The sequence below is a fragment of the Salmo trutta genome, chromosome 21 (assembly GCF_901001165.1).
Source record: "Salmo trutta chromosome 21, fSalTru1.1, whole genome shotgun sequence".
In the NCBI taxonomy this organism is placed as follows: domain Eukaryota; kingdom Metazoa; phylum Chordata; class Actinopteri; order Salmoniformes; family Salmonidae; genus Salmo; species Salmo trutta.
The window spans coordinates 32,994,527-33,230,173 of NC_042977.1; the positions used below are offsets into that span (position 1 = coordinate 32,994,527).

Sequence of the window (235,647 nt, forward strand, 5' to 3'; positions counted from 1 at the left end):
AGACCAAATATAACTGGATAAACTCCACATGATAATCCAGAACTCGTAGCTGAATATGCATGGTGAGTTGCTTCACCTTCCCAGACCTTAGGGGTTGACCATCCAGCACAGTAGCCGACAACGGAATGTTCAGCTTAGTGAGAGGCAGCCCCTGTTGCCGAGCTAATGTATCCAGAAAACGATCCAGAAAACAGCCGGTAGCCCCAGATTCTATGAAAGCAGGAATGTTCAACTGCCCATTGTCCCACTGCAGGTTGGCCAGAAGCAAGGTGCGTACCGTGTCGGCAGCTGGAGACTGTATCTGACTCGCAAATATTCTCCTGTCTACTGATGAGTCATCCTGTTTCTGATCAGCTCAGGACAGGAGGCACGGAAATGTCCAGACTGTCCACAGTAAAGACAACGTTGCTTGTTAATCCTGCACCTTCTCTCCAGAGCGGAAAGTCTTGTGCGTCCCAATTGCATCGGCTCGTCTGAAGGAGAATTCTGACGAGGTACAGGACAAGCAGACACAGCTTAAGGCAGTGGAACAAACAAAGAGTCGACTCCCTCAGCGGAACGCAAAACACTGGAAATAACTCAGAACCCCTCCGTCCTCTCGACAGCGTTCCCGAAGCCGGTTGTCAATCCAGATGGCCAGAACGATAAACTCATCCAGAGTGTCAGGGGAAGCCAGTTCATCCTTGAGAACCTCACTGAGTCCGTTCTGATTGCTGCTCCCATTTGGCCGTGGCCCAGGCCAGAGACTGTCCTGAGAGCAAGGAGATAGCGTATGCCACTCTGGAACCCTCGGTGGGAAACGTTGATGACTGCAGTTCGAAGTGGTAACCTAAGGAAACAACAATCAAATAACACAGAAACTGTGACACGCAGTCGTGGGTGAACGGGGAGTACAGCAGAGGACTGAGGAAACACCCCAAGGGGGGCCCTGTGTTAAGAGTCAGTGTGGATGAGGAATTGTTGCCAATTCTCACAGCATGTGGTCTGCCCGTCAGGAAGTCCAGGATCCAGTTGCAGAGGTTGGTGTGCAGACCCAGGGCTCTGAGCTTAGTGTCGATTTTGGAGGGAATAATAGTGTTGAATGCTGAACTGTAGCCAGTTAACAACATTCTCACATAGGTGTTCCTCTTGTCCAGATGTGTTACGGTCGTGTGAATAGCAATGGAAATGGCATCTTCCATGGATCTGTTGGAGCTTTAGGGAAATTGGAATGGGCCCAGTGTGCCTGGCATGCTGGCCTTGATGTGAGCTAAAACCAGCTTCTCGAAGCACTTCATGATGATTGAGTTGAGTGCGACGTGGCGATAGTCATTTGGGCATGTCACCTTGTTTTTCTTGGGTACTGGAACGATGGTGGTCTCCTTAAAGCAGGTGGGGGCTACAGCCTGGGAGAGGGACAGGTTGAAGATGTCTGAGAAGATGCCCGCCAGCTGGTCAACACACTCTGAGCACGCGCCAGGGATGTAATCTGGGACAGCGGCTTTGGGAGTATTCACTCTTGAGATTTCTCATGTCAGCCTCAGAGAGCAAAAGCACCTGGTCATCCAGAGCAGCGACAGTGTTCCAGGATGGCTCAGTATTTTCTGCCTTGACGCAAGCATAGAATGTGTTACGCTCGTGTGGGAGGGAGGCTTCGGTGGGCACCGCACAGCTGAATTTTCCTTTGTAGTCTGTGATAATCTGTAGTCCTTATCACATGCATGTCTGAGTTGTCAAACATCAATTCGAGTTTGAGTCTGTATTGTCTTTTTGCGTCCCTAATGGATTTGCGGACCTCGTACCTGCTTTCCTTGTACACATCACATGCCACCGAGTCATTGGGGTTCATTCATGTGACTCGAGTCCACAACTCTGTGAGGTAGTCATTCAAAAATCATGTTAAACACTATTGTTGCACACAGTGAGTCCATGCAACTTATTATGTGACTTGTTAAGTACATTTGAAGTCCTGAACTTATTTAGGCTTGCCATAACAAAAGAGGTTGAATAGTTATTGACTCAAGACATTTCAGCTTGTCATTCATTTGTAAAAATGTCTAAAAACAAATGTCCACTTTGACATTATGGGGTTTGTGTGTAGGCCAGTGCCAAAAATCACAATTTAATCCATTTTAAATGCAGGCTGTAACACAACAAAATGTGTAATTTGTATTAATTTATACATTTTTCACCTTTTTTATTAATGTTTCACCTTTATTTAACCAGGTAGTCCAGTTGAGAACAAGTTCTCATTTACATCTGCGACCTGGCCAAGATAAAGCAAAGCAGTGCGACATAAACAACAACGCAGAGTTACACATGGAATAAGCAAACGTACAATCAATAACACAATAGAAAAGTATATCTACAGTGTGTGCAAATGTAGTACGATTAGGGAGGTAAGGCAATAAATAGGCCATAGTGGAGAAATAATTACAATTTAGCAATTAAACACTGAAGTGAAAGATGTGTAGAAGATAAATGTTCAAGTAGAGATGCTGGGGTTCAAAGGAGCAAAAAATAAATAACAATATGGGGATGAGGTAGTTGGGTGGGCTATTTACAGATGGGCTGTGTACAGGTGCAATGATCAGTAAGCTGCTCCGATGCTTAAAGTTAGTGAGGGAGATGTAAGACTCCAGCTTCAGTGATTTTTGCAATTCGTTCCAGTCATTGGCAGCAGAGAACTGGAAGGAAAGGCGGCCAAAGGAGGAATTGGCTTTGGGGGTGACCAGTGAAATATACCTGCTGGAGCGTGTGCTACGGGTGGGTGCTGCTATGGTGACCAGTGAGCTGAGATAAGGCGGGGCTTTACCTAGCAAAGACTTATAGATGACCTGGAGCCAGTGGGTTTGGCGACGAATATGTAGCGAGGGCCAGCCAACAAGAGCATACAGGTCGCAGTAGTGGGTAGTATATTAGGGTTTGGTGACACTGTGATAGACTACATCCAATTTGCTGAGTAGAGTGTTGGAGGCTATTTTGAAAATGACATCGCCGAAGTCAAGGATTGGTAGGATAGTCAGTTTTATGAGGGTGTGTTTGGCAGCATGAGTGAAGGATGCTTTGATGAAAAATAGGAAGCCAATTCTAGAATACATTTTGGATTGGAGATGCTTAATGTGAGTCTGGAAGGAGATTTTACGGTCTAACCAGACACCTAGGTATTTGTAGTTGTCCACATATTCTAAGTCAGAACCGTCAACAGTAGTGATGCTAGACGGGCGGGTGGGTGTGGGCAGCGATTGGTTGAAGAGCATGCATTTAGTTTTACTTGCATTTAAGAGCAGTTGGAGGCCATGGAAGGAGTGTTGTATGGCATTGAAGCTCATCTGGAGGTTTGTTAACACTGTCCAAAGAAGGGCCAGAAGTATACAGAATGGTGTTGTCTGCGTAGAGGTGGATCAGAGAATCACCAGCAGCAAGAGCGACGTCATTGATGTAATCAGAGAAAAGAGTCTGCCTGAGAATTGAACCCTGTGGCACCCCCATAGAGACTGCCAGATGTCCGGACAACAGGCCCTCCGATTTGACACAATGAACTCTATCTGAGAAGTAGTTGGTGAACCAGGCGAGGCAGTCATTTGAGAAACCAAGGCTATTGACTCTGCCGATAAGAATGCGGTGATTGACAGAGTTGAAAGCCTTGGCCAGGTCGATAAAGACGGCTGCACAGTATTGTCTTTTATCGATGGCGGTTATGATATTGTTTATGACCTTGAGCATAGCTGAGGTACACCCATGACCAGCTCGGAAAGCAGATTGCATTGCGGAGAAGGTACGGTGGGATTCGAAATGGTCGGTGATCTGTTTGTTAACTTGGCTTTCAAAGACTTTAGAAAGGCAGGGTAGGATAGATATAGGTCTGTAACAGTATGGGTCTAGAGTGTCTCCCCCTTTTAAGAGGGGGATGATCGCGGCAGCTTTACGATCTTTAGGGATCTCAGACGATACGAAAGAGAGGTTGAACAGGCTAGTAATAGGGGTTGCAGCAATTGCGGTGGATAGTTTTAGAAAGAGAGGGCCAGATTGTTTATCCCAGCTGATTTGTAGGGGTCCAGATTTTGCAACTCTTTCAGAACATCAGCTATCTGGATTTGGGTGAAGGAGAAATGGGGGAGGCTTGGGCAAGTTGCTGTGGGGGTTGCAGAGCTGTTGACCGGGTAGTGGTAGCCAGGTGGAAAGCATGGCCAGCCGTAGAAAAATGCTTATTGTAATTCTCGATTATCGTAGATTTATTGGTGGTGACAGTGTTTCTTAGCCTCTGTGCAGTGGTCAGCTGGGAGGAGGTGCTCTTATTCTTCATGGACTTTACAGTGTCCCAGAACTTTTTGGAGTTTGTGCTACAGGATGCACATTTCTATTTGAAAAAGCTAGCCTCTGCTTTCCTAACTGCCTGTGTATATTGGTTCCTAACTTCCCTGAAAAGTTGCATATCACGGGAGCTATTTGATGCTAATGCAGTATGCCACGAGGTTTTTGTGTTGGTCAAGGGCAGTCAAGTCTATATCTGTTCTTAGTTCTACATTTTTTGAATGGGGCATGCTTATTTAAGATAGTGAGGTTAAGCGCTTTTAAAGAATAACCTGGCATCCTCTATTGACGGAATGAGGTCAATATCATTCCAGGATACCCGGGCCAGGTCGATTAGAAAGGCCTGCTCGCTGAAGTGTTTTAGGGAGCGTTTGACAGTGGTGAGGGGTGGTCGTTTGACCGCGGACCCATTACGGATGCAGGCAATGAGGCAGTGATCGCTGAGATCCTGGTTGAAGACAGCAGAAGTGTATTTAGAAGGCAGGTTGGTCTGGATGATATCTATGAGGGTGCCCGTGTTTACGGATTTAGGGTTGGACCTGGTAGGTTCCATGATCATTTGTGTGAGATTGAAGGCATCTAGTTTAGATTGTAGGACGGCCGGGGTGTTAAGCATATCCCAGTTTTGGTCACCTAACAGTACGAACTCTGAAGATAGATGGGGGGCAATTAATTCACATGTGGTGTCCAGGGCATAGCTGGGGGCTGAGGAGGCTGAAAAGATTTGCAACCTGACAGCAGATCCTCAAAGTTCTACAGCTGCAGCATTGAGAGCATCTTGACTGGCTGCATCACCACTGGGTATGGCAACTGCATTTCATCCGACTGCAAGGCCCTACAAAGGGTTGTGGGTACGGCCCAGTACATCACTGGGGCCAAGCTCCCTGTCATCCAGGACCTCTATACCAGGCGGAGTCAGAGAAGGCCCTAAAAATTGTCAGACTCCAGCCACCTAAGTCATAGACAGTTCTCTCTGCTACCGCATGGCAAGCGGTACTGATGCACCAAGTCTGGAACCAACAGGACCCTGAACAGCTTCTACCCCCAAGCCGTTACAGCCCTATTCTAAAATTGATTAAATCGTTTTTTACCCTGATCAATCTCCACACAATACCCCATAATGACAAAGCAAAACAGGTTTAGACATTTTTTCAATTTTATAAATATATAAATAACTGAAATATCACATTTACATAAGTATTCACAACCTTTACTCAGTACTTTGTTGAATCACCTTTGACAGCAATTACAGGCTCGAGTCTTCTTGGGTATGACTCTACTAGCTTGACACACCTGTATTTGTGGAGTTTCTCCCATTCTTCTCTGCAGATCCTCTCAATCTCTGTCAGGTTGGATGGGGAGCGTTGCTGCACAGCTATTTTCAGGTCTCTCCAGAGATGTTCGATTGGGTTCAAGTCCGGGCTCTGGCTAGGCCACTCAAGGACATTCAGAGACTTGTCCCGAAGCCAATCCTGCCTTGTCTTGGCTGTGTGCTTAAGGTCATAGTCCTGTTGGAAGGTGAACCTTCGCCCCTGGCTGAGGTCCTGAGTGGTCTGGAGCAGGTTTTCATCAATGATCTCACTGTACTTTGCTCCTTTCATCTTTGCCTCAAACCTGACTAGTCTCCCAATCCCTGCCGCTGAACAACATCCCCACAGTATGATGCTTCCACCATCATGCTTCACCATAGGGATGGGGCCAGGTTTCCTCCAGACGTGACACTTGGCATTCAGGCCAAAGAGTTCAATCTTGGTTTCATCAGACAGGGGATCTTGTTTCTCATGGTCTGAGAGTCTTTAGGTGCTTTTTGGCAAACTCCAAGCGGACTGTCATGTGCCTTTTACTGAGGATTGGCTTCTGTCTGGCCACTCTACCATAAAGGCCTGATTGGTGGAGTGCTGCAAATAGGGTTGTCCTTCTGGAAGGTTCTCCCAATTTCCACAGAGTAACTCTGGAGCTCTGTCAGTGACCATTGGCTTCTTGGTCACCTCCCTGACCAAGGCCCTTCTCCTCCGATTGCTCAATTTGGCCGAGCAGCCAGCTCTACGAAGAGTCTTGGTGGTTCCAAACCTCTTCCATTTCGGAAGGATGGAGGCCACTGTGTTCTTGTGGACCTTCAATGCTGCAGAAATGTTTTGGTACCTTTCCCCACATCTGCGCCTCTACACAATCCTGTCTCGGAGCTCTACAGACAATTCCTTCGACCTCATGGCTTGGTTTTTACTCTGACATGCACTGTCAACTGTGGGACCTTATATAGACAGGTGTGTGCCTTTCCAAATCGTGTTCAATCAATTGAATATACCACTGGTGGACTCCAATCACGTTGTAGATACATCTTAAGGATGATCAATGGAAACAGGATGCACATGAACTAAATTTCGAGTTTCATAGCAAATGGTCTCAATACTTATGCAAATAAGGTATTTCTGTTATTTTTTTAATAAATTCACGGAAGTTTCAAAAAAACTGTTTTTGATTCACCATTATGGGGTTATTGTGTGTAGATTGATGTTTTTTTATTTAATCCATTTTAGAATAAGGCTGTAGTGTAACAAAATGTGTAAAAAGTCTAATGGTCTGAATACTTTCCAAATGCACTGTAGTTATCGTGAACAATAAAAAACAGTTATTGAATTGTAACTCGTGCACTTATTAGTTCTTTTTACATTCACAATGTTTCCATCAAACCATTTCATGTTACTTGATGCATGATAAAAGTCACAACCGGCTGATGGAAACATGAAATGCCTGTACAATTTTATAAATGCTGACAGACAATTTGTTCGTTTGACATGGTGGGATCTTTTTGTGTCGGTAAAATTAATTATTTGAGAAATGACGGTGGAAAAACCTTTATACGCAAATATTGATATAATAACCATCATATTGAAATAAACTTGGAGTCACGTGATGATATGTTGTGTGGTGATGAGGTTGATGCTCCTTTCCAATAAATATTGAGGATCTTATTCTGGTGATATGATGATCGATGCTTGGCTGCTGTTTGACAAATACAAATAAAATCGCTCTTATCCATAATAATCTCATAATGTAGTTAGCCTATCTGCACTGTACATGCAAGATGTTGGCTAGGCTAGAGCGCATGTGTCAAGATCAGAATGGGCACATTTGCTATATAATGCAAAATATTTTGGGACAACACCATCAGTAGAGTTGAAAATGTGATGGAAACCCATTTCACTTGTATTTTTCATTTGGTATATGGGAATTTAACGGCAACTTTTTTTTAATGTGCACAACATCATCACGCACAACCTTTTTCCTGCAAAAAGTAATTTGGATGGAAACACATCTCTGGTGGGAAAATGCATGTATTGTTTTATGCAGATTTTAGGATATTCACATGAAAATCGGTTGCAAATTGGATGGAAGCCTAGCTATTGATTATTTGTTATATGTTTCCCCCCCATGTTAAACTTTTTGCATAATTTAGCTGCTTTTTCACAGGCAGTTCTGACAAGCCTTTTGGTCCTAGACTTGGCGCTCCGGTACCGTTTGCCATGCGGTAGTAGAGAGAACAGTCTATGACTGGTGTGGCTGGGGTCTTTGACAATTTTTTCCCCAATAATACTACAAATATTTCTAACTGTACCGGTGAGAAAGAGAAGGGCAGACTTATCCATTGTCGCTGAACTGTGTTCAGACAATTTTACAGTGCCAATATGTTATCAGCCACTAGTCACATGTTCAATAAGGTATTCTGCTAATATAATCACAATGATTACAATGAAGTGCTTTGAAAGGCTGATAATGGCTCACATTAACACCATTATCCCAGAAACCCTTTCCCACCTGGGCAAAAGGAACACCTACGTGAGAATGCTATTCATTGACTTAGCGTTCAACACCATAGTGCCCTCAAAGCTCATCACTAAGCTAAGGACCCTGGGACTAAACACCTCCCTCTGCAACTGGATCCTGGACTTCCAGACGGGCCGCCCCCAGGTGGTACGGATATTTAACAACACATCTGCCACGCTGATCCTTAACACAGGTGCCCCAAAGGGGTGCATACTCAGCCCCCTCCTGTACTCCCTGTTCACCCACGACTGTGTGGCCAGGCACGACTCCAACACCATCATTAAGTTTGCAGACGACACAACAGTAGTAGTCCTGACCACCGACAACGACGAGACAGCCTATAGGGAGGTGGTCAGAGACCTGGCCGGATTGTGCCAGAATGAGAACCTATCCCTCATCGTAATCAAGACAAAGGAGATGATTGTGGACTACAGGAAAAGAAGGACCAAGCATGCCCCCATTCTCATCGGTGGGGCTGTAGTGGAGCAGGTTGAGAGCTTCAAGTTCCTTGGTGTCCACATCACCAACAAACTAGAATGGTCCAAATACACCAAGAGAGTTGTGAAGAGGGCACAACAAAGCCTATTCCTCCTCAGGAAACTTAAAAAGATTTGGCATGGGTCCTCAGATCCTCAAAAGGTTCTACAGCTGCACCATCGAGAGCATCCTGACTGGTTGCATCCCTGCCTGGTATGGTAACTGCTCGGCCTCTGACCACAAGGCACTACAGAGGGTAGTTTGTATGACCCAGTAAATCACTGGGGCTAAGCTGCCTGCTATCCAGGACCTCTACACCAGGCGGTGTCAGAGGAAGGCCCTAAAAATTGTCAAAGACCCCAGCCACACCAGTCATAGACTGTTCTCTCTACTACCGCATGGCAAATGGTACCGGAGCGCCAAGTCTAGGACCAAAAGGCTTCTCAACAGCTTTTACCCCCAAGCCATAAGACTCCTGAACAGCTAATCAAATGGCTACCTGGAATATTTGCATTGTGTCCCACCCCCCAACCCCTCTTTTACGCTGCTGCTACTCTCTGTTTATCATCTATGCATAGTCACTTTAACTATACATTCATGTACATATTACCTTAATTAGCCCGACTAACCGGTGACCCGCATATTGGCTACCCGGACTATCTGCATTGTGTCCCGCCACCCTCAACCCGCCAACATCTCTTTTACGCTGCTGCTACTCTCTGTTTATCATATACGCATAGTTACTTTAACCATACCTACATGTACATATTGCCTCACCGGTGCCTGTATATAGCCTCACTACTGTTATTGCCTCACTACTGTATATAGCCTCGCTACTGTTATTTTCACTGTCTTTTTACTGTTGTTTTTATTTCTTATCTATTGTTCACCTAATACCAATTTTTTACTTAAAAATTGCACTGTTGGTTAGGGCGCGTAAGTAAGCATTTCACTGCAAGGTCTACACCTTATGTATTTGGCGCATGTGACAAAACTCTATGCTATAATGCCCATGTCTTGCAGCTTTAACAGTGTTGAGTCAAGCAAGACCTTTGTCAACTGTCTCACCAAGGACTAACTTAAGGAATGTAATGGCAAAGTTATCCATCTACTCTCTTCAAATTGGGCAAGTACACATAGCTTGGAGCTATTGTTACTGGACATATATGCATAGATTGGTGTGGTTAGAAAAATTGGTTTTGGCTTTGGTTATATTTTACTGCAGCTACTGTATCTAGAAATGACCACAGTCATTTGTGTGATTCAACGTCTTAGCCTGTTAGCTAGCTAACATAGTTAGGGGCTAAAGATGGATAATAGTTCAGGGGATACAATCGACAAATCTAGCTTCTGGAACTAGCAATCAAGGTACTTTATACAGTAACAAACGAGTTGCTTGCAAGTTATCCAGGTGCACAGTAGCCTATCTAACATAGTACCAATATTTAGCTAGGATGTAAACAAACTGGATCATTGGGTGAGGCTGACCTGTCACTCCAAAAAAATGAGCAGGGTAACTTAACCAGAAAATTGCAGGCAAAGAGGGAAGCGTTTCATGCAATCATGATATCATTAGCTTGGTTTCCATCCAATTTGCAACAGATTTTAATGCGAATATTCAAACATTTTCATAAAACAATATTTGCATTTTCCCACCAGAGATGTTTCCATCAAACTGATAAAAGGCTGTGCGTGATAACATAGTGTACATACAAATAACTTTTCCATTAACTTCCCATGTGCTGTACCTAATGAAAAATACAAGTTAAAGGCACAAAAGTAATTCCATGCAGATGGACCAAGAATAAACCAAGAGTGAAACTATGGTAAAATAATACGATTAAAACCCAATATGTCTAAGTGTAAATCAATATAACAAAAAATGTAGAAATGTTTAATATTGTGATCCTAGAAAGCGTATGAAAAGGTCCGGGAAATACAACAACCAACAAGTTGAGCAAATAAATGGAGTGGCCCAGCTCCTATCAGAAGATTGTTTCAGTGCCAAACTCCTGTGTCCTAAATAAAACGAGGTAGTGGGTTGTAAATAAAATGTCTAAAATTTAACCCACATTGCTCAAAACAGTGGGCATCCTCAATATTAGCATTTTTGTAGCCTTTACTATAAACTTCAGTTTAATAATTCAGTTAGAAGAAAATCTATCTTGTAGCCTATATAAAGAGCAGACTGACTGCGTTTACAGATTTGCTGGAACCCAACTTGGTGTTGCTAAGAGCCAATTTTTGCTTGATCCGAAAATGTGGTCAGAGGCGCCCTATGGATTGTGTGACGCAATTTGTGGAGCCTCCGGAGGCATGCAGACGCCAAATTGAGCTCCGTACTGCATCGCTGTGCACCTCTCAAATTTTGTAACAATGTGGAGGGCTCCACATAGCTCCGCATTGACATGTTTGGTTGACGGTAGGTGAGGGCGTGAGGTCCTGTATAAACAGAAACTCACTTCCTTGACAACTTCCTTCACAACAGTTCTGTGCTGCTCGGCGAAGCGCAAGAAGTATGAATGTCTTGACTTCGGCAGAGGCCATATCACTGTAAATGCTGTACAGCCAATGCAGACGTCGGATTGGATCTGCATGGTCCATCTGACCTCTGAAGTGGCCGTACAGCATCTACTGTGATGCAGCGTCTACAGACGTCACAGATTTCATACTTCTTGCTCTTAGCAGAGCAGGAAGTTGTCAAGGAAGTGAGTTTGTGTTTATGCAGGATGTACCTTCCCCACAAACCATCAGCCAATCATCTCAATGCAGAGCTATATGGAGCCCTCCATATTGTTATAACATTTTGGTTGGGTTGGAGGGGGACGGTGGCTTGGGGGGATGGAGATGGGAGGGTTTGGGGGAGTGGAGTGGGAGGTTTTTCAGGGGGGACTGTGGGGGTGGCTTGGTTGGTTGAGGGGCAGCTCTCGAGGGGAACTGTGGGGGGATCTTGGGATGGTTAGTGGCCTGGCGGTTGGGAGCTTGGGGGCGGTGACCGAGAGGTCGATGTTTCTGGTCCCCAATTCGACTGGGTGGGGGATCTGTCCTTGTGCCCTTAAGCGTGGCGCTTGACCCTGATTGCTCCAGTGGGTCGCTCTGGATGGGTGTGTCTGCTGGATGACCGAACGTAATGTTGAGTGGCTTCACTGCAGATAGATTGTATGTTTAAAATTATTTTTAAAATATATAATAATTTTGACTGGTCAGTAGGCCTAATTGTTTTGACATGACTGAACATGTTTGATGACTGAACATGTTTAATTTTCAGCCTTATGGTACACATTCCTTTGGCATTGATATTTTAGTAATGATTCATGGGAAGTAATGCTTACTTATTGTGTATGCACTCCATTATGAGCTTGACTTGCCAACATTGTCTCTGGCCTACCATTAGCAAACAGAAATGCTTTTGACGTTGATGGTTTTGGATCAAATTTATATTAGGAAATCATAACTTAAATACTCTTATTCATCATTACACATTTTGTGACATACTGAATCATGAGATACTGAATGACAGTTTTATGGATAATTTACACATTCTTTTCAATTTTATTTGGTATCCCCCTGAGTGCAAGGTCAATTAAGGCAGTCCCCCGCACATCTCTGATTCAGAGGGGTTGGGTTAAATGCAAAAGACAGATTTAGGTTGAATGCATTGTTGTGCAACTGACCACAGGAAAAGAAGGACCGAGCATGCCCCCATTCTCATTGACGGGACTGCAGTGGAGCAGGTTGAGAACTTTAAGTTCCTTGGTGTCCACATCACCAACAAACTATCATGGTCCAAACACACCAAGACAGTCGTGTAGAGGGCACGAGAAAGCCTATTACCACTCAGGAGACTGAAAAGATTTGGCATGGGTCCTCAGATCCTCAAAAGGTTCTGATGCTGCACCATCGAGAGCATCCCGACTGCTTGCATCACTGCCTGGTATGGCAACTGCTCGGCCTCCTACTGCAAGGCACTACAGAGGGTAGTGCGTACGGCCCAGTACATCACTGGGGCCAAGCTTCCCGCCATCCAGGACCTCTGTACCAGGCGGTATCAGAGGAAGGCCCTAAAAATGGTCAAATACTCCAGTCACCCTAGTCATAGACTGTTCTCTCTGCTACCACACAGCAAGCGGTACCGGAGCGCCAAGTCTAGGTCCAAAAGGCTTCTTAACAGCTTCTACCCCCAAGCCATAAGACTCCTGAACAGCTAATCAAAGAGCTACCCAGACCCCTCTTTTAAGCTGCTACTCATCTCTGTTTATTATTTACTCTCTGTTTATTATCTATGCATAGTCACTTTAACTCTACCTACATGTACATATTACCGCAATTACCTCGACTAACCGGTGCCCCTGCACATTGACTCTGTACCAGTACCCCCTGTATATAGCCGCGCTATTGTTATTTTACTGCTGCTATTGAATTATTTGTTACTTTTATTTTAAATTTTTTACTTATACATTTTTTACTTTTTTACATGTTTTTCTTCTTAACTTCTTAAAGCATTGTTGGTTAAGGGTTTGTAAGTAAACATTTCACTGTAAGGTCTACACCTGTTGTATTCGGCGCATGTGACAAATAACATTTTATTTGACTAGGTATCCCCTTTCACATACAATATACAATGACATATAATTAGAGACACACCAATCATTATAATCTAGGTTTATTTATTTTTGAGTAAAACACAGGAACAATCTTAGCCGTTTGAGGCACTTTGGACTGGAGTATCATAATGCTAAAGGCAGAATTATGTATCTACTATGAAAAAAATGCAGAAAACTACTTGATTCAAGACAGATTCCTAAATATAGGAAAATATGGAGTCAACTTTATGAGGATAGATTTTTGACTATGTACATTGTATTGTATATGTCATATGTGTAAAAATGTAGCAATGTTTTAAAGTAAAAGCATGCATTATATGCCCCACAAAAACAGCAGAAATTATCAGAAATTGGTTTACGGTAAGTTTTCAATACAACAACTTACCTTTTTCTTCTTTAACTAATTTATTCCGACAATGTCTAACACAACAAAGCTTTGAGAAGTGGAGTGAATTAAAATATGACTTTATGGAGAACAGTGTAGCTCAAATTTTTGCTGCTGATGGAACACCATTTGTCCTATAACATGTCACATCTCTTCTTTCAACAAAACCTATACTAACTACATCCAAAATTTCTTAAACAAATACATTATTCATGCATCATTTCTCTAAATGTCATAATACAACTCAAAATGAGTTAAAAAGTTACAAGTGCAAATCTGAACAATTCTGAATTTCTCAACAACAACAAAATCTTCACATTTGGTTGACTGTCCATTTCTCAAACATCATGATTCAAGCATAGTACCATTAAACAGTGCTTACCACTGCATTGCTTTTAACTAGGCTAACGAGGCCACAATTGTTATAGTTAAAACCATTATAAATATATTTTGTCAAATTAATCCAGTTCAATAGCTAGGGTAAAATTATATTGCCAGCATGGTTTATTTTATATCTCCCTATAAATCGCTAAGCAACATATGCATATATTAATTATGTTTAGGTTATGGCATTTAAAGCACACAATAACATACGAATAATAGGATCCATACTACTGTATTTGTTTGTTTAAAAAATATATGTTTACTATTGTTCTGATGTCACAATGTGCCTATTTTATGTGCTCCTGATCGGACATGTCACACTGCTGGTTTCTGCTGGTGACAAAAGTTAAATCTACACTGTAAAAGAAAGTTGTTGATTCAACGTACAGTAGGATTGTGAGTTTGCTCAACAAACATGTTGTTGAGCAAACTCACAACAAAACGTTTGTGTGTGAAAATGTTGTTGAGCAAACTCATAATCCTATTGCAGCTGGTTGCCTTACAATTGTATGTTGAATGAAATTGTACTTTTTACAGTGTATTCGGGCAGTGCAATCGATTCATGCTCCAAAGACTTTAATATCTTGTCTCATCTCACACATCTTCCAGTATCCACAGAATATGGTCCTGGAAATTGAAAAATGGCTTTTCAGTATGATTACTGTACCACGTGAAGTTAATCATTCTTAAATCCATACAGAAGTCTTTCCGTTTTTTACAATGGTCGCAGCTTTCTCTGTAGTGGCTGATTTCGGCCTGGCTCCTTGGTTTTCCTGGGCTGTGTTGACCCTGTTCTGCTCTGCCATGGTGCCCCCAGACACTGGACTACTTGTCCTGGAGGTGGACTGGTTCTTGTTAGTATTGTAGGTCTGGAAAGCCATGTCAAGCTGCTCTTGGGCCACCCGTAGGTGGCGATGCAGACTGGCCAGGTCCGAGGGGATGTTCTCGTCTGGACTGGTGCACTCTTGGTGATGTTCCAGGGCATCGTTGGCCATGTTCTTCTCATGGTGGGTGATAAGACTGTTGGGGATGATCCTGTTGGGCTTGTCTGACTTCATGACCATGTTGTACATGGGGGGAGAGGTGGGGATGTTACGGGAGTACGGGTAGCTGTACGAGGGCCGTCGCCCCCCCTCGTTCCTCCTCTTGCGGAGAGTGTCCCGGAACTTTCCGATACCCAAGTGGAACATCTCGCAAACATTAAGGAGCAGGCAGAGGCAGCTGACCACATACATGATGAGCAAGAATATGGTCTTCTCTGTGGGCCGAGAGATGAAGCAGTCTACCTTGTGGGGACAGGGCACCTTATTGCACACATAGGACGGATTAACACGGAAGCCATAGAGAAGATACTGGCCCACCAGGAAGCCAATCTCAAATACGGCCCGGGACAGAAGCTGCAGGACGTAGATCCTCATCAGGCCCTCTTGCATGATCCGCCGGCGGCCGTCATGTTTCTGCGGCTTGGTCGGCTCCGGCTTGACCTCCTGGACTTCCACCACGTCCTCCTGGTAGATCATGGGCTCTGCATCATCGTCCTCATTCTCCAGCACCTCCTCAAGTGGGTGGCTCTCCCTCCACCTGTGGGCCTGAATGGGCTTCTTCCGGCGGTGGAACTTCCGGCGCTCCACCTCGGAAGCGCGGGCTATCTTGTGTATGGCGTAGCCCAGGTACATGACCGAGGGGGTGGAGATCATGATGATCTGGAAGACCCAGAAGCGGACGTGCGAAAGCGGGGCGAAGGCATCATAGCACACGTTGTCACAGCCGGGCTGCTTGGTGTTGCAGGTAAACTTGGTCTGCTCGTCCGAGTAGATGGACTCGCCCCCCACGGCGGTCAGCACGATGCGGAAGATGATGAGCACTGTGAGCCACACTTTCCCCACAAAGGTGGAATGGTTGTGGATCTCTTCCAGAAGACGAGTTAGAAAGCTCCAGCTCATGGTGGTCATAGAGGCTTTTCAATTAGAATCTGGGAACACAGAATAATTATAATTAGGGGTTTGGTTCATTAAAACTTTTGCTTTTCTTTTAAAGGCCCAGTACAGTCAAAAATGTGATTTTCTTTGTTTTATACATGTTTTCACACTATGAAGTTGGAATAATACTGTTAAGTCAACAGGCGGTCAATTAGTTAACAGACCAATAAGAAAGAGGGTTCCAAAGCTCTCTGCCAATAACAACTAGTTTTTGGTTTTCCCCTCCCCACTCACTCCACTCTGACAGTCCTAGCAAAATTCTGCTTGAGAAATTGTTCTTTGCAAAGAAACTATTGTTGTTTCTTTTTAAGCATTTTAATTGAAAACAATCATAGTAAGGTAATTTATGGTTACACAGAAATGATTTGATATTGAGATAATCCCAACATGAAGACAAAATAAATGCATTAAAATGATATATTTTCACACAACTTTTGCTATAATAAATAGTACATGATGCCAAAGTTGCAAGCTGAGGCATTTAATGATCCTCAGCCCGTCAGCAGTCAAGATAATCCAATTAAATTCACACTACAGTGTCAACCAAGGCGTTGGACATGCAAGACCTCAGAGGGACACAACACAACAGACTAATGTTAATTAAAAGCAACAACTATGAAGATAATCCTTGGGCCCCGTTTGAAATTAATCAAATGATTAATAGACTGTTCCCACTCACTTCCATGTGCAAAAAAACTATGTCCTAATTTGGCTTTCTTGTATGTCCTTTCTTATTCACTATAATTATCAAACGCACATAAAACTAGTGGAGTGCATTATTTTTTAAATAATAAATAAATTCAATTTAGCTAAAAACACAAAAATGTTTTATGACATATCACACAAATTCCTACCAGTGTGACAATGATATAACTCATTTAAATTGTAATCCATTGCGTAGGCTATACCATAGACTAGTCAAACATATACATACATAGTGAGGGGTACCTAACTTACTGTAAAGATTACTCAAAAGCTTCTGCTATTCTCATATTATTTAATGATGCAGCTTCCAATGACTGAATGAAGGGATAACTAGATTAGTTCTCCCCAGGTTAAAGGAGTGTACTGAGTGATGCAGCTGGGTGATATGAAGATAGGAGGCATATGGAGGAGGAGAGAGAGAACACATATGTGGAGGTTTCTCTGTGTGCTGGTCTCGGTATTCTGAGAGAGAATCCCTATAGGTTCCCTTGAACGTTGACCTGGGTCTCTCAGATCGACTGTTGAATCTTAGTCTAGAGACGTCTACCTGTTAAATGTTTGTAATGTCTTAATGTAAATGTCATTTTTTGCAATCTCTTTTAAGTTCTATGGACCCCATGAAGACTAGCTCACGCTATGGCGTCAGTTAATGGGATCCTAACAAAAATGACAATTCTAGAAGAACAAAAGTAAACCACCTATAGCCCAGGATGTCGTCCCACTAGTGTTACTACTCCCCTCACACAGAGCAGGCCGACTGCCCGCTTTGTGAGTTGATAGTATCATGACTGTATAGCAGCACTGTTTTCCCTGTCGTGGGACGTGCCATCTCCCCTGATCTCCCTTCGTTGCCATCTGAGTGAACACAGTGAACAGGAGAGGCTTGTTCGTCTGTGTAGCTGCCACGAGGCCTGCCCTCCAGACCCAGTGCTCCTGCTTCAGTCTCACACTGAGGAGGGAGGGAGGGAGGATCAGCTAGCACCACATGGCCAGGCCACAGATGGCAGCTACTGTGGGTAACTCTTCATCTGCCCCAGGACCAGGGGTGTAAAAAATAGGTTGAAACACTTACCTACCTAGTGTAATAAGTTAGTAAAGCGTATATGTAAAATTACACTTCACTAAAGTACATCACTGCCTAGATCTTGAGGTAAGGCAGGTTTGTTTAACTGAAGCCCAATCGAGGATTATGGCTTGGCTTTATTACGAAGAGTGCCCCAATTTGGGCATGTTTTAGAGGTGGAACTGTATACAGCAATTCAGTGGTTTGTGGGTAGTTTGCAACATTATTATATTCAGTTGGTATTTCATACAGTTGAACTTGAAAGGGGAATATGTTTTTGTGTAGCTTGTTAACTTCCGCTCTTCCGCTGTGTGATATTGTACTGTTTTATTGTGGGATCTCTAACACGTACATATACCATGCTTAATGTCAGAAAGAGCAAGTTACCCATGCAAGAAAGCAATAAACATGTTTTCATGCTCACAAGCCTGCTGACAGAGCCTTTGGGGAATAACAAGGTTTAATTTCTGTAAACAATTTCTGTCTCAACAATAATATTGGAAAAATCATGATTTGAGAATGCTGTATTAATGAACGCAATTACTATCTTCATGTGTAAGTTTTAATTGTAGGCACATCTTATTTTATTCCCTTTCATAATATAAATAAATCTTGTAAATATCGATTTCAGTATCTGGATTTAGCTGAAGGAAAAAACTACAGAGTGATATGACCAAAAAGATGCACTGTTATTATGTAGGCTATCTTTCCATTTCTGTATTACAACATATGCTTTGGTCTTCCATAGGGCTGAGGTCAATAAGAATTGAAGGCAGTCAATTCAGAAAGTGATTTTAATATATACATTTTTTGAGGGGGAAAAATCTTTGAAATAAATAGCTTCTACTCCTCATTTTTTTGAGAAGTCATTGAAAATAGATACATTTTTAGTTAAGTTTACTTCCTGAACTGACTGCCTTCAATTCGAATTGACCCCAGCCTTGTTCTCCCATTTGAAGGCAATCGCACCTGAGGAGTGCAACTTGACTTGCCCTCAAGATCTTGACATTTGACCTGTGTCCTATTATGAATAACTAATGAAATGTTGTAGTCTATCACTTTTATTGATCATTGAACATGATCTAAACCAATATTTTGAACACGTCAAATATATTCCAAATGGTACAAATCTGTATAATGAGAGAACAATAACAAGAACTATACCTCAATATCTTACAACAATAGAACGAGCATTTACAAGTCTGGTGTAAACAAGTTGCAGTAGCACATGTTGCTGTAATTGCGTGGAATTTCTTCTCTGGATTTAATCTCTATCCCCATTATTGCACAGGTTGCATCACCATCTGTCTCTCCAGCTGAGAACCACCAATATTAGAAATGAACAAATGTTGAGGTTGTAGCTGCCTGGGAGAATATACATGATAAAGAATTGCAAATGACATGGTATCAGATGCAGGGGCACAACCTTGGTTTTAGAAGTGGGGGGGGATATATTATTATTATTATTATTATTATTATTATTATTTGTAAAAAAAAAAATCCTGTCAGATAAACTCTCCAACAGCCTACCCGACCGCTCAGAGGTGTCCGCATGGTCCTAAAGCACACCTTTGCCACCTTTTGTGTCACATTCCAATGATAAAACTGGGAGGGACAAAACTTCAATTTCAGAATGTGGAGGGGATGTCCCCCCGTCCCCACTGAAAGTTGTGCCCCTGGTCAGAGGTGTATGCCAAGTTGAACTACTTTTTTTTTTTTTTGCTGCAAAATATGTTTTACACAGCGGGACTAAAGGATGCAGATGTTTGAGATTAAATTGCTGTCAGAGAGAGGAGGCATATTGGGCTTTAAGGTGATGAGCATAGTGATGGCAGAAAGGATTGATACAGTTACATATAAGAATATTTTTGACGATATATCGTATCGTTTTGACAATATCGCAATATAATTGTGCTAGTTGGCTACCAAAACTCCAGTATTTTTCCTTCATTTACGTTTTAGTCATTTAGCAGATGCTCTTATCGTCAGACTTTTTCGCCGAATTGACTCAGGGATTTGAACCAGTGACCTTTCAGATACTGGCCCAACGCTCTTATTAAATCGCTAGGCTACCTGTTGCCCTTCATAGATTGTTCTCAATCTTATTTTTAAATATTGAGACAATTTGTTTTCAGCACTTTTATTTCCCTGACTGATCAAAACTTGTTCTCATGGCTGTTTCTTGTCCCTCTGCAGAAGACATATGGGGAGTAATATGTTTGGAATATCGATTCGCAATGAAATCGCAGCATGAAATCGTAATACATATAGAATCGTGAGAATCGCAATACATATCGTATCGGCACCTAAGTATGGTGATAATATCGCATGGTGAGGTCCCTGGCAATTCCCAGCCCTAGTTGAGCATATGGATCAAAATCCTTGAGTATTTTTAATAGACACTTATCTCAATGTTATTTCTAAACTATACTTTTACCCTGTGGATTTAAAACGGTGGTACAACTGGCATAACATTTTATATTCTACTTTTGCATTTAGCATTTTTACACAGACACATTTCTTGGAATTTAATCTATAAAAAATCCTACAATTCAAATTCAATCATTGGCAATCAGAGACAAGTTCTTTATGGGTTGAAGTCAACTTTCTATTTCCCAAATACAACACCTACAGTATGAAGGGAAAATACAGTAACTCTGCAGAGATAGGCATCCCAGGGTTTGGAGAAAATGTTGACAGAGAACTGACAAAACCCACCTGGAGAAGAAGTTGCACCGCACGCTCTGTTCAAACATAACTTTGTCCACATTTCCACAGCCATCTCTAGAGCTCTCGTGCATAGTCTCCACAACAGCAATGGCATGGAGGGTCCATCCTGATCCTGATCCTGATCTGATGCCGTGACCCCCACTAGCTAACAACAACATTATCTTCCCCACATAGTAAAAACAACAAACATCTTATAATAAGACTATATGTTATTACAGCATTTTCTGTCTATCCTCTCTCTTTTTTGTTTATCCACTGAGTGAGGACGGAACTGAACTCTTTCTCCTGTGAATGCCTCACATTCTGACTCGTGTCTGGTTTCTATTACGCCAGCCTTCTGCCCAAGAAGGAAGTATAAAAAAAGAGAAGAAAAAAATCTCTCCCTCTCTCCCCTGGCAAGTGACCCTCATCGGAGGGGTCAAACTTAAGGACATCTGACTGCAGTTTGAAATTAACACCCACCCAGCTGAGGGAGGCTTGTTAGTGGCAATACCCCCACCCTTCCCCACCCACCCCCTATAGCTCAACACTGCTCAATACCCAGCCCCCATAACTCACTACTGCTCAATACGCAACCTCTATAGCTCAACACTGCTCAACACTCACCCCCTGTAGCTCAACACTGCTCAATACCCAGCCCCTATAGCTCAACACTGCTCAACACACACCCCCTATAGCTCAACACTGCTCAATACCCAGCCCCTATAACTCACTACTGCTCAACACCTACCCCCTATAGCTCAACACTGTTCAATACCCAGCCCCTATAGCTCAACACTGCTCAACACCCACCCCCTATAGCTCAACACTGGTCAATACCCAGCCCCTATAGCTCAACACTGTTCAATACCCACCCCCTATAGCTCAACACTGCTCAACACCCACCCCCTATAGCTCAACACTGTTCGATACCCACCCCCTATAGCTCAACACTGCTCAACACCCACCCCCTATAGCTCAACACTGTTCGATACCCACCCGCTATAGCTCAACACTGCTCAACACCTACCCCCTATAGCTCAACACTGTTCGATACCCACCCGCTATAGCTCAACACTGCTCAACACCCACCCCCTATAGCTCAACACTGTTCGATACCCACCCCCTATAGCTCAACCCTGCTCAACACCCACCCCCTATAGCTCAACACTGTTCAATACCCACCCCCTATAGCTCAACACTGCTCAACACCCACCCCCTATAACTCAACACTGTTCGATACCCACCCCCTATAGCTCAACACTGCTCAACACCCACCCCCTATAGCTCAACACTGTTCGATACCCACCCCCTATAGCTCAACACTGCTCAACACCCACCCCCTATAGCTCAACACTGTTCGATACCCACCCCCTATAGCTCAACACTGCTCAACACCCACCCCTATAGCTCAACATTGCTCAATACCCAGCCCCTATAGCGCAACACTGCTCAACACCTACCCCCTATTGCTCAACACTGCTCAACACCTACCCCCTATTGCTCAACACTGCTCAACACCTACCCCCTATTGCTCAACACTGCTCAACACCTACCCCCTATAGCTCAACACTTAGTAAGTAACACACATGACATCTCTCCATCTCTCTGCCACTTCTCTGATCTCAGCAACACATGGTTCTCTCCACACAACTGCCTCTCCTCACCTCCCCATGCCTAGGCTACCTGTACAGCTATACTTGTGTATGTGATAGTGTAAAGTAGCCACATCTTCATAGTAGTTGGCATATGGATAGTCATGCATGTGAAGTGCTCTCACTCTCTCTCTCATCCTCACACACACACACACACACGGAACAACTGTACTTCTACTTATATGTCATAATTATAACAGGTGTCCTCGATTGTAACAATCAACAATGGAGAAAGAGAGAAAGAGAATGAGAGGGAGCGCCTGCTGGGATATCCACTCTCCAAGTGCCACCCAGAGATAAAAACCACATGGCCTTACACCAGATTTGCTTGAATGTATCCAACAGGTACGCTCAGTCATATCAGATGTCCAAATATTTAGACGTTCCATCCAGGCGGATGGCCAAAGATGGGACTGGTGGACAGGTCCCACTCTGCGCTACGCTCCGCGTCTTTTCCGACATGGTGTTTACACTCAAGGCTTTTTGTCAGGCCGTAGAACTGGAACGCAATAGCACACAATGTTACTTAGTGCATGTGCCAGCTTTTTTCACATGACTAAAATAGCATCTATGTGTACAGTGGAAGCAAACCATGCCTTATTCATATTGTATTGTTCTCTGGCCATATTCTATATCCCTACTTCATAACTATTCAACCTGGACTCTGGGGTAGACCTAATATAGTAAACCTAAATCTGTCTTGTTCCATTTATCATGATATGTTACATTGTGTATGGTATGTATACATTTTCTGGGCTTAAGTAACCTTATGTAAACATACCAAATGCAACATATCATACTTTTGAGAATAATTTAAGTGTCACAGATTTACATTTACTATGTTACGTCCAGTCTTTAAGGCTAGGCTGAAATATTTGTATCCAAGGAGAAATCATAGTTCATATACATAAGTTGTAATTGGAAAAATCATTCCCCAATGTGCTAGCCATTGTACTGTATGCTATTTAATACTGGAAGTGACCTTGAGCTAAACTCAAATACCTTTGGTGCACAACAGTATAAAGAAAACAGTATCTGGCTAATGTTAAAATAAATGTATCTGGCCAGTGTTACAATGAACATATAGCTGTGTTGTGTAGTGATTTACAGTCTTCCTCTGAAAGAGACCTCAATGACGCCAATAATCATAATTAAATGAAATATATCTGGATACAAAGCAGATGCAAGCCTTATCCATCTCTTTCATTAGTAAACTGGGGTGTGTGGGTAACAGATTTGTAATTTGTATCAACTGTAATTTGATGTTTCACGTCAATGTTTTATTTCTGCTCAGACATCACTGGAAACCTGACGCAGGATTAGGGTTACTGGTCATATTTTTCATCTGGGGACAAGTATTTTCAGAAAAAAAGTAATTATTTAACACTTCTTAAAGATAACTGGCTAGTTTTGAACTTCTTGTTGAAAAGCAATATCCCATGTATAAATACAGTTATTTACACACACTTAAGGGGAACAACATATGTTTACACAACTGCAAACTTCAAGGAGAAGGCTATTCAAGGAGTTGATTTGATGTGATGGCATTGGCCTCCCCCCTGGCTTGCAGGAACAATAGAAGACAAAAGAGAGTGTGGAGAGCTGTGTGAGAGTGTGGAGAGCTATGTGAGAGCTGTGTGGGAGTGTGGGGAGCTGTGTGGGAGTATGGGGAGCTGTGTGAGAGTGTGGAGAGCTGTGTGGGAGTGTGGGGAGCTGTGTGAGAGTGTGGAGAGCTATGTGAGAGTGTGGAGAGCTGTGTGAGAGTGTGGAGAGCTGTGTGAGAGTGTGGGGAGCTGTGTGAGAGTGTGGAGAGCTGTGTGGGAGTGTGGAGAGCTGTGTGAGAGTGTGGAGAGCTATGTGAGTGTGGAGAGCTGTGTGGGAGTGTGGGGAGCTGTGTGAGAGTGTGGGGAGCTGTGTGAGAGTGTGGAGAGCTGTGTGAGAGTGTGGAGAGCTGGAGAGCTGTGTGAGAGTGTGGAGAGCTGTGTGAGAGTGTGGAGAGCTTGGTGAGAGAGTGGAGAGCTTGGTGAGAGAGTGGAGAGCTTGGTGAGAGAGTGGAGAGCTTGGTGAGAGAGTGGAGAGCTGTGTGAGAGTGTGGAGAGCTGTGTGAGAGTGGGGAGCTGTGTGAGAGTGTGGGGAGCTGTGTGAGAGTGTGGGGAGCTGGGTGAGAGTGTGGGGAGCTGGGTGAGAGTGTGGGGAGCTGGGTGAGAGTGTGGGGAGCTGGGTGAGAGTGTGGAGAGAGTGGAGAGCTGGGTGAGAGAGTGGAGAGCTGGGTGAGAGTGTGGAGAGCTGGGTGAGAGTGTGGAGAGCTGGGTGAGAGTGTGGAGAGCTGGGTGAGAGTGTGGAGAGCTGGGTGAGAGTGTGGCGAGCTGGGTGAGAGTGTGGCGAGCTGGGTGAGAGTGTGGCGAGCTGGGTGAGAGTGCTCAAGAAAAGAATCTTGGCCATTTTAGTGGTTGAGACGTGAGGCTGTGTGAGTGAGGTGACAGAGTGGGGTGCTGGCTCTGAAACCAAGCCAGCTGGGCCTGAAGGACCCATCCTCCAGAGGCCTTGCTTCCAAACATCCCCTCCTCCACCCATCCCTCCCTCCCCCAATCTGACTGAGGAGATCTAGAGGAGGAAAGGGGATGCTGCTGGAATGACTGGAGCATTAGGAGTTCATCTAGCCAGCCATGTGCTGTGCTGTCCCTGGGGGAAGCAACACAGTCAGACCATCACGTGACTTTTTCTCCAAGTCGGATCACATGCACAGCTTCAAAATCTTGCTGCCATCCAAAATACACAGATGGTCCAGTAACTAGCCTATTTATATACATGTTCTGGTTATTATAAGTTAGTCATTATATATTAAGTGGTGCTCACTCAGTTAATAACTAAGTAAGTGTATCAAACTTTCTGTTCAAGCTCGGTATTTAATGTAATCTCCAATTTAAAAAATGCCACTCAATACCATTCTATTGTTTGAGGATAGTCCACAACAACAAAACACTTATTACAGTAATTGGTTTGATTCATTCACCTCTGAAGATAAATGAATGTACTTACGTTCAGTGATCTTGCTCTGATTTGTCATCCTGAGGGTCCCAGAGATAAAATGTAGCATAGATTTGTTTGATAAAATCAATTTTATTTTTAAATGTAGGAACTGGGTTCCACAGTTTGACCCCACTACTGTCTCTGACCCCCCCCCCCCCCCCCCCCCCGGCCATCTAGATGTGTGAAGTTTAGTGTATTTTCTGTAGGGAAGCTAATGATCCATCATATATGACATTCCTGGGAGTGTGTAAACTGAATTTTTTATTATCATAGCATTTCTGTATGTTCTGTATAGTTATGTACTTGAAAATGCATCAATTGACCAATTCGGCACAAACTCCTGGCAGACTTGATGCAAAATATTGTGTAGTGAAGTAATTCTTCACTGGATCCGTCTGAAACTTTGCACACACACTGCTGCCATCATTGTAAGCAAAATCTAAATTACACATAGGATCCTACCTTAATGTATGGCCTTTCCCTTGCATTTCAAAGATAATGGAACCATTTTTTTTAACACATGTTTTTTTGTTTGTATTATCTTTTACTAGATCTAATGTGTTATTCTCCTACATTCTTTTCACATTTCCACAAACGTCAAAGTGTTTCATTTAAAATGGTATCAAGAATGTGCATATCCTTGCTTTAGGTTCTGAGTGAAAAAAAGGGTCAGATCTTTAAGTTTAAGGGTGTGATGGTAAACTGACAGAAAATGTAAGTATGTGTAGGCTATCCCATCCAAGAATTGTATCTACTCAAAATAAAAGTACAAAATGATTTGTTGAGTTGACAAACAGATTCATTTTAGTGTGTCATCTTTTGCTGCACAAAATGGTGCATGCTGTTCAAACAACACTTTACACAAGCATTTGATAAGCGCACAAATATACAATGTATTTGTGAGACTCTGATGCTCAATATCAATCAGTTATCACCTTCAAGAGGTCATTGAGAGTTCTGTCGTCTGTCTGCAGTGGAGTTAAAATGATGCAACATCAAGGACAACAAGAAGTGAACATCTCGACAGCTTTGCTCTCCTCAGCCCCTTGCCAATGTCACCCAGACACAGAGAGTTTTTTCTCTCTGCAGAACTAAGTTAATGGGAGCCGACTGGGGGCCACGGAGGTCTGTGTTTATGTAACAGATCAAGCACAGCCATGTGACTTGGACGGGGCCCCCCAGAGAAAAGAGTGACACAAGACACCAGAGAAAAGCATGCAACTCTGTCGGTGCCTGCCCCCCCTTCTCCTTTCCCCCACACCATCCAATTTCTCTTCCCAGGCAGCGCAGAGCAGAGTGGGGTATATCCTATAGGCTTCCTGAGAGTGGTGGCAGTCCTCTCTCATTTGTTCACTTTTCTTTCCGTTTTTCATCCAAGCCTATTCTATCCTACCCCCTGGCTCTGTGCGTCCTGTGCCAGTTTGATGGAGGCTCCAGTCCACTGAAGCGACTGGGGATAAAGAGCCTAGAGATGAATGCCAACATTATCCTAGAAAAACTTCCTTCAGCTGAGCTTGGCTGTCTACTCTTAGTCAACAAGGCATTGCAGTATAGTTGTGTAGGACTTGGTAACATACTGCACAAAATCCCTGACATTTTGCTGTACATTTATATAATAGAATAATGTACATCTGATGTAGAACTTTAAATAGCCTGTAAACGTTGACTGCCCCAAACAATTTGAGAATGAATTGGAATGGTTGAAGTACTCTTCCTCCAATGGAACCCTTGCTTATCATTACGTAAGAACTATGCATACGCTGTAACTCCATACAATTTCTTAGAACAAACACGGACAAAGAGGACATTTCTACAGCTACAGCCTAAAAGGATGTTCCAATAGAACATTGGGCCTGCTAAATATCTACCTGGAGGTTTTGGTTGTACTGTGTTCAGATAGTATAAACACACTAAGAATTAAGTCTTCTCTATGCAGATTCTGTACTAACGTATATTGAGACAGAACCTCTCGGCTGAAGACTGGCATTGCCTGTAGGGTTAACATGATGAGCAGACATCCATGTCCCGTTAATGTTTATGCAAGTTGAGAGAAATAGTGGAAAAGCATATGCTGCTGTGTCTATTCTGGGGTCAGTAGGAAGTGATGTATCAGTGCTCTGTCTTTCAGGCAGATGTTGCACTTGGAGTGAGTGAGATGTAAGCCTAAGGACTGTCTTAAATCCAGTTTCTGCAGATTAAAAGTGATTTGTTTGTTCATTTAATGGATGATCCCAAAGATGTAATTAGTATTACCTGAACTACACAAATCCTATTTTCTGCACGTTTGGTAGGTAGTATCTAGAAAGCATGTATTACCTCACCCACATACAGTCAGGTCCATAAATATTTGGAGTTATTGTCATTATGTCTCTGTACGCCACCACAATGGATTTGAAAGGAAACAATCAAGATGAGCAATTTGAGGATACTTACATCCAAATTGGGTAAATGGCGTAGGAATTACAGCACTTTTATGTGGTCCCCCCAATTTTAGGAGCTGAAAAGTAATTGTACAAACTTACATATTAATAAATTAAATTGTGAGTTTTTATACTTGGTTGCAAATCCTTTGCAGTCAATGACTGCCTGAAGTCTGGAACCCGTAGACATCAACTGCTGGGTTTCTTCCCTGGTGATGCTCTGCCAGGCCTTTACTGCAGCTGTCTTCAGGTCTTGCTTGTTCTTGGGGCATTTTGCTTTCAGTTTTACCTTCAGCAAGTGAAATGCATGCTCAGTTGGATTCAGGTCAGGTGATTGACTTGGCCATTGCAGAACATTCCACTTCTTTGCCTTAAAAAAGTATTGGGTTGCTTTCGCAGTGTGCTTTGGGTCGTTGTCCATCTCCACAGATAATATAGCCCTAAACACTTCAGAATTCATCCTGCTGATTTTGTTAGCAGTCCCATCATCAACAAATACAAGGGAACCAGTTCTATTGGCAGCCATACATGCCCACGCCATAACACTACCTCCGCCATGATTCACAGATGAGGTGGTAAGCTTCAGATCGTGAGCAGTTCCTTCCCTTCTCCATACTCTTCCCATTATTCTGGTACTAGTTGATATTTGTCTCATCTGTCCATAGGATGTTGTTCCAGAACTGTACATGGTTTTTTAGATGTTGTTTGGCAAACTCTAATCTGGTCTTCCTGTTTGAGGCTTACCAATGGTTTACATCTTGTGGTAAACCGTCTGTATTTACTCTGGTGAAGTCTTCTCTTGAATGTTGACTTTAACACAGATACGCCTACCTCCTGGAGGGTGTTCTTTATCTGGCCAACTGTTGTGAAGGGGTTTTTCTTCACCAGGGAAAGAATTCTTCTGTCATCCATCACAGTTGCTTTCCGTGGTCTTCCGGGCCTTTTGGTGTTTCTGAGCTCACCAGTGCGTACTTTCTTTTTAAGAATGTACCAAATAGTTGATTTGGCCACACCTAATGTTTTGTTATCTCTCTGATGGGTTTGTTTAGATTTTTCCACCTAATAATTTCCTGCTTCACTGGCAGTGACAGTTCTTTTCCACCCTTGAAATCAACTCTAGACTTTTTTTCTGCTTACTTGTAAATTAACTAATGAGGGAATAAGACACACCTGGCCATGGAACAGCTGAGCAGCTAATTGTCCAATTACTTTTGGTCCCTTAAAGGGGGGGGGGGGGCACATATAAAAAGTGCTGTAATTCCTACACCGTTCACCCAATTTGGATGTAAATACCCTCAAATTAAAGCTGAAAGTCTGCACTATTTCATTTCAGCTCCAATATGCTGTGGTAGACCGCTAAAATAATAATAACTTGGTCAATGTCCAAATATTTATGGACCTGACTGTATGTTCTAACAAGTGCTTAGTACTGTCTGCTTGGTACGGACCATGTCTCTCGATTATATAAAACACACTCTAAGCCACTTCATGTAAAAACGCATGAAAAATGCCAGAAGAGCACCCAATTTTCCATTCACCTGGGTTCTGAGATGAAAGCACCAGTCAATTTATTCTGAGACATTCTAGTATAGTTTCAGTGAGGCAGCAAGAGAAATGCTTTGCTGATATCTAAATAGATTTTCATGCAATATTTTTGCATTTGAAAAAAAGTTATCCTTTTTAATCTCAACATTAAGATGTGATCTGTCTAGAATATGATGATTAGAGATGTTTGTAACATTATTAGCCAGCCATCAGTCATCTTTATGTGAGACATATGGTACACATCACAACCTTTGCCGTTTTTAGAGTCAAAGCAACTGAGGAAAAACTAAATTGCTACTTAGAAAAGTGCCCTTTTTGTCAACTCCGTAAAACATGTTCGTAATCTAGAAGAACATGCCAAATGCTAACGACATTAGACCTGGAACATTATATAACATTATTTTAAAAAACAAAACAACATTTGGAGATTCGTATTTCATATTTGAATAATCTAATGTTAGAATTAAACAATCAAGGTTTCAAACACTTGTTGTACAATACATTTAAGAATGAAAAGCCTTTTATGGTGTCTGACAGAGTTGACAAATCCATTTTTTTATATTCCATGAGGAAGAAAAAAAAGAATTAGGAGGTTGTTCCTTTACATGTTGTGTTAGCTGATACTTTGGTCTATCAAAATATATATATATATATATTTTTTAATTAAGGAAACATTTTGTGTGGAAAAAAAGTAGATTGTCCAGACTTTCAATAATCCCTGATATATTTCATCGATGTGCTCTAAAATAGACATGATTATCAGGTCACCAGAATAATCACTCTACATAACTTCCCCTTAAACCAAACCAAGCAACAAATAAAGCTTATTTGGATTGCTGGAGGTCCGTAATCTTTGACATTATCTTGTCATAACTGCCATGTCATGGGGTGGACCCAGGCCAGGCCCAAAGAGCAGCAGACGTATTCAGGGTCATTTGGATTTCAGTAGCAGAGAAATGCTTAGTAAAGCAACACCCCCAGAGCTCTTAGTACTCTAACAACCTTTTACTGCAGTGTAAGAGGCAGAACCAGTAACTCAGTGAACTTCGGCCACTGGCAGTGCTACTGCAGGCCTAATATCATATCAGCCAACACTTCCTAGCTGTAGCTTTGCCATGCAGTGTTGTCTCATGCAACAATAGCTGACACCAGAACTGCATATCTATGGCTCTTTCTCCTGCCACCGTCAAAGTGATATTTCATGACTAATGCTGTAATAACGAGATCAAGGTGTTGAAGTCAGCTCGTTAGTGCTGATTTATGGTTTTATGTAGACTATGTTTGATAATAAGATAATACTCAGTTTTAAAAAGATAATGCTGATTTCATAAAAAATATCACTTTGATACAGATATTAGGCCAGAAAAGACAACACAATAATGATAATACAACAACTCTGTCACACCCTGATCTGTTTCACCTGTCTTTGTGATTGTCTCCACCCCCTCCATGTGTCGCCCATCTTCCCCATTAGCCCCTGTGTATTTATACCTGTGTTCTCTGTTTGTCTGTTGCCAGTTTCTTTCTTTTCGTTAAGCAGTGGTTTTCCCTCTGCTCCTATCGCTCGATTGGTCCTATTTCCTAGTTTTCCCGGTGTTGACCATTCTGCCTGCCCTGACCCTGAGCCTGCCTGCCGTCCTGCACCTTTGCCCCACCTATCTGGATTACTGACCTCTGCCTGCCCTTGACCTGTCTTTTGCCTGCCCCCTGTTCGATTAATAAACTGTTGTTACTTCGACGTCGTCTGCATCTAGGTCATCTCCTGAAACGTAATAAACTCAAAGAAGATATGTGGTGTATAGACTCGTTGACATCCAATTACTAATATTGAATTGCTTGTTATTAAATTTGATAGGGTACAAAAATCCTATTTATTCTGGTGTATTCACAGGAAGGGATAGAATATGCCCTTCTCTGTATGCAAAAAAACAATCTTATTTCTTAATGCAAGAGGTCATATTCATTGTTACTGATACAGAATGTAATTTCTATACAAACGTGTGTAAGCAGTATGTAATTTCTCCACCACATCTGGTTTTGCCAGTGGATGTTTTAAACCACTAGGTGGCATCCATGTATCTTAATGGTTGTGCATGCACAGGCTGTCTCAGGGTAGTAGGGCACTGCAACAATATGACAAAAGGCTCTCTATTGTATCACTACACAATCCTAGCCTGTAACAAATGCTACAGTAAACGTGTGGTCAGAATTAGGTAATCAGATCCAGCCTACTTTGTAAGAGAATTGACAAGCTTTTGTTCTACTAGGACCGTAGCAACACTGTAGGGTTTCACACATACATGTCGTTGAGATTCATGGGACACAATAAAAAAAAAAGTTCACTAATTACACATTTACATCAGAAGTGGATGCAAACAGACAGGGTAACACATTAGCTATACTTAAATAATGTGTTGAATCTGATAGCTTAGCCTATGGTGCATCTATCACACAGTCGGAGCCTCCTTTGTTCTTAAATAGCAGAAACCACCTTATTTTCCCATTTGTAAGCTGAGCATATAAAATGTATTGTATATTTTATGCATAATTAATTCAAAGATTTGGCCATCAGTGTCCCCCCAAAAGAAAGTCGGTGCATGACCCCTCTGTATAGCAGTCCATTCCTTTTTTTAAATATGGGATCGGTATTTTATGACTTGTTGGTTCAGACGTACAGAAGGCGTCAGGTGTTTGGCTTGAGGTGAGCCTGCACTGATCATCTTCAGCCCAGTATGACACCGCATGTAAATCTTTGAGTAAGGCTGGTGGCCTAGTAACATGCAATAGTCACTGTAGGAATGCCAGCAGAATAACAAATATGAATCTCAATAGGTTTTGTTGCCATTGAGTAACTATTACTCTGTCAACACACAGCACATGTATAGGGGTTGGCCATACTGAGAATGTTTATTACATACCAACTATCAATGAAGTCATTTAACAGGAGCATGATATTATTGAAATACCCCCAATATAGCAGCAATGTCCGGCTGAAAAGTATTTGGTTAGTAGTCTCTTAACAATGAAAAAGCATTTATTTGAACTTTCTTTCTGGTTCAAGTGTAATTCAGGGTGACAAGGTCAATGACCTTGTTGCTAATCCACTTTTGTAGTGTGCCAACAGATAACTGGAGAATGACCTGAGGTACTCTTTAACGGGCTGATGACACAAGTCACCCTTTAACTCAGGTTGACATGTATTGCCAAGAGTCTTGCCCCAGAGGTAGAACAAACTGTAATAACGAGATCAAGGTGTTGACGTCAGTTTGTTAGTGCTGGTTTATGGTTTTATGTAGAGTATGTTTGATAATAATATAATACTCATTTCTAAAAAGATTATGCTGGTTTCATTAAAAAAAGTCACTGATACAGATAATAGGCCATTAAAGACATGATAGCACAATGCAATAATGATAATACAATAACTCAAGGAAGATACGTGGTATATGAACTCATTGACATTCAATTGCTAATATTGAATTGGTGGTTATAAAATTTGATAGGGTACAAAAATCATATTTATTCTGGTGTACTCACAGGAAGGGAGAGAATACACACTGTGCTGTATACAAATAACAATCTTATTCCTTAATGCATTGTTGGGAAGGACCCGTAAGTAAGCATTTCACTGTTAGTCTACACCTGTTGTTTACAAAGCATGTGACAAATAAAAATTGCTTTGAGTGGTTTCCACTAGATGGGCCAGCTGCAAAGTCAAAATTGTCAATATGAAAACAAAAATGTGTTTTTTGGTCTCAGGCATTAGAGTTAGCATTGTGGTTAAGGTTAAAGTTAGGGTTAGGTTTAAAACAGATGTTATGTCTGTGCCAGCTCTTGACCACCCTGCAGAGCAGCCTCCAGGGCAACATTGATTGATTGTAGTCTGCAGTTCGATGGTAACTGACCTACATAAACAGTAACAACACTCAGCTGTTCTTCTCCTTTGACTGTAAATACTGTAAATTATATGGTCTATAAGAATCCAAGAAAGCTTCTTTGGAAATAACATGCAAAAATGTACCGGTGTGACCACTGCCCAGAGGGCAGCTGCCTGATCAGCCTGGTGCCCTCATAATTAGAATATATATCATACCTAACTACAGTACATAGCATTACATAAAAATACATCAGAAGAGCCCTGAGGTAAAACAAGAGCATCACAAATGGATAACAAATAAAGAAGGCACACCTACCTCTCCATGGGGCCAGCTAGGTTTGACCAGACTAGTATTCTTCACAGTGGAGCATCCTGGGACGGCTTCCAGAGACATTGCTCAGCTTTGCTGAGGTTCGGAAGCAGGATGAGAGAGAGAGACAATGGCTCATTTTTCTTCAAAACCCCTCACCACCAAGTACAGGCAAGACACTCAGGACTCCTGCCAATGGCCTCATTGTTCCCTGGCTTGGTCAGTCGGTCGCCTTCATGACTGGTGCTCTTGCTCAACTGCTGTAGTTCGACTATTTGTTTATTTCATCCAGGATGACTTGTTCTGTTACAGCCGTTTATTCACCCAGAAACTTTTCACTGATGCTGCTATGAACCTCCAGAGCTACAGAGCCTTGTGACTTAACTAACAGTGTGTGTATGTGTGTGTTTCACGGCAGCAACTCAGATGGAGAGAGTAACCACTACAGTTTTCTCTAAATATGTAGAGCAAAATAATGTATTAATGTGGACAAACGTAAAAGGTGAATTTACACCCACTGTCAAATACAAATGAAGAAGTCCTATTTCAATTATATGAACATTATTTTTCTCTTTCCAATGTAGTTTCTACATTTTCTGTAATTATCAATGTACGTTATAAACTTAACATAAGAGTACATCATGTAGTTTGGCCATAAGACAATTTGTTAATATTAAATCAAATGTACGCCTTATCAAAGGTAGAATACAGACCAACGGAACCTTTTTGTCTCTTATGGTTTAGACAGGGCTGTCAGAAAGATTCAACTATTGAAAATGTCATAGTGTGGATTTATCAAGAATGAAGGTAATCAAACTGGAATAAATTAGTGTGTCTTTCAAAGGGCACAACAAGCTTGAAAGATGATCATATTGTGCATTATTATTGATAGCACAATACAAATTCAAGCTGTTTACTGTTGTAAACAGGTCTTCAGTACCAGGCCTAGTTCCCAGTGCTCAGTTGTAAATTGCCAATGAAAAAACAGGAGTAAATATTCTGTTTGAACTGATGATAATCTTGCCCCAGGCATTACAGTACAATCACACTATATGCAGTGTTCAGGAATCATGGCCCATATTGTTGAACACAAGGCAGGCAGCACTATGGAGGCTGAAGTTCAGTATATTTCCCTGCCATGTGGGTTGCCCAGCATTAATAAGAAGCCTAATTCAAGGTGACTGCTCAGTCTAACCCTATTACTGGTCTGTTGTGGGGTCTGTTAGAAGCCATCCCAGGCTATTATTGGTCTATTTTCAGAAATACAATGAGTTCAATCTGAATTTGAGCCTTGATGTTTTCTATGTTTTTTATTTGATTATTATGGTTAAAGGCCATAATGTTAAACTAACGTGAGAATATACTCTACAACCTTATTAACCAATACTTTTTTCCTGAATAGTCCATGGGAGCAACTTTAGTAACCTTAGACTGATTTCCACATTTGCCCTTTGTGTCCACTGGGTGCCCTAGGACACTTGTAGGAGTATGCATCACCCTTTTATGTGCACAGTAAGCTTAGCATATCACAAAGCTTCCTTCTATCTAGCTTACTAGTTTAGCTGTTGGGGAGCTATGTGTTGAATCTGTGGGATGCTTCAACCCCAAATAACTCCAGCCAGTCTCTACCAATGCATTAGAGGCAAGTTTCTCAGTACACCTGAGCGTTTCTCAGGGCACATCTGTGGGAGCTAGGCTATAGTATTGATCGACCCAGTTTCCCAGAGTCTCAGGTCATTGCTCACTTAGCTTCACCTCTGCCAATACATTCAAGGCCACATTTCATGTGCACAATAAGACTTGTATGACAATCAAGGCTTTAAAAGCATATTTTATTACATTTGACAGGAGGAAAAAAACACAGATGTAATGCTTAACATTACAATGTTATTTAAAGAGCAATGGTTCTTATATTGCAAGATGATGAGCTGTCTGGTTTGCTAAATTAACAAATGAAATATGCAGTGGCATGGTATATATAGCCATAGAAGCACTGTGACATACACTGAGTGTACAAAACATTAGGAACACCTGCTCTTTCCATAATATAGACCGACATCCAGGTGAAAGCTATGAACCCTATTAATGTACAATCTGATTCGCTGGGCCTGGCTCCTCAGTGTGTGGGCCTGGCTCCCCAGTGGGCAGGCCCCTGCAATCTGGTACACAGCAGTATCTTAAAATAATTGTCAACTCAACTCCTACATGTAGTTGGTTCTGAACATCTGTGCATTTCTAATACTATCTGTAAACCAGCTTTACAGTCTTTCTTTTTTCTGCTCATGTCAGCTTTCCATTTTGCAATGTCTGCTTTCCAGCTGACTCAAAACTAATCCTTAAAGATATTTTTCTTTGAGAGACAAAGTTGATGATTTTTCCTCTAATAAATACAACAATTATATCCAGTATTGTAATACTGTACCACTTGTTGCTGTACTATGTACTCTAGATAAAGTCCTGTTTAGGCACAAGCTAGTTTATAATAATCAACATCAGATTAACAGCTCGGAAAATTGACATTTAGATTCAAAGTGTTGCTAAAGGCTGGTTTGTGTCAGTCACTCAGTTTTAAAACCTGAGTCTGTATCTAAACTGGATGTCTTTGGTTGGCTGCATGGACCCAAAGCCCCAGCGCTTTATGTCAATATCAGGTATCTTTTCCTCTGGGTTCTTGAGCTCAAAGTCAAAGTACATGAGCATGAGGAAGACAAACTGCTTCAGCTCGTTGGTGGCAAAGAAGCGCCCAGGGCACATGGTGATCCCAGCACCCCACGGCATGTTGTAGTACTTCAACTTCTTCCCACCTTTGTAAAAATCTGATTTTTTACCCCCCTCTGGGGTCAGGAAGCGGTCATATTTAAAGGTGAGTGGGTCGGGGTGGACCTCTGGGTCAATATGAACAGCGGTGTAAGGGAAAAGGGCCACCCTGTCTCCCTCCCTGATGCGGTACTCATTTCCATCAGACATCTTGAGGGACATGTCCTGGAGCACAGCCCTGGTGAGGACAGGGGCAGCAGTGAGGCGGAGGGTCTCTTCCACAGCGCTGTCCAGAATGGGCGTCTTCAGCAGCATGTCCCGGGTCAGATCGATAAGGGGTCCACCGTGCTTCACCTCCTGGTCTGTCTCCTTCAGCACCTCCTCCACCTCCCCCTGCACAGCCTTCATGGCCTCTGGGTGCTTCATGAGGTAAAGGAGAAGCCAGAAGGCAGCAGGGCCGGTGTTCCCCTGGGAGGCCCAAAGGAGGAGGAACATGTACCTGTTCTGCATGAAGTCCTCCATGCCATGCTCTTCCCTCACCTGCTGCTGCTCGCGCACCCAGCCACTGATGTTATCCTTGGTCCTCACCTTCTGCACTGACAGCATGTTCCAGAACAGCCTCTTCAGCCTCTCTGCCTCCCTCTTCTCCCCCGGAGGCAGGACCCCGTAGGCCAGATTGGGGAAGAGCTGGTCATACTTACGGAACTCACGGAAGAGCTCCTGGGACTCCTCTCTGTCGACCTCTTTGGCTTTCTCTAAGCTCCCCGTGGATTTGGGTGTCTCGTTACCAAACAGAGCCAGGTAGCCTGCCCTGAAGACAATATTGTAGCTGTAGTTGAACAGGCCATCCTCATTCCAGGTCTTGTTTTTATCATGCTTTGTCCCTACACTGTGCAGCATTAGATTCTGTAGGTTGCTCATCATGGCCTGTGTCATTACCACTAAACCATCCCCCATCAGGTGCTTGTTGCTGGACATCTGCAGAAACTTGTGGTCATTCTCCATGGAGTGGTAACCAAACACTTTCTGCACCAGCTGCTCTGCGAATTTGGTGAAGTCCAGCTTGGCACGAGCCTCCTTCACGACCGTCCCGAAGGACAGAGGGTCCATGAGGAATGTGAAATAGAATCCTCCCAGCTGTATGGTGAAAATATCCCCATGCTTCCTCTTCATCCTCTCCAGAAACTTTGCTGTGTCCCTACGGAACTCCATAACGTGGCCCAGCCAGGGGATTGGGCCCCGGTCCAGTGGGGGTTCCCCGGGTCGACGCTGCCTGAAGGCCCCAAGGAAGTAGAGGCCTCCCAGCACAGAGGCTAGCAAAGCCAGAAGGATTGGAAGCAAAAAGCCCATGTTCTTTCCTCTTTGTTCTTACTGAGCCAGTCTGGGGCACAGATCAAATTCCTTTGTGTTGAAGATAGCCATGCTCCTCCCCTTCCCTAAGCACTGTGGGAGTCCCCTTAGTTTACTAAATCACTTTTACAGACTCAGGGAACCACTATAGACTTTCGTGTTTTGAACTGTTTTAGTCACTTTCTTTTACAACACTCAGCTATGTTCAGTACCGTAGCCAAAAATGTATAAACTTTTGGAAAGAATAGAATGTAAACATTTTGTACCGTACATGGACAGATCTAACCATGCAGTGATGAAACTGTGATGTCCCTGTCAGCAGTTAATGAGTAACTAGATTGCGCACTACCCAAAAAGTACAGAACAGTCCTTGGTGTTGCAAGTTTGTTGAAGCATTAGGTATAAAGGTCAATACATTGATATAATTGCATATTACAGTAAGTAAAATTGGATGTGAAATTGGATGTAATAAATGTATCACCAGTCACTTAAACAATGCCACTTTATATAATATTTACATGGCCGACATTACTCATCTCATATGTATATACTGTATTCCATCTACTGCATTTTGCCTATGCCACACGGCCATCGCTCATCCATATATTTATATGTACATATTCATCCCTTTACACTTGTATAAGGTAGTTGTCGGGAAATTGTTAGATTACTTGTTAGATATTACTGCACGGTCAGAACTAGAAGCACAAGCATTTCGCTACACTCGCTTTAACATCTGCTAACCATGTGTATGTGACCAATAAAATTAGATTTTTGATTTGATTTAAGTGCAAAATATTTAGAAATGTACAATAATTGTGTTTCATAATCCTCCTCTTACATACAGTATTTGAAATATAGAATTGATAGTCCCCATGTCCTTAATGGATTGAGTTCAAATACACTGCTCAAAAAAATAAAGGGAACACTTAAAAAACACAATGTAACTCCAAGTCAATCACACTTCTGTGAAATCAAACTGTCCACTTAGGAAGCAACACTGATTGACAATACATTTCACATGCTGTTGTGCAAATGGAATAGACAACAGGTGGAAATTATAGGCAATTAGCAAGACACCCCCAATAAAGGAGTGGTTCTGCAGGTGGGGACCACAGACCACTTCTCAGTTCCTATGCTTTCTGGCTGATGTTTTGGTCACTTTTGAATGCTGGCGGTGCTTTCACTCTAGTGGTAGCATGAGACGGAGTCTACAACCCACACAAGTGGCTCAGGTAGTGCAGCTCATCCAGGATGGCACATCAATGCGAGCTGTGGCAAGAAGGTTTGCTGTGTCTGTCAGCGTAGTGTCCAGAGCATGGAGGCGCTAACAGGAGACAGGCCAGTACATCAGGAGACGTGGAGGAGGCCGTAGGAGGGCAACAACCCAGCAGCAGGACCGCTACCTCCGCCTTTGTGCAAGGAGGAGCAGGAGAAGCACTGCCAGAGCCCTGCAAAATTACCTCCAGCAGGCCACAAATGTGCATGTGTCTGCTCAAACGGTCAGAAACAGACTCCATGAGGGTGGTATGAGGGCCCGACGTCCACAGGTGGGGGTTGTGCTTACAGCCCAACACCGTGCAGGACGTTTGGCATTTGCCAGAGAACACCAAGATTGGCAAATTCGCCACCGGCGCCCTGTGCTCTTCACAGATGAAAGCAGGTTCACACTGAGCACGTGACAGACAGAGTCTGGAGACGCCGTGGAGAACGTTCTGCTGCTTGCAACATCCTCCAGCATGACCGGTTTGGCGGTGGGTCAGTCATGGTGTGGGGTGGCATTTCTTTGGGGGGCCGCACAGCCCTCTATGTGCTCGCCAGAGGTAGCCTGACTGCCATTAGGTACCGAGATGAGATCCTCAGACCCCTTGTGAGACCATATGCTGGTGCGGTTGGCCCTGGGTTCTTTTTAATGCAAGACAATGCTAGACCTCATGTGGCTGGAGTGTGTCAGCAGTTCCTTCAAGAGGAAGGCATTGATGCTATGGACTGGCCCGCCCGTTCCCCAGACCTGAATCCAATTGAGCACATCTGGGACATCATGTCTCGCTCCATCCACCAACGCCACGTTGTACCACAGACTGTCCAGGAGTTGGCGGATGCTTTAGTCCAGGTCTGGGAGGAGATCCCTCAAGAGACCATCCGCCACCTCATCAGGAGCATGCCCAGGCGTTGTAGGGAGGTCATACAGGCACGTGGAGGCCACACACACTACTGAGCCTCATTTTGACTTGTTTTAAGGACATTACATCAAAGTTAGATCAACCTGTACTGTGGTTTTCCACTTTAATTTTGAGTGTGACTCCAAATCCAGACCTCCATGGGTTGATAAATTGGATTTCCATTGATTATTTTTGTGTGATTTTGTTGTCAGTACATTCAATTATGTAAAGAAAAAAGTATTTAATAAGATTATTTCTTTCATTCAGATCTAGGATGTGTTGTTTAAGTGTTCCCTTTATTTTTTTGAGCAGTATACTTTTACAAAGGGAGACCGGGGCTAAAAGTAAAAAAAAATTGCATTTTGCTTATTTTTGAAAAGATTGTTTGAGTTAGATAAATAAAAATATTATACAAACAACATGCATGTCTCAGCTACCATTACACACTACTCTACGTTTCTAGGACATACCAGTCATTTACAATTCAACTGAGAGCGGCGGAGGTGAAATGTTACAATTGACCCTATGGATGGAGAACAGATGATTTTTCCACGTTGCCGGCTCAGCGATTCAAACCAGTGACGTTTCGGTTACCAACCTAATGCTCGTAACCCCTAGGCTATATGCGTACTTCATATCTCAGACAACACTGGCCCGATTTTGACAAAACTTGGATGAATGATGTGTCTTGTCATCGAGATCGGGACAATGGGGGTGCTATAGTAATAAACTGAAATTCCACACTTTAATCAAGCATATCTCCTGTCCCATTTGAGCTACAATCATGACATGTTGTAGATATATGCAGCCCCTCATGAGCAACAACTTCCCATAACAACCTATAAACTCCACACATAGACTTTCTGCAAATTAGACTTTTTGTCCCGTACCAAACTTTGAACAAGTATATCTCCTGCCCCGTTTTCACGATATTGACGAAACTTGGGTTAAGATACAGTACCAGTCAAAATATTGGACACACCATCTCATTCAAGGGGTTTTCTTTATTTTTACTATTTTTAAAATTGTAGAATAATAGTGAAGACATCAACACTATGAAATAACACATGGAATCATGTAGTAACTAAAAAAGTGTTAAACTTCTTCAAAGTAGCCACCCTTTGGCTTGATGACAGCTTTGCACACTCTCAACCAGCCTCATGAGGTAGTCACCTGGAATGCATTTCAATTAACAGGTGTGCCTTGTTAAAAGTTAATTTGTGGAATTTATTTCCTTCTTAATGCGTTTGAGCGGAGTGGAGTGCAACTTTAAGTTTAACTGTATGGTGGCAACATACTAAGCATGGACTTCCTTCACCATGATAACACTTTGAAACCCTGAGTGATGATTGAGGAAGAGAGAATACCATAAACATCACGCTATACTATCTTGTCAGTGAGGAGCCTAGAAACACATAATTTTAGAAAGGATCCGCGTTAATTTATCTTGGGACATGCCGCCCCCATCTGGCCAAAAATGATAGTATACATTTGTTTTGCTATAGATACACACAGCGAGGCAGGGTTTAACGTGAACACGTCCCCGAGTAGGATACAGCCATAGGGTACTCCCGTTACTCATATATCTTAAATTAATTACTTTATTCATAACCCGACAACTGCTGTATTCATTTTTTTATTAATTATATAAACACTTAGGATAAGCTTGTTTGGTCATTGTTCATACTTCCATGCCGTCTTAATCAACAAACTACATCATTCCTAAAAACACTCATTCGAAACGTAAAAATATTAGCATGAGCAGATAGACTGTCGCGTGGAATGTACGTCTCGATTATCAGCAAAAGAGACGATTAGAGTGGCAGAATAAGTATCTTTCAAATAATGTGTTGTTGTGACCGCCAAGTATGTTAATAACGACATGTGAGGCTGTTGAAAACGTTTATTGAAACGACCAAAAATGACAGTTGTTTGCAGCGGATGCCGCCAAAGTTTGACTAATTACATGGGAGTAATGGGAATACCCTATTGCTGTACACTACTCGGGTGTGTGGTCACGTTAAACCCTGCCTCGCTGTGTGTATCTATAGCACCACTGACCATACATTCTTCTTTACAAAGGGGTCACAGAAAAATGGTCCGTGTTGTTTCCATGTTGTAGTATAATCTCTTTGAGACTACTTATCAGTGATTGTGTCCTGGCAGGAATTGGAGTGGAAAGTCTGATGGGTCAAAGTTGCTTCCTGTTTTGTTTCATACCCCTATGATGAACATTGAAGTACCTCTTGGGGAAACAGGAATTGAGATGTCTCTGTGACAAATTACTTACATAACAAATTAAAATGCTGTAGGCTACATTGAGATTTGTACCAGTTTTATAAACTATTATGGTGAGTGACAATGTTTGTATTATTCATTACACTGTGTGATAGCAAAAAATATAAGTTCAACTAATAAACATCTTTATGGTCAGTATCTTGACAATATAACCGCTGTATATGAAATCAAATTATTTTGAAAAGGATCTGAAGGAAAACTGAGTTATTTTCTCTGGGGACATGCCATCTGGCCAAGAATGATAGTGTACATTTATTTTGCTATAGATACACACAGCGAGGCAGGGCTTAACGTGAACACGCCCCCGAGTAGGATACAGCCATAGGGTACTCCGTTATCTGAAATTAATAACTTTATTCATAACCCGACAATTGCTGTATTCATTTTTCATTCATTCTATAAACATTTAGGATATGCTTGGTTGGTCATTGTTCATACTTCCATGCCGTCTTAATCAACAAACTACATCATTCCTAAAAACACTTTCATTCGAAACGTAAAAATATTAGCATGAGCAGATATACTGTCGCATGGAATGTACGTCCCGATTATCAGCCAAAGAGACGATTGGAGTGGCAGAATAAGTATCATGCAAATGATTTGTTGTTGTGACCGCCAAGTATGTTAATAACGACACGTGAGGCTGCTGAAAACGTTTATTGAAACGACCAAAAAGTGACAGTTGTTTGCAGCGGATGCCGCCAAAGTTTGACTAATTACATGGGAGTAATGGAAATACCCTATTGCTGTACACTACTCGGGTGTGTGGTCACGTTAAACACTGCCTCGCTGTGTGTATCTATAGCACCACTGACCATACATTCTTCTTTACAAAGGGGTCACAGAAAAATGGTCCGTGTTGTTTCCATGTTGTAGTACACTCGATCCCTCCGATGTCAACAACTACAGACCAGTATCCCTTCTTTCTTTTCTCTCCAAAACTCTTGCGCGTGCCGTCCTTGGTCAGCTCTCTTGCTATCTCTCTCAGAATGACCTTCTTGATCCAAATCAGTCAGGTTTCAAGACTGGTCATTCAACTGAGACTGCTCTTCTCTGTGTCACGGAGGCTCTCCGCACTGCTAAAGCTAACTCTCTCTCCTCTGCTCTCATCCTTCTAGACCTATCTGCTGCCTTTGATACTGTGAACCATCAGATCCTCCTCTCCACCCTCTCCGAGTTGGGCATCTCCGGCGCGGCTCACTCTTGGATTGCATCCTACCTGACAAGTCGCTCCTACCAGGTGGCGTGGCGAGAATCTGTCTCCGCACCACGTGCTCTCAACACTGGTGTCCCCCAGGGCTCAGTTCTAGGCCCTCTCCTATTCTCGCTATATACCAAGTCACTTGGCTCTGTCATATCCTCACATGGTCTCTCCTATCATTGCTACGCAGACGACACACAATTAATCTTCTCCTTTCCCCCTTCTGATAACTAGCTGGCGAATCACATCTCTGCATGTCTGGCAGACATATCAGTGTGGATGACGGATCACCACCTCAAGCTGAACCTCGGCAAGATGGAGCTGCTCTTCCTCCTGGGGAAGGACTGCCCGTTCCATGATCTAGCCATCACGGTTGACAACTCCATTGTGTCCTCCTCCCAGAGTGCTAAGAGCCTTGGCGTGACCCTGGACAACACCCTGTCGTTCTCCGCTAACATCAAGGCAGTGACCCGATCCTGTAGGTTCATGCTCTACAACATTCGCAGAGTACGACCCTGCCTTACACAGGAAGCGGCGCAGGTCCTAATCCAGGCACTTGTCATCTCCCGTCTGGATTACTGCAACTTGCTGCTGGCGGGGCTCCCTGCCTGTGCCATTAAACCCTTACAACTCATCCAGAACGCCGCAGCCCGTCTGGTGTTCAACCTTCCCAAGTTCTCTCACATCACCCCGCTCCTCTGCACACTCCACTGGCTTCCAGTTGAAGCTCGCATCTGCTACAAGACCATGGTGCTTGCCTACGAAGCTGTGAGGGGAACGGCACCTCCGTACCTTCAGGCTCTGATCAGTCCCTACACTCAAAGAAGGGCACTGCGTTCATCCACCTCTGGCCTGCTCGCCTCCCTACCTCTGCGGAAGCACAGTTCCCACTCAGCCCAGTCAAAACTGTTCGCTGCTCTGGCACCCCAATGGTGGAACAAGCTCCCTCACATCGCCAGGACAGCGGAGTCAATCACCACCTTCCGGTGACACCTGAAACCCCACCTCTTTAAGGAATACCTGGGATAGGATAAAGTAATCCTTCTAACCCCCCCCCCCCCCCAAAAAAAAAAGATATAGATGTACTATTGTAAAGTGGTTGTTCCACTGGATATCATAAGGTGAATGCACCAATTTGTAAGTCGCTCTGGATAAAAGTGTCTGCTAAATTACGTAAATGTAAATGTAGTATAATCTCTTTGAGACTACTTATCAGTGATTGTGTCCTGGCAGGAATTGGAGTGGAAAGTCTGTTACGTCAAAGTTGCTTCCTGTTTTGTTTCATACCCCTATGATGAACATTGAAGTGCCTCTTGGGGATACAGGAATTGAGATGTCTCTTTGACAAATTACTTAAATAACAAATTAAAATGCTGTAGTCTACATTGAGATTCGTAGCAGTTTTATAAACTATTATGGTGAGTGACAATTTTTTAATTATTCATTACACTGTGTGATAGCAAAAAAATAAGTTCAACTAATAAACGTCTTTATTATCAGTATCTTGACAATATAACCCCTGAATATGAAATCACATTATTTTGAAAAGTATCTGAAGGAAAACTGAGCCATTTTGTCATATGGCCAAAAAACACCATTATTTTACAACACCACCACTTTTGGCCAGTACAATGGTTCATGTGGTTTAAATATTATTGACTGTCTTCTAATCTAGGGGATATTTTAGAGTAGTTCAATCTCTTTGGGTCTACTTATCAGTGATTGTGTCTTGTCCTGCTGTTAGGAATTAGGGGTCACAGTACTATGGTCCATGTTGTTTGCATATTATTGACAGTCTTCTAGGAGATATTTTAGAGTTATTCAATTGGCTCTACTTTTCAGTGATTGTGTTCTGTCCTGTCAGGAATTGGGGTGGAAAGTCTGATGGGTCAAAGTTGCTTTCTTACCACTATGACCTTAGAAGTGCCTCCTCGGGATTAGTCTGTGACAAATTACTTTTAAACAAAATAAAATAAATCTGATGCAGTAGGCTACATTGAGATTTTTAGCAGTTTATACATATATCCCTTGAATACGGTAGATATCCTCTACCTAGATACAGTGCATTCGGAAAGTATTCAGACCCCTTGCAAAGTTTTTTTCAGGTCTCTCCAGAGATGTTAGATCGTGTTCAAGTCCAGGCTGTGGCTGGGCCACTCAAGGACATTCAGAGACTTGTCTGTGTGCTTAGGGTTATTGTCCTGTTGGAAGGTGAATCTTCATCCCACTCTGAGGTCCTGAGCGCTCTAGAGCATGTCTCCATCAAGGATTGCTCTGTACTTTGCTCCGTTCATCTTTCCCTTGATCCTGACTAGTCTCCCAGTTCCTGCTGCTGAAAAACATCCCCACAGCAGGATGCTGCCACCTCCATGCTTCACTGTAGGGATGGTGCCAGGTTTCCTCCAGACGTGACGCTTGGCATTCAGGCCAAAGAGTTCAATCTTGGTTTCAGCAGACCAGAGAATCTTGTTTCTCATTGTCTGAGTCCTTTAGGTGCCTTTTGGCAAACTCCAAGCGGGCTGTCATGTGCCTTTTACTGAGGAGTAGCTTCCGTCTGGCCACTCTACCATAAAGGCCTGATTGGTCAAGGCCCTTCTCCTCCGATTGCTCAGTTTGTCCGGGCGGCCAGCTCTACGAAGAGTCTTGGTGGTTCCAAACTTCTTCCATTTAAGAATGATGGAGGCCACTGTGTTCTTGGGGACCGTCAATGCTGCAGAAATGTTTTGGTACCCTTCCCCAGATATGTCCCTCGACACAATCCTGTACGGACAATTCCTTCGACTTCATAGCTTGGTTTTTGCTCTGACATGCACTGTCAACTGTCGGACCTTATATAGATAGGGGTGTGCCTTTCCAAATCATGTCCAATCAATTTAATTTACCACAGATGGACTCCAATCAAGTTGTAAAAACATCTCAAGGATGATCAATGGAAACAGGATGCACCTGAGCTCAATTTTGAGTCTCATAACAAAGGATCTGAATACTTATGTAAATAAGGTGTTTCTGTTTTTTACATTTCTAAAAAACAGTTTTTGTTTTGTCATTATGGGGCATTGTGTGTAGATTTATATATATATTTATATTTTAGTCATTTAGCAGACGCTCTTATCCAGAGCGACTTACAGTAGTGAATGCATACATTTCATACATCTTTTTCCTGTGCTGGCCCCCCGTGGGAATCAAACCCACAACCCAGGCGTTGCAAACACCATGCTCTACCAACTGAGCTACAGGGAAGGCTGAGGAAAATAATAATTTAATCCATTTTAGAATAAGGCTGTAATGTAACAAAATGTGGAAAAAGTCAAAGGGTCTGAACACTTTTCAAATGTACTGTACATAGCCCTGATTAAAAAAGTCTGTACTGGCATTATGAAACTATGAATTACAGGAAGGGAGGACACCACGTTACCCTTGTAAGATAGCCACGAGGTTTAACTGGTGTCACACATATGCTGAGTGGCTTTATTTTATATCTTTATTTTATTCAGAACACTGTGTGATAGCAAAACAACTGCTCAACTATTAAACATCTATATTGTCATGTATCTTGCCAATATACCCCCCTATTTGTACAATGATATACTGTATATGAATACAAGGAATAGAAGGACACAAACACACTGTAAATAGAGAGTCATTGTAAATAATCCATTTAACTCCCCAGGTATAGTTAATATGTTATAATGAAAACCGTTATTTGTGCAAAGCCATTTCAACTCTTAATGGAGGATTATCTCCGCTCTGTGTTTGTTGGTTGATGAGTATTATTCTCTAGGTAGCTCTGAACTGCTTGTAACTCTATCACTCCACTCTGAACTGACATGGACTTTGTGCTATCGGAGCACTCCAGCACATACTCATCACTGGTTCTTCTTCTGCATTTCCCCCCACACATCTTAGCAAAGCCCTTCCAAACCCTCGTGTTGACAAAGGCATACACAATGGGATTTACAAAACCATGGCTATAGGCAATGACCTCTGTAACCTGAATGGCGAAATCCAGATGTAGGCTTGTGGCACAATTAGAAATCACATGCAAGTGTTGCAAGGAGTGTAAAAAGGACACAATGTTGTACGGGAACCATAACACAAAAAATACCACAACAACTATCATGACCAATTTCAGACTCTTTCGTCTCGGTCCCACTTTAACCTTCGCTACAGCACAGCAGACTCGCAGGTAGCAGAAGAGCATGATCAGAAAAGGTGTGAGAAACCCAAAGACGTTCAGCTGAAACTTCATGAGAATCTTCCACAGAGGCAAGTGATTTTCCTCTCCAAAAGGGTACATGCAAATCGTCTGGCCGTGAAACTCTTGTTCCTGAACGAAGGTCCAATGTGGAGCTGCTGCTAAGATGGAGAGGCTCCACACCACAAAGCACACTAAGGTGTTTTCCATAGGTGTACAGTGGTTCCAGCTGGAAAGAGTCCATACTACATTTAAATACCTATCCACACTTATACAAGTGATGAACAGGATACTGCTGTACAAAGTAGTGATGTAAATCGCAGTAACTGTCTTGCAGGAATCATTGCCAAATATCCATTCATTGTGGGCATACACTGCCCAAAAAGGGAGTGTTAATGCAAACAACATATCAGAAATTGCCATACTCATAGGAAATGTTTTTCTATGATGTTTGGATTTGATTAAAGTTGAAATAAAAAGTATATTTACTATAATGCTGAGGGTGCAAATGATAATGTAAGAGATGGGTAGAAAAATTCTTCCAAATACTTTGACGTGTGCCTTTTCACAAAGTCCAAAGCCATCCAATGGTTCATCTCCATAGTCATAATATTGGCTGTAGTTATAGTCATCAGTCAGTTCTGGGATGTTTAAATCCATTATCCTGTTGTATATCTAAGGAGGAGAAATGTGAAATACAGACTTCAGACAGATGATTTACCATCAAGAAGAAGAAACAACTTTCCTCTATGATGTTTTATGCATGCAGTAGAGTAGGCTTACCTCTGGGGGAAAAAAGTGTTTCTGAAATCCTAAAAGCCAATAGTAAAGTTTCTGTTCCAGCAATAAAAAACTGCCTTTAAGTAATAAGCACTATAGGTATGTAAGTAAGCAGTTTGTCTGAAGTAAGAAGGCATTCCCGTTTCCTGGTATTTGTCATTGCCTCTTCCTCTCACGTATAAGCAACATGTAAAATCCTGTGTTTTTTTTTTACTCTTAATGGAAACTCAAAATACAGCATCTGTTGAATTTATCAAACAGCATATTTGTGGAATAAGTTCATAGAAATTGATAATGGATAGTTAAAACGTATCTATTTAAACATGTCACAAGATACTATGTTGACGTTTTGCCCTTTTAGAGTAGCCTATCACATGACAGGTTGTAATTTAAACTATATTTCCAATGCAACAAAAATCCACTATAGACCCTCTTGGAAACATCTGAATTAAATGATCAGTTTATAGGTTTGAATTCAACGACTTACCTCTAGACCTATACCTCTATAGACCTAACTTGAATCTATTTTATGTATAGATAGGGTATAGACATTTATTATTTTGAATATTTAAAACATGAACCACCTGTGTTTTAGTCCATTCTATCAATGTCTATAAACCTATGATAGATATTTGAGTTGTATAAAATAATAATTTCATGCAAATCGATTCACAGCACGAGATCCAAAATAACTAGGGTACATTCCGTTCTAGCACGTGGCGAATGCGCACATCGGATGAGACAAGCTATTTTAAAACACCACGCCCCCCGTTTAGTTTTGCACTCTGGGAAATGGCGTTCCAATAAACTTTAAAACGACGTTTAAAATGTAAGTATCTCCAAAATAAATATATACTCTCATCCTTAAATGCATACGTACACATGTGTATCTCATGGAATTAAATACGTTTTATTTGGAGGTATATACTCTGTCAAAACCGATTTTGTAATTCCTCCCGAACTACAATTCATACAGATTTTCTTCTGTGAACGATTTAGTTTATTTGCAGCTCGAGTTTATTATTTTCCAGGGAGAGCCATAATAAAATGTACCATAAACAAGGGATAATAATCAAGAGATTGAACAAATTAATTGAAAAAGGTTGAGGGGTTTTTATTGGCTAAACGTGTGAGATAATTCAATGGAAAAAGACAGCCTACGTCACATGTGTGTGAAAATGTTACTTCATTTTGGACTGCTGTTTGAGTTGCTCAATGTAAGGACAGCGCGGTGTCTATTTGCTGTGTAGCGCATACAGAATCAGTCCGGATCCATTATCTTCAATAGAAGTTTGACAAAACGGTAAGAATACATGTTCATTTTAATGTCGGATGTTGTCTTTATTTAGGGAATCATAAGTGATATTTACTATGAAACAGTTCCCTTTGACCTTCATTCAAAAGTGTCCTCGAGGTGGGAACTCTTATATAGCTTGGCCAAAACGAATGAATTATAATGTTATTCTGTATTAAATCATCACATTGCTTTAATCTCTGATATTAACTATTAGGTTACATCCTTACAGTCCTTGAAATAAATCGACGTTTTACTGTATTTTCCAAGATAATACCATGTTACTGATATCTGAACTTCTACTTCAAGTTATTGATTACGTTTGGTGTTGTAGGTTTTACAAGCTCAGATAGGCCTACTGAGACCTATAAGTATGTCCCAATATTTTCCAATAATATGACTGCTAATAGCCTATTTAATGTAGTTATCTGTGTCGTTGACATAGTGAGAAAATCATTGTGAATAACGTCTTTGGTAGATTTATGTTATAAAGTACAGTACCTCTGAGTAATTATAATTTTCTGGTTTCAGCCAAGATGTCTGCATATGATGAAGAATCGAAGTTGATGCGAAAGGTGAAGGAGAATCCTTTTGTCCCAATAGGTGAGTAGTATAAAATGTTGTATGTAAACCAGTGGCGGTTCTAGACCATTTCAACTGGGGGGGCCAAGCTGGGGCCAGTTGTACTGTTAGAGGGGCCAGTTACATTAGACGTTATTGTTGTCACATCGTTTTCTTCACTGCATTGCAGGCATTAGCAGGCAAAAGACCATGTTCCGCATTGCCACTGTCTAATAACGGATGTAAAAAAAGAACGATAGCAAAAATTTGTTGTGAAAAAATTATTTCGTACTCCACATTTAGGGGGGCCACAAGGCGGTCCAAAACTGTTGTCACAGGGGCACTGCCCCCCCCCCCCCTCCCTCCAGAACCGCTAGTGATGTAAACCCTGGATTGCTGATGCAATGTATTGGCCATATTGGCACTCCCCAGAAGAAGCAGTCTCCATAGGAATGATTGGAATTCTACAGTGTTTCAATTAAATGTTTCAAGGTCAAAATTACATGTATTAAGTATTTTGTTGTTGTAGTGCGGACAGTAACATTAGAACTTTATAAAAATTATACTTTAACCAAAAAAAATTAAAATATTTTTAGCTCACAAAATATGTAGAGGTATGCATTAAAGTCTCTGTAATAGAATGAACGTGGCAAAAACAAATGTAGACATTGACAAATTCATTTCCATTGCTTCTAAATTATTTTTTACAACGGTGGGGGATTGCCAAGATGGTGGCTTTAAAACAGTGCCCCATGTCAGTCATCTAGTGTATACTACCAATAATTGATATACACAGCACACACAACCACACCTGTAGCCCATATCCATCATAGTTATCTCATGCACCTTTATGGACCTGCAAATTGGTTGTTTTTTATTGATGTAGATATTGACTGTATGTCTTCAATTGCCATTGTCCTATATGCCCAGTTGTCCTTTATATTGTGTACTAAGTTAACTTTTTTTTAAGGAATGGCAGGATTCTTTTCCATTGTGGGCTACAGACTTTACAAGTTGAAGAGCCGTGGAGACATGAAGATGTCAGTGCACCTTATCCACATGCGTGTTATGGCCCAAGGATTTGTGGTGGGAGCTATGACCATTGGTATGTACAGTATTACAGGCTGTTGGACCCTGTTGACACCTAGGGGCTGTTCCAGAAAGCAGGATCAATAAGTAAGCCAGGTAGCTAACTGTCCCAAAAATAATTTATTTTTGAGAAATATAAACTTTAAATAATTGACTGGACAACCAACAACCCATATTCAAGTTTAGCATTCTAAATAATTTAGAAAATCAAGAGCTATATTTATCAAAGTTTGCTTGGTAACTTAATGGTCCTGCTTTCTGGAACACCCCACTGGTATTAAACTTGAAATCTGTATTTGATAAAATAACTTTGTGTCCACACATGACCTTTAAATGTGTCATGTGTCCACATTGTGATTGGATGAGGTTGTAATGTTATTTAACGTTGCAGGCACCAGTTTTCTGGTACATGCCAAATTGAAATATTTTTGCACAGTGTTGTAAGGTTTCTGGCGAAATGTATCTGTCCCAAAACAGATTTGGCTACTGATCAGATCGCACAGGATGTGGAAACTGTTATTTTGATACATTGTTATTCTAGATGTAAACTAGTCTTAAAGCCTCTCACGCTGCAGATGTCGTCATTATGTTGCTATGTTACATGAAAAAGTATACCGTATGAAATGATGTACACTTTCCTATTTAAGTTACAGCAGCTCCAATACAATGTAATTTTATGTACTAGTTTTGGAAATTATCTTCATTTAACATTTTCTTCCCTCTGTTTTTCAGGTGTCATTTATTCCATGTACAAAGACTACATTGTGAAGCCAAGAGAAGAACTGAAGGCATTACAACAGCAGTCTGCATTTCAACACAAATAACCCGATAAATGAATATGGACTCTTTTGGATTAATATTTTGTATGTCCCCTTAATATTACCTCAGTTTGCCATAAGTTGTATATCTACACATCTTTCCCATGTATAACACACCTCTTAATGTACTAGGTAGTTTTAAGGAATTCTCACTCAACAAGAATGTCTACTGAACTCTTTTTAGACGAAGATGCCGTGCCTTACCTCAACTCAGTTTTGATTCTCCATATCCTCAAAAGGTGTGTGTTTCCTGAGGGTTGTCACTTTGATGAGACATAGATATGAGCCAACTGTAACTACCTGAGATGGTATTGCAGCTTAATGACACACAAAACATGATGTATGAGATGATTGTGAATGCAAGTCTGTTGAAGGTACGTGGTTGACTCGAGGACAAGTGGTAGTGGAAACTCACATTCAAAAAAATTATTTTAGGAGAACAATATGTTGTATGAAATATTTATTGCTAAGGATGTTAGTTACATCTGGTTATCAAATGAGGAACAAACAGGCATTTGATGCTATAAAACGGGTACTCTTACCCTACGAGGTCCGAAGCCTGCTGGTTCTATTCTACCTAACAATTAATTGCACACACCTATTGTCCCAGCCTCTGATTAAAGGGAAACAATGCAAATAGAGTGAAACTGGCTTTGAGGTCCAGAGTTGAGTTTGAGGGCTATATAACATGCTCTGGATCAGCAAAGGCTATTAGGTAGTTTGAGTTGAAGTGGCTGTGTTGGTACAAGACAACCAGCTGTTATTAGGACACAGGTCTTGCTCAACCACCACTATTCCAATCGTCACTCTGAATGCTTTTCTGGATTTCCTTTGGAAGGGTATTTTATTGTATTTATTTTATTGGTTGATTATTACATTATTTAGATTCACTCTATTATTAAAGCTGCAATGTGTAACTTTTTGGGTGACCTGACAAAATTCACATAGAAATGTGAGTAATCGATATGTCACTCATTGACAGCAAGTCTAGCGGTAGATCTGTTCTATGTGCACTATTTCTATACTTTCCACTTTTAAGTTTAATTTTAGCTTCTTTTACTTTCGGGTTTTGTGCACCAGCTTCAAACAGCTGAACATACAATATTTTTGCCTATGTGAAAATACATTTCACAGCAGTTTAGACGGTACAATGATTCTCTACACTATACTTGCTTGTTTTGTCACATAAACTGAAATTAGGCAAACTATTATAATTTTTGCGATTTAGCAACCAGGAAATGGCAGAGCGATTTCTGCATAGTACATCTTTATGTATTGTATTTTACCAATGAAAAATATGTGTTGCACCTTACTATTGTCAAATGGCCTTTACTTATGAGTGCAATAAAGCATCCCCCTAATAGGTGGTAGTGACCTGTGACCTGACAATAGGAGAGGCTAACACACTCTATTAGGTCTGGCACTCGGACTACCTAAATCAGGATCTCAAAATAGATCATTATGTGATTTTTCCTTTTTTGATAGAAAGTTAATAAATTGATATTCTGTAATAAAATGGTCTCACACAGCTAATGGCTGAATTGTTTATACAGAGTAAGTAATTGGGCTGTAGGCCTATAATCATAACTTTTATGGAACTGCATTTAAGGCATTATTGTCTACAAACTGCTGAAATTTTAACCATCTATGTTATAAGTCATTCTCTCTCCCAATGTTGAATGGTTGAGTGCACTGGAACATATTCATCAACAATAGTGTGTGAAATAAATACAAATTATTAAAGTGTTGTGTATGACAATATTACTTTAGAAAATCAGTCAGAAAACAATATTAACCCACTTCATCACACTCATTCTAATATACCTTGGATTATTATGGGTTTCAATAATAACTGTAGACTGATAATGCTGAATGCACTGGCACACAGGTTGCCAAATCAAAATGGTCATGTGTTTGATTGAATGACGTAGGTCTACTGTATGTCTATGATTTGATCATCCAGTATGTCTGGCAAAAACATCAGACCGGACACGGGGCCTGGTCCTCTCCCCGCCTGTTAACCTGTTGCGCCGTGCGTGCCTCCAAGGAAGAGCACGTTGCCATGGAAACAATAGCATTTGATGGGACTAGGAAGTGCATCGCCACTAACAAAACAACAGTCCATGCCAATCGGGATCCGTGGGGGACGTCCACACTACCGTTGAAGTTAAAATTCAAGATGGTTAAGGGTTAAAACCTCTTAAGGATCGGACCCTTTTTTTCAATTTTCGCCTAAAATGACATACCCAGACACAGCAGGGGTTCAAACTGTAGAACCCAGTTCCTACATTTGAATATAAAAATTGATTTTATCAACAAAAAAAAATTCTATATTTTATCTCTGGGACCCTCAGGATGACAAATCAGAGCAAGATTACTGAATGTAAGTACATTATTTACCTTCAGAGGTAAATGTATCAAACCAGTTGCCGTGATAAAAGTTTTTTGTTTTTGTGCACTCTCCTCAAACAATAGCATGGTATTTTTTCACTCACTGTAATAGCTACTGTAAATTGGACAGTGCAGTTAGATTAACAAGCATGTAAGCTTTCTGCCCATATAAGGCATGTCTATGTCCTGGGACAATGATCCCAAAAAGCACTGACCTCAAAACAAGCTTCTAACCACAGATATCTTCATAAACAACCTTCTTAGCGTTTGCTTCTTGTTATAAAAGCTGATGTTGAATAGTTCCGCGTTTAGCAACAACATAACAATAACTAGCTAGCTTAAAACCTCTTAAATGTAATGGCAAAAATGTAGATTTCCGCCTAAATAGACATACCCAAATGTAAGTGCTTTTAATGAGCAGTTACATAAGGACATGCATAAACTTGGTGTCATTAGAAAGAAGTCACCTGGGAGATTATAAGGTAATGGTCAGAACATAGATAGGAATGGCACAGTTCAGATCACACAAGATCAAGCACACACAAACTAACTGTTTTTTGGACAACCTGTAAGTCAATTGTTGATGAATAAAGCTGGAAACACATCAGATGGCTTCCACAAAAAGTCTAAAACTTCTGGAAAAAAATGGGATTGATAGACACAACAGCTTGAACTTTACAGATGTTTTAGTAATGGGTATTAGTTGCGGTCAAGGGACATATCCTCTCCAAAATGTCCTAAGTATGTAAATTAGGGAATTCCATTGCTATTACACATTGAATATGCCTAAAAGTTATTGGTCACTGTAAAAACACAATTTCTACAATATCAACTGCTCTCAAACACTGTAGTGTGTCAAAGGACATCCAAGTGAACCTGGGTCCACATAATCTTCAATGAGTGTGTGCCATCTGTCCTCAGGTTCATCTCCCTCTGTTGTGCTGGTTCCAGTGCTGGTTCCAGTGCCTCTACCTCTGCTCCTCCATCTTCTCTGTTGAAGCCTAGTTGTCCTCCATGTCCCCCCACCTCTAGATGAACTGTCTGAGAGAGGAGTGGAGCCAGGGCCTGCAGTGGAGGTAGTGGAAGAGGAGTGTGAACTGGTGGAACTTGAACCATCATTAGAGACAGCAGTGGGGGTTGTGGATCTGGCAGGGGAGGGTGAAGACCTTGACCGGCCGGGGGAGCAGGTTGAGAGCTTCAAGTTCCTTGGTGTCCACATCACCAACAAACTAACATGGTCCAAGCACACCAAGATAGTCGTGAAGAGGGCATGACAAAACCTATTCCCCCTCAGGAGACTGAAAAGATTTGGCATGGGTCCTCAGATCCTCAAAAGGTTCTACAGCTGCACCATCGAGAGCATCCTGACTGGTTGCATCACTGCCTGGTATGGCAACTGCTCGGTCTCCGACCGCAAGGCACTACAGAGGGTAGTGCGTACGGCCCAGTACATCACTGGGGCCAAGCTTCCTGCCATCCAGGACCTCTACACCAGGCGGTGTCAGAGGAAGGCCCTAAAACTTGTCAAAGATTCCAGCCACCCTAGTCATAGACTGTTCTCTCTGCTACCGCACGGCAAGCGGTGCCGGAGCGGCAAGTCTGGGTCCAAGAGGCTTCTCAACATCTTCTACCTCCAAGTCATAAGACTCCTGAACATCTAATCAAATGGCTACCCAGACTATTTGCATTGCCCTGCCCCAGTCACTTTAATAACTCTACCAACATGTACATATTACCTCAACTTACCGGTGCCCCCGCACACTGACTCTGTACCGGTACCCCACTGTGTATAGTCTCGCTATTGTTATTTTACTGCTGCTCTTTAATTACTTGTTACTTTTATTTCTTATTCATACTCATATTTAAAAAAACTGAATTGTGGGTTAGGGGCTCATAAGTAAGCATTTCACTGTAAGGTCTACACCTGTTGTATTCAGCGCATGTGACTAATAACATTTGATTTGGGGGTGATTTGCTCCTAAACGTCATCAGCCTCTCTGTGGAGAATAAAATAATGGAATACAAAAGGATCGATATTGCTAAGATACACATCACTACATTACTGTTACGTAAAAGCAATATACTTAACGTTAACACCCAGCCTAAATGTTGCTACAAATTCCCTGCTGGTGACTTTTATCACACCATCTCACAGCCCTCTCAGAGGCAAACTCTGTAAGTGTCTAACTACTTCAGTAAGTTCCCCTCCCCCACTGCACATAGTAGGCCATGGGGAATTATTTATTTTACCTTTATTTAACTAGGCAAGTCAGTTAAGAACAAATTCTTATTTTCAATGACGGCCTAGGAACATTGAAATCTGGGATATACACCCCTGCCCCCACCCTACCACTGACTAGATCCTTTGAACCATCTCTATACAGTATATCCTTAAAAACAAATAAAAATGATTATCTATATTTCTCTCCTCACGTCCTCACCCCATTCTCTCCTGCCCTCAATCATGTGCACATCTACACATGGTTTCGGAAACAGCCATGGAGGAACGTTCCATGCAATTGCTGGCCCTATCTCTCTCTCCCCCAGTCCATTTTCTGCCCAATTGTCCACCCGTTCTCCCTCTGCTTACCCATTCCTCGCTCCCAGCATTCCACAGTTACTGTGACCGCAGGATGTCCTTCTAAACTCCCTTTCAACCTCGCCCAAGTACGCTAATGCAAGTTTGTTCCGCCTTATCCTCAGTGGCAGTTCCTCACTATCCACTTGTAGTGCCTCAACAGGTGTCGTTCTGAAGGCACCCACACACAATCTCAATGCCCTTGACTGTATACTATCCAGGCACCATAGTACCGTTTTGGCTGCTGATCCATATACAAAGCACCCATAATCCAAAAATGACCTGATCAATGCCTGGTGCATACACAACAGTGTTTGTCTATTTGACCCCCAATCACATCCTGCCACTGCCCTCATGAGGTTTTGCACCTTCCTGCACTAAATTTCAATATACTCAACTTCTACGTAAGCCTCTCATCAAACCACATACCTAGATACTTAAATTCGGACACCCTACCTACAGTCGTGGCCAAAAGTTTTGAGAATGACACAAATATTAATTTTCACAAAGTTTGCTGCCTCAGTGTCTTTAGATATTTTTGTCAGATGTTACTATGGAATACTGAAGTATAATTACAAGCATTTAATAAATGTCAAAGGCTTTTATTGACAATTACATGAAGTTGATGCAAAGAGTCAATATTTGCAGTGTTGACCCTTCTTTTTCAAGACCTCTGCAATCCGCCCTGGCATGCTGTCAATTAACTTCTGGGCCACATCCTGACTGATGGCAGCCCATTCTTGCATAATCAATGCTTGGAGTTTGTCAGAATTTGTGGGTTTTTGTTTGTGCACCCGCCTCTTGAGGATTGACCACAAGTTCTCAATGGGATTAAGGTCTGGGGAGTTTCCTGGCCATGGACCCAAAATATCGATGTTTTGTTCCCCGAGCCACTTAGTTATCACTTTTGCCTTATGGCAAGGTGCTCCATTATGCTGGAAAAGGCATTGATCGTCACCAAACTGTTCCTGGATGTTTGGGAGAAGTTGCTCTGGATGTGTTGGTACCATTCTTTATTCATGGCTGTGTTCTTAGGCAAAACTGTGAGTGAGCCCACTCCCTTGGCTGAGAAGCAACCCCACACATGAATGGTCTCAGGATGCTTTACTGTTGGCATGACACAGGACTGATGGTAGCGCTCACTTTGTCTTCTCCGGACAAGCTTTTTTCCGGATGCCCCAAACAATCGGAAAGGGGATTCATCAGAGAAAAGGACTTTACCCCAGTACTCAGCAGTCCAATCCCTGTATCTTTTGCAGAATATCAGTCTGTCCATGATGTTTTTCCTGGAGAGAAGTGGCTTCTTTGCTGCCCTTCTTGACACCAGGCCATCCTCCAAAAGTCTTCGCCTCACTGTGCGTGCAGATGCACTCACACCTGCCTGCTGCCATTCCTGAGCAAGCTCTGTACTGGTGATGCCCCGATCCCGCAACTGAATCAACTTTAGGAGACGGTCCTGGCGCTTGCTGGACTTTCTTGGGCACCCTGAAGCCTTCTTCCCAACAATTGAACCGCTCTCCTTGAAGTTCTTGATGATCCGATAAATGGTTGATTTAGGCGCAATCTTACTGGCAGCAATATCCTTCCCTGTGAAGCCCTTTTTGTGCAAAGCAATGATGACGGCATGTGTTTCCTTGCAGGTAACCATGGTTGACAGAGGAAGAACAATGATTCCAAGCACCACCGTCCTTTTGAGGCTTCCAGTCTGTTATTCAAACTCAATCAGCATGACAGAGTGATCTCCAGCCTTGTCCTCGTCAACACTCAGACCTGTGCTAACAAGAGAATCACTGACATGATGTCAGCTGGTCCTTTTGTGGCAGGGCTGAAATGCAGTGGAAATGTTTTTCTGGGATTCAGTTTATTTGCAATGCAAAGAGGGACTTTGCAATTAATTGCAATTCATCTGATCACTCTTCATAACCTTCTGGAGTATATGCAAATTGCCATCATACAAACTGAGGCAAGAGACTGTGAAAATTAATATTTGTGTCATTCTCAAAACCTTTGGCCACGACTGTATATCCTGACCATATATTTGCAGCCTAACATCTTTAAGCTTCGTCCTAGAATACACCATAATGCAGGACTTGGTCACAGACATCCTAAAAACCCCATGTTAGAGACCAATCCTCCACAACTTCTTGCATCTTCCTCATCATATATTTCACATTCCCACCGGTCTTCCATACAGCCCCATCATTAGCATACAAGGCCACACCCATTCCCTGTCCCACCTCCTTAAATATGTAATCTGTCATCAGGGCGAACAACACCAGACTAACCACACTTCCCCGAGGAGTACTATCCTCCACTTCAACCCCATTGACAAATCTGATCCCACCCTCACCCATATGACTCGATCGAACAGGAAGTCCATGATCCAGTTATACAGATCTCCCCCAATGTCCCCCAATAGCCTACGACTACAGTTCCAGGCTCCACAGGAGCAGCAGGAGAAACATCACCAGAGAAGACTAGACAAACAGAAGGAGAAGGAGCAGAAGGCCACTGAGACCCAGGATGACTTGAACCTCTCCCAGCTAGACACTGATCACACAGATGATCTTAGTAAAAAGTGTGAATATTTATAAAGTTAGGTCAATATTATTAAAGTTGGACAACATTTTATCCCCCAATGCAGCCTAACATTATGCATACCGTAAGCCTGGGGTTCCCAAACTTTTTTGGTCCACCAGCCCATTTTGATATCTGAAAATTCTCATGACCCCAACCATCTGAAAAAAAATTATGCAATTAACAGCCATTGATTGTCTTCTCAACTCACCATCACATACCTTTAATGTGGAGCTATGACAGTCAATGAACAAATTAGTCTGACACAATGTATGTTATCTCACCACCAGTAATGAGATGGGTGTGCTTGATGCATGTCGCATTGGAGATTTTCAAAGTCAGGGGGCGTGGTCGACAGTGCGCACCTCATCTTTGCTGTCACATCCAACCTGGATCGATATTTGTTTTTAATGCAGACGAGAACACTGAACCCAGCTTCACATATATATGAGCTGGCGAATGGTAAAATTAGTTTTATGGTTCTTTCAAGAACACTAGGTAGTTGGAAAAATACAAGGTCAAATCATGATGTCAGTGATTTTCAGGTCGGAAAGTTGGAGCGCTAGAAAGAGGCAGAGTTCCTGAGTTGGAATTCCAAGTTGGATGAACGTTAAAAACGATTTTTCTGAGACAGAGCTCTGTTTTTTCCAAATTCCCAGTTGTCTTGAACGTCCTGAAGTCGGAAGTTTGAGATTAATGCTCAGAGGGAAACAGCAGGGTATTCCTTTTGAGTCAGGAACCAACGCTTATCCGAAGTGACCCGTGAATGCATTCGGTCACATGACAGCTCGATCAGCTTTTCAATTTCGCTTACCGGCATGTCAACTGAGCAGTGGCAACCCGTCATTCAGGGCATGTGGGGCAGAACCCCACCTGTTTTGGGGGCTTGCCTGTTTTGCATGTTATTTTGGCATTAATACATGTCACATATTAGTTTGCAAACAATGTAAAAACAATGCATATCATTGAGTTAATAAAGCCACATACAAACGTGGTCTCTTTTTTGTTTTCTTGAGTAAGGCAGCTCTAAAATGGAGGTGTTTCAGCCTAGCTCAGTGCTTTCTGTGATGGTGGGGCAAGCCCTGAGAAAATACGGTGTATTGCGCCGTGATTGCCTCAGTGTTTTGTCACTCATGAGGACACTTCATCACCGCCAAGTCTAAGGGTAGAGCTAGAAAATTCTAGCCCCTTGGGTGCTGCCATATAGTTACATTAGAAGTGCCCATCCAAGAACGCTCAAGGTCATTGAACACAGATAAAATGACGTCAAATCACGTTATATGTACGGTAGCTGTGAATGGACTGATCATGTCAACATCATACTTTCAAAATCTTAGCTAGCAGTCATCATCATGAATCAAGTCAACAATCTACTGTTAGGGTTTGACCAACTATTTGTGTGCATATACTATATAATATAACAATTTGTTTGCATAACCTATATAATATAACACAGATGCTATAATGATAAGTTTATTAACTATAAGATAATTGAATACTGCTATATGTTATAGGAAGTGGCTCATGTGATGGTGGGTCATGTGGACAGAATGCTGATGCTTTAAAACAGGGTTTTGCAAGAGCTTTTCTGTAGAATAATAGCAATAACAGGATATGGGTGAAAGGTATATGCAGGGGGGTGTAAGGGTTTTAGAGAACTGTGCATTGTGCAGTCACAAGATGAGACATCCGCCAGAGACAACAGCTACGCCAGGAAACAGGAGTGCGTCTAGAGGTTGGGACCAACCTGCACGCCAACGATAGGCTGGAATAAGAATAAACCATATTCTAGCCGCTACTATGACAGGCCCTCATGGAGAGGGAACTAAGTCTGTCCAGTATTTAAGGAAGAACTTGTGCTGTCATACCAGTTCTCTGTCTGCCCTGCGTGGTGTTACAGGGAGCCCGTATATACGAGCCACACATTTACCATTCAAGTGTTTGCATTAATTAAAGTACAAAGAAATCAGAAGTTACTATGTGCTGACTATTTTGTTCTGATACCAGATTCGAATTGACGCGACCTAACAGATGGTGACCCCGACGTGATCTGGTACCGGGACTTCGCTGAGTATTGATCAGCCAATTGGACATCGCTGTCGTGGGATGTGTGTTTCACAAAAAGTCATGACAACTAAAAACAGGTAAGCAGACACCTATTGTTATAGTAACTAAAGATCTGCATATTTGTCACGTCCTGGCCAGTATAAGGTTAATTGTTTTGTAGTTTGGTCAGGACGTGGCAGAGGGTATTTGTTTTATGTGGTTCAGGGTGGTGTGTTTTGTTAAAAGGGTGTTTGATTTAGTAATTCCGGGTTTTGGTTTATGTTTAGGTATTTCTATGTGGAGTCTAGTGAGTGTATGTCTATGTTTGGTTAATTGGGGTTGGGACTCTCAGTTGAAGGCAGGTGTTGTCTATCTGCCTTTGATTGAGAGTCCCATATAGTAGGGTGTGTTTGTGTTTGGTATGGGTGGGTGATTGTTCTGTGTTGAGCCTTAGGCTTTGCCAGACTGTTTGTTGTTCGTTCGTTAGTTCTCGTGTTTTGTTATTTTTTTATTCATTTTGAAAATAAATAATCATCAAGATGAGCATACACATACCTGCTGCGTTTTGGTCCTCCTTCACCGACGACAACCGTGACAGAATCACCCACCACTCAAGGACCAAGCAGCAGAGGAAGGAGCAGAAGGAATTCGAGTTGGACTGGTGGGAGAAGTGGACCTGGGAGGAAATTCTGGACGGGGCCGGACCTTGGCATCAGGCTGGGGATTATCACCGCCCGCAGTGGGAAATTGAGGCAGCCAAGGCAGAGAGGCGGTGGTACGAGGCCATAGACGCGCTGAGGGAGAAGCACGAGAGGCACCCCCAAGAATTTTTTTTTGGGGGGCACACGGGTAGTTTGGCTAGGCGTAGGAAGAGCCGGAAGCCAGCTACCCGTGGTTATATGGAGGAGCGTATGGGGTGGAGAGCGCTATGTTTCGCTGAGAAGCGCACTATCTCACCCATACGCACGCACAGTCCGGTGCGAGTTATTCCAGCCCCTCGCAGGTGCCGTGCTAGAGCGGGCATCCAGCCTGGTAGGAGGATGCCTGCGCAGCGCATCTGGTCGCCGGTACGCCTCCGAGGACCTGGCTACCCAACTCCCGCTCTACGCACGGCTACCATCAGGCCCCTGCACAGCCCAGTCTGCCCTGTACGAGCACTCCGCTCGTACAGGGCTACTAGTTCCATCCAGCCAAGGCGGGTTGTGCAGGAGGTAAGATCTAGACCGGCTGTGCGCCTCCATAGCCCTGGGTTTCCAGCTCCTGTCTCTCGTGCGGACCCGGAAGTGCGTCAACCCAGTCCGACTCGTCCTGTTCCCGCTCCCCGCACTAGCCTTCAAGTGCGTAAACCCAGCACCGCCAGTCAACAGTCGTCAGAGCTGCCTGCCAGTCAACAGTCGTCGGAGCTGCACGCCAGTCAACAGTCGTCGGAGCTGCCCGCCAGTCAACAGTCGTCGGGGCTGCCCGCCAGTCAACAGTCGTCGGGGCTGCCCGCCAGTCAACAGTCGTCGGAGCTGCCCGCCAGTCAACAGTCGTCGGAGCTGCCCGCCAGTCAACAGTCGTCGGAGCTGCCCGCCAGTCAACAGTCGCCGGAGTGGCCAGACTGCGCTGAACTGCCGGAGTGGCCAGACTGCGCTGAACCGCCGGAGTGGCCAGACTGCGCTGAACCGCCGGAGTGGCCAGACTGCGCTGAACCGCCGGAGTGGCCAGACTGCGCTGAACCGCCGGAGTGGCCAGACTGCGCTGAACCGCCGGAGTGGCCAGACTGCGCTGAACCGCCGGAGTGGCCAGACTGCCCAGACTGTCCCGAGTGGCCAGACCGCCCAGACTGTCCCGAGTGGCCAGACCGCCCAGACTGTCCCGAGTTGCCAGACCGCCCAGACTGTCCCGAGTTGCCAGACCGCCCAGACTGTCCCGAGTTGCCAGACCGCCCAGACTGTCCCGAGTTGCCAGACCGCCCAGACTGTCCCGAGTTGCCAGACCGCCCAGACTGTCCCGAGCTGCCAGACTGCCCAGACTGTCCCGAGCTGCCAGACTGCCCAGACTGTCCCGAGCTGCCAGACTACCCAGACAGCCTGGAACGGCCTGAGCCAGAGCCACCTCCAGAAATAGGTGGGTTGGGGAGGGGGGGTGTAGCACAGTGCCGTCGTTGACGGCAGCCACCCTCCCTTCCCTCCCTTTAGTAAAGGGGAATTTTTCTTTTGGTGTTGCTTGGGGTTATTTTTTGTTAAGGTGCTTCCGGGGTAGCACCTTTAAGGGGGGGGGTACTGTCACGTCCTGGCCAGTATAAGGTTAATTGTTTTGTAGTTTGGTCAGGACGTGGCAGAGGGTATTTGTTTTATGTGGTTCAGGGTGGTGTGTTTTGTTAAAAGGGTGTTTGATTTAGTAATTCCGGGTTTTGGTTTATGTTTAGGTATTTCTATGTGGAGTCTAGTGAGTGTATGTCTATGTTTGGTTAATTGGGGTTGGGACTCTCAGTTGAAGGCAGGTGTTGTCTATCTGCCTTTGATTGAGAGTCCCATATAGTAGGGTGTGTTTGTGTTTGGTATGGGTGGGTGATTGTTCTGTGTTGAGCCTTAGGCTTTGCCAGACTGTTTGTTGTTCGTTCGTTAGTTCTCGTGTTTTGTTATTTTTTTATTCATTTTGAAAATAAATAATCATCAAGATGAGCATACACATACCTGCTGCGTTTTGGTCCTCCTTCACCGACGACAACCGTGACAATATTGGCTTTATCCAAATTAATTTTGTGAAGCACCTGTTCGATGTAAGTGAACCAAATTATGAATTATTATGAGTAGATAAGAAATATTATAGAGTCATTATTGTGACATGCAAACCCATGGTGAATGTGTTGTTATTACCTTGGTAACTTGGAGTATTGTTCTACCGGCGAGATTCGTAACTAAGGGTACGGTTAGGATTGGAGAAAATACTGAAATCTCCCGGCTAGGTTCGTAACTTGGAGGGTGCGACCCGGGGATATAGGGAATAATTGAAATAGCAATTGCTACCGGCGAGGTTCGTGACTACGAGGGTACGACTAGGATCGGCGGAGTAATTCTTAGGAAAGGAGGTGAGGTTGGAGACGAGATAAAAGAGGAATAGTAACTTAGGAATTTAAAGGCAAGAGAATGGTATTATAATAGAAGTGTGAAGATAAAATGATATGCCTACTTTAAGTGTAAAATAAAATGAGATATTTAGCTGGTTGAATTTAGTAAACTAGAAGGTTAAAGATAAAATAGTAATAGGACAATAAAAAGGCTGGAGATAAAATAATATGCTTAATTTAGGTGTCGAATAAAAGGTGATATTTAACTGTTTGAATTTACTAACGAAAAAGCATCAAAAGGACTGGAGGAATATGTTAGATAGGACGATAATTGTGGCTATTGGCAAGGCATGTACTGCGGGCGTGGCTAGGCTTGTAAAGTATATGTTTTGAATGGTGGGGTAATGTTGGCTCTAACAGAGTTATTACTTGATTTGATATACTAAGGGTGTGGATAGGTTTGGAAAAAATATGTTTTAAATGATGGGTTAAAGTTGGGACTAATGGTAAGAAAGATGCATAAGGTATGTGGAGACAAGACAAGGAAAAGTAAGTTAAGAAGGCAAAAAGGCAAGTGTAAAGAAAGAGAGAGAGAAAGTTTGAAGAAGGATATCAGCAGGAAAAAAATAAATAATTATGTGCATGTGAGATAGGTTTACTGACCAGTTAAAGGTAACTCGTATGTGTGTGAGACCTAATAACTTATCAAAAGTCACAACAGTAATTATTCCTAAAGTCTGAGAAGGAGAAAAAGAGAGACAGAGATAACGAGGAAGGAGCAGAGGGTGGAAAGAAAAACGAAGTTACTAAGAAAGTTGAAAAGTAAGTTTGGTGATTTATATTTTACATTAAAGGTCATAGACATTTCATAAGTGTGAAGCCGAAAGAGAGATACAGTTGGAACATTGGTTTTAATCTTGCGATAGAGGAAAGGCAGAACGCTGTTTGAAAAGAGGTCATATTTTTTTCCTATGAGTATGTGGCTGGAAACGATTCTGGTCTGAATAATGGAATCGTAAAAGTTTTGTGATAAATTCTGGTTATTGATTCGTGGTATTGATTGTTTAGTAACACCAGTGAATTGAACATTGCATGGAAAAATATCAAGTCATTAAAGTGAATTACAGGTGGAGTTAATTTTATATTTAAAGGGATGGTGCACATTAAACACAGTTGTGTATAATGGCAGGGTATTCCTAGCAAACAGAATGGGCCGGTTTGCAGACAAACTAAAGGGGTTTTAAGGTTTTAAGCAATCTTGGGTTAAATTAGTCAAGTAGTATGTTAAAGTAGGGGAGTTTAATAGGTTTGAAGTAGAGTATTGTATCCAAGGGTAGCGCATGTTCAATTAAGTTTAAAACTAATGATTGGGGGGAGTACAATGGAATTATAAGTATTATTAGGTTTTGTTTATAGTCAACTTTTGGGTTTTTGAATCAGTGTGGTAGGATGAAATGCTGACCAAGTGGTTAATTTATTGAAAAAGGAGCGCTTAGCTGTCTTTGGGAGAAATTCCTAGGGTTTTCTGAGTTTTTAATTAAACACGTGAAATTCTTTTGATAGGGAATGTTCTGGGAAATTGAGTTACAAAATGTAGATAAAGTTATTAGCTTTCATTTGTCTAATGTAGTAAGAAATATGGTTCTGAAAGGGTGGTATGACTTTTGACCCCTCTGGTGACTTTTCCTTTTGTGGTCTGATCAGCCGCAATGAAAAGCCATTTGGATGGTGAATTTAAGGTCATTTGTGATACTGAGTTTAAGGAAATTTGTAGAACTGATAATTATTATGGAATTAAAGTTCTTACACACAATTGATAATTTGAACCAATGAGAAGACAGAATGACGATAAGGGTACAATATTATTTCTTTGTGGAGAACTTCAGATTAGTCATTTTGATCTGATTATGTTATGTGAAAATCGTTTGATAATTAGGGGTACTTTTTACATTATCTAGATAAGTTTATTTTCCCTTAGGAAGTCAGATGTGGTTGTAAGCAGTGTAAGAGATTTAACACAACAAGGCTGTGGAATTAATATAATAGTATTATTATATTTTGTTGTTGAAATACCATTAATAATGGTAGACTTATGTCAAGTATCAGGATATATTCTAAGACAGGAATATATGACATCTGTAGGTGATCCAGGATCATTGAGGGTATCGAGATAAATTTAAGTAGCTATGGAATAAGAGAGTGAGACATTTAGTACTCCCCTGCACTGCTGAGACCTTGATGGGTTGGAAGTAGCAGGAGGAGAGCATAAGCAAGGAAGAGAAGATAAAAGGGACACAGAAGAATTAGATAACAGTTAGTGAGTGGAGACCAGCATAGTTAAATTATAAACAGGTGAGGACAGAAATAATACTGGGACAGACAGAAAAGACATAATAAGAATAAAAGATAGGAAGATAATTTAGTTTGGTTTGCTTAGCTTTAGGATATTAATTCATGGAGAGACTATCGGCTCCATAGGCATGTATTTTAGTTTTGATTTTATTTTATGTTTGGTAAAATTCGCTAGGAAAAGATATGATAATTTTGTTGAAAGTAGTTGTTAAATCTTAAAGAAGATAAGACACTTGACAGAGAATTGTTACAGGGTAGCTAAGGATGAATGCCCAAGGGAGAATTGGACATGTGGAAAATGAAAGGGGGCAATCCTACAAGAGAAGGGCTGACATAAGGATAATTTACTAACCTTACCAAAGACACTGTTTAGATATGCAGCAAAATTGATACATGGCTTGAGCCATGTATAAATAGGGGGAGTATGGTAGAGAGTATGGTAGAGCAGGCGATAGAACAGGTTAGGATAATTATTAAACAAAAACATTTTTTGTAGAATATCCATTCCAACATTTGGAAATTGACTTATTGAACTATTCCGAATTGAGGAGAAGAAGGGGTGTTTAACAATAACAGATAAGTATAGTAAATGGGTAGAAGCGTTCCCAACTTACTTGGTGGACATGATTATGGTAACAAAAAAATGAGGTGACGATATTATCCCTAGAGTTGGTTTACTGGGATCTATCTCTTTAAAGAATGAATGACAGTTTAGCTAGTCAGGTAGAGCCTATAAAATGCCAGAGTTAGCGATACCAGAACAGGTAGACATAGAAGTTCAAGAAATACTAGCAGAGCACATGAGAAGACTGTTTGTTAACCAAACCCGTATGTCCAAGATTTTGTGTCCAACAGGTGAATTACAGGAGAAGGTGATTCACTCAATCCAACCAGGAGACTGGGTGTGGATCCAGTCCCTGAGGAGAAAAGAACTGGAAGCAGCCACAGTGGGAGGGGCCATACCAAGTGCTCCTGAAAGAGCTACCTGGGTTCATATCACACATTGTGGGAGGGTAGGTCACACTGACACTGTCGAACAATAATCTTTCCAACACTCCCCCTTGATAACCACCAAGCTTTAGTATGAAATAGAATATTGTCATGCTCTGATCCCATATCTCCACATAGTTCTGTGAACAGGCGTGCGCACTGTGGATGTGGTTTGATGTGGTTTACAATCAAAGTTACCTGCTGCAGTATACCTCAGAGTTCTGTGCTCAGCTATTTTGCCGCCAGTTGCTCTTGGCGTATCATACAATGCGTCCATATAGTATAGGGGAACACATTCATAACTAGAGTGCAGTGGCCTGCCGGCCGTCCCGCTTTAGAGACCCATCTGTGCAAAAGCCTACCATTTGACCCTATGGAATCTGTTTTTCGTCAATATAGCCATGCAGCACACTGAACATCCCCTGTGCCCTTTCATGCTCAGGAATCGTGAGACAGAACAATATGTCCTCGTGAATAACATTCCCCGACATGTATAGTGAACAGAAAGTCAATGCATGGGCATCTCGGCCCTCACAGCTAACGTCTATTTGGAGAGCATAAGCTGGGGAGTTTGAGTCGTTCAGTCAGTTTCCTCATGATTGCTAGCAATAGCATAAATGATTTGTTTAAAACCTGTTGGGGCTAGGGGGCAGTATTTGCACGGCCGTATAAAAAAACGTACCTGATTTAAACTGGTTACTACTCTTGCCCAGAAACGAGAATATGCATATAATTAGTAGATTTGGATAGAAAACACTCTAAAGTTTCTAAAACTGTTTGGATGGTGTCTGTGAGTATAACAGAACTCATACGGCAGGCCAAAACCTGAGAAGATTCCATACAGGAAGTGCCCTGTCTGACAATTTGTTGTCCTTCAGTTGCATCTCTATCGAAAATTCAGCATCTCTGCTGTAACGTGACACTTTCTAAGGCTTCCATTGGCTCTCAGAAGGCACCAGAAAGTGTAATGGGGTGTCTGCAGTCTCTGGGCGAAGTACAGCAGCTCTGTTTGTGAGTGGTCAGCCTGGGAACAGTGAGACTGAGAAGCGAGTTCATGAGAATTCTCAATTTCTTTCTTTCAGCCTTTGAATGAATACAACGTTGCCGGGTTGGAATATTATCGCTATTTTACGAGAAAAATAGCATAAAAAATTATTTTAAACAGCGTTTGACATGCTTCGAAGTACGGTGATGGAATATTTTGACATTTTTTGTCACGAAATGCGCTCTCGCGTCACCCTTCGGATAGTTACCTGAACGCATGAACAAAACGGAGGTATTTGAATATAACTATGGATTATTTGGAACCAAAACAACATTTGTTGTTGAAGTAGACGTCCTGGGAGTGCATTCTGACGAAGAACAGCAAAGGTAATCCAATTTTTCTTATAGTAAATCTGAGTTTGGTGAGTGCCAAACTTGGTGGGTGTCAAAATAGCTAGCCGTGATGGCCGGGCTATGTACTCAGAATATTGCAAAATGTGCTTTCCCCGAAAAGCTATTTTAAAATCTGACACCGCGATTGCATAAAGGAGTTCTGTATCTATAATTCTTAAAATAATTGTTATGTATTTTGTGAACGTTAATCATGAGTAATTTAGTAAATTCACCGGAAGTTTGCGGTGGGTATGCTAGTTCTGAACATCACATGCTAATGTAAAAAGCTGTTTTTTGATATAAATATGAACTTGATTGAACAAAACATGCATGTATTGTATAACATAATGTCCTAGGAGTGTCATCTGATGAAGATCATCAAAGGTTAGTGCTGCATTTAGCTGTGGTTTTGGTTTTTGTGACATATATGCTTGCTTTGAAAATGGCTGTGTGATTATTTTTGGCAGGGTACTCTCCTGACATAATCTAATGTTTTGCTTTCGCTGTAAAGCCTTTTTGAAATCGGACAATGTGATTAGATTAACGCGAGTCTTGTCTTTAAAATGGTGTAAAATAGTCATATGTTTGAGAAATTGAAGTTATAGCATTTTTGAGGTATTTGTATTTCGCGCCACGCGATTCCACTGGCTGTTGACTAGGTGGGACGCAAGCGTCCCACCTCGCCCAGGGAGGTTAACAGTGTTATCTGACAAAGGTATTGATGGGAGTTTCTGTGCCTCTGCCTCCCCACACACTGTTTTCACCATATCAATTGTGGTTGGTAATATCAAGGTCTCTGCAATAGTGTGTGGTTTCATAGGGTAGCAGACCTAACCATTCACCTTGGGAATGACTTAAGTGCAAAGGTCAAGTCCGTCCTTTTCCCATGATCTAAGGGCGCTCCCTGGATGAAATGTATCTTTTAGATTTGGATAATTTTCATTTCGATTTTTGAGGTTAACCACATTACAATGATTTTGAGATACAAAGACAATATTCAACTATAAATATTTTCTGTATATACAGTAAAAATAAATCTTCAGGATTTTGGAAATTCTCCCACGACCTCAATTTCATATCAGGCAATCCCACATGGGGTACCAACCCCTAGTTTGGAAACCGCTGCTGTAGGCGTTGTAGCATTGTGTGAATGAATTATACTTACCTATCTCCAGTAGCAGTGTGTGGGTAAAAATCACTGGGGAAGCCAAGCACTCCCCCCCCTTACAACCGTGATACATACAGTACTTTTCCCACATTTTGTTATGTTACAGCCTTATACTAAAATTGATTAAATTCATCAATCTACATACAATACCACATAATGATAAAGAAAAATCAGTTTTTTAGAATGTTTGCACATTTATAAAAAAAACAAAAACAGAATGCACTAAAAAAAATATTAAACCTTTATTTAACTAGGCAAGTCAGTTAAGAAAATATTCTTATTTACAATGACGGCCTACTTTTTGTAGGCCGTCATTGTAAACTTTTTCTTGTTCAGAATTAAAAAATATTCTTGGCAGAATAAATTCAACCACACCTTTTTTAATCACAAAACCGCATAGAAACCTGTCTAGGCTGCTCCCGCTCTCCATCTCTGGCACCCGAGGACACCAGGCTGCCTTTCATTAAGCACACCTGTCACCATTATTACGTGCATCAGCGCTCATTGGACTCACCTGGACTACTTCACGTTTTGATTGCCTTTCCTATATCTGTGTGATTCCTCTGTTTCATCCCAGTGTCAGCATTATTGTCGTTTCGGTTTCCCCTGTCCAGACGCTGTCCGTATTCTGTTCCTGTCCGTGGTTATTAAATGTTCACCCAGAGATCCTTACAGAAACCTCTATCTGGTGAAGTCCACGACGCATATCACATGTAACAGACAGTTACATAACCTACAGCATGGTTAAGCAAATTAATGTTTCCGACATTTGCGGACCGCTAAACAACTATTGATTTAGAACCACAGAGAGTTACAAAAAATCACAAAGAAAACAGGAGCTGTCTCCACTATTCCAGCACCATTTCAACTTCAACATTTCAACATCATCAAATCAACTAAAAGATACCAAAAACAATTGAGTCCAATCAACATAAGCTAAATATAATGTGGCTGTCCATGGATCTGATTTCTGTTTGCGGGCTCATGTGTGTCTGTGTGCGTGCATTCGTTCATGCAAGTAGAAAAACATGTTGACTCACCCTACTTGTAGAGAAATGCCAATACCATCCTCCTCTCTTTCATGTTGATGAACCGGTCTATCACTCTGTCATACTGTAGCTGCTTTTAGTTTTTGTTGTCCTAGGCTAACTTCCATTCATGGGCAACATTAGCTAGATAACATTAGCCTTCTACATCTAGCTACATATTGAACTTCCATCCTCTCAGGCCAGGGGCACAACAATGTATGAATTAATGGTTGGATCAGAATCTCCGTTATAATCATTGGCCAGTACGGAGAATTAATTAAAACCACAAGTCAAAATCCCTATCGCCATCCATGGCTAATTTAGGAAAGGGACTTTTTTTCTAGGTAGCTAGCCACCGGAGGACAACAACACAACGAGATGCAGCAATTCAAGTTATTTCTGTTAATGATGTACGCTTTCAAAGATAGGAGAGACACCAAATCCAAGCTGCCTTCCCTTGACCATTTTTTTCCCGCCAGGACCATTCACAGTTGAGCTCACTCAGTTTAGCTCAACGCTGATTGGCTAATCTTTTATACTTTTTTGTCAAGGGAGGCCAAATGCTCGCTGGCTTCCCTTGCATTCAATGCTACGGGCGGCAACAATGTCATACTGATGTGACAGCTACTAAGATTGTTGCGCTTTCTAAGAGGAATCAAGAGTTGACTGCTGAAATTGAACAAGAAAAAGTTTAAGCAAAGCAAACCAGCAACAATATAGGCCTAATATAGTGTATAAGAAGTCATACAATACGTTTTGTGGTGATTCCTATGTTGTTGATCTGTGATGTGTAATGAGGAGCAGCCAGACGCTGCACTTGACACATTTATGAAATTGCTTATTCCCATTACTAATAAGCATGCACCCATTAAGAACATGCCTGTAAAAACAGTTAAATCCCTGTGGATTGATGAGGAATTGAAAAATGGTATGGTTGAGACGGATGAGGCAAAAGGATGAAAAAAGTCTGGCTGCACAACCGATTGGCAAACATACTGCAAATTGAGATATGTGAATAAACTGATTAAAAAGAAGAAGAAACTACACCATGAAACAAAGAAATTACATAAATAATAATAGAAAAAATCTTTGGAGCACATTAAATGAAAGCTTAGGCAAAAAGGAAAACTCCGCTCCATCATTCATTGAATCAGATGGCTCATTCATCACAAACTCCACTGATATTACCAATTACTTCAATGATTTTTTAATTGGCAAGATTTTCAAACTTAGGCATGACATGCCTGCAACAAATGCTGACACTACACATCCAAGTATAACTGATCAAATTATAAAAGACAAGCATTGTAATTTTGAATTCTGTAATGTGAGTGTGGAAGAAGTGAAAGAAGTGAAAAAGTGATTGTTGTCTATCAATAATGACAAGCCACCGGGGTCTGACAACTTGGATGAAATATTACTGACGATAATAGCGGACGATATTGCCACTCCTATTTGCCATATCTTCAATCTAAGCCTACTAGAAAGTGTGTGCCCTCTGGCCTGGAGGGAAGCAAAAGTAATTCCACTACCCATGAATAGTAAAGATTGTAAACTGTCATGGTCAAATCATGTTGATACAACAGTAGCTAAGATTGTAACACTCCTCTTCGTCTGAAGATATAGAGCAATCGCTGTCGGAAAAAGTGGACCAATACGCAGCGGGTTGCGTGCTCATCATATTTATTTTAAATGTGAACACCAAGAAAAAAACAAGACACAAAGACCGACAGGAACAGTTTTGCAGGCTATACACAACGCAATGCAAAAACAACAACCCACAAACTCCAGGTGAAAAACACTCTTAATATATGACTCCCAATCAGGAACAACGATAACCAGCTGTTCCTGATCGGGAGCCACACAGACTAACAAAGAAACAGACATACTAGAAAAACCATACAACACAACTCTACTGCCACGTCCTGACCAAAATCTAATACAATTACTCCCTCTGCTGGTCAGGATGTGACAAAGATGGGGAGAAGTCTGTCCATAATAAAGCACTGCTCTGCATTTTAATTTTTAATTTTACTTAACAAGGCTAGTCAGTTAAGAACAAATTCTTATTTACATGACAGCCTAGGAACAGTGGGTCAACTGCTTTGTTCAGGGGCAGAACAAAGATTTTTACCTTATCAGCTCGGGGATTCGATCTAGCAACCTTTCAGTTACTGGCTCAATGCACTAACCTGCTGCCCCAGGTAACCTAGTGGTTAACAACACTATCAACAAGGCACATCCTACAGGCTCAGTTTTGTCGCACCTGGACTACTGTTCAGTTGTGTGGTCAGGTGCCACAAAGAGGGACCTCGGAAAATTACAATTGGCTCAGAACAAGGCAGCACGGCTGGCCCTTAAATGTACATGGTGAACTAACATTAATAATATGCAATAATATGCATGGCTCAAAGTGGAGGAGAGATTGACTTCATCATTACCTGTTTTTGTAAGAAGTTTTGACATGCTGAATGCACCGAGGTGTTTGTTTAAACTACTAGCACATAGCTCAGACACCCACGCATACCCCACAAGACATGCCACCAAAGGTCTCTTCGCAATCCCCAAGTCAAGTACAGACTATGGGAGGCGCACAGTACTACATATAGCCATGGCTACATAAAACTCTATTCCACATCAGGTAACTGACACAAGCAGTAGAATTTGATTTAAAAACAGATAAAAATACACCTTATGGAACAGCTGGGACTGTGAAGAGATACACACAGGCACAGACACACTTACACATACACATGATATGACACGCACTCTACACACACGTACACATGGATGCTGTATTGTAAATATGTGATAGTGGAGTAGTGGCCTGAGGGAGCACACTAAATGTATTGGGTAAAGTGTTATAGAATGTAATGTCATGTAATATTTTAAACTGTATATAAACGTTTTAATGTTGCTGGACCCCAGGAAGAGTAGCTGCTGCCTTGGCAGGAGCTACTCTTTTATACATAATTGCCAAAGAATTTCAACTTGTTGACCCAATCAGCCATTTGTCAGTGGTATTGCTTTATAGACTGATGTAAGCTCTTGACTGAATGGATAATTGATTAAAATAATATAAATGATGGTAAATCCTTCAGGTCTTTGCTGCTCAGTCCTCCTGGGAAAAAGATGGATGTAAAGCCACATGACGTGAGGTCATCCCAGGACTTCCAGGAGGTAATTACCCTTAATGACAGATTTTTAAGTCATGAACAAATGAGACAATACTCAAGGGAACTCTGCCACACATAAATGCTTGTGTTGTTGTAGCTTTCATTGCAATGCAGTATAGTAAAACTTTTGTACATGTTTATTTGAAGCAAATTGTATTGGTATTAATATTGTGACTTGTCACTGACAACTATGACTGCATTCCTCTCACCAACAGAACAGTCCAGTGGTAAAATCTTGAAAAACTATCTGCTGCCCAACCAGATTCAAGCTGTCAAACATTTTCAACATTTTTGACGTGCGTTTTTCTGCATTTTTTTGTTGTTATTCTGTCTCTCACTGTTCAAATAAACCTATCATTAAAATTATAGACTGATCATTTCTTTGTCAGTGGGCAAACGTGAAAAATCAGCAGGGGATCAAATACTTTTGTCCCTCACTGTATTGTAAGCTTATAGACCTCTGGTTAGGTGCTTCCTTCAGGATCAATGTAAATTAAGTCCTACCATAGCCTTTATGTCTGATATTAGTCTTGATTATAAACACTACTTATCATGCATTAGGTACTCTGGACATAACAACAGTACGTTAATGCTGTAGGCCTACGGCAGTTGCCGACAGCAAATACACATATTTATCACAGAGTAATAATCCATTACTCTTTAGTTAGTAATATGCTGATGCTTAGCAACACATAGTGTTCATAGATTGAAGGGTCCCTTGACATGTCCTCCCCCTCCTCGCCCCTAACCCTGTCTCCCTGTCCCCTTCCTTGCCCTAACCCTGTCTTCCTAATTCTGTCCTTTCTCCCCTGTCCCCGTAATCCTGACCAAGGAGAGCCAGCAGGACGTGCAGACCAAGGAGAGCCAGCAGGACATGCAGACCAAGGAGAGCCAGCAGAACCTGGGACATAAGCTGAGACACACATCCCTCATCCAGCAGCTGAAACACACGGTCTCAGAGAGGGATGCCAAAGTCAAAGAGTTGGAGGATGAGATACAGCAACTGTCCTTAAAGGTAAGCTGACTGTGATTCTGCAATTGGATTGGGAGACAACAACTGTCCTCTAAGCTAAAAAATACCTTCAGAAGGAGACAAAGTGAAAGAGCTGGAGGAGGGAATAAAAATACCTTAAGTGACGACGGTGCTATTAGACAACTCACAGGGTTGTCTGAGAGTTTTGTCACCAGAATTTTGTTCCAGTTCCATTTTGTTCCTGTCGTTTCCGGTATAGAAAAATGTAACACGGATGCTATATGGTGAAGAGCATGTATTCAAATGAAACTGCCCTGTAGAATTCAGGGCTGCTCCCTCACGACGCCAGGACAGCGGAGTCAATCACCACCTTCCGGAGACACCTGAAACCCCACCTCTTTAAGGAATACCTGGGATAGGATACAGTAATCCTTCTAACCCCCCCCCCCTTAAAAGATTTAGATGCACTATTGTAAAGTTGTTCCACTGGATATCATAAGGTGAATGCACCAATTTGTAAGTCGCTCTGGATAAGAGCGTCTGCTAAATGACTTAAATGTAATGTCATGTAAATGAAACACAATGCACTTTGTAAATGTGTTGCTGAGAGTGGATGATGGTCAGTCAGGCTCCAAGACTACCACTGACAGTTCCAGGCCTTCGACGGCAGGGGGAGACAACAGTAAGAGGTTATTTGCTCAATATTATAGTACATCCATGACCCTGTAGATTTCCTGTACATATGACTCCTCTAACTTGCCTACAAATTATTGAATTATCTGTTGATAGTGTCATTGACTGTATAATGACTATATTGATGCATTATACGTTTTCTCAATTTAGTTTTTTTTCTTCTCTCATATAGTTCAGTATCTAAACTTGGACATGAACTAGTGTTGTCAGCAGCTGGGATCAGTTTAGAGGTCAGGCAAGTCAGCCTCAGCAACGTGTGGTACAAGTTAGTACTACAATAAAAGCTGTTTATGGTGGACTGATACAGCTTACCACTAAGCTCCTTTGGGTTGTCAGCACTGTTCAGAGGAGGTGAGGTCCCTGAATTCCCAGTGTACAGAGTCCCAGACCCTCTGTGAGGCTGCCTGTGTGGAGAGAGATAGGCTCCTAGAGCTAGTCAAGCTTCAGCCATCCAGGTATTACATACAGCAACCCAATGCATTTTATTTTTGGGGTGTATTGTGTACAGTATGTTAGTTTAGTTTCCCGGGTGGGTGTTTAGAATGCAAATATTTGTGTGGGCCTTTTTCTTTTCCCTTTCTTGTTTTATCACTGCTTTCAAACCATTACATCAGCAGTTATGTGTGTTTTCTTTCAACCTCCGTTAATCTTTGTGTTTTTACGTCTCTCCGCCATGGAAATGTAACCCTCCTTACTTTGTAATTACTACATTTACCGTACCTGATTGGTGATTTTCATGATGACCACACAGTAGTAGTGAGAGACTGGGCTGGTGTGATTGATGTGACAGGGAGGAGGAAGTGAAGCAGGGGTGCCTAGGGGCAGAGCAAACATTCCAGGGAGAATGCAGAAGGGCCGTAGCCCTAGAGCAGCAGCTAGAAAAGGCAAAGCTGGACCTGGGCAAAGGATTGACTCCCAGGAAAACTAGCAACAAGGGCACTGGAGATAAGTCTCGGTTTAGGCACACTGATCTATAACACAGTAACACAGTGAGAAGACTGAAAATGGGATATATATTGATCCATACCTGCTATTTCTCTTATTTGTTGTTTTTCCTCTGCTTCCCAGGAGCTTCATCCAGCGGGAGACAGGGGGAATCATCCTCTCGAAGCCCTCCTGACCTCTCCAGGGAGGCCCAAGTCAATGAACTAACTACCTAGTGAATCTGACTTAGTGTTATTTTGTCTTCTATCTCTCCTTGAAGTCATGGGTGGTGACCCTGTCGGTCTCACAGCCTGGAGAAACAAACTGTCAACCTCTGTTAAATTCTGATAAGACTGAAAGTTTTCAGTGAGATCCCACACAAGACTACAGAATATAACTAACATACTAGAAATACTTACACAGTACAAAGTACTGTGTTCCTGTGTTGCTCAGTTGGTATAGCATGGCACATGGGTATGGAAAATGTATGAACACGTATGCACTCATTACTGTAAGTCTCTCTGGATAAGAGCGTCTGCTAATGACTAAAATGTAAATGTACTGTATAATCACAATTAGGGAAACAAAGACAGATGCATCACATGTGTATACATTGGAGTTTTGCTTTCTATGAAGACTAAGAACAGCTGGCAAAATGCAGAGGGTATTCATACATTACAAACTCCTAAATGAGTGGAGCGCACCACCATGTTGTTGTGTGTTTCCCTCCCTCTGTCCCCCAGGCTGGCGGTGCTGCAGGGGGAGAACAAAGCTCTGAGGGCTGAGCTAAGGAGCACTCTCCAGGCCAAGGTTGAGAACATGCAGCTCTGCAGTGACATGATGAACCAAGTCAAGCACGTCTTCCTGCAGGCGCAGCGACAACACAAGCAGGACAGGGACACAAACCAGACACAAACCAGTTAGTTAGCTATGTTATAATAGGCCCTGGCTGGCTGCTGGACTTCAACAACGTCCCACAAGACCTTGAGTTCCTCTTGTCCAGTCATATCAGCTCTGAGGAAGAACAGTAATGGAACAGGCCTGTCTGTTTCAGCAATACAATGTCATTACTGGTTCCTGGTCTCCTGACTGCTCCCTGCTAACCCTGTTCACCACAAAAAGACAATGACCTACTTTGATGGCCCCCATGTAGTGGATAGACTTGTCCACAGGTGCTTTTCTTTTCTAAATATCACTTTCATATCGTATTAATATAGTGTATCCTCATTTTAGCACCGCTAGCACTCTCTCAGTGTGTTTCTAATATATATTATAGAGCCTCTGTGTGTTTGTAAGATATATTATAGAGAGCCGCAGTGTGTTTGTATTCAACCAGTGGAGTCGTCAACATGTTATAGCAACAAAGCAACAGAAATATTATTTTAATTTGATCAATGAAAGGACATTTGGTAATGTTTAGTTAGACTTGGCTACAGTTTCACACATAAATATTTGACAACCCCAAACCAAATAGTATATAAAGTAAAGACACTCAATAGTTCCAAATTATTCAGAGTTATCGCGCATAATCACTTCTGACTTAAAACCAGATGTGGGGGAATAGTGGTCGAAACGAACGCAGACTTAAAGCTACACAAACTAGGTTCCCTAGAGCATGTTCTCAATGCATACTGTATCTACAGTATATGACCTGTGCATCTCATTCCACTAGTGGATTCCAAAGATCTGTCCACTGGACTGTGTACCCTTGTGGGAGTTAGCCAAAAGGATTTCAGCAGAACCCCCTGCTCTCCCTCCCCGTCCCTTCACATCACGCTTAATTTAAACCCATGGCTGAGTTAATGTGCTGCTTGAAATACTGCACTATTTCTCCCAGAACCCTGTGGGAGATTGGCGGGTCCCGGCTGGACCGAGCGAAAGAGAGAAAAAGTGCCACAAGACAAAAATATCAGACTTCAGGACGTGATGAAGAAATGCTTTACACTGCAAGAAACAAAACAAAAAACTGCTTGTGTTGCAATGCACACCTCCTAGGATCGAAGGTGAGGCACTCTAGGTAGTGCACTATTAGCAGCGTTTTACTTACTGTAGCTGTGACTTTGACTAGGTAAGACAGAAAAGAAAGCAAAGGACTTGCTACTTTAGGCTCTCACCACAACGGTGCCAGGTTTTGTATCAAACTAACTTCACAGCTTTTGTTGATGGAGCAAATTGTTATCATATGCAATAACTACATCATCACAATATATAAACGTCCTCAAATGATCTTATGACAAAGTCTGATATGTTAAGTGTAGGCTAATCAATGGATGTTGTGTGCATTCTGAATATTCCTCAATAACCAATTTGACACTGTTATGCTATACCAAACATTCATGATTTTGATTGGGATCCCTTCACAACGTCAATCTGCACAAATGAAGCCATGATTTTATCTAAACTAATTACTCACTACACTTAGTGACTGACAGCTCATACAGTGCCTTTGGAAAGTATTCAAACCCCTTGACAATTAAAAAAAAAAAAATTAGTTACAGCCTTCTTCTAAAATAATTTAATAAGAAATGTTCTCATCAAATCAAATCAAAGTTTATTTGTCACGTGCGCAGAATACAATAGGTGTAGGCCTTACAGTGAAATGCTGACTTACAGGCTCTAACCAACAGTGCAAAAAAGGTATCTGGTGAACAATAAGTAAGTAAAGAAATAAAATAACAGTAAGTCATTCTACACACAATACCCATAATGACGAAGCAAAAACAGGTTTTTATACATCTTTGTTAATTTACCGTTCAAAAAACCCTGAAATATAACATTTTGTAACGCCCTGGCCATAGAGAGGGGTTTTTGTTCTTTATTTTGGTTAGGCCATGGTGTTACATTGGGTGGGCGTTCTATGTTCATTTTTCTATGTTTTTGTATTTCTTTGTTTTGGGCCGTGTGTGTGTGGCTCCCAATCAGGCACAGCTGTAGTTCTTTGTTGCTGATTGGGAGTCACACATAAGGAGCCTGTTTTTCCTTTGGGTTTTGTGGGGGATTGTTTCTGTTTAGTGTCTTGCACCTGACAGTACTGTTTGGCTGTCGGTTTTGTTGTATCGTGTTCGTTCGTAAATTAAAACTCAAGATGAACACTAACTCCGCTGCACCTTGGTCTACTTCCACCGATAGCCGTTACACATTTACATAAGTTTACAGAGTCTTTACTCAGTACTTTGTTGAAGCACCCATGGCAGCGACTACAGCCTTGAGTCAAATCAAATCAAAATGTATTTGTCACATGCGCCATATACAACAGTTGTAGACCTTACAGTGAAATGCTTACTTACAAGCCCTTAACTAACAATGTTTTAAGAAAAAAAGTGTTAAGTAAAAAATGTAAAATAAAAGTGACAAATAATTAAACAGCAGCAGTAAAATAATAGTGAGGCTATATTCAGGGGATATCGGTACAGAGTCAATGTGCGGGGAAACCGGTTAGTCGAGGTAATTGATGTAATATGTACATGTAGGTAGAGTTAAAGTGACTTTGCATAGATAATAAACAGAGTAGCAGCAGCGTAAAAGAGGGGTCAGGGTAGCCATTTGATTAGCTGTTCAGGAGTCTTATGGCTTGGGAGTAGAAGCTGTTAAGAAGCCTCTTGGAAGACTTGATGCTCCGGTACCGCTTGCCATGCGGTAGCAGAGAGAACAGTCCATGACTAGGGTGGCTGGAGTCTGACACCGCCTGGTGTAGAGGTCCTGGATGGCGGGGAGCTTGGCCCCAGTGATGTACTGGGCCGTACACACTACCCTCTGTAGTGCCTTGCAGGTCGGAGGCCGAGCAGTTGCCATACCAGGCAGTGATGCAACCAGTCAGGATGCTCTCGATGGTGCAGCTGTAGAACCTTTTGAGGATCTGAGGACCCATGCTAAATCTTTTCAGTCTCCTGAGGGGGAATAGGTTTTGTCGTGCCCTCTTCACGACTGTCTTAGCATGTTTGGACCATGTTAGTTTGTTGGTGATATGGACATCAAGGAACTTGAAGCTCTCAACCTGCTCCACTGCAGCCCGGTCGATGAGAATGGGGGCGTGCTCAGTCCTCCTATTCCTGTAGTCCACAATCATCTCCTTTATCTTAATCACATTGAGGGAGAGGTTGTTGTCCTGGCACCACACGGACAGGCCTCTGACCTCCTCCCTATAGGCTGTCTCATCGTTGTTGGTGATCATGCCTACCACTGTTATGTCATCGGCAAACTTGATGATGGTGTTGGAGTCGTGCCTGGCCATGCAGTTATGAGTGAACAGGGAGTATAGGAGGGGGCTGAGCATGCACCCCTGAGGGGCCCCCGTGTTGAGGATCTGTGTGGCAGATGTGTTGTTACCTACCCTTACCACCTGAGGGCGGTCCATCAGGAAGTCCAGGATCCAGTTGCAGAGGGAGGTGTTTAGTCCCAGGGTCCTTAGCTTAGTGATGAGCTTTGAGGGCACTATGGTGTTAAATGCTGAGCTGTAGTCAATGAATAGCATTCTCACATAGGTGTTATTTTTGTCCAGTTGGGAAAGGGCAGTGTTGAGTGCAATAGAGATTGTTTTATCTGTGGATCTGTTGTTGGAGTGGGTCTAGGGTCTAGGGTTTCTGGGATAATGGTGTTGATGTGAGCCATGACCAACCTTTCAAAGCACTTCATGGCTACAGACGTGAGTGCTACGGGTCGGTAGTCATTTAGGCAGGTTACCTTAGTGTTCTTGGGCACAGGGACTATGTTGGTCTGCTTGAAACATGTTAGTATTACAGACTCAGTCAGGGACAGGTTGAAAATGACAGTGAAGACACTTGCCAGTTAGTGAACGCATGCTCGGAGTACACGTCATGGTAATCCATCTGGCCCTGCTGCCTTGTAAATTTTGACCTGTGTAAAGGTCTTATTCACATCGGCTATGGAGAGTGTGATCACACAGTCTTCCGGGAAAAGCTGGTGCTCTAATGCATGCTTCAGTGTTACTTGCCTCGAAGCGAGCATAGAAGTAATTTAGCTTGTCTGGTAGGCTCGTGTCACTGTGCAGCTTGAGGCTGTGCTTTGTAGTCTGTAATGGTTTGCAAGCCCTGCCACATCCGACGAGCATTGGAGCCAGTATAGTAGTACGATTCAATCTTAGTCCTGTATTGATGCTTTGACGCATTCGTCGGAGGGCATAGCAGGATTTCTTATAAGCTTCTGAGTTATAATCCCGCTTCTTGAAAGGGGCAGCTCTACCCTTTAGCTCAGTGCGGATGTTGCCTGTAATCCATGGCTTCTGGTTGGGGTATGCATGTACGGTCACTGTGGGGACGATGTCATCAATGCACTTATTTATATAGCCAGTGACTGATATGGTTTACTCCTCAATGTCACTGAAAGAATCCTGGAACATATTCCAGTCTGTGCTAGCAATACAGTCCTGTAGCTTATCATCTGCTTCATCTGACCACTTTCTTATTGACCGAGTCACTGGTGCTTCCTGCTTTAGTTTTTGCTTATAATCAGGAATCAGGAAGGTAGAATTATGGTCAGATTTGCCAAATAGAGGGCGAGGGAGAGCTTTGTTCGTGTCCCTGTGTGAGGAGTGAAGGTGGTCTCAAGTTTTTTTCCCCTCTGGTTGCACATTTAACATGCTGGTAGAAATGAGGTAAAACGGATTTGAGTTTCCCTGCATTAAAGTCCCCGGCTATTAGGAGTGCCACCTCTGGATGAGCGTTTTCCTGTTTGCTTATGGCCGTTGTGACGGCCCCTCCCTGCTCTGTCTACTGGGTTTTGCTGTGCTTACTTCCTGCAGGAGATTGCTGGGTGGAGTAGGAGAGGTGGGCGGAGCTGGGAGGTTCGTCAGTGCTGATGGGGCACACCTGTGAAAGTTCAGATGTGGCATAAAGCCACTGTTTCCCAATTCAGCAAGATATACCTCTCTCCATGCATACCCTTGGTTGTTTCGCTGTGACTTTGGCAGTTGACACCTAATTTACTGACCTTCATGTCCCATCTGATTATTTATGGAATAAATACATTTTGTTATTCCTTTACTCAGTGTGTGGTTTCCCATTGTTTGTTACAATCTTGAGCCAGGTTGTAACACCGTATACAGCTCATTGAGTGCGGTCTTAGTGCCAGCATCGGTTTGTGGTGGTATATAGACAGCTATGAAAAATACAGATGAAAACTCTCTTGGTAAATAGTGTGGTCTACAGTTTATGATGAGATACTCTACCTCAGGTGAGCAAAACCTTGAGACTTCCTTAGATTTCGTGCATCAGCTGTTGTTTACAAATATACATAGACTGTCATCACTTGTCTTACCAGAGGCCGCTGTTTTATCCTCCCGAAAAAGCTTAAAACACGCCAGGTGTATCTTACTCATGTCGTCGTTCAGCCAAAACTGTGTGAAACATAAGATATTACAAAATTTTAATGGCCCATTGGTAGAATACACGTGATCGTACTTTGTCTATTTTATTATTGATTGATTGTATGTTGGCTGATAGGACTGATGGTAAAGGTAGACTACCCTCTCGGCGACGGATCCTTACAAGTCACCCGGACCTTCATCCCCCATAGCTCCATCTCTGAAGTAAATCCTTCCCTTCCGACTCATTGAAGAAAAAGTATTCCTCCAGTACAGGGTAAGTAATCGCTGTCCTGATATCTAGAAGCTCTTTTTGGCCATAAGACACGGTGGCAGAAACATTATGTACAAAATAAGTTACAAATAACGCTAAAAAACATACACAATAGCACAATTGGTTGCAGGATCATAAAACGGCAGCCATCTCCTTTCGGCGCCATACCCAAGTCGTCTTGGGTATGACGCTACAAGCTTGGCACACCTGTATTTGGGGAGTTTCTCCCATTCTTCTCTGCAGATCCTCTCAAGCTCTGTCAGGTTGGATACTGCACAAGTATTTTCAGGTCTCTCCAGAGATGTTCGATCAGGTTCAAGTCCAGGCTCTGGCTGGGCCACTCAAGGACATTCAGAGACTTGTCCCGAAGCCACTACTGCATTGTCTTGGCTGTGTGCTTACGGTCCTTGTAATGTTGGAAGGTGAACCTTTGCCCCAATCTCTCTGTACTTTGCTACGCTCATCTTTGCCTCGATCCTAACTAGTCTACCAGGCCCTGCCACTGAAAAATATCCCCACATCATGATCCTACCACCACCACTTGTCACCATAGAATCGGTGCCAGGTTTCCTCCAGACGTGACGCTTGGCATTCAGGCCAAAGAGTTCAATCTTGGTTTCATCAGACCAGAGAATCTTGAGTCTTTAGGTGCCTTTTGGCAAACTCCAAGTGGGCTGTCATGTGCCTTTTACTGAGGTGTGGCTTCCGTCTGGCCACTCTACCATAAAGGCCTGATTGGTGGCGTGCTGCAGAGATGGTTGTCCTTCTGGAAAGTTTTCCAATCTCCATAGAGGAACTCTAGAGCTCTGTCAGAGTGACCATCGGGTTCTTGGTCACCTACCTGACCAATGTCAGGTTAGGTCTTCCCTGTGGCTCAGTTGGTAGAGCATGGTGTGTGCAACGCCAGGGTTGTGGGTTCGATTCCCACGGTGGGCCAGTACAAAAAGAAAGACATTTAAAAAATGTATGAAATGTATGCATGTATGCAGTCGCTCTGGATAAGAACGTCTGCTAAATTACTAAAATGTAATGTCCTTCTCCCCCGATTGTTCAGTTTGGCCTGGCAGCCAGCTCTAGGAAGAGTCTTGGTGGTTCCAAACTTCTTTCATTTAAGAATGATGGAGGGCACTGTGTTCTTGGGGACCTTCAATGCTGCAGACATTTTTAGGTACCCTTCCCCAGATCTGTGCCTCCACACAATCCTGTCTCGGAGCTCTGCAGACAATTCCTTTCGACCTCATGACTTGGTTTTTTCTGTGACATGCACTGTCAACTGTGAGACCTTTTATAGACAGTTGTGTGCCTTTCCAAATCATATCCAATCAATTGACTTTACCACAGGTTGTCTCCAATCAATTTGTAGAAACATTTCAACTATGATCAATGGAAACAGGATGCACCTGAGCTCAATTTTGAGTGTCATAGCAAACGGTATGAATACTTATGTAAATAAGGTATTTCTGTTCTCTATTTTTAATCAATTTGGTAAAACTTCTAAAAACCTGTTTTCGCTTTGTCATTATGGGGTATTGTGTGTAGATTGCTGAAGACTTTTATTTATTTAATCAATTTTAGAAGAACGCTGTAACGTAACAACATTTGGAAAGAGTCAAGGGGTCTGAATACTTTCCGAAGGCACAGTATACACTGAGGCTACAAAACATTAGGAACACTCTCCTAATATTGAGTTGCACCCCCTTTTGCACTCAGAACAGCCTCAATTTGTTTTGAGCGGATACATTTATCATACTTGTCCTCCGTGGGAATCAACACACAACCCTGGCATTGCAAGCGCCATGCTCTACCAACTGAGCCAGAATGTTTTTTACATTCAGTCAGTTATGAATACAATTATACCATTATATTGCATTCATTTGCAACTTAAATGAGCTGTCAGTCACTCCTATATGTCGCCAAGTAGTAAACCCCCATGCTGTCTAATGCTGCATTTGTAACCAAGTGGGAAGTGAGAATTTACCACATATGACTGGGAAAAATCTTCAACGGCCCTTCCACTGGTAAATTACTATCAACCTGACCAACTTCACCCACTTCTCCCACATTCTGACCTCTGACATCACCTACTAAGGAAATTACCTCAATAACAGCATTTTCGGCAGTTGAATGAAGCAACAAAATATTATTTATAAAAAGCAATCGACTAATATGGTTTTTGAACACTGTAATTTGTTTCCAAGCATGATAGCTGTACTTTTAGTTTATAGTTTATGTAGCTTGTTGGTCATTAGAACGTGAATGCATCCAACTGGTATTTACAACTTCACAGCTGGTAAATTCCCACCTCTTGTTTACAAATGCAGCATTAACATTAATATGTATATTCCTGATGACTTCAGTAATTACAGGGATGTCACTGTCATCACTTTCAAATAAATTACATTTCAACCAAACAGTTTTAATGTTGTTGTATGAAAGTTGGATTACGCAGAAAGGTGTAGATTTATTCCAAAATGCCCAATAACCCACCAAGCCAAACATAAGCTTGTGTAAACACAGCAGTACGTAAACATGCTGACCTATTTGTCATTCCAGGTTTCAATGACTCCTTTCTCCATCCTTCTCCTCAGAGGTGTTCCCCCTCATCCTGGGTCAGTGCTTCCTCCAGACCATTCACTGCATCCAGAAACTAAAGTCAACCACCCGAGCTGTGAACGCAGAGGTTTAAGTTAGCCATCAGTATTTGAGAGATACTGTGTGTGTGTGTGTATGTATATGTGTGTGTGTGTGTGTGTGTGTGTGTGTGTGTGTGTGTGTGTGTGTGTGTGTGTGTGTGTGTGTGTGTGTGTGTGTGTGTGTGTGTGTGTGTGTGTGTGTGAACATTTCTCTAGGCCCTGAAAACGAACGAACGGACGGTATGTGCCCCTCTATGAGTCTATTCATTCCCACTGTAACAACTTTCTCATTTACATGCAATGGAAAGCAAATAAATATGCTGCCCCAGACGAGTCCTAATCTGGTCATTTACAGGAAGTAAGGAGGAAAGCAAGCCAAGACTGTGGTTTTACAACAAAGGTATTTAGGCTAGATAAAAATAAATCAAGGTTGGGTTAACAACAATGAAAATATATTTTTTAAAGGAATATCCTTCATTGGCGTTTTGCCCTACGTGACTTGGAAAAGGTAATTGAAACTGATCTTGACATTGCTATTGATATTCAATATATCATGATGTAAAATATAGATAGATGTTGATATCACAGTCAGTCACTCCTTGTCATTGGTTTTAACAATTCTCAGGGTTTTAAACTGCGCACACAAACCAGCTCTGCACCCAAACAGTACTAACCATACTGTGCTGTAACCAACTCATCTTTGGAATGCTAACAAATATATTATACACAGAGACTTAGCTTAAGCAAAAACAGACGGGACAGGGTCAACGTTTACATTCAGTGCATATCACTAGATGGCAGTATGGTCAATTCTGTATTTCCATTTTCTACCTCTGATGAAATTATTTTGACAATGAATTATCATTTAATTTCATGTGATGAACATCTCATCTGATTTCACAATGGACAAAATACATTAATTTGTGCAACTTTCTATTCTAATAAATTAGATTATCCCTTCAATTACCAATTTGAATTCATGGCCTATGTGTTCCAGACTTATCTTGTATTTTCAACAGGTACAGCAAGCACTGCTTTTATTTCCAAGAAGAAAATAATTCTGGGAAATAATCAAAGATAAGATGTTGCCTGAGGCCTCAACGAATAGTAATGTTCGAGTCTACAAATAAACACTTTTATTCTGAAAATGAATGGGAGTAAAAAAAAGCACCATTCTGCACTAACTGTAATTTTTATTCAGACATTTGGAACAACACAAATAAATAATCATAACATTTAAAACGATATAAATATATACAAAAATAAGACTCATAGATATCAAAAAGAAGCAACAAAGACAAATAAAAACAAATTTGTGTTGATTTGGCACTCGAGCGTCAATACATTACCCATGACCCCAACACTGTCAACCAAGTGTCAACACTAAACCAATTCACGTTGGTGGTGTGCTGACTGGTTTTATATTATTCTTAACGATTTCGCACAAACACAGAAAAAAATGCAACAATATGTCTTTGAATCTATATATTTACAGTATTAGGAATGAATTGTGATTTAATTGGTAGCATTTCGTAGTGTGACTGATTTTACTAATTGCCTTAGTACTGTACAAAGTTAGAGGTGCGCTATTTGATAGATTCCCCCGCTCCCCCTAGCTCGGCTTCCAGTGGGGACACCTGAGGTCAATCTACCCCGCCCCATCCCCATCTCCTACTTCTGAGTGGGAGCCTTCCCAGGCAGTAGCCTGCCTAGCTCACAAACTAGAATCAGGACGCCCTCTCCGACAAGGTTAATTGACCCACATTCCCACACGGTGACATGATATCATTGAGGTTGCGTGCAAATGAGCAACAGAAAACTGATCGCACAAATGTCACCATTATGATTTTTTTTGTGCAGGTGCCCGTGCCAAGATGTCGCCCTGGGCGGCTGCCCATGTCGCCTATACCTAAATCCCCCACTGCTACCATTCAAAAGTTTTGGGTCACATAAAAACATACATAAAATGAGTTGCAAAATGAATAGGAAATGTAGTCAAGACGTTGAAAAGGTTATAATTGATTGACATAATAATTGTGTCCTTCAAACTTTTCTTCTGTCAAAGAATCCGCCATTTGCAACAATTACAGCCTTGCAGACCTTTGGCATTCTAGTTGTCAATTTGTTGAAGTAATCTGAAGAGATTTCACCCCATGCTTCCTGAAGCACCTCCCACAAGTTGGATTGGCTTGATGGGCACTTCTTACGTACCATACGGTCAAGCTGCTCCCACAACAGCTCAATAGGGTTGAGATCCGGTGACTGACAATATACCAGCTGACTGCTTCTTCCCTAAATAGTTCTTGCATAGTTTGGTGCTGTGCTTTGGGTCATTGTCCTGTTGTATGAGGAAATTGGCTCCAATTAAGGGTATGGCATGGCGTTGCAAAATGGAGTGATAGCCTTCTTTCTTCAAGATACCTTTTACCCTGTACAAATCACCCACTTTACCACCACCAAAGCACCGCCAGACCATCACATTAACTCCACTATGCTTGACAGACGGCGTCAAGCACTCCAAACTATGCAAGTATCTTTTGATTGTTTCTGTGTCTCAAGAACGTTCTTCTTTGTGATCCGAACACCTCAAACTTAGATTCGTCTGTCCATAAAACCTTTTTCCAATCTTCCTCTGTCCAGTATCTGTGTTATTTTGCCCAACTTAATCTTTTATTTTTAGTGGCCAGTCTGAGATACAGTATGGCTTTTCCTTTGCAACTCTGCCTAGAAGGCCAGCATCCCGGAGTCGCTTCTTCACTGTTGACGTTGAGACTGGTGTTTTGCGGGTACTATTTAATGAAGCTACCAGTTGAGGACTTGTGAGGCGTCTGTTTCTCAAACTAGACACTCTAATGTACTTGTCCTCTGCTCAGTTGTGCACCGGGGCTTCCCACTCCTCTTTCTATTCTGGTTAGAGCCAGTTCACGCTGTTCTGTGATGGGAGTAGTACACAGCGTTGTACGAGATCTTCAGTTTCTTGGCAATTTCTCACATAGAATAGCCTTCATTTCTCAGAACAAGAATAGACCGACGAGTTTCAGAAGAAAGGTCTTTGTTTCTGGCCATTTTGAGCCTGTAATCGAACCCACAAATGCTGATGCTCCAGATACTCATCTAGTCTAAAGAAGGCCAGTTTTATTGCTTCTTTAATCAGAACAACAGTTTTCAGCTGTGCTAACAATTGCAAAAGGCTTTTCTAATGATCAATTAGCCTTTTGAAATGATAAACTTGGATTAGCTAACACAACGTGCCATTGGAACACAGGAGTGATGGTTGCTGATAATGGGCCTCTGTACACCTATGTAGATATTCCATTAAAAAAATCAGCCGTTTACAGCTACAATAGTCATTTACAACATTAACAATGTCTACACTGTATTTCTGATCAATTTGATGTTATTTTAATGGCCAAAAAATTTGCTTTTCCTTCAAAAACAAGGACATTTCTAAGTGACCCCAAACTTTTGAACGGTAGTGTATTTCACCTTTCACTGAGAAGACACCACGCACATTGTTACCAATTATCCCTCATGGCAAAGGGGCATATACTTTTTATGGCGGAGGTAGTAAGGATGAATAGGCCGAACTCAAGCTCCCCAGTTGACATGTAAGATCAGCCATGAGTCATATTTTAAACAAGCAAGGCAGGATAAATGGGGATAAGGCCTGGCGACCGTTTTAGCTCAACTCCTCTTCACATTCACACACTGCTGTCCATGACGCCCCACCGACAGATGGTTGGTGGATATGACTGGTGTTGTGTTATATCACAGTGCCGTGGCAAAACAGATACAGGGGAATTACCTTGTTTATAGCAAACGGCAGGAAGAGTACCATTCATCAAGGGAATATTCTCTTTCCTCAAAGTTATTTCATTTGTATTTTAAGAATGCAGGCTAGTTTTTGCATGTTTCTCTTGGTATTTTCTTTGGTTATCTTGGCTTGTCAAGCTCTCAGTGGTTGTAGAAATCAGTTTGTCTTTCCAGTCCCTGCTCAGATAAGAATCCTGATCTTTGTCCGAAGGAGAAATAGATCAGACCAGGAAATGTCAGATCCCCTGAAAATTGTCAGATTAATAATTCATAGACTAATGATACTGTCAAAAGCAGCTGTCAAAAGGACAACGTCTGCTCACGTACAGCATCTCAATGTATTCATGTTAGATGGATCCAATCACTGAAGGTCATATAGAGTAATACATTATTGTCAGACTACATTTATTCAAGTGCTTCCAGAGAGCACTTCCTGTTTCTCGCCTTGCTCTATCCTCTACTTCCTGGTCCCAAGCTTTAATGGCCTTAAGGTACAGGTTGCTCCCTGTGTGTGTGTGTGTGTGTGTGTGTGTGTGTGTGTGTGTGTGTGTGTGTGTGTGTGTGTGTGTGTGTGTGTGTGTGTGTGTGTGTGTGTGTGTGTGTTTCTAGCACATGATGCAATCCACTTGATCTGAGGAACAGTAGGTCGAAGGAGAAGTCAGGTTGCAAAGTACACAGGGTCAAACAGTGAAGAACCCTATTTCCCAATGTACAAGAAATCTAATAAGGATATGTTAAAAATCAAATAAAGATATATAGCTACAGTATATAGCTACAGTATATAACACTGACATTGTGACAAATCAGTAAGTAATGGTTATATATATAGAAAAAGACCATAATGGGAACTGTCACGAAGAAGAAAAGAGCACGAGGGAAATCCTCCTCCACGAACATGTTGTTCCAGACCTAGCTGTTAGAGAACAGAATATCAGCACATCTTTGTGTGTGACTGCTGCCTATTTCCTGTTGTGAGCTATGAAGATGACAGCTGCCCCCTCGCATCTTGTGACTAAAGAAAATGAAACCTAATTGGCCAATTATTAATTCCCATGTTGCCTGGTCGGGAGAATTGTATCATTTTAGCTAACCCTAACCCAAACCCTTTTCCTAACCTTAACCTATTTCTACTAACCTACTATGTTAATTCTCCTAACCTGCTGCATAAGTTCTCCTAACCTGCTACAAAAAGTAAATTATTTCTGTAACTGTATATCATCTAGTCAAAACCTTGCCCACTGTCTAGTGTCTACACGGAGTATAGCAAAGGCTTGGAGTGGATAACTGATCATGCCAGCAATTTGTATTGAGAAAAGCAATACAAATGTGCAATTGTGTGACAAAATCTGTAGTACCAAGGGCAATGCTGAATATATGGTACCATTGACATCCATTTAGTTGTTGCGCTGCTATGGCTTCTGGTAACCAAGCAAATGTCCAAAAGCTTCCTCCAATGCCATTCACGCTGTGATTATTGACTCTCATATCATCTTAGAGCTCAGGGGATTATAAAACTAGTTGATGAAATGTTTGTATGATGCCTTGAAATAGTTATTGCCTAATCACCACTTTCAGCTATATCAAGTACATTTAGACTAAACAAAAAAATTACCTATTTTGGAAGAAAATCACCAGTAATCACCATTCAATCATATTTTGTTTTCCAACCAATTTGCTTGTGTCACTTACAGTAGGTCCTGTTAACCCCCTTATCCTCCCATCTAACCATCAGAAGAATCAGGCCATCTAACCATCAGGCCATTTAATCATCAGAAGAATCAGGCCATCTAACCATCAGGCCATCTAACCATCAGAAGAATCAGGCCATCTAACCATCAGGCCATCTAACCATCAGAAGAATCAGGCCATCTAACCATCAGAAGAATCAGGCCATCTAACCATCAGGCCATCTAACCATCAGAAGAATCAGGACATCTAACCATCAGAAGAATCAGGCCAGATTGTGTCACTTGTTCTGTCACAGGTGTGACTAATTGCTCCTATGAAATCAGCAGGCGTTTCCATTGGACAATTGATCTAAGTGATATGTATTTAAACCCCTTTATTTTTGTGTTCCAGATGGCTGCCCACAGGAAGTGATGTTGTCACCCAGTTAGCTACCTCACGCTGACGGCGCAACCCAGATCCAAAATAACCTGTACATTTTCCATCATTTGACATTCCCAAAGACCATTATCAGAAGCTCATTGGTATCTCCTAGTACACAAAATACTAAAAGGGAATGATGAGTAATTTAATGCAGTTATTTACCACATTGTAAGGGCACTTACATGTCAAAGTGAGGTATTTGATCATTAAAAAGACTAAGAAAAACACCTAGGCTGTTGGCCCCCTTCATGAAATCCTTAATTGTGGCTTGTTTTACGTGACAAGATGCAAACTAATTCAAACTAAGAGCAGCACATTAATGTATCATATTGAGTACTGTAGGCCTCTCACATCCTGTAAGGGTTAATCATAGAGAGTATGACAGCTTAATATTCAAGAACACAGATCTAGGGCATTGGCTGCGTTTAGACAGGCAGCCCGATTCTGATGGGGTTTTTTCTTCCACTAATTGGTCTTTTGAACAATCAGTTCTGAAAAAGATCTGATGTGAAAAGATCCTGATGTGATTGGTCAAAGACCAATTAGTGGGAAAAAGATCAGAATTGGGCTGCCTGTGTGAACGGAGCCTAAGTAGCCTAAGTGACTCCTTAGCCAGTTGAGAAAAGGTGGCTTAGCCAGACAAATAAAGACTCTGGGAGTATTATCCCTGATGGACTAATGGATATCTTAAAAAAACTAAACTAAACTAAATCAACCAGTAGATCTCTTCCTGTGATGTGGATGTGAGCCTGGGATTAAAGGGAAAGGGATCCTCCTCCATGCTGCTGCTACAGTGACAGTCGCTATGCCTCAGCTCTCTTATTGTCTAACTAAGCCGTCATCAGTGTGTTCACTGACCACTAGCTAACCGCCTCTGCCTGCTTACTGTGGAGGTCGGGGTGTTACATATGGTCAAAGCAGAGTATAGCGTCAACTGATTTCCACATCGTTTTTACCAATAAATGCAGCAACCAATCCTGTGAAATAGACCAGTCATATTTGTGTGAATATCTGGTCATTGTAGACCAAAAAAACTGGATAAAAACACGAACTATGTTATAACATACCTGCAACTCTGAGGTCAGTAAATTACCCAACTCATTGATTATATTTATCCATCTGTAATTTCAGGAGCAAAATACCTGTCAACAGTCCACTGGCAACAACACAGTGTCAGTCGAACACTGTGTTCTGAAGCCAGACGCCTACAGCCTATGCTTTATATTATATCCTGCCACACAGAGGACAGTAGAACTGAAAGATGATGTCATTCACCTCTCTATGTTCCCCTGATTGTTCTACACAAGCAGGCAGCTCCCTCCCCCAGACAGAGCAGTGTTATAACCTACCTACCTCCCATCCCCCAGACAGAGCAGTGTTATAACCTACCTACCTTCCCTCCCCAGACAGAGCAGTGTTATAACCTACCTACCTCCCATCCCCAGACAGAGCAGTGTTATAACCTACCTACCTCCCATCCCCAGACAGAGCAGTGTTATAACCTACCTACCTCCCATCCCCAGACAGAGCAGTGTTATAACCTACCTACCTCCCATCCCCAGACAGAGCAGTGTTATAACCTACCTACCTCCCATCCCCAGACAGAGCAGTGTTATAACCTACCTACCTCCCATCCCCAGACAGAGCAGTGTTATAACCTCCCTATCTCCCATCCCCCAGACAGAGCAGTGTTATAACCTCCCTATCTCCCATCCTCCAGACACAGCAGTGTTATAACCTACCTACCTCCCATCCCCCAGACAGAGCAGTGTTATAACCTCCCTATCTCCCATCCCCCAGACAGAGCAGTGTTATAACCTCCCTATCTCCCATCCTCCAGACACAGCAGTGTTATAACCTACCTACCTCCCGTTCCTGGCAGAATGGGCTGTAAACTACACCGGTCCTATTCATTAATTAATGACCCTACCTGAAGGGGCTGGCTAGTGGCTCGTGGAGCTGTCTACAGGAAGACAGTGTGATGTATTATAGTGGTCTATGGTGCTCTGTGTTGGGAGGAAGAAGAACAGGGGAGGAGAGGCAGAGGCAGTACACCAGATGAGAGGAGAGAGGACGCCCTCTTTCCTCTTCAGCACCCCTCTCTGACCATCAATCATCCAAGACCATTGTGGTCCTGTCCAGGGTAGCCTACAGCGCAACCACCCAGCCCAGCCACCCAGCCAGGCAGGCAGAAGAAAGGAGAGGAGAGAGGGGGCAAGGAGCTGTAGCCTTCAGGGAGAAAGGAAAGTGGAAAATAATGGCAGCCAGGGAACGGCCTTCTTCCTGTCCTCCTCTCCAGCCAGTGCTGCTGGGCTTGGGGCCAGCGCTGCTCTCCTGCATCTCCACTGTATTCTCCCAGGTCCCAGACCCAGAGGTAAGAACGTGTTTGTTCATACACGTCTTTGTCCACTGGTTGAGGCTCATCATCGGGTTACTGCTTACGGAGGTCTGTCACACTCGCTCCCTCCCCTGTTTATAGGCTGGTTGCTTGTTTTCATGTGATTAATGAATGGGGCTTGTTTGCTATAGAGCTATAGTGTTGGGAGGCCCCTTAGACAATAGTCAATCTACATGTGTCGTAATGGGATACTTTGTGGTGGCGTTCTTCCTAGAGTAGCATGGCGAAGACGGGCCGTTGCAACATGCACAGACGTAGTGATAGCCATTTTCCGCCATTTGTATTTTCTAAAGCTGGGAGTGAAGCCGTAAGCAGCGGAATCAAACATGAAATACTGTAGCAGGCAGTTGAGAGCACCACGGCAGAATATAGAAGGGAGCTAATGCATTGTTTTGAAATGTGAGACTCCATGTTATACCACATACAGGGTGTTGTACAAAACAAGCAACACAATTCCATGCTAGATCAGAGAATAAACATGAAAGTTCTAGAAATGTCCGTCTTGATATAGTGACAACACATGCACTGTTATTGCTGATGGATACCCAGACTGCTGATCGGGTGAACCATTTCCGTGTTGATATGCTGCACCAGCATTGCCAGCAACATTTGTAGTTGGTGGGCGTTAGTGATGAAATCCTCCGATGAGGCAGAGTAGCTTTAATATTCATGTATATCCCTGACTTTGCTTCCATAGATCCAGAGTTTTCTCCTAGTTTTCCGAAGGTGGTCGCTCCATGTGTTTGTATTTATCAGTCTCTGATATTCAAATGTTGATTTCAGAAGATTTTGGTATAGAGTTTAATAGAGAATTGGTGACAGATCCAGTAGGAAAAACTGATTAATGGATTCATGAATAAATATAATGAGCCATTTTTAAAAATATATTATTGATTGTAATGAAATTGGAATTTGGTGAACAAGGTCAATCATAACCCAGTGTGCACAGATGTCATTTCAGCATCTAGTTTTGATTTACATTTGGTAAAGTTGTCAACTAACGTGAATTCACTGTGAAACCAACAAAAAATGTCACCATGTCATTGGATTTAGATTAAAAATTGATAACTTTTTTCAAATCCAATTAGTTTTCCATGTTGATTCAATGTTTTGTTCTTAATGTTTTGTATTTTCATTCACTTAGGAGGTAGATTTCATTATGTTCAGAGAGGGAGCTAAATAATGGTACATCTTAGAGGAAAATTATTATCATTTAGATTATAACAAAGAAAGAGAACCAGCATGCACATGACACCTCTCCCAAATGATTTGAATTACAATACCCATGTGATGTATACTCGCTTGAAGAATGACATCCGGTTCAGTTTGAATATTCTCTCATGTACACAAAAGGGTTCTTTGCGGAGGGATAGGGTTATTCTACCAAGAACTGTTTTGATCAGAAGAACCCTTTTTGGAAGACAAGGGTTTTTTGTAAGGTAAAGGGTTCTACCTAAAACCTTTAACATCATAATAACTATTTTTGGAAGAAAGGGTTCTTTGATGATTCTTTAGAAGAGAAGAATGATTTAGAAGGCATGAAGGGTTATACATAGAACCATATATAATATTTCCCAGCATGCTCTATTGCAGGGAGATTTTCAGAATTGTTTGTTTACTGTAATACCTGTATCTGTGTTTTTGCATGTACAGTACATTGATTGGTTGATTGATGAATTGTATAATTTCATCTGTTAGTAATTGGATTTATTGCACCAGTTACTGAGATGGTTGTTCCAGTTTAGATGATTGAGGTAGTCTCAGTATTCAACCTTCCCTACCCTGGCAGTCATTCTGAATGCAGTTTGCGGGTGATTAACATTTCCACTTGTTGGATATCCTAACTCTGGCTGGATTCTAATAGAAATTACACATCACTTTATAAGCCAGTATAATGTGACTTGTAGGCCTGATGTGGCCTGTAAACCAGGAGATTCCTAACACCACTGTCACGGTCGTGATAATGGATGGACCAAGGCGCAGCGTGTGTTGAGTTCCACATCTTTATTTGCAGTGAAAACTTAAACAAAAAACATACAATGAATGTGAACTACGTGGTGCTGAATGCACTCATACAAAACAATATCACATAAAGCAGGTGGGAACAAATGACAACTTAAGTATGATCCCCAATCAGAGACAATGATAAACAGCTGCCTCTAATTGGGAACCATACTAAAACACCAACATAGAAATATAATGACTAGAACACCCCCGAGTCACGCTCTGACCTATACACCATAGAGAACCCACAGCCACTGTGTTAGGGTATAACTAGGCCCTCAAAGAAAGGCCTTATGATGTACAGTTTGTAATATATTGTTATAACTAATTACATTTTTAAGGCTAATAAGGCTGGTGGAACCATTCACAGAGGGTTCTAGGAAGAATCCTGCTAAGATAAAAGGGTTCTCAGTAGAACCCTTCATAGAGGATACTGGGGATTCTTTGAAAGACCCTACATAGAGGGTTCTGGTTAGAACCCTCTGCAAAGGTTTCTACCCAGCACCAAAGAGGTTTCCCAAATGGGGACTAGCCAAAGAACCCTGTATGGTTCTAAATATGTTAAGAGTGTGTTCATATTATGGCATAAAGTCAGAATTATCTCAACTAAGCCTTTCATGAATCAGGTTTGACATCAAAAATTCAACAACCACAGCAACTGCAAGCTGCAGCCAGAGTCAACTCTCCCACTGGATCTGAGTTGTCTCAATATGTTTACCAAAGTTATCTGGCTCATCTACTAATCCCACCACATCAAATAGGATAGCGAGAAAGACATTTTAGCATTACATAATCATGTTGAAATACTATGAATTCACTACTTTGAATTAAGGGCAGCAGAGTTACAATCTGTTTCCCCCCCTAAAGTGGCATTACACTCTGGAGTAAAGTCATGTCAGGCTACAAACAATTTTCATCAAAAATCCATTATTAGTTTTTGGTTTGGCAACAGGCTGATGGCCTTGGCAGATAGAACACATACTCATACGGTACACTGCTGATATTTGGAGATTGGCTGAGAAGTCAGACAAGGTTAGGCCCATGACATCTTGTTAACATGCTGACTCACCAAAGCCAATCAGCTCTAACACGCAGCTCCCAACTGAGGCCAAACACTCAGCCCTGTAAGACCCTGGCTGAGTGTGAAATGGTACCCTATTCCCTGTACAGAGCCCTAGGGCCCTGGTCAAAAGTAATACACTATGTAGGGAATAGATGGGCTTTGGTCAAAGGTAGTGCACTGTATTATGGGGAATTGGGTGTCATTTCGAGATGAGAGACAACATGGCAATAATACTGTAACGGGGTGAGTGACTGGTTGCCGGGAAGTCAGGCGCAGGAGAGCAGAGATGGGCGATAACAGGAGAACTTTAATATACACCCTGGCCCAAAGGCACAGGCGAGGCAGCACAAAGCACAACCACGGTAACATGAACCGGATTAAACAAAACAAACAAACCTAGGTTTGAAACAAACCTAGCGCAAGCCAGCCTGTAGCGTAACACCCTACATAAAGAACAATTCCACACACAGACATGGGGGAAACAGAGGGTAATATACATTTAGTCTGATGAAGGAATGTGAAGCAGGTGTGCGGGAAAACAAGACAAAACAAATGGAAAATGAAAGGTGATGGCTAGAAGACCGGTGACTTCGACCGCCGAATGCCGCCCGAACAAGGAAAGGGACCGACTTCGGTGGAAGTTGTGAAAAATACTGAGAAAAATTACAACATAACAATTCAAAGAATTACAATTCTCTTACAAAATATACAGTACCTCAAGGCAATGGTCTTTCAGCATGTATGCTGTCTAGAAGAGTTTGGCCCAGAGTCATTTCCTACATATGATTTTATTTGTTGGTCAATCCACCAAATACTAAAGAACACATCTACATAAATAACAATGGCTTCAAGATGTACAATAATCCATGTTTTGATAATGTCATAGTTGTACATTGTTCCCATCTTGTTTATTGACTGTTATATTACATTTCACCCAAAGGAGGCTGGTGAGGGAATAATTAATGGAATAGAGTGAATGAATTGAATGGTATCAACCCCATGAAAACTAGGTGTTTGATGTGTTTGAGACCATTCCATTCATTCTGTTCCAGCCATTAACATGAGCCTGTCCTCCCCATTTAAAGTGCCACCAGCCACCACTGAAATTTGCACCGTTGGTCAAATGCACGTCTGTAATATTCCATTATGGTCATTATTGGAAAAGCACAGATACTTCACTACCTCCCTGTCAAGTTGAATCAAAAAAAAGTTTTTTGCTGAAAGGATATTATTCTTCCATTATTTAAATTTTTTTATTTCACCTTTATTTAACCAAGTAGGCCAGTTGAGAACAAGTTCTCATTTACAACTGCGACCTGGCCAAGATAAAGCAAAGCAGTGCGACACAAACAACAACACAGAGTTACTCATGGAATATTTTATTTATTTATTTTTGTTTTTTATTTTATTTCACCTTTATTTAACCGGGTAGGCAAGTTGAGAACAGTTCTCATTTACAACTGCGACCTGGCCAAGATAAAGCAAAGCAGTTCAACACATATAACAACACAGAGTTACACATGGAGTAAAAAAAACAGACAGTCAATAATACAGTAGAAAAATGAGTCTATATACAATGTGAGCAAATGAGGTGAGATAAGGGAGGTAAAGGCAATAAATAGGCCATGGTAGCGAAGTAAATACTATACAGCAATTAAAACACTGGAATGGTAGATTTGACAGTAGATGAGTGTGCAAAGTCGAAATACTGGGGTGCAAAGGAGCAAAATAAATAAATACAGTAGGGGAAGGGGTAGTTGTTTGGGCTATTTATAGATGGGCTATGTACAGGTGCAGTGATCTGTGAGCTGCTCTGACAATTGGTGCTTAAAGCTAGTGAGGGAGATAAGTGTTTCCCGTTTCAGAGATTTTTGTAGTTCATTCCAGTCATTGGCAGCAGAGAAGTGGAAAGAGAGGCGGTCAAAGTAGGAATTGGCTTTGGGGGTGACAAGTGATTGCGTTCTATGGGTGGGTGCAGCTATGGTGACTAGCGAGCAGAGATAAGGCGGGACTTTACCTAACAGGGTCTTATAGATGACCTGGAGCCAGTGGGTTTGCGACGAGTGTGAAGCGAGGGCCAGCCAACGAGAGCGTACAGGTCGCAGTGGTGGGTAGTATATGGGGCTTTGGTGACAAAACAGATGGCACTGTGATAGACTGCATCCAATTTGTTGAGTAGGGTGTTGGAGGCTATTTTGTAAATGACATCGCCAAAGTCGAGGATCGGTAAGATGGTTAGTTTAACAATGGTATGTTTGGCAGCATGAGTGAAGAATGCTTTGTTGTGAAATAGGATGCCAATTCTAGATGTAACTTTGGTTTGGAGATGTTTTATGTGAGTCTGGAAGGAGAGTTTACAGTCTAACCAGACACCTAGGTATTTGTAGCTGTACACATATTCTAAGTCAGAACCATCCAGAGTAGTGATGTTGGACGGGCGGGCAGGTGCAGGCAGCGATTGGTTGAAGAGCATGCATTTAGTTTTACTTGTATTTAAGAGCAGTTGGAGGCCACGGAAGGCGAGTTGTATGGCATTGAAGCTCGTCTGGAGGGTTGTTAACACAGTGTCCAATGAAGGGCCAGAAGTACATAGAATGGTGTCGTCTGCATAGAGGTGGATCAGAGAATCACCCGCAGCAAGAGCGACATCATTGATATATATAGAGAAGAGAGTCAGCCCAAGAATTGAACCCTGTGGCACCCCCATAGAGACTGCCAGAGGCCCGGACAACAGGCCCTTAGATTTGACACACTGAACTCTGTTGGAGAAGTAGTCGGTGAACCAGTCGAGGCAATCATTTGAGAAACCAAGGCTGTTGAGTCTGCCGATGAGGATGTGGTGATTGACAGAGTCGAAAGCCTTGGCCAGGTCAATGAATACGGCTGCACAGTACTGTTTCTTATCGATGGCGGCTAAGATATCGTTTAGGACCTTGAGTGTGGCTGAGGTGCACCCGTGACCAGCTCAGAAACCGGATTGCATAGCGGAGAAGGTACGGTGGGATTCGAAATGGTCAGTGATGTGTTTCGAAGACTTTAGAAAGGCAGGGCAGGATGGATATAGGTCTATAACAGTTTGGATCTAGAGTGTCACCCCCTTTGAAGAGGGGGATCACCGCGGAAGCTTTCCTATCTTTAGGGATCTCGGACAATACAAAATAGAGGTTGAACAGACTGGTAATAGGGGTTGCAACAATGGCGGTGGATAATTTTAGAAAGAGAGGGTCCAGATTGTCTAGCCCAGCTGAATTGTACGGGTCCAGATTTTGCAGCTCTTTCAGAACATCTGCTATCTGGATTTGGGTGAAGGAGAACCTGGGACGGCTTGGGCAAGTAGCTGCGGGGGGTGCGGAGCTGTTGGCCGGGGTATGGTAGCCAGGAAGAAAGCATGGCCAGCCGTAGAGAAATACTTATTGAAATTCTCGATTATCGTGGATTTATCGGTGATGACAGTGTTTCCTAGCCTCAGTGAGATGGGCATCTGGGAGGAGGTGCTCTTATGAATGTTTCTAATATTGCACTCTGAATTAAATAAAAACAATGTAATTTTTCACATGAAAATCCCATTTGCTTGACAGTCATCTGAAGTAAGTGTTTTGGCTTTTTCCCAGATGTATTGTTCTATAAACCGTCTTCCCATTTCAGTGTGAGATTAGATTATTTACAATGGCAGAAAACATAATAAGTGTCTGTGTTCTGACCCATCATGTATTTATCAGTAGACATGAACTATGGGGCTAGATTAAACCAATGATTTGTATACACACTAGTTGACTGATAGGGGGCGCTGTGTTGAAACCACCGTGACTCAATCATGGCACTGATCACACCATTGTAAAAAATTATTTTGGAAAAAATAGAAATGCATTTATTAATGTCTGCATTCGTTTTTGCCACATTTATTCCATTACAGACAACTTAATGCATACTTTTAAATGGCATAATGTGAGATAAACATAAAAAAATGCACAAATATTTTTTTCTCCTTAAAGTACGTATATTCTTTTTGATTACTAACGCTACTGTCCCCACTACAACAAAAAAAACACTTAAAAACATGTCATTTTGTCCTTGAAAGAATTAATTGAAATACTGTAGAATTCCATTCATTCCTATGGAGGACTGCTCCTACTGGGGAGTGCCAATATGGCCGACTGGTGGCTTCAAAGCCTCTCAACAGCATGCATACATAATACATAGCGTCAGCAATCCAGGGTTTATATATAGTGCATTCAGAAAGTCTTCAGACTCCTTCCCTTTTTCCACATTTTGCTACATTACACCGTTATTTTAAAATGGATTAAATAAAACATTTTCCTCATCAATCTAGAAACAATACCCAATATTGACAAAGCAAAAACAGGTTTTTAGAAATTTTTGCAAATGTGTAAAAAAAAACATGAACATGATTTGGAAAGGCACACACCTGTCTATATAAGGTCCCACATTTGACAGTGCATGTCAGAGCAAAAACCAAGCCATGAGGTCGAAGGAATTGTCCGTAGAGCTCCGAGACAGGATTGTGACGAGGCATAGATCTGGGGAAGGGTACCAAAACATTTCTGCAGCATTGAAGGTCCCCAAGAACACAGTGGCCTCCATTATTCTTAAATGGAAGAAGTTTGGAACCACAAGACTCTTCCTTGAGCTGGCTGCCCGGCCAAACTGAGCAATCGGGGGAGAAGGGCCTTGGTCAGTGAGGTGACCAAGAACCCGATAGTCACTCTGATAAAGCTTCAGAGTTCCTCTGTGGAGATGGGAGAACCTTCCATAAGGACAACCATCTCTGCAGCACTCCACCAATCAGGCCTTTATGGTAGAGTGCCCAGATGGAAGCCATGAGAAATAAGATTCTCTAGTCTGATGAAACCAAGAATGAACTCTTTGGCCTGAATGCCATGTGTCACGTCTGGAGGAAACCTGGCACAATCCCTACAGTTAAGTATGCTGGTGGCAGCATCATGATGTGGGGATGTTTTTCAGCAGAAGGTACTGGGAAATGAGTCAGGATCAAGGGAAAGATGAGCTAGCGCTGAATTTTCTCATTTTCTCAAGACCTATCTGAAATAAAAACAAGTGAAATGCTATCTGAAATGCGAATACTCAGACTAACACTATAACCTTCAACACTTTAGAGACTCTTTTTAGTCAGCAAAAAACATGCTTCCAATCATATCATATCAATATCTCAAAAACAATATCTTAAGATTGTTGTCACACTAAAGAAGGAGCATGTTCAGTTTAAAAGTGCCCTTTTCCTCTCCACCAAACAAACAGTGTTTGGATCCCTCTAATTAGGGGGAGAGTGCTTAATGTTCTTCCATTCACTCTTTGTGCCAAGATGTGTGATTCATTCTCCTCCATCAGTGCCATTCACTCAGTGAGGCAATTATTTGGTTTTCATTGTGTTCTTACAGTATTTCTCAGCATTCGGTAGCTTTCCAGGGCCTTATTTCCAACTTGAGTTTTCAGCAAAAGTTGGGTTAAGTCAACATAACATAACAAATTGGTGGGGAAAAAATGACTTAATACACATTCTAGTGTTCAAAGTGATTGGGTATGACACGACAAACATAATGTTGCTCTTTGTCTATTTTGTTGCTTGTTGTTCAATGCTCTTGTTTTTTTCTCAATTGTTCTTATTCAGATAGTCATCATTCTATTTCTGTGAAGGTGGTTGGGATTCAACCCATTGTTCTCTATTTGTGAGGCAGATTAGATTTTTTTAGGCATGTGCTGGTAGCTCTCACAAGTGGCCTAAGGTTGATTGAGATATTCGGAATATGAAGGGGTCATGAGGGGTCACACCAGACTGGCATGTTCCACATTCTGCATGATCTACTAAATCCTCTTTTTCAGGGTTTTATTCCAAGCCTATCTTCCCTGTTGTTTTCTCCCTAAACACACAGTGACATAAACTTCCCACTGGGCACAGACGTCAATTCAATGTCTATTCCATGTTGGTTCAACATCATTTCATAGAAAATTCAACCAGTGTGTGCCCAGTGGGTTGTTTTTTCCAATTCTGTATTTCCTCCAGTTGTCTTTCCACCATGTCTCTTCAGAAACTAAAAGGAAGCGAAAACTATCATTCTCTCAATCAGATTGATATTTGCTTCCATTGCGGTATTTTTTCAATTTGCATTAGACTCATTTATATGAAGATCCTCAAACTGCATAGTGATTTGAAGAGTACCTGTCTAGATTACACAATAAGTAACTAATGCAAATTTTGACTCTTTTTCCTCAGCTTTTACCGACAGATCCCCCAAAGAAGCCAGACCCAGTCACTTCAGAAACAGTCGTGTTCTGGGGACTGCGGTTATGGCAGGTTATTGGCATCTTCTCTATGTTTATTCTAGCAGTCAGTAAGTATTTCTCCAGACCTGTCATAATCGTGTGCCAGACTCATTCAAGATGATTTATGAGATGAGAATATTCACACATATTCACTTAAGTATCTATCAATCTCACATCAATTCTCCCTTCCAATTCTATTTACATAAATCACATTAATAAAATGTATTATACATCAGTCAGTTAGTCAGTTAGTTAGTTAGTCAATCAGTAGTCAGTCAGTCAGTCAGTCAGTCAGTTAGCTAGTTAGTCAGTCAGCCTGTTAGTCAGTCAGCCAGTTTGTTAGTCCATTAGTTAGCCCGTCAGTTAGTTAGTAAGTAAGTCAGTCAGTCAGTCAGTCAGTTCAGTCAGTCAGTCAGTCAGTCAGTCAGTAATTTAGTCATTCAGTCAGTTAGTAAGTCAGTCAGTCAGTCAGTCAGTCAGTCAGTCAGTAATTTAGTCATTCAGTCAGTTAGTTAGTCAGCCAGTTAGTTAGTCCATCAGTTAGTTAGTCAGTTAGTTAGTTAGTTAGTCAGCCAGTTAGTCCATCAGTTAGTTAGTCAGTTAGTTAGTTAGTCAGCCAGTTCGTCCACCAGTTAGTCAATGTCAGTCAGTTAGTCAGATAGTCAATTAGTCAGTTAATCAGTCAGTCAGTTAATCAGTTAGTCAGTCAATTAGTCAGTCAGTTGGTTGGTCAGTCAGTCAGTCAGTCTGCAGTTAGTTAGTCAGTCAGTCAGTCAGTCAGTTAGATAGTTAGTCAGTCAGCAAGTTAGTCAGTTAGTCCGTCAGTCAATCATTTAGTCAGTCAGTCAGTTAGTTAGTTAGTCAGCCAGTTAGTTAGTCCATCAGTTAGTCAATTAGTTAGTCAGTCAGCCAGTTAGTCCGTCAGTTAGTCAATGTCAGTCAGTCAGTCAGTCAGCCAGTCAATTAGTCAGTCAGTTAGTCAGTCAGTCGGTTAGTCAGTCAGCCAGACAGTCAATTAGTCAGTCAGTCAGTTAGTCAGTCAATCAGTTAGTCAGTTAATCAGTCAGTCAGTCAGTTAGTCAGTCTGCAGTTAGTTAGTCATCAGTCAGTCAGTCAGTCAGTGAATTAGTCAGTCAGTCAATCATTCAGTCAGTTAGTCAGTCAGTCAGTCAGTCAGTCACTTAGTCAGTCAGTCAGTCAGTCAATTAGTCAGTTAGTTAGTCAGTCGTTTAATCAGTCAGTCAGCCAGTCAGTTAGTCAGTAAGTCAGTCAGTCAGTCGATTAGTCAGTCAGCCAGTCAGTCAACTAGTCAGTCAGTCAGTCAGTCAGTTAGTCAGTCAGTCAGTCAGTCAGTCAGTCAGTCAGTCAGTCAGTCAGTCAGTCAGTCAGTTAGTTAGTTAGTCAGTCAGTTAGCCAGTCAGTCAATTAATCAATCAGGTAGTCAATTAGTCAGTTATTTAGTCAGTCAGTCAGTCATTTAGTCAGTCAGTCAGTTAGTCAATCAGGTAGTCAATTAGTCAGTTATTTAGTCAGTCAGTCAGTCAGTTAGTCAGTCATTTAGTCAGTCATTTAGTCAGTCAGTCAGTCAGTTAGTCAGTCAGTCAGTCAGTCAGTCAGTCAGTTAGTCAGTCAGTCAGTCAATTAAGGCACAATGCCACAGCTCAGCTACAGTGGGTATCATAAGTATCCACACCCCTTTTCACATTTTGTTGCATTACAAAGTGGGATTGAAAAATTAAATGATAGGGATTGAATGATTTTCTAAGGACTACTCTTTCCTCTGTCCCCCATACGAACAACTTGTTGAAAGCCACATGAAGAAAGGCATTGAAAGTTAAAAGATGGGTAACAATAACAAATAACACATTGAATATACTCCTGCTTCCTGTTTACAAACAAAAGCTCAAACAGGAAGTACCCGTGAGGCGCTCCGTAGAGAGCATCGACGAGCTAACCACCTCCAGCTTCATCAGGAAATGTATCGCCAATGTTGTCCTCACAGTAAAGGTTCACTGCTCCACAATCAAAAGCCCTGGATTAACACAGAGGCATGCAATACGTTTAAGGACAGAACTACTGCACACAGGGCTATCGCAGCCAACCCAGAGGCTATGACTGAGGACATAAACGCGTACAAGAAGTCCTCTGCAGAGCCATCAAACAGGCAGAAGGACAATATAGGAACAAGGTGGAATCCGATTACACCGGCTCCAACACCTGACGCATGTGGCAAGGGCTACAGTCCATTACGGATTACAAAGGAAGACCTAGCCGTGATCTTCCCAACAATGTCTCTCTACCAGATGAACTCAATGCGTTTTATGCACGCTTCAACAAAAAACAACACCAAGCCTCTTCTCCCTCAGGAGGCTGCAACTATTTGGCATGGCCCCAAAGATCCTCAGGAAGTTTTACAGCTGCACCAAAAAGAGCATCCTGACTGGTTGTATTACCATCTGGTATGGCAACTGCACCGCCCTCAACAGGAAGGCCCTACAGAGGGTGATGCGGACGGCCCAGCACATCACTGGGGGTGATTCTCAAGCCATCCAGTACGTACATGCCAGACAGTGTCTGAGAAAGGCTCAAAGAATTGCCAAACACTCCAGCCACCCAAAACATTGACTGTTCTCCATACTCCATAGCATCAATGCTCAGAGCAACATACTCCTAAACAGCTTCTATCCCCTGGCAATAAGACTGTTAAATGGCTAACAGCTACTGCTCTCTATCTCCCACAGACTATCCACACCAGCTCTATGCCCATCGACAGGTCTCTACCCACTCTGACACAAACACCTTCACTGTCACACTTGTGTTTGTTTCTTATTTTTTTATTTAATTTATAATTTTTTGACCCCAATTTCATTATATCCAACTGCGATCCAATTACAATCTTGTCTCATCGCTGCAACTCCCCAACGGGCTAGGGATAGGCGAAGGTCGAGTCATGTGTGCTCCGAAACATGACCCGCCAAACCACGCTTCTTAACACCCGCCCGCTTAACCCGGAAGCCAACTGCACCAACGTGTTGAAGGGAAACACCACTCAACTGATGACCGTTGTCAGCCTGCAGGCGCCCAGCCTGCCACAAGGAGTCGCTAGAGCGCGAAGAGCCAAGTAAAGCCTCGGCCAAACCCTCCCCTAACCTGGACGACGCTGGGCCAATTGTGCGCCGCCCTGTGGGACTCCCAGTCATGGCCGGTTGTGACACAGCTTGGGATCAAACCCAGGTCTGTAGTGACACCTCAAGCACTGTGATGCAGTTCCTTAGACCGCTGCGGCACTCGGGAAGCCCCACTTTTGTGTATTTAAAAAAATATATACACTATCATTCAAAAGTTTGGGGTCACTTATAAATGTCGTTGTTTTGAAAGAAAAGCACATTTTTGGGCCATTAAAATAACATCAATTTGATCAGAAATACAGTGTAGACATTGTTAATGTTGTATATGACTATTGTAGCTGGAAATGGCAGATTTTCTTTATGGAATATCTACATAGGCGTACAGAGACCCATTATCAGCAACCATCACTCCTGTGTTCCAATGGCACGTTGTGTTAGCTAATCCAAGTTTATCATTTCAAAAGGCTAATTGATCATTAGAAAACCCTTTTGCAATTATGTTAGCACAGCTGAAAACTGTTGTCCTGTTTAAAGAAGCAATAACACTGGCCTTCTTTAGACTAGTTGAGTATCTGGAGCATCAGCATTTGTGGGTTCGATTACAAGCTCAAAATGGCCAGAAACAAAAAACTTTCTTCTGAAACTCGTCAGTCTATTCTTGATCTGAAAAATGAAAGCTTTTCCATGCGAGAAATTGCCAAGAAACTGAAGATCTCGTACAACGCTGTGTACTACTCCCTTCACAGAACAGCGCAAACTGGCTCTAACCAGAATAGAAAGAGGAGTGGGAGGCCCCGGTGCACAACTGAGCAAGAGGACAAGTACATTAGAGTGTCTAGTTTGAGAAACAGACGCCTCACAAGTCCTCAACTGGCAGCTTCATTAAATAGTACCCGCAAAACATCAGTCTCAATGTCAACAGTGAAGAGGCGACTCCGGAATGCTGGCCTTCTAGGCAGAGTTCCGCTGTCCAGTGTCTGTTTTTTTGCTCATCTTAATCTTTTATTTTTATTGACCAGTCTGAGATATGGCCTTTTCTTTGCAACTCTGCCTAGAAGGCCAGCATCCCGGAGTCGCTTCTTCACTGTTGACATTGAGACTGGTGTTTTGTGGGTACTATTTAATGAAGTTGCCAGTTGAGGACTTGTTGGGCGTCTGAGACAGGTTAAAGAAGGATTTTTAAGCCTTGAGACAACTAAGACATTGCGCACGTGTACCATTCAGAGGGTGAATGGGCAAGACAAAAGCTTGAAGTGCCTTTTAATGAAATATTGTAGTAGGTGCCAGGCACACCGGTTTGTGTGAAGAATTGCAACATGGGCGAGCATCCCTGTAGATCGCTTTCAACACCTTGTAGAGTCCATGCCCCTACGAATTGAGGCTGTTCAGAGGGCAAAAGGGGGAGCAACTCAATATTAGGAAGGTGTTCTTAATGTTTTGTACACTCAGTATATATTATTATTACTATCAATACATTGTTGGGAAAGAGCTCTTAAGGTAAGAATTTCACTGTACTGTTTTACAGCTGTTGTATCCTGTGCACGTGACAAATAAACTTAGAACTTGAAACTTTGAAACCTGAAGTTAATAATTATGCTGTGGATGATATATTAAACTACCCAGACACATCAAAGATACAGTCCTCCTTCTGAACTGAGCTGTAGGACAGGATGGAAACTTCTCAGGGATGTCACTATGAGGCCATTGGTGATTTTAAAGCAGATACAGAGTTCAATGGCTGTGATGGGAGAAAACCGAGGATGGATAAAAAAAAACATTGTAGTGACTCCTAAATGACAGAGTGAAAGAAATTATACAGAACACAAATATTCTAAAACATGCATCCTGTATGCAACAAGAGACCAAAGTATTGATGCAAAAAAACACGGGAAAGGAATGTACTTATTGGCCTAAATGCAAAGCATTATGTTTGGTGCAAATCCAACAGAATACATCACTGAGTAACTGCCACCTTATTTTCAAGCATGGTGGTGGCTGCATCATTGTATGTGTTTGCTTGACATCGGCAACGACTGGGGAGTATTTCAGGATAAAAATAAATGGGAGGGAGCTAAGCGTCGGCAAAATCCTAGAGGAGAATCTGCTTCAGTCTGCTTTACACCAGACACTGTGAGAGGAATTTCACCTTTAAGCAGGACAATAACCTACTGTACAACACAAGGCCACATCTACACTGGAGTTGCTTACCAAGAAGACAGTGAATGTTCCTGCTTGGCTAAGTCAGCAAGACAAAGGAGCTGATCGTGCACCAAGTCTAGAACCAACGGGATCCTCAATAGCTTCTACTCCCAATTCATAAGACTGCTAAACAAGATTGCTAAATAGCTAATCAAATGGCTAGCCGGATTAACTGCATTGACCATTTTTGCATTAACTCTCCTACACTGACTCTATGCACACACACTGGACTCTAGCAAAACACACTCACAAATACTTACACTGACACCCCAACAAACACATACACACCCGAACACATACATTCTTTTCACTCTCTCTCCTGCACTGACTATGCACACACACTGGACTCTACCCACACGCTCACACATACTTACATCGACAACCTAACACACACATACGCCCAAACACACACATAACACGCACAGACAAGCATACTGACACCACACACACACACTCACACACACAGACATACTTTCACACTCACCACATACGTTGCTGCTACTGTTTATTATCTATCCTGTTGCCTAGTCACTTTACCGCTACCTGTACATAGCTACCTCAATTACCTCGTACCACTACACATCGACTCGGTACTGGTACTCCCTGCCATTTTTACTCGTTATTTTTATTCATTATTCAGTGTATTTATTTCTCGTGTCACTCTGTGTATATATATATACAGTTGAAGTTGGAAGTTTACATACACCTTAGCCAAATACATTTAAACTCAGTTTCTCACAATTCCTGACACTTAATCCTAGTAAAAATTCCCTGTCTTAGGTCAGTTAGGATCACCCCTTTATTTTAAGAATGTAAAATGTCAGAATAACAGTAGAGAGAATGATTTATTTCAGCTTTTATTTCTTTCATCACATTCCCAGTGGGTCAGAAGTTTACATACACTCAATTAGTATTTGGTAGCATTGCCTTTAAATTGTTTAACTTGGGTCAAACATTTTGGGTAGCCTTCCACAAGCTTCCCATGGTTGGGATGGTGTTCTTCAGCTTGCAAGCGTCCCCCTTGTTCCTTCAAACATAACGATGGTCATTATGGCCAAACAGTTCTATTTTCGTTTCATCAGACCAGAGGACAGTTCTCCAAAAAGTACAACCTTAGTCCCCATGTGCAGTTGCAAACCGTAGTCTGGCTTTTTTTTATGGCGGTTTTGGAGCAGTGCCTTCTTCCTTGCTGAGCGGCATTTCAGGTTAAGTCGATATAGGACTCGTTTTACTGTGGATATAGATACTTTTGTACCTGTTTCCTCCAGCATCTTCACAAGGTCCTTTGCTATTGTTCTGGGATTGATTTTCACTTTTCGCACCAAAGTACATTCATCTGTAGGAGACAGAACATGTCTCCTTCCTGAGCGTTATGATGGCTGCGTGGTCCCATGGTGTTTATACTTGTGTACTATTGTTTGAACAGATGAAACAACAAACAAAAAACTTTTGACCGGTAGTTTATATATTTCATCTTTAACTTTGCATTGTTGGAAAAGGACCCGTAAGTCAGCATTTCACTTTCATCTTCACCTGTTGTTACAAAGCATTTCATTTGATTTGAAGTTACAGTTTTAAATCTGCTTGAAAATCTATGGAAAGACTTAAAAATTGCTGTCTAGCCTTGATCCCCAAAACCTTGACCAAACTTGAAGATTTTTTTCAAGAATAATGGGCAAATATTGCACAACTCACAGAAGCAGTTAGCTGCCAAATGTGTTTTGAACATATATTGAATCAGGGGGGTGAATAGTTATCTAATTAATTAGTGTTTTATTTTTCATTAATCTAAGAGAAATGTTAGAATTTTTCTTCCACTTTGACATTACAGAATATTTCGTGTAGATCATTGTCCAAAAATGACATTTAAATCTTTGTAACACAAAATGTGATGAAATCCAAGGGGGTTGAATGCTTATGATAGGCAAAGTATTTGGCTTTATGGTCCAACTAGTTTGCATACTGAACAGATATATTGCATGATGCATGGAGAGGCGAATGTGTAATTTGTTGTTTAATTGTGAGATGCAGGGCTTTAGACCTTAGCCAAGTTAAACTGAACTCCATGATGTATTTCACATCAACAGAGTTGAGCAGCAACTAGTGTGGGCGGACTGGAGCTCCTACATCACATAGAAGTTTGTATAAAAAACAATGGATTTCAGGCCTCCCGAGTGACGCAGTGGTGTGTGCCACTAGAGATTCTGGGTTCGAGTCCAGACTCTGTCGCAGCTGGCCTGCAACCGGGAGACCCATGGAGCGGCGCAAAATTGGCCCAGAGTCGTCCGGGTTAGGGGAGGGTTTGGCTGGCAGGGATGTTCTTGTCACATCGTGCACTAGCGACTCCTGTGGCGGGCCGGGCTCAGTACACATTGACACGGTCGCCAGGTGTACGCTGTTTCCTCCGACACGTTGGTGCGGCTGGCTTCCGGGTTAAGTGGGCATTGTGTGAAGAAGCAGTGCAGCTTGGTTGGTTTGTGTTTCGGAGGATGCACGGCTCTCGACCTTCGCCTCTCCTGAGTCCGTATGGGAGTTGCAACGATGAGACAAGACTGTAACTACCAATTGGATTCCATGAAATTGGGGAGAAAAAGGGTAAAAGTAAAACATTATAATTTATAAATACTGTGGATTTCAGCACCCAAAGAACAGTACTCAATTACACGGGACAATGTGTGGAGTTGAGTTTTACTTGGCTAAAGAGACGTTGGTCTCAATGGGACTCTGCTAAAATAAAGGTAAAATAAATATCATGGTCCTGTAATATTATATGCGCTGAATTGTCATGATGGTTATTATGAGGAAGGGTTCCAAATGGTAATGGCATCGTCTGTTTGGGATTTTTTATTAAACCACATGATGCATGGTTCAATAAGGGGTGGAGGACAGCAATTACACTTCACAAGACAAAGATGGCTTTCTAGTTTAGTGATAATCCATTAGACATCTATACAGTAACAGTTTACCATGTCATGACAGAGCCCAAATCAACAAAAAGGAAAATAGTCTGATAACAGCGGATAATGAAGTGTCACTTATACAGTTATATAATAGCTGTAATGTGACACAGTTGAGTAGTGTCTAATTCAAAACGTCTTCAGATGTACATCAGAAACACATAACATTCCACATAGGAAATACTATTATATTTTATCTTTCTCACTTTGTCTCCCTCTTTCTCCATTTGTAAGTCATCACCCTATGCTGCATCTTCAAATGCCGTATCCCCAGGACGAAGAAGGAGATTGAGGCGCGACATGCTCAGAGAGTAGCAGCTAAGGACTACGCCAACACACTGGAGACAGTGCCTCCTCTCAACGAGCTCACAGAGATCCCAGGAGGTAAGTAGGCTAAAGCTCCTCTCAGAATCTCCTCAAGAATACTATGGTGCACATTATAGAAAATACCTTCTGCCCATGACAAAAGTCCCAAGGAGTTAGTTGTGGTGTACATTTTAGGACATCCCTACTACTCTCTATGACAAAGTCCCTAGGAGGCAGGTGCGGTGTACATTTTAGGTCATCCTTTCTCCCTGTGACAAATGTCCCTACTCTCTTTGAACTACATTATAACTTTACAAATGGAAAAAAAGTCACACTCATCTCTCCTTGGTGAAATAAATCCACAGCAAGGAGAAAATTAAGTGCGAGGTGTGCGTCCTTTATTTACTTACACTACTCTAAGAACTACTCTGACAGGCAACTGTACTTTATTAATTTAACTTTATTTACTTACACTACTCTAAGAACTACTCTGACAGGCAACTGTACTTTATTAATTTAACTTTATTTACTTACACTACTCTAAGAACTACTCTGACAGGCAACTGTACTTTATTAATTTAACTTTATTTACTTACACTACTCTAAGAACTACTCTGACAGGCAACTGTACTTTATTAATTTAACTTTATTTACTTACACTACTCTAAGAACTACTCTGACAGGCAACTGTACTTTATTAATTTAACTTTATTTACTTACACTACTCTAAGAACTACTCTGACAGGCAACTGTACTTTATTAATTTAACTTTATTTACTTACACTACTCTAAGAACTACTCTGACAGGCAACTGCTGAGCGAGTTCTGGATGCTATTAATGAAATACCACCTGCTAGGCCTGTTTATACAGTAGGAGAATCATAGCTGTTTGACTTGGCACACTAACGAGACTGGGCCCCTGACAGCTTTTGTATTAATTCACTTGATGTTTCTCTCAGATTTCATCATATTATGCTAATGGTCATCACTTCCAATCATTCGAAGCTCCGATATGTTTTCTCTCATTTCCGACGGATAACAAGCAGCACAAAATCACACACCTCTGTCTGAATCTCTCTGGATACAAATGGTGTTTTGAATTTGTTTAATGTGCCATATTTTCCCTGTCCTATCTGACTGAAGATGTAGATGGAGTCAACATAGACATATAGTCTTGGAGATACAAACACACTCTGGATTAATGAATACAGGATATTCAAAGTTTCATTGACTTTACATTAAAGCTTTTTCCTCTTCTATGTCAGAGTCTGTCTCCTTTGCAGCTGTTCTAACTTTCATGCCTTCCCTTTGGCTTCTTCCTCCCTCAATCCTTCATCTTCCAACACTATCCCTTCCATTTTACCTGTACCATTCCTCTCCAAACCCTGTCTTTCCTCTTCTCTTCCTTGTGTTCCTCTCTCTCTTCCTCTTCACTATCCTCTTTCTCTTCATCCTCCCTCTTTTCCTCCTCATCCTCCCTGTCCTCCTCTTCCTACTCTCTATCCTCACACTCGTCTTCCACTCTATCCTCCCTCTCTTCCTCCCCCTCATCCTTCTCCATGTCTGCCTCTTCATCCTGTCCCTCCAGCGCTCCTGGACACTTCATCCCTCCCGACGGTCTCTGAGCAGGTCGAGGCTCGCAGCGCCAGCAGCAGCCAGCTCCCAGTGGTGAGAGAGGAGGAGGAGCTCACTGGCCCACTCACTCAGCCTGAGACTGGATGACTTTCCTCCCTCCTTCTCCTCCTTCTGGTCCCCCTCACTCAGCCTGAGACTGGATGACTTTCCTCCCTCCTTCTCCTCCTTCTGGTCCCCCTCACTCAGCCTGAGACTGGATGACTTTCCTCCCTCCTTCTCCTCCTTCTGGTCCCCCTCACTCAGCCTGAGACTGGATGACTTTCCTCCCTCCTTCTCCTCCTTCTGGTCCCCCTCACTCAGCCTGAGACTGGATGACTTTCCTCCCTCCTTCTCCTCCTTCTGGTCCCCCTCACTCAGCCGGAGACTGGATGACTTTCCTCCCTCCTTCTCCTCCTTCTGGTCCCGCTCACTCAGCCTGAGACTGGATTACATCCATCCCTCCGTTTCCTATTTCTTCTCAACTTCTCTCTCTCCACATTCCTATTTATGTTCTGACAAAATGGGCAATCCACTAGAGGGAATATTGGAGCACGCAGCTCAGCATTCAGTAATTCACAAAAAAGGAATGAATAGCTGAATAGAATAGTTCATTGAGTAGCTCAGCGTTCGTCAGTACTTCCCAGAAAGAATGACTTGGAGATTGTTGAGAATATTGCCTGCTTAAGAGTTCCAATTTTAGGTGTTAAGTACTTGAAATGAGTTTTCACTATTTCCTCATCTGCTCTTTGTTGATATACTCATCCTTGTCGATCACACATTGACTGTACATTGGACACAGAACTGCAAGTTCCGTATCTGGTAGCCAACTGTGGATTATGAAAAAATGTAGATTAATCTTTAAGGCTTCTGTCAGTGATGTTGCATGTCTATGCCTGTCATTCGTTGTTTTTCCTTCTCTTCCTCTGACTCAATCTGTAAGCTTGGCTTTGAATAAATATAGCTTCCCTTTTATGCAAGCTTATACAGTAACACCCGTGACAACCAACCCTGGTCCTGGAGAGCTACAAGGTACTCAGGCTTTTTCTCAACCTAGAACCAACAATGTCTTAACTGTTAGTCGAATCGCATGTTTTAGTGTTGAAAAAATGCTTGCACACCGTGTGTAGATCATCCAGGTCTAAGGTTGGTAGCCACTGACAAACTGTACTTGTTGTGTTATCTTTGTCTTGTTTCTGCACATGCCTTCTGTCCTATCGAAGTATCACACATGTTTACATGGGTATACATGGGTCTAAAATACATGTATATATATATAATGCACAATATCAGTACTATACCACAATATCGGTATTATTATTTTTACAATAACATGAACAAAATGATGCTTTTTGGGGACTGACTCTGTATTTGGACTGCTACCATAATGAGCGTGTCAGTCAGAGACAAGCTTAATCCATGAGAGAAATCATAATCTACATGAAAGAGAACATAATGTCACATCCAGCTGTATATTATAATGCAGCATAAGGGGATACTGGATCTAATATGCAGTTATTTACGCAGCAAAACCTCTGCAGTGAACATATAAGTAGTTAACCATGTGCTGCGAGAGAGAGAGAGAGAGAGAGAGAGAGAGAGAGAGAGAAAGGCTGTGTGGCAATTATAAATGGAAAGGATTAACAGATATGGTTTATAATCGTGGAGACTCATGAACCCCACACAGCTGTCTGTTTACCCCGGGATTCATCCAAGCCTAACCTTTAAGAATCCATTCTGGGCATTGACCGCAATGTTGAACCAAATAACAGTCTTCATCCTTAAACTATCTAGGCTCCGATTCCGATCTGATTTAAGCGTGCGTAAATGGAACGTTGTTCCCTTTGTATGCACTTTTCTCTCAACGCGTATTCTGACCTTGAATTTAAGCATGAGAATAGCATGCTATTTACCCGCTATTCATTCGGGGTGGAGAATTAAGAAATTAAGGTGTGGCGGTGGTGTGTCTACAGATAAACCGTATTCTGACCTTGATTTCATTCCCTCATAATTCCACCACATTTAGTAAGGAAACCATGACTAAGGTTGAGCGAACCTGCCGGTTTCACGTGGGAAAAGCATCTACTTTCTTATATAAATAACAGCATTCTCTATGCACTGTAATTTATACATTGATAAGAGCTATTAATATGAGCTAGGTAAATTAGTCATCCGTTTTGGAGAAGGGGATTGTAAATACATAGCAATTGTTTTAAATGATTATTCCTTATGATCCCTGGAGATGAATGCGAAACCAGCCATATGGAAGCAAACTGAAAATCGGTTCACAATGAATGGACCTTTGTCATACAGTTCCATGATTAGTGAAAATTAGGGTAGATTTATAGGACCACCCTTATTGTACAATTCTTTCCACCTTCCAATATTTAATGGATTGAACTTGAATATGACAACATTCAGGATGAATCATACCACTGTATTTTGAATCCATCAATATATTTTGTGCGTAAATGCTCTCCAAACATATTTCTTTAATGATTCATACATACAGTACTTTCCTAACCCTAAAATGTGCCTAAATAATCTACAAAATCTGAGTATTTTTTACATCTACCAGTTGGTGCTGAAACGGAAACTAATATGCATATATTTAGATGGATTACTTTCATTGATCCCTATTTTCTTAATTAACCTGTTCTCTCAATGTATTCTAATCTGTCGACAAAATTCTAATTAGAGGTACACCATATTTAAAGGGATGGTTTAAGATAAATGTACTGACAACCGTATTGAATGAAAAGTTCTTTATTTTTTGTATTTTTTATATTTTAACAGTAACATGCAAAACAAACATAACAGCCAGAGGGATTCCAAAGAAATGAGAGAAACAATTTTTTAAAAACTATTCCACATTATATCAAATACAGACATATAGCGAATACATTTTTTTGACATTTTGTTTTGTATACGTTTTAAAGACTCTAAATAGTTTTCCAAATCAGATTAAAAAAAAATTAAGAAAAGGGGCTTTTTCTTCATAAATTTTGATTTGTGTATGAAATATTTTCCTAATAAAATAAAGAGATTTATGACATACTCACTTTCAATTGTGTAATCAGTGTAGTAAAATAATATGTCAAACTTTGAAATTTCAATGGTTTTCAATGGTGCAATTTGAGGCCAAGATGTATTTTTACATCAGTCCAGAACACTTCACTATATAAACAATTACAGAATAAGTGTTCAATAGATTCAGTTTCTAGTTCACAAAAACTGCATTCACATCAACATCAAGAAATCAAGCTATTACACGGATAGAATCTATGGATTATCTTAAAGGAGATCTCCTTTACTTTATTGGTCACCATAAATTTGTGTGGAGTGAGCCAAGCACGGCGCCAGTTTACATCAAACGATGAATCCCAACAGAATATCGCAGAGGGAATAGACTTCCTGTAGAAAATATCCCTCAATAAACGATTGTTGAATTTCGTATCTAGTAGACCAATGCCATTCACCTGAATATCGCTTACAATCGGAGATATTCCAAGATATGTATTATTCTGAAGTAAAGTTTTTATCCCACTAGGTATAGCTTTAATAACAGTGTCATATTCCTTGCTTGAAACCTCAAAGTTGTATCTTCCCATAAATTCTCTCCGTGTAAATAGATTCCCACTAATATTAACTAATTGGCTGACAAGGACAATGTTTTTCGAGAACCATTTATGGTAAAATAACATCTTGTTTCTATATAATATCGACCCATTGTTCCATATAAAACATTTATGAGGTGAAAAGTTGTGTTTATACAACAAAGCCCAGCACATTAAAGCCTGCTTGTGAAAATCTGCCAGTTTCACAGGAAGTTTACCCACAATATATGGACATCGTAGTAAAAAATTAAGCCCTCCGAGCTTCTGAAAAACATAATGAGGTATAATATTCCAGAAACTATGAGGATTTTTATGCATCTTTTAATCCAGTTGACCTTTGATATCTGATTGAAGAGAGTGAAATCTAAGACATTTAGACCACCATCACAAACCCTGTTGGTGATAATATCTCTTTATCTTATGTGGCTTGTTTTTCCATATGAAGTTGTACAAAAGCCTAAGGTACAGCAAGTGGATTTGGGAATATCAATAGATGAAAAAAGATAGGATGCACGAGATAGCCCCTCAGCTTTGGATAAAAGCACCCTTCCTTGAAGACTTAAATCCCTCCCTAACCATGAGGATAATTTGTTTTTGACAGATTCAGTTACAGGGTTCAAATTAAGATCATTCACAGCCTTAAGATTTTTGGTGATCTTTACACCAAGGTAGGTTACAGTATCTTTTTCAGAGATGTTACAATCTGCTGGGTTGACAGCTCCTTTCAAAACAAACATCTCACATTTGGAAAGATTTAATGCCAAACCTGAGATTTTGGAGAACTGCTTCACGATATCCAATGCTAATCTAGCTTGAGACACATTTTTTTTTAAAGTGAAGTGTCATCCGCCAGTTGGGATATCTTGATCTCTCTGGCCTGGAATGTAATGCCTTCAAATTATTGAATGAAAAGTCCACGACAAAATCTGTTGGCCAGCAAGTGGGAGGGTTTTCAGAGGTTGAATTACATTTATTCAGGGAGCGCAAGGGAACCACGCCTTCAAAGCCCGTTACGCACCTGCACAACGTAAGTCTGAATACCAACTACTGTGAGTAGGAAAGGCGAGCGTAAGAAAGGCATAATTTCCTAAATTGGAATCGGCCCCTACAGCAAAGAGTCTGTGGTAATAGTGACATCACTTCCTTCTCAAAAGTTTTACTGCACACTTTACCTGCATGACCTAAATCAGTTGGGAACATTGGCTATTGGACCTACACTCTTAGAAATGAAGGTGCTATCTAGAACCTAAAAGTGTTGTTTGGCTGTCCCAATAGGAGAACCCTTTGGAATACCTTTGTTGGTTCCTGGTAGAACCCTTTTGGTTCCCACTTAGAACCCTTTCCACAGAGGGTTCCACATGGAACCCCAAATGGTTCTACCTACAACAAAAAAGTGTGGAAAGAAAATCTTCCAACACATTGTATCAAACTCAAAAATAAAGTAAAATAACAGGAACATAACACCACTTAATGCGCCCAACTGAATAAAAAAGGCCTGAGGCTGATCCATGCTACTGGCTTCCACTCACAGACACAGCACCCACACGGATAATGCTACCAGCAACAACAACCACACAGCTTACACAACCTGTTAGCCTAACGCCATCACTATCACCATGTAGGAGAGCAGACTTTTTGTAAAACACATAGGGTCGATAGAAAGACAGCAGTCACACACAGCATGAAGTTGAAAGATAAGCAGGCCATTCACTCAGACATAAGCCAGTAGGTCCCAATCACATAATACAAAAACAACCATTAGACTAAGCATTTCCCAATCGAAATGTGAAACTATTACTTCCATTTGCAAACATATTTTTCACATTTAACACATCAAGTAGCCTAACCGGTGATCTAAAGTTTAAGTGGAACAATGTTTCACACACACAATCTATTTATTTTCAAAGAGATAGCTACCAACAGTAATCGAGCTGCAATAAAAAACATGGTTCCACTCACCAGATGATAATCATTTGAAACTTAATTTGTTTAAAGTTAATCTTGAGAAGGCGAATCTAACAATTTAGCAATATCTTTTTCGATAACAGCTGCTGCAGCCGCTACACACTTTTTACTAGCTGACAAAAGCTGGCTAGTTAGAATGTCGGAAAACTACTGTTCGCTATTTTGGCCTTCGAGAAGGCCCTTATAAATTGAATGGCACATGCCTTCTACATAGCTCAGGGGTGTCAAACAAATTCTCACGGGGGCTGCATTTGGTCTTCAACAATGTCCGGAGGGCCATATTGACAATTTGAGGAAAAAACTGTCAATATGTGCAACAAAAAAAAAATCCTCCTTGACTGTCTAGCTTTCCTTTCGGGGATAATTAGCAAACTGGACACAGTAAAGAAACGGTATGAATGTAGGTAAAAACATATTTTCAGTGTTAACCCTTTCCAACACAAATTGAAGAGATTTAATCAGAATATCATTTAAAAATATAATTAGAATACAATTGAAATAGAATTGAAAATATGAAATATAAATTCAAATGACATGTATAGTTTAAAAACAATTATTTTATAAATCCTTAGGCCTTCTCTGAAGGCGTAGAAGGCCCTCACGGTTCCCCCCTGGCCTAAATTTAAAAAAAAATTGTTTCAGACAGCTTGGTTAAAGTGATAATAAAAAGATAATTCCGTTTGTGAGAGAATTCTAAATGTTAAATTCTGTAAGTGTTTGACATTCACAGGAGACGGTAAAAGCAAACACCGGACAGGAGGAAACGACGAGGGGAGGATTAGGGACAAAGTGAAACATCACTCCCCTAATTCTTTGCCTTACAGACAAGTGGAAAAGCTATTCAAATGGAAAGTAGACATTATTCCTGCACACTTTGATCAGTCATGTGTTGCGTTGTGTCAGTTTACTGGCTCTGATGCACACACACGCGCATGGGCACAAACAACCACATTTCATTCCCACAGAGGTGTCGGGTCATCTGAGGATTATTCAGATGACCCTACATATCCGCATGCAAAGAGGAGTCAGGAGAGGGAGTATGGATGTTGCACCTCGGCCTCACAGAATACCAGAGAGAGAGAGTGACAAATAAAATAGTATTCATTCACATGCTTCGTAAACAACAGGTGTAGACTAACAGTGTGCATGCGAATGTGCAAGAGTGTGTGTGAAAGAACTGTCTGCTACAAAGAACTGATACCAAATACACTTCTGGCATGGGAACTACAAAAATAGATATGTTCTGATAATGAAGGCCACTTTTCTATGACACTTATGACTGTGGCAGCTGCTGTAGGGATACCAACCAAAAGTTAGGCAGCAACAGGCCTAAAAACACCAGCACCACTGAAGACATCTACATTCTGAAGAGTGCGCCTGTGTGTCTCAGACTGAGAAAATAACACCATCAGTGAGAAGAGTCGTAGCCTAGGGACGTCACAGTGGGATGGAGGAAGATAAAGTGGTCACACTTGGCTTGACTCTATTTTCATAGTAATTACATCGGCTGGTACAGTGGAACTGAACATGTGGATACACTGACATTGTATTGATGACTGTTTTGTAGTTCATTAAATCAGTAATCCAAAGCAATAATTCTGTGACGAGGAGAGGGGGTTTGAGTGTGTTCATGGATCTAATGCAAATGTGTGTATTTACACATACCTGTAATGAATATAAAATCAAATGTATTTATAAAGCCCTTCTTACATCAGCTGATGTCACAAAGTGCTGTACAGAAACCCAGCCTAAAACCCCAAACAGCAAGCAATGCAGGTGTAGAAGCACGGTGGCTAGGAAAAACTCCCTAGAAAGGCCAGAACCTAGGAAGAAACCTAGAGAAGAGCCAGGCTATGAGCGGTGGCCAGTCCTCTTCTGGCTGTGCCAGGTGGAGGTTATAACAGAGCATGGCCAAGATGTTCAAATGTTCATAGATGACCAGCAGGGTCAAATAATAATAATCACAGTGGTTGTCGACGGTGCAACAGGTCAGCACCTCAGGAATAAATGTCAGTTGGTTTTTCATAGCCGATCATTCAGAGTATCTCTACCGCTCCTGAGGTCTCTAGAGAGTTGAAAACAGCAGGTCTGGGACAGGTAGCACATCCGGTGAACAGGTCAGGGTTCCATAGCCACAAGAAGAACAGTTGAAACTGGAGCAGCAGCACGGCCAGGTGGACTGGGGACAGCAAGGAGTCATCAGGCCAGGTAGTCCTGAGGCATGGTCCTAGGGCTCAGGTTGAAAGAAAGAAAGCATACTTAAATTGACACAGGAGAAATACTCCAGATATAACAGACTGACCCTAGTCCCCCGACACAAACTACTGCAGCATAAATACTGGAGGCTGAGATAGGAGGGGTCAGGAGACGCTGTGTCCCCGTCCGACGATACCCCTGGACAGGGCCAAACAGGCAGGATATAACCCCACCCACTTTTCTAAAGCACAGCCCCCATACCACTAGAGGGATATCTTCATCCACCAACTTACCATCCTGAGACAAGGCCGAGTATAGGCCAAGAAGATCTCCACCACAGCACAACCCAAGTGGGGGGGGGGGGGGTGCAACCCGGACAGGAAGATCACATCAGTGACTCAACCCACTCAAGTGACGCACCCCTCCTAGGGATGGCATAGAAAAGCACCAGTGGAGAGAGGGGAACTGGTCAGGCAGAGACAGCAAGGGCTGTTCGTTGCGCCAGTGCCTTTCCGTTCACCTTCACACTCCTGGGCCAGACTACACTCAATCATAGGACCTACTGAAGAGATGAGTCTTCAGTGAAGACTTAAAGGTTGAGACAGAGTCTGCGTCTCTCACATGGATAGGCAGACCATGCCATAAAAATGGAGCTCTATAGGAGAAAGCCCTGCCTCCAGCTGTTTGCTTAGAAATTCTAGGGACAGTAAGGAGGCCTGCGTCTTGTGACCATAGCGTACGCATATATGGCAGGACCAAATCGGAAAGATGGGTAGGAGCAAGCCCATGTAATGCTTTGTAGGTTAGCAGTAAAACCTTGAAATCAGCCCTTGCCTTAACAGGAAGCCAGTGTAGAGAGGCTAGCACTGGAGTAATATGATACCATTTTTGGTTCTAGTCAAGATTCTAGCAGCCGTGTTTAGCACTAACTGAAGTTTATTTAGTGCTTTATCCGGGTAGCCGGAAAGTAGAGCATTGCAGTAGTCTAACCTAGAAGTGACAAAAGCATGGATGAATTTTTCTGCATCTCCTTGAATACTCAGGGAGAAAAAGGTGTAGATTCACATGCAGAGCGCAGCAGAAGTTTATTAAGCCTTCACAGAAGGCAATGGTCAAACACAGGTAGGCAGTCAAAAACAAACAATACCTCAACCATACAAACAGAATGAACGAAATAGGGAGCTGATGAGACCAGGTGAGAAACAAACAGGTGAAAATGAACAAAAATGAAAGACAGGGCTACGTTCCAGAACAAAGAAAAACACAAGGTTGACTAAGGAAAGCAGAACCTTACAGTTCCCCCCCAGGGAGGTTCCTGATGACCCAACGGCACCGGAGGGTTGAGCGGGCGAAGGAGCAGAGTCGGATGCCTACCTCCGCAGCGAGGTCCGGCAGGCTGGTTCGACGAGGTCGTGGACTGACCCAACGTTCTGCGTCGAGGCTGATGTCCAGTGGGTCTATTCGGGGGTCGACCCCAAGGTCAGGGAGCAGGACGATTATTGTGAAATGTCTGAATCATCTCTGGGTTGAGGATGTCTTGGTCGGGGACCCAGGACTGGTCTTCAGGCCCACTAGGTAGGGGATGCGACCCCTCGGGTGTTTGGAATCAAGGATGGCCCGTATGGCATAGGCAGGTTCCCCTCCGACATCCAATGGTGGGGACGCACTGCGGGTAGAGACTGGAGGATGAAGAGGACTGACAGTGACCAATTTTAACAGGGACACATGGAAGGATGAGGATATTTTATACTGACGGGGTAACTGGAGGCGGTACGTGACAGGGTTGATGCGATGGGTTATTTTGAAGGGACCAATGAAGCAAGGACAGAATTTTGCAGGGGAGGCGGAGCCACACACGTTGTCCGGGGTGAAAGAGTGGAGTAGGTAGGCGGCGTCTGTCAGATAAGCGTTTCTAGGTATTAGAGGCTTCCTGTAGATTCCGGTGAGCGGTCTCCCATACCAGCTCACTATGCCGAAACCAGTCGTTGACAACTGGGACAGTACCAGGCTCCGCCTCCCAGGGAAACATGGGGGGTTGGTAACCAAGGAAACACTGAAACGGAGTAAGGCGGAGGGATGAGTGCATGAGTGAGTTCTGAGCGTATTCGGCCCAGGCCATATACCGACTCCAGCCGTGTGGAGAGGCAGAACATTGTTGGCAGCGGTACTTCCCCATTTCTTGGTTCAGGCGTTCCGTCTACCCGTTGGTCTGAGGTGGTACCCGGAGGAGAGGCTGAGGTCGACCCCCAGTCGGTCACAGAAGGCTCGCCACACCCGGGAGACAAACTGGGGCCCGCGGTCAGAGACAATGTCCTCCGGAATCCCATACAGACGGATCACCTGCTGGAACATACACTCAGACAATTCCATGGCGTTAGAGGAACCAGACACATTTTTGAAAAACCTTCTACTATGACAAGGACAGTGGTGTTGCCAGCGGATTCAGGAAGGTCTGTGATGAGGTCAACAGCAATGTGGGACCAGGCTCTGTGAGGGATTAGCAAAAGTTGCTTCCCGGAAGGGAGATGACGAGGGCTTTTGGTTTGGGCACAGACTGGACAGGAGAGTACATAATCCCTTACGTCAGATGCCAGTGAGGACCACCAGAACCTCCGGGCAAGAGAGTCGGTGGTTCGTGTAATGCCCAGATGTCCTGACCCCAAGGATGTGTGACACCATTACATCAGTTGAGGTGTAACAGCTGCTGGTACATAACTCTTCCCAGCTGGTGTCTCAGGAGGAGCCAGGTCTGAGGTTAGGGCTTCTTGTACCCACTGTACCAGTCCCATAATGCAAGAGGAAGGAAGAATTTGTGTAGGGTCTGAGTTACTGGTCGGAAGGTCAAACTGGCAGGAGAGAGCATCAGCTTTTACGTTTTTCTTTCCAAGGATGACATGAAACATGAAAATGGAAGTGTGTGAAGAGCCCAGCAGGCTTGTCTGGAGTTTAATCTGCTGGCCCATCTGATATATTCCAGATTACAATGATCTGTTAGGATGAGAAAGGGATGTTGTGCGCCTTCCAACCAGTGGCGCCACTCTGACGGCCAGCTTGATGGCGAGGAGTGCTGTTCCCCACATCATAATTCCTCTCAGCGGGGAATAACTTCCTGGAGAAGAAGGCACAGGGATGTGATTTGGGAGGTGCTCCCACCCACTTAGAGTATGGCTCCTACTCCGGAGGCATCCACCAAGGGTGAAAGGAAGGGTCGGATCAGGTTGGCGAAGGACAGGAGCTGAGGTGTTTCAAGTTATTGAACGCAGTCAGGGCCGTATCAGTCCATTGAAGGGTCAGGGTCTTTTGGCTGGTAAGGGCAGTTAGGGGAGCGGCAGTAGAACTGAAGTTCTGAATGAACTTGCGATAGTTGGAGAACCCAATGAAACGTTGGAGTTCCTTAACGGTGGTGGGTATGGGCCAGTTATTGATGGCAGTGACTTTGTTCTCATCCATGCAGACCCCTCCAGTTGTCTGTAAGAAGCTTACCGAGGTTACAGTCTTCACATAAAGGTTATGGTCAAGGTGCCTTTGAAAAACCTTTTGCACATGCTGTATGTGTTCTTTTAGGGAGTAGGAGTAAATCAAGATGTCAACAATGTAGACGATGAGAAAGCGGTTGATCATATCCTGGAAAACCTTATTCATTAAGGATTGGAAGATGGCGGGGGCGTTCGTAAGGCCGTAGGGCATGACCAGGTATTCGTAGTGCCCTCGAGCGGTGATAAAGGCTATCTTCCAATCGTCACCTTCACGTATACAGACAAGGTTATATGCACTTTGCAGGTCGAGCTTAGTATAGATGTTGGCGCTGCCCACTTGTTCAAGGGTCGCTGAGATCAGAGGAAGAGGCAAATGGTTCTTGACTGTGATGTCATTCAGGGAACGACAATCAATACATGGACAAAGACCACCGTACTTTTTTCCCCACGAAGAAGAAGCTGGATGCAGCCGGTGAAGGACGAATGAAACCGTTTGAGTGATTCAATGTAGTTCTCCATTGCCTCATTTTGGCAGAGTGGAGGACTCGATTTTGCTGAAGACATTGCTGTACTGGGCGTATTCAGATGGTATGCTGGGTGGCACTGTACGAGGCAGAGTCCTCAATGGTGGTGGCTCTGCAGGGTAGGCTGAGACAACTGGAGAAGCAAGTAGAATACCAGGACAGTATTTCACCTTGTTGCCACGAGATGGCAGGGTCGTGACGACAAAGCCAGGGGTGTCCGAGGACGAGTGTCTGAGGACGAGTGTCTGTTTGGGGGATGAGAGTTCCATGAGTTGAATGGTTTTGGAGTGGAAGACGCCAATCTGAAAGGGTGACGCTCTGTATCAGGTGAGTGATGAAGCCCGTGCCCAATGGCTGCCCATCCAGGGTGTTAATCCTTAAGGGAGGGGTGACAGATCAATGTCAAGCGCTTGTACTAGCTGGTGATCGATAAAATTACCTGCTGCTCCCGAATCTATCAAGCCTTCTGCGTACTTGGTAACCCCCTTCACGGTTATCAATACTGGGATGGAGAATTGCTTCTGGGAGACATTTAGAAATACTGGGATGGAGAATTGCTTCTGGGAGACATTTAGAAATAAGGACACGCATACCTGCATGGCAGCGGGGGGACCCTTATCTCTGTGGGGGGGGGGGTATACAGGGCAATGGCTGAGTAGATGATCTTTCCCTCCACAGTATAGGCAGAGCCTTTCATGGATCCGCTTTTGACGTTTGATACATGGGAGAGGAGCATGGCCCAACTGCATGGGCTCAGGAAGACTCGGACGGGATCATGGAAAGAGAAGGTTTCGGGTTCCTGGGTGGCTGAATTCTTTGGCGGTCGGCAATAAGGTGGTCAATGGAAATGGACATACGAATGTATTGATTTAAATCCTGAAGTTCAACTTTACAGGCCAGCTCTGCCTGAACTTCCATGTTGAGCCCTCTTTGGTAGACAGTAAGTAAAGCAACCTCATCCCATCCCCTCCCTACAGCCATAATCGGCAGCTGAATTGCATCCTTGTTGAAATTCTATGAGGAGGTCTCCTATAGGACGACCGGTTGGAGAGTGATCGAATACCTCCTTGAAGAGGGTATGGAAATGAGTCTCCGAGCTGAGTTCTGTGCTGTAGGCAGTCCATATGGCAGTGGCAATCCAGGGCTTTGCCTGTGAGTAGAGACAACAAAATCCACCCTGCTCTTGTCGGTGACAAAGTTAGTGGGGTTGTGCTCAATGTATTTGCTGCATTGCATCAGAAATCCCTGACATTTCCCAGGTGAACCGTCATATTTTCTAGGCATGGGTATGAACTAAGGAGGGCTATGGGTTACGATACCTGGAATTGGAGGAGTAGGGATAGGCTGGAAGAGAAGATGGCAAATTTCCTCCATAAGCTCCTCTTGCCGGGTTAGGCTCTGCTCTGTAGCTCCGCTGAATCCATTCTGTTTTTGGGCGAGGTATTCTGTAATGAATACTTAGGGAGAAAAAGGTGTAGCTTCACAAGCAGACGTTAATTAAGCCTTCGCAGAAGGCAGGAATCGTGGTCGCAAATGCAGGCAATGGTCAAACACAGGTAGGCAGTCAAAAACAAACAATACCTCACAACCATACAAACAGAAATAACTGAACGACTAAATAGGGAGCTGATGAGACCAGGTGAGAAACGAACACAGGTGAAAACAATGATAAAAAATGAAACACAGGGCTACGTTCCAGAACACAAAGAAACAGGGCTACGTTCAAGAACACAAAGAAAAAGAACACAAGGTTAACTAAGTAAAGAAAAGCAGAACCTTACAATACCACAATCAACAGAAAATCATTACTACTCAGTCAGTAACAATGATCTTACTGTACCCTGTACCTGCCTATGTAAGGTACAGTATAAATACAGAGTTAATAGAGGGTTATGTCTACACTCTCTAGTGGTACAGTATAAATACAGAGTTAATAGAGGGTTATGTCTACACTCTCTAGTGGTACAGTATAAATACAGAGTTAATAGAGGGTTATGTCTACACTCTCTAGTGGTACAGTATAAATACAGAGTTAATAGAGGGTTATGTCTACACTCTCTAGTGGTACAGTATAAATACAGAGTTAATAGAGGGTTATGTCTACACTCTCTAGTGGTACAGTATAAATACAGAGTTAATAGAGGGTTATGTCTACACTCTCTAGTGGTACAGCATAGATACAGAGTTAATAGAAGGTTATGTCTACACTCTCTAGGGGTACAGTATAGATACAGAGTTAATAGAGGGTTACGTGTACACTCTCTAATGGTAGAGTATAAAGAGCATTAGCACTAGTTCTCTACAACGGGTTTGCCCTTACCTTTCTGGTCAATGTTGTGTCAGATGCTTGCTCATAGAAATAGAATGAACAGAACAGGCTTGGAACCTCTAACCCTGGCAATTTTACTGGTAAACTCATGGGTACACTCGCAATGGCTGACTGGTATTGTAATGCAATCATTTCCATGGTAATTTTTTTATTTTTGTAAAAAAAATGTATTCCTCCTTTATTTAATCAGGTAGGCTAGTTGAGAACAAGTTCTCATTTACAACTGTGACCTGGCCAAGATAAAGCAAAGCAGTGCGAAACAAACAACAACACAGAGTTACACATGGAATAAACAAACATACAGTCAATAATACAATAGAAAAATTCTATATACAGTGTGTGCAAATGAAGTAGGATAAGGGAGGTAAGGCAATAAATAGGCCAGAGTGGCGAAATAATTACAATACAGCAATTAAACACTGGAGTGATAGATGTGCAGAAGATGAGTGTGCAAGTAGAGATACTGGGGTGCAAAGGAGCAAAATAAATAAAATAAATAACAGTATGGGGATGAGGTAGTTGGATGGGCTATTTACAGATGGGCTATGTACAGGTGCAGTGATCTGTGAGCTGCTCTGACAGTTGGTGCTTAAAGCTAGTGAGGGAGATATGACTCTCCAGCTTCAGTGATTTTTGCAGTTCGTTCCAGTCACTGGCAGCAGAGAACTGGAAGGAAAGGCGGCCAAAGAAGGAATTGGCTTTTTGGGGGTGACCAGTGAAATATACCTGCTGGAGCGCATGCTATGGGTGGGTGCTGCTATGGTGACCAGTGAGCTGAGATAAGGCAGGGCTTTACCTAGCAAAGACTTATAGATGACCTGGAGCCAGTGGGTTTGGCGACAAATATGAAGCGAGGGCCAGCCAACGAGAGCATACAGGTCGCAGTGGTGGGTAGTGTATGGGGCTTTGGTGACAAAACGGATGGCACTGTGATAGAGTGCATCCAATTTGCTGAGTAGAGTGTTGGAGGCTATTTTGTAAACGACATCGCTGAAGTCAAGGATCGGTAGGATAGTCATTTTTACCAGGGTATGTTTGGCAGCATGAGTGAAGGATGCTTTGTTGTGGAATAGGAAGCCGATTCTGAATTCTGGATTGGAGATGCTTAATGTGAGTCTGGAAGGAGATTTTACAGTCTAACCAGACACCTAGGTATTTGTAGTTGTCCACATATTCTAAGTCAGAACCATCCAGAGCAGTGATTCTGGACGGGCGGGCAGGTGTGGGCAGCGATCGGTTGAAAAGCATGCATTTAGTTTTACTTGCATTTAAGAGCAGTTGGAGGCCATGGAAGGAGAGTTGTATGGCATTGAAGCTCGTCTGCAGGTTAGTTCACAGTGTCCAATGAAGGGCCAGAGGTATACAGAATGGTGTCATCTGCGTAGAGGTGGATCAGAGAATCACCAGCAGCAAGAGCGACATCATTGATGTATACAGAGAAAAGAGACGGCCCGAGGATTGAACCCTGTGGCACCCCCACAGAGACTGTCAGAAGTCCGGACAACAGGCCCTCCGATTTGACACACTGAACTCTGTCTGAGAAGTAGTTGGTGAACCAGGCGAGGCAGTCATTTGAGAAACCAAGGCTGTTGAGTCTGCCGATAAGAATGTGGTGATTGACAGAGTCGATAGCCTTGGCCAGGTCGATGAATACAGCTGCACAGTATTGTCTCTTATCGATGGCGGTTATGATATCGTTTAGGACCTTGAGTGTGGCTGAGGTGCACCCATGACCAGCTCAGAAACTAGATTGCATAGTGGAGAAGGTACGGTGGGATTCAAAATGGTCGGTGCTGTTTGTTAACTTGGCTTTCGAAGACCTTAGAAAGGCAGGGTGGATAGATATAGGTCTGTAGCAGTTTTGGTCTTGAGTGTCTCCCCCTTTGAAGAGGGGGATGACCGCTGCAGCTTTCCAATCTATGGGAATCTCAGACGATACGAAAGAGAGGTTGAACAGGCTAGTAATAGGGGTTGCAACAATTTCGGCGGATCATTTTAGAAAGAGAGGGTGCAGATTTTGCAGCTCTTTCAGAACATCAGCTATCTGGATTTGGGTGAAGGAGAAATGGGGGAGGCTTGGGCAAGTTGCTGTGGAGGGCACAGAGCTGTTGACCGGGGTAGGGGTAGCAAGGTGGAAAGCACGGCCAGCCGTAGAAAAATGCTTACTGAAATTCTCAATTATTGCGGATTTACCGGTGGTGACAGTGTTTCCTAGCCTCAGTGCAGTGGGCAGCTGGGAGGAGGTGGTCTTATTCTCCATGGACTTTACAGTGTCCTAGAACTTTTTGGAGTTTGTGCTACAGGATGCAAATTTCTGTTTGAAAAAGCTAGCCTTTGCTTTCCTAACTGCTTGTGTATATTGGTTCCTAACTTCCCTGAAAGTTGCATATCGCGGGGGCTATTCGATGCTAATGCAGTACGCCACAGGATGTTTTTGTGCTGGTCAAGGACAGTCAGATCTGTAGTGAACCAAGGGCTATACACCTGCATTGCTTGCTGTTTGGGGTTTTAGGCTGGGTTTCTGTAAAGCACTTTGAGATATCAGCTGATTTAAGAAGGGCTTTATCAAGAAATTTGAGCAAGTGGCAATGGTGAGAGACTTGCTTCTGGAAAGGTGGATTTTTAAAAGTAGAAGCTCAAATTGTTTGGGCACAGACCTGGATAATAAGACAGAACTCTGCAGGCTATCTCTGCAGTAGATTGCAACTCCACCCCAGTTGGCAGTTCTATCTTGTCGGAAAATGTTATAGTTAGGGATGGAAATTTCAGGGGTTTTGGTGGTCTTCCTAAGCCAGGATTCAGACACGGCTAGGACATCCGGGTTGGCAGAGTGTGCTAAGGCAGTGAATAAGACAAACCTAGGGAGGAGGCTTCTAATGTTAAACCTCTCTAGGGTATGTGAGACGCTACCGTCCCACCTGGCCAACATCCAGTGAAATTGCAGAGCTCCAAATTCAAAAACAGAAATACTCAAAATAAAAATTCATAAAATATACAAGTGTTATACATCGGCTTAAAGACTAACTTCTTGTTAATCCAACTGTTGTGTCAGATTTCAAAAAGGCTTTACGGCGAAAGCATACCATGTGATTATCTGAGGACAGTGCCCAGCACACAAAACATTACAAACAGTTACCAGTCAAGTAGAGGAGTAACAAAAGTCAGAAATAGCGATAAAATTAATCACTTACCTTTGATGATCTTCATATGGTTGCACTCACAAGACTCACAGTTACACAATAAATGTTCGTTTTGTTCAATAAAGTCCCTCTTTATATCCAAAAACCTTAATTTTGTTGGTGCATTTTGTTCAGTAATCCATTGGCTCAAAGGCAGTCACAACAGGCAGACAAAAAATACAAAAGATATCAGTAAAGTTCGTTGAAACATGTCAAACAATGTTTATAATCAATCCTCAGGTTGTTTTTAGTCATAATAATCAATAATATTTCAACCTGACAATAGCTTCGTCAATATAAAAGAAAAACAAGAAAGGCGCGCTCTCGGTCGTGCGCAGAAAATTGCTCTGGGACTTCCCACGGTCCACTCACTCAGAGTGGTCTTACTCCCTCATTTGTCAGAATACAAGCCTGAAACAATTTCTAAAGACTGTTGACATCTAGTGGTAGCCATAGGAAGTGCAGTCTGAGTCCTAAGTCATTGGATACTGTATAGGCAGTCAATGGAAAACTACAAACATAAAAAAAACACTTCCTGGATGGATTTTTCTCAGGTTTTTGCCTGCCATATCAGTTCTGAGAGTGTTTTCTATCCAAATCTACCAATTATATGCATATCCTAGCATCTGGGCCTGAGTAACAGGCAGTTTACTTTGGGCACGCTTTTCATCCGGATGTCAAAATACTGCCCCCTACCCTAGATTACCATGCATGAAACCAAGGCTTTTACGGTTACAGAAGTCAACAAATGAGAGCGCCTAGGGAATGGGAGTGGAGCTAGGCACTGCAGGGCCTGGATTAACCTCTACATCACCAGAGGAACAGAGGAGGAGTAGGATAAGGATATGGCTAAAGGCTATAAGAACTGGTCGTCTAGTACGTTCGGAACAGAGAGTAAAAGCAGGTTTCTGGGCACGGTAGAATAGATTCAAGGCATAATGTACAGACAAAGGTATGGTAGGATGTTAATACAGTGGAGGTAAACCTATGCATTGAGAGATGATGAGAGAGATATTGTCTCTAGAAACATCATTTAAACCAGGTGAGGTCACCGCATGTGTGGGAGGTGGAACTAAAGGGTTAACTAAGGCGTATTGAGCAGGGCTCGTTGAAATGTTAACCAAAACAGCAATGGACAAGGCATATTGACATTTGGGAGAGGCATGCATAGCCGAGTGATCATAGGGGTCCAGTGAGTGGCTCTACGGGCCAAAGATACGGCGATTCAGGCAGCTAGCGGGCCGGGGCTAGCAAGCTAGCAGAAGGGCCTTAGAGGGACGTCGTGACGGAAGAAGTCTGTTGTAGCCCCCTTGTGCTGTTACGTCAGGAGACCAGTCGTCGTGGATCAGCTGGGCTCCATGTGGTAAAAGGGTCCGGGCCAATTGGCAAAATAGGTATAGTGGCCAAAGAATTGGTCCGATGGGCCTCTATCAGTCCGATATGCTCTAGACAGCTAGCGGGCCACGGCTAGCAGGCTAGCAGATGGGCATTCAGGGGATGTCGCGACGGAGGAGCCAGTTGAAAAACTCCCTCGGGCGAATTACGTCGGTAGTCCAGTCGTGATGGGTAGGCGGGGGTCCAGGCCAATTGGCAAAATAGGTATTGTAGCCAAAGGAGTGGCTGATGGACCTCTTCAGCTAGCCTTGAGTTGGGCCTAGCAAAGGCTAGCTCCAGGCTAATTGGTTCTTGCTTCGGGACAGAGACGTGGCCACTCGGATAGCAGCTAGCTAGCTGCGATGATCCAGGTGAAAAGGTTCAGAGCTTGCGGTAGGAATCTGGAGATACGGAGAAAAATAAGTCAGATTTGCTCTGGTTTGCGTCACACTGTGCAGACTGGCGAGAGTGTCCGGCTAAAGGTAGCTGATGACCGCTAGCAGTGGCTAGCTGACTACTAGCTAGTAGCTAGTTAGCTGGCTAGCTTATGTTGGGGGTTCCGGTTCAAAGACTAAAGAAAATAACAGATCCATTCCACATTGGGTGAGGCGGATTGCAGGAGAGTATGTTGAAGTTGAGGTTAAGAAAAATATTTAAAAAATATATGCAAAAAATATGTATAAAAAGATATATACACAGGACACGACAAGACGAGGACAAAAGACATCTGACTGCTACGCCATCTTGGATGTAATGTAAAATGTTTGTTCAAATTATGTTAACTGATGTGGCTCATATAATGGAATGTATTTTTGTAATGTCAGTTGAGTTGAATCAACAAATCACAGCACAGATTGATGGGTACACTTCCTACTTTTACTTCCTGTTTTTACTTCCTGCTTTGCTCCAATGGGTTTACTCAAAATGGCTGCCAGTCCACCCATTATGCCATCATTGACTTGAATGGGGATGTCCATTCTATTTCTCTGTGTTTGCTCCTCTGTTACTGTATTCAAGATGCATTATACAAGTTTTGTATAATTTTAGCCAGTAGCTTTGAAAGTACTGCTCACGAAGCAAAACGGGTCCCCGAAAATGTTGCACAATCGTTTACTACGTCATCCATTTGCTGTATGTTACATCCTTTTTTTGGTGCAATTCCTATGATATGTTACGAATCCAATTCATACAATATTTTACGCATTTGTTGTGCTTAAGGTCCCGCTCAATTGCTTTAAGAAGGTGTAGTAAGAAGCAGCAGTATCCTCTCCCTCTCAGCAGTGGTTTCCCCTAGAGCAGGAACTAGCACACCCGGGGAGTTACCATGGCTGTTATTGAGGAAGGGGGAATTCAGGAGGCAATCCTCGCAATCTTCACAGCTCTAGGTTGTGGGAGCTGTTGAATTTTTCATTACAGAAATCCTCTCATGCATGGAGGGGACATTGTAAGACATGCACACTGTGTCTGTCTTCATGCTGATTCACATGTTTAGCTGTAACAGATGGGATATAAACAGCTTTGTCTTCATCTAAATAGTTTCAATACTTTCATCTTTCCTCTATCTCAAAATGCCATTTGACTTTAGAAATAATGAATAAATACATGTAAAACAATGAATAAATACATGTCAATGGATATGCTGGATCCAGGAAGGGATATAACCATATACATTGCCTTCAGAAAGTATTCATACCCCTTTACTTAGTCCACATTTTGTTGCGTTACTGTTGAATTAAAAATGGATTCAATAGATTGTTTTTCTTACCCATCTACACAAAAAAACATGACAAAGTGAAAATATGTTTCAATACATTTTTGCAAATTTATTGAGAATGAACACCCCTGAGACGATACATGTTAGAATCACCTTTGGCAGTGATTACAGCTGTGAGTCATTCTGGGTTAGTCTCTAAGAGCTTTGCACACCTGGATTGTACAAATTTTCCCATTATTGTAAAAAAAATCCTCAAGCTCTGTCAAATTGGTTGTTGATCATCGCTAGACAACCACATACATTTGAAGTCGGAAGTTTACATACACCTTAGCCAAATACATTTAAACTCAGTTTTTCACAATTCCTGACATTTAATCCGAGCAAAAATTCCCTGTTATAGGTCAGTTAGGATCACCACTATATTGTAAGAATGTGAAATGTCAAAATACTAGTAGACAGAAGGATTTATTTCAGCTTTTATTTCTTTCATTACATTCCCAGGGGGTCAGAAATGTACATACACTCAATTAGTATTTGGTAGAATTTGGCTTTAAATTGTTTAACTTGGGTCAAACGTTTTGGGTAGCCTTCCACAAGCATCCAACAATAAGTTGGGTGAATTTTGGCCCATTCCTCCTGACAGAGCTGGTGTAACTGAGTCAGGTTTGTAGGCCTCCTTGCTCGCACACGCTTTTTCAGTTCTGCCCACACATTTTCTACAGGATTGAGGTCAGGATTTTGTGATGGCCATTCCAATACCTTGACTTCGTTGTCCTTAAGCCATTTTGTCACAACTTTGGAAGTATAATTGGGGTCATTGTCCATTTGGAAGACCCATTTGCAACCAAGCTTTAACATCCTGACTGATGTCTTGAGATGTTGCTTCAATATTTCAATATATCCACATACTTTTCCTCGCTCATGATGCCATCTATTTTGTGAAGAGCACCAGACCCTCCTGCAGAAAAGCACCCACACAACATGATGCTGCCACCCCCATGCTTCACGGTTGGGATGGTGTTCTTCGGCTTGCAAGCCTCCCCCTTTTTACTCCAAACATAACGAAGGTCATTATGGCCAAAAAGTTATATTTTTGTTTCCTCAGACCAGAGGACATTTCTCCAAAAAGTACGATCTTTGTCCCCATGTGCAGTTGCAAACCGCAGTCTAGCTTTTTTTATGGCAGTTTTGGAGCAGTGGCTTCTTCCTTGCTGAGCGGCCTTTCAGGTTATGTTGATATTGGACTTGTTTTACTGTGGATATAGATACTTTTGTACCTGTTTCCTCCAGCATCTTCACAAGGTCCTTTGCTGTTGTTCTGGGATTGATTTGCACTTTTCGCATCAAAGTACGTTCATCTCTAGGAGACAGAACGCATCTCCTTCCTGAGTGGTATGACGGCTGCTTGGTCCCAAGGTGTTTATACGTGCGTACTATTGTTTGTGCAGATGAACGTGGTACCTTCATGTGTTTGGAAATTGCTCCCAAGGATGAACCAGACTTGTGGAGGTCTACAATTATTTTTCTGAGGTCTTGGCTGATTTCTTTTGATTTTCCCATGATGTCAAGCAAAGAGGCACTGAGTTTGAAGGTAGGCCTTGAAACATCCACAGGTACACCGCCAATTGACTCAAATTGTGTCAGTTAGCCTATCAGAAGCTTCTAAAGCCATGACATCATTTTCTGGAATTTTCCAAGCTGTTTAAAGGCACAGTCAACTTAGTGTATGTAAACTTCTGACCCACTGGAATTGTGATACAGTGAATTATAAGTGAAATAATCTCTCTGTAAACAATTGTTGGAAAAATGACTTGTGTCATGCACAAAGTTGATGTCCTAAACGACTTGCCAAAACCATAGTTTGTTATCAAGAAATTTGTGGAGTGGTTGAAAAACGAGTTTTAATGACTCCAACCTAAGTGTATGTACACTTACGACTTCAACTGTATATACAGTACCAGTCAAACGTTTGGACACACCTACTCACTCAAGGGTTTTTCTTTATTTTTTACTATTTTCTACATTGTAGAATAATAGTGAAGACATAAAAACTGTAAAATAAAACATGGAATCATGTAGTAACCAAACACTATATTGTAGTAACCAAATAATCATGTAGTAACCAAATATATTTTAGATTTTTCAAAGTAGCCACCCTTTGCCTTGATGACAGCTTTGCACACTCTTGGCATTCTCTCAACCAACTTCATGAGGTAGTCACCTGGAATGCTTTTCCAACAGTCTTGAAGGAGTTCCCACATATGTTGAGCACTTGTTGGCTGCTTTTCCTTCACTCTGCAGTCCAACTCATCCCAAACCATCTCAATTGGGTTGCGGTTGGGTGATTGTGGAGGCTAGGTCATCTGATGCAGCACTCCATCACTATTGGTCAAATAGCCCATACAGAGCCTGGAGGTGTGTTTTGGGTCATTGTTCTGTTGAAAAACAAATGATAGTCCCACTAAGTGCAAACCAGATGGGATGGCGTATTGCTGCAGAATGCTGTGGTCGCCATGCTGGTTAAGTGTGCCCTGAATTCTAAATAAATCACAGACAGTGTCACCAGCAAAGTACCCCCACACCATCACACCTCCGCCTCCATGCTTCCCCGTGAGAACCACACATGCGGACATCATCCGTTCACCTACTCTGCGTCTCACAAAGACACAGCGGTTGGAACCAAAAATGTCAAATTTGGACTCATCAGACCAAAGGACAGATTTCCATCGGTCTAATGTCCATTGCTCGTGTTTCTTGGCCCAAGCAAGTCTCTTCTTATTGGTGTCCTTTAGTAGTGGTTTCTTTGCAGCAATTCGACCATGAAGGCTTGATTCACGCAGTCTCCTCTAAACAGCTGATGTTGAGATGTGTCTGTTACTTGAACACTATGAAGCGTTTATTTGGGCTGCAATCTGAGTTGCAGTTAATTGCCGATTTCTGAGGCTGGTAACTCTAACGAACTTATCCTCTGCAGCAGAGGTAACTATTGGTCTTCCTTTCCTGTGGCGGTCCTCTTGAGAGCCAGTTTCATCATAACGCTTGATAATTTTTTCGACTGCACTTTAAGAAACCTTAAAAGTTCTTGAACTTTTCTAGTTGACTGACCTTGATGTCTTAAAGTAATGATGAACTGTCTTTTCTCTTTGCTTATTTGAGCTGTTCTTGCCATTATATGGACTTGGTATTTTACCAAATAAGGCTATCCTCTGTATACCAACCCTACCTTGTCACAACACAACTGATTGGCTCAAACGCATTAAGAATGAAAAAAATTCCACAAATGTACTTTTAGCAAGGCACACCTGTTCATTTAAATGCATTCCAGGTGACTATCTCGTGAAGTTGGTTGAGAGAATGCCAAGAGTGTGCAAAGTTCTCATCAAGGCAAAGGCTGGCTAATTTGAAGAATCTCAAATATAAGATATATTTCTAGTTTAACACTTTTTTGGTTACTACATGATGTTTTATTTAATAGTTTGGATGTCTTCACTATTATTCTACAATGTAGTCAAAATAAAGAAAAACCCTTGAATGAGTAGGTGTGTCCAAACTTTTGACTGGTACTGTATATCAAATATATAGATTTATATTTTTTAAATGCATTTTCCTTTATTATTTTCCCCTAACCCTATGGTCCTTCCCCTCTAAGTCTACCATCCCTCCCCATTTTTATTAATTTGTGAAAATATCTAAAAACACAATTCCACTTTGACATTATGTGGTATTGTAGGTAGGCCAGTGACACAACAAAACAAGGAAAAATTCAAGGGGTGTGAATACTTTCTCAAGGCACTGTACGTCTTGAATTATTTCTATATATTTTAGATCTATTTGCTTTGCCGTAAAGTCTCATTCAACATTTTAGTCATTTAGCAGACTCTCTTATCAAGAGCGACTCACAGTTAGGGCATTCAACTTAAGATAGCTAGGTGAGACAACCACATATCACAGTCATAGTAAGCACATTTTTCCTCAATAAAGTAGCTATCAACAAAGTCAGTGTGAGTAGTAAAAGATGAAGTGCGAGTGTTAGTTCATGAAAGGCGAGGGTGTTCGTTTTTATTTGTATTGTTTTTTTGGGGGGGGGGTGTATTTTTTGTGGGAGTTTTTTTTTGGGGGGGGGGTATTTAAGATACTCTTTAAAGAGTTAGGGTTTCAAACATTTTCAGAAGATGGACAGGAGCTCTGCTGTCCTAGCATCAACGGGAAGCTCGTTCCTTCCTTGACCTGGGTTCACCTTACATTTTGATTGGTTCTCGGAGGTGGAGCAAACGAAACTCATAGCATAGAAAAAACATAGTTATTGTGATGCTGTGTAGTACAGAGGCCATTTAGATTGTTATGTTTGTCATGATCAATTACCAGGATTATAAAATTCTCTGGAGTGCAGATTGCCTACAGTACTTCATGGACTTCTGGTAGATTCAAACTAAGTTAATCAAATATTTTTCTATTTCAAATACCCATAATTTGTTTCCCAGCCAGCCCAGTAAACGTATGAAACCTCATTAGTAGAATATATAGGCCGTGTTCATTAGAATGGCGCATTCATTAGAATACTGTGACCCACTTAAGGTAGGGTTCACTTTGCCGGGATTATATATTTTCCTTTCCACTTACCAGATATTATTGCTGTCAGAGGTCTTGATGATAACAAATGCTGTTGTTGCGGCCTCCAAGTGATTGTTCCCTCTTGTGCTTTTTATCCTTCTAGCTGTAGTTGTGGAGAAAAAAGAAGCAGTAACAACAGTCTCAGGAAAAGTGGACGGTGACAAGGGGGAAAAGAAGACCAAGGGCAAGAAAGAGGGCAAGGGTGCCAAGGAGGAAAAGGATGATGAAAAGGAGGGATCAATTAAGAAAAAAGGAGAAAAAGGTGAAAAGGAAGGAGGAAAGAAAGGAGAAGCAAGTGAAGTAAAAGGGAAGAAGATGGAGAAAGGAGGAGGTGATAAAGGAGGAGGTGCAAAAGGAGGTGCAAAGGGGGGAGCCAAAAAAACTCCTGTGAAAAAGTGAACACTGGGCCCGAAACACACATTTATTTTTTTACTCGTCAATTTTTTAATACTTTTTGTAAATATGGAATGCGTATAATATTGTATATAATGAGAATAAAAGTACATATTAATTTCTTCAACCTGTATGTAAGTTCTTGTTAGAACAAGAACATAATTACTATAGGATTGCAGTCATGTTTCAAATTCAATGAACACTTCAGTTACAGTACAATTGTACATTTTAATGTCTTATTCACAATACAATGATGAACATTAGATTGGAATTTTATTTTATTTTAAACACACATTTACAACATTGACTTCACTCACCGACATTGAGTGAAATCAACCAGGTATGGTGTGTCCTATTTCAAACTCAAACAGTCACACCCTCTCTACACATGGCATAAAGACTATTAATGAAAAATACCAACTCCTATCTCCTTGAGGACGGACACATTTTCAATTTAAGATAAATAAAAAAACATTGACAATATCATGTAATTTTTACTTCAATGAGAGGTAATTTTCAAAAAATGAGTACAATATTAGCTCTGTTAAGTATTGGCCTGTTTACATACTGAATTAAAAAACAATACATTTACATGATACAATCAATAAATCAAATGAAATGTTATTGGTCACATACACATATTTAGCAGATGTTATTGCGGATGTAGTGAAATGCTTGTGTTCCTAGCTCCAACAATAGGAAATATAATAGGGTATTAAAGTGCTCAAATATTTTTTTAAATAAATGTTTTCCTAATCAACACTGGCTCTAGCATTGCCCCCTCCGAATCAAACAGGGACAGTTAAAGCTCAGACGGGCATACCTACAAAACATAATACTAATAATACACCCAAACTTATTTACTTGCCAGTGGCATGTTTGTTGGCTGTAGGTTGGTTTAAGATAACCACTGTATAAGATAATGGGGATATTCTACTGTATTTTTCATTTTCTTGTTGGTTTAGATGGCATCTTTAGGTAACACTTTCTCTAATGGTATCCTTACATCACGCTTATATCACGCGACAGATCTTTGTGAGGCAGAAAATGATCTCCGCCTTTATATTTAGCTCTACTCTTCAGTATAAAAGATCATGTGCCCTAACCATATAAGACCATGACAATAAATAGAAATAGCAAGCCACACAGAGATCAGAAATTAAACGTACATTGGGATGGACAGGGTTGAAAACCTATATGACCTATTGGGACGGATTGGAATGAAACGTTCATTGGGATGGACAGAGTTGAAAACCTATATGACCTATTGGGACGGATTGGAATGAAACGTTCATTGGGATGGACAGAGTTGAAAACCTATATGACCTATTGGGACGGATTGGGAATGAAACATACATTGGGATGGACAGAGTTGAAAACCTATATGACCTATTGGGACGGATTGGGAATGAAACATACATTGGGATGGACAGGGTTGAAAACGTATATGACCTATTGGGACGGATTGGGAATGAAACATACATTGGGATGGACAGAGTTGAAAACCTATATGACCTATTGGGACGGATTGGGAATGAAACATACATTGGGATGGACAGAGTTGAAAACCTATATGACCTATTGGGACGGATTGGAATGAAACGGACATTGGGATGGACAGGGTTGAAAACCTATATGACCTATTGGGACGGATTGGAATGAAACGTTCATTGGGATGGACAGGGTTGAAAACGTATATGACCTATTGGGACGGATTGGGAATGAAACATACATTGGGATGGACAGAGTTGAAAACCTATATGACCTATTGGGACGGATTGGGAATGAAACATACATTGGGATGGACAGGGTTGAAAACGTATATGACCTATTGGGACGGATTGGGAATGAAACATACATTGGGATGGACAGGGTTGAAAACGTATATGACCTATTGGGACGGATTGGAATGAAACGGACATTGGGATGGACAGGGTTGAAAACGTATATGACCTGTTGGGACGGATTGGGAATGAAACATACATTGGGATGGACAGAGTTGAAAACCTATATGACCTATTGGGACGGATTGGGAATGAAACATACATTGGGATGGACAGGGTTGAAAACGTATATGACCTATTGGGACGGATTGGAATGAAACGGACATTGGAATGGACAGGGTTGAAAACGTATATGACCTATTGGGACGGATTGGAATGAAACGTTCATTGGGATGGACAGGGTTGAAAATGTATATGACCTATTGAGACGGATTGGGAATGAAACGGACATTGGGATGGACAGAGTTGAAAACCTATATGACCTATTGGGACGGATTGGAATGAAACGTACATTGGAATGGACAGAGTTGAAAACCTATATGACCTATTGGGACGGATTGGAATGAAACGTACATTGGGATGGACAGGGTTGAAAACCTATATGACCTGTTGGGACGGATTGGAATGAAACGGACATTGGAATGGACAGGGTTGAAAACGTATATGACCTATTGGGACGGATTGGAATGAAACGGACATTGGGATGGACAGGGTTGAAAACGTATATGACCTGTTGGGACGGATTGGGAATGAAACATACATTGGGATGGACAGAGTTGAAAACCTATATGACCTATTGGGACGGATTGGGAATGAAACATACATTGGGATGGACAGGGTTGAAAACCTATATGACCTATTGGGACGGATTGGGAATGAAACGTACATTGGGATGGACAGGGTTGAAAACCTATATGACCTATTGGGACGGATTGGAATGAAACGTACATTGGGATGGACAGGGTTGAAAACCTATATGACCTATTGGGACGGATTGGGAATGAAACATACATTGGGATGGACAGAGTTGAAAACCTATATGACCTATTGGGACGGATTGGGAATGAAACATACATTGGGATGGACAGAGTTGAAAACCTATATGACCTATTGGGACGGATTGGAATGAAACGGACATTGGGATGGACAGGGTTGAAAACCTATATGACCAATTGGGACGGATTGGAATGAAACGTACATTGGGATGGACAGGGTTGAAAACCTATATGACCAATTGGGACGGATTGGAATGAAACGTACATTGGGATGGACAGAGTTGAAAACCTATATGACCTATTGGGACGGATTGGGAATGAAACATACATTGGGATGGACAGGGTTGAAAACCTATATGACCTATTGGGACGGATTGGAATGAAACGTACATTGGGATGGACAGGGTTGAAAACGTATATGACCTATTGGGACGGATTGGAATGAAACGTTCATTGGGATGGACAGGGTTGAAAATGTATATGACCTATTGAGACGGATTGGAATGAAACGGACATTGGGATGGACAGGGTTGAAAACGTATATGACCTATTGGGACGGATTGGAATGAAACGGACATTACGTGTTGGGACCTTGGCATCTTTACACATAGCCTGGTGAATGAGTCTGTTTGTGCTTTAGCCAACTCCTCTCTGTGTTCTATGTGTTCATTCATTTTCATGCCAAACATACAGTAAGGCATGACAATGCTAGAAGAGTTGGCTACAGCAAATACTGTACTGTATAGGACCAGGCTACTTGACACTATCTAAAAGACACACATCCTGCTTCTGTGACAAACTAAGAAACAAATACTTTTAATCCTTCACTTCACTCCGTGAACATTGTCTGGAAAGCGAACTGCAGTGTGATGGAACAGAAATGTGAAGTGTAACTAGACATATTTTCGCAAAGTGTATACTTCAGGAATAAGGCCTGAGAATTTGTGGTATATGGCCAATATAATATACCACGGCTAAGGGCTGTTCTTACGCGCGACGCAACGCGGAGTGCCTGGACACAGCTCTTAGCCGTGGTATATTAGCCATATATCACAAACCCCAGAGGAGACTTATTGCTATTATAAACTGGTTACCAACGTAATTAGAGCAGTAAAAATACATGTTTCCTCATACCTCTTGGTATATGGTCTGATATACCATGACCTTCAGCCAATCAGAATTCAGGGCTCAAACCACCCACTTTATAAATGTGGATAAAGAGTAGTGGGGGAGGGAACTGTAGGGCCAAAGTGTATACATGTGGATATACAGTAGCGGAGTGCAATTGAGTTCTTGACTCCCATCAACCTAAAGTCAATCAACTGCCACATTCACAGAATTACATGTGAGTATAGTGTAAATAGCTGTCTAATGTTATGTTATTACCTCTGAAAAGCATTCTACTGAAATCTTAACTCTATAGTCCTGAATCCTCATACAGTATGTTGTCCCTCACCTACAGTATATATCCAGTTTCTATGTTTTTACCACTAAATACAATATAAATCATTCTACATTTTCAACACCCCTTAACATTTTCAACAGTCTGTACAAATATCAAATTATAGTTCTAATATATTTACATGACCTTTGATGCTATTTTAGCTCACAGCTAGAATGGATTTTATTATCATTGTAAACATTGTGACTTCTATGCAAATGCATACATACTGTATATACAAAAAGAGCAGCAAAACACTGGACTATATAGAACATAACAGTTGTGTGCTATTCAGTTCTGGTGTTCCTTCATACCGTCTCTTCATAAGTCTCCCTGGGAATTCTCCTGTGGAATTTGAGAATCCCTTGGAATTCCTCATCTAATTAACATTCCGTATTTTTTTCTATTTTTTTTTACTGTTTTCTGCACCCTGAGTTTTGGAGAGGGTGCCTCCCTTTAAAACGTTAATAAAGTAGTTTTCTACAATTACATTATATAATAGCTATTTTTTGTCCTCTTAGAGCTGTCTCTACCACTCCATTTCTCCCAAAACTTAAGGTCCAATGCAGATGTTTTTATCTCAATAACAAATCATTTCTGGGTAACACTGATTGTTTTCAATTAAAATGGTAAAAATGAAAACAAAATTCCTTCTTAGCAAAGAGTAATTTTTCAAGCAAGAATGTTGCTAGGACTGTCTGGGAGTGGTCTGAGTTGGGAGGGGAAAACTGAAAACAAGCTATTATTTGCAGAGAGGTTTGGAACTCTCTTTCTTATTGGTCTATTAACTAACTTACCCCATGGTGATATTGCCAGGCAGGCCAAAATTCCATCTAACCAAAACAGGTAGAAATTTCAGGCGGTCTTTTCAAACGTCTTACATTAAAACGGCATTATCATAATTTTCACAATTTTACAGTATTATCCCAACCTCAGAGTGTGGAAATATATATAAAACGCAGGAAAATCACGTTTTGACTCCAATGGGCTCCAAGTTTCGGTTCCTTTTGTGGCAATATATATTGTGAAATATAATATTATTATTGAAGAATGTAATCATCAACACATCATGGAAAAAGCATAACCTTCCATAGCCATTGAATATTAGGATAGTCTCTTTTAAATAGCAAAAATACAAACTGTACAAAAAGTTGATACTCATGGGGAAAAGTAATCCATTGGGCCTTTCTCCATATAAATCAACTCTAGAAGCCAGCACACCTCTGAAACTACAGACTAGCTCCAACTGATGCACTAGAATGGAGGGTTTAGAGGACCTGAGTTTTATTCCCTTTTAGCTACATCAAAGTGGGTTGGGTCATCTCAATTTACATCCACATTTCCAAACAAATTGAAACGTAGTGAGATCTCCCCAACCACGCAGGCAGAATCAACTGCAGCCAGGCATATTCTCATATCACTAGGAGTGCCTAATGTAGCAGATGTGAGCTAGTGAGCTGTATGCTAACTTAGCCATCTGCTACACTAACATAAGCTAACATGCTCCTGCCAGAATGAGGACCTATAGTATACCGTTGACACCTTCAGCCACAGGACCTGTGGACAATCAATGCTGTCTGTTTCAGGTCAGACACATTAGCCTACTGTTCATCCACAGACCATGGTTGGTATTCATCCATTATAAAGTACTTGCTGCAACACATTGAAGGCAGTGAAATAAAATCAACTGAGAAGCTTGACTGGTCTATGTGGTGCTATGTTTCATGGGAAGATCTCAATTGCATACTCCTCGCATCCTCTCTCCTCTTCTCCTTTTCAAAACTCATTGGATGAGAAAGCCAGAGGTCCCTCTGGAGACGAGGCGAGAGGACACAAGGAGTATGTAATTGAGATTTTTCCCATGACTCATTCCTACAGAGATCGTCCTTACAGTGGAGGCGCTATTGGCTGCCTGAAGGTCACATGACATGACCATCTCTCGCAAGAGATCACATGATTGTCACATGACGGTCTCCCGCTCCTCCTCCACTACAGGTGAGGGTTTCTCCTCCTCAACAGAGTGCGGTGTCACGTTACTGGATGGCTGCTCCTCTTCGGGAACATGTAACTCCTGTCCTGAGGAAGGGATGGAGTGCTCGGAGATGGAACCATTCTTCACGTACCCCGGGAGATTCCGGTGCCCGTTGACGGTGACGGGGCCCCCAAGGCGCGTGGTCAGGTGCAATGCCAGGGGCCCCCGGGCAGTGACGTTGGTTACACTGGTGTGAGACACCATAGGTCCATAACTATACGTGTTACTGCCACTACGGGCTTTACGTTTAAAGTCCAGGGCTAGTGTCCTCCTGCTCCACGATTTCTTCATTTCCGCTTGGACCTAAAGATGGAAAGAAATGAGATTGTCACTAATTTCCGGACTATTAAGCACACCTGAATATAAACCGCACCCACTGAATTAAAAAAATACATATATTTTGAACATAAATAAGCCGCACATGTCTATAAGCCGCAGGTGCCTACCGGTACATTGAAACAAATGAACTTTACACAGGCTTTAACGAAACACGGCTTGTAACAAAAATAATTAGGCTTTAACGAAACACGGCTTGCAACAAAAATAAATAGGCTTTAACGAAACACGGCTTGTAACAAAAAATTCTAAATTAGCAGTAAGCATTAGTTGTCTTTTTGCACTGAGTCAATTCCTCACGCTGCTGTTTCCAACGTCTTATCATCGACTCATTAAGACCAAGCTCCCGTGCAGCAGCTCTATTTCCTTTTCCAACAGCCAGATCAATCGCCTTCAACTTGAAAGCTGCAACATATGCATTTCTCCGTGTCTTTGCCATGATGAGGGTGACAAAATGACTACCGTAATCAGAATGATGGGAAGTTTGAGAGCGCTCGATTTAATCTAAACAGTAAACAAAAAAGTTGTTTGACCTTAACCCGTTCGGCAATTTCATTGGTCTAATGAAAGCTTCATGCCGCCAAAAAACTGAGCACGTCACAGAATTTGTTTTTTTGGAGAAAAAAAAATGTAAGCGAGAAAAATCCATATATTAGCCGCGTCATTGTTTAAGCCGCGAGGTTCAAAGCCTGGGAAAAAAGTTGTGGCTTATAGTCCGGAATTTACGGTAAATAGATCTAATCTACTGTGACATACAATAATTGAGTCTCAGGTGTGTGCTTGCTGTGACTGCAATTTATCTTGAACATTATATTATCTTTCAGGATTACATATTTTGTCTTAAATAAAATACTATAATGAGTCATTGTGGACATTTTCACAGAAATATATTAACAAAGTTGTTCAAAGTAGTCCTTACCTCCCCATTGCAGAAACAATATATAATTGCAACAAAGAATCCCTGAAAAGGATAAAAAAACATGATTACATTTTTGCTTAAGCCTCAAAGTTCACAGGTTGACCTGTGCATCTATCCAGAGCACTCTGGAAGAATGCCATGCAATCTAAAGTGACTTCTTCACGTCATTGATACCAGCTGCTTACTCTGAAAACACTGAGCTGTGCTCTCTTAACTCATCACAGTTTAATCACAACTCAATAGCTAATTATGTGTAGCACACCACTAGAACAGATGCAGTGCCCCTTAGTGGATCTTTTTAAAGTACTGTAGTAGCCCATCGTTTCAGATCCATTGCTGGCTGCCTGTGACTAAACCCATATGCAGTAGTATATTCATTCATTCTTTCGTTCGTTTGTTCATTCATTCATTCGTTAATTCGTTCATTAGTTTGTTCATTCATTCATCCATCCATCCATCCATGCTGTACAACATAAGTCGGTACCTGGAATGAATTGAATAGCATCTCATAGTGCATCTGTATCTGCCATGGGACTTCAGTCACTTCAGTATAAGGCATGGCCATGAACACTATGTAGTGGACACCAAACAGTGGCATCAGGACCAATGTAGACTTCAACAGTTTCCTGAATAAATACAAGCAAATGTTCATACGATAATTTTTTATTTTTTCTTACAATCCACACTGAGTGAACAAAGCAGATCAGCTTCCTAATATTGAGTTGCTCCCCCTTTAGCCCTCAGAACAGCATTCTTTGGGGCATGGACTCTACAAGGTGTCAAAAGTGTCAAGGTGTCAAAAGCGTTCCACAGGGATGCTGGCCAATGTTGACTCCAATGCTTCCCACAGCTGTGTCAAGTTGGTTGGATGTCCTTTGGGTGGGGGACCATTCTTGATACACACAGGAAACTGTTGAGCTTTGAAAACCCAGCAGCGTTGTAGTTTTTGACACACTCAAACTGGTGCGCCTTGCACCTACAACCATACCCCTTTCAAAGGCACTTAAATATTTTATCTTGCCCATTCACCCTCTGAATGGTACACATACACACTCCATGTCTTGTCTAAAGTCTACACTGATTGAAGTGGATTTAACAGGTGACATCAATAAGGGATCATATCTTTCACCTGGTCAGTCTATGTCATGGAAATACATAGATTGTCATGTTTTGTACATTTTGTACACTATTTATTGGCATTTTGCCCCATTGTTCATAAAACATTTTTTGCCAGCTACAAAGACCATCTACTGTACCTTTTATCTACAGTGCTGTCCAGATTTCAATGTGATTATTATTATTATACTTTTAACATTTATTTTTAGATTTACTGTGCGTGACATTTATTGTAATGAGGAGATTAAGTTTGATATTATCATGGTCATTCACTGCATTATGCATTTTCATACATAATATGTGTCACTGACATTACTGGTGGCATGTTTTGGTGTGATAAAGATTCTATATTTCTATCAGCATGCTGGAGATAAAACAGAATACACATGTATATAAAGAATAAAATGTCATGATAAAGCAGTCAGGGAAGGATGAGCAGTCAGTCAGAGTAATGCTTCTTACCTGTACTGCTGTCTTGTGTCACATCTACCAGCATTTGTCTCTCGAAGTTTAGTGGCCAGAACTCGTATTATATTCAGGAACAGCATAAAATTCACCTTTGAAAACAGAAAATTACACAATGTAGAACACCAAGGCTAAATCTCTCAAAAAGCAAATGGTGGTCATAGTGGTAAGTAATTGTGGTAAGTAAACATGTCAATCGAAAACGTTAAATGCCATTACGCCAATTAAGATTTTCAATTGACATGTTTACTTACCACTATTGCTGTTAGAATGGGCACTTGTACGATCCACTTCAGATTGCCTGCACTTAGGTCCCAGCACCTGCAAGTGATAAACAGGGCATTTATGAAAAACTAATACAGGTAGGTATAATTGTTTAACTGATCGCTTTCAGGATCTGATCTGTTTCGGTTTATCCTAGTGTAGCAACAACACATGGGGACGTTGGCAGTGCTTCCAGTCTGTTCCTAGGCTCTGAGTCCTAGGCTGGAATTCTATCCAACCAGCCATGGCAATGTTTACACATGGTCCTTGTACACAAACTACTGCCTCCGTACACACATGTCCTACCCTGAAAACTGTCAGAATCTACCTGTGAGAGGTACTACTGTGTAAATACTGCAATGCGTGTTTCTAAGAAATTGAGGATGTACACTCACACCCTTAAATGTTCTAAGAATCTAAGAGGATTCTGGAGCACGCTCTAAGGTCCTGTTTCACATTCCCATGAAAGATTCTGGCAAATGTACAGTACTATGTGTTTAGAGCTGACATCATCAATAACGAATTGGGATTTTAGCGCAGTACTTACTCTGTGTCTGCCAAGGTGGCTCTCACACTCGCCCACACTGTCACAAACATAGCTGGGACCCCTGTAAATCAACAACAACAAACATAAAAAAGATCTTAAAACAACTAAACAGCCGAGACCCCTACAGAACAGAGCATCATTATTTGCAATCACACAAACAATGATTCAAAAACAAAATACAGTCATTTTCTTCTAATTATCATTGTGGATTCAAGTCAAAATTACCCTTGTAATATACTGCTAATATAATGTCGTTTTTCGGGATTCTTGCAGCGAGGCAATTGGGTGACACGGCATCCACATTGTATGCGCTGTGCTTACATAACAGATACGCACAGTGTGTACAATGCAGGAGCCGTACAGCCGAGTTTTCTGAGCTCTTCTTGAGTTCTGATTATAGTTGTACTCACACAGCATGTGTGAAACCAATGAATTGTAGATAATTGTGGAATCAACAATATTATCAGCTTTCTACTAAACCTTCCTCGAAACCTTATAACATTGGAATGGCTTTTGAAATTGATTGATTAATACATCTGTCTGGGAAAGTACGTTTAGCTTATTTTTTTACTTCATAGCAGTGAATCTGCAGTAAAACCTCCAAAGAATTCTGTGACCACTCACCCCATCCAATTAGAGTGAATCCCCAGAGGTACTTCCTGTCTGAGAAGAAGGTCATGAAGATGAGGCTGTGGAGGTACAGACCCTCTACTAGGATCCAATAGTAGTTGGTAGCCAGGAAATATAGGAACAGGGTCACTGCCACCTTACAGCCAATCTAAAGGAAACACAACAGACAAATACATCAAATATACTGAACTTACTAAGCATCCTTAAATACAGCAGCCTATTTCATGGTCACAAGCACCTGTAGATGAATGAGTAATGACTTCCAACACCTTGAGACCTAGGCACTATAAGGTTCTATCTGATCTTTAGATGGTTTTTCACATCTCTGTGAAGTAAACATTTTGAAAAAGTACATTTTAAGTGAAAAAAAATTATATCTGCATGAACCAATTTGAACTTTATGATATAAGGTTCTATCTGCAATCCAATCACAGGCCTGAACAAATACAAAACTAATCAGAACGCATGTCTCTGCCATCTCCCTCTAAGTATGATCTAGGCTAGTCTAGCCAGCAATAATGGCACGCAAGCAAAAAAAAACAACAATGTCAGAAATCTTACAGTAAATGATATCACATCGTTGTTCAGTGATGACAGTAATTCATCTGAGGATCATAATAAATGTCTTAATGTATCTGATGATGTGTTCTGACTCTATCTTGATACAATAGTGTTATTCTATCATGTATGCTATTCAAATAGCTACAGTCTTCTTAAAAACGGAACATGTCTAATTCAGAAGTGTCAGATCGAACCTTATGGCTGAACCCAGATTGACATTTCAGAGCCATAAGGTTATATCCGTGATTGCACCCCCATAAAGACACGGATTTACAAATGTCTCAGGATTTTTATACTCTGCACTTTAGGTACCTTTAAGCTGAGGACCTTAATGAGTAACAAAAGAAGAATTCACTACAATACAGTTCTGAGATCTGGCATGTGAAAACTTTTATGCTCAATATCTCAAAACTATGCTTTGGGCAGATAGAACCTTGATCACACCGACAGCATCATTGCGCAAAATGGTACGCAGCAGCATCTGGATATGTGTGAAACAGAAGTTTAACATTCACCTTCTGCTACCATTTCTGTCGAGCCGTCTACGCATACATTTTGACGCATACGTTCGATAAATCCAACGTATGCACCACACAGAACGCACTGCAACTGCCTCTGCAACGAAATGCAGCAACGTTCCATTGGAAGTGAACGTAGTTCTGGTGAACTAAAATGCAATGACGCTGTCGTTGTGATCGAGGCACTATAGTCTCAAGGTCACGACCTGTCAATCGCAGAATCAATTCAGAATGCCTTGGATCTTCTTATAGTGACCTGAAGCCATTTTGAATCCTTATAATCCACTCTTGCTTCGCACTGTTATATAGTTCTACTGCTGGGTTGGTGCGACATACAGAAACTCTAAGGGCAGTGTGTACATTGACAAATGTGAAATCACTTTATAGTGAGTAAACCAACATTCAAGCCTGTCCAGGATGAAACCTTAACCTCTAGGTTCCAATCACGGTTTGTACAATTAAAGATGTATTCTAATCCTAATGAATACTGTGTGTTGTTCCAATCTGTAGATGCTGATCAACTGTAAACAACAGGGAATCCCTGGCGGTTCAGCCTGTGTATGCCCCAAGAGAAACCAACCTCTGCCTGTACTTTGAAGTCCATAGCTGATTCCTTAAGCCTTGCATGCTCACTCTAGCTAGGGATAATACACACGAGCCAAGAGAGACTTAGCCTTTTCTCCTCTCTCTCTCTCTCTCTCTCTCTCTCTCTCTCTCTCTCTCTCTCTCTCTCTCTCTCTCTCTCTCCCTGTTTTATAATCATTAGGCAAGTCTTTCCAGTAGCATTGACTTTTTTTGTAATTTAGAAATGCTGCGAGAGACAGTAATGAAAAAATACTAATTATAATGAAAAGACCGATGACTCATAATACTGAATGCTGGAAGGACTTTAGTAAGTCATATCCAATAGTCCCTGGATTACACTGATCACTATATCCTTAGAGGAAGGCCTTTTACAACGATCCAACCAATTTACAATGGACCTTTCAAAATAACCAAGTTATAGAATTTGTAAACAACAAGTATTCCAGAATTAGTTTTCTATGGAAATAATTCACAGTTGCGTTTGGTCAGTGACTTAACTACATTAGCCTGCTACCTACTATTCTCACGCACCAAATTTCCTATAGTCTGGGGAGAAAAGATTAGGTACTTACAAACTGGGTTTTGTTAGCTGGAGGAGCCTCAGTGATGGACTTGAGATCTTCCACACTGACTCTCTCCATATCTTCTAGGGCAGAGCCAGAGTACAGCACCACGTCCTTTACGAAGATGCTGATGCCTCGGAGCATGAAGGACACAAACAGGTGCATGTGGATGTAGTTCCTGGTACAATGCAACCGCCTGGAAGAGAAGAGAGGAGAGGAGAGAAAGATCATATAAATGATGATATAATCTGCACCGTGATACGCAATCATCATGTTGGGGTAATTGTAAGTTATACTGTTGGCTTCTTCAGACCAAAGACAATCATTTAAAAAATACATAAATCCTTGTGCAAAACATCAGAGAATGTGTTGCTACTAAGCCATTACTACATTAGAAACCCATGTTGAAATGTTATCAAGGTGGTAAGTGTGTGGAGGGGTGAAGGTTTTTCACAGTGAGTGTGCGTGTGAACAGTATGTGTGTGTGAATGTGGGTGTGTGTTTTCACACTCTTCAGAAGGGTACTCATCATAATTAGAGCCAGCTGAATTCCTCGCTGACTATAACACATTCTTGAGATTTAGGGGATTGAAAAGCACAAATATTGAATGAACCTCGCCCACCTTAGCCATTTGGTCCCTGGTTCATTGAGTGAGGGAATTATTTTATAAAGACATAAAAAGTATTTGGTGGTAATTGTAATGTTGCAGGGTGGCCAACATCCTCCTGGAGATTCCAGAAGAGCTACTGTGCGTGCAGGCGTATGCTCCAGCCCTGCTCGTTTGAGCAGGGTTGGGTGAAGATCCTTCACAGCCAGTAGCTCTCCAGATGGACAGTTGACAGACCACGTGTTTTATACAGTAGCCTATCAGTGCAGTATTATACTTTGTGGGGGGTTAAGTGCCTTGCTCAAGGCCACAACAGCAGGAGATACAATACATGGGTTCCGAGACCAGCAGCGTTCCATTGTCAACACCAGTGATCATAATGAATGTACTATATTTTGTGAGGTGGTTTCTTGCATCAAAAACGCAAAGTTCAGTCACCTTTTTGGCCCATGGTGTGACAGACCATACAAGTGACTTAAGCTTTCGGACAAGTAAAAGATCAGTCCTACTTGTCCGAAGGACAGGTGGCTAAAAGAGTTCATGTCAAGCCCTGGTGTATTGAGCAGAACAAAGAGCATGTGAATTTCCTCCCAGACAAGCAAGTTTATCTGTCACATTATCCTCAAAATATCCCTTGTCAACATCTTTAAATCATAGGGAGCTATATAATAAGTGACAGCAGAAAACTCATGAATCATTATTCGCTCATTATTTGCTTGTGACTAACCTCTGTAGTCAAACCAATAGGTAACCTGGCTATTAGACAAGCTCTGCTTTGGGGAATATTGATTTATGAAGTTGTGAGGGAAAATCATATTGTATGTGAACCAGTGGAGGCTGCTGAGGGGAGGACGGCTCAGAATAATGGCTGGAATGGAGTGAACAGAATGGAATCAAACACATGGAACCCAATGTGTTTGATACCATTCCACTGATTCCGCTCCAGGCATTACCAAGAGCCCGTGCTCCCTAATTCAGGTGCCACCAGCCTCCTGTGAGGTGAACAGTCCCCCAGTGCATTGGGTGAAGAGGAGGAACACTACTGCTAATGTGCAGTATGTATCACTTGGTCTCTCCCCAGAAAATGAACCTGCCTCTCTCGTGTCCGAGGGTTTTAAAAGCCTGACGTTAAATGGAAGAGGGAGCCGTGGCTGGAGTGCTCCTGAACATGCTGCTGGATCGTCAGCCCAGACATCCATGGACCCCTGAGACGCCTTATTAAACTCATTTGGCCTGTAGATTTCCTGGTGCCAGTTTAGGGGCTTTCTCTCTTAAAACATTGGGTTAGGCCCTAAGTCATGTTGAGCGGAACGTTTGTAAACACGACTTTACACCAATTCCTGGACCTGATTCACTTTAAAATGTCAAATGAATTCAAGGATTAGCGTTTATGCTGTTGAATATGAGTCATACATTGTTCTAAGGCAATGATAAGAACAAAGTAACTCTCTAGAAAATCCAACCAGTCAATTCACTACATATAAAATTGACTGTCAGAATTAATTCGCCCTTTCAGCCCGCCTTAAAGGTTTCAGCCTGTAGATGACAGTATTTTGATGCGGCTGAAACTGCACACCAATATATTAACGATATCTTCATATAAACATCCCACTAAGTAGACAGAATAACAACACACACTAACCACAGCTTTCCTATAGATCTCTATGGCCTGAGATCAATAAGTATGAAAATAACTAAGAACATAAATGTCAGCAAGATGAGGCACGTACCACAATCACACGCTGGCCCCAAGGCAACAACCTCAAAGGCAGCTATAGCTAATCCTTTTGAAAGTCAAACGCTCACAGAAAAGGCAAAGGTAAAACATTATAAACTCAGCAAAAAAAGAAATGTCCTCTCACTGTAAATATTTGTATGAACATAACAATATTCCACAACTGAGACATAAACTGAACAAGTTCCACAGACATGTGACTAACAGAAATTGAATAATGTGTCCCTGAACAAAGGGGTGTCAAAGTCAAAAGTAACAGTCAGTATCTGGTGTGGCCACCAGCTGCATTAAGTTCTGCAGTGCATCCTCCTCATGGACTGCACCAGATTTGCCAGTTCTTGCTGTGAGATTTTACCCTACTTTTCCACCAAGACACTTGCAAGTTCCCGGACATTTCTGGAGGGAATAGCCCTGGCCCTCACCCTCCAATCCAACAGGTCCCAGACGTGCTCAATGGGATTGAGATCCGGGCTCTTCGCTGGCCATAGCAGAACACTGACATTCCTGTCTTGCAGGAAATCATGCACAGAACGAGCAGTATGGCTGGTGGCATTGTCATGCTGGAGGGTCATGTCAGGATGAGCCTGCAGGATGGGTACCACATGAGGGAGGAGGATGTCTTCCCTGTAACGCACAGCGTTGAGATTGCCTGCAATGACAACAACTCAGTCCGATGACACTGTGACACACCGCCCCAGACCATGACGGACCCTCCACCTCCAAATCGATCCTGCTCCAGAGTACAGACCTCGGTGTAACACTCATTCCTTCAATGACAAATGCAAATCCGACAGTGAAGAGCACTTTTTGCCAGTACTGTCTGGTCCAGCGATGGTGTGTTTGTGCCCATAGGCGACAATGTTGCCGGTGATGTCTGGTGAGGACCTGCCTTACAACAGGCCTACAAGCCCTCAGTCCAGCCTCTCTCAGCCTATTGCGGACAGTCTGAGCACTGATGGAAGGATTTTGCGTTCCTGGTGTAACTTGGGCAGTTGTTGTTGCCATCCTGTACCTGTCCCGCAGGTGTGATGTTCAGATGTACCGATCCTGTGCAGGTGTTACACGTGCTCTGTCACTGTGAGGACGATCAGCTGTCAGTCCTGTCTCCCTGTAGCGCTGTCTTAGGCATTGCACAGTACGGACATTGCAATTTATTGCCCTGGCCACATCTGCAGTCCTCATGCCTCCTTGCAGCATGCCTAACACACGTTCACGCAGATGAGCAGGGACTCTGGGCATTTTTCTTTTGGTGTTTTTCAGAGTCAGTAGAAAGGCCTCTTTAGTGTCCTAAGTTCTCATAACTGTAACCTTAATTGCCTGCCGTCTGTAAGCTGTTAGTGTCTTAACGACCGTTCCACAGGTGCATGTTCATTAATTGTTTATGGTTCATTGGGAAACAGTGTTTAAACCTTTTACAATGAAGATCTGTGAAGTTACTTGGATTTTTACGAATTATCTTTGAAAGACAGGGTACTGAAAAAGGGCTGTTTCTTTTTTTAGTTTACATAGACATTTTGCACGTTTTGTTTCTTTGTTTCACCACACAAAACACTAGGTTACCTAGGGTGGCAAGTAGCCTAGTGGTTAGAGTGTTGGGCCAGTAACTAAAAGGTTGCTAGATCAAATCCCTGGGCTAACAAGGTAAAAATCTGTTGTTCTACCCCTGAACAAGTCATCCACTGTTCCTAGGCTAAATAAGAATTTGTTCTTAACTGACTTGCCTAGTTAAATAAAGATGAAAAAAACAGACTAAAACAGTAGCAAGATACCGCCAGGGCTATTGACTGTTTTTCCCATTAAGAAAGTCACTCACTGCCATCAAAATCATCTTTGACGATATATTTCTTCATTTTTCCTTACTCTTTGCTGTCTCATATTCACAGTACTTTTACTATTTCCCAACGGCATTTTTTAAATATGCATGCTCAGCAGCACCCCATAAAAAATGAAACCACAGTTGTCCTGATTTTAATGGAAGGTACCAATATCATTACTGTGACACTAACCCAAATCTCTGTCCCACTCGGACCGTTAATTCACCCAGCTCTCAAGCCCAGGTGGGATTTGGTGGAAGATAAAATATTAACTGAGAAAGGAATTTTCCCAATGGCAACAAGTAGATCACTCACCGGAAATAACCTAGGATGACTACAGCCACCATAAGTGATCCCAGAGAGATGGAGTATCCCACTGTATAGATGAGGTACAAACGGTCAAACACTTCCTGTTGAGAGAGACAAGGACATATGAAGGAGAAACATTAGAGAGATGGAGGACCCAACTGTCTAGATGAGGTACAGTCAGTCAAACACCTCCTGTTGGGACAAGAGAGACAAGGACATATGAAGGATAAATGTTGTTTGTCATATCATGTACTGTGTACTCAGAGGTGTCAGCCTACTTACAGTAGCTTGGTTGAGGAAGTGATAGATATTTGATAAATCCATGACTAGTATGTGCCTGGTGTGCTAGATTAATAATTTTACAATACATAAAAAATGGCTATACAGTCATTGACCGATGACATTCCAATTACACAATATTGTCCCCATACATTTGTTGATAAAGTCAAGCTATCATGGGCCTCTGTGCCTTGTGTGCTACATTTATCATTTACAATATATACAACCTACCATTCCAATGACACAATATTGTCCCAATAAATCTGTGATAAATAAGTTACACATTTCATGCTTTCCAGAAGCACTGAGGATAATGTTACTCTTGACAAACGACTCACAGTCATTTTATATATCTTGTATTCAAATTTGCAATGTACTATGTATTAGACTTAGATATTATGTGTATGTACTGACATGTAGGCTATTTGTGACATTGTAACTATATGTAGTTCAGTCCTTGACTAATAATGTTCTGTACTATGTATTATGTCATGTTTCATGTGGATCCCAGGAATAGAAGCTGCTTCTTTTGCAGCGGCTAATGGGGATCCTAATAAATACCAAATACCAATACAGTTGCAGGCTACACATTGCAACATAGAAAACTGCTGTGGACCGAAAACTAAACAGCCTGCATACCAAAGTTGAGAGAAGCTTATGTCAATGTGTGCAACCATTCCAAGGTCAAAGGTCATGCCATGGTGTGCGACCGTTCCAGGCCTCTAATTAGTTTCTGAATGAAATGGGGTGCATTGCTTCTGACAGCGAGCTGCTCACCAGACGACTAAAGCCCACCAGGCAATAAGGCTGCCCACCAAGAGACTGACTGAGATGACTCCAGGTTTTAATAAACGGAACATTTGGCTTGAGAGATGTGCCGCGCTCACAAAAGCCTGGGTGAGGTGTCGAGAGTGCTGGGGCTTCCAGCAGGAGATTACAGCACAGAGCATGCAGCCAGAGGACATACTGCTGGAGAGGCAAGAAGCTAGCACACCTGGGTTCAAATAGGACTTGTTTTCTTTCAAATACTTTAGTTGCACTTGATTGAGCTTGCCTGGTGTAATGGAACCAACAGCATAGTTCCAAAATAATACACTTTGGCCATCTGGCTCTCCAGGCAGGCTCAATCAACCCTCAAAAGTATTTGCAAGAAAACGAACACTGTTTGAATCTAGGTCTGGCCTCCAGCTAGCTACCCGTGGTCCCTGTATCAACACAGCCTAGTGGAGGGGCTACTCTGGGGCCTGCTGTAACCAGAGCCTCCTCCACTGCTGTTATCATTTAGGGATGGAGACAGAGCGCCAAACCAAAGGGTTCCTAAGTTGTGGTGCGCGGCTGAAGGGTTTCATTGCTGCTGCTATGAATCCTGGAACCGGGAGACCATTGGCATAAGGAGGAAAATTAGGGGGCCTCATCAAAATGTGGATGGATACCCACAATCTCCTCCACCCAAAACCTTAATGTTGAGAGCCACATTTAAAAGAAGGAGAGAAGAATGCAGGTGGGGAGAGACCAGAGAAATGTTGGGGTTAACAGGAGAAAAAGCTGCATTGAGAAGCACTGAAGAGAAAACAGATCCTATTGGGAAGAAAAAACATTGGACAGTAAAAATCACAAAGGCTGAATGTCCGCTCTTTGTTTTATCTGATGGCCCACTTTCCCTGTGCTCTCTGGCCCTACCCTTGTCAGCTGAGCAGATCTCGTCACTATCCAACCTAGGATCTTCATTTGATCACTCTGTTGCAGTAGAACCTTCCTGCAAACGTGTAGTGTATTTGAGGTTTAAAAAGGCTTCTGAATTTAGTAGTCAACTTTTCAGTTACTGGCCCAACGCACTTAACCACTAGGCTACCTGTCACCCTAGCTTTACCTTCATTAAACGCATTCTTACAATCTGATATGATTCCTGTAGGCCTCTTCCCCTGACTTAAATGGATTGGAGCTGGATTGGATTGTCAGAAAAAAGGGTACATGACTGGCACCTCTCTCCCAAAATAATACAAAGCACTTTAGCCAGGATTTCGAGGGAAAAATTCAACATGTGGAAATAGATTTTTTTCAAGACTGATTTTTTTCAAAGCAACTTTAATCATAGAAAGATGACTGATACTGATATCTATTTCCTTTGCTTTATTCTGCTGTTATCACAGAAGTCATTCCAATTTCATTACATTCCATTCAGTAGTCCTTTACACTCACTCACTCGGTATGAAAATAGCAGATTTGGACACTGATAAGCACCTAATTTGGAACTCAGTGGCTGTACAGTAACATGCTATACATCAGGGGTTCTCAACACTTTTTGGATCCGGGGACCCCTTTTGTGGTCGCAAATTCATCAGGGACCCCCTCATAATCAGAACACAACTCGAGTGAGATAAAAATAGCATACAAAGACTTCGGCAGTGCATGGAAGTACGAACCAACTCTCGGGCCCTGGAAAATAACATTTTAAAATTCCGCCTCTTGGCAATGTAGAGAACATTTTTCAAGCTAATTTCCTAAAAATTCTACACATTTTGTCATGGGGCAGAGAAATGTTTTGTTGTTGTAGCTTTAAAGCTAATATCCTGCAATTCTACAAATGTTGCCATGAGGCAGAGAGAAGACTTTGCAGTTTTAAATTACAGTGCATTCATGTTCCCCAAAACTTTTTGGGGGAATGCAAGAAGTATTAAGTTGAAATTTGTATAATTGGTGGAGTACTGTGGATACCAATATCCTTGTGAGCCTACCAGGCTCATGTTGCCCTGGGTTAAGAACATAAATTGTAGATTAATAATATTACATTGTATTACACCCTCTAAACTTATTACATTTGTTTAATCTGTTGTTATTAGTAAAATCAATATTTAAAAAAAATACACTGAGTATACAAAACATTAGCAGCACCTTCCTAATATTGAGTTGTACCCCCTTTTGCCCTCAGAACTGCCTCAATTTGTTGGAGCATGGACTCAACAAGGTGTCGAAATCCCCCCCAAAAAAAACATTATTTATCATCCTTCATCTACACTGATTGACGTGGATTTAACAGGTGACACCAATAAGAGATCATAGCTTCGATCTGGACAGTCTACGTCATGGATATCATAAGGTGAATGCACCAATTTGTAAGTCGCTCTGGATAATGGAAATGGAAATGGAAAGAGCAAGTGTTCCTAATGTTTTGTAAACTCAGTGTATGATAGAGCTTAGGGTCTCTGCTATACAGAGCTGTATAAGATTCGAACCGCGTTCTAATTGTTAGCATAATGCAGAAATAGATGATGTTCCCATCCCTCCTGCTAATTGGGATTTTTTTTAAATGTTTTGTTGTCTGAGCGAGAGGAATGCTGTAAATTAAGAGCATTTGATGTGTTCTGAAATATCAGACATTGAACATTATAATAAATACCGCTTTGATGTCATACAAGCAAACCATACACCCATTTGTCCAAATGTGCAATTCATATTTCAATATGATAAAGCTCATGTAATTTACAGTATCAACGTTTCTGATCACTTTGTTTGATGTGCAGTTCCAAGGATAACATGGCATTATACCCTGGGTTGTTCTGAACAGAATGAGCCTGAACGCTTTCAAATGATGCCCACCTGACCCAGATTGTGATTTATAATGGACCGTTTTTAGATTGCGTGAACAACAACAACAACAGTTACAAACAAAAGTGTGTTAGCTTCAGTTCCTCAAGGACATACATAGCTAGGAGAGCAAAAAAAAAGAAGTAAATTAAGACTGTTCTTTGAGTCATAAAATTGCATTGAAATTACCTGTGCACACCAATTAGGCCTCTCACTCATTCCCTTGTAATTTCTTTGTCATGTTGCACCTACCCCACATTTGCCATGAATATTCTTATAATGTTATTGAATATGTCCAGAGTATTTTCAGATTTCATAATTGTCAAATGCTGCGAAAAGTGCAGCGTAACGTTTGGATTCAGTCTCGTGTCAGGTGGTTTGGATTCAGTCTCGTGTCAGGTGGTTTGGATTCAGTCTCGTGTCAGGTGGTTTGGATTCAGTCTCGTGTCAGGTGGTTTGGATTCAGTCTCGTGTCAGGTGGTTTGGATTCAGTCTCGTGTCAGGTGGTTTGGATTCAGTCTCGTGTCAGGTGGTTTGGATTCAGTCTCGTGTCAGGTGGTTTGGATTCAGTCTCGTGTCAGGTGGTTTGGATTCAGTCTCGTGTCAGGTGGTTTGGATTCAGTCTCATGTCAGGTGAACTGTTGCGTCCTCAATTTTGGTCCAGTAATTTCCCATTACTCTCCAAAATGTCCCCTTTAAATTGTAATCATAGTTATGCATATGCTTCTCATATTTCTTATGTTAGAAACATTTATATTTGGCCCTATCCATATAGGCCAATTCCCACGATTGTAACGGGTTAAACCCCTTGGCCCTCAACAACCGTTATTAGAGGTGTTCATTTCAATGATCGAATGGATTTCCTTAACACTCAGTTCTACGCCAGTGGACTGCCATGGGTTGCAGTTTGTCTGTCCTGTCACTGGGCCTTGATAAGGAGGTGGTAGGTAATCAGCCCCTGAATGCAAGTATGGGTCGCTGCAGCCCATGGAGACTGGAGTATGGGTGACTGGGTGTGTCGAAAGGAGTAGTTGTGTGGAAAGCGAATCAGCTAATTGGGTAGATTTGTTGCCACTCAACACCGTTTTGTGTGGCTGATTGGGGTGCACGACGAGTCGATAAGCCAGTGACCAGTGAACCAGTGTTGTATTGACATGCCTGCCGACCTGAGATGCTTCCATTTGGGTATCACGGTCGTGTCGCCGGCGGTAGCTAACATGGCAATTGATTCACCTCCCATCATTTTATTTCAAGTAGGATAGCAGCCTACACAATAAATAACTAACATGGATAACCATATAGATATCACCTTGATACATACATACAGTCTACTACTCAATGAGGAGGGCATGAACGGCAACAACACCGGGACACAGTGCCTTTCGCTCCGCTTGACAAGCACTTCTGTCTGGCAACGGCTGGGGAAGTAGCTGCCTAGTAGCCAATATCAGGGAGACAGTAAGCACACACATACAACGCATGAAGCGACTGTACTCCCATCTTCAGTACATTTAATCAAAAATAAATAATTGTCAGTTTTATTACTGAAAATTTACAATTATTTGTGTAAAACTAAATACGACTCAGACTCATCCTCTGCCTTCGAAACACAAGTCCAAACTCTCGCTGTACGGTAGCTCATGCCGCGTTCACGTGCTAGTTGGAACTAGGAAACAATGACATTTTCGACCTGCTAACTGGTTGTAGTTCTACACGTGCCTCGTTCAACCAGTTAGTTGGATATTTCTAGTTCCGTCTACCACGTGAGTGTATGGTAGTTGCGTCGTAAGAAACAATAAAACAGCTTAATCATTTATTAAACTATTATAATTAATGGACATTTTTTTAGGGGTTGATACATTTTTCATAAGGGAAAATCCAGTCTGGAATTTCAAAGTGGATATCACAAACTTCATAAGCCTTTTTAAAGCTCAAATACACTACAAGTTTAACTAGGTGAAACATTGCTCCTGTAACTCACTTCCAACCACAAGTATTTTCATTTAGCAGATGCCCTTATTCAGAGAAACTTACAGGAGCAATTAGGGCTAAGTGCCTTGCTCAAGGGCACATCCACAGATTTTTCACCTACAGTGAGAGAAAAAAGTATTTGATCCCCTGCTGATTTTGTACGTTTGCCCACTGACAAAGAAATGATCAGTCTATAATTTTAATGGTAGGTTTATTTGAAAAGTGAGAGACAGAATAACAACAAAATAATCCAGGAAAACGCATGTCAAAAACTTTATAAATTGATTTGCATTTTAATGAGGGAAATAAGTATTTGACCCCCTCTCAATCAGAAACTGGCACAATGCACTTAACACAATGGCCACTGTCCCTGTCCACTACTATTGTGTCACGTCTCTGACAAAGTTGGCATTGTCTAATGGTGCGGAGAAATGAATGCTGGGATGGACATGACTCTCACCTTCTCATTGTTTTTGTTATAGTGCGAGAGGAATTTTGCACATTCGCTGTAGTTGGCCCATGTCTTGTTGTTGTTGGTGGTCAGCTCCCACGTCCCATTGTTGTCACAGCGACGATAGGCTAGTCCTGTAGAATACAACACAATTACAGAAAACAACAGAATGACACAACGCACATGTCGTTTCTTTTCACCTGTACGTGCATATTGCCGTTGTCTAATCACATCGGAAATCATGGGCATTTCAACAACTTCACAACAGCCTTGTAAGACGAAGTACTTACATAAAGAAATGCAATATCTTGTTGCATTGCCATAGCTATAGAAATATATAGAAAATAAATGCCCCATGCTGTGTTACAGATTAAAGTAGATAAAAGATGATCCACTATCTCAGAGGCCTATTGGCTATCTTACTAATGTGGGCATTGAGCACCATGACCTAAAATGGAAAATGAGCTATGTGCAAGAGAACTGTTGAACTGCAGGCTATCAAGGGGCCAGTGTTACCTTTATGGTTGAAGTCATAGATGTACTCTGGACAGGCAGTGGACACAAGCTTCCCAGGAGACCCCTCAGGCCAACAAACAATGCCATCCCACTCTGGCGAGCAGTAACCATCTGCAGGAGTAGAGACAAAGCAATGGGGACATTTAAGTGTAGTGAGTTTGAGTGTTCACTGCCTTGGCTCCAACATTACACTGCTGGAGGCTTCTTTCTTATATTCCAGAGCACCAGTGAGTAGCTGTTTTTTTTAATTGTGTTGTCCTCTAAAGACGGTACACAAATGAACTTTAACCTAATGTTATGATCATAAATAGCATGTAGAGAAAGACAGCCCTAGCGGCCTGTTAATTGGTGGGTATGCAGGAAACAGATGCAATGTCCTTTGTGATGCTGAATGTTCACAACATCAGTCATCCAGAGCAGTGTTATGTTCTGTCTGCTGGATATGTTTGGTCTTTACAATTAAGGCTCAACAAACCAGCATTGAATTCCCAAAACACCTCTGAAATGTCTACATTTGCAAGCAAATGTGTGTCAATTTCAATGTTTTTATTTTAATTTGTTGTGGCATGCATCCGCTTCAATCCCATCCGATATATCAAATCAGTCACGGTAGGCTGTTTATGTCCACCCCACAAGAAAGACATGTTTGCTAGTCTACGTTGCTTCCTCTGCCTGAAATGGACACTTGCAATGCTGTAATCATTAAATAACTGAGTAGGTCTAAGCAGGCATGTTTCTAATGATCCATAGGAGAGGCATAGGCCTAAACGGGCTATTTATTGAACGCTTATGATCTCACCGCAGCACTCACACGCTATAGTGCATCTGTTTTGTTAAAGTGGTTTTAATATGGATCTTATTTGTGGAGATTCCATGCAAAATTAAGAAAACAACAGTGACAAGGCTGCAGCGTTCTGGCACCCTGGGAAGAAACAAAGATACTATGACGCAACACTGAACACAGAGTCTAGTCTACCACAGTGGAAGAGCAGAGTCAAGCAGAAATGTTGTTCTGCTAACCGCTCTTAAATCCACCCTTTCGTAAAATGTTTCTTCCTCGCTCCCTGAGTGTGTTTACTGTGCAGTGAAGTTGCTATTTGTACAAGTTTGCGAAAATGCCTTTAACGCACAATGAATTGTTGTGAGTTGAAGGCAGAAGCCTTACTTTTCTGGGATCAGCAGCCTCACGTTCATTAATACGGGCAGCAGTAGCATTTTAGAACATTATTATTAACCCTAGCCCTGCAATAGTGGGAGTGTAGTCCCCTCTCCCCACAGATCGCTGGCAGACGCAGGTTTCTGGCTATTCTTTTATTTTCTATTATTGAAAACATCTGCCCCACACTCACCACTAATAACTAGTTGAGGATAAAACTAAAACTGGTTTCTCTTTGCTTTACATCTATTATTGTCTCATTCCTGTAATCAAAGTTACAAAGAAACATCAGAGGCAATGACAAAATGCTTTTTATGTGCCTTCAAAATGGCCTGTCACCCGGCTCTCAATTAGAGCGTAGACTTTGTATGAATTAGACTGATTTTGGATTGTGAGAGATGACAGGGTTGAAAAAGTAGCCAAAGAAGCTTCACGTTTTTCAAAATCACAATGACCACATGGTCCTGGGAGTGAAGTGAGAATGAAATCGGTCTTAGGTTTTAGTTTTTTTGGCTGTACTTTTAATAGTCATTGGACCACCTACCAACAGACTCAAATTAAACACAGAACACACACATATATAATTTCCTATAAATTCCATGACCATGATTTAAATATAAACGTGACTGTGGGGGACTTTGGTATTGGTGATCTATTATAGGTTTTAAATAACATTTTCTTTTCCCTGCAATCATTTGATTCAGGCCTTGCAGATGTCAAAACATATATCGCAGTAGAGTTTTGATATGTACAAGCTCTTATGATGATTGCTGATGTTATTTTACACTGAGACCACAGGTTTGAATGCTGAGCTATTTTCACACACTGCAAGGTCTAGGGCCTTGAACCCACATCCTTCTACTGTCCTAACCAGGCAAACCTCAGTGTCTCCCTCAATGAAAACGTTGTGTCAAGGAAGTAATGGAGAACTCAAGTATTTAAGGCACAAATGAAAAATAATAACAAATAGATGGGCTTCACAGTGAAACACCGCAACGCTACGCAAGACCCTCTCCTTGGGCAGAGGTTGGCCGACCACCCTACCAGCCACCACTTTCAAAATAGCTAGAATAGCAAGATCAATTCATTACTATTTGCAAAAAGGTCTCCCCTCCGCATTATTAATAGTTAGGCTAACCAAGAGTTTACAGTGGCACAGAACACCAAGGGTGGTGACACACAATATAGGCAAGACAAATCTGGAAGAAAAGTCCTCAAAATTGCATTCAGTTGCTATTCTTTGAGTTTGAGTCAGAATGCAGGTTTCATGGTTTTTCCACAATAGAGGAGACCACAATTAGCAGTAGCCTATAAAAAAAAAAAAGGGAACTCTTTTCTTGGCCAATGCAACATTACAAAAATAAAAACGATTCATAAAATATAATTGCCTGTTAACAGCAACAGTTTCCATCATCATTTCTACAGGGTCATCATTAGACTCACTACACCATAGACTATACCGTAACATTCCAGAACATAAGGATGTGGAAGTCTTTGCCACCTAATATAATATATTGTCATTCTACCATAATCAATTATGTTTGTAATAGGCATCTAAATAAAAAATGTTGATTGAATATCGACATTAAATAAATAACAATAAACAGATCAACAGATGTGCACATTAGGTTCAAATGAAATTCAAATGAAAGCGCTAAGAGTGAAATAATAAAGTTAAAAAAACTAAAGCGCACAAAATGAGATCTTGAATTCTTTTTCAGGCAGAAAGTATACCAGAGCCTTTTCCCTCTCTTTGAGAGGCAGGTCATATGTTTACCCTAATTTCAGCATCAACTGAGCTATGATTCGAAAGACGTGTGCAACCTTCCAAAAGGGGCCGGGATACAGCCACCAGATAAAGGCTATGTCGAGTCTACTACTCTCTGACAGCGTCATCAGGTATACAGGTCAAGTAGTGGTCATCTCTGACGCATCTACCGTTTGCCCGAAAATTGTCCCTCCAGCAACAGCTTTGTATAGAAACCATATCCAAAGTAGATCTCTAAAGAAGTGTATCTAGAAAGTAACATAAATGTACCCGAGAACATATTAGAAAAGGTAGACCATCAAGAGAAATCATTGAAACATGAGTTTTAATTGGTCTTTGAATAAATTATTAAATGGCCCACATTTGTCAGTTTCTGAATTTCTATTCATTACACAAAATGACTAATTTAAATATAAACAGACCCAAACTGAAGGTAACAGTTCTATTCTCCCAGGTGATAAAAAGTACAATACGTATGTGAACATATCAGCAAAAGTAACCATCAAGAGCACAGGAGGTTGGTGGCACATTCATTGGGGAGGACAGGTTTATGGTAATGGCAGAATGAATGGAATGGCATCAAATACAGTACATGAAACATACGGTTTGATGCCATTCCATTTGCTCCGTTCCAGACATTATTATGAGCCGTCCTCCCCTCAGCAGCCTCCACTGATCAAGAGAATAATTAAAACATTTTAATTGGTCTTTGAAATAACTTAAAGTTTACCACCACTTTAAAGACAATTATTTCAATTTGTGATATGCATTTCTGTTCATTTCACAAATTGACTCATTTAAAAAGAAACCGACCAAAACTGGAGGTAAGATGTGTATTCTCCATGTTTATAAAGTATTATGCTTACTCAAGACTATTTCATTTAAAATACTCTCCCAAATGACGAAGGATAACTTTCTAGTCTAAGGAAACTGTTGAAGGCTGAAATGAACGCTGGAAATGTACCCCAGATACCTGGAAAAAGAGTAACGCCTCATACAACAGTGACACGCAACAAATGTCAGGCTGCATAACGGGTGACGGTGGTCAGAGGAGGCAAGGTGCCTGTCATCTTAGAACACTCTAATGTGGCTATAAGAGCTCTGCTTAGTGTCAAGTGTCTAGGATCATTCTGATCAATACACTTCGAGGAAAGACATGCAGGCTTTACACTTTCCCTCTTAAACACTGAAACCATCACCTTCAAACAAGTATTTTGATGACTGTTGATAATAGATTACCATATAATGTGTTATTTTAAGTTCTATTTCGAGTTATACCTAAAACTGTGAACATTTGCAGAATATGTGCACATTTGGGGAATGTGGTGAGAGAAAATATAACTACTGGGTATCTATCAACAATACCTTTTGCTTTCTTAATTTTAAAATAAAGGTTTGCAATGCTGTGTTTCATTTACAGAGAAGTTTTGTTTAGAAAGCCTGAGAACCCAACACAGAAAGAACCCAAGAAAACCACAATGAACCAGGGTTAAAGACAAAATAATATGACTGGCTGGATATGGAATCCAAAACCTCTTTAGAATAATCAACCAGAAAAAACGACAGTGACCACAGAGACAGGGGGATTCTGGGGTCTGGCTGAACGTAACGGTCTTCACATAACCACAAGTAAACAAATATGGACCGGATTCTCTCAAAAAGCCCCCTGACCATCGTAACCTCCTAACCATACAGGAAGAAATATAATATATTTTCCCCTCTTAATTTCAGACTACTGTACAGCCATGGTATCTGTATTTGTCCAGTATGAATGCCTCATATTAAAGCTACAATCTGATATTGGATCAATGCCAGCAGCAGTCACACTAATTGGAATAATGTGAGTCAATGGTGACAAAGGAAGGAAACCATTTTCTCCACATGAGATAATTCATCTTGTGACAGGCTCTAAAAACACATTTACATTTTCTGGTTTTCTGTCAGAGCCGAGTTATTATTCCTACAGAAACCCTGTCCTGTTTCCATGTCTCATGCATATTAGTTCTGACCCACTCAATAATCTGTACATCTCAGCGTCTAAATCCACTGCTTCCTCTGTTCTGTGTCAACACTGTTATAGTGATGTTGTCAGTTCAAACAGAGTTATATTTCTGCTTGGCCAACCTAGTAGACAAAATAATGCTTAAGTTCCTGGTGTGTCCTCAGGTGGCACTGTGACAGAACTAGACATGTGCATGGTTAACAGAGCAGGCAGTGAACCAACAGATTAACTGTGCAGGGAGCCACAGATGTCATTTATCCAATACCAATGTGACAAGACTGTTTTCATGTCAATGAAAAAAACAAAACACGCCGTCAGGTAGGTTGACACGTCAGGTTTACATAACTTTTATCTGAGATTCGTTTTCTACTCACCACCAGGCTTGTGTTTGTTACTGATGGCCACCTCACACTTGCGTTTGGCTTTAAACAGCAGGCCGATCTGTTCCTCTTTGGTGAGCACATCATCTGCCTCCACCTGCATAGAAAGGACAATGGCACTGAGTTAGTGGAGCGAGGAGCAATCATTCTTCAATCAACACAATGGAAAAGTGAAGCATCTGAAACAACGTGAAACTTGAATTGTAACAAACGTCAGATAGCGGAGCAGCAATGCATTGTTGTGAAACCACATTTCATTTCCCATATCAATAAGCATTTTATGTGAGGTTGACAGCTTCGTGAAATACATCAAATGGACAATATTATCCACTTTTATGAATTTCTCAACAAACACAGCTGCTCCCCCCCAAACACACACACACACACACACACACACACACACACACACTGTATATAAACAACTAGCCTAGAGAACAGCAGTAGGTGGTAGTGTGTGTAATGTGTGCATGCATGCAATGCAACCCAATTATCAAAATCCTGTCACTCATTGTCTCAGTCTAACAATTTCCTCAAACATAAGACAGTGTTTTCTTCTATAATACATTTGAGATTAACCAAAATAAAGGCATTTGGCCAACTGTAAGTCACGATGAGTTGTGTAAACGTAAAGTCGATTACATATTTTTATTTCTGTCTTAACTGCCCATGAAGGCAAAAGGTTATAAAAGACCTTGCGGTTTCTGTTTCTTGTCTAAACAGTATCAGTTCCGCTCTTTGTTTATAGACCCAGCTGGTATTCCTGTGATTTTAGCCACTCTGTGGCTTGTGTACCATGAAGCACTAATCAGATATGACACAGAAAAGGGGAAAATACATTCATACCAAATGGTTTCCTCTTACACCTCACAACATTTGCTCAGCTTTCAAACACAGCGTTGGAAAGAGAGCCATAATATCCAGGTGTGGTTTTCTATTCTAGGAAACTTTCCCCCTCCTAATAGGTACCTTTGGCTGGATCTTTCTCTTGACTTTGTGTCGTCTTTGGCATTCGTGACAAAAACATTTATATGCTTACTTACCAGCAGACTCATTTTCAAACTGTTCATGCAAACTCTTGTAAACTTAAACGAGTGGCACCTAACTCACAAAACTAAATTTCTAATCATTGTAAAGTATTTCATTCATAAAAAGTTTTACTGTACGTGCCGGAAGAACAGTCTAACTGAGCCAAAGTGATGTGATAATGTCAAAGGTTATAAAAAGGTTGACCCTAGACCAGTGATCACCAACCAGTCGATCGCGATCGATCTTCAAGGCCTTCCTATTGGATCACCAAACATTTCTGTACAAAAGCCAAGGATAAAGCCTTGTTTCGTTTTTTTATTTGCCTTGTGCTGTTGATGGTAGGTGCATTTGATTCAGAAGCCCTGCACGCCGGGTAGGCAAGCTGTTCCCATTTTCAACCATTTAATTTGACTGAAGGGAAAAATGAAAAACTCGAGTTTCATCATCAGGTGGAAGACAGTGTCCCCTCTCTCTGGTCAGTCTCACTGGAGGAAAGGAGAGAACAGGGACCGTGAGAGGCGGACCCTCTTATGCTCTCTCCCTCCCTCCCTCCCTTCCTCCGCTGAGACTGACCATCAGATGCAGGTACCATCAGTCCAGTTAAATTTATGCTCAGCTGTGCCTCGCAAGTGTTACACCAACTGATCTATTTTGATATCAAAGCTCGAGCTTTGAAATATAATATGGTCAGAGAAGAACAATATTGGCAGGCCAGGCATATAGCCAATATGCTGTAATAATGTATTAGGCCTACTGCACAAACCTCATTCCTACAGAACTGTTTTTAATAGGTTAATATTGCATGTTTGTTTTTTTATCCGAGCGGTAGATATCGGCTTGCCTATTGACTGCGAAAGCGATCTTGACTCAGAAAAGGTTGGTGACCACTGCCTAGAATCTATCCTCCCACAGTGACTAAAGAAGTGATATAACTTTAATCCCTCAGCCACTGTGAGAATCTAAGCATGTGGTACAGTACAAGCGCTCAGTTAGGTCACACCCTGCAGGTGTCAGCATATATGTTTTACACAGATATGGATTCGAACACCATTAAAGGAGACACTTGTATGATCCAATGTGCCACCACGTTGACCCGAAAGAGACGTTTGGTTTAACAGTAAATTACATGGACTAATATACTGTATATTTTATGCAGGCCTACCCTGAGGTACCTCGTAAATCAACTTGACTCTTATTTTTATATATTTTTTTATGACAGTCTATGTCTACTCTTGTTGTCTGTATAGTTAAATACCATATTGTGCCTAATTTCAATAAATCTACTTTTAATCATTTGGGAAATAAGATAGCCAGGCCTTTCAGGGAGGGGATATAATCTTAAAATGGCAAATACCAGGCCCACAGCCACACACAGGGCTGCACTGCAACGCTTGACACCATAATACTTGATCCATCAATATTTTCACAAGTTTAAGAGTTGAAATAAGGATGTCCATTTTGAGAGCTGAATGGGGTTACAGAGGAAAAGAGAAATGTATGGCCTAGGATGGTAAACAACCACAGATGGAACAACATTTCACAACACAGCGAACAAGGATCGATACAACCTGTTTACTGTACTGGCTATATAGAATATTCCACAGGTCTATTCCAGAGAAGCAAAGATAATGTTCATGTCTAAATTGCTGCTGACTTCTGTTACTTTATGCAGGGGTAATGGCAGTGACAGGGCAGAAAAACATGAAAACTGGGCTTGATGACGTCAGCCCTTGAATAGACAGGTGTCTTCATCATCTTAGACAGGTGTCTTCATCCAAATCTAAAGACGGCATATTCAGCAAATTAATTTACTTTGACATTAAGTAACCATCTGAGGTTTAAACAAACTATGCACAAGGATGTTGAAGGAGAAAGAAGATCTTAGTCAAGGTATAGAGAGCGCAATTTTTTACTTGAAATTTCTTGCAATGTATTTTTAGGGCTGCCTGGAAGAAAATGTGGCTTTTTTAATGGACACTTAAAAAAAATACAAGTAAGCTACTGAATTGATACCCAGAAATTAGGGATGCACGATATATCGGTGAACTTATCGGAATTGGATGATATTAGCTAAAAATGCCAACATCGGCAACGACCCGATGTCTAGTTTAATGCCGATGTGCAAAACCAATGTCAAAGCTGACGTGCATACCTATATAACGCCACATAAAATGTTGCGTAACACGTCCAACACAGCATTCCTAACCTAGCCTACAATGTCTGCTGTGTGGATCGAGCAGTCAACAAGTTGAGCAGTCATTTCAAAGAGTAAGAAAATTTCAGCTAGACAACTCAAATGCAAAATCCATTAACGCCAAGATAATGGAATTCATTGCCCTTGACAATCAACCGTGGGTGATGTTGGCTTTCGCGACTGGTCGAGCCCCAGTACACACTAACGTTACCAAGTGCGCTATTGTTCAGATGTTGCCCTACCGGAGTTACACAGTAATAGCGTCACTGAAAGAAATATATATATTTAAAAAATGAAAATAAATAAACATTGCGTCACTGCTATGAGCTTCACGACTGACATTTGGACCAGCGATGTCAGCCCCATGAGCATTCTGACTCTGACAGCACAGTGGGTCGTCAAGTATTTCGTACTGAGAAAAGTCGTATTGCATGCTCATGAATGTGCTGGTTGTCATACCATTGCTGCCATTTCAATGGCATTTGAGAACATGTTTGAAACTTGAACACACTAGCTAGCTCCATTCGAACAACTGACTCGAGAAATAAGCTCATCAACTGCACCTGCAGCAGACGTGATACCCTGTGTCATGGCACTGAAACGCCTGCTCAACAAAACTGCAGACAGGCTGTGAACAAGCAACTCAGTGGCACTCTATCTGAGCCTCTTTACCATGCTCGATGCTATGTACAAGAACTGCTACTTCGATGCAGACAAGAAACAGGGTTTACGTGAAATGTTACATACTGGGCAAGCTGGACAGCTGGACAAGATGGAAACAGACACAGTGACAGTGTGCACAGAGGAAAAGAAGCCACGGACAGACAGAGCTGAAACTTCCCTGCTTAACATGTATGATGAAATCCTGGTTGAGAATGAAACGACTGAACAAATGAACAACGAAACCGCACAGCAAGTAAGTGAAAGAAATAGGTTGTGATGATGTTTTACTGGTAATGGGGACATACGTAAATGACAACAAAATAACTTTTTGGTCAGTGTGGTGTGTGTGTGTGTGCGTGTAACCTTTACTTGTTAACTAGGCAAGTCAGTCAAAATAACTAATTATTATTTACAATGACGGCCTACCCCGGCCAAACCCAGACGACGCTGGGCCAATTGTGCACCGCCCTATGGGACTCCCAATCACGGCTGGATGTGATACAGCCTGGATTCGAACCAGAGACTGTAGTGACGCCTCTTGCACTGAGATGCAGTGCCTTAGACCGGTGCGTCCATGTGTGTGTGTTAACTATTTAACTGTACTAGAATGCTTAAAAGGCCGTTAAAATTTTAAATGTCAGTTATCGGTATCGGGGGTTTTTTTGGCAAGGAAAATATCGGAAATCGGTATCGGCCAAAATATCATATCCGTGCATCACTACTAGAAATTATTTGATATTGAGATAAAAACAGCTGCATTGGACCTTTAAGTGTGTTAAGTCAGAAAAAGTTCAAAGAGAATAAGAGGCCCTCAATGTTTCACTAGCGGACAGTGCAGCTTGCACACGTCTTGATAAGGAAGATACAGTGTAACCCCTCTTTATGCCGAGATATCATGATGTATAATTTCGGATTAGAGCCATCCCCTAGAGGAGGATCATGGTTAATAAGCCTGTGCCTCTTGATTATTTTTGAAAACTATATTCCTTCTCCACTGGCCGGGCTCCAAACCACCAAAGCAAGCATAACTCTCACATTGAGAAGCTTTGCACATTCTTATTTACCAGCATTCCATTCAAAAATACAGTATTCTTTTTGTAAAATACCTTTGACAGCATGCCCATTTTATTTAATTTTTTAAATACACAACACATACAGTAAACATGCGTTTTCATCATTAGTCCTCTAAATAAAAACATTACTTGAATAAACCACTCATTTCTGTTTGTCTTCAGACTCCAGGTTAATTAATGAAAGAAAATCTCTCCTTTCAAGGAATGTGTGGACCAATATTGAGTTTGCTGCATATAGGCTGAAGGGACAACACCATTGAAACAGCCAATTATGGCTAGTCTTGCTTTATTAAGTGTTTAGAATGAATAAAGCTTTAAACTGTGGCCATACTGCACCCTTTTACAGCTCACTCAAGGTTGTCAGTCAATGCTGTTTGAGTAACAGGAGAGAATAGATTTGGTTTCTACAAAAATATTGCAGAAAGTAAAGATTTTGCTTTTGTTGCAAATGAAATACATGTGATAGGAAGTGGGTGAAAACGAGAGTGACAAGACAAGAAGAACGAGTTGAGCTCTGAGTGGAGACAGTGGGTTCAGCTGCATTACCCACAGTCTTGATTATAGACCGCCTTATACAATGGCAGGACATTTCTTTAGAAACTTGTGGTAAACCAAAGCATTTCCTGAAATGTTCTACTCTGTGTATTTGTGACTCAAATGCCGAAAGTGGAATAAATCGACTCCCATCCAAAAACAGAACGGCAATGTCTGTATGTGTTCCAAGCAGATTAAATTAACATTATGTTATATAAAATGCAACAGCAGATAAGTAAGTTGTTACTGAAATCATATTATTGCACAAATAAAAAAATACATGCATACTACAATGGGGATTGGGCACCATACAGAACAAAGAGGAACTAAACCTAACCTGGGATGGTTAAGATTAAGAAAGATGAAAGTGAGAGATACAATAGCCTACTGCAGACCAATATGCCACTAGGTGTGTTGGACAGGCATTGGACAGGCATTTGACTTCCATAGGGGGGGGCACGTTTTTCATGGGACCTCCAATGTGTACACGCGCTTGCGTGTGCAATTTAAAAAAAAAAAAAGTGTTTTATAATTAAGACATGTAATTTAACTTTACAAATGTATTACCTTTTAATGTGGCATGAACACAAGCAGTCATGATGTTTTCATCTGATTGTCAAACAAATCACTTCCAAAAGTAGGTTACCTTCGTATGTTCGTCCAAAATAATCCCAGTATCTGTGCACCCGCCAACTTTCTTTCAATTCCATTGGTGTAGTCTATCTTTTTTTGGTGAGGTAGCGCAACATTTCTTTTAGAAACATCGACATAATTTATCAGTCAAAGTTTGTACCAACAGACTGTCTGATAGCCTATTGAATATCATTGTAGAATAGCCCTAAGAATATTAGACTCATACACCAAGTTAGGCATACCTTATTTCAAAATTCAGCCATCATCACTGTCAAGTGTGAATGATAATTCTTCACGTTTTAACAGTGAAATGTCCAAACTGCGTCTGCATGCCAATCATTTGATCTCAATCAGTTTCATGGGAATGCGCATTAAGTTCTTGAACTTCTTGAAGTTCTGTTTCGTGAGCCAGTTAAAGCAGATTGTGTTAACAAACTATGAGCCTTTCTTGTATGCATATTTTGTTTAAATTAAAGCATATAGTGGCTAGCTCTGTTGAGTTTTGGCCACATGAGGACTTTTATCGACTATTCAGCTTCAGATAAGAAATGACTGAGGATGTGTTTTTGGTGTAACATTTTATAGGCCTTCTATGGTAAAGTGTATGCTATTATATTCGGTTGTTATGTGAAATACTAATGAATCATTATGTGATCTTGGTTTGATCTAGCTTTACTAAACAATCACCATTGTGAGAAGTAATAATCTTCATTTTGTGATAATAAAAATAATAAGTGATGAGTAGGACTATTAGGCGTAGACAACAGAACTTGATGAGGGTTATTTAAAGAGATTTGAGCGCCCTTCTATTCGTGGTGCTGAAAGGACAGCACCATAACCAAGTGGTCACATATCGTTCTGGGTTCCACTGGTAAGAGGGTGTCCGTGGACTTTTATGAACAGCCATGCAGACACACTGTGAAATTGGATCCTAGATCTCGTTGGTGCGATGATAAGGTTCATGCGAGGGATCAGTTTGTCTGCATACACAATAGAGGTGGTACGTTTCTGTAAGCTAAGCACTCGGACAGTTGGGCGAGTTCAAGTGCGCCGTACATGAGCTCCAAGTCCATAACCAACTGTTTTGAGGACACCCGGTTTAGCAACCCCTGATACAGAGGAGGTTGGTGGCATCTGAATTGGGGAAGACAGGCTCGTGGTAATGGCTGGAGCGGAATAAGTGGAATGGTATCAAACACATCGGCGGCAGGTAGCCTAGTGGTTAGAGCGTTTGGCCAGTAACGTCGGGTTTGGCACGCTCGAAGTAGAGTAGTCAAGCATCTGACTGACGGGCCTCTGCACACACGCCTACAGTTCTTCATCATTCGTGCCACCGCCAGAGAGAGAAGACAGGGAAGAAACCACCTACACGTATCTATAAGCTGCTATAGACTGGATGCGGTCTATCACAGTGCCATCTGTTTTGTCACCAAAGTCCCATATACTACCCACCTGCTGCGACCTGTATGCTCTTGTTGGCTGGCCCTCGCTTCATATTCATCGTCAAACACTCCAGTGTTTAATTGCTAAATTGTAATTATTTCACCACTATGGCATATTTATTGCCTTACCTCCCTTATCCTACCTCATTTGCACATACTGTATATAGACTTTTCTAGTGTGTTATTGACTGTATGTTTGTTTATTCCATGTGTAACTCTATGTTGTTGTTTGTGTCGCACTGCCTTGCTTTATCTTGGCCAGGTCGCAATTGTAAATGAGAACTTGTTCTCAACTGGCCTACCTGGTTAAATAAACATGCCATACTCTTTTTGTCCAGACAGCATCAGATACATGGGCTACACATACTGAGACAGAGGGGTGCTGTTTTTCTCACTCGGATGCTTTATCTGCGTTTGCGTGCGTCTTGGCTCAGATCACACTTCGTCACATAGATAAATAATATACAGATCATATTTACCCTGTTGCGCCCGTAAAGCACCTGTATTATGGCTATCAATTTGTTTACACTGTATAACATGTCCTTCCTTATTGTTGGCTTATTTCCACGCCTTTTTAAAATAAATAAATAATAGGGGGATCTTGTCAATTATAGCTCCACTGAATCTTGTTTTAATGGCCTGTCCACTACCTGGAAAAGAACATGAATATTTTACTTTTGACATATTGCACCACATGAATGTTTTAGAGGACGCAAGTTCCTGGATATTATAAACTCTATGAGTCAGTGCTACTCCTCCTTAAATGTGCAATTTGCATTTGATGATAAAAAACCACAGACCACTAGACTAGTTGTCCTTTGGAAATGCTCTGCAAACCACATTCTGACTTAAAGCAGCATTCAGCTTCTAATTATACCCTGGCCTGGCCAGATATGCCTGAAGAACAGCACTTGTGTCCCTGATGGAAACATTATGTGTGCTTTTGGGAAACCAGCAGAGCCCTACATATCATGGGGCCATGGGGCCAGAAGAGGTATTTCTGTCTGTGTGGTTCCCTTTTATTGGAAATTGAGCACTTATGTATATTTTTTAAGTTATATAAGCGCTTTGCCTTTAATACAGAGAGCATGCATGAGTTCTCTGTCTCTCTATCACTAAAGCAATGCCAGCCAGAATGACCGCATTTTAATTTTCATCAAAAGCTTAAAAACTACTAATGGTTATATAACAATCAAAGACACCAGACATTTCATAATATCCTAATGGACGTTTCAGAAATGTTTCAATAAATCACATAGGGAAGGATGGATGGAGGGTGGGTGGGGGTGGCCAGCATGACAATAGGTTATATGTACATATATCTGGGGAATGCAGTATCTGCAAAGTATGTTGTTAATAAATCCTGTTTGGGCTAGGGGGCAGTATTGAGAATTTTGGAAAAAAATATGTGCCCATTTTTAACTGCCTCCTACACCAACTCAGAAGCTAGAATATGCATATTATTGTTCAGGTTTGGATAGAAAACACTCTGAATTTTCTAAAACAGTTTGAAGGGTGTCTGTAAGTATAACAAAACTCATATTGCAGGCAAAAACCTGTGAAAAATAGATTTTAAAAAATGTGAATTTTGTGACTGTACTATTTAGTGTCATTGTTTTATAGATACCATAGTGAGAAAGGATTCAGTTCGCAACTCCTACTGCTTCCACTAGATGTCAACGATCTTTATAAAGTTGTTTGAAGCATCTGTGATGAATACAGACCGAATTAGAATGCTTGGAAGTTGACACGTCATCACTTCATTTTTTGCGCCTGCGCATAAATCTGAGAAGAGTGTCTTTGTCATAATCGTTTATTCTAGACACTTGATAGGTTGTGTGAAAATATTACTGATGTTTACTGATGTTTCACGTTAAAAATGGACCAAAAGATTAATGCTAAACAACGTTTGACATGTTTGAACAAACGTAAATAGATTATTTACTAGGTTTTTTTTAGCTTTTCGGCGTGACTTTACACTGCCCACCTCATTTTGTGGGAGCCTACTGAACGCTAACTATTTGGACATAAATTATGAACTTTGTCAAAAGAAACCACATTTGTTCTGGACCTGGGATCCCTGGCAGCGCCTTCTGATGGAGATAATCAAAGGTAAGGGGATATTTAGAATGTTATTATCGATATTAGATGATGCTAATGCTAACTGTATAGCTTAGCTTAGCTTATAGCTTAGCTTATTGTTGTTAGCATAGTACACAGTTTATTGCAAAATGTGATTTCCCAGTAAAGTTATTTTGAGATCTGGCCATTCGGTAGCAATTACGAGATGATAATATATTATTCTTTGAATGACAATATTATAATTTACCAATGTTTTCGAATAGTAATTCCGTGATTTGTAATGCTGGATTCACTGGGAGCATTCGGAATTTCACCGCGACTGTAAATGCTGTTTTTGGATATAAATATGAACTTGATGGAACTAAAAATGCATGTATTGTATAACATAATGTCCTATGAGTGTCATCTGATGCAGATTGTCAAAGGTAAGTGCATAATTCTAGCTAGTTTTCTGTCTGTTGATGCCCTTCTTTGAATTGGCTAAACATTACACACAGCTATTGTCAATGTACTCTCTTAACATAACCTAACTTTATGCATTCTCCGTAAAGCCTCTGAAAATCGGACAGCGTGGTTAGATTTAGGAGATATATCTTTCAAATGGAGGAAAATAGTTGATTATTTGAAATGATTACTCTTGCAGTTTTGAATTCCCCGCCATGGTCACATGACAATGAATCCCAATACCGGGATAAGATCCTGCCCCCTGGCCTCAACAGGTTTTAAGGGGAGTGATCCTTTTGATATACACATGACAGATTATCTAGATTATGGATTAAATATATATTTATTTGTTTATTTTTATTCCTAAAAGCTTTCTATTTTAAGATACTGCAACAAATCCTGGTCTTTTTACTCTAAAACTACGACACTGTAACGCAACATTACCACCTCAGTCCATTACCTTCTAAATGTATTTTCAGATCATACATTTCTGTGTGTAATTTCTGATAGAAATGAGACACAGTGTCCCATTAAGTTTCATAAGTCAACCTTCAAATGACATTGTTCATACAGGTCAGTATGTTATCGATTCCATATAAATATTCATAATTATTTGTATTTATTTATTTCACCTTTATTTAACCAGGTAGGCTAGTTGAGAACAAGTTCTCATTTACAACTGCGACCTGGCCAAGATAAAGCATAATACAAACAGCATTACACCTTGAGAAAGATACATGACTGTAATGACAGAAAAACTCCATTACTACACTACTACATTGGTGAAATTCAATGTTGATACTGAAGTAATAATAACATTATTGCACAAGTATAACTGCTACTTAGTGTAAAGTGTTACAGACGTATCTGTTGTATATTTTCTTTAACTACCATGTTTATCTTATTTGCTGTGATATACCTGTACATGATCAGAGCCCTATTCCCAACATGAATGATGCCATGGTTCAAATGTGCGTTTCAGTACACTTATATGCAGGGGAGACTGGTTGAAACAGAGATAACAGGGGAAAGAGACACTATTTGTGGACCAAACTCATTGAATCGCTTGCACATAGCCATGGCCTCATTGTGAAAAAGAACTACAATACGTGAGTCAGAAAGCCAGATGCTACACTATTTACCATGGATGAACAGCAGGTGAGTTCTAGTAGATCCATCCATTTTTTAAAGATAGATACGTAAAAATAAAAAAATAACCCATTAAGAAGAAAAAAGAGGACGCCTGAAATATCTGAAAGCTTTCTACAGGTAGTTTTTTTTACCTTACAGAAAATACCATAAATGAATGATGACAGTGAATGAACGCCCAGTGCCAGGACAAGGGAACTCAAAGGTCAATTTAGAATATCCCCAAATGGTTCAAGTTTCATCATGACTAGTTTTCACCATTCACATCGACAGCATTGTCATCGTTTGAGATCAATGTCTTTCACTTTCCTTTTCATTTCATCAGATTTTCCCACTACTGACAATCCAAGACCACAATATAACCAATAAACATTCTGCTGCTGGCTCAGTCTAATTCAATAAGTCTTGTGGTATCTTGTGTGTGTACTTAGGACAAAAACACATTACCGGTCCATTAGCGTTCCAGGTTAGTCTCTATAAGGCTGCGTTCACACATCCCAATTCTGATCTTTTTTTCACAAATTGGTCTTTTGACCAATCACATCTGCTCTGAAAAAGATCCGATGTGAAAATATGTGATGTGATTGGTCAAAAGACCAATTAGTGGAAAAAATCGAAGAATTCGGCTGCCTGTGTAAGCGCAGCTTTAGTTGGTCTGTCTACAACCCACTTTGACAGGTTGCTGCTTGGACTGAAATGTTATTTTTATTTCTTTTTTATTTCACCTTTATTTAACCAGGTAGGCCAGTTGAGAACAAGTTCTCATTTACAACTGCGACCTGGACAAAATTGCAACAGTTCACACTTTTAAATGGACATAAAGTAGTTTGACGCACTTCCGCATTTCATGTGACACTGAAGGGTTGTCCACATTGTTAAAAAACAGGCATTTCCACATTAACTGTATGAAAAGGCCTCCAACGGCCATTTAACTTTTTTTATTTAACTAGGCAAGTCAGCTAAGAACTAATTCTTATTTTCAATGACGGCCTACTGGGGGAACAGTGGGTTAACTGCCTTGTTCAGGGGCAGAACAACAGATTTTTACCTTGTCAGCTCAGGGATTCAATCTTGCAACCTTTCGGTTACTAGTCCAACACTCTAACCACTAGGCTACCTGCCGCCCCATTGCAGCTGAGCGGTATCATACTACTTTCTCACACTTTTCATATTTAACAGGGATTTTACACATTTCTAGGATGCCTGTTTTGAAAAACTTAGTAGCACTTTAAAGTGTAAAAGCCAACAATTATAATGAATTTGCTACATAGAGACATAACATAGAGTATAATTATTTCCATAAGGAGACATTATACAGAGTCATAAATGCGTATAACTAGTAATAATGCATTATACCTGACCTGTCAGTGTAAAGTAAAGTGTTAAGTGTTAAAGTGCAGGGTTGGGTATGTTACTTTCTAAATGTAATCCGTTACAGTTACTAGTTACCGGTCCAAAACTGTAATCAGCAACATAACTTTTGGATTACCCAAACTCAGTAATGTAATGTGATTACTTTCAGATTACTTAACCCTTAAAAGGCATTAGAAGTCAAAAAGGATCCATCAAATGCATTTTGGTGTGTCATCATAGTGTTTTCTGACTTCAGGTCAGACTCGCTCAGGTGGAACAAACTTCATCTTTATTTCAATGCTGAATTGAATGTCATTGAAAAAAATAGAAAGGTATCATAATGTACTTTTCCAAAAACATAATTACAAAAAAAACGACTCAACTAGTTTTTCAAAAGTATCTGTAATCTTATTACAATATTTTTGCTTGTAACGTAACTGTAATAAGTTTACATGTGTGCCGACCATCCCACTGTCTGCCGAATCCTTTCTCACTGCTCGTTTTCCTTAATAGGATGTCGGGGGGCGGCGCTGGGAGGGTCGTCAGTGAAATGGAATACACCTGGGCTCGGGTGTGTCCCGGGGATAAATACACCTTATAAATACACCTTTCCCCCATACATCGAGGGGACCCTCTCCACGCAGACACACTGTTGTTTGATGTTCATTTGTTTTGGCACCTTTCAACACCCCTCATTATCACCATCTATGCACGTATCCACTCACTCACACTACTGACTACACACCATTGTTACATGGATGTAGTTTACTTTATTTAAGAAATATGTTTGTTATTTCTCTATCGCCACGTTGTCTTCCTCTTTGTTAGTTGTTAGGAGCTACAAGCCGGTTCGTAACACACTGTTAAAGTGTAACTAAAAGGTTTTCTCTGTCTCTTCTTTGTGGCACTCAGTGTAGTGTTTATAATATACTGAACAAAAATATAAATGAACATGCAACAATTTCAATGATTTTACTGTGTCACAGTTCATATAAGGAAATCAAATTAAATAAATTCATTAGGCCCTGATCTATGGATTTCACATGACTGGACAGGGGCGCAGCCATGGGTGGGCCTGGGAGGGCATAGGCCCAGCTACTTGGGAGCCAGGCCCAGCCAATCAGAATGAGTTTTTCCCCAGAAAAGGGCTTTATTACATACAGAAATACTCCTGTTTTATCAGCTGGTCTCAGACGATCTCTCAGGTGAATAAACTGGATGTGGAGGTCCTCGGCTGGCGTGGTTAGATGTGGTCTGCAGTTGTGAGGCCGGTTGGAATTACTGCCAAATTCTCTAAAACGACATTGGAGGTGGCTTATAGTATAGAAATGAACATTCAATTCCCTGGCAAAAGCTCTGGACATTCCTGCAGTCAACTTGAGACATCTGTGGCATTGTGTTGTGTGACAAAACTGTGTAATGATCATGCTGTTTAATCAGCTTCTTGATATGCCACACCTCTCAGGTGGATGGATTATCTTGGCAAAGGAGAAATGCTCACTAACAGGGATGTAAACACATTTGTGCACAAATTTTGAGAGAAATAAGCGTTTTGTATGGAAACACTTTACATGTTGCGTTTATATTTTTGTTCAGTATAAATTGTTCAGATACCATGTGTGGTCAGGTAGTTTTAACCAGAGGAAGAACACTATTGGACATTATGAAATATTAAGCTATTTTCCACCAGAGAGCATTAGGTCATGCTCGAGAGAAGATTTCAGATGAAAGAACACACCCCTTACAGTACATTAAGGTTGATTTAATTCAAGCATGCTTTTTAAGTTCATATGTTTCTGAAAATTCCTCAGAACGTGTGAGATGTTATCTTTGTTCATGCTTTTCAGAATTACATGGATTCCACATGTTCAAGAGTATAATTCAGGAATGGAAAAATGTAAATATATTGGCAGTGGCACCGTAACTGAGCTAGTACTAAAATGGCACCCAAAATTGTAATAGAATAGTCAGATTTTTGCACATACAAAATGTTGCTGGTAATCTCAGTTATTTTCCCCCATAATAGAATTTATGCTAAGCACATTAGCAAATGTCTGTTTGGAATATTTGATAAGCGATAACCCATAAAATGCAACGGTGCAATGCCAACATACCCATAATAGAGAAAATGAATTATTTGAACCATCTTAAACCTTCACAATCCTTACATGACACCGCTTTACCAATCAAGATGTTTTGTCGACATCTTTACCATCACCATCTCTTTCTCTGAATGGGCCAAGCGTATGGAACAATCCCTTGGAACTGTTTAACACCCCAACTGTTGGATGAAAAATGGGGAATTGAGCAGAGAAAAGTCTACTTAAATACACATTTTTCACTGTCATCCAAGGGCACAAACTCCTGCAGAGCAGAGGAGCCGAGAAGGGCCAGGCATTTGTGTAAGGCCCCTAATTATGACTGCTTGCCTCGCTAATAAGCGACAGCTTCCCAAATTGGAGTATAATCAGCGTCTGCTTAATTATCCGAGGTGTCTCTTGTTCCCCAAACATCCCGCCCCTTTGATTAGCTTGTTAAAGGGTCTTTTGCAATTGAACCTTGATGGGAAGGTCAAACGCAGCCTGGAGTGCTTACACAGGAGCTCTTCTCTACCCACTAAAACTAAGGAGTCAAATCAAAGATGGTTTATTTATGTGAAGGCTCAAATTAAGAAAGAGCGCTTGAGTAGAAAGGTAGAAAGCTCAGCAGGATTTGAAGAAAAAAATAGATATCTGCCCCATGTGGGGTTAGAACTCACAGTAATTGCACTTTGAGTCAACTTTCTTAGCAGACTGCACAACCAATAGCAGCTTGGAAAAAATATAACAACTTGACATGACCACCATTCTCATCTAGTTCTTGTTATAATGGATGTAGCTATGAGTATAAATGTATAATCCTCATAGCCTACCTGTTATTTTATTTGTAAAAGCACATATATGTGTGTGAAACGGTAAGCAAAAACATTGAATTTGGTCATATGTGGAAATGTGCCTTACTTCCTTTTAAATTTTGTGTAACATCAGTAGTCGAGTCAAGGAAGCATCATGCAAAATATATTGCCGCCCTCCACTCACTAAGACCGTTGCCAAATAAGGTGCGCTGTCACCTGTTTTTATAGTAAGCCTTGAGGTGGTACCACCCAGCACCACCCAGCACATCTAGAAGGTAGTGTATTTCATACCGAACCCCTCCACTCAGAGGGGTACAGCTACATCACAATGTCAAAGGTAGAGTTGAACCGCTAGGGGCAAAAAGAGCTAGATTTCTATTAAAATACCAAAATGTATCACCTTTGCAAAGGACTGTCAAAATGAAGACCAGAATTGACGTGTATCATTATAACAAAGCCTAAAATATTTGGTTTTCGATTAATTTTGTTATTTTCATAAATGTTACTCTTTAAAGACCCCATGTAGTCTTTTTAATTAAATGTTTTAAAACATCGCTGTATGCTAATAAATCATTGTGTGTGTTTGTTTCATGAAAATGACTCTAAATATATTTTTGATCATTTATTTCCCTGACCCGCCTTTTGCAATTTAAATTCTCAGTCTGGATGTGTTAATACAAATGTAAATATATTTACATACACAGCCCTAATTGGAAGATAGGATTTTCTCAACTCTAGAGCCTACCCCGCTTACCCCTTCAAAGTAGGAGAATACATATGCAAATAAGAGATGATTGGTCAATGGTTCGAATAATCAGATCAGATTATGACGTCATGCTGTGGGCCAAAAACTCCGTCCCACCTGAGCAGGCTGAAATCCCACTAAAAAAAAATTATAATAAAAGGGCATCAACATAATTTTCACCATTTCAGAGTGTTATTTTGACCTCATATTGTGGAAATATCAGAAGAAAAAAAACTGGAAAATCAAGTTTTTGACTGCACTACCCCTATAAATTAGAGTTTACTTTTCAAGCATGAGAGAAAAAGAAAAGTAAAAAAAAAGACAATTTCAGACATACCAGCTTCAATCAAACAGTAATGCTCAAACAATTTGAAGACTTCCATAAATCTTCATGGGAGAATTTCTTCTCGAAGGCCAGAAAACTGAGTGTAATGCCTGTCATGTTTTGGCTTGATTGCAATACTTTATTTTCAAGCGACAATCACACAGCATTGCAGCCAGTCATTGAAACATATGAAGCCTCCCACTGCCCGGGATAAATGAGACCCAGTGTTTTCCTACAACATCACTGAAATTATGTTTTTCAGTGAGTTGCTCCCAACCATTACATTTACAGTGCATTTGGAAATTATTCAGACCCCTTGACCTTTTCCATATTTTATTAGGTTAAAGCCGTATTCTAAAATGGATTAAATGTTAGATTTTTTTCCTCAACAATCTACCCACAATAGCCCATAATGACAAAGCAAAAATGTATTTATTAAAAATGAAAACGGAAATATCCCATTTAGATAAATATTCAGATCCTTTATTCAGATTTTGTTGAAGCACCTTTGGCAGTGATTACAGCCTCAAGTATTCTTGGGTATGACGCTACAAATTTGGCACACCTGTATTTGGGGAGTTTCTCCTATTCTTTCCTGCAGATCCTCTCAAGCTCTGTCAGGTTGGATGGGGAGAGTTAGAGCACAGTTATTTTCAGTTCTCTCCTTGAGATGTTCGATTGGGTTCAAGTGGGGCTCTGGCTGGGCCACTCAAGGACATTCAGAGGCTCTGCATTGTCTTGGCTGTGTGCTTAGGGTCATTGTCCTGTTGGAAGGTGAAACTTTGCCCCAGTCTGAGGTCGTGAGCACTCCGAAGCAGGTTTTCATCAAGGATCTCTCTATACTTTTCTCTGTTATTCAAATCAAATCACATTTTATTGGTCACATACACATGGTTAGCAGATGTTAATGCGAGTGTAGCGAAATGCTTGTGCTTCTAGTTCCGACAGTGCAGTAATATCTAACAAGTAATCTAACAATTCCCCTACAACTACCTAATACACACAAATCTAAAGGGGTGAATGAGAATATGTACATATAAATATATGGATGAAAGATGGCCCAGCGGCATAGGCAAGGTAAAATAGATGGTATAAAATACCGTATATTCATATGATATGAGTAATGTAAGATAAGTAAACATTATTAAAGTGGCATTATTTAAAGTGGCATTGTTTAAAATTACTAGTGATCCAGTCCCTGCCGCTGAAAAACATCCCCACAGCATGATGTTGCCACCACCATGCATCACCGTAGGGATGGTGCAAGGTTTCCTCCAGACGTGACACTTGGCATTCAGGCCCAAGAGTTCAATCTTGGTTTCATCAGACCAGTGAATCTTATCTCTCATGGTCTGAGAGTCCTTTAGGTGCCTTTTGGCAAACTCCAAGCGGGCTGTCATGTGCCTTTTACTGAGGAGTGGCTTCCGTCTGCCCACTCTACCATAAAGGCCTGATTGGTGGAGTGCTGCAGAGATGGTTGTCCTTCTGGAAGGTTCTCCCATCACCACAGAGGAACTCTTGAGCTCTGTCAGAGTGACAATTGGGTTCTTGGTCACCTCCCTGTCCAAGTCCCTTCTCCCCCGATTGCTCAGTTTGGCCGGGCGGCCAGTTCTGGGAAGAGTCTTGGTGGTTCTAAACTTCTTCAATTTAAGAATGATGGAGGCCACTGTGTTCTTGGGGACCTTCAATGCTGCAGACATGTTTTGGTACACTTCCCCAGATCTGTGTCTCAACACAATCCTGTCTCGGAGCTCTACGGACAATTCCTTCCTGTTTTTTGCTCTGACATGCACTGTCAACTGTGGGACCTTAAATAGACAGGTGTGTGCCTTTCCAAATCATGTCCAATCAATTGAAGTTACAACAGGTGGCTTTCAATCAAGTTGTAGAAACATCTCAAGGATGATCAATGGAAACAGGATGCACCTGAGCTCAATTTTGAGTCTCATAGTAAAGGGTCTGAATACTTATGTAAATAAGGTATTTATGTTTTCACTTTGTCATTATGAGGTATTGTGTGTAGATTTATGAGGAAAAATCAAAAATGTAATCCACATTAGAATAAGGCTGTAACGTAACAAAATGTGGAAAAGTCAAGGGGTCTGAATACTTTCCTGAATGTACTGAATATCTCCACATCTCTTTTCAAACCTATGTGCTTCACAAGTGGTTGCTCTCTTCGATTCAAGGACTCGTTCATTGTCACAGGGTTAATGTGTCTTCCACAAAGAGAAGGAGCACTTCTGTTTTGTCCTTTTTTCGTGCAATGCAGTGTTCATTTCGTCATGACAAAAAATACTCGTCAACGACCTACTTTTCCTGACTTAAACTATGACGATAATGAGATGAGATTCCCTGGAAAAACTATTACAAAAAACTTTTTTTTAGATTGCGAAAATGTGACGAGACGAGAATTCCATGTGAGTCTAATGGACAGTTAATTTGACGTGAAGCTCCTTTTCATCTGTTTTGTCCAATCCTAAGCATGCATGCAGAATATTTCATACTTCTGGCATTTTTGCAAAGCTCAAATTCTCCCCTTTTCAAGGAAACCACTGTTATTTACCCCCCCCCCCCCCCCCCCCCCCTTGACAGCTATGATGGGGATTAAAGCTTTATAGCCTATATGGTTAATTATGGCTGTCATTGGTTACAATCTGCCACAATATCAATGTTGCCAGTTAAGGTATATGATGGGATAGTAGTTAGAGGTAGCCTGAATATTTATTATTTAATAGTATGTGACTAAAATGGCTGTGACTAAAACTAGACAAAAATTGTCCAGAGTTTTAGTCGACTGATAATAACTAAAACTAACAGAGGATGAAATCACTCAAATGTGACTAAGACTAAATTGCATTTTAAAATTAAAACTAAGACGAAAAAAAAATAGCTTCCAAAATGAACACTGATGCAATGCACCATCCACATCATTCATATTGTGAACACAATGCTATGTAAGTACCATTTTACTCAAGAAATTACAACATATTCCCTAGACAAAAACATGGATCATCAGACTGTGAGCTTAGCAACTGCTTGTATATTTTCTTTTCTCATTGGATCATGTGCTAAATGCAATTGCGCTACTGCAGCAATCCAGGCAAGGCCTCTCACTGTTATCTTAATTTGAATTGGCTTGGATCTGTAATGTGCTGTTCTTACTCTTTGCTGGAAAATCTGGGAGCTGTGAACTGCATACTTACTAACCCATAAACCCCAGAGGTTCGCAATGAAACTTATAAAGGTCCTTTTAAGAAATGCTCCCTCCTCTCTGCATATAAGCCATGTGCCAGCCAAGGAAAGCGGGTTAGACCTGCCCAAAACTAGAACTGCCTCCAAATCACATCAACAACAACTGGATCAGAACTGAGGAGAATTCCTAATAACCACAGATCTCAGGTGCTGCATTGATCTGAGAAATGGATTCTGTGAAAGCCCATTTGATGTTGTGATGTGGGCTGGGGGTGGGAGGCTATGTCATAATATGTCATGGGTTCTCCTATGTGTTTGAAATGTTATCCCTTGCGCTGCCGGTGGGGGAGGGCGTTGCAGGACTTTATGTCAATGTGGAAGGCAGCAACATGGCTAAGAACACGCAATTGAGGTACCCTGGGAGTTATGGAATGCACACCACATGGAATTCTAGAAGTCAATCGCAGCATTTTCATCCAGTAGCTAGGTAGAGGGAAGAAGAGCCCCACAGGACAAGACATTAGCTTTGTGATTATTAACAACTCATCAAAAATTGTTTATTTCATGGTCAAATTCAAAATGTAATATTCTTTTGTTTCATGTTGTAAAACAAAATAACACTGTTCATAGGTATCTTGGGAACAATTTTAAGATCAATTAATCCTGGATCATGAAGACAGGATATCTTATCTAAGGTTGCCTAGCGGTTAAGCACGTCGGATTTGGTTACGGGCCCTACTGGTTCGAATACCAAAGCCGAATAGGTGAAAATTTGGTTGATGTGCCCTTGTGCAAGGCACTTAACCCTAATTGCTCCTGTAAGTCACTCCGGATAAGAATGTCTGCTAAATGACTCAAATGTTCACTCTAAAAGAGTGATAATTCCTACAAGTTAGTTAAACCATTGACACACACCTTTACAGCTTCAGAGATAGCCAGTCCCACATATACATTTTGTCTCTTGATATTCTTTTGAAACATGGCAACTGCCCATGTGACAAAACCACTCTTTTCATTTCTTTACCTATTTATTTCTATACCTCCAATAGGTTGTCTGTACAAAAGACCAGTCCAGTCATATTCACTATATACCTGTTCACATACTCCTGGGCTTCATACAGGTATTATTAAAGACGGTGGCCCTTCCTGGGCTTTAAATTCATGATGTTCAAACTGTGATTTGGGTATTAACTTCTTAAAATGCCCCTACGCAGTGTGCTATGATTATGGGAATGTTGAATATTAGAACAGGGATGATTTAACATAATTATGTGCAGTGCAGTCAGTGGTGGTGGAAATACAAGACAATACGGGAGCACATTGAGTGAGTAGTTTTGTGACTTTACTTTCTGGTAGGTAAACACCATCAGCACTATTCTTGCTGTACTGGTTTCAGCAACAACATCTCTCCAAAATGTACTGTATACTGTAATAAAATATATGAATTTAATCAGTTACCCAAAATATGGTATGGTGCCATGAGTAATCCTGTCAAGAAATGTCAATAAATATACTATAGAAATTGTCCCTTCAAAACCCCATATAACAGGTTTATCTTTGCTAGGAAATGCATTAGTGAGACCATCCAAAAGTACTACAGCAAAGAGAGAGACATCATTAAAATATCTGTGTTAGTGGTGTAACTTTTTCAGTGGGGTGTAAAAGTGGCATTGAGTTACTCACACTCTTGCATTCTTTAAATGGAAAAGTTGAGAAAAAAGAGAAGGTCAAGAGAAGTCAAGAAAACAAGCTCTTTCCTGAGTCAAACACAGCCATGGTATAACCTTACCATGCCAAGGAAACTGAAGACTTGACTATTAACAGGTCTGTTATGAGACTGAGTCACGGGCCTTCTCAAAGCCCTGCTATGTGTCAGTCAACATAAAAAACAACAGTTGTGTGAGAGCTGAGGATACAAATAAAGAATTAAAAATAGTAAAGGAAAATACAACTCTTCTGCAAAACGCATCCTGCTGTGACACTTTCTGTATTTTGCTAATTATATATCTTGAAAACTTGATAGCTGACTGAAATCAATTCGGGACTGAATCAACAGTGGAGTAATGAAACAAACACCAAGAGATAGTTTTTGAGCCCCGAATTTCCCTTTAAGATGTTTTGTATAATCATGTATAATCATGTCTAAGGAGTGTTTTACCCCATAAAATTGTACTTGTGTGTGAGGAATCTAAAGTTCATCCCAGGAATCACATAAACTCGCTTTTCCAAGAGACCAGGCAATGACGACTGTGGGTGACTTTCTCACACCTACAGTATAAGAAATGTGAGGAATCTAAAGTTATTCCCAGGATTCACACAAACATGCTTTCGAAAAGACCAGGCAATGACGACTGTGGGTGACTTTCTCACACCTATAAGAAATGTCCTCCTCTCCAACCCAAGAATGGGCCTTCAATCTTATAGTAAGGTCTTCATAAACACTGTATGTTTCTACTCTGTCAACAACTAACTCTCAATATATACAATCACTTTTAGGCAAGAACCCAATGATGATCACACAATTTCAGCTATAAATGTTTATTAATTATTTATAAACTTCATGTTGACTAATAATTAACATTTACCCTTAAAGGGGCAATCAGCAGTTACTACATCAATTTTTGGACTAATAAATAATAATATGTGCCCATTGATTCTTGAATAATATAACTTGATGAGCTGAGTTCAACTGTCGTACCCTATCAGAACCCCAAATATAAGCTTGTTTTACTACAACATTTGTAAACAAATAAAATGTAAACAAAAATAATACAGCCTCAAAACATGGTTAAAACTATCATTTTTATATCATGGTGTAGTGTACAGTAATTATATTTGATATGTGTATATACAGTATATCTACTTCACATGTGACTCGTACTAAGACTAAGCAATTAGCCTATTCAAATGTTTATATCTGACTCCATAAATATAATCAGCAATATGCTGAAACACTATAGTTGGCTTACAGTAATAGGCAATCAAGAAATGTCTGAGAGTGGAATTGTAAATACAAGTCTATTTAATGACTTTGTAAAAATGAATGGATTCACATACAAGGCATGAAGATTAAGTTACAAACATTAAAGGGATAATCCACCCACAGAAATAAAAATCATGAAACTCCTGTCAATTTGGTGAAAGCCTATGTTCTATCTGTGGGTAAAAAAAATCCCCATGATTTAACTTCTAAGTGTGAAAATCAGGAAATTGTGTATTAACTACATAATTCATGAAACTGGAGAGAGGGGATTACACACTATCACATTTAATAACGCTTTAAAAACAATGACCTGCATTCCAGATTGTCAAATCAGCCAATATGGATGGCCATACTTGTTTAGAACACATCCATCAGTTTAAATTGTCAATACAAAGCATAGACTTCCCTTAGATGTGCTCAATTTAAGCAGTGTCCCAAATTATTAACGTCTGTTCCTCCTTCATGTACCATGTCGCAATTTGCCGTGTCTGTAGGAAACAGAGCTATTACAGGAGGAGATAGGAGGAATCCCATTGGGCAATGAATGGAGAAATGCCCCACCCAACTGACTGTCGACCAATCGCATTCATGTTGTCATGCTTGCATCACGCGGTTGCTAAGCTAATCATCATACAATCCGATTCAAATGGAGTTCATATGTTCTCAAAACTGTCTCTGTGGGAAAGCAACATAATGCTGCTCTCGGCAGAGACACCGTTTATAGCCCAGTGGCAGAGAAAAACTGCAAGACTCTTAAATTGATAGCGCAGTTTGTTTAGCGATATTACAGCTAGCTAGTTCCTTCACATGCTAATATTGACTTTGGGATTATTGTATGTAGCTATGTTTTCTAGCTAGCCGAAATAGAGAACATTGCATTTACGTTTTAGTCATTTAACAGAGGCTCTTATCCAGAACAACTTGCAGTAGTGAGAGCATACATATTAACAGTGTTTACACTGTTAATAATTTGAATTAGTGGTTTGGGGTGTATTACCCCTTTAACAAGCACTACAAGGCATTATTTCAAGCATATAGATTAGGGATGCACGATATATCGGTGAACTTATTGGAATCGGCCGATATTAGCTAAAAATGCCAACATCGGTATCTGCCCGATGTCTAGTTTAATGCCGATGTCAAAGCTGACGTGCATACCTATATAACGTAGGTACATGATGTAATGACGCCACGTAAAATGTTGCGCTACACGTGCAACACAGCATTCCTAACCTAGCCTACAATGTCTGCTGTGTGGATCGAGCAGTCAACAAGTCGAGCAGTCATTTGAAAGAGTAAGAACATTTCAGCGAGACAAATCAAAGGCGAAATCCATTAACGCCAAGATAATGGAATTCATTGCCCTTGAAAATCAACCGTTTTCTGTCGTGGGTGATGTTGGCTTTCGCGACTGGTCGAGCCCCAGTACACACTAACGTTACCAAGTGCGCTATTTTTCAGATGTTGCCCTACTGGAGTAACACAGTAATAGCGTCTCTGCTATTAGCTTCACGACATACTATGGAATGCCTTTGGGTCTTTGCGTGTCAAAAAAGATACATGTCAAATAACACTATTTGACAATAATAAGCTTAAATAAGCTTTTAATTTGACACGTCAAATAACACAGTTCTATTATAGAATGTTGTGTGTTCTGAATTTGCACGTACAAGCCAAGCGCCACCACTACTATCAGTAGCACTGTCAAAGCTGTACAAAAAAGTCTGCAAACAAGCAAACACCGGCCATAAACAATGTGTTTACAATACCGTGCTGGTAATAAAGCATTATTTGTTCGATGGCAACTTCTGGGGTAGCTAGCTAGCTTTAGCTTGGTACCTAGCTAGCACCAATACAACCAGCCTGAAAACAATAACCAGTAGAAACTGCAGTCATTTTCACTATTCTTAGCAATGATTTAAGAATCCTTGTGAGTAAGTATTGGCTAGGTAGCCACTTGTTGCTCGCCTATTGAAATTGAACTTCAGTTCATGAAAATAAAAAGCTAGCCAGCTACTTAACCCTGTTGCCCAAAGCTAACGTTATAAGCAGTCAGCTAGCTTCATCTGGCTAGTGAGGCTCGACCTGACCGTGGTTATGTGTTGTGAAGCTAGCCACAATAAGGATTAGGCACAATAGTGAAATTTGCGGTTTGCCTTCAAAATAAAAGTACCTATTTGAAAGTAACACGACGTTCCATTGGAACACAGGAGTGATGGTTTCTGATAATGGGCCTCTGTACGCCTATGTAGATATTCCATTAAAAATCTGCCGTTTCCAGCTACAATAGTCATTTACAACATTAGCAATGTCTATACTGTATTTCTGATCAATTTTATATTATTTTAATGGACAAAAAAATTGCTTTTCTTTCAAAAACAAGGACATTTCTAAGTGACCTCAAACTTTTGAACGGTAGTGTAAATGCCATCAAAATATATTTTTGGTCAGTGTGGTGTGTGTGTGTGTGTGTGTGTGTGTGTGTGTGTGTGTAACCTTTATTTAACTAGGCAAGTCAGTTAAGAACAAATTCTTATTTACAACGACGGCCTACCCCGGACGACGCTGGGCCAATTGTGCGTTGCCCTATGGAACTCCCAATCACGGCCGGATGTGATACAGCCTGGATTCAAACCAGGGACTGTAGTGACGCCTCTTGCACTGAGATGCAGTGCCTTAGACCGCTGTGTCCATGTGTGTGTGTTAACTATTTAACTGTACTAGAATGCTTAAAAGGCCGTTAAAATTTTAAATATCGGTTATCGGTATCAGGTTTATTTGGCAAGGAAAATATCGGATATCGGTATCGGCCAAAAATGCCATATCGGTGCATCACTAATATAGATCCTACGGTTAATTTACAGGACGAAGCATGAACAAAGAAATGCCTTTTAGGCCGAAGGCCTAGAAGCCTAGGAAATGAGAATTGAACATACAACCTTCTTCCATGAACTGGATACAGGATAAGAGAGAGAACAAAGGCATTTCATTCCATTTATAACATCTGAAGGTGTAACCTTTTAACCCAAAACCAACCACAATTGACCAATCAAACGATACCAAGTTAACAGAGTAAACGGTAAACTTTTTACAGGATGTTACAGCATCTAGGTGCTTGTGTGGGGATGAGACCAGTGTACATAAGACATAATTCCTGAGAGGACCATAAAACCTTTTTGCATAATAGAGTAATTGAGAGTTCACCCTGCATAGATACAAGTAACCACAGAGATCAAACATCCTTAAAGATAGCCTCAGAGTTATCCTCAGTGAACAAGTTTCAGATAGATATCAAACATGGACACTATAGCATTATTCTGTCACATCCTCTGGATTCTGTAACAGAGTGATACATTTTGGCCCCTCAGAGGGGGAAGGGCTGACTAGTCTTTGGGCATTGTCCTTTTGTTCCTGAATCATTTTCAATGCAGCTCCAGGTGACAGAGAACACATAAATTAGGGCCGAACCTATAATGGATGGTCAGTACTTGCTTCCACAGCTCTGTTTATAAATTTGAGTGGATACATTTCTCCACCTTTATTGCTTCTATTGCACCATTAAAGACATAATATGTTAGGCTGTGTGGTTGTGGATTAAGTGTTTAGTGTCACATCCATTAAATCAATCAATCAATCAATCAATCTACCGATACCGATTATTGGAGGACCAAAAAAAAGCCGATACCGATTAATCGGACGATTTTTATATATATATTTGTAATAATGACAATTACAAAAATACTGTATGAACAATGTACACTTTTATTTTTACTTAATATAATACAGAAATACAATCAATTGAGTCTCAAATAAATAATGAAACATGTTCAATTTGGTTTAAATAATTCAAAAACACAGTGTTGGAGAAGAAAGTAAAAGTGCAATATGTGCCATGTAAAAAAGCTAACGTTTAAGTTCCTTGCTCAGAACATATGAAAACTGGTGGTTCCTTTTAACATGAGTCTTCAATATTCCCAGGTAAGAAGTTTTAGGTTGTAGTTATTATAGGACTATTTCTCTCTATACCATTTGTATTTCATATAGCTTTGACTATAGGCACTATAGTATTGCCAGCCTAATCTCGGGAGTTAATAGGCTTGAAGTCATAAACAGCGCTGTGGTTCAAGCATTGCTAAGAGCTGCTGGCAAACGCAGGAAAGTGCTGTTTGAATGAATGCTTACGAGCCTGCTGCTGCCTACCACCGCTCAGTCAGACTGCTCTATCAAATATCAAATCATAGACTTAATTTTAATATAATAAACACACAGAAATATGAGCCTTAGGTCATTAATATGGTCAAATCTGGAAACTATCATTTCGAAAACAAAACGTTTATTCTTTCAGTGAAATACGCAACCGTTCTGTATTTTATCGAACGGGTGACAACCTTTAGTCTAAATATTGCAGTTACATTGCACAACCTTCAATGTTGTGTCATAATTATGTAAAATTCAGGCAAATTAATGACGGTCTTTGTTAGGAAGAAATGGTCTTCACACAGTTCGCAATGAGCCAGGTGGCCCAAACTGCGGCATATACCCTGACTCTGCTTGCACTGAAAGCAAGATAAGTGACACAATTTCCCTAATTAATATTGCCTGCTAACATGAATTTCTTTTAACGAAATGTACAAGTTTAAAGAAATATACTTGTGTATTAATTCTATGAAAGGCATTGATGTTTATGGTTAGGTACATTGGTGTAACGATTGTGCTTTTTCGCAAATGCGCTTTTGTTAAATCATCACCCGTTTTGCGAAGTTGAAGTAGGCTGTGATTCGATAATAAATTAACGGGCACTGCATTGACTATATGCAACACAGGACAAGCTAGTTAAACTAGTAATATCATCAACCATGTGTAGTTAACTAGTGATTATGTTAAGATTTTTTTTTTTTATGAGATAAGTTTAATGCTAACTAGCAACTTACCTTGGCTCCTTGCAGCCACCAGGTCCTTTTGATGCTGCACTCACGTAAACAGGTGGTCAGCCTGCCACTCAGTCTTCTCGTGGATTGCAATGTAATCGGCCATAATCGGCGTCCAAAAATGCAGATGATCGATTGTTATAAAAACTTGAAATCGGACCTAATTAATCGCCCATGCCGATTAATCGGTCAACCTCTAAATCAATCAATCAAATGTATTTTATAAAGCCATTTTTACATCAGTAAAATTGTCACAAAGTGCTATACAGATACAGATTGAAGACTACTTCGTTACCACCTGTCCTCTTCACTTTGTCAGCACACACACACACACACACACACACACACACACACACACACACACACACACACACACACACACACACACACACACACACACACGTATTGCTCCTCCTGTCAAACTGACAGGAATAAAGGGAGACTTCTCAAGGGAATGAAAGGAAACAGTCAATCAATTTGTCTGCCATTAACTTAGAGTGAAACACATTTGTGTGCCAGCCAGGGCATTCTCTAGTAAACTTATTATATCATCTTACATTCAGGAACATGTTTTTTCTATAATTCACAACATAATAATGGGGTGGCAGGTAACCTAGTGGTTAGAGTGTTAGGCCAGTAACTGAAAGGTTGCTAGATCGAATCCCTGAGCTGACAAGGTAAAAATCTGTCGTTCTGCCCCTGAACAAGGCGGTTAACCCACTGTTCCTAGGTCGTCATTGAAAATAAGAATTTGTTCTTAACTGACTTGCCTAGTTAAATAAAGATAAAAAATAACCCTGTATGATGACAGAGAACTTAAGAAAAGCACAATGCACTTGCTCTCTAGAGAACCCTTTGAAGAAACCTTTCCACGGAGGGATCTACCTGGAACCAAAAATGGTCTCCTCTGTCTCAGTGACATCCATTGTCAATTCAGGGTTATCCAACAGGCTCCCTCAGAAATGCTCAAGTGTCAGCAAGGTTACCAGCTATGGATTTAAAAGTCTGATCGCAATCATCATCATTACTTTGAAATGGATGCACAAAATGGAACCGCCAATCAAGCAAGAATAATTCTCACCCAGGTTCTAAACTGTCCATGGTGACTGTCTGATGACAATATACAAATGTATACAGAAAAGCCTAGCTATTCTTGTTGTGAATGTGCAGACAGTGACGCTATTAACAGTAGCATCCATAGAAACATGATGCAATAGATGATTACCTAGTACTGTCCTAACATCGCCATCCTCTGTGACCTCTAGAAGAATAGAGAGAGAACAACCAGGAAGTCTTACTACAGCAATTCCAGTAGGAATCAATCTGTGTACCTGTACTGGCGCTGGTCGAAGGATGATCAGTGATGCATGATCATTACATGTATTAAGCTCTCTCCTCTCTGAGGAAGCTATTTTCAAGGCACTTGAGATCTCCATTTGTGTTTTTTTGTCTGGGAGAAATCTTCTGACCCATTTAAAATAATTTCCAAAACGACACTTTACATGCACTTTAAAAGCTGACCTACAGTATACACATAATGATACAGAGTGAAACAGCTATGAGACAATGATGTCTGTCTGGTGCACATCTCATGATACTGCTTCACCTTCCTACTTCAGTTGAAAGGACAACAACCAATCCAGTACCAGATAATACTGTGGAACACCGTTTGTCCATCATACATCCGCTGCACAGTGAATCCCATTTCAGCACTCAAGCACTCAAGTGTATTGTGTAACTTATTCCGAAAGGGTTAAATGTTGGCACCAACTTTTAACACAGCTTGTGTATTAATATTCACCCAAAGCATCTAGGGATATGACATGCCTAGGGCTCTAAAACAGTAATAACAACATGGTTAGAGATAACATTCCACTCTATCAATCTCAGATATTGCTGTCCCCCACTATGAAATCGGGGAAGGGACTGTGGATCTATCTCCATCCGTCCGTCCGTTATTCACACGCGATATCTCAGACAGCAAACTTGTGTGAATCTTGCCATAGAGATCCGTAACTTTTATAAAATGACACTGATTGGCCCAAGGTGGGACCTATAGTAATTCATTAAAATGTGTTAGTGTCACAATGTGCGCAACTGGTTGAAGGTAAGTCAGGTGCAGGAGAGCAGAGATGGGTGATAACAGGCACACTTTATTCATGCCCAAGGAAAACAGCGATAACGCCCAAAGTACACAAACGATACAATAAACAAAACACACGGGTCAAACACATACCCGGCGCAAACCAGCCTGATGCGAACCACACGTAACACACAAACACTTCCACACACAGACATGGGGGGAACAGAGGGTAATATACATATAGTCAGATGAGGGAATGTGAACCAGGTGTGCGGGAAAACAAGACAATACAAATGGAAAATGAAAGGTGGAGCGGCGATGGCTAGAAGACCGGTGACGTCGACCGCCGAACAAGGAGGGACCGACTTCTGTGGAAGTCGTGACAGTTAGTCATATCTCAAATGGCGCGGGGGGGGGCTCCATCATTCACTGTTGCCTTGTTGATTATTAGACTATACTGAACAAAAATATCAACGCATCATGCAATTTCAAAGATTTTACTGAGTTACAGTTCATAAGGAAATCAGTCAATTCATCTGTGACATTGTGTTGTGTGACAAAACTGCACATTTTTAAGTGGCCTTTTATTGTCCCTAGCATAAGGGGCACCTGTGTAATGATCATGCTGTTTAATCAGCTTCTTGATATGCCACACCTCTCAGGTGGATGGATTATCTTGGCAAAGGAGAAATGCTCACTAACAGGGATGTAAACACATTTGTGCACAAAATGAGAGAAAAATAAGCTTTTTGTGTGTATGGAAAATGTCTGGGATGTTTTATTTCAGCTCATGAAACATGGGACCAACATTTTACATGTTGCGTTTATGTTTTTGTTCAGTGTAGAATCGAAAGACACACAAGCTAACATATTGGAAGAATATTCCAAGCAGAGAAAATGGGTCTTTACTTAAGAGCTTAGGGGCTTAATAATACTTACAGTAATGTGGTCCAAACAGCATATTAGCATGTACAAGCCAGTTGCTAATTGTTTTGACTAAACGGACAGTGTGTTAGCAGGTACAAGCCAGGTGCTAATTGTTTTGACTAAACGGACAGTGTGTTAGCATGTACAAGCCAGGTGCTAATTGTTTTGACTAAACGGACAGTGTGTTAGCAGGTACAAGCCAGGTGCTAATTGTTTTGACTAAACTAAGGTGGTAAGTAGATAATGGTACGTTCGTATCCTATCAGTGTTACCACCATTCAATTACTGTACACTTCAGGGGAGGCTGCTGAGGGGAGGACAACTCATAATAATGGCTGGAACAGAGGGAATTGAATGGCATCAAACACATGGAAACCCTGTGTGTGATGTATTTAATACCATTCCACTAATTCCGCTCCAGCCGTTAGCACGAGCCGTTCCTCCCCAATTAAAGTGCCACCAACCTCCTGTGGTACACTTCGTTAGGGGGAATAAACCCCTATTGTTAACTCACAGCTGTTCTTCTTCCTTCATGGGAAAGAATTGAGTGCCTTATGTGTTATTTTGTGAAATATTGAAATATACACGGTATATACACTGTCAGATGCGTCGTAAAAAGTGGACCAATGCGCAGCGGGTATCGTGCTCACCTTCCTTTTTTATTTGGATAAACGTAAACACTTAACAAAACAACGACGAAAAACAGTCCTGTAAGGCTACACATGGAACAACTACCCACAAACACAGTGACAAAAACCCCCTACTTAAATATGGCCTCGAAGAACAGCTGCTTCCAATTGAAGGCCAAACCAAACCTGAACATAGAAATAGACTAAATAGACATTCAAACATAGAAACAGACAATATAGAACATTACCCAAAAACCCAAGACACATAAATCAAACACACCCCTGCCACGTCCTGACCATACTATAATAACAAAATGACCCCTTACTGGTCAGGACGTGACAGTACCCCTCCCCCCCCCGAAAGGTACTGTCACAAAAAAACCAAAACTAAAGGGAGGGAAAGGAGGGTGGCTGTGCAAACAACCCCCTTCCCCAAACTCCCCCCTACGGAGGTGGCTCTGGTTCTGGCCCTAGTCCCCAACCTAACCTGTCCGCTGAAGGCTCTGGGCTGAGGAGCGACTCTGGAAGCGCCGGGCTGAGGAGCCGACTCTGGCTGCGCCGGACTGGCGGGCCGACTCTGGCTGCGCCGGACTGGCGGGCCGACTCTGGCTGCGCCGGACTGGCGGGCCGACTCTGGCTGCGCCGGACTGGCGGGCCGACTCTGGCTGCGCCGGACTGGCGGGCCGACTCTGGCTGCGCCGGACTGGCGGGCCGACTCTGGCTGCGCCGGACTGGCGGGCCGTCGCCGGAAGCACTGGACGGGGCACTGTCGCCGGAAGCTCTAGACGGGGCACTGTCGCCGGAAGCTCTAGACGGGGACTGCGCACTGAAGGCCTGATGCGTGGGACTGGCTTTGGAGGCGCCAGACTAGTGACACGCACCACAGGGCTAGTGCGAGGAGCAGGAACAGGACGTACTGGACTGGGCAGGCGCACTAAAGGCCTGGTGCATGGGGCTGGCTTTGGAGGCGCCAGACTAGGGACGCGCACCACAGGGCTAGTGCGTGGAGCAGGAACAGGACGTACTGGACTGGGCTGACTCAATGAAGGCCTGGTGTGTGGGGCTGGCTTTGGAGGCACCAGCCTAGTAAAACGCACCTCAAGGCTAGTGCGAGGAGCAGGAACAGGACGTACTGGACTGGGCAGGCGCACTAGAGGCCTGATGCGTGGGGCTGGCTTTGGAGGTGCCAGCCTAGTAACACGCACCTCAGGGCTAGTGCGAGGAGCAGGAACAGGGTAAACTGGACCCTGGAGATGCACTGGAGGTCTGGAGCATACAGCCTGCACAACCCTTCCTGGCTGAGTGCTCAACATCGCCTGGCCATACTGAGGAGCTTTAACCAATCGCACCGGCCTTTGAATGCTTCTGGGCAATGTAGTTCTGTCAGGTGCATCGTAAAAAGTGGACCAAGGTGCAGCGGGTATCGTGCTCATCTTCCTTTTTTATTTGGGTAAACATGAACACTTAACAAAAATAACAAAACAATAAGGCTACACAGCTATACATGGAACAACTACCCACAAACACAGTGACAAAAACCCCCTACTTAAATATGGCCTCCAATTAGAAGCAACGAAGAACAGCTGCTTCCAATTGAAGGCCAAACCAAACCTGAACAGAGAAATAGACTAAATAGACATTCAAACATAGAAATAGACCACATAGAACATTACCCAAAAACCCAAGACTCATAAATCAAACACACCCCTGCCATGTCCTGACCATACTATACAGTGGGGGGGAAAAGTATTTGATCCCCTGCTGATTTTGTACGTTTGCCCACTTACAAAGAAATGATCAGCCTATAATTTTAATGGTAGGTTTATTTGAACAGTGAGAGACAGAATAACAACAAAAAAATCCAGAAAAACGCATGTCAAAAATGTTATAAAATGATTTCCATTTTAATGAGGGAAATAAGTACATTTACATTTAAGTCATTTAGCAGACGCTCTTATCCAGAGCGACTTACAAATTGGTGCATTCACCTATAATATCCAGTAGAACAACCACTTTACAATAGTGCATCTAAATCTAAGTATTTGACCCCTCTGCAAAACATGACTTAGTACTTGGTGGCAAAACCCTTATTGGCAATCACAGAGGTCAGACGTTTCTTGTAGTTGGCCACCAGGTTTGCACACATCTCAGGAGAGATTTTGTCCCACTCCTCTTTGCAGATCTTCTCCAAGTCATTAAGGTTTCGAGGCTGACGTTTGGCAACTCAAACCTTCAGCTCCCTCCACAGATTTTCTATGGGATTAAGGTCTGGAGACTGGCTAGGCCACTCCAGGACCTTAATGTGCTTCTTCTTGAGCCACTCCTTTGTTGCCTTGGCCGTGTGTTTTGGGTCATTGTCATGCTGGAATACCCATCCACGACCCATTTTCAATGCCCTGGCTGAGGGAAGGATGCTCTCACCTACGATTTGACAGTACATGGCCCCGTCCATCATCCCTTTAATGCGGTGAAGTTGTCCTGTCCCCTTAGCAGAAAAACACCCCCAAAGCATAATGTTTCCACCTCCATGTTTGACGGTGGAGATGATGTTCTTGGGGTCATAGGCAGGATTCCTCCTCCTCCAAACACGGCGAGTTGAGTTGATGCCAAAGAGCTCCATTTTGGTCTCATCTGACCACAACACTTTCACCCAGTTGTCCTCTGAATGATTCAGATGTTCAATGGAAAACTTCAGACGGGCATGTATATGTGCTTTCTTGAGCAGGGGGACCTTGCGGGCGCTGCAGGATTTCAGTCCTTCACGGCGTAGTGTGTTACCAATTGTTTTCTTGGTGACTATGGTCCCAGCTGCCTTGAGATCATTGACAAGATCCTCCCGTGTAGTTCTGGGCTGATTCCTCACCGTTCTCATGATCATTGCAACCCCACGAGGTGAGATCTTGCATGGAGCCCCAGGCCGAGGGATATTGACAGTTCTTTTGTTTTTCTTCCATTTGCGAATAATCGCACCAAATGTTGTCACCTTCTCACCAAGCCTTGACATCCTTGGAGAGCTCTTTGGTCTTGGCCATGGTGGAGAGTTTGGAATCTGATTGATTGATTGCTTCTGTGGGCAGGTGTCTTTTTTACAGGTAACAAGCTGCGGTTTGGAGCACTCCCTTTAAGAGAATGCTCCTAATCTCAGCTCGTTACCTGTATAAAAGACACCTGGGAGCCAGAAATGTTTCAGATTGAGAGGGGGTCAAATACTTATTTCCCTCTTTAAAATGCAAATCAATTTATAACATTTTTTACATGCGTTTTTCTGGATATTTTTGTTGTTATTCTGTCTCTCACTGTTCAAATAAACCTACCATTAAAATTATAGACTGATCCTTTCTTTATCAGTGGGCAAACGTACAAAATCAGCAGGGGATCACTGTAATAACAAAATGACCCCTTACTGGTCAGGACGTGACACTGTGTTGTAAAAAATAATTAGATATCTATATTGAAACGGCAAAAAGGGTTAACTTGAGACACATTCAAAGTGTTCTCCAACAGATGTCTCCTCCATTGCAACTGGCAGTGTGATAGGATGAGCATTGACCAGTTCAAATGTCTATGTACAAGTCTATATGAACGTGTTTATCAGGGCTGGGAATTGCCATCACGATGCGATATTATCACAAATACTTTGGTGCCGATACGATCTGCATTGCGATTCTCACGATTCTATATGTATTACGATTCGATACTGTGATTTTATTGCTATTCAATGTTCCAAACATTTTGCTCACCATATGTCTGCTGCAGAGCGACAAGAGAGACCCATGAGAAAACAAGTTTTGATTAGTCATGGAAATAAAAGTGCTGAAAACAAATTGGCTCCCTGTTTAAAAAGAGGTAGTGCCAACTAGCCCCAAAATAATATTGCGATATTGTCAAAATGATAATATACGATATATCGTCAAAGATAATATCCCGATATGTACCAGTATTGATTTTTTCCCCTGTCACTAGTGCTTACAATGAATTTGCTTCTTGGATAAACATCTTGACTGAATCACATATCCTACATGGCTACCTTGTGTTTCACAGATACTTTGTTTGTTTAACTCTCACTCTGGGAGGAAGACATGACACTTGCAAGTCATCAGACAGCCAAAACACAGTCATGAGGTAGGAATTAGATGGCGATGCACACCGACCGCGGTTCCTCTTAATAAATTCAATAACCCAGTGAGTCTGAGTCACTCAGTCTGATAACAGACAATCCTACCAGGCAGGCAGCAGTGTGTTGGCCATGTCTGTGAGTTGCCACTAAACTATGAGTGTCAAGGTTAATAAAAAGCAGAGAATGACAATGTAGGATCTTAATTTGATAACATTTTTGTTGATGAGAATGTTAACACATGGTTTTATTAACAGTATTGCACTTTTCTTGTAGCCCATTTTTGTCCAGCTAATAGCCTAAACACCGATCAAGAAATATTATGGACTAAACGCTCAAATCCTCTTGCTGCAGGATTATTTTGCTACGACAATACTATTAGCTGGACAAATATGACCTACCACCTGGATTCGGTCCTATGTAATTTGAAATTGTGTTTTTAACATTGGATAAAAGTAGAGACTCAGAGATAGAAAACTAAATATATTTGCACAACAGTGGAGGAACAATGGGAAAATAATTTTGCTTTGAAAGTTGATAAACTTGTAACCCCACTTTTGAGAAAATGGCCCTTGAATGTTTTGGTACACCTACTGGAGAGTTATTCTTTGTCTACACGCATTCAGCATCGTTCACACCCTCTTAAGCCTTAGCCCCATCATCTCTTTAAGGATTCACATGTGAGGCCATGTGCTAATCAGATTGAGTAGTGTAGTAAAAATCTAAGATTTCAAGACTAAAAGTGGTAAACGTAGTAGCCTACAGTAAGGAAAAACTCCAGGTAAAAATATTATGTATCTAGTCCTTGGCCTATATCCTAATCTGACTTTGGTGCAGGTCATGTTGTTCTTCACATTACCGTCTCTGGTAAACACACACTATATCAAATAAAATCTAAATGTATTTGTCACATGCACAGGATACAGAAGGTGTAAACACTACAGTGAAATTGTTATTTGCATTCCAGAAATATCAAAAACAGAAAGTGTCCAGATAAAAATATTTTAAAAATATTTTATAATTATTAGATGACGCTTACCTGATACATTTTTCTAAATGAATGGGTCATGTGAAAGAAATGCTATATACACCCTCCCAGCCACATCTAGTTAAGTGGATGGGTCACTATTGTCTAGACATGTACTGTACACACGTTCATGAAATACAATAGATGGTCGTAATCACCCCAATCATCTGGCAAAGTCTTTTGTTTAGACTAGCTAGCTAGCTAAACAATGAAGCGGCATATTCCCAACTCATACTACTACCAAAACAAACATTGTCATAGCTGTAGTATGAATCTGCAGGTAGCTAAAGCTAACCAACTAGGTCCAATGTTAGCTAGCTTACATTAGGCTATAACTAGCAATCCAAATGGAGTTCTGATTAGAATAATATTACGACACAGATCATACACGTGCTAGCTAACAGTACACTTTAACTTGCAATGAATATGACTTTCTGACACAATTAGAAACGTATAAAATCTGAAAATGTAGCTAGACTCTTACCCGTATACATGGATGAATGCTTCACAGCAGACTGGAACCATTTAACTCAGTTTTGTTTGTAGCTACATCTTGTTTGGCCAGCGTTATGTCAAGTCACTCTGGTTCACACTGACCGTGGCGTGTGCAGAAAGTAGCCCATCAGGGCATCAATGTTGTTGAAAAAAGACGCAAAACTATTATAGTTCTCGATGGCTAACATTAAATCTTTCAAAAAACACCATGTTAGAAAGGACTATCAACATATACTGAGTAGCTCATGTTATAGACAGAAGCATGCTACATAGAAGACCAATCCAAACTCATCTCCCGGCATGTCCAGCCCATCCATTACCTCAGCTAATCATGGCTAGTGGTAAGGTTCCTGTCTTCTTCCGTGGCTAAACCAACTAGGCTCCTAATTTAACAATTTTATTCATATTTACAGATGGAATACAAGTTTGTTATTAAGGCACATGAAAGTTCACAAGTTCCAGAAGGAATTTCAACCAAAAAACGCATTTTGATCAACAACAAAAAATATATATTAAAATGCCTCTCCTGTGAAGTAGTGTTGTGCGAAATACGCCTAGCTTCCCGAAAAAGTTAACAAATTAAGACACTACATCTGTACAGCAAGCACCATCAGTTTATATCAACGTACGTTTTCTTTTTTTAAGTACTTCAAATGACAAAGTATAGCTTAATGGAAGAATACATACTAACTGACATAGGACTTAGACTTTCTTAATATAGTTATAGATGTTGTTAGTGCTTCATTACTCAGCCTTTGTAAGCTGGGGAAATCTACAGGTAACTGGCAAAATAAAGGAAACACCAACATAAAGCGTCTTAATAGGGCGTTGGGCCACCACAAGCCAGAACAGCTTCAATGACCTTGGCATAGATTCTACAAGTGTCTGGAACTCTATTGGAGGGATGTTTCCAAGAGAAATTCCATAATTTGGTATTTTGTTCATGTTGGTGGAAAACGCTGCCTCAGGTGCCGCTCCAGAATCTCCGATAAGAGTTCAATTGGGTTGAGATCTGGTGACTGAGACGGCCATGGCATATGGTTTACATCGTTTTCATGCTCATCAAACCATTCAGTGACCACTCATGCCCTGCGGATGGGGACATTGTCATCCTATGGTAAGCAAAATAATGGCCTGTCCAGCATTTTTATACATGACCCTAAGCATGATTGCTTAATTAACTGAAGAACCACACCTGTGTGGAAGCACCTGCTTTCAATATACTGTGTATCCCTCACTTACTCAAGTCTTTCCATCATTTTGGCAGTTACCTGGATACCATCATTGGACATATACTATAAAAAACACAACTCTTAAACATAACTTTTTAGAGAAAAATAACACAAACAAAACATCAAAACTGAAAGGGTAAACAAAATTTACAGACACAGCCTTTAACGACCAAATGTTGAATCAGCTATAAATGCAGTTAGCTATGTTAGAATTGTTTCACCCTGCCATCTAAACCAATGATGCAGCAGTGCTGCGGCACAGTGATGTACCACATCACCAGGGAAAGGCACTGTACCTCACAGCCCCAGCAAACTGCCTGTTGAACGCTCAACACACTCAGCCAAAAAACACAGCACAACCAGGACCAGCAGTGCTACTTGCAGTTGCCTGTACTGCTGTCGGCAAAGCCACTGTGTAGTCTTCAGAGTAGAGCTACTGTTATACTGACTTTTGAAAATAGCATCATCAACCTTGTGGCTTTACTAATAAGTTAACATCACCTATCAACATGAGAAAACCTACATGAGCATGACGTTACACAGACATCAAATGTTAATGAGTATTTGCCCCCATGTGGTGCATGTACACTAGCATTCTCCTTTGGAAAACACCACACTGAAATTACATGTGAATACATGTTTTCATTAATATAATACCCATGCCGGATACAAAGAATGGTAAAAACCTACATTTGTATTTGGACTCTCTCTCTCTCCCCTGATGATGTACATGCAGTTACTGTATCCAACATAGTTGAACAGAGATGTCAACATTACTATTGATTAGGCTTGGCAAAGTGATTTAACACATGCACTCTATCTCTGTGTGATGGGGCTTCAGTAGGATTCATGCATAATTGAAATGACACACATTATAGTCTACTGTAGTAAAACAATTTCCCATATAATTAAGTAAATGCCTACATTTTATGAGGTACTTTAATAGCATTAATTCAAGAAAATTGCACTGCATAGCATTATGTACCTGAGTGAATGCAATACACTGAGTGGGTGGGTACACTCTTAGAAAAAAAAGGTGGTATCTAGAACCTAAAAGGATTCTTCGGCTGTCCCCATAGGATACGCCTATTTGGTTCTAGGTAGAACCCTTTCCCGAGAGCGTTCTACATGAAACGCAAAATAGTTCTACTTTGAATCAAAAATGGTTCTACCTGGAACCAAAAAGGGTTCTACAATGGGGACAGCCGAAGAACCCCTTTGGAACCCTTTTTTTCTAAAAGTATATGTATCCACAGTATGCTCTGAGCAGGGCAGTGGAATAGGTCAGAATATAACTTTGTACGTACAATGTCTAACAAAACATCCTTGCTCTACCAGTGCTATGGGAAGAGATGTTAAGGAATGTGTCTGTTTAATTTGTTCCATTATGAAGAAAATCATCTGTCAACATAATTCCAGCTTCAATAGGCTGGGATGTTCAATGAAGGTCACAATTATAAAAAAAAATATATAGCCTAGCTTCAACCTATTACAACTGAATAGGCTGTAAGATTAGCTGCCTACGCATGAGGTAAAATACAAGAATGACATGCAGAACATGTTCTATAATGAAATGAATAACTTACCAGACAGACGTGACTGAGGACCAAGCTGAAGAAAAGAAAGCCCACACTGTGGAACACTAGAGTGAGGCCCATCCCTGAGACAACCATGCCGAACCTCCAATAGTCGTTTCAGAAAGCAAGGTTGAGTTGATGCTTCAGTTTTAATGACTTAATTTACTTTAAACTGTGTTCAAAAGAGCAAGTCATCTTTCACTCCATCTGTCCTAATAATGGTCTTGATAGTGGCTTGTAAAATCATAACTATAATCTCTACGCTTTCCCTCCCTCTTTTTAAATCTGTAATACGTTCAAACTGAGCCCACTCACTTTATTTATCTGCATGTCTGTTTTTTTTAAGTTTTTTTTTTTACTTCTTCTGAAATTACATCCACATGTCAGACTATTTATGTCGCTCTCGTTCTGCGGTGGGAAGTTCAAATGATTCTTTGTGGAGAAGAAACCAGCGCTGTATTTTTAGGTCTTTTAAATTTCCCTTCAGACTAACTTAAACACTTCAGTATGGAGCTGTGCGCCTTTATGCCATACCCCAAATTTCCTTCCCAAGAACCCCGTCCAAATGTTAATTGTTAAGTGGACAAAATCATATGAAAATGTCACTTATTATATGACCTAAGATAATTTACATATAGCGCACAAACGCATGGTTCATCATGTCATCTATCACAGTGAAGAACTATCGAAAATTGAATTACATCATCTTTTCTCGGGAAGCCGTGTTAACATGAAAAGTGCATCTCAAGGCAAAGCGTCATGTTAGTCATAGAATTAGCAACTTTTTCTAATAAGATTCGTGCAATGACGAAACATTTTATCGTGTAGGCTGTCCCACGAGACATTAATTTCTAAACTGAATAGATGATGGACCATGCATACGAATGACCAACTATTCTAGACATTGTATCGAACTATAAAACGTGTAACTTCATACTTATATTAATTCTATGTGGATGTATCAAATCTACAAACAGAACCATGCTCTGTTTACGCATGGTGGTGTAGAGTCCAAGGAAATCGCAAACCAGGCTATAAAGATCACACTTACGCTATTTGTGACAAACCAAACTCTGATGCATTTCATCTTTTTCAGAACAACCTAAATCTAAAAAGGCAGCCTCCTTTCAAAATAAATTAGAAAGTTAAAGAGTTATCCCTAATATTCAACGCGGCGCCAGATGTGAACGGCAGTTGCTCGACACCAGTTGTGAGAGTATGAAGGCGGATAAGAGGCAGGTATTAGAGAAGCGCGTGAAAGGTTCTCATTGGTCCGCGCTCTCTTGCGTTAGATTGAACCACGTCTCTTAAATGACATACAGTATTTTCTCACCCCTTTCCACACAATCTCCACATTCAACATATTTCTGAGTGTTGCCAGTTTATTACAGCAAACTACGCTAACATTTTGCATATTTTATTGTATTTTCTATCAACAGATAATGAATGGGAGATGTAAAATGTTCCAGGCAAATTTAGCCTACACTGTTATTTTTCCACTAGTAGCCTAGCCATACTGTGCATATCCTCTAACATGATGTCCACTTTGCCATAATATAATTGTTATCGCCAGACTTGTGAACACATTTTGTGACTGAATGATAAATAAATAAAAAGACATACATATTGTTATTGTTACTGTATTATTACATACATTTCCAAATTCAAGTGACCCTTCATGAATTTACAATTTACAATCTTTCAAATTGCCAACTATTGTATCTTCAGCAGTGTTGAGCTACCAATTACTTCATAATGGAAGAAGTTTTAAGCTACACTAAAGCTAAAGGGTAGGTAGCATAAACTTAACCACATGTAACATCTTGATTTGCATTAGTATACACATCAAAAATCCCAATGCGAAGTTACACCTCAGTTTTTTGAGTTATTACATAAAACTGTTCAGAATTCCGAAGAATGCCGAAGTCATTTAGTAAAAAAAAAAAATCGGGGGGGTGATGTAATATGGAGGAACTGACAAGCCAGCCTATTCCCTATAAAGTAAATTCCAACAGAAATAACTTCCAATGTATAACTTCAAATTAAGCCAAATTGTTTGCACTCATGACTATTAGTTTCAATTTAATTTTCAACCAAATTACAAGAAAATACAGTACTTTCTACATTTACTGTTACAAATCAACATGCAAGGTTGCTAACCAATTAGCATTCTAACATTAGCCTTACCAGCCTGCTAACGTTATGTTAGCACTACATGAGTCAGCCAGTTGCTATCAACACCTAGTTTACAGCTACAATAAAGTAAACCAAAGTTTTGGAAATGAATAATGCCATCTAACCAGTTATCAAAGAATGTTAGCTAAATGCAATTATCTTAGCCAGGAAGCTAGCCAGCCAGCAAACATTAGCTATTTAACCAACTAGCTATTAGCCTAACTAGCCTAGCCAACCACCACGGTTATGGTCGGCAACCTAGAGCCCAAGGAGCCTCGATCTGGCTCTGATGCCAAGGCGCCAGAACCGGCTCGTACCCCAGTACGCACTGGAAGGGGGAGAGGTTAGTGGAGGAGTGGCGGAGCGAGTACTGGGCCATCTCTGCCCAGGGCAGGAACGCCGCCCACTCCCCCTGCCGGTCCTGGCAATAAGACCGCAGAAACCTACCCGCATCCTGGTTCACTCTCTCCACCTGCCCGTTACTCTCGGGGTGAAAAACCGAGGTAAGGCTGACCGAGACCCCCAGACGTTCCATGAACACCTTCCAGACCCTTGACGTGAACTGGGGACCTCGATCAGATACTATGTCCTCAGGCACCCCGTAGTGCCGGAAGACATGTGTAAACAGGGCCTCCGCAGTCTGTAGGGCCGCGGGAGACCGGGCATAGGGAGGAGACGGCAGGACTTAGAAAAACGATCCACAACGACCAGGATCGTGGTGTTACCCTGTGAGGGAGGAAGATCCGTTAGGAAATCTGCCGACAGGTGCAACCACGGCCGTTGTGGAACGGGTAAGGGTTGTAACCTCCCTCTGGGCAAGTGCCTAGGGGCCTTGCACTGGGCGCACACCGAGCAGGAGTAAACATAAACCCTCACGTCCTTAGCCAAAGTGGACCACCAATACTTCCCACTAAGACAGCACACTGTCCGACCCATGCCCGGATGACCAGAGGAGGGTGACGTGTGGGCCTAATAGATCAAACGGTCGTGAACGTACAGACACCCAGCTGGACATTGGAGAGGAGTGGGCTCTGTACGTAACGCCCGCTCGACATCCAGCTACCACACTACCGGTGCCACCAGGCAAGAGGCCGGGAGTATGGGGGTGTGATCCATGGGCCGCTCCTCTGTGTCATACATCCGGGACAGTGCGTCTGCCTTCCTGGTCTGTAGGATAGGGTGAAAACACAAAACGGGCGAAAAACATGGCCCACCTTGCCTGGCGAGGGTTCAGTCTCCTCGCCGCCTGGATATACTCCAGATTGCGGTGGTCAGTCCAGATGAGAAAAGGGTGTTTAGCCCCCTCAAGCCAATGTCTCCACACCTTCAAGGCCTTGACGACAGCCAACAGCTCCCGGTCCCCCACGTCATAGTTTTGCTCCGCCGGGCTGAGCTTCTTCGAAAAGAAAGCACAGGGGCAGAGCTTTGGTGGCATACCCGAGCGCTGAGAGAGCACAGCTCCTATCCCAGCTTCGGACGCGTCCACCTCCACTATAAACGCCAAAGAGGGATCCAGATGAGCCAGCATGGGAGCCGAGGTAAACAGAGCTCTCAGCTGACCAAAAGCCCTGTCCGCCTCAGCCGACCACTGCAAACGCACCGGTCCCCCCTTCAGCAGTGAGGTAATGGGAGCCGCTACCTGACCAAAGCCCCGGATAAAGTTGGCAAACCCTAGAAACCGCTGCACTTCCTTTACCGTGGTGGGAGTCGGCCAATTACGCAAGGCTGAAATGCGGTCACTCTCCATCTCCACCCCTGAAGTGGAAAAGCGGTACCCTAGGAAGGAGATGGACTGTTGGAAGAACAGACATTTCTCATCCTTGACGTACAGGTCATGCTCCAACAGTCGACCAAGCACACTTCGCACCAGGGACACATGCTCGGCGCATGTAGTGGAGTATATCAGGATGTCATCAATATACACCACTACACCCTCCAGGGCTTTCCCTGAGGGACAGGAGACGAGGGCGGACACACTCTCATGGTCCGAAGGAGCCGGGTGGACGGTTGCCAGGTAGAGCTCCAGCTGGAGTAGGAACCCCTGACATCCCGCAGCCATCCCATCATACTCCCTCGGAAGAGCGAGCCGAATCCCACTGGGACCGGGTGAAGGAGGGGTGAGTAGTGGTGCCCTTGGTAGTGCTGGTGCAGGCGCTGGAGGAACTCTTCTTCTCTCCCAGCGATCCATAGTCTGCAGGACGCGATCCATGGCGGTGCCGAGATGATGTAGCATGGCCGCATGCTGCTTGACGCGTTCCTCGACCCCTAATACGGGGGTGTCTGCTCCTGCTGACTCAATATGGTTGGGTGCGTGATTCTGTCAGAAGGTGGGTGTAGCTGGTGCATGAAGTCATTAACACCGCCCGAACAAGGAGAGGGACAGACTTCGGCAGAAGTCGTGACAAGCAAAGAGAGAGCAGAGACTTGATGGCTGGGCCCATCCAACGGTAAATCTTTTAAAAGAGTGAAGGCTGAGTTTGGTACCATGGGGAGGCGGGTGTTTCACCGGCCAATGGAGAGTCAGGGAAATCCCAAATAGATAGATTCCATTTCCTGTGATTGGTAGATTGTAGCTCACCACCGTCAACACTTGGTCTGGAATGTAAATATATGCTAGCATGGCTAGTGGCTCATGTTAGCCAGCTTGAGCTAGCTACCGAGCTAGCATACGAACACGTTAGCACAGAGGAAATCCTCCATATGATGTTCAGATATTGTGTATTGTGGGTAGTTTAGAAGATATCTGGAAATAAGTTAATAAATATGTAATACCCCAAAACATAACTGTGTTTTTACTTATAGGAAACCAAATCGTGACTATAACTAAGTTACTATGTCTTTCACCACAATGTGTTGTTACATTGGTGAGTAAAAACTCATGAGTCCTACCGTTTAAGAAACTACTACTCGTATGTAAATCTGAAATTAATACACTACAAATTGCAAGAACATACAGTGCCTTCGGAAAGTATTCAGACCCCTTGACTTATTCCTCATTTTGTTATGTTAATCCATTCTAAAATTGATTAAATGAATAAAGATCCTCAGCAATCTACACACAATACCCCATAATGACACAGCGAAAACAGGTTTTTATACATTTTTCTAAATTGATTACAAATTAAAAACCTAAATAAGTGTTCAGACCCTTTGCTATGAGACGCAAATTGAGCTTAGGTGCATCCTATTTCCGTTGATCATCTTTGTGATGTTTCTACAACTTGATTGGAGTCCACCTGTGGTCAATTCAATTGATTGGACATGATTTGGAAAGGCACACATCTGTATATATAAGGTACCACATTTGACAGTGCATGTCAGAGCAAAAACCAAGCCATGAGGTTGAAGGAATTGTCCGTAGAGCAGGATTGTGACGAGGCCCAGATCTGGGGATGGGTAAAAAAAATTATGCAGCATTGAAGGTCCCCAAGAACACAGTGGCCTCCATCATTCTTAAATGGAAGAAGTTTGGAAACACCAATGAGCAATCGGGGGAGAAGGGCCTTGGTCAGGGAGGTGACCAAGAACCCAATGGTCACTCTGACAGAGCTCTAGAGTTCCTCTGTGGAGATGGGAGAACCTTCCAGAGGGACAACCATCTCTGCAGCACTCCACCAATCAGGCCTTTATGGTAGAGTGGCCAGACGGAAGCACATGACAGCCCGCTTGGAGTTTGCCAAAAGGCACCTAAGTACTCTTAGACCATGAGAAACAAGATTATCTGGTCTGATGAAACCAAGATTGAACTCTTTGGCCTGAATGCCAAGTGTCACGTCTGGAGGAAACCTGGCCCCATCCCTACTGTGAAGCATGGGGGTGGCAGCATCATGCTGTGGGGGTGTTTTTCAGCAGCAGGGACTGGGAGACTAGTCCGGATTGAGGCAAAGATGAACGGAGCAAAGTACAGAGAGATCCTTGATGAAAACCTGCTCCAGAGTGTTCAGGACCTCAAACTGCAGCGAAGGTTCTCCTTCCAACAGGACAACGACCCTAAGCACACAGCCAAGACAACGCAATAGTGGTTTCGGAATGTCCTCTCTGAATGTCCTTGAGTGGCCCAGCCAGAGCCTGGACTTGAACCCGATCAAACTTCTCTGGAGACACCTGAAAATAGCTGTGCAGCGACGCTCCCCATCCAACCTGACAGAGCTTGAGAGGATCTGCAGAGAAGAATGGGAGAAACTCCCCAAATACCTGTGTACCAAGCTTGTAGCGTCATACCCAAGAAGACCCAAGGCTGAAATTTCTGCCAAAGGTGATTCAACAAAGCACTGAGTAAAGGGTCTGAATACTCATGTAAATGTAATATTTTTGCTAAAATCCTGTTTTTGCTTTGTCATTATGGGGTATTGTGTGTAGATTGATGAGGGAAAAAACTATTTAATCCATTTTAGAATAAGGCTGTAACTTAATAAAATGTTGAAAAAGTCAAGGAGTCTGACTACTTTCCGAAGGCACTGTATGTGGCTATTCTAGGTATTCTAAACTGAGTGTACCAAACAGGAAAACTTTCCTAATATTGAGCCTCAATTCATCGGGGCATGGAATCTATAAGGTGTCGAAAGCATTTCACAGGGATGCTGGCCCATGTTGACCAATGTTCAGACAGCAGCATACCACCCTGCATCCCACTGCAGGCTTTCCTCTGGAGCTGAACAGAGTTGGTCCTGGTCGGTCCCTGGATGGGAGACCAGATGTTGCTGGAAGTGGTGCTGGAGGGCCAGTAGGAGGAACTCTTTCCTCTGGTCTAAAATAATATCCCAATGCCCCAGGGCAGTGATTGGGGACATTGCCCAGTGTACAGTGTTGTCTTTAGGATGGGACATTAAACGGTTGACTCTCTGTGGTAACTAAATATCCCATGGCACTTATTGTAAGAGTAGGGTTGTTAACCCACGTGCCTGACTAAATTACCAATTTATCCCTCATACCATTATGGCCACCTAATCATCCCCAGCATCCAATTGGTTCATTAATCCTCATGTAACTATTCCCCAGGTCATTGCTGTACATGAGAATGTGTTTTCAGTCAACTTACCTGGTAAATAAAGGTAAAATCTATAACAAATTACTCCAATGCTTCCCACAGTTGTGTCAAGTTGGCTGGATGTCCTTTGGGTGGTGGATCATTCTTGATACACATGGGAAACTGTTGAGCGTGAAAACCACAGCAGCGTTGTAGTTCTTGACACAAACCGGTGCGCCTGGCACCTACTACCATACCACGTTCAAAGCCACTTAAATCTTTTGTCTTGCCCATTCACCCTCTGAATGGCACACATACACAATCCATGTCTCAATTGTCTCAAGGCTTACAAATCCTTCTTCAACCTGTCTTCTCCCCTTCATCTGCTCTGATTGAAGTGGATTTAACAAGTGACATCAATACGGGATCATAGCTTTCACCTGGATTTACCTGGCCAGTCTGTCATGGAAAGAGCAGGTGTTCTTAATGTTTTGTATACTCAGTGTATATGGCTGTTCTACGTATACTACATGTTGTTTATTGCCTTCATTTAAGCAGGTAAGTAATTGAAAACACATTCTTTTCTACAATAACGACCTGGTGTTTGTAAAACCATGACATATTTCTACATGAGGAACAACCATATCGTTTATATAGATTCTGTATAGATTTGTGAGTCAGCACGTAGACTTAATGACGCCAATAAGCGCAATGTCGGACAGTATTGGTTCATTGATTGGTTTCGTTAGAGGAACATTTGTATCTATTGCAGTACTGTTGCACTGTTAGAATGTCAACACATTCAGGTGACAAGTTCAGAAAATGTGCCTACTGTGTTTTTTTTTCTTTCAAAACCATGAATAAACAAGACTATCAACCACCAATGTGTACAGAAGCCTTAAAGGTAACGCACTCAAGAAGAAAAATTGGTCAAGTTCAGTAGATAAATCGCCCTACTGCATATACTGACACAACCATTCATCTTACTGCTTACTCATTAGAACAGATAGACAAATACCACAATATCACTTTATAAGAAAATGATAAATATAGTACTAAAAGTAAAGAGTCTGGAAATTAGTCATCAAAGTGTCTATTTATAGTAGCTTACATGTTGCCTACCACACACACAGCGACAAGGTGACATGTGTGGTGAGTAGATTGATTTGGATTAAGGCGCCATCTAATCCATATCCATTATACATGGGAGAGAATGATGCTTCTGTGCCACAGAAATGCTCAACCGCATATCACACTGAGAGAGATTGTCACACAGCATAGATTTTGCATCTAAGAGTATCACGCCACTCCTATGTGCATACGCTATGATTATGAGATATCACATTTTATACAGTCTCTACAATATGTAGTCTTATGTTTTACATTTTATCTAGCTTGCAGCCCTCCTGCAGAAGTTAAACATTAATTTATATTGTCATTTATATGCATGAATAAGCAGATAATTAAACATTAAATCGCAACATACTCAATAATGAGATGCTTATGTTTTGTGTGCTATGCCGTACTCCCTCTAACCTTACCGTTGTTGGTGTCCCACTGGCTGGATGAAACAGGGTGGCATGCAGGCTAATTTGCATGATAAAGAGCCATACTTTGGTTACAGACTAGGACATTGGAACAGCAGTTTGTTTTTAGCTGGTGACATCTGAGAAATACTGGCCTTGTGTATGTATTGTGTATGCATAGGGCAAATTGCTCTACAGAGCAGTGGAGGCTGCTAAGGGGAGGACAGCTCATAATAATAATGTCTGGAATGGAGTCAAGGGAACGGTATCAAACACATAAAAGAGGTCGTTTCCATATGGTTGATACCACACCATTGACTCTGTTCTAGCCATTATTATGAGCCGTCCTCCCTCATCAGCCTCCACTGATAGTCTCTCCCAGTTGAATCACAATACTGTTGTGAAATACTTGAATTGTATAATAGACTATGTGCTCTACAAAGAAAATATAAAGGAAAATGAAGTGAATTATTGTAGTTGATGTCATTCTAACTGACAGTTTATATAGCTCAACATTGGACAGATAGAAGGAACAAATATGCATGATAAAGTATGCATTATCATCACATACTGATACGAGCAGAAAGAACTCAAGATATTTTAAATAACATATACATGTGTGCTACAGTAAGAACGTTGTGCATAACAGATAATGATAACAATTAATATGATAATAATATAAGCATATAAATTAAATAAGGCTACTATTATGCAAAATAGTGCAGAGTGAAACGGCAATTGTTGCATTTCAAAGTAGAACATTCTATGGACTTCATATTTAAGCAATGCAATCATTTGTTTTTAGCATGTTTAAAGCACTTGTAAAATGGTTCAATCCTGTACAAACAACCCCCCCCCCCTCCCCCCCAACACACACACAGGTCATTTGACTACAGGAAAGTATTGAATAGGTCAAGAGGAGTTCAAACAGCACAACAACTATCTAATGAACTCAACTTGTCACTAGAATTTGATGCTTCAATACCAGATGACCCCAAGAACAGCATTTTTACATCAACATTTAGTGATTAAAAGCAGCAGATGTAATCTAGCAAGCCAGACTGTAATTTCTCATTTGCTGTGCAACACAAAGGGAAGACTGGAGAACAAGGTTCCAGCTAAACACTACACGCATTTCAGCACTCCCCTGAATTGGTCTCCAACAAGTTGTTGTTTTCATAGACAAAAATATAGTTTTTATTTTATGTATGCTTCTCTATTTTTGGTTTGTAAGGCCTCTTTGGCCAAATTTAAACCCAAAGTCATGAAATACCAATATGTGGTTGGGTTTTAGGGATGTGGTTGCGAGTGGAAAGAATTTAGACAAGGGCACATTCCATTGATTGAACTCAATTAGTTGATGGACCTAGCTAGTCTGGATACATCGGGTCAAAAGTTCAACTCTCTGTTGGACTGCAATGTCCAAACACAACCCATTACATTCACATGTATCTTATACCAACTCTCAAACAAAATCATTGAGTTGGCTGTATCTTTGACAAATGTATGGTGGCTGGGAAGCACCCTTAAACCTAATCTAGATTATACCAAATGTTTTGCAATATTGTTAGTAAAAGTTACAATAACTTTTTTGTTGGGACACCTTAGTGATGACAGTCATGAGTCAGCGGCCCCGAAAGACAGTGTAAAATACAGACTCAATCTGGGCACACAGTTGGGTAGAATGGGCATTGTAGATAGAATAAGAAATAGCATGGTGCATCTCCTCCTGAGCATCTTGCTTTGCTTAATCAGTTGTATAGATGTCATCTGCTTGGTGAGAGCACAACATTCACTCCTATGCAGGCTATGCCTTATGATATGCCTGAAGTGAAGGAGAAATGATCAATGATGTGGAAACTCAGAGAGAAAGAGAGAGAGAGTGGGACCCAGGTTAATGCCCCTAGCTGCACAATGTGACACAAGGCACAGTTTATTAGCTTGACAGACAGACTCGTAGCCTTTTCACTTTAACTTCTCATCATCGAAGAGTCTATATATATATATATTTATATATATATATCAAGAATATATATATATTATATAAGAATATATATATGTATCAAGAATATAGATATGTTTGATAAATTGATCACTTTTGTTGTCTTGTGGAGAAGGATGTAATCACAATCAAGTGATTTTAAAATGTTGCATTCCGACATTTTCACTTGATTCTTTAGTTTCTTCAAAATACGACCTCAACTATTGTTTTTTTACCTTCTAAACATTACCTTCTGATCCAACCCTCAGGCTTGATTTTCACAAACTAAAGCATAATGCTTACTATAAAATCTACAACATGTAGATGACGTACATGTTTCCCAAACAATATATACTGAACAAAAATATAAACGCAACATGCAACAATTTCTACAATTTTATTGAGTTACAGTTCATATAAGGAAATCAGTCAATTGAAAAAAATATATTAGGCTCAGCCATGGGTGGGCCTGGCTCCCAAGTGAGTGGGCCTATGCACTCCCAGGCCCACCCATGGCTGCGCCCCTGCCTGGGAAGACATGCCCAGCCAATCTGAATGAGTTTTTCCCCACAAAAGGGCTTTATTACATACATAAATACTCCTCAGTTTCATCAGCTATCCGGGTGGCTGGTCTCAGACGATCCCGCAGGTGAAGAAGCCGGATGTGGAGGTCCTGGGCTGGCGTGGTTCTCTAAATTCTCTAAAACTATGTTGGAGGCAGCTTATGATAGAGAAAATAACATTACATTCTCTGGCAACAGCTCTGGTGGACATTCCTGCAGTCAGCATGCCAATTGCATGCAACTTGAATAATCTGTGGCATCACTCTGCCCATAAAACTGCACATTTTAAAAGTGTCCTTTAATTGTCCCCAGCATAAGGTGCACCTGTGTAATCATCATGCTGTTAAATCAGCTTCTTGATATACCTGTCAGGCAAAAGAGCAATGCTCACTAACAGCAATGTAAACCAATTTGTGCACAACATTTGAAAAAAATAAGCTTTTTGTGCGTATGGGACATTTCTGGGATCAACATTTTCATGAAACATGGGACCAACCCTTTACATTTTGCATTTATATCTTTGTTTATATCTTTGTTCAATATACATTATGTAGAAGTTATAGTAAAAGCTCATGGTCCTCCAGTTTGCTTGCATCCCTCATCCACTCTAACTCTGCGAAAGAAATATGAGGTAATCGATGGTAATAAACACTTAATTACAGTATAATACTTTGGCTTTGGCTTATCTCTCTAATTATGGTTGAATTATTGTTCCAGGACAACAAACAAGGTGGGGAAACACTCTCTCTGAACGCAACAGAACAATAGTTTACTGCCGCCCTCCCCCATCTCAATCTAATATGACAGCAATTCTTATTGCCTTGACAGCTCACCACTCAGATCTCCCAACTGAAAACTGAGAAACAGGAAATAAGATCCAAGTCGGATAAGGAATCTCACAATCTTCTCCCAAGCTGGAAAAAACAATTCGTGTTTCAAACAAACTGATTACTTCACAAATTGATTCTGGCAGCCAATTCTGTTATTCTTAACATATCAATAATTGATTTTCACCCAACAAACATTTTCCTCACAGGCTTATTGAGGACAACTGTAGCCAATGATCCTTTCACTATAACTAAACTTGACTATGTCCAAATACTGTATATCTAGCAGTATTAATATGGCTAGGGAGAAGCATTAATATGTTAATGTGGGGTAACTAGCCCCCCTAAGAACAACATCCAATTGCTGACACTAAAAGGCTAAGTTTGGTAAAAATTAGGCATGTGGATGATGGAAGCAAACAAACTATGAAGGGAAATAAATGGCCTCAGATTACACGTTTTTTGTTATTTAATGAAATGTTGGTTTTAGAAAAAGGTTGTTTTTCCAAAGTATCTTTGAGCGCCCCTAATGGTTAATGTAAAGCGTTTATAGATCTAACTTAGATTATATATATACAACTTTTTGTAAATGACGAAATATTAGATCAACTTACCTCAGAATCGTTTTTTTTAGATTGAGTAAAAAAATGTAGATGAGACAGATAACCTTTTTAGTTGAGCAAGAGTAGTGGTCGCTGTGTAGGTTCCTCAGAGGAGGAAGGGGAGGACCATCCTCCTCATTGAATTTCAGCAGAAATTATAATAGTGAAACAACAAAAAAAGTTATCCTTTTTATGTAAAACTATACTAAATATATTCACTTCATCAAATAATGTATTTAAACACTGTTTTACAATGATGATCTACAGTAGCCCCAACAGCACTCTCTGGAGTAGCACCATGGCATAGCCAGAGGACAGCTAGTTTCCATCCTCCTCTGGGTACATTGACTTCAATGCAAAACCTAGGAGCCTCATGGTTCTCAACCCCTTCCACAGACTTACACAGTAATTCTGACAACTTCCGGAGGACATCCTCTAACCTATCAGAGCTCTTGCAATATAAATTGACATGTTGTCGACCCAATCAAAGGATCTGTCACGTCTACTCCTGCTCCACCCCTCCGGCGTTCAACGTCGCCGGTTTACTAACCACCGGTCCTGGCAACCAACATTACGCACACCTGGCATCAATCATGATTATGCGCACCTGTGCATCATCATGAGGCACACCTGGACTCCATTACCTCACTCATTACCTCCCCTTTATCTGGCTCTCCCTTAGATTCATTGTAGCAACCTCATGATGGTTATAGGGAAAATATTGACTATGGTGAAGTAGCCAAAACCTATTGATTTTACATTGAGCTGGGTGAACGGAATATGAATTACAGTCAGCCAATATGCTATAATAGAAATATCATGCTCCCTCATCTTAAACGGCACCATCGCTACTGAGTGGCAGCCAGAGAAAGTGTTGGGAAAAAAATGTGTGACAAAGTTTTTTTGGTTGTTGTGAGAATTACAGGGGGGGCTGGTTAGCCCACATTAAACTACAATATGCAAGTGGCATCTCAGCCTCAACTGAAATTATTTAATTGTTTTTTTTTTCTGTTAATTTCATTTGGAGGCATAATGCTTATTGCTTATGGAACCAGCAAGCTGTCTACTAGAGAGTGAATATTTAAGTGGTATTCAGTAATGAGACATCAGGTCATTTACCATATCCTGCCCAACAGACATCGAGACAGATGTGTTAAAGGTTAGTCTCTCAGGCAACACCTAAATATGCACACACATGCAGGCATGCACACACACACAAACACACACACACTCCTGGTGACTGCCAGGTGAAAGAGGAACCGCCGAACAACAAGATGGGGGAGGATACATAGTTGAATTACTTCATGGAGCAAAAATATATGAAGTTTCAAAATGGAGCATTTTCTCAATTCCAACGTTCTACCTGCAACTAGCCATGGGAGGTTAAAAGACACCGGTCTTTTCAACCAAGTAAAGGTTGGTCGAAAATGATACAGCTAAACAGGAGCATCATACGTCTATCAACAGCTATCACAAACCAATTAAATTAATTAGCTAATGATGATAGTCGTTAGATTTGATATTGGCTAAAGGACATGAAGCAGCAGGCAGGAGGAAAAGGATGCAAAAATGTGCTAAAATTGGGGTTTCTTTCACAAAATAAGGATAGTGATGGCACAGTGGTTAGGATATATAATAATGTCGGCAAAATAGGCCAAAAAGGACTTTAAAAATCAAAGAAACTATGAAAAAACAAATGGCCCCAAAGAAATCAAAATCAAACTGAACTTAATCCAGGATATTTCCTGGTCTAGGAAATGGTATAATGTCAGACAAATGTACAGCCTACAAACACGTATACGATCCCCATCAGAGCACAGAACACTGGTAAAGCCAGGTAGAAATAGGGCCTACCTTGTGCCACTAGCTGGGTAATATAACGTAGCAGGGGTAGAAAGACTCCTGAGCAGAGTTCCCACTTCAGCTTTTCAGGGGAAACGTTAGTTAGGTTGAAAACCGGATGGTAGTGTTTTCTGGCGACTCTGCATAGGCTACAACCTGGGAAAAACCATTGCCTCACCAAGCAGTGGTGCCAATTATAACTGGCCAATTATATAATTTAAGCTGAAGGCTATACAAACGTATAGAAGCAGACTTAATCATTGCATCACATAACATTTACAGGCTCTTCTCCATCCAACCGGTATACATTTTCAATATGAGAGATCTCATTAAACAAATGAATACATTAGAAAATGACAGAACACGTGTGAGAAATGGTGCTACATGAGCAGAGCTCCAAGAGGCGGCGGGAAGCACTCTTTTCATGCCACTTCAATACCAGTTACTTTTTTGCAGCATGTTAGGATAACTTACACAGCAGGTTAGGAGAATTAACGTAGCAGGTTAGGAGACTGAGGATAAGGTTAGGAAAAGGTTAGGGTTAGCAAAAATGCTCTGCTAACCTGCTACCAAAATCCCTTTGTATCAAAGTGGTGTGGAAAGAGTGTACCAACAAGAGGCCGGGAACAGAAACAAGACAGACAAGGTAAGCACCTGAAACACATTTTCAAATTGAAGGAAAATAACTTCACTCGAATTACATAGATAACTGGGGCACTTGCTAGCAATAAGGGTAGGGTAGCATTTACAAGATACACATTTATAGAAAGGTTGTGGACTTGGGGCAAGTCAAAGTTAGCCTAATTAAAGAGTGCACAAGGAGAGCGGGGCTTGCATTTGGGAGCGAGTGTAATTGAGCAGCAGCTGGCCTAGTGTTGATTTAAATGTTTCATATTATTATGGTGTAGGTCTAAATCAGTGTTAATATTTGTTGTAAGGGGGACACTTTGAGTTGAGACAATCATTCAGAAGGCCGCACAGATCTTTAATTTGTTGTACTTTTTCTTCCAATATTATCAATTATCAATTGAAAGCAAATTCATAGCAATAGAGCACATGCAATTGATTTGATGTACAGCACATCACAAATATATACATACACACATCAAATAGGTTACATCACATGTATAAGACCCATATTAAGGGTTACCTCAGTAGTTGGATGAGCGAAAATGTCCCTTCTGCTCCTTGACTGAATTAATTATAGATTTGTAGTCTGTTGTTGCTATCCTTGTGAGGCAATCCAGGTCAGTCTGTTTCTCTGTTTTTGTTTCACAATGTTCATTGTTGAGTCCCTTCTCCTTCCCTCGCACTTTTGGGTGCCGTCAGTGCACACAGATGCCAGATTTGACCAGTCAATATTATTATCAGCAAAAAATGTAACAAGGGCTTTCAGAATATCTTCTCCTCGTGTTTGTCCCTGAAGGGGCAGTAAACATAAAAGTTCCTCTCTGAACGACTCGTTTTGAGTGAAGCGGAGCCAAACACATAATTGGGCAATGTCACTTATTAATACATTTAATAAATGGATCTAATAAAGGTATCACTAGTCACTCTAAATAACGGCACTTTAATAATGTCTACATATCCTACATTACTCATCTCATATGTATATAGTGTATTCTATACCATCTACTGCATCTTGCCTATGCCGCACGGCCATCGCTCATCCATATATTTATATGTACATATTCTTATTCATCCCTTTACATTTGTGTGTATAAGGTAGTCGTTGTGAATTTGTTCGATTACTTGTTAGATATTACTGAACTGTCGGAACTAGAAGCACAAGCATTTCGCTACACTCGCATTAACATCTGCTAACCATGAGTATGTGACCAATAAAATTGTATTTTTTTTTTTTTTTATGTGCCTAATTGGTTTATTAATAACTTTTCAAGTCCATAACTGTGCACTCTCTTCAAACAATAGCATGGTATTATTTCAGTGTAATAGCTACTGTAAATTGGACAGTGCAGTTAGAATAACAAGAATTTAAGCTTTCTGCCAATATTAGATATTTCTATATCCTGGGAAATGTTCTTGTTACTTACAACCTCATGCTATTCGCATTAGCCTACATTAGCTCAACCGGACCCAGCAATCCTGTAGAGGATAAGTGCTTTCATCAAGCGCAATACTAAAACATGGTGCCACAGATATGTCAGTAATCAGTTGCTTACCGATGTCCTCGCCGATGTCTTCTATGCGTCTTGTTATGGTCGAGTCTGAGAGTTGCAGTCCCTTGATTTGCTTTAAAATAGCTTCCTTGTTTGTGAAATCAGCATGCAATATTTCGGCTGAGGCCCAAAAAACATTATTTGACAATCTCTGCGCCTGTGAAGGTCTTCTTGTTTCTTGTGAATGTCCAAGCAATCTCATATATTGCCTCTGTCGTTTTCTCTGCAACAGTGCTAGATCTGTCCGTCATTTTTTTATTTATTTTTTTATTTCACCTTTATTTAACCAGGTAGGCAAGTTGAGAACAAGTTCTCATTTACAATTGCGACCTGGCCATGTAACGGCTGTCGTCTGAAGAAGTGGACCAAGGTGCAGCGGAGTTAGTGTTCATTATTAGACTTTAATATAAACAACGTGAACACTATACAAAACAAGAAAAGAGCAAACCGACAGCAAACAGTCCTGTCTGGTACAAAACACTGACAGAAACAATTACCCACAAACCCAAAGGAAAAACATGCTCCTTATGTGTGACTCCCAATCAGCAGCAACGAGCTTCAGCTGTGCCTGATTGGGAGCCACACACACGGCCCAAAACAAAGAAATACAAAAACATAGAAAAAGGAACATAGAACGCCCACCCAATGTAACACCCTGGCCTAACCAAAATAAAGAACAAAAACCCCTCTCTATGGCCAGGGCGTTACAGTACCCCCCCCCAAAGGTGCGGACTCCGGCCGCAAAACCTGACTCTGAAGGGGAGGGTCCGGGTGGGCCTTCTTACGGCGGCGGCTCAGGTGCGGGACGTGGCCTCTGCTCCACCCTTGACGTCGCCCTCTTCGGTGGCGCACCTGGCCGCGCCGAAGGTCTGGTGGGCGACACTGACTGCGCCCGGCTGGCGGCCGGCGATGGTTGCGCCCGGCTGGCGGGCGGCGATGGTTGCGCCCGGCTGGCGGGCGGCGATGGTTGCGCCTGGCTGGCGGGCGACCCTGGCTGCTCTGACGGCACTGACCCAGGATTCACCAGGCTGGGGAGACATGACAGAGGCCTGGCCCTAGGCGTAGGCACAGGACTCACCGGGCTGGCGGGCGTCCCTGGCCACTCTGGCAGTTCGGGGCAGTCTGGCCACTCCGGCAGGTCGGGGCAGTCTGGCCACTCCGGCAGGTCGGGGCAGTCTGGCCACTCCGGCAGGTCGGGGCAGTCTGGCCACTCCGGCAGGTCGGGGCAGTCTGGCCACTCCGGCAGGTCGGGGCAGTCTGGCCACTCCGGCAGTTCCGCGCAGTCTGGCCACTCCGGCAGTTCCGCGCAGTCTGGCCACTCCGGCAGTTCCGCGCAGTCTGGCCACTCCGGCAGTTCCGCGCAGTCTGGCCACTCCGGCAGTTCCGCGCAGTCTGGCCACTCCGGCAGTTCCGCGCAGTCTGGCCACTCCGGCAGTTCCGCGCAGTCTGGCCACTCCGGCAGTTCCGCGCAGTCTGGCCACTCCGGCAGTTCAGCGCAGTCTGACCACTCCGGCAGTTCAGCGCAGTCTGGCCACTCCGGCAGTTCAGCGCAGTCTGGCCACTCCGGCAGTTCAGCGCAGTCTGGCCACTCCGGCAGTTCAGCGCAGTCTGGCCACTCCGGCAGTTCAGCGCAGTCTGGCCACTTCGGCAGTTCAGCGCAGTCTGACCTCTCTGGCGACTGTTGACTGGCGGGCAGCTCTGACGACTGTTGACTGGCGGGCAGCTCTGACGACTGTTGACTGGCGGGCAGCTCTGACGACTGTTGACTGGCGGGCAGCTCTGACGACTGTTGACTGGCGGGCAGCTCTGACGACTGTTGACTGGCGGGCAGCTCTGACGACTGTTGACTGGCGGGCAGCTCTGACGACTGTTGACTGGCGGGCAGCTCTGGTGATGGTTGACTGGCGGGCAGCTCTGACGACTGTTGACTGGTGGGCAGCTCCGACGACTGTTGACTGGCGGGCAGCTCCGACGACTGTTGACTGGCGGGCAGCTCCGACGACTGTTGACTGGCGGGCAGCTCTGACAACTGTTGACTGGCGGGCAGCTCTGACGACTGCTGACTGGCAGGGCTGGGGACACGCACCTTGGGCTTGGTGCGGGGAGCAGGGACGGGCCGGACAGGACTGGGGACATGCACTGTGGACTTGGTGCGGGGAGCAGGGACGGGCCAGACAGGACTGTGAACACGCACTGGTGAACTGAAGCGTGGAGCCGGTTTTGCCACTCGTCCTGGCTGGATGCCCTTCCTAGCACGGCATGTGCTGGGCATGTCCACCGGACGCACCGGGCTGTGCGGACGCACTGGCGACACAGCGCGCAACTCCGCCTCCCATGGCTCCTCCTCCAGATCTTCCTTCAGCAGGTCCTCAATAAACCACCTCATCTGCGTCTCCTCCTCTGCCGTCATCCCCCACGAGAGCAGTGGTCTGGGCTCCTCCTCTGCCCTTCCGGACCACCCCATTAGCCCCCCCCCAAAATTTTCTTGGGGGTGTCTTCCGGGCTTCCTCGACCGACGCCAGCGACCCCGTCTGCTGGCCGGCGTCTCCTCCATTGACCGGACCTCCCTCTTCCGCTGCTTGGTCCCTTGGTGGTGGGTAATTCTGTAACGGCTGTCGTCTGAAGAAGTGGACCAAGGTGCAGCGGAGTTAGTGTTCATTATTAGACTTTAATATAAACAACGTGAACACTATACAAAACAAGAAAAGAGCAAACCGACAGCAAACAGTCCTGTCTGGTACAAAACACTGACAGAAACAATTACCCACAAACCCAAAGGAAAAACATGCTCCTTATGTGTGACTCCCAATCAGCAGCAACGAGCTTCAGCTGTGCCTGATTGGGAGCCACACACACGGCCCAAAACAAAGAAATACAAAAACATAGAAAAAGGAACATAGAACGCCCACCCAATGTAACACCCTGGCCTAACCAAAATAAAGAACAAAAACCCCTCTCTATGGCCAGGGCGTTACAGGCCAAGATAAAGCAAAGCAGTTCGACAACATACAACAACACAGAGTTACACATGGAGTAAACAACATACAGTCAATAATACAGTAGAAAAAAAATAATAAGACTATGTACAATGTGAGCAAATGATGTGAGATAAGGGAGGTAAAAGCAAAAAATTGCCATGGTGGCAAAGTAAATAAAGTATAGCAAGAAAAACACTGGAATGGTAGATTTGTAGTTTGAAGAAAGTTCAAAGTTCAAATATAAATAATATGGTGCAAAGGAGCAAAATAAATAAAATAAATAAATACAGTAGGGGAAGAGGTAGTAGTTTGGGCTAAATTATAGATGGGCTATGTACAGGTGCAGTGATCTGTGAGCTGCTCTGACAGCTGGTGCTTAAAGCTAGTGAGGGAGATAAGTGTTTCCAATTTCAGAGATTTTTGTAGTTCATTCCAGTCGTTGGCAGCAGAGAACTGGAAGGAGAGACGACCAAAGGAGGAGTTGGCTTTAGGGGTGACCAGAGAGATATACCTGCTGGAGCGCGTGCCACAGGTGGGTGCTGCTATGGTGACCAGTGAGCGGAGATAAGGGGGGACTTTACCTAGCAGGGTCTTGTAGATGACCTGGAGCCAATGTGTTTGGCGACGATTATGAAGTGAAGGCCAGCCAACGAGAGCATACAGATCGCAGTGGTGGGTTGTATATGGGGCTTTGGTGACAAAACGGATGGCACTGTGATAGACTGCATCCAGCTTGTTGAGTAGGGTATTGGAGGCTATTTTGTAAATGACATCGCCGAAGTCGAGGATTGGTAGGATGGTCAGTTTTACGAGGGTATGTTTGGCAGCATGAGTGAAGGATGCTTTGTTGCGAAATAGGAAGCCAATTCTAGATTTCACTTTGGATTGGAGATGATTGATGTGAGTCTGGAAGGAGAGTTTACAGTCTAACCAGACACCTAGGTATTTGTAGTTGTCCACAAATTCTAAGTTAGAACCGTCCAGAGAAGTTATGCTGGATGGGCGGGCAGGTGCAGGCAGCGATCGGTTGAAGAGCATGCATTTAGTTTTACTTGTGTTTAGGAGCAGTTGGAGGCCACGGAAGGAGAGTTGAATGGCATTGAAGCTCGTCTGGAGGGTTGTTAACACAGTGTCCAAAGAAGGGCCAGAAGTATACAGAATGGTGTCGTCTGCGTAGAGGTGGATCAGAGATTCACCAGCAGCAAGAGCGACATCATTTATGTATACAGAGAAAAGAGTTGGCCCAAGAATTGAACCCTGTGGTACCCCCATAGAGACTGCCAGAGGTCCAGACAGTAGGCCCTCCGATTTGACACACTGAACTCTGTCAGAGAAGTAGTTGGTGAACCAGGCGACGCAATCGTTTGAGAAACCAACGCTACTAAGTCTGCCGATGAGGATGTGGTGATTAACAGAGTCAAAAGCTTTGGCCAGGTCAATGAATACGGCAGCACAGTATTGTTTCTTATCGATGGCGGTTACGATGTCGTTTAGGACCTTGAGCGTGGCTGAGGTGCACCCATGACCAGCTCTGAAACCAGATTGCATAGCGGAGAGGGTGCGGTGGGATTCGAAATAGTCGGTAATCTGTTTGTTGACTTGGCTTTCGAAGACCTTAGAAAGGCAGGGTAGGATGGATATAGGTCTGTAGCAATTTGGGTCAAGAGTGTCACCTCCTTTGAAGAGGGGGATGACAGCAGCTGCTTTCCAATCTATGGGAATCTCAGACGACACGAAAGAGAGGTTGAACAGGCTAGTAATAGGGGTTGCAATAATTTCGGCAGATAATTTTAGAAAGAAAGGGTCCAGATTGTCAAGCCCAGCTGATTTGTAGGGGTCCAGATTTTGCAGCTCTTTCAGAACATCAGCTGAATGGAATTGGGAGAAGGAGAAATGGGGGAGGTTTGGGCGAGTAGCTGTGGGGGGTGCAGTGCTGTTGAATGCAGTAGGGGTAGTTAGGTGGAAAGCATGGCCAGCCGTAGAAAAATGCTTATTGAAATTCTCAATTATAGTGGGCTTATCGGTGGTGACAGAGTTTCCTATCCTCAGTGCAGTGGGCAGTTGGGAGGAGGTGTTCTTATTCTCCATGGACTTTACAATGTCCCAGAACTTTTTAGAGTTGGAGTTGCACGAAGCAAATTTTTGTTTGAAAAAGCTAGCCTTGGCGTTTCTAACTGCCTGTGTGTATTGGTTTCTAACTTCCCTAAAAAGTTGCATATCGCGGGGGCAGTTCGATGCTAATGCAGAACGCCACAGGATATTTTTGTGTTGGTTAAGGGCAGTCAGGTCTGGGGAGAACCAAGGGCTATATCTGTTCCTGGTTCTAAATTTCTTGAAAGGGGCATGCTTATTTAAGATGGAGAGGAAGGCATTTTTAAAATATAACCAGGCATCCTCTACTGACGGGATGAGGTCATATGTTGTTGTCCTTTGAGCTGTCCTTTGAGTTGCACTATTTTGTTGTTTCTGAGGTTGCTTTGTGGTGTATATGTTTTTCAAGTGGGCATGGTGTGACTGGAAATGTTGCTCTTTATTTTCTCATTTAAAACAATTGACTGCCTTCTGGCAAATAAGACAAAGTGAGCTAGTCCCATTATGCAGTACAAAAAAATACTTGTCTGTTCATTTCTCTTCTTGAATCGACTGTATCCTTCTCTTAGCCAGCGAAGCCACGTTAGTCACATTAGCTACGTTAGCTAGCTGCATTTCCCTGCCCCAATCTTCCTGATTTTTCTGGTTCCTCTGTGGTTGTTCGTTCGTAGTTGTCACATTGTTCTCCAGCTCTTCCCCCTCATTTTCATTGTCAATAGATTTACGTTTATTTTTTTACAATAAATCCAACCATGTCTACCAGACTGCAAAATTAGCTAGTAGCAAACTGATATGTGTCGGTCGCTGTAGCTGAACAGTTGCTTTCTACTTTGGCAAACGTTCTATTTCAGCCTTTATGTTCAACAGCTGCGATATACTGCCATCTATTTGCCGTCCAGGGAACATTAGATATATTAAATGAAGTGATTCAGGCCTGCATTTAACACATTGAATTGAAATTGTATCATTGTTATGTATTATGAATGGAAAATAGGAAAATCACCGCTAGCCACAAATTAAGGGCCGCGCAATGAGTACCACTGGTCTAAATGGATACATGGATTGCATGTGGAGTTGTACTGTCACACCCTGATCTCTTTCTCCTGTCTTTGTGCTTGTCTCCACCCCCTTCCAGGTGTCGCCCATCTTCCCCATTATCCCCGGTGCATTTATACCTGTGTTCTCTGTTTGTCTGTTGCCAGTTCGTCTTGTCTCGTCAAGACTGCTAGCATTTTTTCCCGTACTCCTGTTTCTTGATTGTTCTTGTTTTTTAGTTCTCCCGGTTTTTGACCATTCTTCCTGCCCTGACCCTGAGCCTGCTTGCCGTTCTGTACCTCTTGACACTGCCCTGGATTACTGATCCCTGCCTGCCCTGAGCCTGCCTGCCGTTCTGTCCCTTTCGGACTCTGCCCTGGATTACTGACCTTTGCCTGCCCTTGACCTGTCATTTGCCTGCCCCTGTTTCGTAAATAAACATTTGTTATTTCGAACTGTCTGCATCTGGGTCTTTTCCTGAGGTCTGATAGTACGAACTGGCCATGAATGACCCAGCAGACTTGGACCAGCTCTGCAATGCCGTCTCCTCACAAAGAGCCACCATTTGAGCTGGCCCATAATAGTTGGATGTTCTTTGAATGAAATTTAAGAAAACAAATATTTGAAAGTTTAATGTAGATTACAATTTGTTCAAGTGGGTGTGCATGGGTTCGATCGAACAGAGCTCTTGTAAAGTTTTCTTGAGATACTGTACATTCTACAGGAATTATAGTGATGGGTCATCAAAAACCATGATTTCATGCTTTCATTCATTCAACAGCTTTCATTCATATAAAATTGCACAGCTTGTTCCTCGTCTGTAACATAGAAAGTAAGTGGGTGTTGTTGACTCCGTGTCACATATTTAACCTTTTAGCCAAAAGAGGGCACTGTGTCCCAGTCTATGCCTGGTGACAGTTTGACAGTGTGGCACTAGCCTCATAGTAACAGGTTCAAGTTTAGTGAAGGTTTTAGTGAAGGTTTAGTGAAGGTTCTATTCAGTGCTGCTCCATGTTGTATGATTTGAAATACTCACAAATATCATGCAATGTTTAACAAAGTGTTTCCTGGGAGTTTAAAATAGGCAAATGTTTTTATAAAGAGTGTGTCTTTTTCATATGTTAAATCTAATCAGTGAGTAGAGGTCTAGTCCTATCACTGAAAAGACAATACCTCTATATTTTACATATTTTACATACATGGACTTCAATGGTCAGAGAGAACAGAGGAGAACAAAGAGACCATCAGATCTGAGTAGAGTTCCTGTAGAGAACATATTCCTGATCGCACCATACTCCCAAATGTCTAATCGCCTTAGGGATGTGAACTGGAGACAATCATCAGCTCAGATGAATTGTGAGACAAATTTTCTGAAAGAAGATGAGGTACAAATCCGAATGGCTGAATGGATTCTGTAGAAACATGTTTTAGAAAGCCCTACATGACTTACCGGTCAACCCTTACTGTGTTAAAGTAAGATTCATAAGGATCAACCAAAAGCTATCCAGTGCTGGCCCATAATAGTTTGATGTTCTTTGAGTGACAAGATTGCTTTCGACACTGCAGGTCTTCAGCAAATACAAATTGTATATCATATACATTCATCCATGCTCTGTTGTAACAGTAAATCAGTATAAATTGTATGTTCCATAACGGTCCTTTAAGGGAGACTGAGGGCAATTGGTATGTTGCCATTGGAACACCTTGAATTACTCCAATCAGAAACAAGTTATGAAACTCCAACCAAAAGACCCCATTGACAAATAAATGTACAGCAAAGTTGAACAACTCAGAAAGTAATATATGTTAAACTTGTTGGGTGAATCTAAAATGTGAAATTACTTTTCGTGTCATCCTCTTTTTTTAGAATGATGTGCTTCTTTACTTTATTTGATTCTATTTCAGCATGGACAATACACAGCAGAGTCAGCTGTTTGTATGATCACTGAATGACCCATTTGGAGGAATACATTTTCCAGAGGTAAATGTCAATCACGTAAGAACATTCATTGTCATCAACATAAGCTAATCCCGGACATGATGCAGTTGTACGTATGACGGTTACAAAAAGTTCACAAAAGATTGAACTTAACTATTGCCATTCAATAGCCACAGTATGATGGCACAGTATGAAGCCTACACTTCGATTATAGATGCCGCCGACAATGTACTCCAAACTATGCTTGTACAATCATTTCTTAAAGTTGACTATCTGATTGCAGACTTGGTTCAACAGTATTCAATAATTAATGTCTACAAGATGCTACAACAAGGTAAATTGTCCTAAAAAGTTTGTCAGCGCAATTAACCCTTGTAACTCTCAATATACAAAAATGTAAAAATGTAGTTTCACATTAGTAGAATGAGTTGAATCGCAGTTAATTTCCCTTAAAGGTCCAATGCAGCCATTTTTATCTCAATATCAAATCATTTCTAGGAAACTATAAAGTACCTTACTGTGATTGTTTTCAATTAAAATGGTCAAAAAGAAACAAAAACAACTTCTTAGCAAAGTGCAATTTCTCAAGCAAGAAATTTGCTAGGACTGTCTGGGAGTGGTCTGAGTGGGGAGGGGAATACTGAAAACTAGCTATTATTGGCAGAGAGATTTGGAACTCTCTTTTGTATTGGTCAATTAAATAATTTACCACTTGGTGATGTCAGCAGGCAGGTCAAACTCCATCCAACCAAATCAGGCTGAAATTTCAGGCGGTCTTTTAAAAAAGCTCTTACACTCTTAAACGTAAAGGGCATTATCATCCTTTACACAATTTTACAGTATTATTCCAACCTCATAGTTTGGAAATATATATATAAAACACAGGAAATCACGTGTTTGACAGCACTAGGCCTTTAAATAGTTATTAAAGAAATTGGGACTTCTGGTGAAGGGAAGCTCTAACAACCCAGTCTCATGTGGGAGTCCTGGCCATTTAACTATTATGCAAAGGGTTCCACACTAGTTATCGGGGACCTTGATAGGTGTTTCTCCTTCTAATCATCAACTCTCCTCCTCCCTGAGAATAGGGCTATCCACATCCTCCTGAACTTAGACGGAATTATAACCTGCCCCGCGGCAGGGCAGAACAATAATTTGAGACATTGCCAGCTGAATTTCCTGGATAATTGTGCTCTACGGCTGTTATTCGACAGTGTACAGCTTATAAATTAATTAATTTGACTTAGTACCCTTCTCTGTTCGTCCCTTCTGGATTAAGGGATGTTACTGTGTTTCATTGAATCCAAACAGTAAAGTCCAAACTAAGTGTGTCTATACTTACTAAGGACTTTAGTTTGCTAAGGGGCTCTGCTACAGTACAGCTGCACTGAAGGTCGCTTCGCTTTGTTTGGGGGCCAAATAACAATTGACATTGTAAATCGTCTGGACCCTTTCCAAGGTACGTACCAGAGAGAACAACAGGCAGCACCAAAATAGCAAACTGGACAGATCATGCATGTTTTACGAGCTTCCCCATGGGGTGGTCATTCTGGGATGACTGCAGTAGCCCTCTTCAATGTCAATCATCTGATATAATGTTCGTGGGGTGGCAGTTAGAGCTATGAAGGGCTTGATCCATTTATACCCTAACTGACACACTGAGTTTCCATCTGTGTCTCTATGTAGGTTGACACTCACTGACTGGCCGGGGTTCTGTTCAAGTGCAAGTGCAAGTGCAAGCCAGCAATGAGTTGGATAGGCATTACAACATTATAATGATGAGCTGCAGTACTGTCTGTTCGGAGAGTAATTTTACTGACATATTTATGCAATTATCAGTTATTTCATGGCTGGTAGAACATTTCACTTTGGTATGATAACTGATGCAAATGACATTGAGCAGGATGATTTCTAAATACTGGAGCTGATCAATTCAGTAACACTAACATAGTTCATCAGTAGCCAGTGTATGATGTTTGACACAATAATTACATTATATTCACAGTATTGTGGGTTATCACGGCCTGTGTGTCACGTCCTGACCATTGTGTGCTCTTATTTTCTATGGTAGAGTAGGTCAGGGCGTGACTGGGGGGTTTTGTCTAGTTTAATTTTGTGTTCTAATTTCTTTTTTCTATGTTGTAGTTTTCGTATGATTCCCAATTAGAGGCAGCTGGTCAGCGTTGTCTCTAATTGGGGATCATATTTAAGTAGTTGTTTTTCCCACTTGTGTTTGGGGAGATTATTTTGAGTTAGTGCATGGTGCACCTCTTTCGTCGCGGT

The 235,647-nt window shown here is 41.7% G+C and overlaps 6 protein-coding genes and 2 long non-coding RNA genes across 11 annotated transcripts; 3 read left to right on the plus strand and 5 right to left on the minus strand.

Moving 5' to 3' along the window:
- Positions 1–13,162: 13,162 nt before the first annotated feature.
- gjc2 (gap junction protein gamma 2) lies at positions 13,163–33,866 on the minus strand. 2 transcript variants are annotated; one of them, XM_029705261.1, is made up of 2 exons: positions 33,268–33,866; positions 13,163–15,940 (listed from the first exon to the last, which is right to left on the minus strand). In XM_029705261.1, the coding sequence occupies exon 2, from the start codon at positions 15,918–15,920 to the stop codon at positions 14,655–14,657; it is 1,266 nt and encodes a 421-aa protein (XP_029561121.1). In that variant the 5' UTR covers positions 15,921–15,940; positions 33,268–33,866; the 3' UTR covers positions 13,163–14,654. The 2 variants fall into 2 exon arrangements, with proteins under 2 accessions (XP_029561121.1, XP_029561122.1); XM_029705262.1 differs by lacking the exon at positions 33,268–33,866 and adding an exon at positions 20,434–21,026.
- A 1,208-nt stretch (positions 33,867–35,074) lies between these two features.
- LOC115157201 (5-beta-cholestane-3-alpha,7-alpha-diol 12-alpha-hydroxylase-like) lies at positions 35,075–37,572 on the minus strand. Its single transcript, XM_029705263.1, has one exon. It carries the CDS (start codon positions 37,366–37,368, stop codon positions 35,830–35,832), a length of 1,539 nt encoding a protein of 512 aa, XP_029561123.1. The 5' UTR covers positions 37,369–37,572; the 3' UTR covers positions 35,075–35,829.
- An 8,898-nt stretch (positions 37,573–46,470) lies between these two features.
- On the minus strand, positions 46,471–48,963 carry LOC115157202 (atypical chemokine receptor 2). 2 transcript variants are annotated; one of them, XM_029705264.1, is made up of 3 exons: positions 48,492–48,962; positions 48,008–48,245; positions 46,471–47,899 (listed from the first exon to the last, which is right to left on the minus strand). In XM_029705264.1, exon 3 carries the CDS (start codon positions 47,882–47,884, stop codon positions 46,766–46,768), a length of 1,119 nt encoding a protein of 372 aa, XP_029561124.1. In that variant the 5' UTR covers positions 47,885–47,899; positions 48,008–48,245; positions 48,492–48,962; the 3' UTR covers positions 46,471–46,765. The 2 variants fall into 2 exon arrangements, with proteins under 2 accessions (XP_029561124.1, XP_029561125.1); XM_029705265.1 differs by lacking the exon at positions 48,008–48,245 and having other exon boundaries at positions 48,492–48,963.
- Positions 48,964–49,008: 45 nt separating this feature from the next.
- On the plus strand, positions 49,009–53,509 carry LOC115157203 (HIG1 domain family member 1A, mitochondrial). The gene is made up of 4 exons (XM_029705266.1): positions 49,009–49,307; positions 49,830–49,901; positions 50,830–50,964; positions 51,681–53,509. The coding sequence occupies exons 2-4, from the start codon at positions 49,835–49,837 to the stop codon at positions 51,770–51,772; spliced, it is 294 nt and encodes a 97-aa protein (XP_029561126.1). The 5' UTR covers positions 49,009–49,307; positions 49,830–49,834; the 3' UTR covers positions 51,773–53,509.
- Positions 53,510–55,093: 1,584 nt separating this feature from the next.
- LOC115157206 (uncharacterized) lies at positions 55,094–71,051 on the minus strand. The gene is made up of 2 exons (XR_003868399.1): positions 70,812–71,051; positions 55,094–55,222 (listed from the first exon to the last, which is right to left on the minus strand). It is a non-coding gene; the product is annotated as an uncharacterized LOC115157206 (long non-coding RNA).
- LOC115157205 (uncharacterized) lies at positions 64,039–79,561 on the plus strand. 2 transcript variants are annotated; one of them, XR_003868398.1, is made up of 6 exons: positions 64,039–65,232; positions 67,629–67,775; positions 74,427–74,505; positions 74,717–74,797; positions 75,334–75,516; positions 77,236–79,561. It is a non-coding gene; the product is annotated as an uncharacterized LOC115157205 (long non-coding RNA). The 2 variants fall into 2 exon arrangements; XR_003868397.1 differs by lacking the exon at positions 64,039–65,232 and having other exon boundaries at positions 67,384–67,775.
- A 14,802-nt stretch (positions 79,562–94,363) lies between these two features.
- LOC115156435 (transmembrane inner ear expressed protein-like) lies at positions 94,364–139,589 on the plus strand. Its single transcript, XM_029703864.1, has 4 exons — positions 94,364–94,613; positions 103,955–104,072; positions 112,523–112,672; positions 139,294–139,589. Exons 1-4 carry the CDS (start codon positions 94,497–94,499, stop codon positions 139,587–139,589), a joined length of 681 nt encoding a protein of 226 aa, XP_029559724.1. The 5' UTR covers positions 94,364–94,496.
- A 4,610-nt stretch (positions 139,590–144,199) lies between these two features.
- Positions 144,200–209,865, minus strand: LOC115157207 (parathyroid hormone/parathyroid hormone-related peptide receptor). Its single transcript, XM_029705267.1, has 13 exons — positions 208,669–209,865; positions 168,908–169,010; positions 163,608–163,718; positions 163,101–163,225; positions 156,812–156,906; positions 152,349–152,535; positions 150,107–150,260; positions 149,483–149,543; positions 148,926–148,992; positions 148,669–148,763; positions 147,575–147,716; positions 147,091–147,132; positions 144,200–146,138 (listed from the first exon to the last, which is right to left on the minus strand). Exons 1-13 carry the CDS (start codon positions 208,753–208,755, stop codon positions 145,764–145,766), a joined length of 1,644 nt encoding a protein of 547 aa, XP_029561127.1. The 5' UTR covers positions 208,756–209,865; the 3' UTR covers positions 144,200–145,763.
- Positions 209,866–235,647: the final 25,782 nt, after the last annotated feature.

What these genes read in the sequence shown, in the direction of transcription:
- LOC115157207 (XM_029705267.1), bottom strand. Translation starts at nt 208,755, where the DNA reads ATGGTTGTCTCAGGGATGGGCCTCACTCTAGTGTTCCACAGTGTGGGC. An exon ending in CAGCTAACAAAACCCAGTTT is followed by an intron (nt 150,261 to 152,348) that starts GTAAGTACCTAA and finishes TGTTTCCTTTAG; the next exon opens with ATTGGCTGTAAGGTGGCAGT. An exon ending in TGCTATTCAATTCATTCCAG is followed by an intron (nt 147,133 to 147,574) that starts GTACCGACTTAT and finishes TATCCTTTTCAG; the next exon opens with GGATTCTTTGTTGCAATTAT.
- LOC115156435 (XM_029703864.1), top strand. Translation starts at nt 94,497, where the DNA reads ATGGCAGCCAGGGAACGGCCTTCTTCCTGTCCTCCTCTCCAGCCAGTG. An exon ending in TATGTTTATTCTAGCAGTCA is followed by an intron (nt 104,073 to 112,522) that starts GTAAGTATTTCT and finishes TCCATTTGTAAG; the next exon opens with TCATCACCCTATGCTGCATC. An exon ending in GCTCACAGAGATCCCAGGAG is followed by an intron (nt 112,673 to 139,293) that starts GTAAGTAGGCTA and finishes TTATCCTTCTAG; the next exon opens with CTGTAGTTGTGGAGAAAAAA.
- LOC115157203 (XM_029705266.1), top strand. Translation starts at nt 49,835, where the DNA reads ATGTCTGCATATGATGAAGAATCGAAGTTGATGCGAAAGGTGAAGGAG. An exon ending in GAATCCTTTTGTCCCAATAG is followed by an intron (nt 49,902 to 50,829) that starts GTGAGTAGTATA and finishes CTTTTTTTTAAG; the next exon opens with GAATGGCAGGATTCTTTTCC. An exon ending in GGTGGGAGCTATGACCATTG is followed by an intron (nt 50,965 to 51,680) that starts GTATGTACAGTA and finishes TCTGTTTTTCAG; the next exon opens with GTGTCATTTATTCCATGTAC.
- LOC115157202 (XM_029705265.1), bottom strand. Translation starts at nt 47,884, where the DNA reads ATGGATTTAAACATCCCAGAACTGACTGATGACTATAACTACAGCCAA.
- LOC115157201 (XM_029705263.1), bottom strand. Translation starts at nt 37,368, where the DNA reads ATGGGCTTTTTGCTTCCAATCCTTCTGGCTTTGCTAGCCTCTGTGCTG.
- gjc2 (XM_029705261.1), bottom strand. Translation starts at nt 15,920, where the DNA reads ATGACCACCATGAGCTGGAGCTTTCTAACTCGTCTTCTGGAAGAGATC.